Raw genomic sequence first — 278,061 nt, 5'->3', positions numbered from 1 at the left:
TGTAAGGAGGTGTGTGTGGTTATTTAATAGAGGCTGCTGATTGAGACCACCCTAAGCCTCCACTGGAAGCTTTATAGGTGCTGCTTCAATGTACACGACTCATCCACAAAGGAAGGATAATGAGGCCATTGCTTAGGTGAGGAAACTGAGGCCACAGAGAAGTAACCTGCCCAGTCACACTATGCTAGTGGCAGGGTCAGAGCTGAACTCAAGTCACCTGATGCCCTGGCTAGGCGTTTTTAACCAAAAAGTGCCACTCAGAGTGATCACAGGGGAACAGCCAGTGTAGATGCAAGAATATTTAATAATGAAAGACAGAGTAGCCCATTGCTCAGGGATTTCAAATACAAAAGACACACAGGTAACAGAATCCAAAATACTGCAGTAACCTAAGGACTCCAGGCCCTTTCACTACCAAGTCCCTTAGGGCAGAGGCCTCCCCAGTGGAGAGATGCAGCGTCACAGATTCACAGAATCTCACAGGAGACGCTGAGGGCTCAAACAGGGCGTGGGAACGGCATGGACATTGGTTCTGCGCTGCTGGTGCCCAGGGAAGTAGAGCCTTGTCCACGGTGCGTGGTCCGCGCCCCCGTGGACTCAGGACTCCAGTCTCTCCAGTCTCTCCTGCCGCACAGACCCTGGAGGGTCTCAGGGCCAGGCTCTCCGCAGAACCGTTCCTGCTGCCAGGGACGCGCTGTCCTCTCGGGTCCTGTCCCCGCGCTCCAGGGCGCACGCAGCGCGGCCATCCAGGTGCGGCCGGGGCCGCAGAGCCTCTTGAGGCCCCAGGGAGCGCAGCCCGGCCTGAGCGCCGCCAGCAGCCCGCGGTCCCTCCGCAGCCGCGCTCAGAGGCAAGGCCCGGAGCGCCGCCAGCTTCAGGTCCCACGCGAGCAGGCGCAGGAGGTTGAAGATGATGGTGGCTTCATGGCACCAAGGCGAGTCCTGGCACCCGGGAAGGAGACGAAGCGGGGCTGAGGCAGCCATTTCCCCCTCAGGGATCCCGGGTCCCAGCTGCTTCACCGCATTGCACCCCACCGCACCCCACCGACCCCGCCCCGCCCCGCCCCGCCCCGCTCCGCCCACCTCACCCACCACACCGGCCCCGCCCAGCCCCGGGCACTCACCTCTCTCCGCCAGTGCAGACACCTCCTGAGTGCCCGCGGGGCCTTCCTCGAGGAGCCTGGCCGCACCAGCTGGAGCTGCAGGGGGCACAGGAGGTAAACGAAGGAGCCCAGGCACCGTCTCCCACCGGCCCGGCCCACGCGCCCCAGCCCCGCCCTCGGACCCCAGCAGGACGCGGACTGTGCCTGGACGGTGGGCTCCGCGCACAGAGGAGAGCGGCGGCCCGGCTGCGGGCGGGGCGCAGACACGCGGCGGGGACACTCACGCAGGCCTCCACGTCCCTCCGCGCCGACGCCAGCAGCTCCAGGGTGGGGGCGACGCCGGGAAACAGCTCGGGGCTGGGCAGGCTGCTCAGCACGGCCTGGGCGTCCGAGAGGCCCCGGGCCACCAGGCGGAGCCCCGCGCACGACTGCGGGGACCCGGCGAGTTAGAGACGCCGCCACCCGGCCCGGCCCGGCCCGCTCGCCCCCACCGCCCCGCGCCCCGCGGCCTCACCCCGGGCAGCCGGGGGTCCCTCCGCGGGCGGAAGGAGCAGTTCCAAGGCCTCCAGCTCCGCGTCTCTTCCTCCTGGCGGCACAATGAGGGGCTGAGGCTGTGCCCTCGCCTGTGCCTGAGGCGCGGGCAGCTAGGGATCCCTGCCCGGAACCCCCTGCCGGTCCAGGATGGACGCGCGTGCTGTGTGCGGACCCACAGAGCCCGCTGAGGACCAAAGGGGAGTGACGTGCACCCCTGCGGAGCGCGCACCCGGACAGGAGCCGGTCCGCCTGGGGGCGCCCTTAGCGAATGGCAGGAAGGCGCTGTCTGAGCTCAGGTGCCTCTGGTCAGAACTGAGACCCTGAGGTCCAACATGCGCCTGCGTGAAAGCCAGGATGCCAGGGCCCTGGAGATGGGGACCAGGATCCCGACCCCGCAGGACCAGCGTCCCTGGGACTGGGGTGTGGGAGTCACTCACGTAGTGGTCCCTCAGCGCCCTGACCGCCTCCAGCGCCCTGGGGTCCAACCAGCGGTAGTGAGAGAGGGAGCAGCGCCTGGGTTCAGTCACAGCGGGGTCCACCGCCACGTGCACGGTCACCAGGACCCACAGCCCCACGGACACCGCGGCTGCACCACGGGGTCTCATCTCTGCTCCTGCACAAAGCCAGGGGCGTCGGGCAGGCCGAGGGGAAGGCCCGGGCCCAGCCCCTGCTCCTGCTCCACTGGCAGGGGAGGGTGTCAGGGGGCCGGCTAGGAGCACCCGCAGGGGGAGAGAGGCTGAGGGCCCTGAGACCCCTCCTCCCTCAGCCCCTCTCCCCTCACTGCTCACCTGCAATGGGGCCTCCGTGCTGGCGCTGGGCTTGCCTTCCGCTGTCCCCTGCCAGCTGACAGCGTGTTGTCCACCTTGGACAGCGGTGTCTGCACCTCCATGGCCGCTTTTATGAGCCTGGCTGAGGAATGGTGAGCGGCTGGGCTTTCCCGTTCAGGGTGAGTTTCCGAACATCATTGCTGGACGCTGGCCCAGTGGAATGCTGGCTTAGGCCTGAGGACTTGGCCTGCCTGTCCTGGTGTGCCAGCACTGGCTCCGGCCCCATTCTCTGTCACTAGCTCTCCTTTCATCCTCTCTTTTCATCAACTTCCTCGTCCTTTTCTCTATTTAATATAATAATGAGTCCTTATTAGTGCTTAGTGTGTAGTGGGTGCTGTTCTAAGTAATTGATACAGACATCGCATTTAATTATCCAAAGGGACTCTCCCAGTGGTGTCCTAGGATCACTTCTGCTTTATGGAGAAGAGAAAGGAGGCACCTGATGTGAAGGAACTTTTCCCTTTGCAGTGAGTGTCAGAGGGAGCATGTGCACCCACATACTGCCCGGGGTTTAGAGCTTCTTATCTTTGCTGTATTTGCTCCTAAATATCTGACTCAACTTTCCTCTATCTGTGTTTTCATCTCATTCCATCTCTCTGTCTTCCCTCTGTGTGTGCCTTCTGTTTTGTCTTGTCTCTTCTTCCCACTCTGTCTCATCTTTGTCTACTCTATCTCTCTCATTCCTCTTTCAACAGATAAGCAAGCCAGGGTCTCCATGTCTCTTTCTGTTTGTCTGGATCAATCTCCTGTTTTAGTTTAAAAATAAAATCTATTATTTCTTTTTCTGACAAAATTAACAATGCAGGCTTATGACTAAAGCCTGAAAAATACAAAAGTGCATAAAAGAGGGGAGGGGGGAAACACCTATAACTTCACGTAATTCTCTCGCTTCATCTCACATCTGGAATAATTTTTCCAATGTGTAAAAATTTTACATATATTTATTTGTGCCAAAGCAGCTCATTCATTGCAAAGATTCAGTCCATACAAAAAGATCCAACTTGGAGAATGAAAGGAAGTCCTCAATAAACCTTCTTGGGGGTCATTCTTTTTAACAATTAGTAGCTATTACTTTTCCCCCCTTCCCCCCATGAACAATTTCTGCCAAAATGGAACCAGGCTGTCAAGTGTGGTTGCCTGCTTTTTGTGTCTCATTTGCATTTACCAGATCTTTATCAAGCTGTGTCAGTTAGGATCCCCAGCAGAAAACTGATGGCCCAATCCATTTAGGATAATTTGAGGTGAGTTTAATACCAGGAGTATTTACAAAGGGATTGGATAATAAAGGGAAAGGACAGGAGGTAGTGCAAGGCCTTGGGGCCTTCCTGGGAGGGTATCTGTCATCTCTCAGCCTGAAGGCAAGAGAGAGGGGAGGGAGTGGTTACCTGAGCTGAGGAGAGAGTCCTGTGCACAGGTCAAGGAAACAGAGGACTTGTGGTGGCCCTAAAGGGAAGAAGCCAGCCGGACCTCTCAAAGAACAGTCTCCTTCCCCTCTTCCCAGTCCTAGTGCTAGCTCCCAATTGGCTGCACCTGATGAAGGTCAAAGGACAGCCTCCTGGGGCCCAGAGCAGAGTAAAAGAGTGGAAAGATGGGCCTGGGGGGGGCAATTGAAGATGTCCCAATATATACTGCTATGAAGGCCCTCATTCTGCAGGTCATTTAATAACCAATCCCCTTTGGTGAGCATTGATATCACTTTGGGTATTTTGTTAAAGCCATGGTTAACAAGGCCGGAAAGAGGGAGGGAGCAATATTTTTATTCTCTTAACAGTGTCCTTCATAGAACTGAGTATTTACACTTGGATGAATTCATACTCATAAATTTCTCCCTTTCATTGATTATGCTTTCGGTGTATCCAAGCAAGCCCAAGTGGGTGTCCCCATTTTCCCCTCTGTTGTATTCTAGTTTTATAGTTTTGCACTTTACATTTAGGCCCATTGTACATTTTGAGTTAATTTTCATGAAACATGTAAGGTCTGTATCCAGATTCACGTTCTGTGCAGGTGAATGTCCTGTTGTTTCAATACCATTTGCTGAAAAGACTATCCTTTCTCCAGTGAATTGTCTTTGCTTTTTTCCTCAAAGATCAGTCAATTATATTTATGTGGGTCTACTCCTGAACTCTCCATTCTGTTCCATTGATTTATCTTTCTTTTTTTCAGTACCACACTGTCTTGATTATGGTAGCTTTAGAATAAGTTTTGACATAAGGTAATATTAGCCCTCCACCTTTGGTCTTATCCTTTAATGTTGTGTTAGTTATTCTGGGTTATTTGAATTTCTGTGTAAATTTTCAGTTTGCCAGTATCCATAAACTAACTTGCTAGGCTTTTTATTGGATTGTATTGAATATATAGATTAAATTGGAAGAAATGACATTTTGACAATATTGAGTCTTCCTATCCATATGCTTGGGTGGAATAGGTCTATTTTTAGATCTTTGATTACTTTCACAGAGTTTTGTAGTTGTTCTCATCTAGAGTTTGTTCATATTTTGTCAGATTTGTATCTAGGTATTTCACCTCGAGAGAACAAATGTAAATGGTGTTTGTTATTTCAAATTCAAGTTGTTCATTGCTGTTATACAAACAAGCAATGGCCTTTTGTACATTAACACTGCATCCTTCCACTTTGTTATAATCACTTATTGGCTCAGATATGTTCTTAAATGCATAATATTAAATACACAGGACTATGAAAAAGATAATTGCTTAATTAGACCTGCTTTTTGATTTAGCTAAACTTTTTCCAGCCCAGTGAAGCACCCCAACTTCTCTTTCAGGTAATTGTTAGCAACACAGCAATAAATATCAACATGAAGCAGATTATAATTGTAGATCATGCAGGGAGAAGGAAGGTTGAAATATTTAACTGCAGCAATGTTTGACTATATTCTGCATAGTGAGAAAACATGAAGTCATTTCTTCTTTTCAGTCGGGTCAAGTTTCTAAACTTTCTAAATCTCCATTTTTTTCGACTAATGAAAAGAAAATAAGATTCTATCGAGTCTCCCATCTACCTACTCCAGGATTTCTGTGAGGATCAAATGAAATGAGGCATGGGAAAATGCTCATAGACATTTGTTTAAAATGTAAAATGTTTCCACCTGGATATAAAGCAAGTCGTGTTCCTGGGCTGAAGAAACTCCAAGGAGGCTAGTAGCTAGGGAGAGGAAGCCAGGCATTGCTACAGTGATGTCATTACCTGTCATTACCCAGTGCCCACAACCACTGTTTCCAGGCTGGGCTGGGCTATGGGCTGCATTTTGTGCATTGGGGTCTCGGCAGCACTGGCTGTGATTTGGTAGGGTGTCTCTCTGGAGTGGTGATGGGGGCCTGTGTCCCACTTGGGAAAAGCGAAGTGTTGCTTTGTGGGTGCCAGGTTCATGGTGCGGTTTCTCTGTAAATGGCCGGTGTGAGACACAGCAACTCCTGTGTTAAGTGTCTGCCCCCTGGTGATCAGTGTGTGTCAAAGTGACTAGTTAGATTTGGACACTTAGCATTAACATTTTATATATATATATAGATTGTGGTATATTGCTATTATTGTTACATTCATAAAGGAAAGAAAGATGAAGTTTCAGTTAAAGGTTAGTGAAGAAAAGAATCCATTTCCCCATGCGAGTCCACTCTTCCCTGAAATTGCAGAGGTGGTTCATGAACCCCACGTAAAACTAGACCTACAGCAGTTACATAGGATGAAGTAGATCTATAGGAATGGACATAGGAAAAACTTTTTTTTCCAAATATATTTTATTGATTTTTTTTACAGAGAGGAAGGGAGATAGAGAGTTAGAAACATCGATAAGAGAGAAACATTAATCAGCTGCCTTCTGCACACACACACCCCTGGGGATGTGCCTGCAACCAAGGCATATGTCCTTAACCTGAATCGAACCTGTGAATCTTCAGTCTGCAGGCCAACGCTCTATCCACTGAGCCCAACCAGTTTCAGTGGGAAAATCTTTAAGGCATTTTACAAAGTGAAAAAAGTAAGTTACTGAACAATACACTTGGTGTGACATTACATGTGTTTAGAAAGATTCACACATGCAAAAGCAACTCAATGGAGAAGAGTAGCCTTTTCAACAAATGGTGCTGGAGCAGTGAGACAGCCATAATCTAAAAAATGAACCTGGACTCAAAGCCCACACTTAAACTAAAAATGACCTCCAAATGGATTATGGACTTAATGTATAATATAATGCTATAATACTTTTATTAAAATTGTGATAACATTTTTAGAATCTAGGGTTAGGAAAAGGGTTTTCAGACTTGGCGCAAAGGGCTCAATCCATAAACTGAATTTGAACCAAAATTTTGCCTCTGTGAAAGATCATCTTAAGAGGATGGAAAGATGAGCTAAAGACTGTGAGAAAATATTTGCAAACCACCTACTTGACAAAGGACTGGTATCTAGAATAAATTAAAAACTCAGCAGTAAAAATTTAAACAATCCAATTGGAAGATGGACAAAATACATGAAGACACATTTTACCAAAGAAGTTTCACAGATGGAAAATAGCACATGAAAAGGTGCCATTAGAGAAATGCAAATTAAAACCACATGAGGTATCATTACACATCCAGCAACATGGCTAAAATAAAACATAGTGGCATCATCCAATATTGGTGAGAATGCAGAGAAACTGGATCATTCATACGCGATTGAGTGAATATTCCTGGATGTTCATTTAGGTTGTTTTGTATATCAATTGTCCATTCCTGTTTCATGGTATAGAAGCATCAGAGTTTAACCATTCCCTTTCTGAAGGACATTTCTAGATTTGAGACAATTACTAATAACTGCCACTATAAACACGGCATTCAGATTATTAGGTAGTCATAAGGTTTTTTTTTCCTCTGCAATAAATGTGCAGGATTGCAGCTGTTGGGTTGACTAGCAGTTGCCTGTTTAGTTTTATAAGAAACGGCCAAGCTGGTTTTCAGAGTGGCTGTTCCCTTTTCACATTCCTACCGGTCTCAGGAGTGATCCAGTTCCTAGAGCGTGTTTGAGTTGTACTCATAAGAAGAAAGTTATCCAGAGCTTTTGTTGTTGTTAAATTCTTTTTTAAAATCTTTATTGTTGAAAGTATTACATATCCTCCCTTCCCCCAGCTCCTTTGAAACCTTTTAGCCCTCCCCTCCATTGCCCCAAGACTTCACCACCCTAATGTCTGTGTCACGGTTTATCCAAATACACATACAAGTTCTTTGGTTGATCTCTTCCCACCTTTGCCCTCCCATCCCCACCATCCCTCTGAGATTTCATAGTCTGTTGAAGCAGTTTTTGTAATAGAATAGGCATCTCTAACAGCGGGTCACAGGAAATTTTCTATAAGAACAGCATTTGTCTCTTACCAGTTGGGCTGCTATAACAAAACACCACAGGCTGGTGGCTTATTTCTCAGTTCTGGAGGCTGAGAAGTCCAAGATCAGGGTGCCAGCATGATCAGGGGAGGACCTCTTACAGGAAGCCAAGTTCTGCTCACATGGGGGAAGGTGCTTGGGAGCTTTGTGATTTCCCTTTAAAAGATTATTATCATGTCCTAATAATCCCTCCTACCAATACCATCATCTTTGCCTGTGAAGACATCAATATATCAATGGGACAAGCACACCAACCACAGCAGTACAAAAGTCATGAATGACCCAGCTCCTCTTCCAAGGTGCCCTCCTGAATTGCTATGCTGGCAAATGGAAAAGTATCTTTGGAGAATAACAGACCTTTCAAGACTTTGCTTACTATTTGATAGTGCTCCCAGACATCCTCCTTTTATTGGTGATTTCACCCCAATATCAAGTAGTGTTTCTCCCTCCAAATGTCACTCTTTGGTCCAGGCAACAGATCAAGGAATTATAGTAGCTCTTAAGGACCTTTGAGGAAGACACTGATACAACGCCTATGACTGTATCAAGAACTTTGCTTGGACTTGGGGTGATATCACCAAGGATTGTATGACTGGCATCTGGAAGACACCCATGACTTCAAAGGATTTGCTAAGGATGACGAGGTTGCAAAAATCCACAAGACAGCAATTAAGATGGCAAATAACCTTCACCTGGGTTGGGGGAGGTTGACATTGAGAGTGATATTGAGGTGGTTCCTAGGAACTGATTAATGAGGACTTGTTGGAACTGAAACAGGAACTAATGGCTGAAGAAGAGAAAAGGGAACTACAGGAGAAGAAAATGAAGACGAACCCCCAAAATTCACAGTGAAGATTTTAACAAGCTTTTCAGAGCCCAACAAGCCCCTTAGCAGATTTAAAAACATGGACCCGAACTCTGTATTGTTTTCATAGAGAGAAATGTTCATGATGCATTATCTGCTTACAAGCAAATCTATGATTTTAAAAAAAAAGAAGCAAACAAACCAAACAAGGCATCAAGGCATATTTTTGAAATGACTGGCACCTCCTCAAGAAGAGCATCAGACAGGTCCTTCAGGAGGTTATTCCAGAAGAAGTCATTGCTATCAGCCCCATATGTTATTGACCTGAAGACCTTCCAGTGGGATGAGGTGAGGAGGTGGTAGAAAGTGATATTGATAACCCTGACTGTAGACGGGGGGTGGGGAACATCATGCTAAGGGCGGTAGAAGGCCCACGAAATCATTTGGTCTGGCCCTGCCAAGGTATTAGGAGTGAGTTCATTAAATGTTAGACCAAGCCGAAACCGGTTTGGCTCAGTGGATAGAGCGTCAGCCTGCGGACTGAAAGGTCCCAGGTTCGATTCCGGTCAAGGGCATGTACCTTGGTTGTGGGTACATCCCCAGTAGGGGGTGTGCAAGAGGCAGCTGATCGATGATTCTCTCTCATCGATGTTTCTAACTCTATCCCTCTCTCTTCCTCTCTGTAAAAAATAAATAAAATTTTTTTTAAATGTTAGACCAAATACAGCAGGCAATTTTTAAGTTGATAATTGTGTATGGGCCGAGAATGATGTCAAAATATCCAAATGGCTATTGGCAGAAAAAAGGCTCCCCAACCCTAATGTAGACCCAGGGTAATGTGTGTGTTTCTGTCTTAGTCTTTAATAAGAAAAATTAAAAAGCAAAGAAAACAAATAAACAGAAAAAACTTACAGAATAAAGATATAAAAAAAGAATATATTTTTGTATAGCTGTACAATGTGTGTTTTAAGCTAAGTGTTGTTAAAAAGACTAGAAAAGTTAAAGTTCTTTTTAAAAGTTTACAAAGTAAAAGTTACAGTAAACTAACGTTAAATGAGCACTGAGGGAAAATGAATTAGTGTAGTCCGAGTGGGCAGTGTTGTGTATGTACAGTAGCGGGCAGCAGTGTCCCAGGCCTTCACTCCATCAACTCTCACTCACTGACCCCCTTGGGCAACTTCCAGTCCTACAAGTTCCATTCATCGTAAGTCCCCTATGTAGGTGAGCCAATTTTATCTTTTTATACAATATTCTTACTGGACCTTTCCTAGGTTTAGAAAACATAAAAAAACCACCGTGTTATAATTGCTACAATATTCAATACAGAAATACGCTATCCAGGTTTGCAGCCAAGGAGCAATAGGCTACAGGTTTGCAGCCTAGGTGTGTAGTACAGGCGGCATCGTCTCTGTGTGAGGCCCGCACAGGATGGAATCACCTAACAATGTGTCCCTATGGTTAAGAAATTAATTGGTAAAGGAAGAAATACAATTTAATAACAGACTATGGACACCAGAGAGAGTTTGTAAACAACCTAGATGTGAGAACAGAAGGAGAAATAATCACGCTGACAAAGAAAGAAAAGAGAAAAAGCCAGGCAGAAATGTAATGAAAGAGAGAGGCTGGAAACCCCCAGTACCAACTCCAGGCAGATCTTTGTACGGGCACCTATGCCAAGGTACCTTGGAAGATAAGGAAACGTGTATCTTTGGTTCATTCCTAGAGTGCAAAAGAAAAACCAACACAGGCAGAAAAGACAAACAGATGTCCAGAAAAAAAATAAACAAGCAGTTGTGTAAGGCTGGTTAGGGCAGAGCCAGTGCTGGCACCTCGGGACAGGCAGGCCAAGTCCTCAGCCAGCATCCCACTGGGCCAGCGTCCAGCAATGATGTTCGGAAACTCACTCTGAACGGGGAAGCCCAGCCGCTCACCATTCCTCAGCCAGGCTCATAAAAGCGGCCATGGAGGTGCAAACACCGCTGTCCAAGGTGGACAACACGCTGTCAGCTGGCAGGGGACAGCGGAAGGCAAGCCCAGCGCCAGCACGGAGGCCCCATTGCAGGTGAGCAGTGAGGGGAGAGGGGCTGAGGGAGGAGGGGGCTCAGGGCCCTCAGCCTCTCTCCCCCTGCGGGTGCTCCTAGCCGGCCCCCTGACACCCTCCCCTGCCAGTGGAGCAGGAGCAGGGGCTGGGCCCGGGCCTTCCCCTCGGCCTGCCCGACGCCCCTGGCTTTGTGCAGGAGCAGAGATGAGACCCCGTGGTGCAGCCGCGGTGACCGTGGGGCTGTGGGTCCTGGTGACCGTGCACGTGGCGGTGGACCCCGCTGTGACTGAACCCAGGCGCTGCTCCCTCTCTCACTACCGCTGGTTGGACCCCAGGGCGCTGGAGGCGGTCAGGGCGCTGAGGGACCACTACGTGAGTGACTCCCACACCCCAGTCCCAGGGACGCTGGTCCTGCGGGGTCGGGATCCTGGTCCCCATCCCCAGGGGCCTGGCATCTTGGCTTCAAGCAGGCGCATGTTGGACCTCAGGGTCTCAGTTCTGACCAGAGGCACCTGAGCTCAGACAGCGCCTAAAGGCACCCCCAGGCGGACCATTCGCTAAGGGCGCCCCCAGGCGGACCCGCTCCTGTCCGGGTGTGCGCTCCGCAGGGGTGCAAGTCACTCCCCTTTGGTCCTCAGCGGGCTCTGTGGCTCCGCGCACAGCACGCGCGTCCATCCTGGACCGGCAGGGGATTCCGGGCAGGGATCCCTAGCTGCCCGCGCCTCAGGCACAGGCGAGGGCACAGCCTCAGCCCCTCATTGTGCCGCCAGGAGGAAGAGACGCGGAGCTGGAGGCCTTGGAACTGCTCCTTCCGCCCGCGGAGGGACCCCCGGCTGCCCGGGGTGAGGCCGCGGGGCGCGGGGCGGTGGGGGCGGGCGGGCCGGGCCCGGTGGCGGCGTCTCTAACTCGCCGGGTCCCCGCAGTCGTGCGCGGGGCTCCGCCTGGTGGCCCGGGGCCTCTCGGACGCCCAGGCCGTGCTGAGCAGCCTGCCCAGCCCCGAGCTGTTTCCCGGCGTCGCCCCCACCCTGGAGCTGCTGGCGTCGGCGCGGAGGGACGTGGAGGCCTGCGTGAGTGTCCCCGCCGCGTGTCTGCGCCCCGCCCGCAGCCGGGCCGCCGCTCTCCTCTGTGCGCGGAGCCCACCGTCCAGGCACAGTCCGCGTCCCGCTGGGGTCCGAGGGCGGGGCTGGGGCACGTGGGCCGGGCCGGTGGGAGACGGTGCCTGGGCTCCTTCGTTTACCTCCTGTGCCCCCTGCAGCTCCAGCTGGTGCGGCCAGGCTCCTCGAGGAAGGGTCCGCGGGCACCCAGGAGGCGTCCGCACCGACGGAGAGCAGTGAGTGCGCGGGGAGGGGCGGTTTGGGCAGGGCGGGGTGTGGTGGGTGGGGTGCGGTGGGTGGGACTGGGTGGGTGGGGTGCGGTGCCCTGGAGCAGCTGGGACCCCGGAGGGGGAAATGGCTACCTCAGCCCCGCTTCGCCTCCTTCCCGGGTGCCAGGACTCGCCTGGGTGCCATGAAGCCACCATCATCTTCAACCTCCTGCGCCTGCTCGCGTGGGACCTGAAGCTGGCGGCCCGCTCCGGGCCTTGCCTCTGAGCGCGGCTGCGGAGGGACCGCGGGCTGCTGGCGCGCTCAGGCCGGGTTGCGCTCCCTGGGGCCCGGGCAGGGCTGCAGCCAGTGGGCGCGGGCGCTCAGGAGGCTCTGCGGCCTTGGCCGCAACTGGATGGCCGCGCAGCGTGCGCCCTGGAGCGCGGGGACAGGACCCGAGAGGACAGCGCGTCCCTGGCAGCAGGGACGGTTCTGCGGAGAGCCTCGCCCTGAGACCCTCCAGGTTTGTGCGGCAGGAGAGACTGGAGAGACTGGAGTCCTGAGTCCACGGGGGCGCGGACCACGCACCGTGGACAAGGCTCTACTTCCCTGGGCACCAGCAGCTCAGAACCAGTGTCCATGCCGTTCCCACGCCCTGTTTGAGCCCTCAGCGTCTCCTGTGAGATTCTGTGAATCTGTGACGCTGCATCTCTCCACTGGGGAGGCCTCTGCCCTAAGGGACTTGGTAGTGAAAGAGCCTGGAGTCCTTAGGTTACTGCAGTATTTTGAATTCTGTTACCTGTGTGTCTTTTGTATTTGAAATCCCTGAGCAATGGGCTACTCTGTCTTTCATCATTAAATATTCTTGCATCTACACTGGCTGTTCCCCTGTGATCACTCTGAGCGGCACTTTTTGGTTAAAAACGCCTAGCCAGGGCCATCAGGTGACTTGTGTTCAACTCTGACCCTGCCACTAGCAGGGTGTGACTGGGCAAGTTACTTCTCTGTGGCCTCAGTTTCCTCATCTGTACAAAGGCCTCATTATCCTTCCTTTGGGGATTAGTCGTGTACATTGAAGCAGCACCTATAAAGCTTCCAGTGGAGGCTTAGGGTGGTCTCAATCAGCGGCCTCTATTAAATAACCACACACAGCTCCTTACACAGACGAGTGCACTTCTTCATTTGTCCAACCTGTGGGCTAGAGGTCTTTGCTGCCAACTGCAGGGCTCTTTGTCAAGGTCACACAGCTAGTGAGGGCAGAGCCAGGTTTGAATCCCAGACCCTTTAACTCCATGCTGCATGCTCTTTATAAAAAATAAATAATATATATATATATATAATCTTTAGCCTTAGTGGGCTTTGCTCAGTGGATAGATTGTCAGTCTGTGGAATGGGGGGTCCTGGATTGATTTTTGTCAAGGGAATTCTCTCCCTCCCCAGGGGGGACTCAATGCAGGAGGCAGCTAATCAATGATTCTCTCTCAATATTGATGTTTTTATCTCTCTCCCTCTCCCTTCCTCTCTGAAATCAATAAAAATATATTGTAAATTAGACATAATTAAAAAGATTGTTTTTTATTGATTTGAGCAAGAGAGAAAAGTAGAGGGAGGGAGGGAGGGAGGGAGGGAGGGAGAGAGAGAGAGAGAAAGAGAGAGAGAGAGAGAGAGAGGGAGAGAAACATCAATGGTTAGAGAATCATAGACCAGCTGCTTTCTGCATGGCCTCTACTGGAGACCAAGCACACAATCTGGGCATGTGCCTGACCAGGGATCCAACCCTGACCTCCTGTTTCATAGGTTGATGCTCAATTGTTGAGCCACACTGCCAAAGCAGGCTACCCTCCCCCCCCCCCCCACCGACCACACCCACACCCACACCCCACACCCCTCCCTGCTCCCTTGCAGAGACTCCTATGACTGGTGCCTCTGATCTGGACATTTGAGATGTTTGTCAGCTCCCCTCCTCCCCCCCTCTTTCTCGGTACCCGGTGGGGAGGGAGGGAAGAGCTGGTCTCCTCTCTTAACTCTGGGCAGCTTTGTCCTGCTGACTCTCTCCCCCACCACCCCTCCCGCCCGCAGCAGCCTGCTCCCTTCATCTCCCCCCTCCCCTACAGCCTCCTTCTCAGAAGTTCCAGGTTCTTGGTGGCCACAGCCCTGGAGGGCCTCCCCCTCTGCCTGCAGGGGTGTCCTGCGGAGAGGCAGCCCCTCCTGTGGGGCTGAGGCTGCCCTTCTGCTGAGACCCGGTTGGGACCTCACCTCCTGTAGGTGAGCCTGAGTGTGTGTCACTTTCTGTTTCGCTCCAGCTGCTCACCTGGCTCCAGGCCCCGCCCTGCACGGGCTTCCCCAGCCTGGGGCCTCCCCTAGTGGCAGGTGTGTTTTCACTTTTCCTACATCAGCTGGGATTGCCCGCCTGTGCAGCCCAAAAGCCGCACCATGGAGCGCAGGGAGCAATTGCATCAGAGCCGACCTGCGAGTTCAGCGACACACACTGAGCAGCGGCTGGGACCTGGAAGAGGAGACCCAGGCCAAAGACACCAAACAGGGCTGAGTGAGCTCCAGGGACAGCCTGTGAGAGGACACTTGGATCCCCGCCTGGGACAGAGACCAGAGACCAGAGACCAGAGACCAGGATGAAGCTGGGTGAGCCTCCATGTCATTGTCCATGACCCTCACTCCCCACACCCCCCACCCTCAGCCCCTGACTCTCTGTCCCCTCTTCTGCCCATCCTTCCCTAACAGCCCTGGCCGGGTGTTGCCCGCTGGTGCTGATGCTGATGAGCACGGTGCTGACCAGCACAGGAGCAGTTCCCATCCCCACGCCCCTCAGGACCCTCCTGGGTGCAAGGGGCTGCCACGTGGCCCAGTTCAAGTCTCTGTCCCCACAAGAAATGAAGGCCTTCAGGAGGGCCAAGCACGCCTTGGTGAGTCCGTGTCCTCCCCGCCCCCCCAGCCCCAATCTCGGCTCCACCACCCCCCGCTGTGGACGAACCCCCACCCTTCCCTCTGTGGGTCACAGGCCCATTTGGCTCCAGGTGGCCCTGCACCCTTCCTTCCCCGGCTGGCCTCCGCCCTTCGCACAGTGGCCTCCCCTGCTCTGGCTGCTGTGGGCTGACTCTTGTTCTGCACTGGAGATGCCTCTCCCTTCTTTGGGACCTTAGCCCCCTGCTCCTGTTGCTAGCCATCCTCCACCCCCTGCAGGGGTCACCCTCCAGCCCTGCAGCTGTGGCTGACCTCTGCCCTTGCTCTCCAGGAAGAGTCCCTCCTGCTGAGGCACCGGAGCTGCAGCTCCCACCCATTCCCCAGGACCTGGGACCTGAGGCAGCTGCAGGTGAGTTGGGAGACTCAAGCCAGCCCTGCCCTCACCTGGCCCCGCTCCCCTGGCTTCTTAGGTGGCCCTGTCACCTCCTCCTCCTCACTGTTCTCTGTGCAGCAGGCCCCTGACCTCTTCTCCTCACCTGCTCACAGTGACCTTCCCTCTCTACTCTCCTCTCCCCTCCCCCTGGTCCTCCCTCTGCCCTCCTCCCCTGTCCTCTCTCACATGCAGCCCTCAGCTGTCTGTCTCCCCTGCTCAGGTGTGGGAGCGCCCTGTGGCCTTGGAGGCTGAGCTGGCCCTGACACGGAGGGTCCTGGGTGCCGTGGCTAACTCGACCCTGGGGGACGTCCTGGACCAGCCCCTTCTCACGCTGCGCCATATCCACTCCAAGCTTCAGGCCTGTGTGAGTGCCCTGGGCTCCCGGGCCATGTTTGTGGGCTCTGACCACCCCTGTGTGCCCCTGTGTCTGAGACCCTGTTCACTCACCACCCTCCTTTGCCCACAGGTCCCAGCTGAGTCCACAGGCCCCAGGCCCCTGGGCCGCCTCCACCAATGGCTGCACCGCCTCCAGGAGGCTGAGAAGAAGGTGAGCGACTGGGGAGGGACCAGTTTCTGGGGACAACGTGGGGCCCAGATGGTGAACAACCACTGAGCTGTCCTTTCCTCTCCACAGGAATCCCGTGGCTGCCTTGAAGCCTCTGTCACATCCAACCTCTTCCGCCTCCTGGCCCGTGACCTGAAATGTGTGGCTGACGGAGACCTGTGTGTGTGACTCTGAGGCCCACCTGCCCCTGTCCCAGCACCTTGGTTTATTTATGCACCCCCACCTTTCTTAATTTATTGCAACCCCACCACTATTTATGCATTTTTGTGTGTGAATTGTCAAACTCGCACCCGATAAAGTATTTATTTTTCTACTTTTTGTAAGAATTGTTCAAATAAATGATAAGAAAAAGATGTGTCCTGTGCTGTGGGATCACGTGTCTGATTGTGCGGATCAGTTTCCTCTCGCCGCCATAACAACGGATCCCAAGCTTAGCATCTGCCAACCACCAAGTTTAGGATCTCACAGTTCCAGGGAGGAGAGTGCAGGGGGCCCAGCCTCTCTCCACCGGGGGTGGCACAGGGCTGCAGTCCAGTGTGGCTGGTGGGACTCTCCTAGGGAGGCCTTGGCAGGACAGGCCCCCCTCCAAGCTCAGCAGAATTCTCCTCCCTCCTGCAGTGGTGGCACTGAGGTTCCCGTGCCGCTGCAGAGAGCGTCCATCCCCAGCTCCTGCCAGCCTCTCGCAGGCCCTGGCACATGGACCTCCATCTCGGAGCCCACAGCCACGGGTCACATGCTTCTGGCGCCTGGCATCCCTCTGCCTATCCTTCCGCCACGTTTCCCTTCTGCCTGCAGCTGGAGAAAGTGCTCTGCTTTTAAGGACTCGGTGTTTAGACGGGGCTCACAGACAATCCAGGACAACCTCTCTCTTTTAACATCTGTAAAGCTCAGTTTCCTCTGCGAGGTCCTTTCTCCTGTCACATAAGAGACTCACAGTTCTAGGCATTTGGCTGTGAGGTTGGGGCCTCTATTTTCCCACCACAGTCCGTGTGTGATTGCTGCGTGTGTGCTTTCTTTGAGGGTATGTGAGTGGAGATGCATTCTGTTGTATGTAAATCACATGAAAATAAATGTGCCTTAATGACAACATTCATCCTTGCACGTGATGAGAAGTCTAGCCAGCAGGTCCATGCAGAGCTGCGTTGTTTAACGTGCTCCACATGCAACGTGCAGCTCAGCACTGAAATGTAGCTGTGAAGGCTGAGCTGTGCTCTACTATAAAATAGACCCTGCAATTGGAATATATTTTATTTTTAAAAAATGTTTAGATGGTGCCTGCCAAGTCTCTCCACTGTAGATTTACTATTTTTCTCTTTATACTAAATATGTGGAGGGACTTTGGGACTATGCAAATACCTGTTACTTCTCAAACTTCAACCATTCAATTTAGTATTGTGATTCTCTCTAGGAGATTCATAGGAATTATTTAGGTCTGAGGTAGTGTGATGCCTGCAACTTACTTTCAAGTGGGAGAGAGAGATAAAGAGAGGCAAAACGTTAACACTGGTGAATCTAGGTGAAGGGGATATGAGTGCTCACATTAACTTTTCTGCAAGAGTGAAAAATTTTGAAATAAAAAATTGGGAGTAAGTCAATAAGTATTTCTTTTCAAACCTTCTACCATGTTCCAAAAGTTACATTATTTTTTGTTTCTTGGAGTATTATCCAGGAATACATTCAATAATTCATTCAACACTTGTTGAGTGTCTATTGTGAGCTAAGCACTGGGTAAGAAAACAATGGTGAGCAAAACACAAAAAAACCTTGTTCTCAGAGGTTCCAGTCAAGATGGTGGCACAGGTAAGTGAGGGACATGCCATCTCCTACAACCACACTAAAATACGTAACAACAATCATTCAGAGTTATCTGAAATCTAGCTGAATAGAAGTCCTAAAACTAGGAAATTAAAGAAGAAGCACATGGAGACCTTGGGGCAGATATGAGGGGCAGAGACTCAGGGCGGAATGGAGGAACGAAGTGGTCTCACACCCAAATGTGGCCGTTTAAAATAGGGAGGGGTATCATAGCTGTGGAGGCTTCCCTAAGGAGGGAGGGGTCTCAATCCCACATTAGGATTCCAGTACTGAAAAGAGAAATCCCTGCAACTTCTGGCTGTAAAAACCATCAAGGATTGTAGCTGAGAGACACAGAGGATGCTGGAACCCAGGCAGTTCCTCTTAAGGGCTGGGAGTGCACAGATTGATTCGGAGTCACTCCCTCTGATCTCCAGCCCTGGGGAAGCAGCTTGACAGGAGCTTGGACAGGTCTGGAATCAGGGCAAGAGCTGGAGGGCTAGCTTTCTCCCAGAGAGAAGTACTGGCAGAGGCCCTCCCCACCACAGAGCCAGCAGGTGGGCACAATATCTAAATCTCCACCAACCTGGCTCACAGTTTTCACCCCACTCTGATGATTCCCTGAGACCCCACCCCTCCCTACTTGCAGGCTCATCCAAGTCATTCCCAGTGGCTTTTCCATACAATTGGCCTCTCTTGCTTCATGCTTTGGATTTTTCTAAAATATCTCAAACAAGCATCAGTTGGCATCACCATGTCTCATACCTCACAATAAGTGGCCCCAGACCCAGCACTAGCCACAGCCCACCTTGGTTCATAGGTTGGTGTCTTCTGGGCACTTCCAAGCCCAACACAAGTGGTGGCCATGTGCAGATTGCTTTGTAGCTAATGCTGGATGGCCCTGGGCAAGGTATAGGCAGTGGCTGACTTTGCACCTCCCTGGAGGCTCCAGAACCAGTGTTCCCGGTGGTCAGTTTCAACCACACTGGATTACAACCCTACCACCTCCACAATAGACACATTCAAGGGGTGGACTCAGTAAGCACCAAAGCCCCACTGAAGCAAGTCTTGCTCTATAGCACATGTGTCAAACACAAGGCCCGCGGGCCAAATCCGTCCCGCCAGGCCTTGCAATGTGGCCCGCACCACGCTGTCATCACTGCACTCTGCTGCGTTTCCATCACAATGACAGTTTATGACTGTTCAGTAAACCATTCGGCCCGCGATTTAGGCTGGATTTTCGATTTTGGCCCCTTCTCTGATTGAGTTCGACACCCCTACTCTATAGGGTTGGCTTCTGCACAGCATCTCTCACTGTAGTCACAGCTGGTTCTCACAGCTAATTGGCCTGGGTGGGGGTCAATCCCTTCCAGTGATGCCAATAGCAATGAAGGCTCAACTACAACAAGACAGTGCACACAGTCCACAGAAGGGCACCCCTGGAACACCTAGCTCAGGTGCCTGGGGAGGCTGAGCCATTGGGCCTATAGTACACCTACTACACAAGGCCGCTCTATCAAGTGTGGGAGACATAGCAGATCTACCTAATACATAGAACAAGCACAGAGAAACAGCCAAAATACAGAGACAAAGAAGCATGTCACAGCCTAGCGAGCATGGTTCAGTGGTTGAGTGTGGACCTGTGAACCAGAGCTTGTGGTCAGATCCAGATTGTGACTCTGTACCCCAGTGTGGGGCATGCAGGAGGCAGTCAATTGATTCTCTTTCATCACTGATGTTCTTGTCTCTCTCTCCCTCTCCATTCCTCTATGAAATCAGAAAAATAAATAAATAAATAAATAAATAAATAAATAAATAAATAATTTTTAAAAATTAAGAAGCATCTCACAAAGAAAGAACAGGAGGAATCTCCAGAAACTTAACTAAATGAAATGGAAGCAAGCAAATAACAGATACAGAATTCAAAACACTGGTTTTAAGGATGCTCAAGAACTTAGAGAATTTCAAAGAACATAGTAAGAACATCAACAACATAAAAAAGGACCAGTCAGAAATGAAGGATAGACTAACTGAAATAAAGAATAATTTACAGGGAATAAACAATACCCCAATCAGAAGAGCAAAAAGAAAAAAGAATCCAAATATATGGAGCTGGTATAAGGAGCTTCTGGGACAACTTCAAGCATCCCAACATTTGTATCATGGGGGCTCCAGAAAGAGAAGAGGGAGCAAGAAATTAAAAACCTATTTGAAGAAATAATGACAGAAAACTTTCTTTACCGGTGAGAGAAATAGAATTATAAGTCCAGGAAGCACAAAGAGTCCCAAAGAAGATGAACTCAAAGAGGCCTACCGGTACACATCATAATTTAAATGCCAAAGGTTAAAGACAAAGAAAGAATCTTAAAGGCAGTAAGAGAAAAACAGTTAGCTATCTACAAGGGAGCACCCATAGGACTTCAACTCACTTCTCAACAGAAACTTTGCAGACCAAAAGAGAGTTGCAAGGAATATTCAAAGTGATGAAAAGCAAGGACCTATAACAAGATTACTCTACCCAGCAAAGCTCTCATTTAGAATTGAAGATCAGATGAAGAGCTTCCCAGATAAGAAAAAGCTAAAGAGTTCATCACCATCAAACCAAAATTACATAAAATGTTGAAGGGTCTTCTTTAAGAAGAAGAAAAAGGGGGGGAAAATCAAGAATAGGAATAATAAAATGGCAATAAATACATATCTATTAACAATTCAATCTAAAAATCAAAATAAGCACAAAAGCAGAACAGAAACAGACTCAATACAGAGAACATTTTTTTACATTTTTTTAATTAAATTATTATCTGTGTACATATTTTAACATTGCCCCCCCTCCCATAGATACCCTCCCTCCCCAGAGTTTTGTGTCCATTGGTTGTACTTATAGGAATGTATACAAGTCCTTCGGTTGATCTATTATCTCCCCCAGATCTTCCTACCCTACCTGCTGTAATTTGACAGTCAGCTTGTTGCTTTTCTGTCTCTATATCTATCTTTTGGTCCATCAGTTTATAATGTTCTTTATTATCCATAAATGAGTGAGGTCATGTGGTGTTTCTCTTTCATTGACTGGCTTATTTCACTCAGCATGATGTTCTCCAATTCCATCCAGGTTGCTGCAAATGATGAGAATTCCTTCTTTTTGTGGCAGCATAGTATTCCATTGTGTAGATGTACCATAGTTTTTTGATCCAATCATCTGCTGACGGGCACCTAAGCTATTCCCAAATTCTGGCTATTGTAGATTGTGCTGCTATGAACATAGGGGTGCATATATCATTTCTAATTGGTGTTTCTAGTTTCTTGGGATATATTCCTAGGAGTGGGATTACTGGGTCAAATGGGAGTTCCATTTTCAGTTTTTTGAGGAAACTCCACACTGTTCTTCACAGTGGTTACACCAGTCTGCATTCCCACCAGCAGTATATGAGGGTTCCTTTTTCTCCTTAACCTCGCCAACACTTGTCGTTTGTTGACTTGTTGATGTTGGCCATTCTGACAGGTGTGAGATGGTACCACATTGTTGTTTTGATTTGCATCTCTCGGATAACTAGTGACTTTGAGCATGTTTTCATGTGCTTTTTGGCCTTCCTTCTGTCTTCTTTTGAAAATATTCTATTTAGGTCCATTGCCCATTTTTTTAATTGGATCCTTTATTTTCCTTTTATTTAGTTGTATAAGCTGTCTGTAGATGTTGGAGATTAAACCTTTATCAGTGGTAACATTTGCAAATATGTTCTCCCACACAGTGGGCTTCCTTGTTGTTTTGTTGATGGGTTTTTTTAACTGTAAAAAAGCTTTTTTTTTTTTAATATATTTTATTGATTTTTCACAGAGAGGAAGAGAGAGGGATGGAGAGTTAGAAACATTGATGACAGAGAATCATTGATCAGCTGCGTCTTGCACACCCCCCACTGGGGATGTGCCTGCAACCAAGGCACATGCCCCTGACCGGAATCGAACCTGGGACCCTTCAGTCCGCAGGCCAACGCTCTATCTACTGAGCCAAACCGGTTTCGGCTAAAAAAGCTTTTTATTTTGATGTAGTCCCATTTGTTTATTTTCTCTTTAGCTTCCATTGCCCTAGGGGCAATATCAGTGAAGAAGTTCTTTTGACATATGTCTGAGATTTTGCTGCCTGTAGATGCTTCTAGTATTTTTATGGTTTCCCGTCTGATGTTTAAAGTCCTGTATCCATTTTGAGTTTATTTTTGTGTATGGTGTAAGTTGGTGATCTAGTTTCATTCTTTTGCATGTATCTGTCCAATTTTCCCAACACCATTTATTGAAGAGACTGTCTTGACTCCATTGTATATTCGTGCCTTTGTCAAATATTAATTGAGCATAGTGATTTGGGTTGATATCTGGGTTCTCGATTCGATTCCATTGATCTATATGTCTGTTCTTGTGCCAGTACCAGCCTGTTTTGAGAACAGTGGCTTTGTAATTCAGCTTGAAGTCTGGTATTGAGATCCCTCCTACTTTACTCTTCTTTCTCAGGTCAATAAAGAGAATGGGAGGGGTTTTGGAGGATGGGTGGAGGGGGGTTATGAGGGGAGAATAGGGGACATCTATAATATTCTTCTGAGAGAGAAATAAACCTGTTTATAGTAGCTGGTCTCTATTCTAACAGTTAACTATCATTCACAACCGATGGGAGAGCAGTCAGGAACACCAACAAATTAGCCAGAGATGATGGGGGGAAGTGATAATGAGGATCATTGTTTATTGAGTGCTATCTACAAGCCTGGCATTAATTTAATTATTTTTGCATACAATAACTTATCTAATCCTCACAACAACACTATGAAATAGATTAATATCAACCCATTTTATTTTAAAAACATTTTTATTGATTTTTTTTGTGTGTGTGTGAGAGAGAGAGAGAGAGAGAGGAAGGGAAAAGGAGAGATAGAAACATCAATGAGAGAGAACATCCATTTGCTGCTTCCTCACACCCCTCACTGGGGATCAAGCCTGTAACCCAGACATATGTTGGGACTAAGAATCAAACCAGTGATTCTTGGTGCATGACTGATGTTCAATCATTGAGCTATAGAGACTAGGCTCAACCCATTGTACAAGTGAAGACACTGAGATACATAGCAGTTGAGTCATTTTGCCAGTCACACGGCTAACAAATGGTGGAGCCAGACTGGGTCATCTGGCACCTGAGCCCATTCTCATACAGCAAATTGCACTGCCTCAAAAACAAGTGGGGAGGGCCCAGGGCAATATGATGGGCTTACCTGGGTGGCCCTGATGATCTGTTCTTCCAGTAGTCCCAGTGTGTTTTCTTCCTACATTGACTGGTACACTTGGTCATGTGACTGGCTTTGGTCAATGGAGTATTAATGCAGAAACTTGATTAATCCTTGTGCATTAGGGCCTGGGCTCTTGAAAATGCTCTCACCACCATAAAAGGAAGCCTAGCCAAGATTACTGAATGACAAAAGACCATCAGGAAAGACATCCACCTATATAAGCATTCCAGCTTCCCCAAGCACCCAGCCAATCCACCAGCTGACTACAGCTCCTGGGTGAGCTTAAGAGAGACCAGGAGAAGAACCACTCAGTCAACATTCAGAATCTTGAGAAATAATAAACCACCATTGTTTTTTATCAACCAAGTTTTGGGGTCATTTGTCATGAATCAGTAAATAACTGAAATAGGAAGACAGAGATATAGGAAGTGACCTGAGGAAACATAAAGAGAAGAGACAGCCCAGCCAGCATAGCTCAGCAGTTGAGTGTTGACCTATGAACCAGGAGGTCACAATTTGATTCCTGGTCAGGGCATATGCTCGGGTTGCAGGCTCGATCCTCAGTATGGGACATGCAGGGGCAGCAATCAATGATTCTCTCTCATTATTGATGTTTCTTTTTTTCTCACCATCTCCTTTCTTCTCTGAAATCAATTATATATATATATATATATATGTGTGTGTGTGTGTGTGTGTGTGTGTGTGTGTGTGTGTGTGTATGTATATATGTATATATATATTTATGTATGTATATGTATATATATATATATATTTTTTTTTTTTTAAAGAGAAGAGACAGATATCAAGCTATATTATAAAGCCACAGTTCTCAAAACTGCCTGGTACTGGCACAGAAACAGACATGTAGACTAATGGAACAGAACGGAACAGAACAGAAAACCCAGAAATAGAGCCAAGCCATTACGCTCAATTAATATTTGACAAGGAGGCAATAGCATACAATGGAGTCAAGAAAGCTTCTTCAATAAATGGTGCTGAGAAAATTGGTCAGATACATTCCAAAAAATGAAACTAGATCACCAACATAAACCATACACAAAAATAAACTTAAAATGGTTAAAGGACTTAAATGTAAGATGGGAAACCATAAAAATCTTAGAAGAGCCAAGACCGGTTTGGCTCAATGGATAGAGCGTCGGCTTGTGGACTGAGAGGTCCCAGGTTTGATTCCGGTCAAGGGCATGTACCTTGGTTGCGGGCATATCCCCAGTAGGGGGTGTGCAAGAGGCAGCTGATCGATGACTCTCTCTCATCGATGTTTCTAACTCTCTATCTCTCTCCCTACCTCTCTGTACAAAATCAATAAAATATATTTTTAAAAAAATTCTTAGAAGACTTCATAAGCTGCAAAATATCAGACATTTGTCGTAGCAATATCTTTACTGATATAGCTCCTAAAGCAATGGAAACTAAGGAGAAAATAAATAAATGGACTACATCAAAATAAAAGGCACACAAAACAACAAGAAAGCCCACTGCATGGGAGAACATATTTACCAATGCTACCTCAGATAAGGGTTTAATTTCCAAAGTTTACAGGAAATTCATATAACTTAACAAAAGGAAGATAAACAATCCAATCAAAAAAATGAGCCAAGGACCTAAATATACACTTCTCGAAAGAGGACATAAAGAAGTTCAAGAAACATAGGAAAACATGGTCAGAGTCACTAACCATTCAAGAGATGCAAATCAAAACAACAATGAGTACATCTCACACCTGTCAGAATGGCTATCATCAACAAATCAATAAATGACCAGTGCTGGAGAGGATGTGGAGAAAAAGAAACCCTTGTGCACTGCTGGTAGAAATGCAGAAAGGTGCAGCCACTGTAAAAAACAGTATGGAATTTCCTCAAAAAGTTAAAAATGGAACTCCCATTTGACCCAGTAATCCTCTTCTAGGCATATATCCCAAGAAAACAGAAACACCAATCAGAAAGGATATATGCACCCTTATGTTCATAGCAGCACAATTTACAATAGCTAAGATTTGCAAACAGCCCAAGTACCTATCAGCAGATGAGTTGATTAAAAAAAAAAAACAAAACAAAAAAAAAAAAAACCTGTGGTATATCTACATAATGGAATACTATACTGCTATAAAAAAGAAGCAATTCTTACCATTTGCAACAGCATGGATGGAACTAGAGAGCATTATGCTAAGTGAAATAAGCCAGTCAGAGAAAAATATATTCCACACATGATCTCACTCATATGTGGAATATAATGATCAACATAAACTGATGTACAAAAATAGATCCAGAGACAAGGTAACACTGAACAGACCGTACAACTTCAGAGAGAAGGAGGGGGGTTGGGGAGAGGAGGGGTTAGAGATCAAACAAAGAACTTGTATTCATGCATATTAGCATAACCAATGGACACAGCCATTGGGGTGGAGGGGCCTTGTCCTGGGGGCTGGGAGTGATGGGGAGGGGGATCAATCGAGGAGAAAGGAGACATATGTAATACTTTAAACAATTATAAAAAGGTAGAGAGAGAAGAGACAATTAAATTCCTTAACCTTTTATTGAAGCCTCTTGTCCCATAGGTCCCAGGGGAAGCTGGGCAGGGAGAAGAAGGAAATTAGACTACCCAAGGAATCAGACAGTCTCTGTCCTTTAGGAGCTGACATTCTCTGTTCTCAGAAGATTCCTCTACCAATCAGATGCATCCAACCTGTGTCCAAAGTGAGCCACTTTTCCAGTGGTGACCATGACCCCACAAAACATGGTGTTCTCCACCCTTCTCCAGGAAAGAAAACACATGAATAAGTGCAGAGCCCCAGTTCGACTTCATGAATTTGAAATGCCAAGATGCTGTAAAGTCACAACTGTCGTTAGCCAATTTTGTGTATTGGCTGCTCCACTGTGCTGTCACCTACAGAAGGAAAATCCAGGCTGACAGATGAGGAACTTCAGAAGGAAGCAGCATTAAAAGCACCGAATCAAGATGAGTGGGGAAACTATTCCGATAAACACATTTTAGATTTTTTTTAAGTGGGCCACGATACCCAAGAGAAATAAAAACATATACCCACACAAAAACTAGTATACACATGGTCATCCCAGCATTATTCATAACAGCCAATGAATGGAAACAATTTCAAAGTCCACTAACTAATGAATGGACAAACAAAATGTGTTACAGCCATACAATAGAATACTATCAGCCATAAAAGGGAATGAAGTGCTGGCACATGCTACAACATGGATGAAGTTTAAAACATTAAACTAAGTGAAAGAAGCCAGACATAAAAGACCACATACATATAATTTAGTTTGCATGAAACATATAGAAGAGTCAAATCCATGGATAGAAAGTAAAGTAATAGTTGCCTTGGGCTGGGTTCAGGGAAGGGGTGTGGAGAAATGAGGAGTGACTGCTAAAGTATATAGGATTTCTTTTGGGGGTGATGAAAATATTATAAAATTGATTGTGGTGGTGGATTCACAACTCTGTGACTATATTAAAATCCATTGAATTATACATTTTAGATGAGTGAGTTATATGGTATGTGAATTATATCTTGATAAAGCTATTACCAAAAAATATATAATACAATGTCAGGTAGGAATAAGACGTATTAAATACATGAGGCAGACTTGAATATGAGGCGGGCTTTCCCACTTAGAAGCTGTTTGACCTTGAGTAGGTTATTTCACTTAGCTAATCCTCAGCTTTTTCATCTATAAAATTGGGATAAAAATAATACCTACTTCATGGAGTGATTGTGAGAATTAAATGAAGCAAATAATAGTAACTCAGAGATATTAGTGCTCAATAAATGTTGGTTTTTGTTGTTTAAAAAAAAAAGTGAGTCACAAGAGGAAATGGCCACAAAAACGGAGAGCAGTCAGCTGGCTGCCTCTGCAATAGAAGCCTCTGGTTCTTTGCGGGAGATTGTGAAGGAGCTTCCTGGAATCTAGTTCTGACCATCAGAGGTTCTAAGCAGGCAATACAGTCCCCCCACTCCCCAAGAGAGGCCCTTGTGGTATGTTTGGGTATTATTCCAGGTTATTAGCTTTCTAATCTTGCTTTCTATTATAATAATCTATTATTGTAGCTTCCCAATGTCTATAACTGGATGTCTCTACTGCTCAAACTAGTTATTGTGGATTCTGTTCCTAACAATTAAGAGCCTGATGGCAGGAAGGGGTTTGTTCAAGAGACAGCAATGAGGCCATGTGGCAGCAAAGGGAGAATGAAGAGGAAATGAAGTTAGAAGGCCTGGAGGGGCCAGATCTTAAAGGGCTGTGTAAGCCATGGCAGGGAGTTTGAATTTTATTGAGTGAACTGGGAGCTATGAGAGGAATTTAAATAGAGAGGAGACATAATCTTTGACTGTATGTGGAAAACGTGCTAAGCAGAAAGCGACCAGGATGGAGGCTGCTATGATCTATCCATTAGAAGGTAATCATAGACAGGGCCAGGATGGGCGTGTGGAGAGAATGAGAAGTGGGTGAATTTGGAAACACTTTGAAAGATAACCAGCAGGTTTTGCTGATGAATTGTTTGTGTGTGTTGTGGTGTGTGTGTGTGTGTGTGTGTGTGTGTGAGAGAGAGAGAGAGAGAGAGAGAGAGAGAGAGAGAGAGAGAGAGAGAGAGAGAGAGAATGATGTTGGTCAAGGATCATATTTACAATGAAGTCTCAAGTGCATCAACAGGAAAAGGAGAACACTACTAACTGAATGGTGTCATCATAAGGAGCCTATATAATCATGGGTATAAAGCACTTACACATTTACATGCCACTGACATTATTTCTTATAGGATGTTTGAGACAACTCATTCAAACCTATCTTCTTTGTCTGGCACCTCCAAAACCCTACATGTCTCTGTGTCCCCTAAGATTCCTCTACTATGCCCCAATTTCTTTAAAATCACCTGCTCTTTACAAGAAAAACAGAGGTGACTAAGGGGAACTTCCTCCCCTCCTACCACTCTAAGGGTTCTAAGGATTTGCCAGTCCACTGGTCTCTTTCCAGAAATTCAGGCTTCCTCCTCTAGCCTCTTTCTGTTTCTCTTTCAAATTCGCTCTCCCATCTGTCATCTCCTGGCCACCACCCACCTGAATTTCCCCAGTCCTGCCAAAACCTGTGGCAAATTCCAAATTCAGGTGGTGTATTTGCTTTACTTAAATAAACTGAAATTGTCCCTCTGGCCAACTCAGTGGTTCATGGCCTTCTAATCACCAGGGGAACTCTAAAGATAACACAGTCTGGGCTGCTATCCCAGAGATGTGATTGGTCTCATTGCATTCTATCAGTGGTTCTCAAATCTTAAGGTGTATCTGAATCAGCTTGAGATCTTGCTAAAACATAGGTTGCTAGACTCCACATACAGAATTTCTGACTCAGAAAATTTATATTCTAACAAGTTCCCAGGTGAAGCTTATACTGCTGGTCCAGGGCCCACTTTGAGAAATGCTGGAGAGGGTGCAGGCTGGGCTGAGGGACAAGCACACACACACACACACACACACACACACACACACACACACACACAGCCCTGTGCTCAAATTTTGTGCACCAGGCCTGTAGTATTAGAAATAAATTATAATAAAAACAATCAAAAAATTCAAACACTTGGAAGCTGAATAGCATGCTATTAAACAATGATTGAGTTACCAAAGAGATCAAAGAAGAAATTAAATACATCCTGGAAATGAATGACAATGAAAACACAACAATCTGGCCGAGACCGGTTTGGCTCAATGGATAGAGCGTCGGCTTGGGGACTGAAGGGACCCGGGTTCGATTCTGGTCAAGGGCATGTACCTTGGTTGCAGGCATATCCCCAGTAGGGGGTGTGCAAGAGGCAGCTGATCGATGACTCTCTCTCATCGATGTTTCTAGCTTTCTATCGCTCTCCCCTCCTCTCTGTACAAAATCAATAAAATATATTTAAAAAAAAAAAAAGAAAAGAAAACACAACAATCTGAAATCTATGACACAATGAAAGTAGTCCTGAGAGGGAAGTTTATAGCTCTACAGGCTTACCTCAAGAAACAAGAAAAAATTGTAGTAAATCATCTAACTCTACAACTTAAAAAATTAGAAAGAGATCAAAAAGAAAAGCTCAGAATGAGCAAAAGGAAGGAAACAATAAAGATCAGAGCAGAAATAAATGACATAGAGACAAAAAAAAAAAAAATACAAAAGATCAATGAAACCAAGACCCTATGCCACCCAACTTGTGGGCCCAACCCAAACTGATGCTACTAGCTTTTCCATACAGCCTGTCTTGGCTCATCTTTCAGACTTCCTGAAATCTCTCAAACAAATGGGGGAGATAAGAGATCAACCAAAGGACTTGTAGGCATGCATATAAGCATAACCAAAGGACAAAAAACTCTGGGGAGGGAGGGCATGTATGGAAGTGGACTGGGGGGGGGGGGGGGCACGCAATGGTAAGATATGTACACATATAATACCTTAATTTTTAAAAATGGGGAAAAAATCTCTCAAACAAATCATATCTGACCTCAGAATGTCCTATACTTCTCACTAAGTGGTCTCAGGCCCAGCACCAGTGGCATCCAGCTATGGTTCACAGCTTGACCTTTACTGGGCACCCGCAAGTTAGCACAAGTAACAGCCAATATGCAGGTTGCTTTATAGCTCATGCCAAGAGCTCTGGCCCAAACACAGGTAACAGCTGACTTAGGCCTGCACCTCCTAGGAGGCCCCAGAGCCAGTGTACCCGTTAGACATCTTCAGACCTCATAGAAGCATGACCCAACCACCTCCACAAGCAACATACTCAAAGGGAAGACTGAGCAGGCACCAGAGCCCCACTGAAGTAAGTCCAGCTCCGTGGGGTGGACCCTTGATCCTCCACATTGGTCACAGCCAGTCCTTTCTGACAATTGATCTGGGGGTAAATCCCTCACATTGACATGCCAAGAGCACTCAAGGTTCAACTTCATCAGGAGGGTGTATACAGCTCACACAGTGGGGGAGAGAAGGGGCACACCAGTGGAGTGACCAGCTCAGAAGAATGGAGAGGCTGTGCCATTGTACCCTGCAAGGCACTACTACTTTAGGCCACTCTACCAAGCCTGGGAGACATAGCAGATCTACTTTATACAAAGAAACAAAACACAGGGAGGCTGCCAAAATAAGGCAACAAAGGAACATGTTGCAGATAAAAGAATAGAACAAAACCGCAGGGGGAAAATAAAACTAAAAAATATGAAGACAAGCAGTCTACTAGATACAGAGTTCAAAACACTGATTATAAAGATGATCAATGGCCGAAACCAGTTTGGCTCAGTGAGCGTTGGCCTGCAGACTGAAAGGTCCCGGGTTCGATTCTGGTCAAGGGCATGTACCTTGGTTGCAGGCACATCCCCAGTAGGGGGTGTGCAAGAGGCAGCTGATCAGTGTTTCTAACTCTCTATCCCTCTCTTTTCCTCTCTGTAAAAAATCAATTAAAAATATATATTTTTTTAAAAGATGATCAATGAACTTAGGGGAAGAGTAGATGAACTTAGAGTAGATGAACTTCAACAGCATAAAAAAAAAAGGACATGAAAGTCATAAAATAGAACCAATCAGAAATGAAGGATACACTAATTGAATGAAGAATAGTTTACAGGTAATCAACAGTAAAGCAGATGAAGTCAAGAATTAAAACTGGCCCTAGCTGGCTTGGCTCAGTGGATGGAGCTTTGGCCTGCAGACTGAGAGGTCCCAGGTTCAATTCCGGCCAAGGGCACATGCCTGGGTTCCAGGCTTGATCCCCAGGGGGGACATGCAGGAGGCAGCCGATCAATGGTTCTCTCTCATTATTGATATTTCTATCTCTTCTTCTCCCTTCCTCTCTGAAATTAATAAAAAGAAGTATATTTTTTAAAAGAATCAAAACCATGATTTGGACTACAAGAAACAGAAAAAGCACATTAGAACAGTAGAAAGAAAAAAAGAATCCAAGAAAATTAGGATAGGTACAGGAAAGTCTTGGCTTGAACCAAGATGGCAGCATAAGTAAACGCCATTACTTGCCACCTCCCACAACCACATCAAAATTATAACTAAAATACAGAACAACCATCATTCAGGACCACCTGAAAGCTGACTGAACGGGAGTCCTACAACTAGAGAAGTAAAGAATAAAGCACATTGAGACTGGTAAGAGGGAAAGAAGTGTGGAACGGGCTGGCCCAGCACCCTCATGGGCCATTTCTTTTTTTTCTTTTTTTTAATCCAGAGGGAAATCATCCCTGAGAGCAAGGGGTCCCAGGCTCCACACTAGACCTGCACCCAGGGTTCCAGAGCTGCGAAGAGAAGTCTCTGTAACTTCAGGATATAAAAACCAGTGGGGACTGTGGCTGAGTGACACAGGGGCTGCTGAAGATCCAGGTGTTCCTCTTAAAAGGCCAGACATGAACTTAACTTGGACTCACTTACTCTGAGCTCCAGCACCAGGAAGCATTGAGGGATCCAGAAATACATGGGGTGGAACTGGATTTCTGGCATTGGAGCTGGAACTTGGGGGTGGCTTTCTACCAGACAGAAGTGCTCTCAGGGGTCATAGTTCCTATGCTGGGACCTCCCCAGATTCAGGGCTAACTGGCAAACATATCTGAGTCCCCATCAACCTGAAGCATACTGTTTGCTTCACCTTGGTGATTCCTGAGACCTTGACCCCTCCAATTTGCAGCCCCATCCAAGTTGTTTTCAACAGCTTTTCCATATGAATAGCCTCTCCTGGCTCAGGCTTCAGACTTTGCTAAAATCTCTCAAACAAACTGCAGCTGGTGTCAGCATGTCCCAAAGACTGGCACCAGCAACAGCATGCCTTGCTTCACAGCTGGGCCTCACCTGGACACTTCCAAACTTGATACAAAGAGGAGGATGTTGCAGATCTCTTTGTAGCTCCTGCCAGGTGGCCCCAGTCAGTGGATGACTCTGTGGAGACCCAAGAGCCAGTGCACTTGATGTATAGCTTCAGACCATACCAGATTACAACTCTACATATCCACAAGCAACACACTCAAGGGGAAGACGCAGTGAGCAACATAGTCCCACTGAAGAGCTGCTATGTCTCTGTTCCATATGGGTATTTCCTGCACAGCAGCTCTTCCACTATATACCAATAGTGAACTGGGATCAGGCCTAAACAGGCAGTCAGACATTCCTCGAGTGGTCCCAGATTGGAGAGAGTACAGACTGGGTTGAGGGACCTCCCCACCCCCATGCATAAATTTCATGTACCAGGCATCTAGTGAACAATAAAATGGCAACAAATACATAGCTATCAGCTATTGAATCTAAAAAGCAAATTAAATGAACAATCAGAACAGAAACAGGCTCAAAGATACAGAGAACATTTTTTTTAATTTTAAATCAATCTTTATTGTTCATATTATTACAAAGGTTCCTATTTCTTCCCCCCTCCACCAGGTTCCCACCCCACCCTCCACCCCCTCCCCATCCCCCATTGTCCTCATCCATAGGTGCACAGTTTATGTTCAGTCTCTTCCTCCCTCCCTTTCCCCGATAGTAAATCCCTTTTCAGATAGTAAATCAGTTACTTAGCATTTTCTCATTTCAATAATACCTCCACATGCCCAATGATATAGTTCACACAAAAGACATTTCTAAATAGGTCAACCAGCCTCATCCAGGCCCCACCCAAGGCACTCACAGATCAACACCCCAGCCCTATACTAACTCAACACATCCAGGTCTAAGCCTTCATCACTTGATTCAGCAGACCCTCAAGTTCCAGCAAAAGTTTCCAGCCATGTCTGAGAGGCAGCCGTGGGGCAGGGGCAGGCGAGGAGCGAGCTGTTCCGGGCCTGGTTGCTTCGGGCCTGGCCTCTGTTGCTCTGGTTCGTTCCACAACCAGCTGCTCCGATTCTGGTCACTGCCGCTCCCGACCTAGTTGCTCTGGACTTGGCTGCTGCTGCTCCAGGCCTGGCCGCTCCCAGCCTGGCAGCTGCTGCTCCGGGCCTGGCCGCACCAGACCCGGCTGCTCCGGGCCTGGCTGCTCCCAGCCTGGCAGCTGCTGCTCCAGGCCTGGCCGCACCCGACCCGGCTGCTCTGGGCCCAGCTGCTCCGGGCTTGGCTACTGCTGTTCTGGGCCTGGCTGCTCCCAACCCGGCTGCTCTGGGCCCGGCTTCTCCAGGCCCGGCCACTCCGGGTCTGGGTGTTCCTGGACTGGCCACCCTGGGCTTGGCCACCTCCACCTCAGGCCTGGCTGCCACTGCCCCAGGTCTGGCTGCTCCAGTGCTGGCTGTTGATGCTCTGATTCTGGCTGCTGCTGCTCTGGGGCCTGGCCGTTGCTGCTCCGGGCCCGGCTGCCACTGCCTTGTGCCTGGCCACTCTAGGCCTGGCCGCCGCTGTTCCAACATTCTGTCCTTTTTTTAAAAAAAAAAACACACGCATTTATGTTGCAATGTTGGCTGGTGAGTTGAGTTCTGACTTAGTCTTTGATTTTTCAAGATCTTCTTTGTATTCTTTCTTAAGTAATTTTACTATCTTTTGCTCTCACTTGATTTCTTCACATTGAGAACTTCTTTGGTTTCTTCCTCCTTGTCCTGGGAGCTCAGCAGGTTGGCCTATGACACCCCTTTGTTCTCCACGGGCTCCTGCGCTGCTTCAGCCTGTTGCCGGGGTCGGCGCCGCCTAGGAAGCAGCCCCCGGCCTTGGCTCTGTTGCCCGCGTTCACTGGCCGGTGTCCAGCAGGGGCTCCTGCTCCTCGTCGCGTTCCTCCAGTCTGGAGCTTTTTTTCTCCTTCCAGCTAGGGGAGTCTAGGATCAGAGTCAACAGACTGTCCTCTGCGAGCAGTGTGCGTGACTCTGGGGGCTCGGCCTTTTGCCACTCTCCCAGGACTCCACCTCATAGCCCCGTCTCCCTCTGCTTGAGCCTGGGTCCCCAGGGATTGGCCTAGAACTGGGGTTCAGAGCAGTCCGGACTGAGGCTCAGCGCCGCCGGAGGTTTTGTTTCTTCCGGCTAGGGTAATCCAGCATCAGAGTCAACATTCAACATTCCGTCCTCTGCGCACAATGTGCGCGCGACTCCGAGGGCCTTGCTTTTCGCTGTTCCCCTGGGATTCCGCCTCATAGCCCTGTCTCCCCCTGCCGGAGCCTGGGTCCCCAGGGTCTGGCCCATAACTGGGGCTCAGCGCTGCCGGTTCGGGGGGTTCAGCCCAGGCTGGGAGTTTTATTTCCTTCCTGCTAGGGAACGCCAGGCAGCACCCAGCCCTCTCCTCTCTGGCTGCAACCTCTCTGCGCGCGCGTGCGTGCGTGGGAGCGCGCATCATGTCTCCGTACCTTAGGCTTTTTTTCAGCTCCTCTGATTTTCCTTCTGGTTTTCTCTTTCCTTCTTGTTGTAGAATTTTCAGTCAGTCGACTACCTGTAGCTCTGGGCAATGTCCACTCTACATTTTAGTTGTATTCCATTGAAATTGTTGTGTGCTGCTGTGGTTAGATGTCTACCCGAGCAGCCATCTTGGATCCTCCTCCCAGAGAACATTTTGATGGTTGCCAGATGGGAGGGAGATTGGGGAGATAGGTGAAAATGTGAAGGAATTAAGAAGTACAAATTTGGCCTGGACAGTGTGGCTCAATGATTGAGCATCAACCCATGAGCCAAGAGTTCACTGGTTTGATTCCCTGTCAGGGCACATTCCCGGGTTTCAGGCTTAATCCCCAGTGGAAGCCATGCAGGGCAGCCACTCAGTGTTTTTCTCATCAATATTTCTGCCTCTCTCTTCATTCATCTCTCTTTCTAAAATCAATTAATTATGTTTATGTTTATGTTTATGTTTATGTTTATGTTTATATTTATATTTATATAGAAGTGGGCCCAATCCAAACTGATGTTATATAAAGAAGTACAAGTTGCCGAAACAAGTTTGGCTCAGTGGATAGAGCGTTGGCCTGTGAACTGAAAGGTCCCAGATTCAATTCTGGTCAAGGGCATGTACCTTGGTTGCGAGCACATCCCCAATAGGGGATGTGCAAGAGGCAGCTAATAGATGTTTCTCTCTCATCGATGTTTCTGACTCTCTCTCCCTCTCTCTTCCAGTCGTGGGTCTATAAAGTACAACATAGGGAATAGAGTCAATAATCATGTAATAATTATGTATAGTGTCAGATGGAGGTGAGATTTATCAGGATGATCACTTAGTAAGTTATATAACGTCTAATCACTGAGTTGTACACCTTAAACTAATATAATATTGTACATCAACTCTAATTAAAAAATAAATTATTTAAAGAGTAATAAAAAAATTATGCTTTTTGTGACAAGTCTAGTAATTCTGCCTAGCCCTAGGTCATGGAGATTTTCTCCTATGTTCTCTTCTAAAAGTTTACTTTTACATTTTACATGAAGATCTCTGATCTATTTTGATTTAATTTTTGAATAAGGTGTGAGGTTTAAGTCCAGGTTCATTATATTACCTATTGATGTCCAATTGTTCCAGCACCATCTGTTGAAAAGATTATCCTTCCTTTATTGAATTGCTTTTGCATCTTGGTCAGAATTCATTTGGGCATGCTTATGTTAGCTCCATTTCTGGATTCTCTATTCTGTTCCACTGATCTAAGTGTCTGTGCTTCCCCAGTACCACACTGTCTTAGTTACTCTTGCTGTCTAATAAGTCTTGATATCAGGTAATGTGATTCCTCTAACATGCTTCTTTAAAAAAAAAAAAAAAAGATAAATATATATATATATATATATATATATATATATATATATATATATATATATATATATATATATATTGGGGAAAACCAAGATGGCGACGTAGGTGAGCAACTAATCTGCCACCTCGCACAATAATTTCAAAACTACAACTAAAAGACAAAATGTCTATCACCCAAAACCACGAGAAAGCTGGCTGAAAGAGAAAGGAACACAAGCGCTGAGAAGCTGAAAAGCCTAGGTACGAAGGCATGTGAATCGGGCTGGTGGCAGGCAACTGGGCATGCAGCTGTTTTACAAAAGCTCCCAATCACTTTGAAATCCAATTTCTGGGGTCACTCGAGGGACCCAGACCCCTACAGAGAGAAATTGGTCTGTTGGCCATCGGGCCCGAAAGTGAGGGTGACCTTTTTGCAGAGGTGCACACAGCAATCATTGTTTACTGCGCTGGAGTGCGGAGACTTGGGAACACTGAAAGGCAGAGATGGCTGACTACAGCCATCGCTGTTTGCCACGCCCCAGCCTAGTGTTGTCTTAAGACCCTGCCCCGCCCTGAGGCCCTGCCCGCACATTCTACAAACCCGCCCAGGCTCCACACAGCTTCTTTTGCATAAGGAGAGAAAATGCTGAGAAAAGGAAGGAGATCTCAAACAAAAACAAACAAAACAAAACAAAAAACAAAAAAAAGGAGGAGGAGAACAAAGACTGGATATAGAAATCAAAACCACGATTATAAGGTTTTTCAAGAATTTCCTAGAAAAGGCCAAAAAATTTAACAAGACCCTCGAGAATATGAAAAAGAAATTAAACCAACTAGAAAGTAAATATACACTGACTGAAATAAAAAATATTATACAGAGACCCAACAGCAGACTAGAAGAATGCAAGAATCAAGTCAAAGATTTGGAATACGAAGAGCCAAAGGACACTCCTCTGGAGAAACAAGAAAAGAAGAGAATCCAGAAAGTTGAAGACAGTGTAAGAAGCCTCTGGGACAACTTCAAGCGAACCAACATCAAAATTATGGGAGTGCCAGAAGAGAGAGAGAGAGCAATACACTGAAAACCTATTTGAAGAAATAATGACCAAAAACTTCCCCCACCTGGTGAAAGAAATACAAGTCCAGGAAGTGCAGAGAACCCCAAACAAGAGGAATCCAAAAAAGACCACACCAAGACACATCATAATTAAAATGCCAAGAGCAAAAGACAAAGAGAGAATCTTTCAAGCAGCAAGAGAAAAACAGGTAGTTACCTACAAGGGAACACCCATACAATTATCAGCTGATTTCTCAACAGAAACTATAAAGGCCAGTGGGAGTGCCAAGAAATATTCAAAGTGATGAATAGCAAGAACCTACAACCGTTACTATATTCAGCAAAGTTCTCATATAGAATTGAAGGGCAGATAAAAAGCTTCACAGATCAGCCGAAACCGGTTTGGCTCAGTGAATAAAACGTTGGCTTGCGGACTGAAGGGTCCCAGGTTCGATTCCGGTCAAGGGCATGTACCTTGGTTGCGGGCACATCCCCTATAGGAGGTGTGCAAGAGGCAGCTGATCGATGACTCTCTCTCTGATCGATGTTTCTAACTCTCTATCCCTCTCTGTAAAAAAAATCAATAAAATATATATTTTTTAAGTTTTTTTTTTTTAAAAAGCTTCACAGATCAGAAAAAGCTAAAGGAGTACATCACCACCAAACCAATATTATATGAAATGCTAAAAGGTGTTCTTTAAAAAGCGGGAAAAATAGAAACAAGCATAGATAAAAATTATGAACAACATACATGTCTATCAACAAGTGAATCTAAAAGTCAAGTGAATTAAAAATCTGAGGAACAGAATAAACTGGTGAATATAATAGAATCAAGGGCATAGAATGGGAGGGGATTGATAATTCTCAGGGGGAAAGGGGTGTCTGTGTGGGGGGTATGGGAAGAGACTAGACAAAAATCATATACCTATGGATGAGGACAGCGGGTAGGAGGGATGGAGGGAGGGAAGGAGGAAAGGGCAGAGGGTGGAGTGGGGACCAGGTGGAGGGGAGATATAGGGAGGGGGGAGAGAAACAATTGTAATAATCTGAACAATAAATATTTATTTAAAAATAAATAAATAAAAATATTGTTTTAGCTGTTCTAGTTCCTTCTCTTTTAAATAAATTTTAAAATAAGCTTCTGTACTTACAAAAGAATTTGTTGGGATTTTGATAAGAGTTGCCTTGAATTATAGATCAGTTTGATAATTTCAGCATTCCAGTTCATAACTGTCTCTACCTTTATTTATATTGCCTTTGATGTCTTTCGTCAGAATATTGTAGTTCTTATATACAGATCTTACTCATATTTTGTTGCTATATCTAAATTGGGGGGTTTTAGCAATTGAAAATGGTATTGTATTTTTAATTTTAGATTCAATTGTTTATTTTAGTTATTTGTTTGTTTGTTTACTTACTTACTAGGAGCCCAGCACGTGATTCGAAATCACACAGCACTGCCCACCCTCGAGTAGCCAGTCTGAACCTGCCTCCCTCTCCGTCCCTTGAAGCAGCCACAGCCACTGCTGATCAGGTTCCTGCCACCCCGCCCCCAACGCTGCATGCATAACCTCCTCCTGTCGGGTTGACCTGTTAATTAGCATATTTCTCTATTTTTTATATAGATATATAGATACAGACATAGACATAGACATAGACATAGACATAGACATAGACATAGACATAGATCCTTACCTGAGCATCTGCTTAGAGAAAGAAAAGGGGAAAAAAAGAGGAGAGAGAGACAGAGAGAAACATAGATGTGAGAGACAAACACTAATCAGTTGGTTGCCTTCTGTACCTGCTTCAACTGGGACCAAACCCGCAATCCAGGCATGTGCCCTGACCAGGAATCAAACCAGCAACATTTTGATACAAGGACAACACTCAACCAACTGAGCCACTCCAGCTGGGCTCGACAATTTATTTATTTATTTACAGGATTTAAATTAAATGTATTGGGGTAACATTGGTTAATGTGAATATACAGGTTTCAGGTGTGGGTTTCTATGTTACAAAATCTATATATTGTACTGTGTGCACATCACATTGTTTATTGATGGTATAAAGAAATATAATTGATTTTGTGTGTTTAAGTTATATCTTGTGACCCTGTTAAACTCACTTATAAGTTCTAGGAGTCTGTCATTTCCTGGTGACTTTATACATAAACATCCATTCCATCTACAAATAGAAAGCTTTCTTTTTGCCCTTTCAATTTTCATGCCGTTTGTTTATTCTTTTGTACTATCTAGGACATCCAGTACTCTGTAAAGTAAGAGTTATGAGACTTCACAAACACTAGAATGGCTACTATTACACACACACACACACACACACACACACACACACACACAGCCTAAGAGACAGCAAGAATATTAGAGAGCTGAGACCGGTTTGGCTCAATGGATAGAGCATTGGCTTGGGGACTGAAGGGCCCGGGTTCAATTCCGGTCAAGGGCATGTACCTTGGTTGTGGGCATATCCCCAGTAGGGGGTGTGCAAGAGGCAGCTGATCGATGACTCTCTCTCATCGATGTTTCTAACTCTCTATCTCTCTCCCTTCCTCTCTGTACAAAATCAATAAAAAAATATTTTTTAAAAAAAGAATATTAGAGAAATTAGAATCATTGTGCACTGTTAGTGGGGATGTAAAATGGTGCAGTCACTATAGAAAACAGCATAGCAGTTCCTCAAAAACTTAAAAATACTATGTGGGATTTCACTTCTGTGTGTATAACCAAAAGAATTGAAAGCAGGTATTTGTATGCCCATGTTCAGAATAGTATTATTTGCAATAGCCAAAAGATGGAAACAACCCAAGTGTACATTGACTAATCAATGGATAAGTAAAATGTGATATATATATGTGTATATATATATATATATATATATGGTGTCCAAAAAAAATACATGCACACACTTTGAATAATTATAAAGACAGTACTTATTAAAATACATTTCATTTTCAAAATTGAGCTATTAAAGTATGTATATTTTGGGGACACCCTGTACATACAATGGAATATTATTCAGCCTTAGGAAAGAAGGAAATTCTGACACATTCCACAGCATGAATGAAACTTAAGGACATTAGACAAAGTGAAATAAGCAAAATGACAAAATTGTATGATTCCGCTGATATGAGGTACCCAGAGTAGTCAAATTCATAGAGACAAAACAAAGTGGTGGTTTCCAGGGGCTGAGGAAAGGAGGAATAAGAAGTTATTGTTTACTATTGTAAGTACAGAGTTTCAGTTTTGCAAGATGAAAAGAGTTTTGTGGATAATTGGTGGTGATGTTAAATAGATTCACAGTGTTGTGTTGTACACTTAAAAACAGGTAAGATGGTAAGTTTTGTGTTATGTGTGTTTTTCCACAGTAAAAATAACAAGTTTGCCTTGGCTTAGTGGCTCAGTTGGTTAGAGCAGCGCCCCATGCACCAAAAGGTTGTGGGTTCAATTCCCAATCAAAGCACATACCTAGGTTGGGGTTTGATACCCAGTGGGTATCAGTTGCACATACAGAAAGCAACTGATCAATGTTTCTTTCTCACATTGATGTTTCTCTCTATATCTATCTCCTCTTCTCTTCTCTCTAAAAAAAAATCAATAAATATATCATATCCTCAGGTAAGTGTTAAAAAATAATAATAACAAGAATGACGAGAGTGGTCATCCTTGCCTTTTTCCTGATTTTAGGGTGATTTAGTATTTCACCATTATAAGGTTAGCTGAAAATTTTTCATAGATTCTCATTATCAAGTTGAGAAAGTTTCTTCTATTTCTAGTTTGCTTAGAATTTGTAATTAGAAATGGATATGAGATTTCGCCTGGTCAGTGTGGCTAAGTGGTTGAGCCAGGAGGTCATGATCTGATTCCCGATCAGGGTACATGTCCAGGTAGCAGGCTCGATCCCCAATAGGGGAGATGCAGGAGGCAGCCGATCAGTGATTCTTATCATTGATGTTTCTATCACTCGCTCCCTCTCTGAAATCAATAAAAATAAAAATAATTTAAAAAGAAATGGATGTAAGATTTTGCCAAAGGCCTTTTCTGCATTGATCAATGTGATCACATGCTTTTTCTTCTTTAGCCTATTAATAAGGTCGATTCCACTAATGGGTTTTTAAGTATTGAGCCAGCATTCCACTCATCAAGTGTAACTTGGCCATGGATTATGACTTTTTTTAAATATATATAAAATATATTTCTTTGCTTTGGACTACCATACTTTCAGTAAGGTAGTTTTTCCCCTTAATTATGGTAAAATATACATAACATAAAGCTTGCCATTTTAACCATTTTTAAGTGTACAATTCAATGGAACTAAGGGCATTCACAATATTGTACAACCATTACCACTATCTGTTTCCAAAACTTTTCAATATCTCAAATAAAAACTATGTATACATTAAGCAATAACTCTCCCTTCTCTCATCCTCCCTGCTCTGGTAACTGCTATTCTACTTCCTGTCTCTATAAACTTGCCTATCCTATATATTTCTTATAAGTGGAACCATATAATATTTGTCCTTTTGTGCCTGGCTTATTTCATGCAGAATAATGTTTTCAAGGTTCATCCATGTTGTAGAATCTATCAGAATTTCATCCCCTTTCATGGTTAAACTAGTGGCTTGGTGCACGTATTTCTGTGCATTGAAAGGAAATTAATTAGAAGAAATATTTTAATATTGCTATTCACCCTTTCTCTATAATAGAAGTGTCAATCAAATTCATGATCAACAATGACAGATTGAAATACACGCGTGTGATTGGCGCCAGTGAGAGCTTTATATGTATTATGCATGCACAAGTCAACTTAGTTTTTTATATATATACTAGAGGCCCAGCGCACAATTAAATCGTGCACGTGTCCCCTAGGCCATGCCAGCAGGGCCATGCGATGCTCCTCAGATGCTGCCAGAGCCCCACAACACTCCAGAAGTCCTGCCCATCACGGCCGCCACAGGACCCATCAATGCACCTTCTGGTGAATCCAGTAGTCGGTCATGATGTTGTGACAGCGCCATGACCACAAGCCTTTTATGATATAGATAGAATTAGAAGCCCAGTGTATGGATGCATGCACTGGTGGGGTCCCTCAACCTGGCCTGCACCCTCTTGCAATCCAGGACCCCTCCGGGGATGTTGGAGAGCCAGTTTCGACCAGATCCCCACAGGCCAGGCTGAAGGACCCCACCGGTGCACAAATCTGTGCACTAGGCCTCTAGTATGCACATAAGATCTTTGGTTAATCTCTTCCTACCCTCTCCTCTCCCCGCTTCCCTCTGAGATTCATCAGTCTGTTCCATGTTTCCATACCTGTTGTTTCATTCCAGCGTTGAGCGTCTGCCCCCTGGTGGTCAGTGTGTATCATAGCTACCAGCTGGTCACTTAGGCTTTTATATTCTAATATATAAAAAGCCAGGGCTGTAATGACCAAAACGACCAGGCCAACAACCAAACAGCAGGCTAGGGAGCTGAGGGAGTGGGACAAACAGTCATCATGAGGGAACTCCCTCAACTACCTCAATCAGGGGCATGGCCAGCCTTCAAACCGCTGCAGCCCCTAGCTCAGTCTGGCCAGCACCCCAGAGGGGACCCCTGCCACAACTGGAGCATTTCTGGTCTTCAAACCACCAGCAGCCCCCAGCCTGGAGAGGCCTCCTAGCTGAGAACGCCCTAGTCTATTCTGGACCTAGGGCCACGCTCTCCCATGAGCAACTCCAAAGTCACCAGTGACCAACTGCCAGTCTCCAGGTGCTGGGAGTGCTTCCACGGTCCACCAAAAAGTAGGACCATCAAACCGTTCAGTCTCAGTGCAGGCATAGGTCCGTGACTGACGGGGTGAAGGCCAGACCAAAACAAAACAGCAGAAACACCCTGCCCACCTCAGCAGGTGCAGCTGCATTCCTTGCAGGCCTGGGTAGTGCAGAAAGTGCTACCTTCTCCCAGGTCCTTCTCCCACCATCTCGCTCACCCTCTAGCCCCCCACTAAGTCTTTTTTTAAAAATTTTTTTAAAAATATATTTTATTGATTTTTCACAGAGAGGAAGGGAGAGAGATAGAGAGCTAGAAACGTGGATGAGAGAGAAACATCCACCAGCTGCCTCTTGCACACCCCCCACTGGGGATGTGCCCGCAACCCAGGTACATGCCCTTGACCGGAATCGAACCTGGGACCCTTCAGTCCGCAGACCGACGCTCTACCACTGAGCCAAACCGGTTTCAGCCCCCACTGAGTCTTGACAGTGAAGTGTGTAGGGAATCCTGCAGGAGTTGTGCCATTCTGGGTGCTTTTGCCAAAAGATACCCTTTGGGATGAATTCAGAGCCACATCTCACTTCTGATGAGACTGGAAGAACCATTAAAAGGAATTCAACAAAAGCTTTCCACATCACTGTTTATTCTTTTGAATCCATACAACAACCTTAAAAAAAGCATTCGGGCCACAGAAGAGAATATACACTTTCTGGCCAGAGCACGCAGGATTCTTTTGCCCAAGTAGGGGTGTCGAACTCAATCAGAGAAGGGGCCAAAATCTAAAATCCAGCCTAAATCGCGGGCCGAATGGTTTACTGAACAGTCATAAACTGTCATTGTGATGGAAACACAGCGGAGTGCAGTGATGACAGCGCGGTGCGGGCCACATTGCAAGGCCTGGCGGGACGGATTTGGCCCGCGGGCCTTGTGTTTGACACATGTGGATTAAAGGAAGCAGAGAGCTGACACAGTGGAAATGTCCCAATCAGCTGCCTCCCACTGGAGGATTGAGCTCACAACCCAGGCATGTGCCCCTGACCAGAATCAAACCTGGGACCCAACAATCCACAGGCCAATGCTCTCCCCATTAAGCCAAACTAGCCAGGGCCATGTCTTTTCTTTAAGTTATGCATGGTTGTAATGGTCCCCAAATCTATAAAAATATTACTAGCAGCTGAAACCAGTTTGGCTCAGTGGATAGAGCATCGGCCTGCAGATTGAAAGGTCCCAGGTTTGATTCTAGTCAAGGGCATGTACCTTGATTGCAGACACATCCCCAGGAGGGGGTGTGCAAGAGGCAGCTGATCGATGATTCTCTCTCATCGATGTTTCTAACTCTCTATCCCTCTCTCTTGCTCTCTATAAAAAATTCAATAAAATATATATATTTTAAATATTACTAGCATATTACATATTGCTAGCATATTACATAGAGATATGCTAATTAAGATATTAATTAGCATATATTACAATAATTAGCATGTCACTAATAAAATGGTAATATGCTAATTAGAGTGGATGTCTTCCAAATATCCTTCCAGACAAAGCTGCAGCAGCTGTGAGAGCCAAGGCTCAGGCAGCTGTGGGTGGCTGCAAAGGGCTGAGGCTCAGGCCAGCAATGGCAGCAGCAGCAGGGTAATGGAAGCGGTGCCTTCAACTGAATCACCTCCCGAAGAGGGAGGCCAGACTGGGGGACAAGACAGAGACAGCTAGGGGTGATCAGACCAGCAGTGGGGAGCAAGTTAGGGTTGATCAGGCCAGCAGTGGGACAAGGTAGGGGCAATCAGGCTGGCAGGGGTGCAAGGTAGGGGAAATCAGGCCAGCAAACAGAGGGGTTAGGAGCAATCCGGCAGGCAGGCAGAGGGGTTAGGGGCAATCAGGCAGGCAGATAGGCTAGTAGTTAGGAGCCAGTCATCCCGGATTGATAGAGGGATGTCTGACTGCCAGGGATTGGGCCTAAACCATCATGTGGACATCCCCCAAGGGGTCCCAGATTGGAAAGAGTGCAGGCCAGGCTGAGACACTCCCCTCCATGAAAGAATTTCATGCACAGGGCCTCTAGTCCTATATAATAAAAGCCTAACAAGCTAAGTGTCTGGTCACTAGATTGGTCATTCAACCAATTAAAGCATAATATGCTAATGATATGCACTGACCACCATGGGGCAGACGCTCAATTCAGGAGCTGCCGCCTGGTGGTCAGTGAGCTCCCACAGGGGGAACACTGCTCAACCAGAAGCCCTGAGTTGGGCTCTCCACTGCCAAGTGCAGAGGAGGTGGTGGGAGCCTCTCCCACCGCTGGGGCAGCACTAAGGATGTCTGACTGCTGGCTTACATCCACTCACTAAAGGCTCCTGGACAGTGAGAGGGCCCAGGCCAGGCTGAGGGACCACACCCAAGTGTACAAATTTCATGCACTGGGCCTCTACTATATAGATAAACTTGCTTAATTATACCTGGTTTTTTTTATTTAGCTAAACATTTTCCAGCCCAGTGAAGCACCCCAACTTCTCTTTCAGGTAATTGTTAGCAACACAGCAATAAATAACAACATGAAGCAGATTATTATTGTAGATCATGCAGGGAGAACAAAGGGTGAAATATTTAACTATAGCAGTGTTTGACTATTTTCTGCAGTGAGAAAACATGAAGTCATTTTCAAGTTCCACCATTTCTTACTTCTTTTCAGTCGGGTCAAGTTTCTAAACTTTCTAAATCTCCATTTTTTGGCTAATGAAAAGAAAATAGGATTCTATCAAGTCTCCTATCTACCTACTCCAGGACTTCTGTGAGGATCAAATGACAAGAGGCACAGGAAAACACTTCACACGCATTTGGTTAAAGTGTAAAATATTTGCACCTGGCTATAAAGCAAGTCATGTTCCTGGGCCGAAGAAACTCCAAGGAGGCTAGTCACTAGGGAGAGGAAGCCAGGCATTGTTACAGTGATGTCATTACGTGTCATTACCCAGTGCCCACAGCCACCATTTCCAGGCTGGTCTGGGCTGTGGGTCTCATTTTGCACCAGGAGGTGTCAGCAGCATCAACTGCAATTTGGTGGGGTGTTGCTCTGGGGTGGTGGCAGGGCCTGTGTCCTACTTGGAGGAAGCCAAGTGTTGCTTTGTGGGTGCTAGGTCCATGGTGCTGTTTCTCTGTAAATGACCAGTGTGCTCAGGGCAGCTGCTGTGTTGAGTATCTTCCCACTGATAGTCAGTGACACTTAGTTACTGGTCACAGAGACACTTAGCATATTAGCCATATATATATATATATATATATATATATATATATATATATAGAGAGAGAGAGAGAGAGAGAGAGAGAGAGAGAGAGAGAGAGAGAGAGAGAGAGACAGAGAGAGAGAGACAGAGAGAGAGACAGAGAGAGAGACAGAGAGAGAGACTAGAGGCCCAATGCACGAATTCGTGCAAAGGGCTCAGCCCTCTCAGCTACAGCGGTTTGCCTCGTCCCTTCTAGCCATGGCTTCATCTGGAAGGTCATCAGAAAAGATATCTGGATTGGCTGTCTGGTCTAATTTGAATATTATGCTTTTATTATTATAGATAAGGGACACTTTTGGCTATTATGAATTCGTACACTCGGAGCGGGAGAGGGAGGGGGTGTCTCTCAGCCTGGCCTGTGCCCTCTTGCAGGTCGGGAGCCCTCAGGGACTGTCCAACTACTGGCTTAGGCTTAGGCTTAGGCTTAGGCTAAGCCATCAGTCAAACATCCTTAGCATGCTGCAGAGGTGGAGAGGCTACCGCCACCGTGGCTGCACTCACCAGCCGTGAGCCAGGCTTCTTGCTGAGTGGCGCTCCCCCTATGGGAGCGGCTCTGACATTCCTGCATTGAGTGTCTGCCCCCTAGTGGCCATTCACATCATAGCAACCAGTCATTCCACCATTCGGTAGATTTACATATTAGCCTTTTATTATATTAGTATAGGATAGGATGGTCTTTGGTTGATTACCTCCTACCTACCCACAATTGGGGCTAAGGAGGATTGAGGGAGGTTGGCCAATCAGGGAGGGACCACAGGAGAGCTACGGGGCATGTCCAGCCTGTCACTCTGTCCTAATCAGCCAGACCCCAGCAGGAAGCTAATCTACCAGTCAAAGTTTTTGCCCCCTGGTGATCAGTGCATGTCATAGCGAGTGATTGAGTGGCCTTAGCATATCATTAGCATATTACACTTTGATTGGTTGTCTAGACAATCGGACTCTTAGCATATTAGGCTTTTATTAGATAGGATGCTGCTATGAACATAGGCATACAAGCATCTTTTTTGACTCTCTGTTTTCAACTCCTGTGCGTATATACTGACAATTTTATGTATTTGTATTTCTGGACATAATTTGTTAATTTGGGAGGTGGGGTTTTTTCCCTCTATATTTGTAAGGAATATTAATCCACAGTTTCCTTTTTTTTTTCTGTTTTTTATTTTCCTGTCTTTATCTGGTTTTGGAATGAGTGTAAAGTTTGGCTTCATAAAATGAATTAGAAAGTGTTGCCAACTCTTTTATTTTCCAGAAAAGGCTGTGAAGAATTGGTGTTAATTTCTCCCTAAATTAGTGTTTGATAGAAATATTTCTACCAAAGAATGGGGATTTCTTTCTTGAAAGCTTTCTAGTTGCATATTAAATCTCTTTAATAGTTATTAGATTATTTATATTATATACTAGAGGCCCATTGCAGGAAGACTCCTGCAAGAATAGGGCTTTCTTGGACCTATTCCTGCAAGAATAGGGCTTTTCGCAGTCAGAGCAAAGCAGAGAAGGGAGCAAAGCCCACCGAGACAGGCTGCACTCCCATCTCCACTGCCTTGCTTCTTTCTGCAGCACTTGGCTTCTTCTACACTGTCTTCAGTCTTCGCTCTGTGCCTGCGTATGCAAATTAACTGCCATCTTTGTTGGGTTGACTTGCATACTCGCTCCCCATTGGCTGGTGGGTGTAGCAGACGGATGGGCAATTTGCATGTTTCTCTTTTATTAATGTCGATTTCATCTTCAGTGAGCTTTGGTATTTGTGGTTTCTTAAGAATATGGCCATTTTGTCTAAGTTGTAGAATGTATGTACACAGAATTATTTGCAAACAGAAACAAAATAAAAGCCAAAGAAAACTCAGAACATTAGGAATGAAGAAAGGAGTCTCTTATTTCTGTTTTCTCTCTCTTATTTCTGTTTTAATGTTTGTGAGGTCTATAGTGATATCTCCTTTTTCATGATAATGGTCTTCTTCTTTCTTTTTTTATTCTCCTGTCTTGTTAAAGCTTATCAATTTTTGCCTAGCTGGTTTGGTTCAGTGGATAGAGCATTGGTCTGCAGACTGAAGGGTCTCAAGTTCAATTCCAGTCAAGGGCACATTCCCGGGGTTTCAGGCTCAATCCCCAGTGGGGGGCATGCAGGAGGCAACTAATCAATGATTTTTCTCATCTTTGATGTTTCTCTCTCTACCTCTCCCTTCTCTGAAATCAATTATATATATATATATATATATATATATATATATATATATATATATATATATATAATTATTATTATTAACAATAATAAAAATAAAAGCTTATCAATTTTATTGAGATTTTCAAAGAACCAGCTTTTAATTTTAATAATTTTATTTATTAGTTTTCTGGTTATTTAATTAATTTCTGCTCTTTCTTACTTCTTTCTTTCTGTTTGTTTTGGGTTTATTTATGGGGGGGTTTTTGAGGTAGATGCTTAGATTATTTATTTAAGAACTTTTTCTTTCTCAATATAAGCATTCAATGCTATAAATTTCTCTTTAAGAACTGCTTTTAAATTTTTTATATAGTCCGTTTTGTTTTGTTTTTATCCTCATCTGAGGACATTTTCCCATAGATTTTTAGATAGAGTGGAAAAGGGAAGACAGAGAGAAATATCGATGTGTTGATTGGTTGCCTCCTGCATGTGCCCTGACCAGGGCCCAAGAAAGGGAGGAGTCTGGGGAGAGGCCTGCAACTGAAGTATGTGCCCTTGACCAGAATTGATCCCCCGACCCTTCAGTCACCAGCTAGGGCTACATTGTCTATTTTTAAAAAATATATATATTTTATTGATTTTTTACAGAGAGGAAAGGAGAGAGATAGAGAGCTAGAAACGTCGATGAGAGAGAAACATCGACCAGTTGCCTCTTGCACACCTCTTGCATATACGTTGGTTGTGGATGTACCCGCAACCAACGTATATGCCCTTGGCCGGAATCGAACCTGGAACCTTTCAGTCTGCAGACCGATGCTCTACCGCTGAGCTAAACCAGTTTCGGCTACATTGTCTATTTTTTTTTTTTTCCAGTTCAGTGTATTTTTTGTTTGCCTTGAGATTTCTTTTTTGACCATGGACTGTTTAAGAGTGCACTGTTAATTTCTAAGTGTTTAGAGATTTTTCTGTTGTCTCTCTGTATTGGTTCTATAACCCAGGATAATGTGGTCTGTCTTGTTTACTGTTCCATGTGTACTTGAAAAGAATATATATTCTACAGTGGTTGCTGGAATATTCTGCATGTTTGGTTCACACATCAATATTTCTGTCTTCCTCCCTTCCACTCTCTTAAATAAATAAATAAATAAATAAATAAATAAATAAATAAAATTTCACACACACACACACACACACACACACACACACACACTAGGGCCGCAGTGCACAAATTCGTGCACCTTGAAAGAACTGTGGCCGTGAGGCTCTGGTAGGCACAGGTGTAGGTCTCAGCCCAACCTTTATGCCCCCACCCGGTCCCTCCCACCACGGCCCCTGGTCCCCTCTCTGCTGTCAACCTCCCTCCTGCAGCTGCCAAGACCAGCCCCAGCCCCATTTGCACCCGCTGACAGTCCAGAACAATTGGGGCTGGTGCCGGCAGTGGGTATGAGTGGGGCCAGCGCCATCAGCAAGTGCAAGCAGCAGCTGCTGCCCCGATCACCCCTCAGGAGCAGGGGGAGGTGGAGAAGCCCTGAGGGGCAAATGGGGCCACCGTTCGTACCCACTGATGGCACCGAGCAATTGGGGTTGGCACCGGACACCAGCAGTGAGTGCAAGCCGGGCCAGTGCTGACAGCAGGTGCGAGTACCAGACAGGACCACTGCATGCGAGAACAAAGAATTTTCAATAACCACCAGAGGCTCGCTTCAATGACAGAGTCCAGCATTCTGCCTTGGTCTGGCACCCCCACTCACCTGCTCCACCATCCCACCGCAGCCCACACCTGCCATGTTCCGCATGTGCCCCCTGGTGGTCAGCACATGTCATAGCAACCGGTTGTTTGGTTGGTTGGTTGTTCCACCGTTTGGTCTATTTGCATATTTTATAGAGATATTTAAGTTTTTAACTTTATTTTTATTTATTTATCTGGTTAATCCTCACCTGAGGATATTTTCCCCACCAATTTCTTTAGAGAGAGTGGGAGGGAGGGAGAGAGAGAAACATGGATGTAAGAGACTCAATTTGATTGGATGCTTCCCACCTGCACCCTGACTGGGGCTGGAGATGGAACCTGCAACACAGGTACGTGCCCTTGACCAGGAATTGAACCCACATCCCTGCCAAGGCAATACAATTTTTTTTTAACTTGGAAGGAAGATCGTTTATTATATTTACCTACAGATTTATTCATCCCATAAGCCTTTCTTCATTTCTAATGTTCTGTGTTTTCTTTGGCTTTTTTCTTTCTGATTGAAGAACTTGAGCAAGTCATAAAATACAGTTCTGGTATTGTAAGTATTTGCTGGTAACAAATTCCCTTCGTTTTCTTTATTTTTAAATGTATTTTTCTTTCTCTCTTTTTTAAAACATTTTGTTTGATTTCAGAAAGAAGGGAGAGGGAGAAATAAACATCGATGAGAGAGAAACATCCATTGGCTGCCTCCTACACACTTCCTACTGGGAATCGAGCCCACAACCGGGCATACGTCCTTACCTAGAATTGAACAGGTAACCTCCTGGTGCATGGGTCAAAGCTCAACCACTGAGTGACACGGGCCAGGCTAAAATGTCTATTTCACCTTCTTTCCAGAAGAATATTTTCACTGGATAAGGAGGTCTGGGTTGGTCGTTCTTTTCCTTCAGCACTTGAAAAATGTGCCACTTTCTCCTGTCAAATTATTGTCCCCCTATAAAATGTAGTGTCGTTTCTGTCTGGTTTCTTTCAAGATTCTTTCTTTGTCTTTAGTTTTCAGAAGTGTGGATTAAAAAAAAGGGGGGGGCCACATACTACACCAAAGGAGACCAACATGACAGACCTAACAAACTCGGAAACCAAAAGTAACCACTTATGATGGTCTGAATATAAAAACTCCTAACTAAAAGTAGGTCATAGCAGGTAGTCACATCCTAGGCTTGTAGAGTCCTTGACAAAGTTCAATCTTTACCTTAAATGAGCCTGTTTACTGTCTTTTTGCATCTAAGATATCATACCTTTGAAAGGTCTGAGTGATCTCCTTTCCAAAACCCCTCAGGGCACACCACTGCACTCCTCGTTGTTATCTTGTTCCTCAAATACCTTCTTTTCTGTGCTGTAAATGTTGATTTCTTTTTAATCCTCACCCAAGGATATTTTTTCATTGATTTATAGAGAGTGGAAGAGAGAGCGAAAGTCGAAGAGAAATATAACACATTGGACCAGGGTGGAGCCTGCAACCCGAGGAATCAAACCCGGGACCCTTCAGTTCACAGGCCAATGCTCTATCCACTGAGAAAAATTGGCTAGGGCTTTCACAGTTTTTAGAAGCAAAGAAAATCTTCCAGAGAAACTCCCTGTTGGATGCACATGCTTGTCTCATTGGCTAAAATTTAGTCATATGCCCAGGTCTAACCCAATCACTGGCAAGGAAGATATAATTACAAAGATGGTGTTAGACTAATCACAACCCACTTCTGAGGCTAGGAAAAATGTGTCCCAGGGAAAGTGAATACCTACACAAATTTAAGCTCTTCCAGAAGGGAGAAGGTGAGAGACAGAACTAGGGAGCAGCCTACAATGCCACATGGAGGTTCCAAGGTTGTGAATCTCTTGTAGGACTGATATTCAGTGCCTCCCCCTTATAGTGCCCCCCCTCCAGGAATAGGAGCACTGTTTCTGTTGTTAAAATACTGACACTTTCATACCAGTTGGAAAATAGCTATTTTCCCAAGATCCCCCTGAGCAGATCATCTCACCCATGCAATCCCAACCATCCCCCTGGAGCCCCACAATTCAAAAATCAAAAAATTAGTATCTGCCCTAGCCAGTTTGGCTCAGTGGATAGAGCGTCGGCCTGCGAACTGAAAGGTCCCAGGTTCGATTTCAGTTAAGGGCACATGCCTGGGTTGTGGGCTGGATCCCCAGAGGGGTACTTGCAGGAGGCAGCCGATCCATGGTTCTCTCTCATCATTGATGTTTCTATCTCTCTTTACCTCTTTCTTCCTCTCTGAAATCAATAAAGATATATATTTTTTTAATTAGTATCTGATATCAGGGTGGGAGAGGTGTTCTATGATCTGCTCCAATGTGTGGCTAGTGTGCACTCTGATTCTAACAACAATGTAGTTGTTATAATAGCTGGCATCTGCAGTTTGTGCACAATATGTGCTGGAAACCAAATCAGTTTCACTGAAAAAGAGATGTTGACAGGAAGCCAGGAAGGCTGGTCAACAACCTTAATTGTTCTAACCTTTTGTTGAGATATTGTTAGCTGAAGCAGAATCTACCTTGTCCGTGAAAGTTTGTTATTTCCTGCCTAAGGGTTACATGTAAATTTCTGTTTATGTTGCTTAAGATGTTTTCCCCAAAGCCTGAATAAAAGGGGATGGCAGGGCCAGAGCAGTAGTAGTTCTCCCACTAGAGTTGGACTACCGCCTGGCCCCCCAAATCGCCAAATTGAATTTCTTCAAGTCTCTTTTCATTTGTGTGCGGCCCTTCTCCAGAACCCGAACCCTGAATTGGAACTCTTTCTACGCGGGCCGTGAAAGAGAGTCATATATCTGGCGCCTTCAACACGGGACTTCTGGAGGAGAAGGTATTTTTCGCCTAAGAGCGAAGGAGGAAAAATACACCGAGAAAAGGTGTGGAAGATTCACCAGAAAAAAGGTGAGGGAAATTCACCGCACTCAAAGCCCATGGCCAGCTGCAGAGTCGCGAACTGTAAGTAGGGTGGGAACGTCTTTTTTCAGCCAGGCTAATGGGGAAGAATTAGGTTATAAATTTAAAGTAAACTTTATTATAGATTTTTGGTTTGTAAACTTAAAGAATGTGGTTTCTTGTTCAAATTAAAATCTTAGTTTGTATTTGGAATTTAAAATCTGTAATAAGAAATGAGACTCCACTGCTGAAACCGCCTCTGGTGCGGAGAAATTCAAAGATGACAGGAGAGGGCAGAGCCATCTGCTCTCTGAAAATGAGATTACTTAATGCTTTGTTTAAAAGTTATAAAAGAACCTGCAAACTAGGTGTTATCTTGGCCAAATTGGGTGATAGTTATTACTTCAGAAAGCAAAAGAGAAAGAAAAAATTTTTGAGATCTTTCTTTATCTATTAAGCATGAAAAAATGTGTGGCCAGATCTATTGAAACTTCTCCCAAAGTAAGCTTGATGTGGGGGAAGGAAAGAGACACAAGGCAATCCTATAAGGAAGGCCACTCTCTCAGTAAGCTAAGGAATGTGGTAACTTGCATTTGAATGGCTACAAACTTCCTCCAAATTCCTGTGGCAAAATTTTTGTGGAAGTTTGCTTAATTATAAAAATAAAAAAGGAAAGTTTTAATTTGCCTCATAAAAAATCTAGAGGACAGAATTGAAGCTCTTAATTGATTATGTCTTGTATTTTTCTTAGAAATGTAAAGTGTCATTAATCTAGGTCGTGCAATATATATTTGATTTGCCAGCTTTAAAGGTTCAAAGTGCAAATTAAATTGGAAGAAATTATATAGTTGTGGTAATTAAAATACCTAAAGTATAACTTGTTTTTGAGAAAATAAAAAGAAGTGTTTTCTCTAATAATTAGGAATTAAAAATAAGTTGCTTATTATTGGTCTAATTAAAAAAAAGAGGATTAATTCTGTGATCTCAACCAAATATTTTCTATGCAAAAACTAGTCTAAATTTAATTGATATCTTAAGATAATAATAAAAGGTATTATAATATTTAAATCATATATGGATATAGATATTTGTTTGATGGTTTTTTCCATGTTAAAATTTCAAGGCCTTAACAGAGATGATTCTTGGAAAGCTCCAAGGGCCCGGAGAAATACAAGAAATTTATTCTCTTCTTAAATGATTTAAAACAGATTTAATAAACTTGAAATTGCATGGAAAGCCTTATCAAATAAAAATTAATAAATATAAATATTTTAGAAGGTTTATAGGCATGTATTGTTAATGGCAAAGGAAAGCAGTTAACTTTCCTGGGGCATGGTGAAGAAGACGGTACAGACACCTGACACCTGAGAATGTCTTTCTTGCCATGTTAGCAGTAATCATCTGTACGGTAATATTACCTGGGACAAATGTGGAAGTGTTTAGAACTTATGTTCCTGGCCCTTCATGGGTAAAAGTCCTTATGTGGGCTGATCCCTTGCCAATGTAGTCACCAATAATACTTAAGCACCTTGGTCATCCAGGAGGAAAATGGGTGGGGCAAGGAAGTATAATTACACAGGTGTTGCCACCCAGCTTCCCTTTTTGTATGACACAAAATCAAACCAATGCTCCTTTGTGTATAAAATTAAAGAGAGGTTTCTGGCTTCACCAAAGTAGAGGAATATCACTACTTGCTCCTGGGAGAGGTGCAGAGAATGTAACTAAGACCTTGTCTATACAAAAAGAAATTGACGGCCAGTTTGAATTTGAATTGCCATTGGCTTAGAACAAAGAATATCCTTGCATGGTATTATTCTACAATGTCATTTATAATTTTTGATATTTTACAACAGCATATTGTACAATTATTCCAAAAAAAATTAAAAACCTAATTTTTGAATGTTTGCCAGCAATTTAAAAGGACATGAAAAGATTTAATCCCTTCCACTGTGTGGAAAGCCTCACTGGGAAGGCACTTGAGCATTCTATATTGGCCTTTCTTGCCTTATTTGCAAAGAGGGCCTCTCTTGTCACAATTCAATTGCCCACAGCTGTTGCTTGAGTTTTCAGTTCATGCTGAGGTTAAAGCCTCGTGGTGGCTGGTACCATGGATCCGTCTCTCGCACAATGGCGTGAGCTGGGACCTCCCTGGAGAAGAAACCTGGGTTCCCCAAGATATGTGATCAATGCCGGGGCCCCACCAGCAGGCGAGGGGTTCCCCAAGGCAGGTACTGGGCATGGAGGCCATAGGGGCATAGGCTACAAGGAGACAGAACTGAACCTCACATCACCCTGCTTGGCCCCGGAGGATGGCTGGTTAGCCAATGACGGGTAAGATTCCTCACGGGAGGGACAACCTAAGACAGGCACAGCCGCAGAGGGCCATCAGGAGAGGACCTGGGGGCCAACAGAGGTGGGGCACAGATCCTCACCCCCCCAACGCTGCAGAGGCTTGAACACTTGCCCTTTTGAGGGATGTCTCCTGCCCCATGGCTGCTTCACGCTTCCCATACCCAGCTCAGATTGGGACCCAGCTACAAACAGATTTGGTCCAGCTCAGATTGAGACCCAGCTACAAACAAGAGACTTGGCACAGCTCTTATTGAGACCCAAGCAATGGAAAAGTGGCTGATGGCGACTGACCTACATCTAAATCCAGCCTAAATCTACGAGTGCTCAGGGCTTTCTCAAGGATGCATATAATCTTTTCCATTAATATTTACAGAGTAATCACTGAAATTGTTGTTAAAGTATTAAATTTGACAGTAAAATAGTCAAGTTTTCAGATTAATTTAAATTGGCTAAATGAAATGAGTTAATATTCAAGAAAATTTAATTGTACAACAGGCTGTTCCTAAAGTATTAACGAAAATTTCTATTGGTAGTCCATTTCATGGTAAATTTGTTTAACATACAATAAACCCTAAAGCAGTCATAGTTTTAGTACAAAAAATTAAAATTTAAAAGTTATCAAAACTGCATTATAAAAAATTTTTTCAAAAGCCTCCTAATAATTAAATAGAAAAAAGGGGGATAGTGGAAAATACCATGTAAGAAAAAATGTCCTGTAAGTTACATCTAGAAAAATTTTTCTTCTTTTGAAAATCAATTTTCATTTGTAATGATAACAGTAAGACAGCCATGAAAAACACACATAGTATCAAAATAAGTCAAAGAAAAATTGTTTGGGCAAAAAATTAAAAATATCCCAAGTAAAATTTATAGAAAAGATTCCTTTATTAATTTTGGTCGAGATATGTTTGTATATTTTCAGAAAACAACTCCAAGACCATGTGGATTCCTGCAACAAAGAAGAATTGACAGGAATACTCCAGCCATAAAGACAAGAGGAAAAACAGACCAGAGATGGAAGATGCTGACGACGCCTTGCCATACTAGCAGTCAGCAGATGTGCGTCGCTGCAGGTTGTCCAGGACCAAACCAGAGGTTGGACCTGCATTGCCACCATTTTTCCACCATCCGGATACCATTGCTGACATGGACTCAGAACTATTGGACATTAAAATTTGGACTTGAAACTTTTGGAAATTGAAATTTGGACTCAAAAAACTGTTGACACTGAATCTGGGATTCAAAAACTGTTGGCCCACAAAGAAACGTACTGCAGACTGATTTCATTTGACTCTCAGCATTGCTTGTTTCATTTTTTGTTTATTTCTAGTCTACAAATGCAAAAATTTTTAAGGAAAGAAAACGGGGGAGATGCTGGAAACCAAATCAGTTTCACTGAAAAAGAGATGTTGACAGGAAGCCAGGAAGGCTGGTCAACAACCTTAATTGTTCTAACCTTTTGTTGAGATATTGTTAGCTGAAGCAGAATCTACCTTGTCCGTGAAAGTTTGTTATTTCCTGCCTAAGGGTTACATGTAAATTTCTGTTTATGTTGCTTAAGATGTTTTCCCCAAAGCCTGAATAAAAGGGGATGGCAGGGCCAGAGCAGTAGTAGTTCTCCCACTAGAGTTGGACTACCGCCTGGCCCCCCAAATCGCCAAATTGAATTTCTTCAAGTCTCTTTTCATTTGTGTGCGGCCCTTCTCCAGAACCCGAACCCTGAATTGGAACTCTTTCTACGCGGGCCGTGAAAGAGAGTCCTATAATATGTGCTGTGGTTTTTGAAAAGTGGCCACCAATTCTTTGACATTTCTCCCTTTGAGAGGTAGAGTCAATGTGTTCCTCTCATTGAACCTGTATTTGTGACTTCTTCATCCAACAGATGAAGTCACATGCCTTGACTTCCAACATCTGTCCCACCTACCTCTCTCGGACACACATCTCAAACTGTCCCTCTTGGAACCCAACTGCCCAGCTGCAAGAAACCCAACCACATGGAGAGGCCACATGAACATCCTCTGGGTAACAATCCAGCTGAACTCAGCTTTGCAGTCATCCCTGCTCAGTAACCAGACACGTGAGTGAAGAAGTGTTCCAATGTTTCCGGCTCCCAACTGGGCAAAGACAAGCCATTCCTACTCTGCTGTGATCAAGTTCCTGACCACAGAATCTTGGAGCATAATAAAATAATTTTTGTATTATGCCACTAGGTTTTGGTGTGTGTGTGTGTGTGTGTGTGTGTGTGTGTGTGTGTGTGTGTGTTTAATGAGGCAGTACACCACAATCCCTTATGTTACAAGAAATGTGTTACCAAGAGTAACCCACTGAAGTGTCTGAATGGTTGAGTTTTGGTCACATGACAGGAGTTTCAGAATCATCCTCATAATTCTATAACTCTCACACCTTTGCATTCTCATGTTTTCTCAGTTAGGCGATACAGACAGGAGGACAGCCATGCACTAGAAACTACATACAATCCCACAGCCACTCCACTGCATTCTATGGTTTGTAAGTGGCAGAACCCCAGTTTGGACAGGGGCAACAAGGTGCCCTCCCAGGGCATGAATTTCTCTCCCCTTCCTCAACACCTGCTTCCCCAGATGCCCTTGCAGTTTGAAATGGTCATAGGACTAAAGGGCTTCTTCGTGTGTGTTTTTTAATCCTCACCTGAGGTTATTTTTTCCATTGATTTTTTTTTTTAAGAGAGAGAGAGTGGAAGAGAGGAAGAAAGGGGAGAGAAAGAGAGAGAGAGGTAGAAGCATTGACATGAAAGAAACGCAATGTTTGGTTGCCTCCTCCAAATGCCCTGACCAGAGAATCAAACCTGCAATCCAGGTGGAATCAAACTTGTGACCCTCTGGTCCGTGGGCCAATGCTCTGACCACTGCCCAGCCATGGCAAGGACTTCTTAAATGAGTTACTTTATATAATGAATTTAAAACAATGAATTTTGATACATATGTTTATTGCTGTTACTCTTATTTTAGAATTTTTTCTTGCTTGACACACAGAAAACTTCCATTTGTTCCCTTCCTTCCTACTTCGTTCACCGGTATGAGGATGTGAGACCTGGATCTCTGATGGCCATTTTGTGACCATGAGACAACAAGCCAGGAATATGAATCTATCCTTCCCAGGAAGGTGAAACAGGATAGGAAATGGGTCCTTGTTGATATCAATAAGCCACTGCACCAAACCTCCAAACCTTCTAACTCCAGAATTCTTCTTCAGTAAGATAACTAAATGTCTTCAGTCGTTTACTTGGGTTTTCTGTTTGCAGCCTAGTGAATCCTCACAAACCCATCTCTGCATGCCCAGCACAGAACCCAGAGAAGTGGCCAATTAACATTTGATAATAAAAATTTGAATCCTGTAGGCCATGTCTGAGTTCAGGCATAGGGCCCTCTTCAATCTGAATGCTGTAATAGAAATAAGGTTACAAATCCACTTGGAGAAGCACAGGTCTACAAAGAAATTCTGAACTGGATATATTGTATTTAGGTTTTACCTGCTCAGCATCCATTTCTCCTGCTAACGCTCACTTTCCACCCCTTCATTCAGGTTTGCTCAGTCAGATTACCCCATCTACCGATCACAGTGATGCACCTGCTCTGGCCTTCCCTAATGACAGCCTTTGTAGAAGCTGTTTCCTCTCCTTGAAATATGCCCTACTATTCTCCCGCCAACACCATATCTTTACATGGCTAATTTCCACTCATCCCTATGTCTGCTAATAGCACCTCTTCTTCCAAATACACTCCGGAATGGTCCACTGGGATTTATATTACTTTTATAGGCCCAAAAGCTTTCCCATCTGATAAGAATTTGGGGTCAACCATACGAGATTGCCAATATTCTACCGTTTCTGACCTATAAAACTGGCAATTTCGTCTGATTCAACCTGAAAAACAATTTCTTTAGCTACTCTCCTCTCCCAGGCTGCCCAACCTGGACACCTTAATACTGAGGGCTAAACTAACCCCTACCTGGCCAATCGAAGTGTTCCTTTCCCTTGGAAGCCACAACCAGTGCAAGGGTGGCATGTGACCCCAATCAGTCCAATCGGAGCCCTTCCCTGGGATGTTGTTGTTTCAGTTAAGCTGGAGAGTTTGCCACCTTCCCCCGGGCTATGGCACTGGAAGGGTTGGGTTTGTGTCTGCAGATAAATGGCCATTTTCCCAGCACATGGAGTTGAGGAGAATGACTGTGAGCTGAGACAAACAGAGAAATGCATAGGAGAGTGTCTTGATGGAGTTGAGTTTGGGGTCTAGTCTCCTTGTGGGTCTACCCTACATTGTTTCCTTCCCAGGTATATAAGCCAATAAATCCCCGCTTTTTATGTCTATTCTGTTGAGCTATGTTCCTGTGACCTGCTACCAAATGACTTTGATTCAAATATGTTCCTGAGCTGAAAGCGGTTTGGCTCAGTGGATAGAGCGTCAGTCTGCGGACTGAGGGCTCCCAGGTTCAATTCCGGTCAAGGGCATGTACATTGGTTGTGGGCACATCCCCGGGGGGGGGGGGCGTGCAGGAGGTGGCTGGTCGATGTTTCTCTCTCATTGATGTTTCTGGCTCTCTATCCCTCTCCCTTCCTCTCTGTAAAAAAATCAATATATATATATATATATATATATATATATATATATATATATATATATATATATATATATATCCCTGAGCCTGCAGGTGGGGTAAGGCTCCCACAGTGTCCTCCTCTTCTCCTATCACAGCCCTGTGGTCATCTGTCTGTCCAGGAGGGCAGGGATTATATCTATCTTGGTCACTGCTGGGTCTACAGTGCCCAGCACAGGGCCAGGCCCAGAGCAGATGTTCATACACTCCCCTTGGAAAATCCAATGCCCTCTCATTGCTGTACCTGTTCCTCAGTTTTAAAGCTCTCCGTTTTGAAGAATATATCATTGGCATTGATTTGCTATTAAACAAAGGACTTAGGGTTACAGGAGAAAGAAGGTGGTGGATGTCCTCCAAGGGGCTACACCATGTGGGCCCCAGGTATGTTGATGGATGGATGCCATGTTCTGAGGTGACAGTTCCCCATTTTGGTTTTTTGTGTTGTTTTTGTTGTTGTTTTAATACATTTTATTGATTTTTCACAGAGAGGAAGAGAAAGGAATAGAGAGTTGGAAATATCCATCAGCAGCCTCTTGCACACCCCTACTGGGTATGTGCCCACAAGCAAGTTACATGCCCTTGATCGAACCTGGGACCCTTCAGTCTGCAGGCCGACACTCTATCCACTGAGCCAAACCGGTTTCGGCTAGTTCCCCACTTTGTTTTGAAGGCGGCACGCCCCACAGCTGGGGTCTCCACTGAAATCAGACCATACGCCACCCCTGCTCACAACCTTCCTTTGGCCTCCCACAGCTCTGAGAATAAAATCTTGACTCTTGACCACAAACTAGTCTGCAGAATCTGCTCCCTGCTTGCCTCTCCCACCTGCTGTCCTCCCACTCCAGTCCAGACACAATGCCTCCAACACACCACGCACAATCCTTTCTCAGGCCTTTACACATGCTATTTCCATTGCCAGGAATGTTCTTCCCACAATGGATCTCTTCAGAATGGATTTCCTCAGCTCCGATATCACCTTTCTTGATACTCTTCCCCCCTTTGAGCCCCCGCATCTAAAGTACACCTGCCAGTTATTCTCTGACCCAACACCCTGTTTTCATCATTTCATTACATTTATTTACCACCACTCATTACATATTTACCTGATGTTTACTGCCTCCCCCCAAGGCACAAGGGTTTCTTTATTTTATATATAACGTTTTTATTTATTTCAGGGAGAGGGATAGAACATTAATGAAAGAGAATCCCTGCATGCTCCCTACTGGGGATCAAACTCACAACCTGGGCATGTGCCCTGACCAGGAAATGTGCCCTCCTGGTTCATGGATCAACACTCAACCACTGAGCCACACTGACCAGGCCACAGGGGTTTCTTATTTGTCTGTTTTGTTCACCGCTGTATCTCCTGCACAGGACCACATATGTAGTGCATGCTCAATAAAGTTTTTTCGAGTGACTCAGACAATACAGTCAGATGATTAGGTGTGCAGGATTTGGAGGCAATAAACTTTCTAATCACAACTCTGCTGTTTACTGGCTGTATGATCTTGGGAAAGCTCATTAACCTCAACTATTTCTTCGTCTAGAAACATAGATGCACACACTACATGTCAGCTGCAGAGTACAAATGTGATCATGCTTACTATGAAAGTAACTTCATTTTGTGAGTGTTTGTACCTGGTGCTGGGTTGAGAGCATTACAGCTGTCCCTTCCCCTCCCCCTGGCCCATTCACCAGGGAGGGTTTGTGAGCAGTGCCCAGCACGAAGGAAGCCCTCAGTACCCAGGAGTCATGATGACCGATAGGTAAGTGTAGCTGGGTCACTGGGTGAGGGAGCCTCCTGGTGCCTTTGTCCTTGACGCCTCCCACCCTGTCTGCCCAGATCTCCCCCTCCCTCCTGCTGTTTCTATTTCTGTCTTCCTCTCCTCCTCCCCAGGCCTCAGGGGGGCCCTGGCTAGCATGAAGTCTCTTCCTTCTCCAGGATCAGAAAGTTTTCACTGCAGCACCCCCAAGGATTAGGGTAGCCCCCAACCAACTTTCCTTCCCCAGCCACAACCCTCAGCCTTAACCGAAACTCCCCTCCCCAAACCATCATCTGTGCCCCTAAGCAGACCCCTTCTCCACTTCCAATTCCTCCTATTCCAGACAGTAACCAATGAGCTCTTTCCCGCCTTCCTTCCTCACCAGGCTGGCTTGGGATACTTGTGCTCAGCTGTCATTGGGGTCATTCCCCAGCTTCCAGATGCAACAGCGTAGTGGTAAGGAACAGGTCAGACCCTGGATCAAACTGCCAGTCCCACTGTTTTCTCACTGGGCTCTTTGGGCAAGTGACTTCAGTTCTCCCTGGTCCAGATTCCTGTCTGTAAAATGGAACCAAGACACCTACCTTGGACAGCTGCCCAACCTCAGAAAGAGGAGCTGTGCTTAGCGCAATGCTTCTATGAGGAAGGAGCATTCACTAACTGCTCAGCAGAATTCTGTGGTGAAGAGGACAGATTCAGAAGTCAGGCTGCCTGCCTTTTCAAACCCCACTTTTGCCACCTTCTGGTTATGTGATCTTGAGACGTTTCTGGGCATCAATTTTCTCATCTGCAAAATGGGATAACTGTAATATGCTCTAGGGTTGCTGTGAGGATTACATTACTTAAGTGCTTGGCACACAGTAAGCACTCACTAAATGTTAGCTATTATCGTTTTATTATTATTTCCCACCTTTAAATCGCTCAGAGGATAGGAAATTGTCTGCAAGTCTCCCTAGTCCCAGTTAGCCATCCTTCCCTCAATCTCACTTAACCCTTATGCTGTAATCTAGGGGACACACACACACACACACACACACACGACACAGGGGTACACACAGAGGTCAGTAGAGCGCCCTCAGACACAGAAAAAAATTTAATTCTGCTGCGGCGGGGGTCCTGGCTCCGTAGGGAGGACTTTGTTTTGGATTTTATTCATGTGGGGATTTATTTGAGGAAAAAGGAAGGAATTGGGAGAGTCTGGTCCTTCCAGTGGGACCTGCCCGGGAGAATGTGTAGTGGGGGAGGTAATCCCGGAGAGACAGAGACTGGACAAAATATGGGAGGGCAGGAGAAGAGACGATAGGACAGAGAAAAAAGAGACAAGTAGAGAAGAGCAGAGACATAACGACAGAGAAGACAGAGAGCAGGATAGACACAAAAAGAGGGGAACAGAGAAAAGGGGACCCCAAGCCAGACCCTACGGGATCAAAGAGGTGAATGGGCTGGGGGTGGGGCTTTGGAGGCCGCCGCGGGACAGAATAGGATCTAGTCCAGCCAGATACAAGAAATGGGCCCCTCATCCCTGCCCCTGGTCCCGGGCAGGGGGAGGAGGCTCGTGTCTCAGTGCTGCAGTGTGGGGGGGCCCTGCCCCTCCCCGCGCTTCGCTGTGTAAGGCACCAGCTCCGGCGAGGTCCGCGAGCGCGCTGGGGGAGGGACAGGAGGGGACGAGGAGTTCTCAGGGAGGAGAGCCCGCGGCCGCTCCTCACTCCCCGGGACGCGGTGCATTGCCTGGAGCCGCAGCGGAGGCCGCAGCGCCCCCTCGGGAGAAGGGCCTCCCTCCCTCCAGGCAGAGGTCTTGGCGCTGTGCTTTTCCCTCCAGTCCTGCCCCAGGGTCCGGGCAGCTCAGCGTCTGTCCTGTCCGGGTCCCGGCGCCGCCCCGGCCGCTCACACGGTGCTCTCCAGCATCCACTCGGTGCTGGTGAAGGCCAGGCGCGCGCGGACGGAGCCCAGCCCCAGCTCTCCGTCCTCCCCGGCCGCGCCCCCGCCCGCCACGTCCAGGTGCGGCGTGGAGCGGTGGCGCTTTGTCCGCCGGGCGCGGCGCGGGTAGCTGTGGCTCTGGAAGAGCACCCCGTAGTCCCCGTCGAACGAATACCGCTGCTGTGGCCGCGGCCGTGCGGGCGCCGCCCCCGGAACCAAAGCCAGCGCGGAGGGCGCCGTGGCTGGCGGCTTCAAGGCCCCCGAGCGGCTCCTCCGAGGACCCACGGCGGCCCGAGACTCCTCCCCAGAGGTCTCCTCCGATGGCAGGAGACACAGCGAGGTGGCCGAGCTGCCCAGGGGGCGCCCGAAGACCGCCTCCGGGTCTGCGGGCACTGCCGTCTCTGCCCCCGCGGCCTTGGCTTCCACCTCCACGGCCGCGGCCGCCTCCTCGCGCAGCGCCACGCGGCACTCGGGCGCCGGCGGAGGGGCCGCGCCTGCACCATTGGTTTGCGAGCACACGTGGCTGACCCGCGGGGGTGACCTCGGGGAGCCCTTGACCCGGCGGCCATCTCCGTCGCCATAGACCTTGTAGCGGATCATGAGCAGAACGATGAAGACGAGGACCGAGGCGACGATGACGCCCCCGATGACAATGATCATGGTGCCGCCCAGGAAGTGGGCCCGCAGCGGGCGGCAGGGCGCTGGGTCGCCGGCCGTGGTAAACTGCACGCAGCCCACCACGCGCGTGGCTGGCAGCGCCGTGGCACCATCATCGTAGACCGCCAGCACGCACAAATCGTAGGCGCGGCCTGCCGCCAGATCATTCACCAGGAAGGTCTGGCTGGTGGAGGGGATCATCCTGTGGGAAGGGGCAGGATCAGCATGGGGTTAGCTCTACTCTGAACCAAGCCATTTCACTTTATGTCCCACCTATGGTGACCAGTGGGAACCAAACCATGCGTTCCTATCAGTATCTCACCCTTTACCAGGAGAGCAGCCATGCAAGCAACAAATTTCTAACTTCTCAGGACCACTGCTACAGGCCAAGCCTTTGATCTGCATGCCCTGCCCTCAGACCAACCCCGTCTGTCTTATTGCCTAGTTAGAACACCATCTGTCGATCATATTCCCTCATCTACATATCCTACTTCGTGAATGAGAGGAGTGCTATAGTTTTATGCCCTACCCTACAGGGAAACACCCTCTAGCAGTGTCTCACCATATTAGGGTAGCAACAACTGCCATTCAAGGTCTCTTATGTACATATTATATTTTCATCCTTTAAGGGGCCCCATTACTACAAGCCCCACCCCCTACCACATGCCCCAGCCTCACAAGTGGTCAACTCACACCCCCTGTCGTTATGACTTTAGAGAGAAAGGAAGGGAGAGAAGAGGGAGAGATGGAAGAGCGGGAGAGAGAGAAAAGCAGTGCTATTTCACTTATTTCTGAATTCCTTGCTTATTGTTTGTGCCCTGACTGGGGATTGAACCTGCAACCTTCACTATCCAACCAACTGAGCCTCTAGTTCCTCTTTTTAAAAAGAAAAAATATATATCTACACTAATAAAAGAGCAACATGCTAATTGACTGTACCTTCGCAACACCCACCAGCCAATCAGGTGAGTATGCAAATTAGCCCAACAAATATGTTGTGTCAATTTGCATATGCAGGCCCCAAGCAGCTGGGGGCGGGGTGGGGCAGAAAGCAGCGTTTCTGGGCCTCTGGGCAGCATGGGGAGGAAGAAAGGCGGCTCAGGAATGGAGCAGAAAGGTGGCTCAGGCCAGAGCTAAGGCAGTGCCAGCAGACAGGAAAAGGAAGGCCATTTCTTGCATGAGTCTTTGTGCATTGGGCCTCTAGTGTGTGTGTGTGTGTGTGTGTGTGTGTATAATTATTGATATCAGAGAGGAAAGAAGAGGGAGAGAGAGATAGAAACATCAATGCTGAGAATCATTGATTGGCTACCTCCTGCACACCTGCTACTAGGGATCAAGCCTGCAACCTGGGCATGTGCCCTTGACTAGAATAGAACCTGGGACCTTTCAGTCCAAAGGCTGACACTATCCACTGAACCAAACCAGCAAGGGCCCTCTAGTGCTTCTTATTATATATTCCTGCCCTTTCAGGGAAACCATGTGTGTACAGGCCACCCCCTTTATCTGCATGTTCCATCTTTGGGTAAATTCATCTCCTAGCTGCATATATCTTCTGAGCCAATTTCCAAGCCTCTCAACTACATATTCCTGCACTACACCCCATAACAGCCCACTGGGGATGATACCTAACTGTGCCTAAGGCCGTGTCCACTCTTTGCATGTCCTGAACCTCTCTGTGTGTGCCCTACCCTATACTGCCACACATCACCAACTCACACCCCCAGGTAAGTCTCATCTATAACTATTGGGTCAAATGTAGGCCATTGCCCTCAAATGAGGGGCAGTGCAGAGAAGTGGTTAAACTGACAATTCTGGGAGCCAGACTGCTTGGGTTTGAGTCTCTCTTCTGCCACTTGCTAGCTGTGACCTTATACAAGTTTCTTCCTTTCTTTCTTTTTCTAAATCCCCACCAGAGGACATTTTTTCCATTGACTTTTAGAGAGTTCGAAGAGAGGGGAAGACAGAGAGAAACATCAATGTGAAAAAAACAGATAGACTGGTTGTCTACTGCACGCGCCCTGACCAGGGCTGGGGCCTGAGCGGAGCCTGCAACTGAGGTACGTGCCCTTGACCAGAACTGAATCCAGGACCCTTCGGTCCACAGGCTGATGTCCTATCCACTGAGCTAAACCAGCTAGGGCCTTACAAATGTTTCTTTCTTTTTTTATTTCGGAGAGGAAGGGAGAGGGAGAGATAGAAACATCAACAATGAGAGAGAACCATTGGTTGACTGCCTCCTGCATGCCCCTTACTGGGGATTGAGTCTGTAACCCAGGCAGGTGCCCTTGACTAGAATTGAACTCAGACCTTTCAATCGGCAGGCCAATGCTCTATCCACTGAGTCAAACTAGCTAGGACTTTACACAAGTTTCTTAACCACTCTGAGCCTCAATTCTCCCAAATGGGGATATTAAGAATTAGTACATCATAGAGATGATGTAAGTATGAATTAGTTAACATACCCAAAGCCTGGCACTTAAAAATTTCATCATTGCCGAAACCAGTTTGGCTCAGTGGATAGAGCATCAGCCTGCGGACTGAAAGGTCCCAGGTTCAATTCCGGTCAAGGGCATGTACCTTGGTTGTGGGTACATCCCCAGTAGGGGGTGTGCAAGAGGCAGCTGATTGATGATTCTCTCTCATTGATGTTTCTAACTCTCTATCCCTCTCTTCCTCTCTGTAAAAAATCAATAAAATATATATATTTTTAATTTCATTATTATTATAATAGCTTCCATCCCACTCTATGTTGGCCAGTACCCTTGCTGTGGCTCACACTCTGCTGCCAGTTGCACCCTCCCTCATCTATGAGACCATTTCCACTAGGCCTTGCTTCTTCTGTTGAGCACATCCTTTCCACATTTTCGGCCAAGTCCAGCTTCGGCTAACCTGGGACTGCCACATGCCCATCACTCAACCTCACAAGCTCTCCTCTCCTACAAAGGTCTTAGTGGGTCACCAGAGACAAAGACCACATCTTCTTCTGCATGGGACCATGAAAAAGGAGCTCCACTTCTCAGAGGTCAATGTCCCCACTTACCTTTCGATGCTTCACCTTCCCTCCAGCCAGGCCACCTTCTGGTCCTGAAGCTTACAGCAGTTGTCTGACTTCCTGAAGGTTCCCCACCATCAAAAGCCACCCTCCAACCAAAAGGCTTCCAGGGAGGGCCCTATCCCCTCTACAACACCCATCCGCTTCTCCAACTCTCCCCTTGCCTGCAATTTTACAGACCACTCCTCCTCATACCTCCCAACCCTGAGCCCCAGGCTGCAAGTCTTTCTTTTCTTTCCCTCTCCCCTCTCAGAGAGACTAGGATTCCTCTTGCTCTTTTCCCTAAAAAAAAAAACAAAAACAGTTGCTAGGGGCTCCCCCCTTTCAAGGACAGAGGCTAGCTCCTTAAGAAAGCTTGAGCCCACATGTCTCTAATTGGCTGAAAGACCCAAGCAAGCAGCAAAGCAGGCTTCTGATTGGATGTCACCTCCACCCATGGCAGAAGTGAGGAAATTAACCCCTACCGCACCATAGTGCAGGCCTCTGCAGTGGGAGATGGTGGACTGGAACTGTGGCCCTGAGGGGAAGGGAAGAGCCCCCAGATCTGTTGCCTAGCTAGGGACAGAAGGGAATCAACAACTAAATACATGTTGGGTCTGGATCCTGAAAACCTCCCTGCACCACACTAAGTAGTGGCCACAGGTCAGAGAGAAAAGGAAAGAAAGAGAGAAGTGGAGAGTCACAAACCAAGAGTTATTTACAGAAATGTATTATCCAGCTCCACTAATCCCTGCTTGGCAAACAGTGGGAACACAATAAATGTGTATTCAAACAAAAAAAAGGGCAGGACTAGGAGTTAGAAGGGTAAGAACTGGAATCCTGGTTCTGCCACTTTCTGTGTAACCTTGAACAAGTGACTTTCCTCCATGGCCCTTAGTTTCCCTATCTATAAAATGGGAAGGGGATCATCACTGCTTCACATCAGAGTTGGAAAGATCAAATGAAATAGCATCCTTGGTAGTACCTTATAAAGGTTTTTGTTTTGTTCATTTGTTTGCCCTCAAGTTTGGAAAACTGGGCCAGTGTCTGATCTCTCTCGGTGGCCCCAGGGCCCAGCATGGAATCTGACATTCAGTGTTTGATAACCAGATTCTAAAAGAAAATGAGGATGACAGAGACAAAGTTTTCAAAGGCGTTTACTCATTCCGCCAACAATGGGAAAGCACCTACTGTGTACCAAGACTGTGGCCCAGAGAACCCTGGGAGGTGACCCTGGAGGCCAAGAGGCAGGCTTTTTGGGGGCAGATCTGAGCACACCAAAAAATGGGGCTCCCAAAAAGGGCTTTACAACCTCTGGCATTACCAAGTGAAGTCAAACACAGGATTAAGCACACAGCAGGTGCTCTACAGCATACATGAAGGAGACAGAGCCAGGAAGAAGGAGAGCCATTCACAAAGCCCACAACCACTTATCAAGTGCCCACTGTGTGCCAGGTCTATGGCTATGAGTCATACTTAAAAGCTACCAAGATGAAGGACACTGCAAGGCCAAGGCAATACTTCAGCGAATACTAGCTGCCTCCTTCCTCTGGACCATAAGGTCCCTGAGGGTGGGGACTGGTCTTTTGTTCTCCCAGTGTCCCCAGCACCCTCAGAGCCTAGCACAGAGCAGGGCCTCAGTGCCTAACAAGGGCAGGAGGGAGAGAAGGGACAGATAGAGGCAGATGTGAAATTAAGAAAATGGATGATGGGTCGAAACCGGTTTGGCTCAATGGATAGAGCGTCGGCTTGGGGACTGAAGGGTCCCGGGTTCGATTCCGGTCAAGGGCATGTACCTTGGTTGTGGGCATATCCCCAGTAGGGGGTGTGCAAGAGGCAGCTGATCGATGACTCTCTCCCGTTGATGTTTCTAACTCTCTATCTCTCTCCCTTCCTCTCTGTACAAAAATCAATAAAATATATATATTTAAAAAAAAAAAAAGAAAATGGATGATGGGAGAAAGTAACTCTTTAATGTCTGTCCATACCAAGGCAAAGGCTTCTAACCCAGTGAATAATGAAAATAACTTATATTTATATATTTTGGTTTTCTGTTCTATAATGTTCCCAATGTGTTGATACAGAAGCACTGGCATATAACTTATAAATATAAATGTAACTGTTAGATGTGTGTGTAATGTATGTGTGTGTGTTTCATGCTCCAAAACGTTTAACTGACCAGGTACACAATCAACACCTTTGTTGAGCAGGACTATGGACCACAAGCTCCATGGGAGTGGGTATGGGCGGGCATTCCCTGTTATAACTCCAGCACCCAACCCGACTCACGTGGGTGCTCAACAAAGATTTGCAAAATGCACGAAAAACAGAGACAGCGAGACAGAAAGTGAGACAGAAGGAGACAGAGCAACTTGGTATGGCCATCTAGAACCCCAGCTGAGCAAGAAGGCCAAGGAAGTGGGCAGAGGGAGGGGTACCCTTGAAGTGGGAGGAGGCTCTGGGCCCGAAGCACCCACCTGTAGACGAGGGAGTCGTCAGCGGAGCTGTTGTACTGGACTTGGTACATGCGGATGCCGGGCACAGGCCGCTGCGCCGGCCAGCGGATAAGCACGGAGCTGGAGGTGAGCTCCGCCGCCACCAGCCGGCGCTCAGCGGCGGATTCATTGGCACCAGGTCGGCTGGGCGTGGCGATGTCCGAGGAGCCAGGCTCAGTGAGAGGCGGCGGGGCAGCCGGCGGGGGCGCCATCAGAGGCAGGGGCACCACGCACACCTCCACGGGCGCCGTGGCTTCTCCGGCGGCATTGGAGGCGATGCAGGTGAAGGTACCGCTGTCCCGCAAGGTGGTGATAGTTACATCCAGCGTCCCATCCCCCCGGACGCGGGTCCGGCTGGAGTTCCCCAGCAACCGCCCGTCAGGTGCCACCCAGTGCACCACGGGCTCGGGGTCGCCCACGGCGCGGCACCGCAGGCTGACTGCCTGGCCCTCCACCACGAGGGCCCGGCCCCCCGCCTGCCGTGTGATCAGCGGGGGCTCGCACAGGAACTCCTCCTCCGGGATGGACCAGAAGTAACGGTCAGTGAGGTGCTCGGGGGTGGCACACGTTTCCAAGTCATCCTCCCTGGTCAGCCGCCGCAGCCAGAGCAGCTCGCAGTTGCAGTGCAGGGGGTTGCCGCCAAAGCTCACGGTGAGCGGCGTGGGCGGCTTGGGCCCGGGGCCCTGGGACCTCAGGAAGAGCCCGTCAGGGGGCAGTTTGTGGAGGCGGTTGGAGGTCATGTCCAGGCGAACCAGTTTGTGAAGTTGCACGAAGGTACCTTCGGCGATGTGGTCGATGAGATTGTGGTCCAGCGTGAGGGTGTTCAGGTTCACCATCTGGCCCACGGCCTCCCAGGGCAGGGCCTCGAGGTTGTTGTAGGACAGATCCAGGTCCTCCACGGTGGACAAGAAGGCATCGAAGGCTGCCGACTCCACCCGGCGGATCTGGTTGTTTCCGAGAATCAGATGGCGGAGGTTGCCCAAGCCGCGGAGCTGGTCGCCACGCACCTCGGCCAGGCGGTTGCTGTCAAGGTGCAGAGCCCGGAGGGCACGGAGGTCAGCAAAGGCGCCGGCCGCCACCTGGCCGATGGTATTGCGGGAGAGGGTGAGGTGCACCAGGCTGGTCATGTTGGCGAAGTCTCGGCGGCGGACGGCCGCAATGAAGTTGTCTGTGAGCCTCAGCTCCACCACACGCCGGTCAATGGCTGGCGGCACAAAGAGCAAGCCGGTCTTGGCGCACAGCATGGTCAGCGTGGGCGCCACGTTCTGGCAGATGCAGCGGCCAGGACAGGGCTGGGCGCGAGATGCCCCTGCCCAGAGCAGCAGCAGAAAGGACAGGGCTGCAGGTGGTGGCAAGAGCAGCGCAGAGGAGAAAGGGCCGGGAGCCATGGTGCAGTGGGGAGGTGGGAGGAATGGACAGTAAGACCTGAAGGAGGAGGAGAACGTTACCCAGGCACAGAGCTTGCTCGCCAGCCTGACTGTCCTGGGATGTTCTGCTCAGAGTCTAACCCAGATCCTCCCCTTCCTGATAACCAGTTCTGTAGGACAGTGACAGCACTGATCCTCAGTCGGCATGCATTTGTTAGTAGATAATATATTAACGCTGGTTGATAAATTACCACTGTCCCCACCTCTACCCCTCCCCTAGGGGTTCCCAGACCTCTCATAATCTCCTAACCAGAGGGGTCACACCTGGCCCTGACTGGGCCTTCTAGTACCCACTGAACATTTTGAAAAATCACTGCTCACTGAAACCGATTTGGCTCAGTGGATAGAGCATCAGCCTGCGGACTGACAGGTCCTAGGTACAATTCCAGGCATATACCTTGGTTACAGGCACATCCCCAGTAAGGGATGTGCAAGAGGCAGCTGATCGATGATTCTCTCTCATCGATGTTTCTAACTCTCTATCCCTCTCTCTTCCTCTCTGTAAAAAATCAATAAAATATATATATTTTTTTAAAAAAGAAAAAAAGAAAAGAAAAATCACTGCTAGCTAGGGTTTAAGTTCATGGATTTCAAAGCCAAATTCCCTGGGTTCAAATTCCAGCTCTGACACTTACTAGCTGTATGACCTCGGGCAAGTGTCTGAACCTCTCTGAATTTCGGTTTCTTCATCTGTAAAAAGGAGATAAAAAAAGAAAAGAAAGAAACAGGCCTTACCTCTGTGAGGGTTAAATGGATTATTGAGAATGGTGTACTACTTATGAACAATGCCTGGCACATAAAATGTATTCAATACATGTTAAGTATTATCATCATCGAGTGCCCATTATGTGCCAGGTATAGAAGTATGCACTATTATTAAAGGAAAGTGCTTTGGCCCTAGCTGGTTTGGCTCAGTGGATAGAGCGCTAGCCCGCAGACTGAAGGGTTCCAGGTTCAATTCCAGTTAAGGGCACAGGCCAGGTCAAAGGCTCCATCCCCAGTAGGCAGTGTGCAGGAGGTAGTGATCAATAATTCTCTCTCACCATTGATGTTTCTATCTTTCTCTCCTTTTTTTCTGAAATCAATAGCGATATGTTTTACATATATGAAAGTGCTTTGAAATCAGACAGATTCAGGTTCAAGTCTTGGTTCTACCCACTTGCTGGCTCTGTGACCCCAAACCAATGATTTTCGCTAACTAGGCCATACTCGCCTGTTTTGTAAAATGGGATGATAATTGTACCATCTTCAATGGGTTGTTGCAAGGATTCAGTAAACTCATTCATGGGGGTCTCTGAGCACGGGCCTGGCACTCAGTAAGTATTCATGTTATGGGCAATACCCCCCACCCTCTATCAGAGGTAAAGAGAGTCTGAAGGTGGAAGAGGCTGAGAAAACCACACCAGTCTCCCTGCTCAGCCTCAGGAAGTCCTTCTCGGACCTTGGTTCATCCTAGGCTCTTCTGAGCTCCCAAGCAGGGGGTAGACTTCTGTGCTCACATCTGTGGACACATAAAGACCCCACACATGCCTACACAGACACACAGACACTCACACACGCATGCCATTCCTCTGCTCCAGGCAAAACCTTCCAGCAGGGATTCCCCTGTGGCAGCTGCAGCCCACGACATGTCAGCTCCCATCACAACATGGGGTTGGTGGAGGGTGAGGAGGAAAGGATGCAAAGGGGGCATCCCTGAAACTGTTTTCACCCCATCCTGCACCCCAGTCCCTGCTGGCCCGCCTCCCAGGAATCTGCAGTCTGGGGCTGTGACCTAAGGTGGCCTGGTCCTTCATCCCTGTGGGGAGAGGGAAGATAGATGTGGAGAGGAGGAACCAAGAGACTAAGAGAGAGAGAGTGAGGAGACTAGCGAGAGACAAGGGGAGGTAGAGATAGGCGGGCAGAGACAAAGACAGAGAGAGAGAGAGGAAAATCTGAAAGAAAGGTGAAGAGACAAGGATTGAGAGACAGAAAAACTTAGTAGAGAAGACAAAAAATAGAGACTGAGATCTAAAGGAGAGAGGAAGTGAGAGAAGGAGAGAAAGGAAGGGAGAATCAGATTGTATAGAGACAAAGAGTGAGACAGAAACTGAAGGAGACAGTCCCTGGGCTGATGAGAGAAAAAGAGGCCAAGTCAGGGGGCCCTACCATTTCCAAGGCCTCCGACTACTCGTCTTGCCCTCCCTCTGGGACCCTGTACTGGACAGGAAACCCTGGCCTGGAAGGCGGAACTCCTGAGGTAGGAGGCCCCGTCCACACCCGTCTGGCTGTGGGTCTCTAGGGCTCAGAAACACATCTATGACAGTGACAGCACTGAGTACAGCGCTTCACCTCCCACCGCTGGGGTGAGACTCAGTTGAAGGAACTACAATAGCAATGAAAATAGCTAACATTTACTGAGAGGCAGTGCAACATTGCTGGACAGAAACCAATCCCGACTGTCCAGGTTCACACCCCAATTCCCGCTGTGTGACTCTGCTCAAGTGACTTACCTTCTCTGTGCCTTAGCATGCTCCTCTGTAAAATGGGGCTATAAGAATACTTACCGCATCAGGTCATTGTAGGGATTATGTGAGATAATGCAGTGTAACGTGATTAGAACAGCTCCTGGCAAAGTCAACACTACATAAACATCTATGCTATTGCTGTTGCTATTTCCCTCTGGCTCTCTCAGCCACCAGCAGGCTGGAGTCCCAGGAGATCTTCCCCCACACACACAAATGGTAGACACATTCATGTCACTCTCCAAACGCGGGGGTCAGTTCATGCCATGAACTCTCTGATACCCTTTACTGCCATCATGAGGAAACCCCTGTTCTTAACTACCTTACCCATCCAGAGAGGGGATTCTTAAGCCTGAGACCCCCATCTGCTACCCGTGCCCTGGTTCTATGAGCCCTTACCCATGATGCTCCTGACCTTGTCATCACCCCTTCCCTAGCCTGGCCCCTCAGGACACTGCCATACCCTTCACTGGAATCCTTAGGCAGGGCTCCAGGCCTCCAGAGGGGCTCGGAACAAGACCAACCACTCCACATCTCCCCAGCAGGAGGGACCCCACTCACCTCTCTTCAGGGAGTCAGGGCCTGGGCCAGTACCTACAAAGAAACAAAATGACCCTGTTAGCATCCTTCTGGTTCCTCACTGGAGATCTGCCTCAGAGACCATCTCAGCCAAGGAAGTCCCTGGTATGATCACACTCTCAGTCCTCTTGCTGCAGGTGCTGCATAATTGCAGATGGACCCAGAAAGTAATCTCTAGAAATCAAGGAGTCTTGGTCCCCAAAATTCAAGAGTCCAGGACATTAACCTTTGTCCTCTGGGGTCTCAAGATTCCAGTGACACCAGCTCCCTTCTCCCTAGATCCTAGAATCTGGAACAACCCTTTTCCTCCCTCAGACTCAAGAGCCCAGATCTCAGTCCCTTCCATTCTCAGGACCCAAGAATTGAGCCCATCCTTCTTCTCCTTCAGCCTCCTCCTTCCAGAGTTCACCTCCCAATCCCCCAACTTCAAAGACTTAAGTGGTACCAGGAGCTGGGGAGGGATCAGAGGTCCCCATGTCACCATCAAATCATTGTCACACCAACATGTGGTAGACATCTCAAAACTCACATGGGCCCACAACTCAAGTCTCTACACTTGTATTTCCATAGATACACCAGCATGATCCCTGTGCCCCCGCCCTCCACTGGCTCTTGGCCTGAGATGTGGACACACTTGTGTCCATGAGCCCCAGGCTGGACCCCAGCATACCACAGATCACACCACATGAACCCCAATCTCACTGGCTCCAGAAGCAGGGTCAGCCTTGTGCCAGGGGCACAGGCATGTGTGTGCATACAATCCTGCACATATATTTTTGAACACACACAAACTCTCTTGAGAGACCAACACTGATGCATAAATGAACTCACAACAGAGACAGACACATAACCTCAAGGTTGACACACCCACATACAACCACACATGTACAACATTGACTCTTTCTTGCACATTCACATACACAAATGCACGAACACACAAATGTGTGCGCTCACATGCGCGCCCCCACACACACACACACAAATGTGTATGCTCACATGCACATACACACACATACAAACATGAACCTATCCTTGCAGACAACCAGATATATGCACTTATAACAGATATACCCTTGCACACTCACCAACACACGGGCACACACATATAACAGATACTAAGTTGCACAAAGATACCCAGGTAAACACTCTTAAATGCCCAAACATGCTCAGACAACTTCACATATCTCCATGATGTACAGTCACAAAGCTGATATGTTCCTACACCAACAGATGCAAAAATGCACACACTAGCTGATAGACTTCTCACACACATACACAGAACCGCAAGTATACATGGACACAAGGCTGATACACACTCAAACAAGCACAAGGTACAAAAAGATCTACCTTTTGCACAGACACTCTGAGACGTTACTCATAAAGAAATGCTCACACCCAGCCCTGTAAGGGATTTACACACCTACAAATGCACACAAAATATTGAACCACAGTGACATAGTCAACAGATAGGCACACACAACAGATTCACACACACATACATGGACACACATCTCTCCCAGTCCTGAGGCATTCTTGCCCACTTACTTTGCAGGCCAAAGAAATCCTAACATCTCTCCTTCCCACCATACGTGCCCCCACCACCACAGCAAAAGCCAGGGCCAGAGGTCAGAGTTCAGCAGGTCAAATCTCAGAGGGTTGGGGAGCTGAGTCCTACAGCACTAGTCCAAGGCGATCCTCCCACCAGCAGCCCAAAGGTCTCCAGCCTGGCCATCTGGATGCAGGCAACTCTGGCCCCCTCTGCGGAGATCTGTCGGGTGTGGGAACTGGGGTGGGGTGGGTGGGGAGGGGCCAGGTCTGCGTGCCTCCCCTAGGACCCATCTGTCCACCCCTCGGCCTCTCATCCCTCCATCTGTCCACCTACCGACCGCCCATCCCCCCACCCACCCAGCCGCCGGGAAGGGGAAGAGATGGCCGTCTCCCCCAAGGACCGCTTGAGGACCCCCTCCCCACGCCCCACACCAGTTGACCTGGACCCAGGGAGCGGCAAACTCCCCTCCCCCAAACCACACAGAGGCCTGGCCCCACCAGGCGCCGAGTCCCAGCCCCGGCCCGGAACCTGACGTGGGCGCACAGATACACACCCTCGGAGACATGCACCCCGCAGACCACACACACACACACACACACACGCACAATATGAACACCCGCGCGGCACACCCGCCTCGGATGGCATCCAACCCGGACACAAGCACCCAGGCTGCCGGCGGAGCGCACACCCGGCCGCAGGCTCCCACCTGGACACGCAGCCCACGCGCACCTGCACGAGCCCCTCCGGTGGGCGCGCGGCAGCCCCGGGGACGGCGGAGGGGCGGCCCCAGACACACGCACGGCCGGTCGCGGCCCCGGCTCGGCGCCCGCACACGCCCGGCGGCCCCGCGAGCAGCCGCGCACCCGGCGCCGGGCGCACACAGGCCGGGCGCACGCCGCCGCCGCAGCGCGGACACACGCGCACCCGCTCGCACCCGCTCGCACCCGCTCACACCCGCTCACACCCGCTCACACCGCTCACACCGCGCCCTGCCCGCCGCCTCCCGGCCGCGGCTGCGCTCACCCGGCCCGGGGGGGCGGAGGGGGGGCCGGGCCCAGCCCCGCCGCCGCCGCCTCGCTCCGCGCCATGGTGGGGGGAGGGCCGGGGGAGGGGGCGCGGTGCCGCGGGGCCGCCTCCCGCCCGCCTCCCGCCTCCCGCCCGCCTCCCGCCTCCCGCCTCCCTCCCTGGACGCCGGCGCGCTCCGCCCTCCGCGCCGCCCGCCACCGGCCCCGCCGCCACCAGCGCCGCAAAGGGGGAGGGGGCGCCGGCCGGAGGGCACCCGGACCCCCGCCCAGCCGGGCCGCCGCACAGCCCGCTCCACCGCAGCGCCACGGCCCGCCCCCGCCTCTGCCAGCTCCACCCCGGCCCCGCCGCCTTCCCCGGAGACCCCAGACCACGCCCCGGCTGGCCTGGGAGCCGGATTTCTAAAGGAGACCTCGGAGCAGGTCCCACTCGGACCATGCCTTACCTCCTCCGAGGCCCCAGAACGTGTTCCACAGCCACCCGGAACCACGAACCACGACCTACTCTCCCTGGTGACCTCAGACTCTCCTCACCCCATCAAAGACCCCAGCCTGTCTGTTCCAGAATCCCAGGCATCCAAACCACCCCCATTAAGGACTTCAGATCATGGCTCCACACCCTACCCCTCAGAGGCCCCAGGCCATAGGTCAAAATCCAGGGAAACCCCAGATCCTGCCTTGCTCTCTTTGGGGACCCAGCCCATGTTCTACAGCCACCCACGACCACAAACCATATCCCAGTCCTTGGGGACCCCCAGCCATGTCCTCCACTCTCTAGACCTCAAACCATCTCCTAACCTCCAATAGGGATTCCCAACTAAGTCTAAGTTCTAGAGGGCTCAAATATGTCCCCATGGGAGACCCTAAGCTTTCCCCATTACCCCCATTAGACCCAGACCATCCTCCCCCCAATACGCTCCTTGGTTTCCAGAACCCCTGATTTGCCCTGATTCTTTCCCATCCTCCCCACCAGTCCTAGCCTCCTGAGCACCCTGCCCCTCCCTGCTCCTATTCTCTCTTGGCCCCAGCAGAGCCTTCCCCTTCTCTGTTAGTCCAGGATTTCCTGCTCCTTCCCTGTTCAGACCCCTTTATCCCACCCTACCCAATGGCCATCGGCCCCTCCCCCAACCCCTCTGAGTATCTCAGGCCACTCTTCACCTCTTTCTGAGGTATTCACTGTAGATATTCCCTGAGGCCTCACCTCAAAGTCTGTTTATTGCCTCGCCCCCCTCCCCACCAGATCACCGAAGGCCCAAGCACTTCTTTTTGGATCCCACTCTATCAAGGCCCTGCCCCAAACCCCCTTCCCTAAATTCTTCCTTTCCAGGTCACACAGGAAGCCTGCCCTGCTCCTCAGACCAAGGCGCCTCGGCAGAGCCTGTCTCTGGTGGACCCTGAGCCACTCACAGCCAATCCCCGCACACACCAAGCCCCAGATTCCACCTCCACCCTGGTTGCTGTGCTACCTGCTGGCCTGGGAAAGCAGACGCGGGAGCATTACCACAGCAGCAGAAGTGGACACGTCCAGTACTACTCACGCCAGGAATGGTCCTAAGGCTCCAGTCACTCTCAAGCAGCCAGATGGAGGCTTCCTCACTGCCTCCTTCTCACAGAAGAGGAAAGTGGAGCCTGAGGGAGGTCTGCCTGAGTTCTCACATGCACAGCGAATAGCAGGACAGGGTGGAGGTGAAGGGAAAGAGGGTGAGGGCAGACCTGGGATGGAAAGGGGCGGGTGAGAAGGAAGACTCTAAGGGAGACAGATGCAGAGAGAGGAGAAACTAAGGCAGCCTCACTCACAAAGCACATCTGGCCCTGTGAGCGCTTATCCGCACATCCGACCATGCTTGTGTTCGGCCTCAGGGATGGCTTTTCGGTCTTTGGGTCCATGGCTGATTCTTTGTTTTCACACAAGTCTTAACTCAAATGTAATCTCTTCGATTACAGGCTCTTCTTCCCCACCTCCACCCTCACCAATGGTCCTGATATCTGAAGATTACTTTGAAATATACATAAATGCGTTGGTGGATGGATAGATGAATGGATACAAAGTAAGTGCAGTGAGATTTAATGGTGGAATCCAGGTGGAGGGTATATGGGTATTCACTGTGAAATTATTTTTACTTTGCTGCGCGTTTGAAATGTTTCAAAATAATGTTAGGACGGGGACAAGAGCAGGAGGACTCTTTTAGAGACTGAAGAGGCAACAAAGAGCAGCCCCATTCTATCACTTCTATCACATCACCTCATTAGGTTTTCCCCAGAGCATTATTACTCTTGGTAATGATCTTGTTTGCTTGTGAGTTTACCTATTTCCTGTTTACTTATTTGTTTGTTGCTTACTGCCTGGTCACTGAAATGTAAGACTTCTGCGGGAAGTGGCATGGGCACCAATGTTTTCCAGTGTTTAAACGACCACGGGTCCCAGTGGTGCTCAGTAAACAGGTGTTCTGGAATGTCTCTTGGGAGAGGATCTGGGAACTCACCGTAGAGATCTCTCAGGAATAAGCATGTTCTCCGAGCCTGCGGTCACTGGAAGGGGAGGGGTGTAAGCCAGTGGTTAGGGTGTGCCCCTTAAGGTCAGGGGTGTGAGTTGGCCTGAAAAAGAGGGCAACAGGTAGAAGTAGATAGTGTGACTATTTCCCTGGGCCCTAATTCCTGTGCTAGACTAACCTAATTCTTCCACAATTTATCACCCCTCTCCCCATGTACCCCCACTCCTCATAGAGTCTCTAAGGCTCCACTCCAAAGCAAAATCCGCAGCCTTATCTAAGGAAAGCACCTCAATTCTAGGTCCCACACCCGAAGTCTAAGCCTCACACCTTAGACACCACCCTAAAGTATATAAGTATGTATTGAGACTTCTTTAAAAAAAAAAATTATTGATTTCAGAGAGAGGAAGGGAGAGGAAGAGAAACATCAAGGATGAAAATCATTGATCAGCTGTCTCCTGCACAATGCCTACTGGGGATGGAGTCCACAATCAGGGCATGTGCCCTGACTGGGAATGGAACCCTGACCTCCTGGTACTAGGGGGGTCAGGCTTCTTTAGCTGTGTCCCTGCAACAAGTCTAAGCCCCACCCCACAGCCAAAGCCCCACTTCTCCATCTTAGGCTCCACCCCATAAGCAGCTAGTTGTTAGCCTGGACACTAGTCCTCAGACACCTAGTCTGGGTCCTCCATTCTCAGCTCTACCTAAAATCCAGTCTCCAGCCGGAACCGGTTTGGCTCAATGGATAGAGCGTCAGCCTGCGGACTGAAAGGTCCCAGGTCCGATTCCGGTCAAGGGCATGTACCTTGGTTGCGGGCACATCCCTGGTAGGGGGTGTGCAAGAGCCAGCTGATCGATGATTCTGTCTCATTGATGTTTCTAACTCTCTATCCCTCTCTTTTTCTCTCTGTAAAAAATCATTAAATATATTAAATAAATAAATAAATAAATAAATAAATAAAATCCAGTCTCCACCTCTCCAGCCTAAGCCCTGTTTATATTCTACGTTAACTAGAAGTGCCTAGCAAAAACTAGGGAGCCTGCCTGGCCAGTGTAGCTCAGGTTGAGCATCGACCCATGAACCAGGAGGTCACAGTTGGATTCCCAGTCAGGGCACATGCCTAGGTTTCAGGCTGGATCCCCAGTACAGGGGTGGGGAGGGGTGCAGAAGGCAGCCAATCGATGGTTCTCATCGTTGATGTTCCTTTCTCTCTTTCTCTTCCTGAAAACCAATAAAAACATTTTTTAATTGAAGAAAAGGGATATGCTTTCTCAGAGAGGGGTGGGGGGGGGAGAGAGAGAGAGACTAGGGAGCCTGGAGGGGAGGTTAGTGGAAAGAGGGCAATCCCCGATTTGTACAGCTTGGAAGGAGGGGCTCCAAACCCAAAGCACCCCCTCTATGCTGACCATTAGATAGTGTTTGCTCTTCTGGCTTCTCTGATTGGTCCTTCCATAATCCTTCCGGCCAAACCTACTCTGCATTGGACTGCTCCTCACAATCACTCTCTGATTGGTGCCTGGTTTCCTAACTCCCTGCTTCTGATTGGGTAATTCCTGTACATGCCTTTCTGACTAGATTGTTTGCAATCATGAGCTTGGTTGGACACAGACGTAAGTTTAACTCTTGGGGAGGAGGGAGAGTGGGAAGGAAGGGAGGAGGAGAAAGAGGGGGAGATGGCCCACCTAAGAAAGGGAGTGGCCAGTTGGCCACAGAATAGCCTTGGGTTAAAGTTCTTACTACAGAATCCTAGCTGTGGAACTTCAGGCAACCATTTTTAGTTTCTGTGCCTGTTTCTTCATCTGTAAATTGGGGATAATGTACCTTCTTCATGGGACAATGTAAGAATTAAATGTTAATAATACCTATAAAGTGCTTATAGAAGTACCTAGCACACAGGAAGCCCTCAGACAGAGGGTAAGCTATTATTATTAATTTGATCATGTAAGTGCACAACCTGAAACTACTCCTTTTGTCTCTCTGACCTCTGCAGGCCCAGGAATTGCTTGACCTCTTAATTGAATGACTTCTCCTAACCCCAGCCCTCCTCCTCTTCCATCTCTAGCCATCAGGGACTCAGGCTGTGATCAGAGGGCGGGGTTGAGACGTGCCTGGCAGGGAGATGACAAGTGTCAGAGGAAAGGACAAGTGTCAGAGGAAAGGAGCTCATCACACTCTAACCTTCCTCTCACCACCTGCCCCCGCAGAAAATTGAGGGCAGGGGATTTCTTATGTAGAGTGGTTCTATCCTGAACCCCTCGAGGAAGGCCGCGTCCTGCTTGGGAATAAGGGGGCAAGGGATGGGCAAAGTGAGGTGGTGAGGGGATGGTGTATTCTGGCTGGGAAGAATGGGGAAGGGTTGGAGCTGGGAAGGGGCAGCCCAGGCCCTAGGTCACAATGCCATTGTTACCATGGCAACAGCTACCTCTATAGGGAACCTGGAAAGGAGCGGAGGAGGGAGCCAGGTCCCTGAATCTGGGGACATAGAGGACTGAGACGTTACGGAGAAGCAATGAGACAGAAAGAGTGATGTATAACTGTGAAGATCTGCCCGTCTTGGAATTTTGAGAGCCTAGTACACTGCTGGTTCTCAATAATGTCCCTCAGAGACAGAAACCAAATGCCCAGGGGTGTCAGAAGAAAGCAGCATCTCCAGACAGGGCGAACCGAATGTCCCTTTCCTACCCCCCCCCCCCCCCACCCCCCGCACATCCTACCAGTCAGTGGTCCCCTGAGGGTCCTGGGTCTTCTTTGCCTTTCCCAGCACTGGAACCTACCCAACCACACAACAACCCACCTCAACAACTCCCAAGCCCCTGAACAATTAGGTTTGATCTTTCCACAACTTTCTGCATTTAAATTCCTCGGGCCTGATGTCTCACTGGGAAAAGTAGCATTCAGTGTAAGCTAACCCCTAGAGCTGAGAAGGGAAGGGAGGAGGGGAAATGGACACTCTCCTTTACTCTCAGGGACCCAGGTATCCTTAATCCCCTCCAGAGTGGCTCCTTCATGGATTTGAATATTCCCCGGTTCCTGCAGGAGACCGGGCCTCCCCCATACTTCCTAGGAAACCCCACAGGCTTCTTTCAAAAAAGCAGGTTATCCTCCTTTCTTCCCGGAATTCAGCGGACATCCTCTTGGTCCGCCTGCCCTCTGCTGGCCAGAGGCTGGTACTGCAGGGACTCAGCTGGAGCCCACAACAAGAAACAGAAACTGAGCCAGAACGGAGGATCTCTGAGTTTTTGCATTTTAATTTCTTCGGGATCTGGGATGTTCAGGTCCTAGGGGTCTGAGTCCCCAGTTCCTTTGGGGACTCAGACATCAGGAATTCAGATCCCCAACCCAGAGGTCAACGAAAGAAAGACAACTTCTCTTGGAGCCAGGCTTCAGTGAGGTCATCAGTGGTGCGGATTTCAAACACCTGGGCAGGGAGAGTTCTCAATTTTATGATCCATTCAGGAACTGAGAGGGGGAGGACTCCAGCCCCTTCCTCCCTCAGACCCAGGAGACCAGACTCCCTGACCCTCCTCCCTAACACTCTGGGAGCCTCGGCCCCAGGCCCAGACCTTTGTGAGCTCTGCAGTCTGCACCAATCTGTTTTTACTCCCTGCATACATCATCTGTTGTTCGGGCTTGCAGCCTGCATGGAAAAGGGGAGAAGAAAACATAACCGGGGGATCCTAGAGCATTTTCTAAGGGGCCAGTAATGTCCTGCAGGCCCTGGAGGTTTCTAAGGGGTCCTTGGAGCTCTTCTAAGGAGTCCCAGTTTTCAGTTTTGTCTAGGGGTTTGAAGTTATTCTGAGGGTCGTTGGAGGTGGGACCCTCAGAATAACTCCCAGACAGGAATTTCTAGGTTAAAAAAAAAAAAAAAAGTAGGATTACTTAACATCTCGGGACTGAGGAGGATGGGTTGGGCTCCTGAGAATCTAAGCCCCCAACTTCCATGCATTGCCCTCCCAGTACTTACCAAGTCTCTCTCTCTCTCTCTCTCTCTCTCTCTCTCTCTCTCTCTCTCTCTCTCTCTCTTTCTCTCTCTCTCTCTCTCTCTCTCTCTCTCTCTCTCTCACACACACACACACACACACACACACACCCCTACACCTGTACTCTCAAACACTACCTTACACACCCCACACAGAATCCCAGACCCTAGTCTCAGGATGGGTAGAGCTGAGTCTCACCCACAGGGCTGGAGAAGATGAAACACAGCGGGTAGGACACTCGGCCATCTTCATGCACATACTTGTAGCTGTAAACCACGAACCTACACCAGTGAAAAGGAAGCCAAATTCAGGACTTCAGCCTGAAACCCAGAACCAATGCCGATTACCTACGTCTTCAACCTTGAAATCTTGCATGAGTCTGAGAACCTAGGGTTAATAACTGAGACTGAAGATAGTGGCCTCAAATACAATAAATGATTAAAAATAACAATAATAGTAAATACTAAATAGAAGTACCATATGATCCACTTCTGAGTAATTATGCAAAGAAAATGAAACACAAATTCAAAAAGATATATGCACTGTATGTCCATCACAGCATTATTAACAATAGCCAAAATATGGAAACAAACTCAATGTCCATTGATGAATGAGTGGATAAAGGAGATGTGGTTTATACCATTCAGCCATTAAGAAGAAAGGAAACCCTGCCATTTGTGACAACATGGATGAAACATTGAGACAGTATGCTAATAATGTCTGAACACCTAAAACAGTAATGACATAAATATATATGTCAGACAAAGAAAGACAAAATACTGTTCTGATCTCACATTTAGAATTTAATAAAATAAAAATAAAGAAACACAGAAAATCAAGTTCATAGATAAAAAGAACAGATTGGTGGTTGCCAGAGAGAGGGGGTTGGTGGCAAAATGGGTGAGGGGGTCAGAAGTTAAAAACGTCCAGTTATAAAATAAGTCTTGGGGATTTAATTTACAACATGATGACTGTCTATATATATACTAATAAAAGGCTAATATGCAAAGTGTGCCCTAGGTCAGTGGTCGGCAAGCTCATTAGTCAACAGAGCCAAATATCAACAGTATAACGATTGAAATTTCTTTTGAGAACTGAAAACCGACTTTTGCACATGGGCCACAAAGTTTCAGTCACACTGTATGCAGTTTGTGTACCACTGCCCTAGGCAGTTTGATGGCTTGCTATGACTGTGCTGACCGCCAGAGGGCGGCACAGAACAAAAAAAGGCCCAGGTTGGCAGCCAGCAGCCAGCAGCCAGCAGGTGGAAAAGGGAGGCCCTGGCCAGCGGCTGGAAGGCCCGGATGGGCCTTAATCACCAGCCAGGCCTAGGGACCCTACCCGTGCACAGTTTCATGCACCAGGCCTCTAGTAGCTAAAAATACTGAATTGCATATTTGAAAGTTGCTAAGAGAATAAATCTTAAAAGTCCTCATCACAAGAAAAAAAATGTTTTTGTAACTATCGAGTCTAGTAATAATTAATGTCGTTTTTTATCATTCGTTTAAAATCTTGCTTGGCGTTTACTTGTATTGACATAACCTTCAAACACGTGGTATCTACAGAATGTGTGAAGTACAATTAACAAGTTTTGCTTGAAAAAGTTTGTGTTTGGTTTGGTTTTTGTTGCAAAACTAGGGCTAAGAAGATGGCGGATGAAGAGCATATTCGGCACTGCATGCTTTACGAGTTCCAATTAGGAAGAAAAGCAAGTGAGGCTGCAAAAAACATCTGTAGTGCTCTTGGTCAAGATGCAGTTAGCGCCAGAAAATGCCAGCGTTGGTTTGAGAAATTTCGCGAGGGAAATTTTTCGTTAGATGACAAGAGTGGTCGAGGCCGTGTGTCCAATTTTGATCAAGAAGCTCTTCAAGCTCTTTTGGTGCAAAATCCTCAAATTACCCAACAAGAGCTTGCGACAACTTTAAATTGTTCACAAAAAACAATTTCCAATCAATTGCGTGCACTTGGCAAAGTCCAAAAGTTTGGAAAATGGGTTCCTCATGAGTTGACCGACAACAACCGTAATCAGAGAGTCACAATTTGCAGTTCGCTCCTCTCTCGTCAAAACCGTTTGCCATTTTTAGAGCAAATTGTTACTGGAGATGAAGAACGGGTGCTGTATGTTAATTTGAAAAGGCGGCCTCAATGGTTGGACAAAAATGAGGCTCCGCAGCCCACGCCAAAACCTGACTTGCATGCGAAAAAAGTGATGTTGTGTGTTTGGTGGAATTTTAAAGGAATTCTTCATTATGAACTTTTACCATCTAACCAAACCATTACAAGTGCAGTGTATAGTGCCCAATTGGAAAGGTTAGCCCAAGCTTTAAGAGAAAAAGAACCCGCGCTGATTAATCGGAAGGGCGTAATTCTTCACCATGATAACGCACGACCGCATACTGCAAGAATCACTGCTGAAAAACTGCGCCAGTTGGAATGGGAAGTTCTCCCTCAACCTGCATATTCTCCTGATATTGCCCCTTCCGATTACCATTTGTTTCGTTCTTTGCAAAACTTTCTTCTTGGAAAAAAATTTAATAATGAAGAATGCCTCAAAAATGCATTTTTTGCATCAAAATCACAAGAATTTTACAACAGAGGGATTAAAATGCTTCCTGAGCGTTGGGCACAAGTAGTAGAAAACAACGGCAACTATATTGTTGATTAAATTTTGTTGTATTGTTTAAATAAATTCGATTTAAAAAAGGTATTAGAAAACAACGTTAATTATTACTAGACCTAATATGTGTGGTGACAGATGTTAAATAGATTTATTGTGCTGATCATTTCACTATATATACAAATATCAAATCACACTGTACACCTAAAACAGTAATGACATATACAGCAATGACATATATCAATAGACCTCAATAAAAACATGTTAAAAAGAAAAATGTGCCCTAACCAGTTAGGCTCAGCAGATAAAGCCTACGGACTGAAGGGTCCCAGGTTCAATTACAGTCAGGGGCATGTACCTTGGTTGAGGGTACATCCCCAGTGGAGGGTGTGCAGGAGGCAGCTGATCGATGATTCTCTCTCATCCATGTTTCTAACTCTCTATGCCTCTCCCTTCCTCTCTGTAAAAAATCAATAAAATATGTTTAAAAAAAAGAAAAAGAAAAAAAAAGAAAAACGTAATGGCTTAAAAAAAATAGTCAGTGCTGCCCTGCCAGTGTTGCTAAGTAGTTAGACCACTGGCCCCCACACCAAAGGTTCATGAGTTCAATTCCTGGTCAGGGGCACATAACTGGGTTTCAGGTTCGACGTTGGCCCGTTCAGGCACTTGCAGAAGGCACCTAAATCAATGTGTCTCTCTCACTGTGATGTTTCTCACTCTCAGTCTCTCTCTCTCTCACCTTCCTCCCTCCCTTTCACTCTCTCTAAGACAATGGAAAAATATCCTTAGGGAGAATAAACAAAACAAAAAAGTGCTTATTTAACTCAACAACCTTATGATGAAGGTGCTATTTTATCCCCATACTACAGATTGGATAATTGAGGCCCAGAGAGGTGGAGTCACTTGCCCAAAGTTCTTTTGGTACATTTGAACCAAGACTGTGAGTGCTCAACTACTGTGTGATACTGTCCAGCTGGGGCTGAGACCAGGCCTGCCTACACAATTTGCCAAGCTTGATGCTAATTGAAAATTTGGGGTCCCTTGTTCAAAAGATAGAAGAAAAACTTCTTCCTTTCTTCCATAAGCTTTGCTGTCTTGGACATGGGAACACTAAAAGGGGAGTTGCAGATGCTTACAGGCACACTCTGAAACTTTGTCTTTATATATATATATATATATATATATATATATATATATATATATATATATATTTTTTTTTTTTTTTTTTTTTTTTTTTTTTTTTACAGAGAGGAAGGGAGAGGGGTAGAGACTTAGAAACATTGATCAGCTGCCTCCTGCACATACTGGGGATGTGCCCACAACCAAGGTACATGCCCTTGACTGGAATCAAACCTGAGACCCTTCAGTTCGTAGGCTGACGCTCTCTCCACTGAGCCAAACCGGTTAGGGCTCGAACTTTCATTCAGGAGCAGGAGGAGTCCGACCTTGACTCTCCTGCAATCTGCACTCAGGCTCCCTGCCAGGGCCTCACTGGGTGGTGCAGGTTGTGGAGAAAACCGTCCAGGGCTGGAGGTGGCACTGCCCCAAGCCCTAGCACAGCTCTGTTTCTCAGGAGACTTCACAAAAAACACAGATTCAAAGATAAAACTATAAAGAATTTCTAGACAGCAGGCAGCCTGAGCACTACCTCCCACATTCGAGGCTGCCTTCCAGACAGGGGCCCTGTGGGACTGCACTTGTCAGACACCCAGGGGCTGGTTCTGGCTAGGATGGAGGCTCAAAATCCTCAGGCACCCAAAACTCACCTCGGGGGAGATGGAAAGTCTGCACAGACCAGTTACCATAGAAGTGTCAAAGTGTTCCTCCAAACACAAAAAGCACCAAACGTATATGGCTTCACACAAGATTTTCCCCAATTGTTAAATGTCAAATAATTTATTTGTTACCAGAAATATTCTGTAGCATTAAAAAAAAAAAGAGGGAAATTTTCTTTCTTTTTATTTACTGAGGCAAGAACAATGTTAAGGCTGAAACCTGACGAAGTTTCTATTTTTAAAAAAGCAAGCTCTAATTTCACATTGATTATCAGTGTAAAATTCTGCAACAAAATATTAGTATACTGTACACAAAGTCCTAGGATAAGAACTCTTGGCCTCAAACACAGAGATCCCAAGCTAGTTAATAGGACTGGAATCAAGCAGTCCCCTCAGTCTCCACCCCCATCAACACCCTTCTCCCCATGGCCTGACCCTCCTGTTCCTTCCCCCAATATATACCTTGGCTGTCTTTCTGGCAACTCCATTTTTAGTTCATCTGGAGAAATGTCCTGGGGGAAGAGGGGAAAAAACAGGAGAGAAGAAATTTAAACAAGCATTTAATGTGCCAAGATACTGGTCTAAGTAACACACATGGACTAATTCATTGAGCTCTTCCATAACTCTGTGGGGTAGGACCTATTATTATCCCTACTTGACAGGTGAGCAAGCTGAGGCCCAGAGGTGTTAAGACACTTGTCCTAGATTGCACAGCAACTCAGAGCAGAGGAGTTCAAATATGCATCTGGGTTTAAATCATAACCACTTTACTACACCTCCTTTTAGAAGACCAGAGGGAGCCCAACTCCTAGCCAATCCCCCTCCCCTGTCAAACAGCCCAGCCTCAGTCTCCACAGCCACCCCCTAAATCCTTACCACAATACTATAAAGTAAGCCTTATTATCATTCCCACATTATAGAAAAAGACAGTGAGGCCAAGAGAGGGCAAGGTATCCTAAACGATAAAAGGCTATTATGCAAATCAACTGAACAGCATGCTATGACATGCACTGACCACCAGAGGTCACTCAACACAGGAGCTGCCCCCTGGTGGTCAGTGCACAGTGCACTCCCACAGGGGGAGCACCGCTCAGCCAGAAGCCATCAGTCTGACATCCCCCAAGGGCTCCCAGACTGCGAGAGGGTGCAGGCCTGGCTGAGCACCCACCCCCACCCCCACCCCCACCCCGTGCACGAATTTTGTGCACTGGGCCTCTAGTATATTATAAAGGATTCCTACTAGCTTTTTATTAATTTATCTGAAAATTCTTTAAGTGCCAATAAAGTATTATCATTTTATTGAGCATATACTAAGTGCCAGGCCTTTAAACCCATTACAAAGATTAAATCATTGAATCCACAAACAACCTTATGAGGACGGTACTGATATCTCCATTTCATAGATGAGGAAGCAGAACCCCATACATCTCTTGCTTAAGATCACATCTGAGCTCCAGCTCTTTCTAGCCCGCACTGCCAGACCCTTGGGTCTCCCAGCCCCGCCCTGCCCATCCACCCAGCCCCTCACCTGAAATTCTTCCTCCAGCACCACCATCTGCCGGTCTTTGTCCACCTTCACTAGGGAGGGATGGCACAAAGGGGTTAGTTAGGACACCCCTTCTAACTCAGTGACTCTGGCCTAGCCCTCCTCATACGTCCCCACCGCCCTCCCATCCTTCCAGAGAGAATGGCACTCACTTATTATGGCTGCATTATCTGTCTCTTTTCGAAAGCGGAATTTCCTCAGCTTTTCCTTTAGCTCTGGGTCCACCTCGCACACCACCAGGGAGTCCGACTGCAGCAGAGCCCAGAAAGAGGTGAGCAGGCCTTGCCTCGGTCCCCGGCCCTGCCCCTGCCCAAGCCGAAGTGTCTCTAACAGGGACAGGAATGCTCCCAGGCGGTGCAGCCCCTCACAGGCACATGCTTGGATCGCAGAGCGGAGGCCAAATTCCAGCCCTCCAGCAGGTATCCTTGGGCAACACTCAAGGAGACCCCGAGATCTGTTTACCTGGTGCTAAACCACCATTTCTCTTCCCCCAGCCTGGTCCTTTCCCCCAGCCTGTCCCCTTCCCAGCCCCTTTTCTCCAACACACAGCCTGACCTTCACCCAGGCATCCTCCCGGACCCAGGCCCACCCGTACCCCCCAGGCCCCCTGACCATGATTTTTCTGTCCACGGGCCTCTCCTTTTCTCAGTTCCGCTGTCTTCTAGGGGTGGGGCGAGGGCTGTGGGATAGGGGAAAGGTTTCATGCACCACATCCTGTTTATGCCCATTCTAAGACAACTGCTGCAGAGGGCTCCGCCCCCTCCTTCCTTCCCTCATCTGCCAGGACCTGCGAGCCTTTGAAATCACCTAGACTGGGGTTCAAATGTGACCATCACTAAGTAACTTCACTCTCTGACTCAGGGTTATTGTGAGGATAAAATAGCTTCACATGTCTCCTGGCATGGTGGACATGCTCCACACACAAAAGATAATAAGGAGCTCTTTACCTCCTCTCCTCCAGGAAGCCTTCCTGGATTCCCTCCCCCCTCCCCCCCTTAGAGTATTTTAACTCCAGAACTGAAAAGGGGAGCTGCTGGTCAAACTTTCACCTACTATGTTGATGGAGAAATGGAAAGAAAGCAGGAGACACCACAGCAGCAGAGTAATGGTGAATTTCTTCCTGAAGTTAGCCTCACGGGCTTTATAATGGGCTCTACAACAATGGTGTTCAATCTTGTCAGACTATCACCCCCTTTCTAATTAAGTGTTTTGTATTGCTTCCTGTCTCATCCTGAAATGAAATTCCTACATAATGTACCCTACTTATACACGTTTTTTTAAATCAATATAATGATCTGTCATATAAAGGAGAAATGAAAAAGTAATTTATAGGGAAACCCTACGTATTTCAGTAAACACGAGAGAATTTTTGCAGATCCCAGCCCCATAATGGCTGCTTCCCTCCATAGCAGTGGACAAGCCTTTCTATTCCCACTACTTCACGCTGGACCCCACCCTTCAACGGCTCAGGGGCATCACTTCAGCTATCCCCCGTCTCCCTGCATCACCCATAGCCCATCTCCGTTGGGTCTTTTCCTCACACAGGCAGTGTTACTTCTCCCATCTTAAAAACTGAAAACCCTATCTCCCGCCCAGCCACTGCCCATTCATTTCCTTCCCCTTTTAGCAAGACTTCTTGAACACATTGCTTACACTTGCTATTTGCAATTTTTCCTCCCAATTTTTCCTTCCCAGCCCCTTTTCTCCAGACAGAATGAGAGTCTCTCCCAGCAGACTCTCATTCTGTCCTTCTCCACCAACAGGGCCACCGATGACCTGTATGGTGCTAGACCTCGTGGTCAATTCTCATTCTCCATCTGACACCATCCATCACTCCCTGCACTCAGCTTTTTCCACTTGGCTTTCTGGACACCACCCTCACCAGGTTTTCCTCCCACTCCCCTCTCTGCTCCTCCTCCTGACAGTAGAGTTCCCTTCTACCTCTCCCGTCTACCTCCTCTCTTCCTGTTCTCATCCATCTCTTGCCTTTCAAAGAGCTTACTTTAATTTCTCCAGCGGGGCATCCCCCTAACCTCTAGATTCTTCATCCAGTGGCCAACCTGACACCTCCACCTGGATATCTTGGAGACATCCTTGACCCTCTCTTTCCTTTGACAATGTTAGAACTTGTCAGCTTAGACCTTCCAAATGTAACCAGAACCTGCCCACTTCCCCCTGCACAACCCATATCCTGTCCTGCCACCCTCATCTCCAGCCTGAACAATTAGAGAGAAACCCCCCTTCTCTTCTCTGCACTGTTTCCCTGCTCCCCTTTCCCCACACTCTATTCTTCATAGGATTACCAGAAGGATCCAAATAAAACCCAAGTCAATGAGATACTGCCTCTCTTAAAACCCTCCCATGGCTCTCATAGTATTGGGGTAAAAGCAAAAGCCCTTACAGTAAGCAGCCTTTATAACTAAGTTAGCTACCATAACCCCTCCTCCATTACCTCTTGGGCCCTGTCTTCCACTACTCTCCTCTGTGCTCACTGCAGCTGCGCTAGCCTTTGTGATTCAGTGAATAATCCTGCCCTGGGCCTTTGCCCTTGCCATTAACCCTTTCGGGAGACGTCTTTCCCTTGTGGTTCAGCCTTTTAATTTCCTCCAGATTTCTATTCAAATCCCATCTGATAAGAGGTCTTTCCTCATCTAAAATAGTACTGACCCCATTTCTCCATCCTGTCAGCTTGCTTTATTTTTCTCCATACCACTTATCACCAAGTTACACAGTGTTTATGTATTGTTTGTGCTCCACCTCCCAATCAGAATGTAGGCTTCCTGAAGATATGTTTGTCTGCCTTGTTCGTTGTTGAAATTCCAGCACCTTAAACAATGCATGACATATATTAGGTACAGAAGAAAGATTATTGAATGAATAAATAAAGCAGCATATATTGTGCACAATCACTCTGTCTGGTGTGAAAACTCTTGCTTCGATGAAGGGGTAGTGGACAGGGTTTGTGCCACCCACCACCCTGGCTTGAAATGCCACATCTGGTTTTCCTCCTCTCTGCTGCTCCTTCTCAATCTTGATTTCTTTGCTCAAACTCTCCATGTTCCATTTTTCTCGGAGTTCTGATGGGTTCTTGTTTCCATTCATACTTCGTACCCTCCCCAGGCTAGGTCACTAATTCCCACAGCTTCAGTTACTCTTTGATGATCCTCAAATCTTGGTTTCCGGCTCCAATTTCTCTTGTAAGCTTCAGACACAGGAGTTGTGCAGTCTCCCGGGCCCTGCTGCCGGCGGCCCACACTGGGCTCCGAATCTTCAGAGCCTGCATCTTTTCTGATCTCTTTTTCAGGAGCCCCCCAACCTCCAGCCAGAGGGCTTTATCTTAGATTCCTGTCCCCATCGCCTGCTGCAGCCACCAGTCCCCGGCCAGCCCGTTCACGCAGCGTCCTTCCGCGGACTCCGCCCCTTCCCAGTCCCACCCTCGTGCAAACGCCCCTCTCCCGTCCCTGCTGCTTCCCTGTACTCGGTCCCCTCCAATAAGAGAGCCAGAGACATCTTTCCAAACCCCCAGCTCACCATGACTCTTCCCAGCTCCAAGCCTTTCTATGGCTCCGGCGTGCCCACAGGACAAGTCCAAGTCCGCTCAAGTGGCCAAACGTCCCACCGCTCCCTGGCTGGACCCTATACTCCACCCGACTGCATTCCGAGTCCCTCCAACAGCCACGTCTCAGTCACCTGAGAGCTCCTGTGTGGTTCGCCCCGAGCCAGGGAATTTGTAGAATGAACGAACAGATACAACAGCCGGAGCAACGTCTCCCATTTATTGATGGCCTCCTTTGTGCCCAGCGCTCCGCATGCATCGCCTCTCCGTTCTATTCTGCTCAAGAGGCCGCGCAGCTCAGAGCGGGGCGCGCTGGGAAGCGGGGCTCCGGAAGCCCAGCGCCAGCCGGACGCTCGGGCACCGCAGGGCCAGGCCGCCCGGCGGGGCGCGGGGCGCGGGGCGCGGCGGGAGCCGCTCCAACGCCAGAATCGGGAATTGTGACAGGGCGAGGCCGCGGAGGCGGAGGCGCAGGACTGCCCCCTGCGGGCCGGGAGGCCCAGCGCCGCGCTCAGCCAGGCCCGTCGCTTGTGGCAACGCCGCGCGCGCCCCGCCCCTTCCCCTCCCGCCGGCCGCCTGACCGTCAGCCCCCCGCCGACCGACCAATCCCGCCGAGCAAGAGGCGGGCCCCTGGGCCTCGTCCGGCTCCGCAGCTCCCCTCGCCGCCAGGGCCCGGCCTTCCTCCGCGCTCGCCGCCCGTTGGCGGGTGCGCGGCTCGTCACCGCGGCCTCTGCTAATGCCGGCGCGCGGCGGCTCCGCCGGGGCGGGACCAGGGGCGGTGACGCACGGCGCGGTGACGCAGCGCGACGGCGGCGGCGGCGGCGGCGGCGGCGGCGGTGGTCGGTGCGGGAGGAGGGAGGGGAGCTCGCGGGCTGGAGAGCGGACGGCGGCGGCGGTGGCCTGAGGAGGCCCGAGCGGCGGCGGCGGCGGCGGCCGAGGCGGTGAGTCGCGGGCGGGCGGGCGGCCCGGGGCCGCGGCGGGTCGGGGCGCGCGGGTCTCCCCTCAGGGCGCCCCAGGCCGCGCGGGCGGCCCCGCCCCCTCAGGGACCCCGAGCCGCGGGCAGCGGCGGGCGCGGAGCGCGGGCCTGAGGGTCCCGGCCCCTGCGCGGGGCCCCCACCCCGGCCCCCAAGGGGCCCCCACAGGCCGTTCGGAGCTTCCCTCCCGGACCCCCTCACATCCTCGGAATCGACCCCCACGGCCACCTCAGGCGCCTCCTCGAAGGGCGGCCCCCGGCGACCTCCGAGACCCTGACACTCCCCTCGCGCCCCCTCCGACGCCCCAGGTTTCCCCGGATCGCACCCCTGCCATGCCCGCAGGCTTCCCCGGACCCTGTCCCGGGTCTTGGAAATCGGCTGCGAGAACCCCGCTCTGGCCCCGAATCCCCATCCTCCCCCCAGAAACGTTCCCGCGGCCGCCGGACACCCAGCAGTGCGGATCAGATGTCTCTTCCCCGCGAGACCCCAAAATCGCCTTTCAGAACCCCCCCCCAACCTCTCCAGACCCGGACATTCCTGAAATCTCCCCCAAAGGCCGCTTTCCCACCGCCTCCCGGACTCCCCTCCCCCCTACCCCGACCAAAAGTCACCTGCGAGATGCTTCACTCAGAACCCCCAGGCTCAGGACTCCTGCCCCCAAATCCCTCAGGATGCCCCAGACGTGCCCCGAAAACCTTCCTCAGAGGCTCAGATCTGTGGAGAGCTTTCCTTCCAGTTCCACAAACCTCTTCCCAAACCCCATTTGTGTATCCCAAACCTTTCCCAGTAACCCACACCAAATGTTCCAGAAATTGCTTCTGAATGCAAAAATTTACTTTATAAGCTTCCCCCCCCCCCCCACAACACACAGTTTTAGGTGAACTTTTTAACATCCTCACAAGCACTGTAAGTCCTCAGGCTCCTCGTGCCCCCTCTGAGGTTTTCAACATCTCAGTCTCCTCAGAGACCCCGCCACCTCCTGAGCCCTCCCGGGGAGAACCTGCCTCACTGCCGCTTCCGAGGCTGCCCGAGCGCCAAGCCTCTCGCACCCCTGCTAACCCTGCCTCCAGAATTCTTCCCCAAGAGCCCTCCACCTGACATCCACTTTCCCTCAGTAGGCTCTCCCCCCACGCACCCTTTTGCGGCCTTAGCGAGGTTCTGAAAGGACACATCTGCCATCTCAGTCCACTGCTCCCGGCCCCTCCAAGAATGCTCCCAGCCCCAGCCTCTGGCCAGACTTCTCAGAATCTCCCTGGGGTCTCCGCCCACGGCCCCCAAAACCTTGTTCAAACCCTCCTGGGCTCCCTTCCCTTTAGAACCCTCTCATCTCCTCCATTCTCTTTCCCCTGAAATCACCTAGAGGTCCTGTGCAGATCTGAGTCTCCTTACCCATAGTCCCTTCCCAGGCCCCACATCCTCCAGACAACCCTCCCAAGAGGGTCCAGATCCCCTTTCAATAAGAGGTTTGTCCAGAGGCATTCTCCACCCTTTGAAATCCCAGTCCTTAAGACCTTTCTCTCCGACCATTTTTTCTAGGTTCCATCCTCAGAGAGCCCCTCCTCCCTTCAGAGATGAAGGGACCCTTAACACCCTCCTTAGAGACCGCTTGAGGGCTGCCCGTTTTCTTTCCAGAAGCTCCCACCGTCCTTTTCCCCTTTGAGGCCTCCTCACTAAAGAATCTCTTCCCTATAGTAATGGGCTTCAAAGTGTGGTCCCTTGACCAGCAGCATCTGCATCACCTGGGAATTATTAGAAATGCATATTCTTAAGCCTTACTCCAGTCCTACCGAATCAGAAAACCTGGAGTCAGGCCCTGCAGCCTGATTTTAGGAGCCCTCCTGGTGATTCTGATAAAAGTGGTTTGAGAACCACTGCCTCTAGGAGAATTTCCCTCTCCCCACAGAAAGCCCCCAAAAGATGTCCACTATGCCCTACTGCCCACCCCATTTTCCTGGGAGTACCCTTTGTGAAGTGCCCACCCTCCAGAAAGACCCCTTCAAACCACTTCTAGCTTCTCCACAAAGTTGCCCCACCTTCTGAGCAGCAGTTACTTCAGAGTCTACTTTTAAATGGTTTCCTTTCAGATCTTCTAGGACTTTCTTCTGGCTTCCCTCCACACCAGTCTTTGGTGCTTCTGCTTCAGATTGCTATCTCCTCCAAAATCTCTTATCTACTCATCTGTCCTTCACATAGGCACCCTCCCCTTAAAACACCTGCAAATCTTCATTCTCTGTGTCTTACTGCCTAGAGCCCTTTATTATACTGCCTAGAGCACCACTCATCTTCCTTATAGTTTTGACCCACCCTCACTGGACATGGAGTTTGGGAGATACTGGGGATGTGTCTTGTTAGTCTCAGAATCCCACAAGGTGAGATCTGCCCTCTGTAAGTTATTGGGAATCATCAGAGCATAGGCAGCTCTTGTGTTTGGCTAGAAATCTCTAAATTTCTCAGATCTCACACCTCATTCAGATTCAGGCCACCTTCCTGCACCTTCTTCCTCTTCCCCTTCCTATCTTCTCTCTACCTAGCCCAAGGAGAGGCTATCTGCCCCAACTGCTCTGAACTGCCTCACCCCATCCTACTTGGCTTCTCAGCCCTCCATAGGGCCTCAACTTCCTCTAAGGGATTCTGTTTCTCTCTAGGTCGAAAAGGGGTAACAGAGCCGAAACCAGTTTGGCTCAATGGATAGAGCATCGGCTTGGGGACTGAAAGGTCCCGGGTTCGATTCCGGTCAAGGGCATGTACCTTGGTTGCGGGCATATCCCCAGTAGGGGGTGTGCAAGAGGTAGCTGATCGATGACTCTCTCTCATCGATGTTTCTATCTCTCTCCCTTCCTCTCTGTACAAAATCAATAAAATATTTTTAAAAAAGAAAAGAAAGGGGGTAACAGATCACAGGGTAAACACTGGGGCCTGCCTTTGGGGAGCTCTCAATACAGTGGAGAGGTTGGGCAGGTACACAGGGCAGAACATGAGGTACAAATTATTGTATATGTAGAAATTCAGCAGTGAGAGATTGCTTTTCAGCCATTTGGCTAAGATTAGGTGAAATTCAGCACTTTATCTGGAAATACTTCATAGAAAAGGTGGTATTTGGGCTGGGTGACATCCCATAGGAATTGGGACAATGACAACTAGCCTTCCAGAAGAAGGAAACAGCTTATGCAATGGGTCGAAGATAAGAAAGTGTCCTCATCTCTCATTCATGGCATCTCTTCCCTTCCCCTAAAGGACAGAGATGAAAGAGATTTCTCCCATCTGCATTGTATTTGCCAGCTGTACTTTAGTGACCCATTAGTAATAATACAAATGACTACTGTTCATTGAGTTGTTATTATCTACCAGTCACTGTTTAAGTGTTTTACATGTATTGTCTCACAGGACCTATGAGGTAGGTAAACTACAATTATCCTCATTTTATAAAGGATGGAGTTGAGTGCAAGTGGAACAAATAGAAGCTCTCTGGCCCCTGTCTGTCCCAAGATGATAGTGTCTGGAGTCAGGGAGTTGAATTTTATGTTCTGATAGGGTTGGGAGCAATAGGGCATTGTAGTGTAGTGGTCAAGTATGCAGACTTTGGAGCAGAAAAAGATTTGTATCCCATATTATCACTTACCAGTTTTGTGACATAGGACAAGTTACTTAACTTTTCTGGTCTTCAGTTTTAAGTTAAAAAATGAAGGTAATAATGATATCTACTTCATAGAATTATTATAAGGATTAAGTAAGTTAATATTTACATATAAAGTACTTAGAACAATGCCCTGCACATAAGTTCTCATTGTGAAGAAAGAGCTGCTGCAAGGTGGAGAAATTTCCCCCAATTTTCATAGGACTTGGTGATGGCATTAGAAAAAGAAGAATCCAGCACGATGATCACAACTCATGAGAGTATTTATGCCTGACAACTCTAAGAGAATAGCTACTATTATGAGAAATCAAGTATAGCAAGATGAATTCATTTACCCAAATTAAGGAAGGCAGTAAATAGTAGGGTTATATTTCCAACCCATACCTTCTGGTCCCAGAGCCAAAAAAGGCAGGAGGGCATGTTTAACTGACATTAAAAAAAAAGAATTATCGCCCTGTCCAGGTAGCTCAGTTGATAAAGTTTTGTCCCAATATGCCAAGGTTGTGGGTTCAATCCCCAGTCAGGGTACATCCAGGACACAACCAGTAAGTGTGTAATAACTGGGAGAACAGATTAATGTTTCTCTCTTTAAAATAAAGTGTCTCTGTAAAAAAAAGGAGAAAAAAAAAGTTATCAAGACTCAATGACTAGATACAGGAGGCTATGCCTGGCCTCTCACCTCTCCTCCCCTTCCCCAGGACCATTCATGCAAAAGCCTCATTCTTGGCTGAGGCAATAGTGTACATATTTTGTACAAATTATTGTATATGTAGAAATTCAGAGCATTCTTGGAGGGGCCGGGAGCAGTGGACTGAGATGGCAGATGCGTCCTTTCAGAACCTCGCTAAGGCCGCAAAAGGGTGCGTGGGGGGGGGGGGGATCCTACTGAGGGAAAGTGGATGTCAGGTGGAGGGCTCAGGATTTGGGGGCAGGAGTCCTGAGCCTGAGGGTTCTGAGTGAAGCATCTCGCAGGTGACTTTTGATCGGGGTATGGGGGAGGGAAGTCCGGGAGGCGATGGGAAAGCGGCCTTTGGGGGAGATTTTTAAGAGTTTCTGAAAATACTGATTGGTGGTGGTGGTGGTGTTAATCCACACCTGAGGATTCTTTCCCATTGCTTTTCAGAGAGAGAGAAACATTAATGTGAGGGAGACATATTTATTGTTACCTCCTACATGCTCCCCAGTTGGAGGCAGGGAGCAAACCCCCAGCCCAGATACATGCCCTTGACCAGGAATCAAACTCAAGACCCTTCTGTGTGCAGTCTGATGCTCTAACCAATGAGCATACCCTCCAGGGCTGGTTGGTTTTTATAAGAGAGACACTGGGCCCCCTTGGCTTCTAGCATTCTTTCTCAGGTCAGGATAGTGAATTAACCTTGGGTAACTAGCGTATTACCTTATCGTGAGATGTGAGTTACTCAAAGGCCGAGATAGGTGCTGTAGAAGGGCTAGGAATGTGTAGGGAGGCTAATGGGAGCCTCTTATTTATCCAGAGATATTGACATTAAATGGTGTACCCTTCAGCCCAACTTTCTAGGCATTGGAAGAGAAATTACAGGAGACTAGCATTGTCAGGAACAGCCAAGAGTTACAAGGCCAAACTGCCTGGCCTTGAAAATCTCAACTTAGTTGTGTGCAGTCCTGGATAAGTGACTTAACCTAAGGGTTTGTTTTTCCACCTGTAAGATGTGGATATTATATACATATATAAGACAGATGTAGAATATATATAGTTTTAGATCAAATGAGCTCTTCCATGGAAAGCTGTTATCACAAGGTCTGGGACCTGACACTTAATATATGAAGATACACTAAGCATCGTGAAGATACACTAAGCATCGTGCTAGGTATTTTTATATACATTGTTTCATTCTCACCACAAGCTTTACTGAGGAGGAAAAGATTACACAGCAAGTATGTATCAGCATGAGAGCCCAGATTTCAGCACTCCAGTGTTTCTCTGAATGTGGAGAGTTGACTTTGAGAGTTGCCTGTCTGTGGGCTGCTTCTCACTCTTTGGGGCCAAAGAAGGAGCTTAGAGGGTACTTTTTCCTGGAACCTTTAGCCAATTTTTGGCTCCATTTCCTACCCTTCAAGGTTGGTAAATGCTTCCCAAGAAGGTTACTTGGTCCCATGGAAACCAAATATGGCAGCAATATTTTTGGGCTTTTTGAGAGACTGCTATAGACATTCCACTCTCATGTCTTTCCTCAACGGCGAGGAGTCATTTTTGGTAACGTGAAGACAAAAGAGACCAGAGCAGTAATGAATGGTTCTGTATGGGAGCATCAAGGCTTTTTCAACTTAAAGTGTTAGAAACCCAATTCAAGCTGGCCTCAGTGAAAAATTTTTTGGTCCATGTAATTAAAAAAAGTATGGGGTTGGGGGGCTTTAGACTTGCTATGTGCAGGTATTCAAATGTGAACAGGTCTCCCTAATTTCTTGACTCGGCCTTCATCTTTGTTGGCTTCATTCTATGGCAGGCTCTCACTGTGAAGTAGCAGAAGTGGCAACCAGTAGCATCAGGAGAAGTGTAATCTGGACAACCCTACCAGAGAACTTGTTTTCCCCAGTAGCTCCAACGAAAGTTCAAGGGAAACTTTTGTTTGTCCAAGCTTTACTCCATGTCTACTCCTGGATCCAAGAAATTCTCCAACGGGCTCTTATGGGGCTGGTACTAGAAGATGGGAATGCTTGGCAGGCAGATCCTCCAAAATCCATTACAATAAGATTCCTTGGAATAGTCAATGCTGATGGCTCTCGCCTGGCCAATCTCACCAAGCCGGGTCTTCCTTTCTCACTGCTGCCAGGCCCTTTGATAGAAGAAGGCCATTCAGTCTTTATCAGTCATCATCCAGAACAAACATTTTTCTGTCCAGAACATAGGAATCCCTCCTTTAAGGCTGATTTTTTTTTTAACAGTATATATATTTTTTAAATATATTTCATTGATTTTTCACAGAGAGGAAGGGAGAGACATAGCTAGAAACGTCGTCGATGAGAAACATCGACCAGCTGCCTCTTGCACACCCCCTACCGGGGACGTGCCCACAACCAAGGTACCTGCCCTTGACCGGAATCGAACCAGGGATCTTTCAGTCTGCAGACCGACGCTCTACCACTGAGCCAAACTGGTTTCGGCAATAAAATATATTTTTTAAATAAAATAAATAAAAACTGACTGTTAGCCTAAAGCCCCAGGGTTTATTGAGAACTGTCCAACCCATCCTTGGATATTAGATCCTCTACATCAGTCCTATCTCCTGAGCAGTGGGGTGGCTTAAAAATGTGAATCACAGAGGCCTGAGGGAGGGATAGTTATCAGACTTCTGGTCTTCTTTCTGTATGTGTCCATCTAGTCAAAGGACCATAAGCCACAGGCTTTGTTCTATATAGTTGCTATATTAATGTGAATTAATTTCCAACATTTAAAAATGGAATTTTATTTAAAATTCCAGATTTCTGGTTTCTCTCTCTCTCTTTTTTAATATATTTTATTGATTTTTTACAGAGAGGAAGGGAGAAGGATAGAGAGCCAGAAACATCGATGAGAGAGAATCATCGATCAACTGCCTCTTTGCACTCCCCCCACCGGGGATGTGTCACAACCAAGGTTCATGCCCTTGACCGGAATCGAACCTGGGACCCTTGAGTTCGCAGGCCAAAGCTCTATCCACTGAGCCAGACCGGTTTCAGCTATTTCTGGTTTCTCTTTAAAAAAAAAAAAAAATGTTAAGACCTAACGGTACTAGACCCACATTCCCCCCTGGCATCAGTTAATTACAGCTGAACTGTGACTTCCCCCTTTAGACGGGGTATGTGCTTTCCAGCTCACCATAGTCTTCACCAGCCTGCTGTTTAAAACCTGGCTGTGTAAAGCATCGTATTTGAGACCCCCACTCTGTTCCAAGGCTTTGCTTCTAGTATTTGACTTGGGGAAAGAAACTGGATTGAAGTGCAGTTAACAGTTTATTTGGGACACACAGTGCTGTTGCTTAGGAAAAGTAACAACTCAATAAAAGAGTTTATGGAAAAGAATGTGCACAACTTTGGTCTGTTTGTGGGTTTGGTCATCTTTTGCAGTAAATGCTGTTGGCATATCAAACCTCCCATCACAAATGTTCCTTCTGAAATAGTAACATGTCTTCTATCTTACAAGTTGCCGTCCAGTGAAGGAATCCCTCCCACTCCCGAGGGATGTTCATTCAGCCTCCGCTTGACCACTTCCAGCAACCAGAGAGCTTATTACCTCCTCACGTGGCAGCCACTTCCATTCTTGGACAGATAACATTATTTTAAAGTTTTTCCTTATGTTAAGGCTGTCTCCAGGCACGTGAGCTACCACTCATCCATCCTGCATCCAGGGCAAACATTGGTAAACAATAATACTCTTTCTCACTGAGCCAGAAAGTAACATGTAGCCTTAAAACTTTAAAAATTAAATTCCTTTAAAATTTACATAAGTAGCCGAAACCTGTTTGGCTCAGCGGTAGAGCATCGATCTGTGGACTGAAAGGTCCCAGGTTCGATTCCGGTCAAGGGCGTGTACATTGGTTGCGGGCACATCCCCCGTAGGGGGTGTGCAAGAGGCAGCTGGTTGATGTTTCTCTCTCATAGACAATGTTTCTAGCTCTTTATCTCTCTCCCTTCCTCTCTGTAAAAAATCAATAAAATATATTTTTTAAAAATTTACAGAAGTAACATTTTACTTGTAACTAGTGAAATACTAAAAAGTATGTTGTGAGTGTTAATAATGCCTCCTCTTTTCCAAGGTAATCAGTGTGAACAGCCTTAGGGTCTATCCCTGTATACACTTCTCTATATACATATGTACATATGTGTATATACAGATATCATATATAATGGTTTGTGTATTTGGCTTTTTTTTTCTTCTTTTTATAAAAAAATGACATCACATTGTACATATTACTATGCAGCTTATGGATCACTCTAGATCAGTAAAGATCAAATATTGTATCAAATTTTTTTTTGTATTCTATCACAGTCAAGCTTTTTTTTAAATATATATATTTTTATTGATTTCAGAAAGGAAGGGAGAGGGGAAAGAGAGAGAGAAACATCCCCAACTGGGGATTGAGCCCACAACCCAGGCATGTGCCCTGTTTGGTAATTGAACCGTGACCGCCTGGTTCATAGGAAAATACTCAACCACTAAGCCACCATGCAGGGCAAGCCTTTTTTTTCTTTCGGGCAAGCATATTTTTAATAGCTATATAATATCCCATTCCTTGAGGTGTACCCAAATTATTAATCATTCTTCCATTGCTTCATTGCTTCAGGATCCTTCTCACCACAGTGCTCCAGGCAGCTACTACCAGTCAATTTGAGTTAGCCTGAGAAATAAAACCCATTTTGTCATGTGTGATCCAATCTAGCTTATGCATTCTAGAGAATCAAAGCAGACAAGCTCAAAGATCCAAGTGAATCTGTTCTGGGGCAAGACTAGAGCTTAATTTTCTTGACTTTCAATATTCCCCATATCCTGTAATGTCTCTCACTTAGAAATGTCTTCCCAGGCCCTAACCGGTTTGGCTCAGTGTATAGAGCGTCGGCCTATGGACTCAAGGGTCCCAGGTTCGATTCTGGTCAAGGGCATGTACCTTGGTTGCAGGCACATCTGCAATAGGATTTGTGCAGGAGGCAGCTGATCAATGTTTCTCTCTCATTGATGTTTCTAACTCTCTATCCCTCTCCCTTTCTCTCTGTAAAAAATCAATAAAATATAACTTCCTATTCCCTGAATGGATGTTGCCTTGGTCTCTGTCCAGATGAAGATTTCTCTGGTGTTAGGAGGGCTGCACCTCTTTTTTTTTTCTCTCTGATTTGGACATCCTCTGGAGAACAGTGTATGTCTGGTGCAGCCCCTTCACTTCCTGGCCAGAGTCAAGCCAACTGCATTTGGTGATAATCTACATGTGACCAGTCAAGAAATGTTCCTAGGACATCATTGTCCTGTAATTACGGTATATCAAGGATTTTATGAGTTTCTATACCATCCCAGTGATTGTAACAATCAGCCTGAGGTCCTCCCATGAAATTATCTCCGTTTTACATCTGAAATTACCTTTAGGTCATTGTTCTACCCTCTTGAAGCTTCAAGACCTGTGTTCTGTATAGTGCACTGCAATCCAATTCTTGTAAGAATAAGCCCAGGAAATGAAGCAAATAGACGAGATGGCCCCCAACAAAGATCAGGAACAGCAATTTTATGCACTGGAGAAACAACTAGAAACTTAAGAGCAATGGTCAATTTTTCTACCTTAAAAAATCACATGGTTCATCTAGCTCCACCTGAGAATTCAGAAGCTGATATAATCTCTAAAGTTGTGATTGTAGAAGGATTGCATGCTAGAAGCCAGAATGCTGTTTGAGGATCCTCTTTGTCATCTTAAAATGTTTAATGTTTTTATGATTTTATTTTTAATGGAATAGACTTGTTGATTTACAATCTTTTACTTAGAAGGATCTGCCTCTCTTTTTAACTTTATAAGGAATTATAATAAAATTCTAGTGGCCTGTTGAAAAATAAAATAAAATAAAAAATCAATAAAATATATATATTTTTTTTTTAAATGTCTACCCAAGTTCTCCTCTGGAATAAGTAAATAAATCTAATTCCTTTTCTGTGTGCTACCCCTTTAGATATTTGAAGTCAATTATGAAGTTGCTCCTGAGTCTTCTCTTCACCAAGAGAAATTTCCTCGATGCCTTCAAATTTTTCTCTCATGATTTTCAAATCCCTTTACCATCCTTTAGGCCACTGTTTCCCAAACTTTTGACATATGTGTACCCCTTCTATAATTTTCGTAATGCTGAGTACCCATGAGAACGTAGAATTAGGAGCAGCTAAGCACGGTGCAGTGCATATCCTCACCAAACTCTTTCCGTATCCCTGGAGGTATGGGCACCACACTTTGGGAAATATTGTAGTGTAGGCCATTCTTTCTGTCTTCTCCCCCAGGGCTGTAGAAACCCCAAATGTGACCTTCCGTGCGCACCTTTAAAAAAAAAAAAAAATATATATATATATATATATATATATATATATATATGTATATATATATTAAAAAAATAAATATATATATATAAAAAGTCAATTTTGACTTTTTACAGAGAGGGGGGGAGCGGGATAGAGAGCTAGAAACATTGATGAGTGAGAAACATCAATCAGCTGCCTCCTGCACAGCCCCCACGGGGTTTGTGCCCACAACCAAGGTACATGCCCTTGACTGGAATGGAACCCAGGACCTTCTGGTCCACAGGCCAATGCTCTGTCCACTGAGCCAAACCGGTTACGGCATGCGCACCTTTTTTATTCATTCATTTGTGAACACCTTTTATGTGTCAGTCATTGTTCTGAGCTCTGAGTGATGACAGTATAACTTGTATTTTGGTGGGAAGAAAAAAATAAATATAAATAAGATGATATTTGAGGGTGCTGAATTATATAGAAATGAAATACTTTTAACATAATAGAGTGACTGAGATTGGTCAGGGAAGATCTAAGGAAGTGACATCGAGCTGAGACCTAAGTGACAAGTAGGAGCCAGCTATAGACAGGTCTGGGGGAAGAGGATTCCAATAAACAAGAAACAACTTGATACAAGATGAAGTTGGAGGAATCTTTCAGGGTCCTGTAGGATAAGATAAGAAGTTCAGTTTTAATATAAGTTTAAGTGCAATGGGAAGTCATTGAGGATTTTAAGCCAGGAGGCAACATTTGACTTAGCTTTTAAAAAGATTTTTGGAGGTTCCATTTTCTTCCACATTTGCTTCTTATATCCAAAGATTGATAACCAGGCCATTTTGCTCTGTTCAGTTGTCCCACAGAGGATTGGTGAGGTTAGTCAGCCATTGTCAGGTGTACCTCGCAGCCTTCCTCAGCAGGAGCATGGAAGTTCAAGGAGATGGCAGTAGCTCCCTAAGACCTGAGCACAGCAGCTTCAATAGATCTTTGTACGGAGTTCTCAGTCCTCTTGGCAGCGAGAGGGGGATGAAGCCGAATGTGGTTTGAGGGTAGAGCCAAGGGCACTGGTTGCAAGAAAGATGGGAAATGTGAGTAGGGACCTGGAGCTGGAGACAGTTAGAAAAAGGTTTCAGAGTAGTGTCCACAAACCAGTCAACTGAAGAATAGGCCTGTTGTCTGTCCAGTTGACAGCTTCTTTGTAGTTCCCCGCCTAAGAGGAATTTGGACACTTTCTTAACTTGGGAGTTTTTGACTTTTTTTTTTTTTTAATCTTTATTGTTCAGATTATTACAAATGTGATCCTCTTCCCCCCCTCAATTGCTCCACTTCACCAGGTTTCCACCCCACCCTCTGTCCTTTCCCCATTCCCCATTGTCCTCATCCATAGGTGCACAGTTTTTGTTCAGTCTCTTCCTACACCCCCACTCCCCTTTTCCCTGAGAATCGTCAGTCCACTCCCCTTCCATACCTCTGATTCTATTATATTCACCAGTTAATATTGTTCATCAGATTTTTAAATTCCCTTGGTTTTTAGATTCACTTGTTGATAGCTACGTATTTGTTGATCATAATTTTTATCTTTATCTTCTTCCTCTTCCTAAATAACCTCCTTCAGCAATTCATATAATTCTGGTTTGGTGTTGATGAACTCTTTTAGCTTTTTTTTATTTGTGAAGCTCTTTATCTGTCCTTTGATTCTGAGTGATAGCTTTGCTGGGTAGATTATTTTTGGCTGTAGGTTCTTGTTATTCATCACCTTGAATATTTCTTGCCATTCCCGTCTGGCCTGCATGGTTTCTGTTGAGAAATCAGCCGACAATCTTATGGGTGCTCCTTTATAGGTCACTACCTGCTTTTCTCTTGCTGCTTTTAATATTCTCTCTTTGTCTTTTGCTCTTGGAATTTTAATTATGATATGTCTTGGTGTGGTCCTCCTTGGATTCCTTTTGTTTGGGGTTCTGCGGGCTTCCTGGACTTGTAAGTCTATTTCTTTCCCCAGGTGGGGGAAGTTTTCTGTCACTATTTCTTCTAGTACTCTTTCGGTATCTTGCTCTCTCTCTTCTGGAATCCCCATAATTCTGATGTTGGTTCGCTTGAAATTGTCCCAGAGGTTTCTTACACTATCTTCAACTTTCTGGATTCTCTTATCTTCTCCCTTCTGCAGAGGAGTGTCCTCTGGCTCTTTGTGTTCTAAATCTTTGTCTTGATTCTTGCGATCTTCCAGTCTGTTTTTAGGACTTTGTATAATATTTTTTATTTCAGACAATGTTTTCTTCATTTCTTGTTGATCCCTTATTATTTCTAGTTGCTCCCTTTTCATATCCTCATAGGTCTCATTTATTTTATCGGCCTTTTTTAGGATATTGTTGAATAACCTTATAACTGTAGTTTTGAACTCAATGTCCAATCTTTTCTTTTCCTCCATCTCCTTCCTTTGTGTCCTTCTTCTTGTCTGCATTTTAGTTGTTTCCCTGATTTGATGGAATAGCTTTGTGTGCTATGTGTTCTGGTAGAGCCCAGTAGCACAGCCTTCCCAGTTACCTGCAGTGGACAGTCTTGGTGTAGCCCTTTGTGGGCTGTGTGTGCAGTCTTGTTGTTAAGCCTTGCTTATTGTTGGTATCACTGGGAAGCGTTGATCTCCAAGCCAATTGGCTGTGAGGATCAGCAGTGTCTCAGCTAGGAGGGTTTCCGTACTCTGCTTGAATAGGGTGGGGTCTCGGGGTGGCGCAGACAATCTTTGGTTCCCTGTCAGTCTCGCCTTAGAAAAGTCCTGTTCCTGGAGAGTTTTGGAAGATTGGTTGCAGGCGCACGCGCGCACCTCTTTGGTAAAGGCGCAGACAAGCTTTGGATTCCTGCAAGTCCCTCCTTAGAGAAAGCCAGCCTCTGGGAGAGCTTCTGTGCTCAGCCACAGATAGGGCGGAGTCTCGGGTTGGTGCAGACAAACTTTGTTTTCCCTTCGGCTCCTCCCCAAGTCCCGCAGTAATGGCCTCTGGCTTCACACACCTCCAAGAGATCTCTGCCCACTGCCTGACAGTCTGGCCTCTCCCTGTCTGGGGCCGTTTATCAGAGCAATAGGGTGATTCTGTTTTCCTCTCGGACAAGAAAGCCAGCCGCGTTCTCCGCGCCAGGAGTAAGCCAGTAGCAAACTCAGCCCGGCCCGCCCTCTCTGTGTGCAGGGAGTAAGCCAGCAGCAATCCCGGTCCGGCCCTTCCTCTCCGCACCGAGATTAAGCCAGCGCCTTTTCGCACACACAGTTCTCCGTACCTTCACAGTTCCTGAGGTTCAGCGTGCCTTCTCTCTCCTTCCCAGATGGCAGAGCCTCCTCTCAGCCAGCCGTCTGGCGCTTCAGGGCAATGCCTCCCCTGTTTTTCAGTTCTAAATTCAAATTTGTTGTGGTAGGCTGCATTCGGGTGTCTACCCTATGCCGCCATCTTGGTTTCTCCGGGAGTTTTTGACTTTTGAAGTGTCCCCCTTGTCCTCAGATTGACATCCCCTTGGCTTGTAGGTGACCTCCTCAGATCTCTGGAAGCCAAAGGGACTTCCCCACCCAGAGGACTTTGGTCAGGGTTAGTCTTCAGGAAAATGGAGAAGGGGGCTGGAAGAGATTCACTTCAGAGTAGATATAGATGGGATCTTAAACATCAGAGTTGCAACTTTTCTAGAATAAGAGCTAGAGTGCTGAAGGTGATATCCCCCTAGCCCATTTGAGATCTCTGAAAAGGCCTCTCTACCCCTTACCCTAAGGTACTCAGACAATTACTAATCAGGATTCACATATCTGAGATCTCCACTGGGGTCACCACCTCACCACCCACACATATCCTAACTTTGTAAGTCTTAGCTTGAAATAATAATAAATAGTTCATAGGGTCCTTTCAGCAGGTGAATAGCCACTTTGTCCAGATTTGGAAGGAGGGGGCCAGAGACAAACAAGGTGAGGGCATGTGCTTGGGGTCATATGCCTGCATAGTCAAGTGATCTGGGGTCAGGTCTCCATTAATTCAGATTTTTTTCTCTATAATGTGCATCTTCTATTTCCCATTTACCCTCTGCTTTAAATTCATATCCTTTGGCCCTAGCCAGTTTGGCTCAATAGATAGAACATCAGCCTGCAGACTGAAGGGTCCCAGGTTTGATTCTGGTCAAGGGCACGTGCCTGGGTTGCAGGCTTGATGTCCAATAGGGAGCTTGCAGGAGATAGCCGATCAGTGATTCTCTCTCATCATTAATGTTTCTATCTCTCTCTCTCCCCCTCTCTCTCCCTCTCTGAAATCAATAAAAATAAATAAGTAAATAAAGATAAATTCACATCTTTTTGCCCTATGACAGCCAGGCCTGAGGGGCAGCATTTTTTCCTTAGTCTAGGGTAGGTCTCGAGTCCTGATCAAGCCTTTTCTCTGGATCTGAAGATTAGAGGGAGAGTTGGTTTAGGATCTGCTATTGGCTTTACCTTTCTTCCAGGAGCTCCGCAGAGTGGATAGCCTGAAAGAGGAAGGCATGAAGACGCCTAACCCCCTCAGCACTACGTCATTTCTAGTCCCTTCATTCTGTCTGACCCCTTGCTTCCTTTTCCAGGAGCCTGGAGAGGTGTGGCTGGACCAAGACCTCCCCCGATGTGAGCAGGTTTCCTCCCCCCACCACCTATTGCCACCACGCCAGGGAACGTCCTCAAGCCCTGGCCTTCAGGGAAGAGGTAACAGGAGCCCAGAGCCGAGACCATGTGACGGCGCTGGCCCTGGCCACCGCCGTACCCCCCACCCTGGCCCCAGGCCCGGCACCATGATGTTCCGAGACCAGGTGGGCATTCTCGCTGGCTGGTTCAAGGGCTGGAATGAGTGTGAGCAGACAGTGGCCCTGCTGTCACTTCTGAAGCGGGTCACTCGCACCCAAGCTCGTTTCCTGCAGCTCTGTCTGGAACATTCTTTGGCGGACTGCAATGACATCCACCTGCTGGAGTCAGAGGCCAACAGTGCTGGTAAGTCTCCAGTCCCGGAGATGGGAGTAGTGGGGAGACCTAGAACAGGAATAGATGTTAGATGGTTGAGGAGGCCTACCCAACAGTGGTGCTAAGAAATGTGTGTTCTAGATTTGGTGGGTGAGGAGTCTCTGATCTCCCAAATTAGGATCATGGCTTTCCTGGGGCTTGGTTGCTAAGTATCCTCAGGCATGGAATGGGGGACTTCTGAGGGTGGACAGTGCAAACTGGAAACTACCCACAGCAAAGGAAGAATCATGTAGGGTGGCTTGTCTGTGAACTGAAAAAGACAGACTAAAATCATTACCTATGAAAGGGGAATTGAAGGTGAGCATCAGTTCATTTTTCAAGTTCCAGGACATCAGAGCTAGGATTTATAAGTTTTCCTATACTATCCTTAACCCCTGAAAGGTAAGTTGTACTTAAAGCTTCAAGAGAATATTGAATTTAGATGTAGTCCATATCAGTTTCCTTACCACTCTTTAGAGCAGTAGTTGCCAACCTTTTGGACCTCACAGACCACCAGTGGTCCAAGAATCACTTGTTGGCAACTCCTGCAATAGAGAGTGTTCTGTGTCCCATGAGGTTGGCACTGGTATGAGTAAGCCAGATTTCTCTAGAACCACTCCCAAGGGCTCTTGGCATAAACAGGAGTCAGGCCAGAGAACCATCTCAAGAGACTGTTAAAGCCATATTGGCCTTATGGATCCCCACAGGCTTGATGGAGACCTGTTGTCCTTGGTAACAGGTGAGAGAGATGGAGACCAGAGAAAAGGTCGAGTCATGCACATCTGAAAGCTAGCTGGAGAGAGGGACCCCATGTAAAGTGTGTCTAGACCCTTCCCACCTTCTTCCCCATAATAATAGTTCACACTGAGCCCTTACAGCAAGCCAAGTACTGGCTTTACTTTTTATTTATTTATTTATTTGTTTGTTTATTTATTTCAGAGAGGAAGGAGAGGAAAAGAGAGATAGAAACATCAATAATGAGAGAATCATTGATTGGCTGCCTCCTGCACACCCCTTACTGGGGATTGAGCCCACAACTGTGACCTCCTGGTTCATAGGTCGACACTCAACCACCAACCCATACCGGCCAGGCGTGGCTTTACTTTTATAGTAACTTCAAAAGCAGTGTTCTCTGGTGTCTCTAGAGTCAAATGTCTCAGTTCTGTTACTTGCCATATTTAACCTTTCTGAGCCTTGGTTTCCTTGTCTTAAAACTCAAGTTGATATGTCTTTACTTTCTAAGATGGTTGAGAACTCTGAGACTAGTGCCTGTCATGTAGTAAACACTCAATAAATGTAAATTGTTGTGTTTATTGTCAACTCATGTAGTTTTCCCAATAAACCCAGGAGATAGATACAGTCATTATTCCCATTGTATAAGTGAAGAAGTCAGCATGGGCTGCTAGGATTGGGGTTTGGGGAACCACAGCTGCCGTGCTTCCCTCATCTCCCCAGGACCACCTGCCTTAGAAACAGTCACTTGTTTTTTACCCAGTTTTTAGGTACAAATCACAGAAGCACCATGGTTGTAGGAGAAGATGGTTCCTCAGACCAGGAGTCATACCAGTTTAAGTCCCAGTCTGGGGACAGTGAGCAGCAGTAACCCAGCTTAGCTGCAACAGGTCCAGAGCTTCGCCATTTGATATCCTTCTCACTCTCTGCCCTAGCACCATGGGCAGGAGTTTTGTGGTTGTAACATGGCTCTGCCCCCAGAATGGGGGTTGCTTTGGGGTGGGCCAGATAGCTTTGTCACATATCCTCACAATCCCATCTTGTGCAGGCAGTTGGATGAGCACTGAGTGCCAGTGTTGACTACATATCAGATTCACCATTGTGCTTATTGCTGTTTATTTATTAGAGCATTTTTTGTTCTTTAGTTGTTTTCAAAACTTGTGATAAAATCAAACCATTTGAAAGGCGAAAAGTGAAGTCTCCCAGACTTCCATGTTCCTAATTTGTGTGTATTTTGTGAGATATTCTGTGCATGTATGAACATAGTCATATTTTTCCTCCAGCTTTCTCATTGTTTTGATTGCTTTATCACATAGAACACTGTGCATATTAACCAGTTATGTGTGTGTTTTTTTTCACTTGAACAATAATAACTTGAAGATCATTACATATTCAGCACATACATGTATACCTCATTTTTATTAATGGTGGCTTAGTAGTAAGAATAGGTAACATTTATAGAACCCTACCTGAGTATCAAGCAGTGCAACTACCTTTATTACTCATTTAACCCTCCCAAAAACTCTAGTAGGTCTCACATTTCCTTTATTTTACAGATGAGGAAACGGGGGTCTGGGAAGGTTTAGTGACTTGCCCAGAGTCATCTAGTCAGAAGTAGAGCGAGACTTGGACTTTATAGAATTCTTGCTGTTGACCAGTAGACTCTACCACACAGCTTTACTTTTATAAACAGTTCTGTAATGAGTAACCTTTAATCATCTGTAGGATAAATTTCTAGAATTCTGTGGGATTGCTAAGTTTGAAGTTATGTACATTTCAGTATTTATTATTACTACATTGCTCTTGAAGAAACCTCTACTAGTATACAAGGAACCTGAGGCTCATTCAAGATGGTTTGCATTGGTATATTGGAGGTAATGCCTAACTAGTGTTGAGAATTGCTGTGGAATGAATTGACTAATAAATGAATATATGAATCAAGGTTTTTATCCTGAATCCCATGTCAGAGAATACAACAAGCTAATACTTAAATGAATAGAGAAGTAGGGGAAATTTAGAATGAGAAAAGAGGGAGAGCCATGGTATCTTCCATAATCAGCAGGAAGCCTGCCAGGATTAGAGCAAAGCACCACAAGAGAGAGAAATTTGCCAAAACCGGTTTGGCACAATGGATAGAGCGTCGACTTGGGGACTGAAGGGTCCCGGGTTCGATTCCGGTCAAGGGCATATACTTTGGTTGCAGGCATATCCTCAGTAGGGGGTGTGCAAGAGGCAGCTGATGGATGACTCTCTCTCATTGATGTTTCTAACTCTCTATCTCTCTCCCTTCCTCTCTGTAAAAAATCAATAAAATATATTTTTAAGAGAGAGAGAGAGAGAGAGAGAGAGAGAGAGAGAGAAATTTGATAGGATCTTGGATGCGTCTTTCCTAAGAAGTAAATTTTGTTGGGCCTTTAATGCCTCTTTCCTAAGAGACACAGGGTTCCAAGACTAAGAAGGTCTGTGTCTTCTGATTTGCTCCCCCACTCAAGTACAACAGCCACCTTTGTGAAGGAAGGAGCTCCTTCCTGGGCTTGAGTGCCTGCCTCGTGAAAGGAGCTGTATGCATCCTCTGTTATTCTTCCTCTGTTTATATGGCCTTCCCATTCCCTGGTGTTTCCCAAACTTATATCATTGGCATAATCACCTAGTGGGAGAGGAGGTGACTGTTAAAATTCAGATTCCCAAACCCACTAACTTAGAATCCTGAGGGGATGAGCTGAAACCAGTTTGGCTCAGTGGATAGAGCGTTGGCCTGTGGACTGAAAGGTCCCAGGTTCAATTCCGGTCGAGGGCATGTATCTTGGTTACTGGCGCATCCCCAGTGGGAAGTGTGCAAGAGGCAGCTGATCAATGATTCTCTCTCATCGATGTTTCTCTCTATCCCTCTTTCTTTCTCACTGTAAAAAAAAAAAAAAAAAATTAAAAAAAAAATATATATATATATATATATATATTTTTTTTTTTTTTTTTTTTTTTTTTTTTTTTTTAAAGAATCCTGAGGGGATGGGTTTGGGAACAAGTACCCAGGTTCTTTTGCTGAGCCAGCAGTTTGAACAATGAAGCCCTGCTGGATGATTCATTTGTCATAGGACAAATGGGACTAGGAATCAGGACACCCAGGAGTTCCACATCCAGCTCTGCCACTAACACCTCTTGAGACCTGGAACAGCCCTACCCATCTTGGACCTGAGGATCCATATCTGGAGAGTGAAGATGTTGTTATAAATACTCTCCCAGTACCTTTTGGGTTTTGAAAGAATGCGCCAGCCCTACCCGGTGTGGCTCAGTGGATAGAGCATTGGCCTGCAGACTTAAGGGTCCCAGGTTTGATTCCGGTCAAGGGCATGTACCTTGGTTGCAGGCACATCCCCATTGGGGGTGTGCAGGAGGCAGCTGATCAATGTTTCTCTCTCATCAATGTTTCTAACTCTCTATCCCTCTCCCTTCCTCTCTGTAAAGAATCAATAAAAAAGAAAAAGAAAGAATGCGCCAAAGAAGGCAGACTTATGGCCATGCATATTACTTTGTTTGTATTCTTCTAAAACAATAGTTCATAATATTTTATGGGATGGATCCATCAGTGAATCTGTCCCTCATCCCCACCAAGATGCATAAACCAAATCCTGAGTTCATTTCATCCACCAATTCCCTTCTATTACAGGGTCTAAAGTTCTTCAACTTTTCAGATCCCTTCGGGCCAAGAGGGCTAAAATAGTGAGGCCGGTCCTCTGCCATTTTCTGAGTTTGTACTCCATATCTCACCCACCCAACCCTGCTACTTCCTCCAGTTCTCCCAGGGAGACTCTGGGTTTGGATCAGAGCTGCCCACCTATCCATCTCCTCAGAAAGGATGGGAATGCAGAGGTCTTGAATTAGGAAAGTGGGTCCTAACTCTGGCTTCATGTCAGAGTAATTCAGGCTCTTTATTAAATAAACCTGAGGCCTTTTCTAGAGATTCTGATGTTTTTTAAGCTCCCTAGGTGACTCATGAGTGCATCCAGTGGAGAACCATTTGTCTTGGTGCTGACACTGATTCAGGGTGGGCCCAAAAAGGTGTTTAGGGTACTGTTGTGTGACATGTTGAGAGTGGGGGCTGTGAAAGAGGGCTCTCATCTGAGCTGTCTTCCTCTCAAGCAACTGGGCAGTGCCCCAACCTAGGCAGCAAGCAGTGGTTTCATGGAAGCAGAATCTGAAGTCAAGGAGAGGCCCCAGGTTTCCTTTTTGTCATCCCTGTTCCTTTTCCCAGTGCTGTCTTCCCTGCCCATTTGGAGTTATAACAGTAATTTTGTCTCTCTTTCCCCTGATGCTGACTTGGACCAGAAGGTTGGAGCCAGAGAGGCTGAAATCCCCTTCCCTTCCTGGTCCTATATCTTCCTGAGTCACATTTCCTGCATTTCTTTCCTCCTCTTGTCCTCTGAGTCAGAGTCCCAATATCCAGCAGGTTTAAGCCCCTCCCTCTCTGGCTCACTGAAACTGGGTGGGGAAACTGAGGTCAGGAGGGTGCCATGGCTAAGTGAGTCACTAGAACTCAACTCTGATGCCTACACCCTCCCCTTTCAAACTCTACTGACATAGTTCATCAAAGAAAAATGTGAACCCCCAGACTCCCCCATGTTTGTGTGAGCTGAAGTGAGGCAGAGAAGGGCATGTTTGGAGCCAAACCCCAGCCTCTCTAACTAGTGCATGAGGCTGCCACAATTGTTGCAACAGCCAGCACATAAAATGGGTTTGCTCTTATGGCAGTCTCCAAGATATATTTGGCTCCTGTGATTTGCCAGGACCCAGGTTCATGACCTACTTAGCTCTGATCACCTGGCCCAGAAAGGCAGTCTTATGCAGACTATCTCATCTTCTCTATGGCTGTGGACTCCAACTTGGCAGCTTGTTGAGATGCAGTAGTTAGTATCATGGCATTCCTTAACCCCATCCCCATTCACCCACCTCCAGAATTTCATCATTGCTTATTGCTAGGTCAAAAGAGAAGATAACCTGAGGCCATGGGGATTCTTAAAGAACCCATTATACACACATAGACACCACTATCTTCAAGGGGATCATCTGGGTTCAATTGTGCAGGTATTCATTGGGTCCCTGCTATGCCTCAACTCTGAGCCAGACTTTTTTTATCTGGGCAGGAAACTAGAAGTTCCATCCCCACACCTCATCTGCAGCCCCAGCTGGGCTCACCCCAAGGGGCCTGAGGCTACACAAATTCCTTGGACCAGTGCCACTGCTTACTGATGCTTCCCAGTCATGGGAGGCCCACCCTCCCCAACACACCACCGCACAGGCACATACACACATATTTCCCTAGGGCCCACAGTAGAACAAGGTCCTTCATTGAGCCTAATCCTTGGGGCTGTTCTGTCACATCCCATGGCAGTACCAGAGGAGAATCTGTGTTCCTTAGCCTTGGGGTCCCACAGTATCCTGGGGTGGGGAAGGGACTAGACAAGGCCTCTCTCTGTCCCAGATGCTTCTGGCTACCCTGAAGGCCTAAACAGCAGTGATTGAGAACATCAGGATAGGGCTGAAAGGGCAGGCTGACTGCTGGAGAAGGGAGAAAAACACTGATCTTTGAGTCACATACTGAGTGCTTACTATGGGCACTGTCGGGTGCTTTCCATTCATTGTTTCCTTAAATCTTCTTGGCAGCCCTATAATCCCTCTTTTACAGAGGAAGCATATTACCCATGCAACTAGGTGACACAGTTGGGATACAAGTCCTTGACTTTGTCCCTAATTTTAATTAATCTATGTTTTCTTCCTCCCATCAAGAACTAAAAATCCAGGGACTGAGTCAGGGAAATAGGGTATCAGGGAGTTCTTTTCCATGTGATCCAGTGCCACATGGAGCTGGGAGGACTAGAAAGGGGAAGGCTCCCTGAAGTCAGGAAGGCCTGTCTAACTCTGGCAAGAGCCTTAGATCTGGAGATGACCCAAGAAACAGCTTTGTGGTCATGGGAACTAGTTCAAGAAAAGAGACAGATTGCCTGGCCAGTGTGGCTCAGTGGTCGAACTTCCACCCATGAACCAGGAGGTCATGGTTCAATTCTCAGTCAGGACACATGCCCAGGTCTCAGGCTCCATCCCCCGTAGGGGTCGTGCAGGAGGCAGGCAATCAATGTTTGTCTCTCATCAATGTTACTATCTATCTCTTTCCCTTCCGCTCTCTCTAAAATCAATAAAAACATTAAAAAAGAAAGTTTACCCAAAACCGGTTTGGCTCAGTGGATAGAACGTAGGCCTGCAGACTGAAAGGTCCTAGGTTCGATTCCGGTCAAGGGCATGTACCTTGGTTGTGGGCACATCCCCAGTAGGGGGTGTGCAAGAGGCAGCTGGTTGATGATTCTCTCTCATTGATGTTTCTAACTCTCTATCCCCTCTCCCTTCCTCTCTGTAAAAAAATCAATAAAATATATTTTTTTAAAGGAAGTTTATTTTTGTTTATTTTTTTTAAGAGAGAAGAGGATGAGATATCCTACTGTTGAGTAGCATATCTAAAGGGAATCTGAAAAGCCAAGGACAGGAAAACTTGGCATTGGAGAGGCATTGGAGAGAGTAGAGGGTTATGGGTGAAGTTCCTCCCAATTCTGGAGGCAGACAGCCCTGGATTTGGATCTTGGCTCTTCCCTTTGGGGAAGTGACTTCACCTTTTTAAATCCATTTCCTCATCTTCAAGATAGAGATGCTAAAACAGGGTTGGTTTGAGAATGAAAAACAAGTATGTTTTGGGTTTTTTTTTCTTTTTTTAAAAAATATATATATATATATTTTTTTTTTTTACAGAGAGGAAGGTAAAGGGATAGAGAGTTAGAAACATCGATCAGCTGCCCCCTGCACACCCCCCACTGAGGACGTGCCTTCAACCGAGGTACTTGCCCCTGACCAGAATCGAACCCCAGACCTTTCAGTCTGCAGGCCGACGCTCTATCCACTGAGCCAAACCGGTCTTGGCAACAAGTATGTTCTTAGCATAAAGTCTGGCTCATAGTAAATGCTCAGTTATTACTATTACTAGAGGCCAGGTGCATGAAATTCATACACGGGGTAGCGGGGAGAGGGGTTCCTCAGCCCGGCCTGTGTCTATGCCCTCCCACAATCTGGAACCCCTTGGATAGGGTCCCTAGGCCTGCCTCGTGATCAGGGCCTTTCGGGGCTTTCCTTCCCGCCCACCCCCCTTGGCAGCACCTGGCCCCGCTCCCACTGCTGCCACTGCTTACCATCTGTGCCGCACTGCCCCCACCACCAGTCACCCCCCTCTGCAGGCAACAGGTGTGGGATGCAGTAGCTGGCTGGCCCTGCACACCCACCACATCACTGGCAGGTGGCCTGTGCCTCCCTCTGCAGGGCGATTGTGGGGCGATTGCAGGGTGTGTCTTTCCTGCCCATCCCCCTCCCCCAACTACACATCAGCCTTGGCTGGCCTGGTGCCGGTGCGTGTCATAGTATGATCATCCAGATGGTCGTTCTGCTGTTCAGTTGTTCAGCATATTCTTTTACTAGAGGCCCGGTGCACGAAATTCGTGCACAGGGGCAGGTGGGTGTCCCTAGCTTGCACCCTCTCCAATCTGGTATTCCTTTCACAATCCAGGACTGCTGGCTCCCAGCTGCTTGCCTGCCTGCCTGCCTTCCTGATTTCCCCTAACCACTTCTGCCTGATCACCCTAACTACTCCCATGTCAGCCTGATTAATGTCTAACTTCTCCCCTGCCAGCCTGTTTGCCCCCAACTTCCCTCCTCTGTCAGCCTAGTCACCCCTAACTGCCCTCCCTTGCAGGCCTGGTCCTTCCCAACTGCCTCCCCCTGCTGGCCATCTTGTGGTGGCCATCTTGTGTCCACATGGGGGCAGGATCTTTGACCACATAGGGGTAGCTATCTTGATCTTGTGTGTTGGAGTGATGGTCAATCTGCATATTACTCTTCTATTAGATAGAATAGAGGCCTGGTGCATGGGTGGGGACCAGCTGGTTTGCCCTGAAGGGTGTCCCAGATCAGGATGGGGTTTCCTTGGGGTGTGGGGCCACCTGAGCAAGGGGTCTGTGGTGGTTTGCAGGCCAGCCACACACCCTGGTGACCCAAGCAGAGGCCCTGGTATCTGGATTTTAAAAAAAATATGTTTTATTGATTTTTCACAGAGAGGAAGGGAGAGGGATAAAGAGCTAGAAACATCAATGAGAGAGAAACATCGACCAGCTGCTTCCTGCACACCCCCTACCGGGGATGTGCCCGCAACCAATGTACATGCCCTTGACCAGAATTGAACCTGGGACCTTCCAGTCTGCAGACCAACGCTCTATCCACTGAGCCAAACCAGTTTCAGCTGGTATCTGGAATTTATTTACCTTATATAATTGAAACTTTGTAGCCTGGAGCAGAGCCAAGCTTCCTGCTCCATCATGGCTGCTGCCATTTCTGTTTGGATTTGTTTACCTCCTATAATTGAAACTTTGTATCCTTGAGTGGAGGAAGTGTTTGGTCGTTATTTCTTCAAGTAGGTTTTCAGTGTCTTGCTCTCTCTCTTCTTCTGGCACTCCAATAATTCTGATGTTGGGACACTTGAAGTTGTCCCAGAGGCTTCTTACACTATCTTCAACTTTCTGGATTCTCTTCTCTTCTTGCTTCTCCAGAAGTGTCCTTTTCCTCTTTGTATTCCAAATCTTTGACTTGATTCTTGCATTCTTCTAGTCTGCTGTTGGGTCTCTGTATGATATTTATTATTTCAGTCAGTGTATGTTTAATTTCTAGTTGGTTTAATTTCTTTTTCATATTCTCGACGGTCTTATTAAATTTATCGGCCTTTTCTAGGAAATTCTTGAAAAACCTTATAACCGTGGTTTTGAACTTTGTATCCATTTGTTCTCCTCCATTTCTTTTGTTTGAGATCTTCCTTTTCTCAGCATATTCGCTGCTTATGTAAAAGCAGCTGTGTGGAGCCTGGGCGAGTTTGTAGAATGTGTGGGGTAGGGCCTCAAGGCAGGGCGGGGTCTCAGGATATCACTAGGCTGGGGCGTGGTAAACAGCGATGGCTGCTGTCAGCCATCTCTGCCTTTCAGTGTTTCCAAGTCCCCGAGCTCCAGCGCAGTAAACAATGATTGCTACGTGCACCTCTGCAAAAAAGTCACCCTCACTTTCAGACCTGATGGCCGACAGACCAGCTACTCTCAGTAGGCATCTGGGTCCCCCGCGTGACCCCAGAAACTGGATTTCAAAGGGTTTGGGAGCTTGTTTCCCTTCTGGTTGAAAAAAAGCCGCGTGCCCAGTCGCCCACCACCAGCCCGATTCGCGTGCCCCCGTACCTAGGCTTTTCAGCACTTGTGTTCCTTTCTCTTTCAGCCAGCTTTCCCGTGGTTTGGGTGATAGATGTTTTGTGTTTTAGTTGTAGTTTTGAAATTGTTGTGCGAGACGGCAGATTAGTTGCTCACCTACGCTGCCATCTTGGTTTTCTCCCCAATTCATAAGTTTTAAATTGTGTACCATTCTCACTATCATGAAGAAATCTCACACCGTCCCACTCCATCCCACCTGGAATATGAATCATCTCTTTGTCCAGTGTATCATGTTGTATACACTATCTCATTCATCACTTAGTAGCCATCTTGATTATCAGATATTTTGGGAGAGAGAGACCACATTCACGTAACATTTATTGCAGTATACTGTTATAATTCTTCTGTTCTTATTTGTTGTTACTAACCTTTTACCATGTCTGATTTATAAATTAAACTTTATCATAGATATGTGTGTATGGGGGAAAATAGTCTATATAGGTTCCATACTATCTGTGATTTCAGGCATCAACTGAGGGTATTGGAAACTCCATGGACAAGGTGGGGAATTACTGTATTAATATTCTATTTTGGTCAGTAATACGGGCTTAGCATGAATTGATAATTGAATCAATGGATGAATCCACAGGCACTTCAACAGGGGTTCTCTAGGAAGCTTAGGGCAAGAAAATGTGCACTTATATATGGCCAGGAGTTGGGAGTTGTGTGTGTGTTATTTTCGCAGAGCTACAGATTTAGGCAGAATGAGAAGTTTGTGTGAATTCCTAAGACATAGATTTCCAAGCAGGTCATTACAAGAAAGAGAGGTGCAAAGGGTTTTTTATACAAAGTTCCCAATAGCCAGATGTAGGAGACTCGAGGTCCTTGGAACCTTAAGCCCTAAGGAAGTTGTGTTGAGACACTGTCAGATGCAGGGCTCACTTGAAATCCAGATGCCTAGAATTCTGGGGCTCTCCTTCTATACATGCTTATTCCCAGCCTCTCTGTTTCCTGTACTGGGAGTTGGCTGTGCCCACTGGATATTTGAAGGGAAGGAACCATGATAAGATATAATAACTGATCCTATTATAGAAGTAGCAGCTAATGTTTATTGAGGACTCACTGTATTCTCTGGTCTCACTTAATCTATAGCAGCCATGCCATATAGGAATGATTCTGAGCCCCTCTTTACAGATAAAGTAGAGCTCAGTGAAGTGATTACATTTGCCCAGAATCCCATGGTCATTAAGTGGGAGAGAAAGGGCCTAAGCTATGCCTCTGCCTTTTCTTTTTTTATCTTCACCCAAGGATATTTTTTCCATTGATTTATTTTTAAAGAGGGAGTGGAGGAGAGGGAGGGAGGAAAGAGAAAGAGAAATATTGATGTGAGAGAGACACATTGATTGGCTGATTTCTGTTTGCAGCACAATTGGGGCCAGGGATCGAGCCTGCAACTGAGGTACGGGCACTTGACCGGGAATTAAACCTCTGACCTTTTGATCCGCAGGCAACACTCTAACCACTGAGACAAACCAGCAAGGGCTGCCTTTTCTTTTTCATGACCCACCCAACTAGAGTGCTAGCTCTGTTGGTTAGAGCCCACTTTTCGCCCCTTTCCAGGACCTTACCGGTAGCCCAATAGCTCATCTCAGAACAGCCTTGTTAGATATTTGCAAATTGTTGCCTTGGCTACAGGTATTAGCTCAATTGCTCAAGAATGAGGGCAGAGTTGGCCTCAGTCCTTGATTATTATCGCTTCTTCTCAGGTATTGGTATTCTTGGTGTGTGTGTGTGTGTGTGTGTGTGTGTGTGTCCTTTTTTTCTCTGTCAGCATTACACTCCATCCTCTATTCTTTTGAGCTAGTCATGGAAAGGGTAACAGAGTTTTGTTCTTTTTTTTTTCTTTTCTTTTTTTAATATATATTTTATGGATTTTTTTTTTTTTTTTTACAGAGAGGAAGGGAGAGAGCTAGAGAGCTAGAAACGTTGATGAGAGAGAAACATTGACCAGCTGCCTCTTGCACACCCCCCACCGGGAATGTGCCCACAACCAATGTACGTGCCCTTGACCGGAATCGAACCTGGGACCTTTCAGTCTGCAGACCGACGCTCTACCGCTGAGCCAAGCCGGTTTCGGTCTTTTTTTCCCTTTAATTTTATTTTTTCAGAGAGGAAGGGAGAGGGAGAGAGAGATAGAAACATCAATGATGAGAGAACCATTGATGGGGCTGCCTCTTGCACGCCTCCCACTGGAGACCAAACCTGCAACCTGGGCATGTGACTGACCAGGAATTGAACTGAGACCTCCTGGTTCATATCAATGCTCAACCATTAAGCTACACTTGCTGGACAAGGATGATAGTCAGACCTGTAACAGTTCCTCCCAAAGCTGCTTTTTATAGCCAGGCTGGGGCCTTATCCTTAGGGAGCACTCTTCTGGGTCAAGAGGGGAAACCTGGCTCATCTCCACAGGACACACTCAGCCTTCAGACTGTGGGTTTGGGAGGAAACATCACCAGATCACTATGGCATGGAGTAGCCAGGAGAGACTTTTCAGAGGAAGGTAGGTTTTGGAAGTTATAAAAGACATAGAATTTGAATAGGAGGAAAGAGACTGTTATAGAGTAAATCCTTGAATCTTAGCTTGACTGGAAGCTTAGATGATGTGACCTGGAGAAAGGCCCATCAAAGATGGGGATATCCTGATTAAGTCTTTATCTTGAGTGATAAGAGGTAAAGAGTGTCCTGGAAATGATGATGATGATGGGGTAGAAGTTCTTGAACTTTAGTATATTGGTGCTGGTTACCATTGTAACCTCCTGGTCAGGATCATGATATCTGGTATGCTTTAAATTCATCTGAGTTTATGGGACAGGTTGGAGGGGGGAAATGTAGAGGCCGGACTAGTTAAACAACAGTGAGCATTTATTAAATACTAGAGGCCTGGTGCATGGATTCATGTATCAGTGGGGTCCCTCAGCCTGGCCTGCAGGGATTGGGCCAAAACCAGCTCTCCAATATCCCCCAAGGGGTCCCAGATTGCGAGAGGGTGCAGGCCAGGCCGAGGGACCCCACCAGTACACAAAGCCACACATTAGGCATATAAGATCTTTGGTTAATCTCTTCCCACCCTCTCCCTTCCTCCCTTCCCTTTGAGATTCATCAGTTGTTCCATGTTTCCTTGCCTGTGGTTTCCACTCCTGCATTAAGCATCTGTCCCCTGGCAGTCAGTGCACGTCATAGCTGCCGGTCATACAGTCACTTAGGCTTTTATATATATAGATGTTCTGTATCCCAGACCACTTTCCATTCTTTATTAATTCATTGAGTCTCAAAACAACACTGTGAATTGGGTACTGTAATTGTCTCCAAAATCAGTGTTAGTGAGGTTTAAGGTGACATTCCCAAGGTCTAGCGAGTAAGTTGGGGGGTTTATACTATATGATTCTAGACTCCATGCTTTTAATCACTGTCCTCTCTTTTTTTTAATATTTTTTTATTGACTATAGAGAGAGAAATAGAGAGGGATAGAGCGATAGAAACATCAGTGATGAAAGAGAATTATCGATCGGCTGCCTCCTCTATGCTGCCCACTGGATATAAAGCCTGCAACCCAGGCATGTGCCCTGACCAGGAATCATGACTTCCTGCTTCATGGGTCAAAGCTCAACCACTGAGCCACATTGGCCAGGCAATCACTGTCCTGCTAATTAGGAAAAAGACTGTTTTGATAGGGAAAGTGGGTGGGAGCCCTGAAGATAAAGAGTAAGAAGAGTAGCCCTAGTCATTTTAGCTCAGTAGATAGAGCATCCACCCATAGACTGAAGGGTCCTGGATTCCATTCTGGTCAAGGGCACATACATGGATTTTAGGTTCAATCTCCAACCCCAGTTAGGACACATATGGAAGGCAACCAATTGATGTGTTCCTCTCACATTGATGTTTCTCTCTTTGTGTCTCTCCCCTCTTCCTTTTTCTCTCTAAAAGCAATAGAAAAATATCCTCAGGTGAGGATTAACAACAACAAAAAAGAGGAGGCCTTGGAGATAGGAAATTCAGATCAAATTCTAGAGTAGCGAATTTGATTGGGAACTACAGCAGGTTTTTTTTAGAGTAGGAGTGATGGAACCAGGAAAAATTACTCTGGAAGCAGGGTGCATGTGTTTGATCTCGCTTATATTAAGATCAGGGTTGGGGTCATGAAAGAAGGGATTAGAGATTGGAGCTGAAGGAGCAGGCTATAGGTCCCTCTCCTGGGTTTATAGGAGTTTGCTCCCCTAAAATTCTCTCATCTCCTTTGCAGCCATCGTCAGCCAATGGCAGCAGGAGTCCAAAGAGAAGGTAGTGTCTCTCCTGCTGTCCCATCTGCCCCTGCTTCAGCCACGCAACACGGAGGCCAAGTCGGAGTACATGAGGCTGCTGCAGAAAGTGCTGGCCTACTCGATCGAGAGCAATGCCTTCATCGAGGAGAGCCGCCAGCTGCTCTCTTATGCCCTCATCCACCCGGCCACCACACTGGAGGACCGCAACTCACTGGCCCTCTGGCTGAGCCACCTGGAAGAGCGGCTGTCTAGTGGCTTCCGCACCCGGCCCGAGCCCACTTACCACTCTCGCCAGAGCTCAGATGAGTGGGGGGGGCCTGCAGAGCTGAGCCCCAGGGAGGCAGGGTCAAGCTGGCAGGACAAGCCACCCCGGGAAAATGGACACGTTCCCTTCCACTCACCCAGCTCTGTGCCGCCAGTCATCAACAGTATTGGGAGCAACGCAAATGCAGGTGATGGGGTAGTGAGTCCCAGGAGGTCATGCCTACTTGAAAAGGGACAGACTGGGCTATCTCTTTACTTGCTCTGTGGCCCTGGGAAAGTCACATAACCTCTCTGGGCCTCACCTTATGAGGGAATGCAGAGGTGGTGAACTGACATTCCCAGAGCCATATCTCACCTACAGATATGTTTCGTTCGTTGAGCCCAGACTCAATACAACTTTGGTTTTATTTGTTGTGTTTTTAAGTAAATTTGGTAATAATATAAGAAGTCAGGAATTTTTCCCTAAAAATTTAGCTTCTCTTGAAAAAAGTCAAAAGATCTGGCAGCTCAAGGTCTATATTTCTGGTGGCAACAGTAAGATGGAATTTAACATTGGTCATCCCTTTTACACCCTACACATGTGCCCCAGTCAGCCTCTGCCTCCTCCACTATCCCTCTTTGGTAATATCTTACACCTGTCTGACCTCTGAAGGCATTAAATTAATGACATAATCTGAGGTCCCTTCTATTATAGTTCACACATCTGGATTTTTGTATCAGGGCTCAGATTTATATGTTGTGTCTAAGAAATCTGTTTCCATGCCTGTTCATTTAAGCTGTAACTCATGCTGCTGTGCATTAGTAATAGTAAGTAAAATTGTTGAGCATTGCCTATACTTGATATTTTCACACATGAACTCCTTTCATCCTTATTACAACCATATTATTATCACCATTCTACAGATGAGGACACAGACTCAGGAGGTAAAATCATGTTTTCAAGTTCACACATAGGACAAGTGGTGGAACTGGCCAAAGTTCAGACCCAGGCATTCTGCCATCAGAGCCTGCCTCTGATCATTGCACTGGCCTCCAACTAAGTGGTTTTGAAAGGGCTCTTTTATTAAGCACCCTGAAGACGTGTGAGCAGAAGGAGCAGGTGTTCCAATGAGTTTTTCAAATGAACAGAATACGAGAGTCATATTTTTAAGGATTGGTAAAGTAACATGATCTGACTCAAAGCAAGAGGTTTCTAAGCTCCTCATTGTGGTGAGCACTGGTTAAAGCGGGCCAGGAAAGAGTGGCAGTGACATGTCATTTATGCCAGTAGATGGGGTGAATCCTGTGTCTCTGGTGTCCACCTGTATGGCACCTACCACACAACAGTTACCCCCAGAGCCTCTTTCTTCTCCTCTTAAATATGCATGTCCTGGTAGTCTCCCTCCCTCCCAGATGCTAGTGAGAATCATGGAAGATAGAGGGGAGGGATAGGGCCATTTCTAGGAAATATAACAAACCAAGGTATTTTCCAATCTCAGAGTATGACAATTTCTGGTTCTAGATTGGGAGGATATATTAATAATGATAATTCTAGTTAAAATATATTAACTGTGTAGTCTTTGCCAAGAGCTGTTCTGAGAACTTTATACCTATACATTCATTGGTTGTCACAGGAAAGTCATTTGTCCAAGGTTGTATAGCCAGAATTTATTATTATTTTGGTGGTGGTGGTGGTGTTGTTAATCCTTACCTGAGGATATTCTCCATTGATTTTCAGAGAGTGGAAAGGAGAGGGAGAGACAGAGAGAGAGAAACACCCATGTGAGAGAGACACATCAATTGGTCCCCTCTGCTCAAATGGATCCTGCAACTAAGATACATACCCTTGATCAGAATCTAACCTGGGATCCTTCAGTCCACCCAAACCAGCCATGGTGTAGCCAGAATTTAAGTCTAAACAGATTGGCTCCATAGCTCATACTTTTTTTATTTATTTTTTTTAATATATATTTTTATTGATTTTGTACAGAGAGGAAGGGAGAGAGATAGAGAGCTAGAAACATCGATGAGAGAGAGTCATTGATCAGCTGCCTCTTGCACACCCCCTACCGGGGATATGCCCGCAACCAAGGTACATGCCCTTGACCGGAATCGAACCCGGGACCTCTCAGTCCCCAAGCCGACGCTCTATCCATTGAGCCAAACCGGTTTCGGCTCAGACTTTTTTAAAAAAAAATACATATATTTGTATTGATTTCAGAGAGGGAGGGAGAGAGAGAGAAAAACAACAGTGATGAGGAAGTATCATTATTGGCTGCACATTTCCCACTGGGGATTGAACCTGGGACCCTTCAATCCACAGGCCAATGCTATATCCACTAAGCCAAACCAGCTAGGGCCATAGCTCATGCTCTTTTTTTTTTTTTCTTCTTTTTTTTTTTAAATATGTTTTACTGATTTTTTACGGAGAGGGATGGAGAGTCAGAAACATTGATGAGAGAGAAACATCTGTCAGCTGCCTCCTGCACACCCCCTACTGGGGATGTTCCCACAACCAACGTACTTGCCCTTGACCAGAATCGAACCTGGAACCCTTTTGGTCTCAGGCCGATGTTCTATCCACTGAGCCAAACCGGTTAGGGCCATAGTTCATACTCTTTTTTTTTTTTTTTTTTTTTTTTAATATATTTTATTGATTTTTTACAAGGGAGAGAGAGAGAGTTAGAAACATCAGTGAGAGAGAAACATCGATCAGCTGCCTCTTGCACACCCCCTACTGGGAATGTGCCCGCAAACAAGGTACATGTCTTGATGGGAATCGAACCTGGGATCTATCAGTCTGCAGGCCGACACTCTGTCCACTGAGCCAAACCAGTTTTGGCAATAGTTCATACTCTTAACTACTGTGCTATAATGTCTTCACCTAAAAGTGATTTCCTGAAGATCCTCAGACTTCATCAAGAGAGGGTGCCCATACATTTCTTCCTCCCATGATGGGGACCGCAGCTACTGCAGAACCAAGCTGAAACAATATTGGATGGGGTTTGAGCCAGAAAAGAGAAAGGAATTTGGCATTCCAAATTAAGAGTACAGCATGATTTGAAGGCATGGGGGTGGCAAGTTGGAGAAGACAGTATGAAGACAGGTCTGGCAGGGCTTGAGAGGTGCAAGGATTTAAATGAGTAATGGCAACAAACATTCATGTTTACCATGTACATGCCAAGGGCTTCATACAGAAATGGAGGTGGAGGGCAAATGAAGTGACTTGCCTGGGATCATGCAGTTAATAGGTGGCCAAGCCAGGATTAAACTCAGATCTGTCTTGACTCCCAAATCTCAGCATGTTAAGGCCACATTGGGGGACAGGAGAGCCTTGAAGGATAGGATGAAACTTCAAGCAGTTGCAGGAAACCATTTTAATATTTTTGAGTGGGGAGCAAGGATTGGCCTATACAGGCAGGCACAGTAGGTTTGGGGTGCTGCCAAGGACAGACCAGGGTTTCTTGGAGAGAGTGAGGCCCTGGAACTCTGGTCAGCATTCCTGTTTTTATAGTTTTCATGCTGTGGTCAGCCTCCACCCTATTGTAGGGCCAAGCAGGGCTCCTCAGAAACTGCACAGTCATTCTTCTGCCCTCTCAGTCTTCCCTGCCTCCTTTTTGGCTAAGAAGGGAGGAAGGAAGAGGCCAAAGGGATCAAAACAGGTGTAAAATAGCCTATATTGAGGGTTCCCAGTCCCTTAATATATGTATGCCGTTTTCTTCTGGGAGTTCAGAGACTTGGCAGGAGCCCTGAGCAGAGGACCTTAGAGGTTATAGGCAGGCGGAGAGCTGGCTTAGGGAATGGGTCAGTACACTGCCCTCTGCCTCAGGTGACTTCCTGGCTAGGAGCATAGGTACTGTTACAGAAGGGGGAAGGTGTTTTGGGGCTTGTACCAGGCTGATCTCCTTTCTGGGCTGGTGTCAGTGGAGTGCTGGTAGGAATCCCAGCCTTTCCATCTTATGCCTTTGCCGCCCAGCTTTGGAAACTGAAGCAAAGGGCTTCCGTTCCCTGGGCTTTAATATTCTCACCTACCTAGGGTGAGACATTTGGCTTTGTTTCCTTTCCTTTTAATTGTATTTAGGATACTCCAGATTGCCTGTGTTGAGCTCAGAGGCCATGTTACCACCCTTAGGATCATGGGTGCCCTCCTTTTGGCCTTCAGGAAACTTTGAAGGCTCTGTATATTGTGCCCTTGCTCCTGATCCTGGGGTTGCATAAATGATTGGACAGGGTTGCCATCCCATACAAGCCCAGAGTCCAGTGCTAGAGAGGCAGGCTAGTGAAGTGGGCATAAGTGCAGGGCTTGAGGCAGGAGCAGTTCAGGGTTCCAAAGAATACAGAAGGCCTCAACCTATGAACCAGGAGGTCATGGTTTGATTCCCAATCAGTGCACATGCCCAGATTATGGGCTTGATCCCTAGTGGGTAGCGAGCAGGAGGCAGCCAGTCAATGATTCTCATTGATGTTTCTATCTCTTTCTCTTCCTCTCCGAAATAAAAAAAAAATATATATATATATATATATATACACACATACATACACACATTGGGGGGAAGAGGGGAATACTGAGGAAGGACTCCCAGAAAAAGGAATTCAGAGGAAGGAGTGAAGGTTGAAGTGGCTGGCAAATAAGGGTGGAAAAGTGGTGAGCTAGACAAAGGGGATAGCATGTGTAACCGTCTGGAAGCTGTGGGAATCTACCCTATCTTGAAAATGGTAAAAAGTTGTTGGATTCCTTTTCCCACCTCAAAAATGGAATGGATGGATGGAGGGTTTGCAACATCATTGTAAGAGGGCCTGGATTCACTGTGGTTTGGGCGTAGTCCAAGAAAAATCTGTGGGAGCTAGGGAAGCCCAAGGATAGGGCTGTTGAGCATGTAGTTTATATACTTCATTCATTTAATTTACTTTACAAGTACTTCTGAAGAAACTCCTCTGCTCTAGGCCCCACTGTAATTACTAAGTATGCAATGCTATCTAGGACAGGATAGATCCCTGCTATCACAGGTTATTGCATCAGGGGCATATAGTTAATAAGCAAATGAACAAATAACTAGATAAGATCATTTCAGGTTGTGATAGGTAATGTAAGAAAGATAAGACAGTAATATGATAGAGTAACCAGAATTGGTGGGGACAACTACTTCATATTGGGGGTTCAGAGAAGGCTTTAGAAGAGATGATACTGCCAAGATGAGACCTGAGGGAAGATAAGAAGAAAGAGCAAATGTAAAAGTATTGAGGCTGGAACAAGTTTGAATGTTTTAGGAACAAATGGGGTGAGGGGCAAAGGCTAGAAATATTTGATCCAAAGGGTGAGTAGGAGATAAGAGATCAGAGATGGGAAGGCCTTGTAGTGGAGTGTGTGGAAGAGTTTAAATTTTATTTTCAACATGAAGGGAAGCCATTGGGATTTTAATTAGGGACTGACTTGGTCAGATTTGTATTTTTGAAGGACCATTGTTCTGCTGTGAGATGAATAGGAGGCAAGAAACCAGTCAGGATGCCCTAGCCTGTTTGCTCAGTGGTTAGAGCATTGGCCTGCAGACTGAAGGGTCCTGGCCAAAGGCACATGCCTGGGTTGCAGGCTTAATCCTCAATAGGGGTCGTGCAGGAGGCATCCCATCAATGATTCTCTCTCATCATTGATGTTTCTTTTCTCTTTTTTATTGATTTCAGAGAGGAAGGGAGAGGGAGAGAATTGAGAGAGAACCATTAATCAGCTGCCGCCTGCATGTCCCCCACTGGAGATTGAGCCCAAAACCCGGGCATGTGCCCTTGACTGGAATTGAACCTGGGACCCTTCAGTCTGCAGGCTGATGCTCTAGCTACTGAGCAAAACCAGCTAGGGCTCATCATTAATGTTTCTCTCTCTCTCCCATCCTCTCTGAAATCAATCAAGTAATATATATATAATTTTTTTTTTTTTTACAGAGAGGAAGGGAGAGTTAGAATCATCGATGGGAGAGAAACGTCGACCAACTGCCTCCTGCACACCCCCCACTGGGAATGTGCCCACAACCAATGCACAAGCCCTTGACCGGAATCGAACCCGGGACCCCTCAGTCTGCAGACCGACGCTCTACCACTGAGCCAAACCGGTTTCAGCAAGAAATATATATATTTTTTTTAAAGGGAAAGAAACCAGGAGACTCTGGCAGTAATTCTAGTTAGGGATGTCATTGACTGAGACCAGGGTGCTAACAGAGGAAGTGAAGTTCAAAGAAGTAGCTCATAGCTTGCTGATGGGTTAGTTATGAAGGGTGAGGGGATGAGCAGTATCTGATAGGCAGTTCCCTGCAGATGCCAGGGCCCCTTCTCCTTATTGGAGTCTGGGGCTAAGTCGCCATCCATGGCACTGACCGGGGTGGCATGGTCTACTATGGTCAGATCCCCAAGCCTGACCTTTTCCCTCCCTTTCTGGCCAGGTCTCCCCTGCCAAATCCACCCCAGCCCTCTGAAGCGCTCCATGTCACTCATTCCCACGAGCCCCCAGGCCCCTGGTGAGTGGCCGAGTCCAGAGGAGCTCGGGGCTCGGGCTGCTTTCACCACGCCCGACCACGCACCCCTCTCGCCCCAGAGCAGCGTGGCCTCCTCTGGCAGTGAGCAGACGGAGGAGCAGGGCTCCAGCCGGAACACTTTCCAGGAGGATGGCAGTGGCATGAAAGGTATGACAGGGGAGGGCAGTGCTAGGACCCTCCAAAGGCTTCTGCAGAGCTTAATGGACAGAAAGGAGCTTGTAGCTGCCACCCTGCCTATCCTGTTCCCCCAGCCTTCAACTTCCCCTTCCTTCCAGAGAAGGGAAAAGTCCAAGGGGAGTAGAAGTCCCTGCCCTTCGGGTTCAGACTGATCTGAGAGAACCCCACAAACCCTGGTCTGATGGGGGAGAAGCCCCTTCCCTCAGACACCCCAATCTGATAAGAAAGCCAGGACACAAAGGTAACTGATGAAACAGACTCCTGACCTTATGCCCCTCCCTCCTTTTCCAACAGATGTGCCCTCATGGCTCAAGAGCCTCCGCTTGCACAAGTACGCAGCCCTTTTCTCACAGATGAGCTACGAGGAGATGATGACACTGACTGAACAGCATCTGGAGTCTCAGGTAAAGCTCGGGGGACCATCAGGGTAGAGTTGGGGTACTATTTTGCCACTACCCTTGTGACCTGAGCCTCCTCTAGCTCTTTGAGCTTTGTTGGAGCACCCTAAGTAGATTGACCTCCCGTTTCCAGCTTCCTGTCCCCTTCTGCCCTACCACAGAATGTCACCAAAGGTGCCCGCCACAAGATAGCCCTGAGCATCCAGAAGCTGCGTGAGCGGCAGAGCGTCCTCAAGTCCCTGGAGAAGGTGAGGACTGGTATTCCCCATCTCCAAGGTTAGCCTGCTGCCCAGGGGTACCAGTAGGCAGAAGGCCCTGGGCATCCTTGCTACCCATGTGGCCTCTCCTCAGGATCTCTCTAGCCCTCGGGTCTGATCTGCAGTGGTCTCAGCCTTAGAGAGTTGGACTTTGGGGACCAAGTAGAAGTTGGATGACAGGGCTCACTTGCCTGTGGCTAAGAGGCTCCTCTCCCTGTGTGTCCTGGTGTGTGTCCCCAGATTACCCATTAACAACCTCTGCTCTCCTTTCACTCCCATTTCTGACTGGTCTTTCTGGTAGAGCAGAGCGTCTCCCTGGGTGCATGATCTCTCCATTTGGTTTGTTTCTCATCTCCTCACTGCTTCCATATCTGCCTCAATTGCATTTCTTTTATCCTTTCCTTGCCACTTGCCTCCTGGTTTTACCCCCTCAGTTCACAGTCCCGATTTCTACATCCGAATCTGGTTCCACCTTTGCTGGGACCCAGTGGCCCCAGGATTAGACCACCTTCTCCTGAGCTCCCTGGGACTCCACCTTGAAGGGGGAAGAGGGAATGTGTGGTACAAATGTGTACATATGTATGTGGGCTTGTGGTACTCTTACTTTCCTTCTCTATGTGCTGGAACCCAGGGTCCTGTTATGCACTCTCTAAGCCCTGTCTAACCGCAATTGTGTAGTCTCTCTACATAGATGTGGGGTTGGCGTGTGACCCCAGCCATGCCCTCCCATGCAGGACGTGCTGGAAGGAGGAAACCTGCGAAACGCTCTGCAGGAGCTGCAGCAGGTTATCGTCACCCCGATCAAGGCCTACAGTGTTCTCCAGGCCACTGTGGCCCCCACCTCCACCACCTCCACCTCCACTGCCAGGGATGCAGGCCAGGGGGAGCCACTGCTGCCAGGTGCTGAGACTCCCCTGGCTCATCCCAGCACAGACAAGGGCACTGAGGCCAAGGATCCTCCAGCTGCAGAGAGCTACCCCCCTCCACCAGCTCCAGTTCCCACTGATGGCAGCGAGCCAGCCCCGGCTCCCGTTGCTGACGGAGACATTCCCAGCCAGTTTACACGGGTGATGGGCAAAGGTGAGACCATCCAGGGCCCAGCAGGAAGTTCTGAGGCAGAGAGCCAAGTGAACCTAGGCATTAGGGATCAAATTCAAGTTAAATAGTGGAAGCAGAACTTTTTTAAGAACCCTGGGAACTAAACACCATAGTGACTTGAGACCGAGGTGGCAACGCCCCTGCCCTCAGGTGTGTCCTGGCTGGTGGTAGGAGACAATGCTCACACTCAGAGCATCTCTAGCCTGAGAAGGAGAGGACAGTATGTCAGTGGAAACTACATACAGTACAAAGTGAACAAATGAGAATTGGTTAGTTCTCTCAGAGGTGACTGAAATCCACAAATGAGTATGATAGAGCTCTCAGAGGGAAGCATGTCCTAGCAGACTCTACACTTGGTCTAGATTCCTTTATCTGTGTGACCTGGGGCACACTCAACCTTTCTGAGCCTCAAGGTTCCTCATGCTAAAAATGTCAATTGATGAGATTCTTGTAAGAGGTAAAAGGTATCATTGACCTCATATCTGCCTTATGCCAGGCACTATGCTGGGTGCTTTATGTATCTTCATAAGCCAGGAATCATAGTACTCACCCAGCCTGTTCCCTGTCCCTCTCTCTGTGGCAGAAGGCATGCTGGGGTCTAACCTCCTACCCTTTCCCATGTCCCCAGTGTGCACCCAGCTGCTGGTGTCGCGGCCGGATGAGGAGAACATCACCGGTTACCTCCAGCTCATCGAGAAGTGCCTGACTCACGAGGTGAGACCTGCCCTACAACCCCATCACTCAGAGCCAACATTCCTTCTATGGCCAACTGGCACTACCTGCCTGGCTCCTGCCAACCTCGCCAGCCCTCATCTCACCACCTACTGCCCCCTCAGTTCCCAATTCAAACATCTGTACCTCAGGGACACCTTCACTGGCCTTCACTCATGCTAGATCAAGTTTCTTGTGCCTTCTGTGTTTCTCCCTCACAGTACTCATCACTCATCTCCCCAACTACACAGTAAGCTTCATGTGCACGGGTAACCTCTGCGTCCCAGTGTTGCCTGGCACAGAGCAGGCAGTAGATAAATATTTGAGCAAATGAACAGAAGGCAGATCTGAAAGAAACACCCCCTCCCTTCTTAACTTCCCTAATTGTATGTAGGCTTTCACGGAGACACAGAAGAAACGGCTGCTGTCCTGGAAACAGCAAGTGCTAAAGCTCCTCCGAACCTTCCCGCGCAAAGCCGCACTAGAGATGCAGAACTACCGGCAGCAGAAAGGGTAGGCAGGCAGCCGGGCATGCATGTTCCCTGGGCCCTTGCTGGTGGACAGCTAGTGCTCAGAGGGTGATTGCATTCTGGGCTGGGAATCCAATGCACTGGGTGACTTGTACACATCACCCAGTGTAGACTTTTCCTGAAGAAAATTAGGATGTCCTTATTGCTAAATAGGGTGCTAAGCTGCAAAACCAGATCCTGTCCTGATAGCAGACCCCTCCCTGGCCTGTCCCTGTTCTCTTCATCTTGTGTGCAGAGGGTTCTGAAGTCCCTTCTCACTCCCAAACAAATAACAGGAATATCACACATGCGTATTAACGCTAGGAGAACTGCTTTGTTTGGAGATGAGAAACATTTCCTGTCTCTATCCTGGGGAAACCCCTTGGTCAGGAGGAGACAGAATGTGTGGTGCAGGAACTTGGACAGGGACTCTTTGCTCAGAACAGGTCTGTGCTGTGTCCTACCCATTGGGATTGTATGGGGACGTGAGGAGGGGTGGAGAGATGGGCCCCATCCACCTAAACTGACACCCTGCCTTCTGCTCTCTCACAGCTGGGCGTTTGGCTCCAACTCACTCCCCATAGCTGGCTCTGTGGGGATGGGGGTGGCCCGACGGACCCAGCGGCAGTTCCCAATGCCTCCCCGGGCCCTTCCACCCGGCAGAATGGGCCTTCTAAGCCCCTCGGGCATTGGGGGCATTTCCCCCAGACATGCCCTCACCAGCCCCAACCTTGGGGGCCAGGGCCGACAGGTGAGCGGCTAGATACAGAGGGCCTGGTGCTTCTGGGGTTGAGGTGGGTGGTGGTGTCTGGGATGTGTGTGTCTGTATCTTTGATCTGGGCCTGGATTAGAGGGGAGGGGTTCCTTTGCCAGTTCCACTACTCCTGGGCCTGGTCTCCACCACTCACCCACTTTACCTTTTCCCATGCCCTTTGCAGAACTTATGGTTTGCCAACCCTGGAGGCAGCAACAGCATGCCCAGCCAGAGCCGTAGCTCTGTGCAGCGCACACATTCGCTCCCAGTCCACTCCTCACCGCAGGCCATTCTCATGTTCCCTCCAGGTAAAGTGCCCTAGCCCTTGGGATTCTGCCTCCACAACACCCTTAGCTGGCCTTTATCTTCTCTCCTATTTCTTTTACACTGAGTACCTCTCCCGATCCTTCCAACCTCTCGTGGATTTTCTTGTACTCTTCCCTGCCCCCATTTCAATTTTCTCTCTCAGATCTTTTCTTCCTTTCTCTCTTGGTTTTAAATATGCATTTCATCCTTGTGCAGGAGTCATACTAATCTTCTCTGTATCATTCCAATTTTATTACATGTGCTACCATGTAATAAATGTGCTACATGTGCTACCATGTGCTACCAAAGCCAGAATTGCCTTCCTTTCTCTTTCTTCTCTCACCCCTTACTTCCACTCCCCCATGTCCACATCTCTCCCTCCCTATGTCATAATTTTGGTATTCATGTCAGTCTCTGTCACCATCTTTTTTTTTCTCTCTTTTTTTTAAAATATATTTTATTGATTTTTTTACAGAGAGGAAGAGAGAGGGATAGAGTGAGAAACATCGATGAAAGAGAAACATCGACCAGCTGCCTCCTGCACATCCCCTACCAGGGATGTGCCCGCAACCAAGGTACATGCGCCTGACCAGAATCAAACCTGGGACCCTTCAGTCTGCAGGCCTACGCTCTATCCACTGAGCCAAACCGGTTTCAGCTGTCATCATCTTTTTAGAGGATCATTAAGTACTCAGTTTGGAAGGGGTTGAGGGGATGAGAGTCAAAGCAATGAGGTTTCTTTGGAAGTGTCTATTAACCCATTGGCATTTTTTCAGAAGCCAGATGACCAGGCCAGAACCATTTAGCTCTTGGATCAGATTTTTCTTGGATAAATGGAGGGACTGTTTTTCCTGTGCTCAGAGACCAGCCCAGAGATAGGAGATCAGAATGAGGGTGAAGAGGACAGAAGAGTAGAGGATTGTTAGCCCAACCTTGCTCAACGAGTGAGGATGACTCCTGTGTCAAGCCCGTTGCTGGGCACCGAGGCTGCCGAGGCAGATAAGGCTACTCTGGAATGGCTACTGGAGAGACCTTAGATATGCAGGTGACTCTAAACTCTTCCTGTCATAAACTGCTAAATCAGTAGGGATTCTTAATTTATAAGATAATGTGGACTGCCATCTGTTGAAGGCAAGAGACCCTGTCAGTTGTGTTCATCCTAGCACAGGGCCTACCACCTGTAAATGATGTTATAAGACTGGATGAACTGCAGGGACAACAGCAACAAAAAAGAACAATTCTTTTTACTGGTATGCTATATGCTGGGCTTTTGTCAGACAGTTTTATTGCACTGTTTAACCAAACCCTCCCACCTGCAAGTGAGGGACTGATTTCACTCCTAACTGATCAGTCACAAATCTGAGACACAAAGAGACAACTTGCCCAAGGGAAGAGATAACTCCAAAGGGAAGACAATTAGGTGGTCTGACATGGCCTGAGCTCAGGGTTCAGAGGGGACATGATGAAAGGTGAAGCTGGAGGTGGGAGCAGGGACTTTTAAACCCCGGTAAAAAGCTCAGATGTAAGGAGCCAGGAAGGGTTTTAAGTAGTGTGGGGTGGATCTTAGTTATCCCAGGGAGGGGCTGTCTCCCAGACTCCAAAGAGGAAGCCCTTTTGAGAGGTGGTTTGAGGATAAGCCACGTGGCTGCTGCCCTGGTTTGCCCCATTTGTGTGGCTTGCCCAGATCAAATCCATCCCAGAGGAGAAGGTCCAAGAAAGGATGGGAGAAGTTCTAATTAAGCTTCTGAATGAAGTATAGAGCAGGTCATCAGCCAGGGAACACGGGCTGCCCAGCACCCACAGCAGGTACCCAGACTGTGCCCAAGAAGACAACGTATAGTGTGTGTCCAAAATAGTCCAGCCTTGTGGCCTCCAGGAAGCTCCACATTCCTCTGTCTGCAGTCAGGCTTTCTGTTTGTTGGCCAAGCCTCTGCCCTTGCCACCGCTACCTGCTTCGTGATACACCCAGGCCTATCTCTGTCCTTCATCTCTGCCTAGTTACATCTTCCATCCTAGTGTGTGCCTGTCTCTTGTGCTCTCTCTTCCCCCTCCCTCCTTTCCCCCTTGTCTCTCCCAGCCTCTCCCCAATGCCAGCCTATCCTGTCCTTTGTCTTCCAGCTTTACTCTCCACCTAAGCCAGTCCTTACCACCTCCACTCTCCTCTGTCCCATACAGACTGTCCGGTCCCTGGGCCTGACCTGGAGATCAACCCCACTCTGGAGTCTCTGTGTCTGAGCATGACGGAACACGCCTTGGGTGGTGAGCATTTCCTCTTTCCCTGACCCAGCTTCCACCTACCCAGCAGCGTCTCCACCTCTGAACCGAGCAACTGATAGTCATCCTTGAGGGGGCCCTAGGGGAGGCTGTACTTCAGGGCGGACCTGACTGGGATGGCAGGCTACCTGAACATCTTTTCTCAAGCTTCCCACCAGCTCCTGATCTTCCTCCCTTCCTCCCTTTCTTACCACAGATGGGACAGACAAAACCTCCACCATCTGACGGGACCCACAGCCCAGCGCACCCATAGGCTCCCTGGGCGGCGGGAGGGAGCCAACCCCAACAGGCTTCTCTGCGACAGCGAGAGGGTGGGCTGGCTCAGCTATACATTCTAATATTTTTCTACTCTGTCATCCTTTTAACTTTTGTTTAACATTGGCACATGCCTTGCTCACTCTTGGGCCCATTGAGGGATCTCTGCTGAGGCCCGGGGATGTAGGGGGTAGCCAGAATAAAGGGTGCAGGAACTTGCCTGCCCCCTTTCCTTCCTTATATCCATCTGGCCCCATCCCACCCCTGTTTCCTCCAGAATGTTCACCTCCTGCCCCTCCTGAGGGAGCAGCCCCCTTCTCCCCCAAGACTCACTGACCCGCTGTCTTATGGGGCCTGCTCAGAACCATCAGACATTTGGGGAGACAAGCAGGGTAGATAACCTGCTCTCCTGAATATTATTTTGAGGCGCTAAGGAGAAGGCAGGTGAGGAGAGGAACCTCTTCTCGCCACCTTCTTCTCCTTCCCAATTCCATCATTCCCCGAGGACAGGAGCCATCCTCTTCTCACCTCCTTTTGCCCTGTTTATCAAAGGTTCTCTACAATTAATTTCTTAGGCCTATTTAAGATACATATTTATATAGTTCTTAACGGTTTTTCTCTGATCATTCCCTCATTTTTAGAATCCCCAGGCCTCTCTCTGAGCCAAGAAAGTGGCAGGGGGAACCTGAATTTTATGAGGGGAGAGGGGCAGAGCCCCTTTCTCCAGACCCCCTAGCCCTCCCCACTTCCCCCAGCCTTGGCTCCCCAGATGCAGAAGTTGAAGGTGGGGAGCCAGGACCGCCAATGAGGTCAGGAAGTCTGTTGCCTTAACATCCCCTTCCCCCATCAAAATACTCTTCACTCCCAGGTCTGGTTGCTGAAAGACTTGGGGGTAAGGAATAAGGGAAAGGGGATTGTTTGGTTTTGGTTTCTTTCCCCACCCCCTTTTCTCTCATCCTTCCCCCACTCCCCATTATGTCATGACCTCATTAAGTGGAACACTATATCATAACCCAGAAATATCCAGCCCTGGAGTCATACAGAGCCTCTGGTCCCTGGGTTGTGCTGGGGCCCAGGTGGAGGGAGGGGATTTGAGGGTTCAGGTTGTGGGGAAGCCAGGGTCCCCTATTCCAGCCCCCTCTCCCCTCAACCCTCCCACGCACACTGGGACATTCTCAAGCTTTTCACACCGAAAGGGAAAAAAAAAATGTTATTTTTAGATACATTTTATGAATAACTTTTGTTATGAATATGGCTGGTAACCATTGTGTATGTTATTAAAGATGTTGGGGAAAAAAAAAAAACCAAAAAAATTTTAAAACCACCGCCCTCCCAGCACTCTCACCCCATTCCCCTATTTTTGCCCCTGCCCTCCAGGTCTGGACCTCCCTCAACTCTGAGCCCAGGGAGGGAGAAAGCCTGGGGGAGAGGGGGTGTAGCCCTGGGGACCTGCTCCAGGTTCCTACCTCCTCTCCCAGTGCCGGGCTGGGTGGGGTGTCAGGTTTATTTATGTACCTCTTGCACACTCATCAACCTATGCAAGTCCCCCACCCCGGCCCCTCCATGTTTCTGTGCCTTTGCTCATTCCCCTCAAACTCCCAGGGCTTCCCTAATTCCCCTCCCACTAGCCCAGGGAAGTGGGATGGACAGGGGCCACCTCGTTTGGAATCTGCAGGGTGTCCCTCTTACAGGACCCTCGCCTCCTTCCAGCCAGTCCCATCTTGTTCACTATTCATCAGGGTGAGCTGGCTCTGCCTGGCACTGGGAGGTGGTGAGGGACACCCCTCTTCTCCCCCCCCCCCCCCCCCCCCCCCGTTCCCCGGTCAACACCGCCCCCAACCTGACCAGAGTGTGCAGGACGCTGGCGGCCTCACTCTGATGGGCAGGACCCTGACCCTCTCCAGCTCCAGCCCCCAGTCTCCCTCCCCACCCCACCCACCCTCACCATAACTTCACCCTTTTATCCCCAGCCCCACGGGCAGAATCAGCTTTGAGTAACTGTACAGTTTTTCTCGCTGTTGGAGATTTATTTGTTGGAATTTCACTTGTTTAATGGTCTGGGCTTATTTTGGAAAGAAAAAAAAAAAAACATAACAAAAAAAGGCTTCTTTGTTATGCTACATTTCATTGAAAACCTGTCACCTTTGCTTCTGTGCCATTAAGCTGAGGCCACTGAGTACCTGGGGTAGGGATGGAGAGGGTGACGGAGTGGGAGGGGGAGATGTAGGCAGAAGGAGACCATAAGGACTGGGAAGGGGAGAAACTGGTTTTATTAACAGCAAAGGTTTGGAGGAGGGAAGGGAAACATTGAAAGGCTCACAAATACACCACAGAAAAGTGCCTTCCTGTGCATAATAATGTCTGTGCCAGCCCTGAAAGGATTCAGTCACTGTCACTGTCGGCTTCGCTGGAATCAGAAGCTGGGGCTTCACTGCCATCCTCCTGGGCTGAGTGCTCGCTGCCACTGGGGAAGGGACTGGCGCTGCCGCTGGGGCTGCGGCTGCGGCTGGGGCTGGGGCTCCGCTGGTCACCTCCATCGCTGCCACTCTCTGAATCATTGTCGCTGCCACGGGCCCGTCCTCCGTCGTCATCAGAGTCTGCGTCCTCTGAATCCGCATCACTGCCGAAGATCTCCTCCTGGTCCCGGGCCGCTCGGGCCTCATCCTCACTGCTCTCCTCGCCGCTACCACTCTTGTCACTTGCTTCATCCCTGTCACCCTCTTCCCGCTCACTCTCACTGCCTGAGCGTTCATCCTCACTGCCTTCTTTCTCACTGCTGCTGTCCTTCTCTTGCTCCTCATCTGTGAGAGAACAGAAAGAAGTGAGACCCAGTTTCCCACCCTCCCAGAGTTCCCAGGGATTAGCCCATGCAGCTTTACCTGAGCCCCCAGCTTCTTTCTCTTCTGTCTCCATTTCCTCTTCCTCCTCTTCCTCAGGTTCATGGTTCTCCAGCTGGGCCTTCCGTGCCTCCTGGGAAGCAGCAGGGGGGAAGGGAAAGTATTCTATCAGGTTTCTGTGTCCCTTTTACCCACCACCCCTTGGGTGCCCTGAGCCAGTGGTAATTGTTACCTGGGCTTCTAATTCCTTCTCATTCATGTCCCGGTGTTTGACCACAAGCAGGGCATTGGTACCCGACTGAACCCCAGCCTTGGCCCTGCGCTTACTTAGGCGGACCCTGCAGTGGGCAAGTTGGGGAGGGGTGTGGAAGATTCAGTTAAAAACCCCCAGTGAGAACTCCAGCGTGGTTCTTCAATTCCTCACCAATGCATAGCCCAGAACAGATGAGAATAAATACAGATTTAATAAGGGAGATTAAACTCTATTTTGGGGCAGGTGAGGGGCAGTTTGGTTGCTCTGCACTTCATAAAGTGTGTGTATAAATTTTAATGTGAATTAGTTACCAATGCTTAAAAACATAGACCCTAAATGTCTGGTTTAGGGAAAAATATGAATCTATGGCCCCACCAGGTCTTTTTGCTTCCTACAACTTATCAGCAATGGGTTGGAATCTTTTGTTGAGCTGGGTTGTGGTGCCCCTTGGAGAATGCCAACAGTTCTAGGTCACCCAGATCCCACCAGCCCATTGTGCCTTCTTTCAAATTTCCTGCTTGGCTTACAGGATCAGAATTTGTAATCTCTACTTAAAATTCAAGGTCACACTTTTTTCCAACCCTTACACCAAAGGCCTTAGCCAAAAATAAACTTTTAGCCATCGGAGAAGAGTTTTTGGGGTCACATTTTTTAACTTGGGTATCTAGGATCTCATTTTAAATATGCTAATTTTATGTATAATCCAATACTTTAGCTATGTTTTCTTTCACATGAAATCTCTTAATATCGGGAAATTTGGCTGTCTACCCTACACAAAAGGTCTAAAGAGCTTCAGTGTTTATGTAACACTTTCTCTGTGGGTTACTGTGTTAGAAACAGAGCTAGCCCACATGCATGAACAGGCTTCTGTGACAAATCTTTAGGTACAAATGTCCTCCAGGGTGGTATATCCTAGGATCTTGACCCTGAAGCACAGGCCCATGCTAATCTGAGGTAGAAATATGTGCCAAGTACCTGGTCTCCAACTCATTGTAGTACACTCCATCACCCTCTCGGAAGATGAAGAAGTAGTTTTCCTCATAACCCTTGCTAGCTTTGTTCTTCACATTCCAGTTATATTCCCGAGCAATCTTGTAGTCATATCTGAGGATGAGGGGGACAGGGTTAGCCCCATTTGTTCCCTATGAGGGAGAAAGGGATACACACTTCTCGGTCCACAACCCACGCACACATCATCCGGTGCATAATCCATCTCCTCCTCCTGGTCCCGCTTTCGTTTCTTCAACGTCTCTTCCACAGGCAGGAAGTAGGCCACAAACTGGTTCCCTTCCTCATCCATCATGCCCCTGATTGGGGAAGAGGAAAAGCAGTGATAAATGAGGACAAAGGGCAATGAGAAATAGGCCAAGGTTGGCAGCAGTGCCACTTACCTGATCATGGCTTGAGACATCATCTCCAATGCAGCTGCACCACTCGTGTCCTTGGGGGCTGGGTCAGAGTCAAAGATTACCTGAGCGCATGGATTAATCCACATCTGTGGACAGAGGACACTGGAGTTAGAAGTGAGACATGCAAAGATAACACAACTCTGCCTCCTGTGTACCAAATCTGACCTTAAAGTCTGGGAAGACGGGCATGACCTCCACCGGTGTCACTCGGGGCTTGCTGTAATGCTGGGAGATCTGGTAGGGACACAAACAGGGTGAGGAGGAGGAGGATGAAGAGTTTTGAAGCCACCTCTTTTTCTGCCTCCCCATCTTAGTCCTTCAGTTACCGACTTCTGGGCATCCTCAAAAGTCTTCTCAATGGCTGTTATCTGGCTATCCCTATCTTTGTAAATTTCTTCCTCAGTGAACTGCTGTTTTACAGAAACCCCAATCCTAGGGGTGAAGAGAAAGAAAGGCTTTTAGGGACCACTGCTGGACACACCTGAAACTTCCACGTTTCCTCCCTACCTACCACAACTTACTTGACCTCAGGCTTCTCATTGGAGACGCCATAACGGTTGAACTCGGTGGAGATATACTCTGTCTTCCGCATCCATGGCACCACCTTTGCATGCTGCTGAGACCTAAAGTGGAGGATCAGGCACTTCAGGACCTCACCACCCTCCTTCCATTGGAGCCAGTGCCCAGTCCCCACTCAGCATCCTATCCCCTTACCTCTTGGAGCTAGTGGGGGCCTGAATCTCCTCTTCCAGAAGCTTCTCATCAGCTGGATCTAAGAGTACTAGAGGAGAGTAAGGGAGTAAGAAACGATGATAGAGGTCCAGGCCTGGCCTTTGCTAGCCTAAAGGACGCCCTCCCTGCCTCCCTACATACCATTGGGGTCAATGCGGTAGGTGTCAGGGTTGATGAGATCGATGGTGACCCCCAGGTCTGGCTCAGTCAGGAGGTCATGTTTGTGCTGTTTTTCCAAGGAAGTTGCTTTGTACTGAACGAACCTAGGTAGGGAAACATGCCCATTATGGTTTCCTGACTCAGCTTTACCCCTCAAATCCCTGCTTCACAGAGGCTAAATTTCTACAGGGAGGAACTCAGAGGAATGTTCCCCCATGTTCAAGTCCAAATACTGGTTCTCCAGTGGGAAGAAACTTGGACACTGCTTGCTCATTAACAAATATTTACCAGGCCGAGACCGGTTTGGCTCAATGGATAGAGCGTCGGCTTGGGGACTGAAGGGTCCTGGATTCGATTCCGGTCAAGGGCATGTACCTTGGTTGCGGGCATATCCCCAGTAGGGGGTGTGCAAGAGGCAGCTGATTGATGACTCTCTCTCATCGATGTTTCTAACTCTCTATCTCTCCCCCTCTCTGTACAAAAACAATAAAATATATTTAAAAAAATATATATATATATATATTTACCAGGCACCTACTACTATAGTATGTGCAAGGTACTATTCTAGGCCCAGAGGAGAGAACAGTCAACGAGAAGCAGTCTTTGCCTGCAAGGAGCTCATACTATTGAGTTATTTCCCATTCCCAATCTTAAATCTCACCTGTTCTGGTCGAAAGGGTAGGTAATGAACTTGGGGTCAAAGGGGATGTCGGGGAGGCTATTGCAGTACTTGACTCGGCAGACCACTCCAGATCTAGGAACAGAATGGCTCTTTTAAAAAGCTACTCTGAAGGCCAAAGGAAAAAGCATCAAAGGCAACTCAAACTACAGTAGAGAGTAGACAACACAAAAAAGACCTAAAACAACATTAAATAATATAAAATGTGGTATAAAAATGTAATCCTTATAGAATATATTTGAGCCAGGACCGGTTTGGCTCAATGGATAGAGCGTCGGCTTGGGGACTGAAGGGCCCCGGGTTCGATTCCGGTCAAGGGCACGTACTTTGGTTGCGGGCACATCCCCAGTAGGGGGCGTGCAAGAGGCAGCTGATCGATGACTCTCATCGATGTTTCTAACTCTCTATCTCTCTCCCTTCCTCTCTGTATAAAAATCAATAAAATATATATTTAAAAAAAAAAAAGAATATATTTGAATTTAAATGCCTATAAGCTTTAACTGCTAGTGATTGACATATACCTCAAAAAGTACAAAAAAGAGAAAGAACCCAAACAAAATATTAGAGAAAGCCAGCAAACCACAAGAAAGGAACAAAGGAGAGCTATTAAAAAGACCAAAAAACAATGAACAAAATGCAATTAGTGCATACTTATCAATAATTTAAATGTAAATGGATTAAGTACTCCAACAGATATTATGGCTGAATAGATTAAAAAACATGACCCTAATTTGATGAACAAGAATAGATCCAGAGATAAATGGCAGGGGAGGGGGAGTTAGCAACCAAAGGACTTGTATGTATGCATATTAGTGGACACAGACACTGGGGCAGTGGGGGTTGCCCAGGGGGGGAATGGCTCAGGGAGGGGAGTGTCAATGGTTCAATTCCAGTCAGGGCACATGCCTGGGTTGCAGACCAGATCCCCAGTAGGGGGCATGCAGGAGGCAGGCAATCAGTGTTCTCTCTCATTGATGTTTCTCTCTCCCTCCCTAAAATCAATTAAAAAAATATTTTTTTAAAAAAAACCATACACTGTCCTAGCTGACATGGCTCAGTGGCTGAATGTCCACCTATGAATCTGGAGGTCATGGTTAGATTCCCAGTTGGGGCACATGCCCGTGTTGCAGGCTCGATCCCCAGTAGATCAATGATTCTCTCTCATCACTGATGTTTTACCTCTCTCTCTCCCTTCCTCTCTGAAATAAAAAATATATCTATAAAAAAATAAAAAAGACATACCGGTTGAAAGTGAAAGGATGGAAAAAAGATATCCCATATAAATAGAAACAAAAGGAAAGCTGGAGCCCTGGCCAAGTAGTTCAATTGGTTAGAGCAGTAGTCAGCAAACCACGGCTTGCAAGTCACATGTGACTCTTTGGCCCCTTGAGTGTTCTAACGCTACTTCAATTAGATTCACCCAGACTGAAAACCAACTTCTGCGCATGGGCTACGAAGTTTGTACCCTGTTTCCCCGAAAATAAGACTGTGTTATATTAATTTTTGCTCCCAAAGATGCGCTAGGTCTTATTTTCAGGGGATGTCTTATTTTTCCATGAAGAAGAATATGGTACACATTTATTGTTAAATGAAAATAAAGTTCATTACCTGTATACGGTACGGTAGTACAGTAGTTGTCAACACAAACCAGACAAACTGTGAATCCTACAGTATCAAGAATTTACTCAAGCCGAGACTGGTTTGGCTCAGTGGATAGAGCGTCGGCCTGCGGACTGAAAGGTCCCAGGTTCAATTCTGGTCAAGGGCATGTACCTTAGTTGTGGGCACATCCCCAGTAGGGTGTGTGCAAGAGGCAGCTGATCGATGATTCTCTCTCATCGATGTTTCTGACTCTCTATCCCTCTCTCTTCCTCTCTGTGAAAAATCAATAAAATATATATTTTTTTTAAAGAATTTACTCATTTATTCAATGACAATCATGTCATCTTCTGGAACATCATCGTAACAATCCAATTCCTGAATTTCCTGGTGAATTTCTTGTGACTCCATTTTAGAATCAGTGGACCAAATCTCTCATGTTTAGCCTAGGGGGGCCTTATTTTTGGGGGATGCCTTATATTTCACTCAGAAGGAAACCTGTAAGTAGGTCTTATTTTCGGGGAAACACAGTATGTGTGCGCCCGCACGTGATGTTTTGTGGAAGAGCCACACTCAAAGGGCCAAAAAGCTGCATGTGGCTTGAAAGCTGCAGTTTGCCGACCACTGGGTTAGAGCATTGTTCTGATATGCCAAAGTTGCAGATTCAATCCCCAGTCAGGGCACATCAACCAATGAATGCATAAATAAGTGGAACAACAAATGTTTCTCTCTAAAAATCAGTAAATATGTTTTTTGTTTTTTTTAATGTTTTTATTTATTTGTAGATAGAGTGGAAGAGAGAGAAACATCTATGAGAGCGAACATTTATCAGTTGGCCTCGTGCACATTCCCTACTGAGGATCAGGCCTGCAACCTAGTCATGTGCCCTGAACTGGGAATCAAACCTGGGACCTCTAGGTCTATGGGTCAATGCTTAATCCACTGAGCCACATCAGACAGGCTATAATTTTCAATAAAAATTAAATAAACTGTAGCCGTGGCAGCAGCTGAGATTGGTGGGCCAGGTACTGCAGCCATGGACCGAAGAGAAACTACCTTCAGCCTGGGCTGCCAAGTGCCACAACTGTAGGGTCGGAAGCTATGGACAAGGACATCCTGGGTGAAGCAGAGCTACACTTTGATGAACTGAACAAGCTGCAGATGTTGGGCCCAGAGGTTACCCAGACCATAGAGCTCAAGGAAGAGTATAAGGGCTTTATGGACAAAATTGGCCATTTCAGAAAATAGTTGGTTTATTTGTTGACCAACTTACAAAAGAAGCAGAAAATGAGAAGATGAAGGCTTTTGGTGCTCAGAATTTGCTCAAATCTATAGCAAAGCAGAGAGAAGCCCAATAGCAATAACTCCAAGCACTAATAACAGAAAAGAATGCAGCCTGAAAGGTATCGGATTGAATATGAAGCTTTGTGTAAAGTAGAAGCAGAACAAAATGAATTTATTGGCCAATTTATTTTTCAGAAATGAACTGAAAATTTCATATAGCAAAAAACAAACCTCTGTACCATTCCATTGACTTTGACTAAGGACCCACATGTAGCATGTGAGATGGTGTGAGTGATGCATCATCTCTGAAGGCAATAAAATAAATCTAGGGAGGCCTTGTTTCTAATGCCAGTGCATATCTGGTACACACCCATGACCCAGGTTTTCACCTCTTGCATTCTTAGTCTGAAATAAGCAGTCTGTAAACTTTGATTTTTTGTTTGTGTAAATTCACAAAGCTTTGGAGGAAAAAGCAATAAATTATTGTTTTCAAATGGCAAGAAAATAGACTTTAAAACAAAAAATGTAAAGACAAGGACATTACATAATTATAGAGGGTAAATCCAAGAAGAGAATAAAGCAATTATAAATATCTACCTACCCAACATAGATGCACCTAAATATATAAAGCAAATATTAATGGACATAAAGGGAGAAATCCACGGTAATAAAATATAGTTGGTAACTTTAATACTCCATTCACATCAATGGGTGAGTTCATCAAGACACAAAATTAATAGGGAAATAATGGCCTTAAATGTCACATTAGACAGATGGACTTGATGGACATTTATAGAATGTTTCATCCCAAAAGCTGCAGAAGGCACATTTTCAAAATGCACAAGGCAGCTAAAACCAGTTTGGCGTAGGGGATAGAGCCTAGGTCTGCGGACTGAAGGGTCCGGGTTTGATTCCGGTCAAGGGCATGTGCCTTGGTTGCAGGCATATCCCCAGTATGGGGTGTGCAAGAGGCAGCTAATTGATGTTTCTCTCTCATTGATGTTTCTAACTCTCTATCCCTCTCTCTACCTCTCTGTAAAAACTCAATAAAATATATATTTAAAATAAAATGCACATGGCACACCCTCCAGACTAAGACCACAAAACAAGCCTTAAATTCAAAAAGATTGAAATCATTATCAAGCATCTTTTTTAACCTCAATATCATCAAATTATTGGGTCGGCAGCTAAGTAATTGCGGGTTTCACACATATGGCTTCAGTTGAATTTTTAGGTTTGCAGACGTAGTACAAATGTAAAACACATTTTGTTATTTGGTAGTTGGCTATTCAGCTGTTAATCAGTAAAAAAAAGTTTTTTGATCTGTTTTGTAGTTTTCGTTTGGCGTTCGTTGAAAAATGGAAAATCAAAAGGCACATTTTCGTCATATTTTGCTTTTTTATTTCCACAAGGGAAAAACGCATTGCAAGCTCATAAAAAGTTATGTGCTGTTTATGGTGACGAAGCCTTAAAAGAACGGCAGTGTCAAAATTGGTTTGCCAAATTTCGTTCTGGTGATTTTTCACTCAAAGATGAAAAACGCTCTGGTCGTCCAGTTGAAGTTGATGACGCCCTAATCAAAGCAATAATCAATTCGGACTGTCACAGTACAACACGTGAGATTGCAGAGAAGCTTCATGTATCACATACATGCATTGAAAATCACTTAAAACAACTTGGCTATGTTCAAAAACTCGATACATGGGTTCCTCACGAACTGAAAGAATCACAGTTAACGCAACGCATTAGCAGCTGCGATTTGCTAAAGAAACATAATGAAAATGATCCATTTTTAAAACGACTGATAACTGGCAATGAAAAATGGGTTGTTTACAACAATATCAAGCGGAAAAGATCGTGGAGCAGGCCAGGTGAACCAACTCAAACAACATCAAAAGCTGATATTCATCAAAAGAAGGTTTTGTTATCAGTTTGGTGGGATTACAAAGGAATTGTCTACTTTGAACTCTTACCACCCAACCGAACGATCAATTCTGATGTCTACATTGAACAACTAACAAAATTAAACAATGCAGTTGAAGAAAAGCGGCCCGAATTGACAAATCGAAAAGGTGTTGTATTCCATCATGACAATGCAAGGCCACACACATCTTTGGTCACTCGGCAAAAATTAATGGAGCTTGGTTGGGATGTTTTGCCACATCCACCATATAGTCCTGACCTTGCACCATCTGATTACTTTTTATTTCGATCTTTACAAAACTCCTTGAATGGTAAAAATTTCAATAATGATGATGATGTCAAATCGTACCTGATTCAGTTTTTTGCTAATAAAAACCAGAAGTTTTTTGAACGTGGGATTATGATGCTGCCTGAAAGATGGCAAAAGGTCATTGATCAAAATGGGCAATACATTACAGAATAAAGTTATTTAGTTCCATGAAAAAATTGTCTTTGATTTTCTTTTTAAAATCCGCAAGTACTTAGCTGCCGACCCAATAGTAATCAACTACAGGAAGAGAACTGGAAAAACAAATACATGGAGACTAAACAGCATGCTATTAAATGAATGAATAAAAAAGGAAACCAAGAACTATCTTGAAAGAAAACAACTTTTCAAGATTTACTGAATGCAGTAAAAGCAGTTCTAAGAAGAAAGTTCATAGTTATACAGGCCTACCTCAAAAAAATGAGAAAAATCCCAAAAGCCCTGACCAGTATGGCTCACTTGGTTAGATGTCATCCTGGGCAACAAAGGGTTGCTGGTTCAATTCCCAGTCAGGGCACATGTCCTGGCAGCAGGCATACAGAAAGCAGCCAATTGATGTTTTGCTCTCACATTTATGTTTCTCTAAAAATAATTTTTTTTCATTCCTCCAGTTTAGTCCCAACTTCTTTCAAAACACAATACAACAGTAAAACCTAGCCCTTCTTAAAAGGTTGAGATCAAACTTATTTGACAGAGTTACATTGCCTATGCTCAGACTTGAAACTTTTCACTGAATAAAATTTTGAAATATTTATAAGGTTACAACTATCTTTGAAATTAATCAGTGAACAAAGCAACAGTATTTTTTCCATTCACATTCACACTAATTACTATTCTAAATAAGATATTCATAATTTCTTCAGTTTCAATTTAAACATTAAATTTGTAGAACAGGATGTGGGTTCTGGTACAATTTCCTAATTCACTGTATGGCCCTAGACAAGTGATCTTGGATCTCTGCCTTCACCTGCATCTCACAGGGACAGTGCCTTTTTAAACCTCCTTTATAGGCAACTAGGCATAGAATTCATATGAAAATATTTTGCTAAAGTTGCTAAATATATTTGATAAAATACCATGTTTTCTAATATTTGATTTGCTTTTTATAATGTAAACAAAATAAAGATTGCATACTTTCAGACTACAAAATTCAGTCGTTATACAAGGTGAATTAAAGTAGTAGAGCAGGTCATAATAGTAAACCCATTCATCCACGCTCTCATTTAATTAAGAAATAATAATTATAAAAATGGGTAAAATTTTGTGAAAATATTCCCATTTATTCTATCTTAGGAGGTCTTGCCCATATCAATGGATTGTCTGGCATCAGACATGGCATCTGGTAGTTGCACAGTCATTTTGTCCACAGACTTTGGCAGCCCAACCGGGATCTATCTGTTAGCCCGTACACCAGATCAAGCAAGTCATTCTCCTCATCAGTGATTGCTTCTAATTTCTCGTATATGTGCTTTCCAAAGATGAGGTGGCAGGTGGAGAAAGCCAAGGTTCCCTCACATGCACCAAAACCATCAATATCTAGATTATTTTCAATCACAACATCTAGCAGAGAGTCACCGATTTTTCCTTTGGTTGTTAAATATTTCATCGTCACGGTTTAAAAGGTGGACTGTTATTTTATCTTCTGAGCTGCAACGCGCCGGGGCCAACAGGCTCAGTGGCCGCCTCACAGCGCTGCCGCTCGCCCAGCTCCCAGGGAGGCGGCTGGCGACCAGCAGCCACTGCCGGGCCGCCCCGCCCACGGCCGGCTGTGGAGAAGGCGCGCAGAAGCCAGGCACCACCACCACCATTCCACCCCCACCCCCGCGGCGGCCATAGCGCAAGAGGCTCCCGAGTGTGGGCTTCACGCAGGGGCCGCGGGGCCGTGCGGGCTGGGGCTGGAGAGGCAGCGCGGACTCTAAAAATAAATCCTGTTCTAGCCAGTTTGGCTCAGTATACAGAGAGCATTAGCCTGCAGACTGAAGGGACCAGGGTTCTATTCTGGTCAAGGGCACATACCCGGGGCAGACTGGATCCCTAGTAGGGGGTGTGTGCAGAAGGCAGCCAATTAATGATTCTCATCACGCATGTTTCTATCTCTCCCTCCCTCTCCTTTGCTCTCTGAAATCAATAAAAATATTTTTTAAGCCAATTCTTAAAAATCTTTTAAAAAGGAAAATCCAAATGAACAATCTAACTCTATACCTAAAGGAAGTATAATAGAAAAGAACAAAAAACAAACAAAACAAAACAAAACAAAACAAAACCCAAAATAATCAGAAGGAAGGACATAGGTCAGAATGGAAAGAGAAATTTTAAAAACAATAAAAAAGATCAATTAGACTAAAAGCTGATTCCTTGAAAAGATAAACAAAATTAACAAACCTTTGGTAAAGAAGGCCCAATAAAATCATAAATGAAAGAGAAGGTACATCCAACACCAGCGATAAACAGACTCACTCAAAAAATACAATTATATGCCAACAAATTTGACAATCTAGAAGAAATGGATAAATTTCTAGAAATGACATAACCTCCTTAGACTGAACCAGACTGAAATAGAAAATCTAAAAAGACCAATTACTGGCAATAAAATTGAAGTAGTAATAAAAAAATAAACTCTCAACAAATAAAGTCCAGAACCAAATGGCTTCATAGGTGAATTCTACCAAACATTCAGAGTTAACATCAATCCTTAACCTATCGCCAAAAATTGAAGAAGAAGGAACACTTACAAATTCATTCTTCAGAGACAGTATTACCTTAATACTGAAACCAAACACATTACAAAAAAAGGGAGCATTTGAGGTCTTGCTTTCTTACATGTTAGCTTGGCTCAAATAAACTCTTATAAAAAGTCAAAAAAAGAAAAGAACCAAGATTGCAGCGTAAGTAAACATCTAAACTGCTGCCGTGCACAATTTCAAAACTACAACTAAAAGACAAAACGTCTATCACCCAGAACCATGGGAAAGCTGGCTGAGTGGAACCTCTACAACTAGACTGAAGCATTCAGGGCACAAGCGCTGAAAAACTGAGGTACAGGGGCACTCGAGCCATACGGGCTGGTGGCGGATCCTGGCTGGCGGCAGGTGTTGCTTTCTTCAACCCGAAGAGAGACAAGCTTTCAATCTCTCTGAAATCCAGTTTCTGGGTAGAAGCTGGACTGTGTCATTGGGTCAGAAAGTGAGGGTAGCTTGCTTGCAGAGCTGCGCGCAAGAATAATTATAATTGTTTGCTGTTCTGGGGCGCGAGACCCAGGGACGCTGTCAGAAAGACTGGCAGCCATCGCTGTTTGCCACGCCCTAGCCTAGGGACACTCTGAGATACCACCCTACACAATCTACAAACATACCCAAGCTCCAAGCAGTGGCTTTTGCATATGAATGGCCTTCTCTACTGCAGTTTAACCTAGCAAACTTGCAAACCTGGTACAGACAGCTCCAAAGCCTCCAAGCTCCAAGCAGTGAGGAGAGGGCATGGTTCTCCCTGTAGCTCCTGCAGGGTGGCCTCAGAGAGTAGCTGAACTGCACCCCCATTGGAGATCCAGAAGCCAGTGTACCTAGTGGTAAGTGTGAGACACCAGATTTTAACTCCTCTCGTAAGTGACACATTCGGGAGAGACTCGTGAGCACCAAAGCCCCACAGAAACAAGGCCTGCACCATAAGCCTGTCTCCAGCACAGCAGTTCTTCCATTATAGACACAGCAGGTCCCCACAGCCAATTGACCTGGAGGTCAATTCCTCCCAGTGCATCAACAGCAATTAAGGCTTAACTACACCAAGACTTTTCACTCAGCCCACAAAGGGGTGGACCAAGAACTACTACCTCGGGTGATTGAGGAAGCTGAGCTACTAGCCCCTATAGGTCACCTACCACACAAAGCCACTCCATAAACACAGGGAGGCAGCCAAAATGCGGAGACAAAGAAGCATGTCACGAATGGGAGAGATGGAGGAAAGTAAACTACTGGACAACACAGTTCAGAACCACATTTATAAGGTTACTCAAGAATCTTCTAAAAAACCGCTGAGAAACTTGAAGAGACCTTCAAGGACCTTAATGAGAATGCCAAAAATAAAAAATAAAAAAATGGAAAAGGACAGTCAGAAATAAAGCATACACTGTCTGAAATAAAGAATATATAGAAACTCAACTGTAGAAGAACATACCCCAAGAGTCAAACCAAAGATCTGGAATATGAGGAAACAAAAAGAACATACCCCAAGAGTCAAACCAAAGATCTGGAATATGAGGTCAGTTCCTCCCAGTGATACCAACATCAATTAAGTCTTAACTACAATAAGGCTGTACACACAGTCCACAAAGGGGTCCACCAAGAGTGTCCACCTCAGGTAACTGGGAGGCTGACCCACTGAACCATATAGGACACCTTAACACACAAAGCCACCCTACCAACTCAGGGAAGCAGCGAAAATGCCGAGACAAGGAAACAGATCACAAACGAAAGAAATGGAGGACAACAAGCGACTGGATATACTGTCTTCAACTTTCTGGATTCCGAACCAGAGAGGCAGAAAGAAAGAAGAATCCAAAAGTGTGAGGATAGTGTAAGGAGCCTCTGGGATGGCTTTAAGCGTACCAACATCTGGATTTTTGGGATGCCAGAAGAGGAGAGAGAGCAGGATACTGAAGGCCTACTGAAAGAAATAATGACAGAAAACTTTCCCTAGCTGGAGAAAGAAATAGACTTACAAGTCCAGGAAGTACACAGAACCCCAAACAAGAGGAATCCAAAGAGAACCACACCAAGACACATCATAATTAAAATGCCAAGAGCAAAAGACAAAGAGAGAATCTTTTTTTTTTTTTTAAATACATTTTATTGATTTTTTGCAGAGAGGAAGAGAGAGGGATAGAGAGTTAGAAACATTGATGAGAGAGAATCATCGATCAGCTGCCTCTTGCACACCTCCCACTGGGGATGTGCACACAGCCAAGGTACATGCCCTCTACCGGAATTGAACCCGGGACCTTTCAGTTCGCAGGCTGACGCTCTATCCACTGAGCCAAACCGGTCTCAGCCAAAGAGAGAATCTTAAAAGCAGCAAGGGGAAAACAGTTAGGAGAGAAACCAGGAAGGCGGCATAGGTGAACGCCTAACTGCAGCCTCACACAACAATTTCAAAAAAATACAACTAAAATACAAAATGGACATTATCCAGAACTACAGAAAAGTTGACTGACAGAAAATTCTACACCTAGAAGGAAAGAGAAAACCAGAAGGAAAATCAGAGGAGCTGTAAAAGCCTAAGGTACGGAGACACGGTGCGCGCATGGGGAGAGGAGGGAGCCAGAGAAGGGGGGCAGCTGAGTGCTGGCTGGCATTCCTTAGCAGGAAGGAGATAAAAGCTCCGGACTGTGCTGAACCCCAGTTCCTACTGCACTGAACCCCAGTTCTGGGCGAGACCCTAGGGCCCAGGCTCATACAGAGGGATTCTAGGCTGTACGGCGGAAACTCAGGGAGCAGCGAAAGACAGAGCCCCGGGAGTCGCGCACATTGCGTGCAGAGGACGGACTGTTGGCTCTGCTGCTAGATTGCCCTAGCGGGAAGGAGACAAAAGCTCCGAAATGTGCTGAGCCCCAGTTCCAACTGCTCTGAACCCCAGTTGCACACAGAGGATGAACTGTTGACTGTGCCGCTGGATTGTCCTGGCGGGAAGGAGACAAAAGCTCTGGACTGCACTGACCCCCACTTCCAACCCCACTCCCAAGTGCACTGAACCCCAGTTCCGGACTCATTGGGGGAGAGTCTAGACCACATGTGTCAAACACAAGGCCCGCGGGCCAAATCCGTCCCGCCAGGCCTTGCAATGTGGCCCGTACCGCGCTGTCATCACTGCACTCCGCTGCGTTTCCATCACAATGACAGTTTATGACTGTTCAGTAAACCATTCGGCCCGCGATTTAGGCTGGATTTTAGATTTTGGCCCCTTCTCTGATTGAGTTTGACACCTCTAGTCTAGACTGTCTGGTAGCAGGTAAAACTCAAGGGCACCTTTCTCTCAGAGGTGCTTGCAGCGAGTACCAAAGCAGGGAGTACCAAAGGATACTGAGGAACACTGAAACTCAGGAACCTCGTAGGGCAGGGCTGACAGGAAGCCAACGCTGTAGGCTCCACCATGAAACTCTGCCCCATCCAAGCTGAACACTTGAGACTTTTGCAATTTTCCAAGTCTAGTCAAATAAGGCTGTCTCCCGGCATAGACACAGTTGATCCTCACAACCAATTGGCCTGGAGGTCAGTTCCTCCCAGTGATACCAACATCAATTAAGTCTTAACTACAATAAGGCTGTACACACAGTCCACAAAGGGGTCCACCAAGAGTGTCCACCTCAGGTAACTGGGAGGCTGACCCACTGAACCATATAGGACACCTTAACACACAAAGCCACCCTACCAACTCAGGGAAGCAGCGAAAATGCCGAGACAAGGAAACAGATCACAAACGAAAGAAATGGAGGACAACAAGCGACTGGATATAGAATTCAAAACCACGGTTATAAGGTTTTACAAGAATTTCCTAGAAAAGGCCAATAAAATAAACGAGACCTATGAGGATATGAAAAGGGAAAGGGATCAACTAGAAATAAAAAGGGATCAGCTAGAAATAATACATTGTCTGAAATAAAAAATATTATACAGAGTCCTAAAAACAGAATGGAAGGTCACAAGAATCAAGTCAAAGATTTGGAACATAGCCAAAACTGGTTTGGCCCAGTGGATAGAGCATCAGTCTGTGGACTGAAAGGTCCCAGGTTTGATTCCGGTCAAGGGCATGTACATTGGTTGTGGGCACATCCCCGGTAGGGGGTGTACAGGAGGCAGCTGGTCGATGTTTCTCTCTCATCGACGTTTCTAACTCTCTATCCCTCTCTTTTCCTCTCTGTGGAAAATCAATAAAATATATTTTTTTAAAAAAGATTTGGAACATAAAGAGCTAGCAGACACTCCTCTGCAAAAGCAAAAAGACAAGAGAATCCAGAAAGTTGAAGACAGTATAAGAAACCTCTGGGACAACTTCAAGCGAACCAACATCAGAATTATGGGGGTCCCAGAAGATGAGAGAGAGCAAGATACTGAAAACCTACTGGAAGAAATAGTGACAGAAAACTTCCCCCACCTGGTAAAAAAATTAGACTTACAAGTCCAGGAAGCGCACAGAACCCCAAACAAAAGGAATCCAAAGAGGACCACACCAAGACACATCATAATTAAAATTCGAAGAGCAAAAGACAAAGAGAGAATATTAAAAGCAGCAAGAAAAAAGAAGGCAGTTACCTATAAAGGAGCAACCATATAACTGTCAGCTGATTTCTCAACAGAAACCATGAAGGCCAGAAGGAAATGGCAAGAAATATTCAAGGTGATGAATAGCAAGAACCTACAGCCAAAAATACTTTACCCAGCAAAGCTATCACTCAGAATCAAAGGCCAGATAAAGAGCGTCACAAATAAAAAAAAGCTAAAGGAGTTCATCACCGCCAAACCAGAATTATATGAATTGCTGAAGGGGGTTCTTTAGGAAGAGGAAGAAAATAAAGATAAAAACTATGAACAACAAATACGTGACTATCAAGTGAATCTAAAAACCAAGGGAATTAAAAAATCTGATGAACAATATGAATATAATAGAATCAGAGGGATGGAAGGGGAGTAAACTGACAATTCTCAGGGAAAAGGGGAGTGGGGGGTGCGGGAAGAGACTGAACATAAACTGTGCACCTATGGATAAAGACAATGAGGGGTGGGGGAAAGGCAGAGGGTGAGGTGGGAACCTGGTGGAGGGGAGCAATGGAAGGAAAAAAAAGTGAGGAACATTTGTAATAATATGAACAATAAAGATTTAAAATTAAAAAAAACACACACAAAACTGTTAGTTACCTACAAGGGAGTACCCATACGACTGTCAGCTGATTTCTCAACAGAAACTATAAGGCCATAAAGGAGTGGCAAGAAATATTCAAAGTGATGAACAGCAAGAACCTACAACTAAGATTACTCTACCCAGCCAAGATCGGTTTGGCTCAATGGATAGAGCGTCGGCTTGGGGACTGAAGGGTCCCGGGTTCGATTCCCGTCAAGGGCATGTGCCTTGGTTGCGGGCATATCCCCGGTGGGGGGTGTGCAGGAGGCGGCTGATCAATGACTCTCTCTCATCGATGTTTCTAGCTCTCTATCTCTCTCCCTTCCTCTCTGTACAAAAATCAATAAAATGTATTAAAAAAAAAAAAAAAAAGATTACTCTACCCAGCAAAGCTATCATTCAGAATTGAAGGTCAGATAAAGAGTTTCACAGATAAGAAAAAGTTAAAGGAGTTCATCACCACCAAACCAGGATTACATGAAATGCTGAAGGGTATTCTTTAAGAAGAGGAAGAAGAAAAAGGCAAAGGTAAAAATTATGAACAACAAAAAGGCATTAAATACATACCTACCAACAAGTGAATCTAAAAATCAAGTGAATAAAAAATCTGAAGAACAGAATGGACTGGTGAATATAATAGAATCAGGGACATAGAAAGGGAGTGGACTGACAATTTTCAGTGGGAAAGGGTCTGAGGGGTGCAGGAAGAGATTGGACAAAAATCTTACACCTATTGATGAAGACAGTGGCGGGGGGTAAGGGCATGGGGTGGGGTGGGGAATCAGATGGAGGGGAGCTATGAGGGATGTTTACCTGTAATAATCTGAACAATAAATATTATATTTAAAAAAATTAAAAAATTTAAATTTAAATTTTTTTTAAAAAGAGCCCTACCCAGGTTGGTTCAGTGGAGAGAGCACTGGCTGGGGACCAAAGAGGCCTGGGTTCAATTCCAGTCAAAGGAACACATGGTTGCAGGCTCCTCCTCAGCCCTAGCCCTGGTCAGGGTACGTGCAGGAGACAATAGATGTGTTTCTCTCACATCTATGTTTCTCTCTCTCTTTCCCTCTCTCTTCTACTTTCCCTAAAAATCAATGGATGGAAAAACTATCCTCAGGTGAGGATTAACAACAAAAGTTAAAAAAAGAAAAAGAGCCAAAGCTGGTTTGGCTCAGTGGATGGAGCGTCGGCCTGCGGACTGAAAGGTCCTGGGTTCAATTCGTCAGGGGCATGTACCTTGGTTGCGGGCACATCCCTGGAAGGAGGTGTGCAAGAAGCAGCTGGTCGATGTTTTTCTCTCATTGACGTTTTTTAGCTATCTCTCTCCCTTCCTCTCTGTAAAAAAATCAATAAAATATATTTTTAAAAATCTAATAAAATAATATAAAAAAATAAAATAAATTTAAAAAGAATAAAAACCATAGGTCATCTCAATAGATTCAGAGAAAACGTTTGATAAAAGCAAGCATCATTTTGGTGGATCAGTGGTCAAACATCGAACCAACAATCAAAAGGTCACCAGTTCAATTCCCAGTGAAGGCCAGGTTGTGGTCTAATCTACACTAAAGAAGACAAAGCTATGTAATAAATCCTAGCCACAGCAATCAGATAGGGGTGTGCAGGAGGCAGCCAATAAATATTTCTCTCTCATTAATGTTTCCTTCCTCTCTCTCTAAAAATCAATAAACACATAATTTTTAAAAAGCATCATTTTATAAAAACTCTCAACAAAGTGCATATGGAAGGAACATAACATAATAAAGGCTTATATATGCCAAACCCACCTAATATACTCAGTGGTTAAAAGTTGAAAGCTTTTTCTCTAAGATCAGAAATAAGACAAGGATACTCATTGCCACCACTTCTATTCAACGTATTGGAAATCCTAGCCACAGCAATCAGACAAGAAAAAAAGAAAGAAAAAGGCATCCAAATTAGAAAGGAAGAAGTAATACTATTATTTGCAGAAAACTTACAATATGTAAAAAAAAAACCCTAAATAATCTCGGCAAAAAGAAATTAGAATGAATTCAGTAAAGTTGCAGGATACAGAATCAATATACAGAAATCTGTTGCATTTCTACATACTAACAACAAATGATAAGGAGAAATGAAGAAAATCCCATTTATAATTGCATCAAAAAGCATAAAACACCTAGGAATAAATTTAACCAAAGGCGTAAAAGACCTGTACTCAGAAAACTGTAAGACATTGAAGAAATAAATTGAAAATGTGAATAAATGGAAGACATACCTTGCTCATCAATTGGAAGGATTAATATTATTAAAATGTCCTTACTACCTAAAGCAAATTTCAGAGTCCATGTTATCCTTATTAAAACACTAATGGCAGCCAAAACCGGTTTGGCTCAGTGGATAAAGTGTTGGCCTGCAGACTGGAGGGTCCCAGGTTCAATTTCAGTCAAGGGCACGTACATTGGTTGCAGGCACATCCCCAGTGGGGGGTGGGGGGGGGTGTGCAGGAGGCAGCTGATTGATGTTTCTCTCTCATCGATGTTTCTAACTCTCTCTCCCTCTCCTTTCCTCTCTGTAAAAACTCAATAAAATATATTTTTTTAAAAACAAAAACAAAAAACACACACACCAATGGCATTCCTCTCAGAACTACAATTAATCCTAAAATTTCTATGGAACCACAAAAAAATCCAAAGAGCAAAAGAAATTTTGAGAAAGAACAAGGTGGAAGGATGTTCCATATTCCCTGATAAGCTATGATAGAAAGCTACAATAATCAGAACAGTATGGTACTAGCATAAAAACATATATAGATCCCCCAGGCAGTGTTGCTCAGTGGTTGGGTGTCAACCTATGAACCAGAAGGTGGAGGTTCTATTCCCCATCAGGGCACATGCCTGAGTTATGGGAGGCATGCAGGGATCTGCTGAACAATGATCATCATCACTGATGGCATTCTCTCTCTCTCTCTCTCTCTCTCTCTCTCTCTCTCTCTCTCTCTCTCTCTTCTCTCTCCACCCCCTCTCCCTTCCTTTCTGAAATCAATAAAAATATATTTTAAAAAGCCAAAACATAGCTCTAGTCTAGGGGTGTCGAACTCAGAGAAGGGGCCAAAATCTAAAATCCAGCCTAAATCGCGGGCCGAATGGTTTACTGAACAGTCATAAACTGTCATTGTGATGGAAACGCAGCGGAGTGGTGATGACAGCGCGGTGCGGGCCACATTGCAAGGCCTGGCGGGACGGATTTGGCCCGCGGGCCTTGTGTTTGACACGTGCTCTAGTCGGTTTGGCTCAGTGGATAAAGCATCAGCCTTCGCACTGAAGAATTCCAGGTTCAATTCTGATCAAGGGCAAATGCCCAGGTTGCAGGCTCCATCCCCAGTAGGAAGTGTACCAATGATTCCCTCTCATTGATGTTTCTATCTCTCTCCCCCTCTCCCTTCCTTTCTGAAATCAATAAAATATATTGAGAGATAATAATAAATTTTAAAAACAAATTAAAATAAACAAATGGGACTATATCAAACTAAAAAGATTTTGTACAACAAAAGAAACCATCTACAAAATGAAAATGCAACCTACTGAGATAAGATATTCACAAATGACATATCCAATAATGGGTTAATATCCAAAATATATCAGGAACTCATACAACTTAACATCAAACACACACACACACACACACACACACAATCCATTTATAGATAGGGAGAGGACCTGAATAGACATTTTTCAAAGAGGACAAATGGCCAACAGACATATGAAAAGATGCTCAATATCATCAGGGAAATGCAAATTAAAACCACTATGATTGTCACCACCTGTCAGAATGAACAAGTAAGTGCTGGTGAGGATATAGAGAAAAGGGGACTCTCGTACACTGTTGGTGGGATTGTAAATTAGTGAGGCCACTATGGAAAACAATACAAAGATTCCTCAAAAAATTAAACCCTATGTTCACTGCAGCATTATTAGTAATAGCCAAGATACAGAAGCAACCTAGATGTCCATCAATAACTGAGTGGATAAAGAACTCTCTCTCTCTCTCTCTCTCTCTCTCTCTCTATATATATATATATATGTGTGTGTGTGTGTGTGTGTGTGTGTGTGTGTGTATATATATATATATTATATTGTTATTCAGCAATAAGACAATAAAAAATTGCCATTTGCGACAACAGGAGTGTACCCAGACGGTGTTTAGCTAAATGAAATAGAGAAACAAATACCACATGATTCCGCTAAAAAAACAACCCACACAAAACAAATGAATAAACGAAACAAAATACAAACAGACCCACGGATAGAACAAGCTAATAGTTGCCAAAGAGGAGGAGGATGGAGGATAAAGAAATAAAAACCGCTGATACGCTGGGTGTGGAAACTGGCCCCACCTGTGTTTCCCACCCCCGGCCCACACTCTTAGGAAAACAGAAAGGGACTCACCTCTCAGGCAGAGTCCGGTGGGAATTGGGCCTGGTGGGCAAGAGAGAGACATTGGTAGAAAGGTGAAGACGAGATTGACAGCAGCGTGAAGGGGGCACCTCCAAGATTTTAAAAGAGGATTGCCCTTCTGAATAAAATCTCCCAAGATTAATTCTCCAACCCATTAATTCTCCAACTCCACGGGGGGAAGGGATAACACCCCAAACCTAAAGAAACCCCGCTCTACTGAGTGCTCCGTGACGTCACGGACCTGAGGGGCTGGCGACGTTACACGGAGACCCTGAGCCCGACCCCCCGCCCCGCCGAGACATGGACAGACGATAAAGCTGCAAGGTGAGGCGTGTACCTGTGGCCATCTTCCCGCTGTGCCTGGGTCTGGATGGTGGGAGCCATGGCGACGAGGCGGCAGCCGTCCGGACCTCGCCGAGCCGCGGGGAGACAAGGTGGGGCGTGCCGCCTTCGACGGACACCTGATCCGAGGCGGCGCTCGGGTAGGCGCCCCGGGCCCGGAGGGGAGCGTCGGGAGGACGGAGGCTAAGGAGAGCTCCAGCCGGGGCTCCGGAAACGCGCAGCCGCCGACCATCAGCTGCGGATCCACCAACTGCCGCCAGGCGAAGCGCCCCGACGAATCGCCTCAGGCCGCGAAGGCTTCTGGGAAACAGAGTCCGGGTTGACCCCACGCCCGGATTGGCCAGCAGCTGGGGAGGGGGCGGAGCGAGAGAAGAGGCTTTTGTGGTTGGTGAGTGGGTATCTAGTCTGGGACGAAGGATTTGAGAACCAGGTGTTGGAGGCGCCTTCTCCCCTCCCATTGGCTGGATGGTTAGAGTGGCGCTAACTAGCGGGCCGGGCGGCGCTAACTAGCGGGCCGGGCCTGGAGCGGAAGACGCTAAACAGAGCTGAACACGCACTTCCGGCGCGCTAAGTGAGAAAGATGGCTGCGTCTCAGCCGCAGGGTCCAGCGGCTTCTGCCTCCGGTGTGTCGGGTCCAGGTTCGGCTGGTGGCCTGGGTACCCAGCAGCAACCGCAACCACCTTCCCAGCTGGTGGGGTCTGCCCAGGGCGGGCTCTTGCAGCAACAGCAGCAAGACTTCGATCCTGTGCAGCGGTATAAGATGCTCATCCCACAGCTGAAGGAGAGTCTGCAGGTGATCGGCCGAGAGAGCTGGACTCTAGCGGGGTCTGGTTCTCTGGCAGAGGGGCAGACGGCAGTGCTGCTGAGGCAGGCAGCGAGCAGAAGGAGAGCTGGGCAAGGGAAAAGGAGTGAGACTTGGTCTTCGTGGGAGCAATGCGAGTGTTGAGTCTGGGACTGGCCAGAACTCGAGTGGGAGGGAGTATAAAGGAGAAGCTGGGCTCTGGCCGTTAAGGCCTGGGGAAATGACAGCTTGTACAGAGAGATTCTGATTGTGATTGGTGGGTAGAGGGAGGACCCTAAAGTAAGTCGGGAGGCCACTGACGAGAACCCCAGATGAGAGCAGGCCGCTGGGGAAATATAGGTGTTTATTTCTATTGAACTGGAAACAGGAGTTACTCTGGAATTACAGGAGGAGAAGTGGCAAGTGGAGGGGAGGCCTGAGATGGATCTGAGAAAGTGTCCCCTTCTGTTTCTCCACCTCCCGCATCTTTTTTTTTTTTTTTAACTAGACTTTGATGAAAGTTGCAGCCCAGAACTTGATTCAGAACACTAACATAGACAATGGACAGTAAGTGTATTCCCGTTTCCCAGGATCAACACCTATGTCCACCCCATTCTTAGAAACTCATTCCCCAGGCCCCGCCCACTCTCCCTTCTTTCCTCCTATTTTCAAGCCCAGTTCCCTAGCTCTTTCTCCCTCTGCTACTACCGCCAATCCCTTAGTGCCTGCCTCCGGGAACCTTGCCTTTGCCTGACTTCCTGACGGATATTTGCGTAGACACTGATGTCCCAGAGACTGAAAATCATTCCTCCTTCTCCTCCTTTCCCGGCTATAGAAAAAGCAGTGACGGACCCATCCAGCGCTTTGACAAGTGTCTGGAGGAGTTCTACGCCCTCTGTGACCAGCTGGAGCTCTGCCTGGTAAGGGGCTTCCTAGACGGGGTGACCACAACCCTAACTCAATCCCTGGGTCTTCAGGAATTCTGTCAGCACAGCACACAGGGAGCACCTCCTTTGTGCCAAACCTGTGCTTCAGTTGATGTTAGGCGCCGGTGTTGCTCTGATCTTAGCCCCCACAGAACTTCCAGTTCAGTGAGGTGACACACGTCCCCAAATAAGGAGGGCTCAGAGTAGTAAGAGCTGTGATGGGAGAAGCCTAGGTTTCCGAGTTCAGGGCTTAGATGTGGGTGGGGACATGGAGGTCAGAATTAAAATCAGGGGAGCTCAGAGAAGGCATGTAACCCTGCGTGGGGTGGTTCCAGGAGGGAGTGGCTCAGGGAAGGCTGTTGGGAGAGAGCACATCAGAGGTGAGGCTGTAACAAAAATTGAAGAGGGGCAGGAATTGAGAAGAGGTCAAGTAGCAAAGAGCACAGCATCTGAAATCAGAGGACCTCCAAGCTCTACTCCTGAGCCATGGTTCCTCCCTAGGAAAATGGGTTTTCAGGAGAAACTCAGCAAGCTCATGCATATACTAGGCACATGGCAAGTGTTTCCTGTAGTATTGTATTGTCATCTTTGTTTTTGTAGTAGCATCGTAATCATTATTTTGAATTAGGTTTTAAAGTCAGTTTGAGAAGACTGATAGTGGTAGAAAGGTATTCCAGCCAGAAGGAACAGTTTCTGCTTTAGGAATGTCATGAAATACAGTCTGACTGAGGTGTGTTTAGCATTGGGGTTTGAATTTTTTAAGTGCTAGTGGCAAGATTAATTTGAGTGAAAACAAAGGAAGGGCTTAGGATAAAAGAGGCAAGATCATAGCAATGGGAGTAAACCTAGACTGGGATGCCTGGACTCAGAAAGGAAAGTTAAGAGGCAAGAGGTGACTCTTTAAAGCCCACTGCACCCCTAGTGGCAAGGCTCATGGGGACCCTTAGAGTTTAAGAGAAAAGAAAGCAAAATATGGCCCCAGCGGGGGCAGTCAGGGACGGTAGGAAGAGGTTAAGGGGGGAAAAGGAGGACCTATGCAATATTTAAATGTGTGTGTGTGTGTGTGTATATATATATATATATATATACATATATATATATATATATATATATATACACATACATATATATATATATATATATATATATATATATATACACACACATTTAAATATTGCATAGGTCCTTTCCTCAGGCTATATGGAAAGGAAGGGAGGTTGGTGAATTTTGAAAAACAGCTCTAAAGGTGCTGGGAAGCTATCCAGGGTTTCAAGCATGGAAGAGCATGGACCCATTGCTTTTTGTTGTTTTTTTAATCCTCATCCAAGGATTTTTTTTTTTTTCATTGATTTTGAGAGAGAGTACATGGGAGGGGGAGAGAGAGAGAAATTGATGTGAGAGGTGAGAGAGACACATCGATTGTTTGCCTCCCGCACACACCCGACCAGGGGTTGAGCCTGCAGCGGAGGCACTTGCCCTTGACCGGGAATCGAACTCGGGCATTCTATCCACTGAGCCAAACTGGCTAGGGCATTTTATTTTTGTTTTTATTTCTCTTTAGAGGAGGAGGAAGGGAGAGAGAGAGAAAAACACTGATCAGCTGCCTTCTGCATGCACCTTCCTGGGGATCGAGCCCACAACCTGGGCATGTGCCCCGACTGGGAATCAAATCGCAGCCTCTTAGAACATGACCCATTGCTTTTTAAAGAATATTCCTCTGGCTTCCAAATGAGGGATGGATTAAAGAGGCAAAGGGTGGAGGCTGGGGTTTCAGGGAGACAGCCATGTCGGGATTTAATGGAAAAGGCTCTGGCAAAGGGCAAGTGAGAGACTCAGTTTTGTGTACAGCCATGGAACTGAAGGGTGTGAGAGAGGAGCCTCCAGGATGCAGCCCAGGGCTCTGGTTGGAGTGGTTGGGACATTTTTAGACAGGCACCCAGAAGAGGAGCAGTTTGGGGTTGAGGAGAGAGCGTCAGAGCTCTGGAGGCTGGGACATACATGTACATCATCAGTGCAGAGGTAGGCACTGAGCAATGTGGGGATGAAAGAGCCCCAGGAGGCATAAGAATGAGAGGAGGAGACAGGCCATGCAAAGTGCTGCATTTAAGGCTTGGGTAGAGCAAGTACATAGGAGTTGAGAAGCCTGCATGCTCCCAGGCTGGTTCTTGGGCAGGGTTGGGAGGACCCAGAATGAGGCTGATGCTGCACCTTACCTGCCCGTCCACAGCGCTTGGCACATGAGTGCCTGTCACAGAGTTGCGACAGTGCCAAGCACTCTCCCACGCTGGTGCCCACAGCAACCAAGCCAGATGCAGTACAGCCTGACAGCCTACCCTATCCTCAGTACCTGGCAGTGATCAAAGCCCAGATTGCCTGTGCCAAGGACATTCACACCGCTCTGCTGGACTGTGCCAACAAGGTTACTGGGAAGACTTCTGCACCACCTACTGGCTCTGGGAGTGCCTTGTGAGCTGGCAGGGCTGGAAGTGGGCAAGTTGTGGGGGAGAGGGACAGGGAGGGAATGAAGAGTGGCCTCAAAGCAGCTTTGTCTCTGACTTTTCTTCCCGCCTGAGCTCTTGGGTGGCAGCCAGCAGGGGGCAGCAGAGGCCAGCAGGCAGTGCACGAGGAAGAGGGGGTGGGGAGCCACTCTGTGGGTGGCCTGCTCTCCCAAGGGAGTGTGGACTTTGGACTGTGCCTGTGGAAAACCCCTTCCTGGGATGCTTCCACTATCTGCCCTGTTTGTGAAATCCTAACTGGGCCCCTGTCCCTCTGTCCTTACTTGATTCCGTCCCAGTATGGGTGTGGTCTCCGTGCTCCTTTTTCTAGCTGTTCCCTTATATGTCTCTGCTGCATGTATCTACTGTCTCTCTCCTTCAACCTCTTTGTCCATGTGTCTGTCTCTCTGCCTCTGTGGTTCTGTGTCTTCCCATCTCTAACCATCTCTCTCTTCGTCCCCCTTTGCTGGCCTCTGCCCCCAACTCCTCACTGGAACTCTGAGTCTATGAAGGAGACCAGATTCGGGGAGCCAGAACCGCTGGGATACCAAAGGGGAGGAGCTTCCTTTCCAGGAGCTAAGAGCTAGGCCCAGGGATCCCCGGCACCTCCCATGTCAGCCCAACCCCCAGGATCCTTGGCCCAGGAAAGGGGAAGTAATGGGGTCCAAGCCCTGACCTCAGCATGCCTGGTTGGGGAGCAACTCAGGCCTCCACCCGTACCCGGGGCCTGCGTCAGCATCATTTAAACCGGGGTCGTTGTGCAATCTGTGGCGAAGCCCTGGCCCAGCTGGATGCCTGGGTCACCATATTTTTAGGCCCAAAGGAGAAGTGAAAAGGCCTCAGAAGGGGTGAATCATCTGTCCTGGGGAAGAACCCAGGTGCCTTGCCCCAGCCCCAGGTCTGGGAAGCAGGCCTTGGGGAGGGGGCTTCAAGGAGGAAGTGCCCTACCAGGCTCCTCACTTCTCTGAGAGCAAGATTTGGAGAGCTCAGCCGTGGCCTTCAGGCCTGGGCAAGTGCAGGGTGGAGCTGCCAGCCCAGGCCTCCTTGGAGGGTGTGAAAGGCTCCAGTGACTCAGCCTGGTTGGAGAACTGCCCCGCCCAACACCTCTGTGCCCTGATTCCCATGTTACTGCCCAGAGGCCTCTTGTTCGGGACCCCGCACCTGCAAGGAAAGCCCGGGAGCATGGAGACCCATGCTTTACCCGTGTGGGTGTCGGCAGGTGGGACAGGCCCTCGGAAAGGGCAGCAGATCCCTGGGTCACGAGCTGAAGCTGCTGTCCACAGGCCGAACTTCTTCCACAGGGAACCACATTTCTGCCCATTTATTTGACTGAATCAACTCCCCACATTTGACTCCCCAGATCACCTAGTTTCCTTAAAGTGAACTGATTATAAGCTTTAATCACATGTACAAAATTCACAGCATCATCCAGATTAGTGTTTGAAAAACGGAGCTGTAGCCTAGCCAAATTGACAAGTAAAACTGACCATCATAATCTAGTCTTTGTCAATTTGGCACCCATACACACCTAATTAACCATAGTCAATCTCTAATTAGACACCAGAACAAAGTCATCTTCCCACCTAACACAATGCAATTATCTGAGTACAACCAGAAATGCATTTTTTACCACAAAGAGCCCCTTGGCTCCCAGCCTGGGGTACATGATGTATATTAGTGGGAGATGGAGGTCACAGCACACACGTTCAGGAGACCTGTACAACTGTCCTGTGAGGTGGACTCAGCGCAAGAAACTAAGGAAATCACAAGGAATGAAAAATACAGTATTTATTGGGGGGGGGGGGGGAATCCATATGTAAGTGGACCTGCCCAATTCATGGGTCAGCAGTATATCAAATAGAAGTCCCAAGAAGAAAAATAAAGCAGAAAACGGGGGTCGAAGGTGGAGAGAGAATTTTGATGGGAGGGGGGTAGGAATAAATCTAACAAATGCAAGATTTGCATGTGAATTGCTACTTTATTGAGAAAGTTTGAGAGCTTAAGTTGGGTAGTGGTTGATAGGTATTCATTATCATGATCTGTAAATCGATGTTCCATGCATTTAAGTACCGTATTTTTCGGACCATAAGACGCTCCGGACCATAAGACGCAACAGTTTTTAGAGAAGGGAAATGAAGAGAAAAAGATTCTGAAACAAATAGTGTCCTAAAATATTTTATGTGCATTAAAACCCAACAGCAGAGTCATAAACACATGTAATCAACCCTGTAAAGTAAACAGCGGCATTTAGAACCATTTTAGAGCCGGGCAAGTAAAAAAACTTTTTTTTTTTAAAGTATATGTGTAGGCTATATTTGGACCATAAGACGCAGGGACTTTTTCCCCCCACTTCTGGGGGGGGGGAAAGTGCGTCTTATGGTCCGAAAAAATACGGTAGATAGCAAGATTTTTTATCTTTGACAGGATATGAAGGAGAGAGAATAAGTTATGAAAATCAGGGCATTGAGGGAAGCAGCATTCCAGGAAGAGGGAATGGAATGGCTAGGGCAAAAACCCTGAGGCAGGAATGTAGTAAGTGTGTTTATGGAATAATGAGGAGGCCTTGGCCGCAGTGAAGGAGCTGGAATAGAAGCCAAGACAGGTTATGGAGGACCTTGGTTTAGATCTTGATGATTATTCAACCCAGAAGGAGATCGTACAGCCTAGTACACAGCCACACACTTCAGGGAAGTAGGTGAATTGCACAGCCACAGCAAAACATCAGGGGACATAGGGGCTTTACTCACTCCAGCCAGTAACAATCATGGTGTACTCATGGTCTTAGCACAAGCCCACAAACAGACTAAAGGAACAATTCAACCATGAAAGTATATAAACAACCCTCTAACCACCACTTTATCTGCTATCTCTCACCCCATCACAGACTTTGCCCATGACAGGCTGACTCAGCCCTGCCCTCAGTCAACATTATCAAAAGCAGCCTTGGCTGGGGGGGAGGGCGGGGAGAGTTTCCCAGGTGGCAGTGTGTGCCTGTGTGCCTGGTTGGTTCGCAGAGGCCACCAGAATCAGCAAAATGGAGTGGGTGTGTGCTAGCTCCCTCCCCATCATCATGTTCGTTGTAGACGTCATGAACCAAAGTTCACCAGTTTCACTGCCTTGTGACTGGCCACAGAGGAACCAGATCCAGACAGTGGCCTCACATGTCCTCAGCAACATCCCCCAAATAAGGACACAGACACATAACATTCACTACACACAGAGCTGCAGGAGCCTTCACACAGCTACAACTGCCTATACACTCACAGATACTTGAAAATAAACATGTTAATCTCACAGGTACTTACACACTTGAAGTGTGTGCACGGATCTTCATTATACAAGAGGGCAGTCACACCCTCACTGGGCTCCCTCAAGGAGTTACACTTAGTCACTCCAGACCCCACAGTGGTTCAGAGCTAAACATAGGTGTGCAGAGGGTAAGTGTCACATTGTCATGAATGCCACCTCAAAGGCAGTGAGGGAGTTAGGGTTGAGTACATACTCAAGATGGTTAAAGTAACATGGTGGAGTCAATCACAGGTCCAGGCGGTTTCACACATTTACTCACAGGCATGTCAAATGGGATGGGAAGACACGGGCCTCACACCGTAAAGTGACCGCAGGCAGCCCAGGTCTCACAAACCCAGTCAAGCCAGGGTGCACACCTTCACAGCTGCAGCGCCCACGCTTCACACAGCGACACATACACACACACACACACACACACACACACACACACACACACACACACCGGTGGCCCCACGCATCTGCACAGCCCACCAGGCAGGCCGGGCGCACACCAGCCCCACACTCACGTGCCGAGTGCAGGGCCGCCCGCCCGCGCACTCCCCGCGGCTCTCACACCCCCGCGTTTCCCGTCCCCGCTTGTTTTTCTGGAAACTGCTCTCCACTCCCCTCCCCCAGGCCGGAAGTGCTCGCTGTATTTTTAGCCTCCCTGGTTTCCGCCCCTTTCCCCTCCGCCGCCTGCCTGAGACCTGCCCCCCGGTGCTCGCGGGGTACCCCGGCCATCCCCTTCCCCACCTCATTCCAGAGGGGATTCCCGGCCCCGGGCTGCGGGCTTTCCCGCTGGCTACGGGAGTGGGGCGGAGTCCGCCTGAACTTCCTCCTCGGCCTGGCCGAGCGGAGGGGGTGGGAGCCGAACTGCCAAGTCCGAGGAAAGGGGCTGGGGGCTCGGGCTCGGGCTCGCGGCTGACGCGGGACTGGCCCAGGGGCCGGCTTTCCTGGATCTGAGAATGGAGGTGCTGGGAGACCTGGCCCCCTAGGTCTGGGCCAGGAGGGGCGCGGCCTGGGCTTCGGCGTTTCGGGAGGAGGCCCGTCCCCGCCGGTGCAAAGCCCCGCTCGGCCGCAGCCCCTGGAGAGCCCCCTGTCCCTGGGGTCCGGCTGGCCGTTGACTCAGCACACGGAAGAGGGGAGGGGGCCTGACTCAGGGCTGGGAAGCGCTCCCAGTCTCCAGGGAATCGAAACTGGAATCCCGCCCCAGAACCGCCCCGGGAGCCACGCGGGCCCTGAGGACCCCAGGATGCCCCCCCTCCTGCTTCCCCGTCCCACTAGCCGCGGAGGGACTGGGGGCCTCGCCCGGAGGCGGGGGCCAGACACCTCCCCTTCCAGCCTTTTCCCGTTGTCCTCGAGCCTCTGTTTACAGGCGACAGAAGCCCTGGTTACAGAGAGGAACCGGCGTCACGGCTTCCAGGAAGCCCCCTTCCCCCGCCCCTTGCGAGTGAGTCACGGGAGGCTGAACCGTGCGGAGCCGCCCGCAGCGGCCCGACTCACGGGACCGGCCGGAAGGCCTGTCCGCCGCCCCAGCAGGCGCCGCACCAGGGATTCCCCTGGACTCTGTCCGCCAGGCCGGCCTGCGTGCCGGACCGGCCTCCCGCCTCACAGCCCGCAGCCACAGCCGGCAGCAGCGAACTTTGCACCATTGTACCTGCGCTCCGTGGCAATGATTTCCGCCCGTTTCCACTCAGGGCAGCCAGCTCACCAGACTGCCTAAGAAACGAGCTTTCTTCCCAGGTCATACAGCTCTCACTCAGGGCAACCCTTTGACAATAAAGGTTCCTGGCAAGTTTAGAATTCCCTCAGGGCACACCTCTCTCTAAGACCCATGAGACCGTCAGTTGGGGATGACCCATTGCCTCCATCTCAAAACAGCTTTTAATCAAGGTAAACCTCCACCATAATAAACGATCTTACCCTTTCCAATCGAGTTTTCCCAGAGAGCAAACTCTTAACATGATTTAATGCATGGTATTTGGCTGGTGCCATTCACTAAATAGAAGGAGAGTAACTTGACCTCTCTCTATTCCTGGGTTTCCTCGTGTGTAAATGAACACGATAACCCCCTCCTTGAGTTAACGAACTTAAAGCACTTTCACAGGACGGCACCTCGCCCAGAGAAAGCCATCCAGTCACAGCGCTCTGGGTTTGGGAAAGGAGACCCTTTCCGATCTTGCCAGAAACCAGACCCCCACCGGGCGCGAGTGAGGGTGGAAGGGCCAGGGTCGGGGATCTGGGCTGTTTGAGGGTGAAAACAAGGCAGGCGGGTGGGTCTCACAAGAGAATTCTCTGCCAGGCCTGGTCTCTTCTCTGTTTTGCTCCTGCAGATTTTTGTCTGTGGGTTGTTTCTCCCTTTTATTTCCTCCCTCTTATTTGACTTCCCTTCTAGCTTTTCGCTCTGACTGTCCCCGGACTGTCTCTTCGTGCCTTTTCTGCCTGTCTCCCCACCTCTCCTTTCCCTGTTTTTCCCCTCTCTTGGTATACCTCCCTGAGTGTGTGTGTGTTCCTCCCCCCTCTCGCCTCCCCCCCCCCCCCCTTGTGTCTTCTGTTTCTCCATTTCTTGGTCTCTGGCCCTCCGCGCCTCTCCCCTCCGGCGTCAGTCTCTCCCACGCGCCCGCCCACTGCCCCGGCCTCGCCCCTTGTCAATTTCCCCGAGATCCCGGCCCCCACGTCCGTCCCAGTTCCCTTCCCGGACCCTCAGTCTCCAATCTTGAGAACTGGCAACACCCCCATCCCACGCACTGCCCCCCGGGTCCCGGCCGCTGTTGGGCCCGGCTCCCGGGTCGGCTCCCGGGTCCCGGCCGGGGGCGGGGCGGAAGAGGACCGGCCGGCCGGCCGGGCGGCGCTGGGGGTGCGCGTCCGGGAAGCGCCCTCCTGGCCCCGCCCCGCCCGCCCCGCCCCGCTGTCTATAAAACCGCGCTCCGCCGCCCCGCCGCAGCTCGGCTCCAGCGCTCCCACTTCCCCCGGGTTCCCCGCAGACCTGCCTCCTGCGACGCCATGGATCTCAGCGCCCTCTACGAGGTGAGTCCCCGCCGACCGGCACCTCGGGGCCCCGTGCCCAGCTGACTCCCGTCTCAAACGAGGGCGCTCTGGCATCGCAAACCCTGGCCTGGGACCCCTGGCTCTGCTCAAACTGGACTCCTTAGCGCCGCCGGAGTCCCGCCTCCCCTCTCGGTGTGAGTCCCTGGAGGTGAAAAATGGAGCCTGCGACTTTCGGTCTCGTCCCAAACATGGGTAGGGTGTCCCTTGGAGATGGAAAGCTGGAGGAGTTTTCTCGAGCGACGAGTGTCTAGAGGCGGAAATGGCCCCACACCTGGCTTCCTAAGTAGTTTCTTAGGGTGCGGTTTTACGCAGAGCCGTTTTTGGGGGCTGGTATCTTGGGGTGAAAAAGACTGATGAGCTAGAGGACTCGGGGATTCCAAAACCGAAGAGAACAGACTCCTGGGTTACCTTTGCCGGCCCTGCCAGTTGTGAAACGAGGACACGAAGTGCAGAGACCCAGGGGCTCAAAATTGGTGACCAGTGGTGAGCCCCGAGCGAGGGAGCCGGATTCCCGGGTCCCTCGAGAGAGGCTTCTGTCCGAAAAAACTCAGAACTTCTAATTTGGGATCCCAAACCCCTGGGTTTCTGCGGGCGGGTGCGGCTCGGGCCAGCAACCCACAAACTGGCCTGGCAGGCTCCGAGGTGCCCGGCAGCTGGGGAGGGGCACCACTTGCGTTTTCAGTGTTATAACCGATCCTTGTTCCCACAGAGCCTCCTGTCGCTCAGCTCTGGCCCGCCATCCATCCAAGGAGATACTGAGTCCAGCCCGGGCTGGGCCTCTGGACTCTGGAGCCTCAGCTCATCAGACTCCAGTCCCGCCGGGATCGCTGCCCGCCCGCCGGGCCGTTCCACCAGCCTGGTAGAGGGTCGAAGCAGTGGGTGGGTGCCCCCACCCCCAGGCTTCGCACCCCTGGCTCCCCGCCCAGGCACTGAGCTGTCTCCCTCACCTGCTTCCAACCGATACAAGACTGAGCTGTGTCGAACCTTCTCGGAGAGTGGGCGCTGCCGCTACGGAGCTAAGTGCCAGTTTGCCCACGGCCTGGGCGAGTTGCGCCAAGCCAGTCGTCACCCCAAGTACAAGACAGAACTCTGCCACAAGTTCTACCTCCAGGGCCGCTGCCCCTACGGCTCACGCTGCCACTTCATCCACAGCGAAGACCTGGACTCCCCCGGCCACCCTCCTGTGCTGCGACAGAGCATCAGCTTCTCGGGCCTGCCCTCCGGCCGGAGATCCTCCCCACCACCAGCTGGCCTGGCAGGCCCTTCCCTGTCCTGCTCCTTCTCGCCCTCCAGCTCCCCGCCTCCACCCCCGGGCGACCTTCCCCTTTCCCCCTCTGCCTTCTCTGCTGCCCCCGGGACTCCTGTGGCCCTAAGGGATCCCACCCCAACCTGTTGTCCCTCCTGCCGAAGGGCCACCCCTAGCAGCCTTTGGGGACCTGTGGGTGGCCTGGTGCGGAGCCCTTCCGCACATTCTCTGGGATCTGATCCTGAGGATTATGCCAGCAGCGGCAGCAGCCTGGGAGGGTCTGACTCCCCTGTCTTCGAGGCTGGGGTTTTTGGGCCACCCCAACCGATAGCCCCTCGGAGACTCCCCATCTTCAATCGAATCTCAGTGTCCGAGTGACAAGGGCCTGCCCAGTACAGATCAGCTGGATCTCAAGAGGGGCCATTTCTCTGCTGTGGGCTCCACAGAAGCCCTGGGGCTGTGGGGAACTGGGGAACTCAATCAAGTAGCCTCACTGCCTTCCAAGTGCATTAACCTACTCCCCTGACCCTGTTCTGGGGCAGGTACCCAGTGGGCAAGCTCATGTTCCTGGTGTTGGAGGGAGTGTATTCTGGAGTCCTTTATTTTTTTTAAGATGTAGCAAATTTGAGGGTAGCAGTGAGCTCTCTCGTCCCCACCTCCCCTTCCCAATGCTGTGAATAATGGGCCCCTACTGCCCCCTCCCCATTTTTCCTAGACCTCTGAGGTTCTGGTGTGACTGGTGGTGATTGGAGCCTTCCCCTTGAGGGTCAATCCTGGTGCTCAAATGTCCCTCCAAAAGCAAGTAGCCAAAGTCATTGCCAACCCCCTCTCCCCAGCCATTGGGCTCTTTATTTATGACGACTTTATTTATTCTAATAGATTTTATAGTATTTATATATATTGGGTCGTCTGCTTCCCTTATATTTTTCTTCCTCTTTTTTTGTAATAGAAACAATGGAATAATTATTATAAGTATGCTATAATATATTAAGTAATATATATTGTTAAAGTTTATTTTTGTGTCTTTTGGAATTTTTAAATAAAAATCATCTGTGTGTGAAATCCAGTCCTGGCTCTTCTGCGGTCTAGAGGTGGTGAGGAATGGGGAGGATGGTGTGGCCCCGTTTCGAATGGGGAGAGTCCTCCCTAGTTCCTCCGCACCTTTGCTGAGCAGAACGCCCTCCGCTCTTACCTGGCAGGAAGTGATGTCACCGGGGCCAGCCGTCCACCTGAGAGGGCGGGGCCAGGTGAGGTCACCGACTGGAACCGGGAGAGCCAGTTCCCGGGGCGTGGAGGACGCGGCGCTGCCGTCGGCCCGGCTCTTTGACCGGCTCCCCGCAGGGCGGGCGGAGGGCCGCTTCCGTCCAGGCTGGCGGCCCAGGCTGGCGGGCCGAGGGTGGGGCCGCGCTGGGGAACGGAATGTGCCGGGGCGGGCGGGACGGGCGCGGGGGGGCTCTGACGTCTGGGGGTCCACCACCAAGCTTGCTGGGGACTCGGACTCTGGCGCCGTGTGGGAGGCAGCATTAACCTCAGGCCTCCAGAATCCCCTGTGGATGAAAAGGGGCCACATCTGAATCTGACAGCTCAGGGGAGGCCTGCAGGCAAACCTTACTAACTCAGACCTAAAGAAACTGCATGGGATGGTCCGAAATTAGGATAGGCCTACGCTCCCTCCACCGAGCCAAACTGGCTCGGGCCTCCTCTTTTTTTTTTTTTTTTTTTGAGATCTTTATTGTTTAAAGTATTATATATGTTTCCTTTTCCCACCTTTGACCTCTCCCGGCCGCTCCCACCTTCCTCCCCGCCTCTGATTTAATGTATAAGATGCAAACCTGCCGTTCTCCGGAGCGTTTTCTCAGTCGGTTGAGATTTTCCTTCCCAGCAGTTGTCTGTTTGGTTCAAATAAAGAATTCTTACAGGTTCAGTGAAATAAGCCAAACTGAGAGAGACAAATATCACATGACCTCACTTGTTTGTGGACTCCGAAGAACAAAGTGAAATGACCAACAAAATGAGACCCGGAGCAAGGAGGCAGGACCAGCCTGACACCTCCACTTGGGGTTGGGGGGAAAGATAAACAGAAGGATTTATATGCTCCTGTGTACAGCCCACGGGCGGCCACAGGGCGGGGAGGGCCTGGGGTGATACCTGTAAATACTATCAGTAACAAAAATACTTTTTAAAAACTCTTACAGGTTGGACGTTTCTTTTTTTTTCTTTTTTTTTAAATATACTTTATTGATTTTTTACAGAGAGGAAGGGAGAGAGATAGTCAGAAACGTCAATGAGAGAGAAACATCGACCAGGCGCCTGCTGTACATACTGGGGATGTGCCCGCAGCCAATATGCCCTTGACCGGAATCGAACCCGGGACCCTTCAGTCCGCAGACCGACGCTCTACTGCTGAGCCAAACCGGTATCGGCATGGACGTTTCTTATGTGGACACACTGAGGAGTTTCACAGGCAGTCTCCGGCCTCAGAACTCGGCGCCCGGACAGACGGCGGCCCGGCCTCTGGCTCTAGGGACCCAGAGCCTCGGGGCTCCGCGCCTCGCCCGGGGGCGGAGGAGGTGGGGCTCCGGCGGGAAGCGCCAGGCGGGTGCGGGGTGCAGGGTCACGTGCGCGGCCGGCACCTCGGGCCACGCCGGCCCATACAAGGCGAGAGGCGGCGGCACCCACCCGCGGCGGGGCGCCCGGAAGACGCTCCGCGTCAGCGCCCCGCCCCCCCTTCCGCCACGGCCGCCCTCCCGACCCCCCTCCGCGGCCTCCCCACCCCCTCCACTTCCCTTTCTCTCCCTCCCCACCCGCTCCCCTTCCTCCCCTCTCAGTCCCTCCTCTCCTTACCGACCAGTCCGCTTCCCCTCCTAGAGCCTCGAGTCTTCCCTCACCCTCTCAACTCTCCTCTCCCTGACTTTCTCCTTTAATCTACCCTTTCCTTCCAGCTCCAAGCTCTTCTCCCTTACCCCCCTTTTTTTCCCTCAAGTTCCTCTCCTCTCCTTTCCCCCTACCCTCTCCACTCTCCCCCCTCCCTGCTCTCCTCAGCTCCACTGCCCCTCTCTCCCCCCAACACACACACCCCAAAGTAGGGTATTCTTCCTCTCCTCCTCCCCTCCTCTCCTCCAACTCCTCCCCTCCCCTCCCCTCTCCATGCTGCCTGGCCCTCCCACCCCTCCCCTCCTTGGCCTCTTCCCTTCCCCAAATACAGGCTCTGACCTTTGATCTTCTCTTCCTGGACACTGTTATGGGAAAGGGCTCTGGCCCCCATACATTAAAAAAGCATTCTCCCTCTCCTTCTCCCTCTCCTCCCTTCCTCTTTGAAATTAATTTAAAAAAAAATTTTTTTAAATATATTTTGATTTTTCACAGAGAGGGAGAGAGTCAGAAACATCGATGAGAGAGAATCATCAATCAGCTGCCTCCTGCACACCCCCCAGTGGAGAGGTGCCCGCAACCAAGGTACATGCCCTTGCCCGGAATCGAACCCGAGACCTTTCAGTCCGCAGGCCGACGCTCTATCCACTGAGCCAAACCGGTCCCGGCAATTTAAAAAAAAAATAAATGTTTTTAAGTGTTGCTTGAGCATCCTCATCCTCCTGTTAACGAAAACAAACAAAACAAAACAAAACAAAAAAACATTGAAACCTGTAAAGAATTTTTGTGAGTTTATTTGAGCCAAACTTTCGACATATGCTGGGAAGCAGAACCTCAACGGATTGAGATAATGCTCTGAAGAATGGCGGGTTACATTTCTCTATTTATACACTGAAATCAAAGGAGGGACATAGGTGGGTTACATGAAATTCATTGGTGATGGAGTAAGGAGGCGGGAGAAAGCAAAGCGGTGGGAAACTCCTGGGATTGGATAAAAAGTAAAATGATGGACGTGTACTCAGGTAAGTGCAGGAACAATTAACATGATAACAAAGAAATATGAGGCATCTGTCCTGGCGCCCACCACATTTGGTTGTGCCCCAGGGGCTCCAGAAAAAGGAAAGTTACAAGTTATGGAGACATCTCAGATATGTTATCTTTAGAGGGGAAAAAGGTGGCAAATAGGCTCAGTAAAGAAGATCTAAGTTGATCTTTGGGAAAATATCGGCCTAGAACATGACTACCCACTATAACCTGTGTGTGGTTAGATATTTAATTTTCAAACCATCTTTTGTGGTTATTTTAGGTCTCTGAGTTTGCAAGACTGCCACGCAGGCCTCCCCTGAGCTTGTCAGGTTAGCATGTGGCTCTTTCACACTCCCTATGCACGGAAAGATCCCTGGTCCCATGCCCTGTCAGGTTACATACCCAAGCTGCAGGTTAAATACCCAGTCGGGTTATACAGAGGAGGCGACTGATGGATGTTTCTCTCACATATATATTTTTCTCTCTCTCCTCTCGCAAAAAAATAAATAAATAAATAAATAAATAAATAAATAAATAAAGGGTGGTTGGGAAAGATAGAAAGCCAGAAACCTAGACATAGGGGAGGCAGAGAGGAAGAGCAAGGTTTGCAAAGACATTTACAGACACTGAAAGACTAAGAAACATATCTGCTCAGTTCTGTCCCTTCTCAAAAAAGAAATCATTTAAGAAAATGGCACCTATCCCTGGCTGGTATGTTCAGTGGTTAGGGTGTTGGCCTGCACACTGGATGATCCAGGGTAGGTTCAGTCAAGGGCAAGTACCTGGGTTGCAGGTCCAATCCCAGTCCCCGTTGGGGGTGCATGTGGGAAGTGGCCAATTGGTGTTTCTCTCCTCTCCCCCACCCCCCACTTGCTCTAAAAATATCCTCACTACTCAGGCACCAACTACCAGTACCAAACACCTCGGCATCCCCTTGACCCCTCTCTCGAACCCACGTCCCAGTCCAACAGCAGTCCTCTTTAATTCACCTAAACCTACAATCCATCCTCCTGGCTCTTCTTCTGTTCTCATCCTGGTTCTATCCAGCACCATCTCCCACCTGAACTGTCCCTGCAGCCCCTCCCCAGTCCCTGCCTCAGACCTCTGCCCTCAGTCTCTCTCTACTGCCCCTACCAGGGAACCTGTCATGACACCTGAGTCAGATCACATAAAAACCAAAGTCCTAAGTTCTTAACCTGTTTCCATGGGCTGATTCTATCTTTGGTCAGTCTTGCAACAGCCACATGGCTTCTTTTATATATATATATATATATTTTTTTTTATTGATTTTTCTTTTCTTTTTTTACAAAGAGGAAGAGAGGAATAGAGAGTTAGAAACATTGATGAGAGAAAATCATCAATCAGCCGCCTCTTGCACACCCCCCACTGGGGATGCGCCCGCAACCAGGTACCTGCCCTTGACCGGAATCAAACCTGGGACCTTTCAGTCTGCGGGCCAACACTCTATCCACTGAGCCAAAACAGTTTCGGTACCACATGACTTCTTAACTGCTCCACCAAAAAGTAGTATATTTGACATGCTTCAGCCACAGGGCCTTTGTGCTGTCTGTACCCTCCGCCTGGAATACTCCTCTGGGTATTCATATGCTCAATCCCAACTTTCAGGTCTCTCTTCAAATGTCTCCTCAGTGAGAGGTCCCTGACTACTCTTACTGTAACCCACACCCACCTCCCATTCCACCATTCTCCCCATCTGCTTAACTTTTCCATGACATTTATCACCACCTAATCTAAGAAATGTATTTAGCCGAGACTGGTTTGGCTCGGTGGATAGAACATCTGCCTGTGGACTGGAAGGGTCCCAGGTTCAATTCTGGTCAAGGGCATGTACCTTCTTGCCAGCCCATCCCCAGTGGGGAGTGTGTGGGAGGCAGCTGATTGATGTTTCTCTCTCTTCGGGTGTTTCTGATTCTCAAAAGAAATCAATAAAGTATATTTTTTAAAAATGTGTTTAGTTCCTATGTTTATAGGAATCTGCCTTCCCCGCTAGAATGTCAAGTCCTCAGGGACAGGGACTTTGCCTTGTTCACTGCAGTATCACTCATGTCTAAACCCTAAATAGGAGTTAGCCACATAGTGGATGTTTGGTATTTCTTGAGAAAAAAAAGCAAATCGATTCAGAAATGGAGAGGGGGGGGGAAGAGTTAAAACTTCAAGACACACAAGGGAAAAAATGATGTTAACTAAAGTTATCATGATAATCATTTCACATTTTATACATACTGACCTTTGGCTAATACAGTACAATGTTACATGGTAATTGTATCTAAGTAAAACTGGAAAAAATCCAAGTCAGAGAAAGTAGGAAAGAGGCAGTGCCATATAGATACATAGTGTGCGGGAGGACCCACCGCCTGATACACAGGTCTTAACGCAGATCTGCAGATCCTAGGAAATGTGCAGGCATCTAAACGGCGACACCACCCTCTAGTGGCCCATAAAAACGGCACTCCCCATGCTGCAGAACACTCCTTAACCCATGATCACCAGAATCCCTGGAATTTTTCCAGCCCGAAAATCGAGATGTTCATTCCTCTAAGTGATACAGATTTATAAAATGTTTAAGGCTTACAAAAAAAGCTGAGGAGGGGAAACCGAAAGTGCTCCAGGTGAGGATCGAACTCACAACCTCGGCATCGCTCGCCCCGCACTGTCTTATAAGTACCGCGCGCTAACCGATTGCGCCACTGGAGCCCCGGCCGCACCCTTTCGCCGTGGGGTCCTTCAGTTATTCTCGGCCCTATGACCTCCCTGGACAGCTATGTTTTGTATTATATATGCAAACGTAAATTTTTTTGGTTGGTCAATAGGAGAAAGCTCCTGATTCTCACGCCTGGAAGGTCCTTGCAGAAAAAAAGGAAAAGTCCGAGAGGCGTCTGGAATGCGGGAGAGAATGCGGCCTGCCTGGGACTCGCCCCCTCTCCTGAATATTCAGAACCTAAAGGGAAGGTGTTTTAACCCTTGGCCGACCGGAAGCCGCCGGCCCCTCGGCGTCTCCCCCCCCATCCCTCACCCGCCCCCCCCCTCGCCGGCGGGAACAGGATGTGAGCCCAGGCGGCTGGGGGAGGGGAAGCCCAAGGCGACCGTCCCGGCCCCACCGCTGGGACCAGAGTCTCCCTCTGTGCAAGCCCCGTGAAACCCATTCCGGACCCCGTAGGCTCCAGAGGCGCCAGCTCAGCGCCCTGGTCCCTGCCCCGGGTCTAGAAGCTCCGGAGCACAGGCTTCCACGTGCAGGTCAGAGGGCTCCGGGTCTCCAGGTGCCCGGCGCCTCCTCCCTGGAGGGCGAGCTCCTTGCATCCCAGTTTGAATTTAGGATCCCTGATCGGAGATTCCGCCCGGGAGTCCCCAGAACTGAGCCCAGTACTCCCGAGGGAGGGAGAACTTGGGTTATGGACTGCTGGCGCCCCGACCTGTTTGTTTTGGGCGCTAATCCAAGGGCACCCAGGAGTTTGGGACTCGCCTGCACTCCAGCCTGGAGGTGGTTTGACTCCTGCTTCTGGAGTTAGGGGAACTCCGGAATCCGTGCGGTCCACCGCCCTCTAGAAGTCTCAGGAGTTTGGGTCCCTAGCAGCGTCCCCATATGAGACTCAAGATTCAGGCTCCCAGCATCCTCCATGCAGAGGACCAAGACATTCGGACCTCGGCGCCCCACTTTCCAAGAGACCTCGGGTTCTGGTTCCCGGCCTGAGAGCCCAAAGTTTACACCCCTGACTTGCAGAGAGACCCAGGGGCCCCGGAGTCGGCTCTGCGCCTCCCCGAGGACCGGGGGCCGATAGGAGCTGGGCCGCCTCGGTTCGGCCGGAGACTCCGGGGAGGTGAGGGGGAAGGCGAGAGGCCCCGGAGGGCTGGGGAGGGGGCGGCGCCTCCGCAGCTAAACAATGAGGGGGCGTGCCGGCGGGCGCGGAGGCGCCGGCGGGAGCGGGGGGCTTGCGGGGTGTGGGGAGGCGTGGGGCTCCAGAGCCGATCGCCCAGGGACTGGCCGGAGGGCGGGGGTGGGGGAGCCCAGGCCTCGGGGCCCGCGCCCCGGCTCGCCGCTCTCGGTGGGGGAGGGGGCCGTCGGCTGGACCCTGGCATCCGGTCCCTCGGCCTTCGCCGCCTCCCCCGGGATCCCGGGCCTCCCGCCCACGGCTTTTCCCAGCCCTGCCCCTCGCCCTCGGCTGCAGCCGGAGCCCAGCGGTTCCCAGGATCCCTGCGCCTCCGGCCCCGGGCGGACCAGACTCCGAGCTTCAGCCACTCTTTGGCTCTCTTCTCTCTTCTTTGTCTCGGCCTTTCCATCTTTTCCTCTATGTTCTCTCTCCTCGTCCCCCTCCTTCTATCATTTTGCCTCTGTCTGCCCCATGAGTTTCTACTCCCAGGGGCACCTCCCTGGATTTAGACCACACTCCTAATTCTCGGCCCCCAAACTAAGGGTGGGCCATTGGAGGCCTATGACGTCTTGATATCAAAGAAGGGGTCTTTCTGCAGAAGCCGCTGAGCCACGCAGCCATGCCAGAGGGAGCCCGTGGACTGAGCCTGTCCAAGCCCAGCCCTCGCCTCAGCCCCCACCACAGAGGTGAGGTGTGTGACTGTGCAACTGTGTGTGTGAGACTCAGACAGATGAGCATGCCAGGGAGGGGCAGAGCCCGCTGGGCATTCATTCCTTTATTCCAGGCGCCGCCCTCTGGCTGGCCCCAGTGTTGGGCAATGCTGGCCACACAGGGTGGCCAGAATAGCCCAGTCCTGCCCGCACAGGGCTCCAAGTCTGGTGGGGAAGATGGACCGTCCCTAGTAGTGACAATCCATACTGGGTCTCTCAGGACAGAGTGATCGCAGCCAGCATCCGGGGCCCACAGGGCTGTGGGAACCTAGCCTGGGAAGTCGGAGGAGGCTTCTGGGGGAGGGAACATCTAAACTGAGAATAGAAAGATTAGGAGGACCTATCAGGAAAGGCCAGGAAGAGTATTCCATGCAGAGGGAGCCGTGTGGTGAGGCCAGAGGTAAGAGGAGGCTGCTTGTTTAAGAAATTGAAAGAAGCTGTGTGACTGGGATCTGGAGTGAGAAGTGGCCTGGCTGTGGCAAGAGAGCAGCCTGGAGTGGTCTCTGGTGGCCACCCTGCCGAGGCCTTTGGGCCAGAGGAGTTCCAGCTTGTCCTGAGGGCACGAAGGGGCTGTGCTCATGGCAGGGCCTGGGTCAGACAGCACATTGACAGAGACATCCAGGCTGATACACGGAGTGGATTAGAGAAGTGGAGGCCAGAAGAGGACCCTGACGGGAGACAGGAATGGATGAAGGCAGCACAGTAGGGAGAGAAGAGAGCCGTGGGAAAGACGTCGACTAAATGTGTGGGAGCATGAGGGCGAGAGCACTGGCTCAGTTGGGGAGACACCCTAACCTCCTGCTCCACACCCCCAGCAGCCTCCGCAGCCCCTGCCATGGCCTCCCTTCGCCACTCTGGGAGCTCCACATCCTTGAGCACAGTGTGCTCTGAGGGGGACCTGGCCCCAGGGCCCACCCCTGCCTGCTTAGCCTCCAGACCAGAGCCCCTTCCAGGACCCCCCATCCGCCTGCATCTGTCGCCAGTGGGGACCCCTGGTTTGGCGAAACCCTCAACGCTGGAGCGTGTGGCCCGTGAGATCGTGGAGACAGAGCGGGCCTATGTCCGGGACCTCCGCAGCATTGTGGAGGTGAGCAGGAGGGCCCCTGAGGTCAGTGGGGACCCAGCCCAGCCCTTTGCCCTAGTAACCCCGGTCATCCCCACAGGACTACCTGGGCCCCCTGCTGGATGGCGGGGTTCTGGGGCTGAGCACGGAGCAGGTGGGCACGCTGTTTGCAAACATCGAGGACATCTACGAGTTCAGCAGGTCAGGGGCTGGTGAGCCAGGAGAGGGGGGCTAGGTGTGGAGACATTGGGCAGGGATCTTGATGGGGAGGGAGCCTGAGCATCCAGATGAGGTCCCCTCCAAAAAAGGGGCCGGGCCCAGGCATCTGGATGGACCTTAACGATGTGACAGACTTGGGAGAACGCTACCTAAGGCCCAGGTGGAGCCTAGAAATCATGACCTGTGTGTCCTGGGACCCTCCTAGTCCCAGACAAACCAGATGGTTGGTTCCCAGTGAGGAGGGACGCTAGATTTCAAGAATCAGATCATGCAGTTATTACTTTAAAAACATTTTTTAAAAATATATTTTATTGATTTCTTACAGAGAGGAAGAGAGAGGGATAGAGAATTAGAAACATCGATGAGAGAATCATCGATCAGCCGCCTCCTGCACACTCCCTACTGGGGATGTGCCCACAACCAAGGTACATGCCCTTGACCAGAATCGAACCCGAGACCTTTAAGTCTGCAGGCCGATGCTCTATCCACTGAGCCACACTGGTTCCGGCTACTTTATAAATTGAGAGAGAGAGAGAGAGAGAGAGAGAGAGAGAGAGAGAGAGAAACGCCTATTTGTTGTTCCATTTATTTATGCATTCATTGGTTGCTGCTTGTATGTGCCCCAACTGGGGATCAAACTGGATGCTCTAATCAACTGCAATATTCGGCCAGGGCTGAGAGCGTAACATTGTTGCAGGAGGTCTGAGAGTCAGGACAAGCTCTCAGGATCGCAATGGAATCTTAGATTATCACAGCTCTGAATGTTATGACACTGTTCCCCCTGGGTCATGACATGAGACACCCAGGCTCCAGCCAGCTGTGACACGATTTCAGGCTGAGGAATGTGGTTCAGTCCAAGGAAGTCTGAGCAGGTTGTGACGTTCCATGTAGGGATCAGAGGGCTCTTCCTCTGGACATGACATCCCCTGGGGCGATCCTGGCCGCACCAAGCCCCCAGCAGGCCTCTTGTCCTCCCTTGGAGGGCCGGGGCAGGGCGGCCTCTCACCTTCCCTCTCCCCACAGCCAGCTCCTGGAGGACCTGGAGGGCAGCAGCAGTGCAGTGGGCATCGCAGAGTGCTTCGTGCAGCGGGTGAGTCGGGTGCCAGGGCTCAGTCTGGACTGGTGCCGGTGAGGAGCAAGCCTGTGCTAGGGGCTCATGGGGAGTCTGAGGTGCTAACTCCCTGTCACCCGCAGAGTGAAGATTTTGACATCTACACGTTGTACTGCATGAACTACCCAAGGTGAGGGGTCCCAGGTTGTGCCAGGAGCTGTTGTGCCAACCAACCTCCCTCCACTCAACCCATCTAACTCCTACACCTGCCAGGCCATGACAGTCACTGAACTCTCCCTAACCTGCCCTTGACCCCTTCCTGCCCCCACCCCTCTCACCTCTGCCCCCAGAGAGGCCCTCCCTGGACCTGTTCTGTGCCCTCAGCTCCCTAGCCCTGCTCCGGGAGCTGTCGCTGTCTGCACCAGCAGCCCTGTGGCTGCAGGAGCGCCAGGCCCAGCTCCACCACTCGCTGCCCCTGCAGAGCTTCCTGCTGAAACCCGTTCAGCGCATCCTCAAGTACCATCTGTTGCTTCAGGTTCGCTGTGGCCCTTGAGGGTCTGCTTGGGGGGGCCAGGTCCTGCCCATGGACCACTGGGTGCATCTAGAGGGACAAACTGGGCAAGGCCTGGGGAGGCATTTGATCCCTACAAACTGTGCCAGCACTTGAGGTAGGGTTTTGTTGGCAAAAGGGACTGGCATCAGCTTATTCCACTTTCTGTCTCTTTCTGTTTGTCTCTCTTCACCTCTGGCTCTCCATCTATGCCCCTGCCTTTATATATCTCTCTGTCTCTATTATTACATTCTTCTTCTTTCTCTGGGTGCCCGGTGTCTGCCTGGCAGGAGCTGGGCAAGCACTGGGTTGAGGGTCCGGGCACCGGTGGCCGCGAGATGGTGGAGGAGGCTATCGTGTCCATGACGGCAGTTGCCTGGTACATTAACGACATGAAGCGCAAGCAGGAGCACGCTGCGCGCCTCCAGGTGACCCAGGGTGGGCTGGGCGGGAGGAGTGGCAGGAGGGCCTTCGTGGGGATGGTCATTGCTTCGCAAGTGGCCCCAGGAGGTTGTGTCGTCCCCCTGTGCCGGCATGTGTGTGCCTCCCTGATGTGTTTCTGTGTCCCGTGTACCTGGTGGGGTCCTGGCAGGAAGTGCAGCGGCATCTGGGTGGCTGGACGGGCCCGGAGCTCAGTGCTTTCGGGGAGCTGGTGCTGGAAGGTTCATTCCGAGGTGGCGGAGGGGGCGGCCCCCGACTACGAGGGGGTGAGCGGCTGCTCTTTCTGTTCTCACGGATGCTGCTTGTGGCCAAACGCCGGGGGCCAGAATACACCTACAAGGGTCACATCTTTGTGAGTTACCTGCAAACTATATTCTATGTACCGATACCTGTATCCCTAAAGGGGTGACCGGGCAGGGTCTGTAAGGAGGGACAACCAGGGCCACGTTTTCCTGAGTCTGAGGGTGGGGACAGGTGTAATAAGGATGGGTGAGGCCCGCAGAATGCAGAGGGTGAGGGCCTGGATTTGCATCGGTCAAGTGTCTTCACGGGGGAAGCACATCTTGATCCAAACGAGGGTAGGGAGGGCTGGTGAGGGAGAGCAGAGCCCAGCCTGGAGGAGAGGATCAGCAGGGGAAGGGGGACCCCCATACAGCCATGCAGGGCACCTATTTCTAGGGGGTAGGAACCCAAATGCAAGGGCCACATTGCTGAGTGCAAGGGCTCTGAGCCTGCCACCCTCTCTGCTCCCCTATTCAGTGCTGCAACCTGAGTGTGAGCGAGAGTCCTCGTGACCCTCTAGGGTTCAAGGTGGCCGATTTGACCATTCCCAAGCACAGGCACCTGCTCCAGGTGAGGAGAATGGGCTGGGTGGGCAGGGTTCCCTCTAGCTCCTGGACCTCGCACCTAACTTCCCATCCACCCCCACCTGCCGCCAGGCCAAGAACCAAGAAGAGAAGAGACTGTGGATTCACTGTCTCCAGCGTCTCTTCTTTGAGAACCACCCTGCCTCTATCCCAGCCAAGGTACCGCTCCTGCCACAGCTGGGGGCTGTCAGAGTGCTGAGACTTGGCCCCCTGTGGTTCTGGGAGACACCGAGAGCAGGCGACTCTCTTAAAACGTGATGGTTAAGTGGCGGGCAGGCTGCCCGGGTTTGAATTTCAGCTCCACCTTGTCCCAGCTTTGTGACTTGTGTCCCACCTCTCTGACCTCCGCTTCCTTACCAGGAGGAATAGCACCAACCTCCTAGGGCTGTGGTGAGGAGCGATTGTCAGCAGCCATGTAATGTGCCTGGCACGTGGCAGTACTCACCAGAGGGACTGCGACTCGGGTGCTCGAGAGACCGGCTCCTCAACCCTCATCCTTGTGTCTTTCAGGCAAAACAAGTTCTTCTTGAAGACAGCCTGCGCTGTGAGCGGGCCCTGGGTTGGTAGGTGTGGAGCGGAGGGATCACTTCCAAGAAACGGCAGGTTCTTAGGTCCAGATCTCTCCCCACAGGCGCTCCTAAAAGCAAGCCTATCTCAGAGCCTGCAGCTCCCCTACTTGGGTCTCCCCAACCTCGAGATGCCAGAAGTTTCACCCCTGGAAGAAGGAATACAGGTAAAGAAGAGTCCACCCGCTTCTCCCTCGGGACTCAGGAATGTACCCCCAGCCCTCTCTCTCCTAGAAGCCTGGGTTTGGGCTCGTAGCGAGTCTCTGGTCTGCCTCTCCCACAGCTCGGTCTCCAGGCCCCTCCACTGCCCGCCGTGGCCGGAGACAGTCTGGTGAGTTGATTCCACTGAAAGGTTAACAAGGGGTCGGGGTGGGAGTTAGGCCCCTGACATCAGTGTGTCCTCTCCCCAGAGCCAGTGAAGGACCCTTATGTCATGTTTCCACAGAGTGGTAAGTGACTGCCCAGCCCAGCCAGGTCCAGCCCTATCTGTCTGTCTGTCTGTCTCTTCCCATGGGATGGCCAGTGTGTACGGGGGAGGGGTGACTGGGGCAGCTCATCAATTATAAGGAATAAACTTATTCCTACATCTCACTTTTTTCCTTTTTCTCCTCTCCCAGCTAAGCCTAGACTCAAGGTAAGAAAGCTCTTGGGTTGGAGTCTGGGGACCCAGAATCAAGAATCTGTTGGAGGAGGGAGCTTGAGTTATCAACTGGGTCTGAAGAAGAAGGGGACTGGGAAGAAGGGGCGCTGCGGGCACTGGGTGCTTGCCCTGCATTCTTTCCTTCCTCATAGCATGCTGGCAGTGAGGGGGGGCTCTACCCCCCTTTGGAGCCTCAGCCATCGGGTCCAGCTCCTGGGCCTCCTGAGGACTTGGAATACACTGGACCCCCCACGCTGGACCCCCCTGGGACCTCAATCACTGAAGAAATCCTGGAACTGCTGAACCAAAGAGGCCTCCGGGATGCAGGGGTGAGCTGGGCATCCATCAGAGTGTCCGTGGGGCTCTCTCTCCGCTTGGGCAGGCCCAGGCCGGGCACCGGGGCAGCCCACACACCTCCATACCGTTGGTCTCTTCCCCAGTGCCCACTGCAGCCGCCTCCCCACGACGGTCCCGAGTTCCCTGGAGACTCCCAAGTGCCCCGTGGTGGTGAAAGTCTCACACCCCCAGCCCTGGCCAGCCGGGACTCTTCCGAAGAGGACGAAGAGCTGGAGATGGACGAACGGGGCCCCTCCCCACTCCACGTCTTAGAGGGACTCGAAAGTTCCGGTGCCTCTGAAGTTCCTGACATTCCTGGCCTCACCAAAAACCCTGCCGTGCCCGCCCTCCCTGAAATGTCCAGCCTTTCTGAAATCCCTCCCCTGCCCTGCCTTCCCGGTCTCTCTGACATTTCCAGTGTGTTTGAAATGCCCTGCCTTCCAGTCATACCCAGTGTTCCCGACGCTCCTGGTCTTTCCAGCCCTCCCACCCTTCCCTGTGACTCTTGGCTGCCCGGCCCTCTGCAGGAGCCAGATGAGGCTGTAGCCACCAGGGGAGAACTGTTCTCTGGGAAACGGGGAGAACCCTCCCCAGACGGCAGGGCAGGGCAGGGGCAGGCAGGGGAGGAGGACGATGGAGAATCATTTCCAGATTTCCAGCCCCAGGATGGCACCCACGATCACGGGTTCCGGGATGAGCTGGGATTCCGCTCTTGCTCAGAAATCCGGAGCGCCTGGCAGGCTCTGGAGCAGGGGCAGTTGGCCCGGCCAGGGTTCCCAGAACCGCTCCTGATTCTGGAAGATTCAGATCTGCATAGAGGGAGTGGGAGTGGAAAGCCTGGAGCCCCCAGCACAGAGCGGGCCGCATCCCGAGTGCGAGAGTTGGCCCGGCTTTACAGTGAGCGGATCCAGCAGATGCAGCGGGCTGAGACCCGGGCGTCGGCCAGTGCTCCCCGCCGCAGGCCATGGGCTCTAGCCAAACCCCAGCCGTCCCACTGCCTTCCCCAGGAGCAGGCCGAGCCAGGTGAGGCCCAGGTATGTGCGTGCAGAGGTAGCCCGTGCTGGAATGCAGTACCTGACTCGGTCCTCCTTTGTTCTGATGCAGGGCCCCTGCCCGCGTTTGGACACGTGCTGGTATGTGAACTGGCCTTCCCGCTGACTTTGGCCCAGGAGTCTGTCCCTCTGGGCCCTGCTGCCCAGGTTCAAGCGGCTGCACCCCTGTCTAAGCAGGGAGGCCGCCTGGGCGGCCAGGGTCTAGATGTTTCCAGTTTGCCGGAGCAAGACCATCAGGGCATCCAGATTCCAGGTGCTACCACTTTGCCTGAGCAAGACCTCTGGAACCTCCAGATTCCAGCCACCACACCTTTTCCCAAGCAGGAAGGCCCAGGTGTCCAGGTGCCAGCTGGTACAACTCTACCTGGTCAAGAAGGCCAGCTGGAAATGCTAGTGTCAGTGACCACTCCTCCACCTGCGCAGAGAGGCCACGGGAACATACAGCTTCCGGCTACCACCTTTCTCCCTCAGCAGGAATGTCAGCCGGACATCCAAGTTCCAACCACCCCAGCTTTGCTGAAGCAGGGAAGTTGTTCTCGTGCCACAGGTTTAGCCATTTCTCCTATGCCCAAGCAAGAAGACGACCGAGACTGCCAAAGTCCAGCCAACATGCCATTAACTAAGCAGGGAGGTGTCAGGGATGTTCGGTCCCCAGCCACTGTCTGCAGCCAAGCCGCTGACCCTTTGCTTCTGCATGGAAGCAGCCTGGACCATCAGATCCCAGCCAACGCCCCTCTGCCCTTGGAACCCAACCTCCCAGACCTTCAGGTTCTGGATTCCTCACCTTTACCCATCTATGGAAGCCACCTAGACCACCAAATCCCAGCCGATGCTCCATCATCTTTGCCCCAGGATCTCCCAGACATTCCGGCTCCAGCTGCCATAACCATGCCCCAGCCACAAGGCCTCATGGGCACACGGGTCCAAGCACTCCCTCCTTTGCCCAAGCAGGGAGGCCTGCCAGACACCCAAGGTGCCACTGCTGTTCCTTTGCTCCAGGAGCAAAGCTTCACAGACCTACAGGTCCCAAAACCTACACCTTTGTTGGAGCAAAAGAGCCTCACAGACATCCATTTCACAGCTACCGCTCCTCTGCCTGAGCAAGGAGGCCCATGGGACATTCAGGGCGTGTCACCCACCCCAGTTCAGACCACTGTGGCCTTGTCAAAACTAGAAGGCCACCCTGTCTCTCCTGTTGCCAGGTCAGAGTCTTCAAACTTGACTCCACCCCACAGTCCCTCACCCCCAACCCGTCAGCTCCTGGGTCCCAACGCAGCTGCTCTCTCAAGATACCTGGCAGCCTCATACATCAGCCAGAGCCTAGCTCGGAGGCAGGGGCCTGGGGGAGAGGCCCCCCAACCTTTCCGGGGTTCCTGGTCCTCTTCTGCCCCCACATCACGGGCACCTTCACCGCCGCCCCAGCCTCAACCCCCACCACCCCCAGCCAGGAGGCTCAGCTACGCCACCACAGTCAACATCCATGTCGGGGGTGGTGGGCGGCTACGGCCAGCCAAGGCCCAGGTCAGGTTGAATCACCCTGCTCTCTTAGCTTCCACCCAGGACTCTGCGGGCTTTCCCAGAGCCCAGGGGGCTCCTGATGCCCCTTTCCATATGTGAGCCAGAACATCGGGCTTCTTAAAAAGCAAGGACTTCAACCGAATGCCACAGACTCTCAGAACTTCACCTAGAAGACCAGACACTGAAGACAAGTCTAAAATTGCTGCGGCTTTCCAACTTCTGGGTCTGCTTTGGCAAGTGGTCCTTATTACTTATCTTGATTAACTCAGCAGGGATGGGGGTAGGGATTTGATTAATATTCTGTCAATTAATGTTATGAAATGATGCCTCTTTTCCCATTCTGGAGATAGTGGGGGATAACAAGACGATGATGAGTGGGAAGGTCTGTCACAGCACAACTCAGTGGTTCTGGAAATTTGGGGAATCTCAAACTCCTTCAAGAATTACTGGAACCTGGACTCATTACCATTTGGTGTGTGATTTCACAGGGTTTATGAATTACTTTATGGCCATCCAGAAAAGCAAAGAAGCTTTGTTCCAAGTACAAATTCATTCCCCTAGCAGTTTATCCATTCCATGTGTGCCATCATCACCCGCTTACCTCATCTGCTCGGCCACCTTTACATCTATCCATGCAGCTATCTTTCCACTTATTTCACCCATCTCTCAACCCATCATCTCACCCATATGCCTTGATTTATTCAACCATCTCTATTCATCCATCATCCTACCCACCCATCTAGCATTCATTCTTCCATTAATCCATTGATCCGTCTGTCATCCCATTTGTTTTCCACCCAACCTTCTCCATATTTTCATCTCTATCTGTTCAACCATACATCTTGTTCACATAACCATCTCCGAACCCATCAACCATCTCAACCACTATCCATCCTTCATTGGATTATGCTGGGTCATGGGTACTACAGAACTTCAAAGACAGTTCCATGCTAACACCAAATTGGATCAAACTTCTGAGAAGTTTTCCCCCCATATGTCCGATTTCTCCTGGCAAACACTCCCACCTTCATGAATATTCTAGTTCTTATACTCACCCACACATAATCAGACTCCCTTTCCCCCTTCTCTAGTTTGAGACCTCTACAAGTGCCTTATTGTGCCCCCTCACCCCCAAAAAATTCAGGTTATAGAGACAAAGTCTTTTTCCCAAAAAATATTTTATTGATTGATTGATTTTAAGAGGAAGGGGAAGAGAGAGTGAAACATCAATTTGTTTTTCCATTTATTTATGCATTAATTGTTTTTTGTATGTGCCCTGACTGGGGATCGAACCTGCAACCTTGGCATATGGAGACAACATTCTAACCAACTCAGATACCTGTCCAGGGCCGCAGGGCCGTTATGCCCTCCCAGCTGCAGCATGCCCTGTGAGAAGCATAACCTAATCAGTCTTTGGTAACATTAGCTTTTTTAATTGAACATTTTACCCTCTTGTGCTTTTGCATATCTTATTTAACCTTTCTTGTAATTTTCTGAGGCACCAGTGTCAATGTAATCTCTCTCTGAGCCTGAGTTTTCTCATGTATAATGAGGACAATAGTATCCTGTCGGGTACGGATCTTGTAGGGTGATTGTAAAGATTCAGTGATTGAGCCCTGGCCAGTGGGATGCACTGGCAGTGTTTCCCGAAGTGTACGCGTACCCCCAGGGGTACGGGAAGAGTTTGGTGGGGATTGCACTGCACTGTGCTTAGCTTCGCCTAATTCTACGTTCTCATGAGTATGAGGGGTACTCAGCGTTAGGGAAATTATAGAAGGGGTACACATAGGTCAGAAGTTTGGGAAGCACTGGGTTAGAGCATCAGCCTGCCCACCGGAAGGTCACAGGTTTGATTCCTGGTCAAGGACACATACCTGGATTGCAGGTTCAATCCCCCGATCCCTGGCCCCAGTTGGGGGTGCATGAGGGAGACAACCAATTAATTGATGTTTCTCTCCTCCCCTCCTCCTTTCCCTCCCTTCCACTCTTTCTAAAAATGGAAAAATTACCTGAGGTGAGGATTAAGAACAAAAAGATTCCGAGAAGGAATCTTCAATTACCAAGTGTGTTTGAGCCTCTGACTCGTGGGCACATTATTAAAGTCACTGATGTCCCAGGACCTAGTCCCAGCCTATAGAATCAGAACCTCCAGGAATCTGAAGTTTCAGCAAATAACAGCAAAAAAGGCTGAGATATATTGAATCCTAATGGCATACCATGGGCATTAGTCACTTCATGTGAACTCATTCACTGTGAGTCCTCACAACAGCCCTAAAAGGCAAGTGAGGATTTAATCCCCACCTTAGAGATGAGGCTAAAGAGGCAGATTGAATAAGGAACTTGTCCAGTCACACAGGCAAGGGGCAGAGCTGGGACTCTGTTTCCTGCAGTCCATTCTCCTGAGTACCTATCCTGGGCCAGACACGGTTTTTGCCACCGGGGACACAATAAGGAACACTTCCCCCACACACACCTCCAACTTGAGGCACAGCCTGGTACTCCAAGGGTCCTAGATGTTAAGGTGGCCAAGACAAGGCCTGGCTTAATAAACGTTAGCTGCTGGCTTCTATTCAGTTGAGCCATTACCATGCCTTCCACCAGGGCCTGGGCCTGCTCTGCTGCAGCCTCCCCAAGGTCAGAACAGAGGCTGGCCTTCCTCTCGGCCCCAGCTGCGCATTCCCAGCCACCCCCAGCTGCACATTCCCAGCTGAAGGAAAGTTCACGGCCTGACTTGGCTCCCAGCAGTGCCGGAATTCCCGGTATTTGAGGAGGCGTCAGGGAGGGAGAAGAGGCTGTCTACTCTAAGGCCTGGCGCAGGGAAAGAGGCAAGTGCCTTCAGCTCCAGATGCATCCCAGCTGTGCCTCTGGGAGGCAGCCAGGAGCCTCAGTGAGGTGGAGTGAAGGGGGGGAGTAATCTCTGGATCCTGTGGGAAAACCACCAGCACCAGGCTTGCCTTAGTCCCTCCTGGTCCCTCGCCTAAATTCCATTCCTCCTGCCTGCCCAATTACATTTGTTTCACAGCCCAGCTCTGCAGCCTTAGGAAAATAGTTTGCCTGTTGTAAACTGATTTTAGAGCTTCTGCAAAATCAGGCTCAAAAAGGGAAGGGCAAGGGTTTGGCTGAGTGGTTGAGCGTCAATCTATGAATCAGGAGGTCACGGTTCAATTCTCAGTCCGGGCACCTGTCTGTGATGCAGCTCGATCCCCAGTGTGGGGTGTATAGGAGGCAGCTTATGAATGATTCTCTCATCATTGATGTTTTTATTTCTCCCTCTCTGAAATCAATACAAATATATTCTTTTAAAAAATATTTTTATTATTTTACAGAGAGGTAGAGGGATAGAAAGTTAGAAACATTGATGAGAAAGATCGATCAGCTGCCTCCTGCACACCTCCCACTGGGGATGTGCCCACAACCAAGGTACATGCCCTTGACCGGAATAGAAACCGGGACTCTTGAGTCCGCAGGCTGATACTCTATCCACTGAGCCAAACCGGTGTCGGCACAAATATACTTTTTAAAAAAGGGAAAGATGGGGGCTAATCAGTTTGGCTCAGTGGATAGAGCAGATAGAACTGAAGGGTCCTGTGTTTGATTATGGTCAAGGCACGTATCTCGGTTATAGGCTCGATTCCTGAAGCACCAGGAAGCATGCGAGGGGCAACCCCCTCCCCTCCCACTCTCTAAAAATCAGTGGAAAAATATCCTCTGGTGAGGATTAACAGGAAACAAAGGAGTGGGGTTTGGCTGCTGCTTTCCTCGGGATATTGCCGTCTTCCTTGGGAGAGTTAGGTTAATGCCAGTCAACTAAATTAACCCAAGTGAACTCCAGCTGCCATGCAAAAGGCTTGCTGAGCTGCGTTTTGCCACTGCGCTCATTTTCTCACGTGTGACAGTGCAATGCATTCCTTAGATACCACTGTTAAGAGTTGCCTGCAGTCTTCAGTACAGAAACGTGCTGTATAGGTTTGCAGCCTAGGAGCTGTAGGGAACAGGAATCGCCACCTCACAATATGCCTATTTGGCATGAGGATTATTTTAGGCTGGTTAATTCTAAGAAAAGGCAGATGTAGGAGCTCTGAAAATCAAGTAGAGGTTACCCTTTGTAGGACATTTACTTTTGTAAATGGGAAATCTGCATTGGTGACAGGTCTCCCTCACTGTACCAAGAGGGTGATGACCTCACCTAGAAACTCAAGATAGGACTTAACACCCTTACCCTTGTTCACTGTGCTTTTCCCTGATCTAGAACTGATCTCTCCCCACCCCAACCGGTGTCTTCAATCTTCACCTGAAGGTATCTAAGGTTGGCTTCAACTATATTACAAGGACTACCTCATAACAACAGAATTTTATAGGACCACCAACTTAGGGGGTTGATTGAGCACCAATTAGGTGCCAGGATTAACATCTTCACAACCATTTTGATGAATTTTTGTTTTCCTGGGCCTCTTCCTTATATACAGGAGAAATACATTTTTCCTCCTGTTACAGTGATGTGTCAGCCAAGAACCCACAGGGTAGGGGAAACATTATTTTTCCTTCCCCACAGAACAGGCTGTGTAGTGGGCTGTACCACCTAGGTTTGTGTCTAGTACAGTTTGCACAACAAAAACACCAATTCATTTATCAGAGCCTATCCCCATTGTTAAGCAGTGCATGACTGTGTTCATTCCGTCAGCTGTACATATACATGCACCAGTGGAAATGTTCTATCACGTTGTAGCCCAATGGTAAGAAGTTACTACTGAGAGTAACTGGGACTGACTTCCCCAGGAGACAGTATTGACATCGTGGTTGAAGCCAGATGACGCCCCTGTGGGTTAAGGATCCTTGCCCCCAGATCACTATTACCTATGCTACAGATAATAAAACCCCTGCCCTATCTGATTTGGTTGTGGATAGAGCTTTGGCCTGCCAACTGAACAGTTCAGGTCAAGGGCACATGCCCAGGTTGTGGGCTTGAACCCATAGGGGGCATGTAGGAGGCAGCTCATATTCCCACTTCCTAAAAATATATTAAAATTCCTTTCCCAGTCCAGCTATGCCCTTAAGTTGCTGACTACAGGCTCCACCCAGGATATCTTTGTATTCAAGTATACTAGAAGCCTGGTGCACAAAATTTGTGCATGGGGGTGGTGGTTGTGTCCCTCAACCCAGCCTGCACCCTCTCCTCTATCTGGGACCCTTGAGAGATGTACAACTGCTGGTTTAGGCCCTACCCCTAGGACTGGGCCTAAATCAGCAGCCCGACACCCCTCTCACAATCTAGAACCACTGGCTCCCAACTGCTCCCCTGCCTGCCAGCCTGGGTCACCCCCAACTGTCCTCCCCTGCCTGCCATCTTGTATCCAGCCATCTTATGTTGGAGTTGTCAATTTACATATTTCTTTTATTAGATAAGTCTGGCCGAAGCCAGTTTGGCTCAGTGGTAGAGCGTCGGTCTGGGGACTGAAAGGTCCCGGGTTCGATTCCGGTCAAGGGCATGTACCATGGTTGCGGGTACATCCCCAGTAGGGGGTGTGCAAGAGGCAGCTGATCGATGATTCTCTCTCATCGATAGTTTGTAGCTCTCTGTTGCTCTCTCTTAAAAATCAATAAAATATATTTTAAAAAAAAGAAAAAAGACTGAAGTCTGGTGCACTGGGGCTCCTGGGCTGCAGCCATCTTGGTTGGGCTAATTTACACTCACTCAATTGACTGATGGGCATAGATGTATGGTCAATTTGCACATTACTTTTATTAGATAGGATATTTCCCATGCTCTTTCCTAAGGTGCTAACCAGCAGCAAAAGAAATGAAATAAAGACAAACACATGCCGAAACCAGTTTGGCTCAATGGATAGAGCGTTGGTCTGCGGACTGGAGGGTCCCAGGTTTGATTCTGGTTAAGGGCACATCCCCGGTGGGGGTGTGCAGGAGGTGGCTGGTTGATGTTTCTCTCACATCGACGTTTCTAGCTCTCTATCCCTCTCTCCTCTCTGTAAAAAATCATTAAAAAAAAACAAAAAAAAAAACAAAACACCCTACACCAGCGTTTTTCAACCGCTGTTCCGCGGCACACTGTTGCCTGGTGTGCCGTAGGTGCAGACAAGACAAGAATTTTATGATTTTTCACTATTTTGTTTACTTAATATTTCATAATAAAGTAATTATAAAATACTTTCTTTGTGTTTGATTCCTATTCAAGAGAATTACTTTATATATAGTCAATATAGGCACAGAATTAAATTTTTAAACATTTTCTAATGGTGGTGTGCCTCGTGATTTTTTTCATGAAACAAGTGTGCCTTTGCCCAAAAAAGGTTGAAAAACACTGCCCTACACAACCCATGGCCCCAAACCCTCCCATCTCAGCTGTCAGCACACTCTACTAGACTGGGGTGCAGGGAAAGCCAGGTCTGCTCCCAATCTACCTTCCCACTATTCACACCAGAGTGGTAGCTTATGGAAGGGCTTAAAATCCAGACTGGCAGTGGGATGGGTGTTTCCTGTATTTTTTTTTAAGCTAAAGAATACCACAAAAGATAGCACAATCCTTAAATCCCACGACCACTGTTTATTATAAAGGTGAACCCAGATGAGCTCATCGGTAAGATTTCTGGTAGCGAGCACGGGCACCAGGACCACCAAACTTTTTGGATTCACAGCGACGAGGATCAGCTACCAGCAGGGTCCGGTCATACTGGATAAGGATGTCTTTGATTTCCTTCTTGGAAGCTTCATCCACATCTGGAGATAAGAAATGGGATAAAGATTTAGATGACCACAGAAGCATACGCCTACTCTCTAGAGCTAAATGCCAGAGCTAGTACTTGACTTGAAGGCTGATGGGAAGGACCCACTCACTCACATTTCTGGTAGTAGGCCACCAGGGCTTTGGAAATGGACTGACGGATTGCTGTGAGAAAAACACACAAAATAAGGCACACTAGTTTTAGAAGACCCAGGAGTAGGACCTCGCTCTCGAGCCACCTCCCACTCAGGCTGCCCAGGTCCTGGGATTTACCATAAATCTGGGCCACATGACCACCACCCTTCACACGGACTCGGATGTCCACGCCCGCAAATCGCTCCTTCCCAAGAAGCAGAACAGGTTCCAGCAGCTGGAGGAACAGGGGGGAATGATAGTATTTTAGACCACAATCTGGGCAACTGAGCACCTCATTGAGCATCCTTCTCTCTCTTCATGTAGCTTCTACCACCACTGGCCTGAGTACTAGTGGGAGAGGGAGGGTTGAGCTACCACCACAGCCAGGAGCAGGGAGGAATGGAAGACCAATGAGATTGTTCAAAGCAACCTAAGCAGGCAACCTCCCTGCATCTCAGATGCCCCACCTCAGACTTCTCTGGCTTTTAGTTCAATAAGGAAACCTTTACAGCTACCAAAGCTGCCTCAAACAGCAAAAGGCACTCTTGGGCTTTTTCTGGGTTCCCCACCTGAGTTTTCCATCCTCTCAGAGAAATTACCACTATAACCTGTGCCACACACTCATTTTGCCAGGTATAAGTCTCTTGCATGTGCTTGGACACATTTATTTTACCTGCTTTAGGTATCAGATCCCAGGTCTCCCTTCAAACCACCCCCCAATCCTGCCCTGATCCACTCAGATGCCAGAATCCTTGCCTGGGTTCCCCCATCCCAGCTTCAAATACTCTGGGAGTAGTGTCAGGTATTAGATCCATTCTATTCCCCCAGTAGACTGGCAGCTCTTTGAGGGCAGAGCCTGGAGCCTTCTGGGTCACTGTTATCTCCAGCACTCACAGGCTGTGAATAAAAGCCTTCAAATAAACTGACAGTCAAAAAGAGTAAACCACAATATGTAATGTCTGCTATACCAAGGATCTTAGACTCTACCTATGAATTCTAACTAACCCCAAAACATGGATGTTATTCTTTACATTTAAAATAGCCTTAACTGTTTGACTCGGTGGATAGAGTATCAGCCTGCAGACTGAAAGGTCCCAGGTTTGATTTCGGTCAAGGGCATGTACCTTGGTTGCAGGTACATCCCCAGTAGGGAGTGTGCAAGAGGCAGCTGATCGATGTTTCTCTCTCATCGATGTTTCTAACTCTCTATCCCTCTCCCTTCTTCTCTGTAAAAATATCAATAAAACATATTTTTTTAAAAATCTAAGTAATAGACTTAATGGGAGATATTCTAATTCCGTGGTTGGCAAACTGCAGCTTTCAAGCTACATGAGGCTCTTTGGCCTTTTTAGTGTGGCTCTTCCACAAAACACCACAGCCTGGGCAAGTCAATTTTGAAAAATCTGGCGCTCAAAAGAAATTTCAATCGTTGCACTGTCGATATTTGGCTCACTTGACTAATGAGTTTGCTGACCACTGTTCTAACTTATCCTCACAACAGCCCTTGAAGGTAGAAATTATCTCCCATTTTGCAGATGATGAATTCAGCCAAGGAAGAGAAGTTATTTGCCTCAACATAGGCTGAGACAGAAATCACACGCCAATTTCAAAGAAACCGGGCCCCAAACAAAGTGAAGCCCCTTCTCAGCCAAGCAAAATAACCCCAAATTCCATTCCTGTTCTTTTAAATCTTACTGAGTTTCTACAAAGTCCTGAGTGGAGACTATTATCCCTCATTACTAATTGCAAGAAATCAGGTCGAAAAAACCTTGTGTCTCGTCATCTGGTCTCCAATTGAGTGGGCTTCCAAATATCCGTTTTCAAAACATCTTCTCAATCTTCAACATTCACGTTTTTATTGAATTTATTGGGGCAATATCAGTTAATAAAATTGTTTCAGGTGGCCGAAACCGGTTTGGCTCAGTGGATAGAGCGTCAGCCTGCAGACTGAAAGGTCCCAGGTTTGATTCCAGTCAAGGGCATGTACCTTCGTTGCAGGTACATCCCCAGTAGGGGGTGTGCAGGAGGCAGTTGATCGATGTTTCTCTCTCATCGATGTTTCTATCCCTCTCTCTTCCTCTGAAAAAAAAAATCAATAAAATATATTTTAAAAAAATTGTTTCAGGTGTACAATTCCATAATGTGCCATCTCTACATTATAATGTGTGTTCACCACCCCACATCAGGTCTCCTTCTATCACTATTTATCCTCCCATTACCCTCTTCTATCTACCCCCATCATTTCCCTCTAAACATTCGTTTTCACTCACTGTAAGCTTTTATCACATCTTCCGTACCGCCAAAACCCACCACCCTCGCCAAAAACCCATTTTTCTGACCTCAATTCAACTTCTAAACATCCCTGTTGATACCAGATTCCTCAGCTTCCAAGATCATTGAACTCCAGGAAACTGTTTATTTCAAAATCTTTCCCAGGCCTCCCTTCAACCCAAACGCCCGCCCTCAGCGCCAGCACCTTGTATTGAAGCGTGCGCGGCTCGATCATCTCCAGGGGCCGTCCGTTCACCTTTATGAGGCCGTTGCCCCGTTTGCAGTGCGCCACGGCTGTGGCGGTCTTCTGCAGAAAGCGAGGGGAGAGACGAGGGCCACGTGAGATCAGGATTCCGGCTCCCATGTAGGCCCCAGAAACCTGCCCATCGACCTCTTCCAGACCCCGGGTTTCCCGGCCCCTCTCAACCGGCGCCCGGCTCACCTTGCGTCCGAAGACCTGCACAGACTGCAGAGGCCCCTTGGATGGCATGACTGCGGGAGTACACCAGAGATGCTCACCGCGCGGCGCCGACACCGGAAAAGGGAAACGCAAGGCCACACGGGTGGCTTTACAGGATGTGCGCAGGCGCTTTGAGCACAGCGTCGCGACGAAAAGAAGCTTTACGGCTGCTGAGGTAGCCAGAGGGCGGGACTTCCGCTTGGCGGCCGGAAGACACATCTCAAGACCGGTAGGCGGGACCCGGGAGTGGAAGGGGCGGGGCCTGAAGGTTGTCGTGTGGCCTAAGGGTGAGGAGCACACGCGGTTCTCGACATCTTCAGCCCTCATTGGTCACAGCGGTTCTCATTTGCATCCGGTCTTTACTAACCTCCTTCCTACCCCAGCTAACTCCGATCCTAAGCCCCCAACGAAAAGGCCTCTCTTAACCCTCCTCACTCGCAGACTTCCTCCCAAAGCCTCCTCCGCCAGAATCTTCCCTCCGGAACCGACAAGTCAGGCTGGATTCCCAGATGCAGGATTCAGAGTTCTCCTACGCCCTGGAGCCCACCTTTCACCTGGGTCTTCTCTTTCCCGAGTCCTCTCAGAAGTCCACTTCTGTATCTGCTACTTGGAGTCCCTCACTCTGGATTCCTTTCCCTTAATTTCCCTCCACTCAATGGCTTTCTCCCCAATCGTTCCCCCCACAATCTTTCCAGAACCAACTACCCCTAGTATCCCCTCCTCCGGAATCTCCCTTTCCCCCTAATACATCTTTTCTAGAACCACCCCCCTAGAATCTCCTTTCACAAAATCTTCCTTTCTTTCGGAGCCCTCTCCCTCAAAATCGACCATCCTTAAGAATTTATTTTCCTTCAGAGCCTCCTTTCCCCAGCAACTGTCATCCTTGGAATTCCTCTCCCAGAGTCCTCCATTCCTTAGAGACCTGCCTCCAGAATCTCCCTCTCAGGCTCCTTACCTGGAGTCCCTACTATCCCCTCCATCACCTCCACATTCTCTGTCCCCGGGCCCCTCTCCGCAGAATGCCTCCCTGCCCTCACCCCATCCCATCCGAGCTACCTCAGGAGTGCCTTGTTCCCCCACTCAGGATGCTCCCTTCCCAGCCAGGAGGCTCCTCTTTAGGCTGTAGGGAGGGAGCCCACTGTTGCCTCAGTTTCTCTGGCAGCTCTGGGTCTGGGGTCCAAGGTTCAAAGGGGTGTGGTAATTCTTCACCTTTTGCCTGGAGGCCTGAGATAAGGAGGAGGTTGGTGGGCTTAGAGTCCAGCTCCAAAAAGGTGAGAGAGCCAGAGGGAAAGGGCAGGGAGGAAGGGAGTGCCCACAGGGAGTGCCCTGGAGGGACACACAGACATAACAGCCCAAGAGAGAGATGGGGACACTTGGAACAAAAACACAAAGAGGCCAAGGGAGAAGAGGAGGAGAAAGGAGACACCGGTCAGTCAGAAAATACAAACGATGGAGAATCAGAGTCAGAGGCCAAACTGCAGAGAAAGAGACAGACAGGGACAGGCAGGCACAGAGATTCAAGATATGTGGGACAAGTAGAAGTAGAAAGGATAGGAAAGACCCCTGCTATGTACCTTCAGACATTGATAAGGCCTAGCACAGTGTCGCCCAGTGAGAAGACGGCCAAAGGCTGCACCCACACACACCACGTGCTACTATCTTATGGGCCCGTTTGGGAGAGGAGGAGGCTTCCAAACTCTCCAGCTGATCCTCATGTACTAATCAAGCCTCTTATCTGTCTGGGTGTGTGTGTGAGTGTGTGTGGCAGTAAGCCCCCTGACTCAGACCTTCTCTGGAGTCACAATCTTCCCTGCCTCTTGGAGAGCATTCCCTGAGTATCTGTGGATTGAGTGGAGCTGGACAGGGAGGGAATGGGGCCATTCCCTTCACCCCCTCCAGTCTTCCAACTTGCTCCCTCACTCTGTACCTCTTGCTTCCAGGACCCTGAGCCACTGGGCCACGGGACCAGAGAAAGCCTGGGGGTAGGCAGGGTGCCCATGTGGCCTCTCCTCCTGATAAGGCCTTCAGGGGGCTCAGGACCACCCTCTGTCCTTGGGAGCCTTTCTTCTTCCTGGTTCTCATCATGAAGCTGCTGGTGAGGAGCAGGAGGGGAGAGTCAGCAGACGGGCAGGGAGGGGAAGCAGGGGCATGTTTGAGGAAGGTCAAGCTCTCCCCCTCCAAGATCTGATTCTCCTTCCTACCTCAAAATTGTAGGGAAACAAAAATGATGGCAGGCTCTACACCCCAGATGATCTCTTGGTGAGTATTTCATTAGCTTCTTAGTGAAGTTGGAAGTTTAGGAAGAATCCACTAGGCTTGGAAGACATGACTGTTAGCGGCAGAGGCACTGGGTGTCAGTCCATGACCCAGCCCCAGTCTTGACAAATATATTTTGTTCACTGCTGTCTCTGAAGTCTAGGAGGATGATGGCACATAACAACAACAAATGAAGATGATGGTTATAGCTACACGTAAATAGTGTTTACCCTGGGCCAGATACTAAATGCTTTAAGTATATTAGCTTATTTACTAATTACACTGAACCTCTGAGGTGGACAGGCGATTGTGTGTGTGTGTGTGTGTGTGTGTGTGTGTGTGTGTGTATGTGAAGGTTGTACACTGCACAAGGATCCCATATACTCAAGGACAGTATTCACATCCTGGACATAATAGCCAATTTTCAGCAGATATTTCGGCAGTAAATATCTTTTAAAATATATATATATTTTATTTATTTTTTTACAGAGAGGAAGAGAGAGGGATAGATAGAGAGTTAGAAACATCAATGAGAGAGAATAATCGATCAGCTACCTCATGCACATCCTCCACTAGGGATGTGCCCATAACCAAGGTACATGCCTTTGCCCAGAATCAAACCTGGGACCTTTCAGTCTGCAGGCCGACGCTCAATCCACTGAGCCAAACCGGTTTTGGCTATTTTATTATTTTAAAAAATATATTTCTTTTGATTTCAGAGAGGAAAGAAGAGGTAGAGAGAGATAGAAACATCAATGATGAGAGAGGATCATTGATTGGCTGCCTCCTGCATGCCCCCTACTGGGGATCAAGCTTGCAACCCTTGGCCAGAATTGAATCTGGGATCCTTCAGTCTGCAGCCCATGACATTCTATCCACTGAGCCAAACTGGCTAGAGCAATCTTTATTTTTTTATTATTATTTTTAAGTATAGTGTTTTTTAATTTTAATATTAACCCTTACCCAAAGATATTTTTCCATTTATTTTTTTAGAGAGAGTGGAAGGGAGCGGGAGAGACAGAGAGAGAAACATCGATGTGAGAGAGACACATTGACTGGTTGAATCAAACCTACAACTGAGGTTCCTTTGACTGGGAATTGCACCCCTGATGTGACCCTTCAGTCCATAGGCCAACACTCTAATCACTGAGCAAAACCAGCCAGGGCTCTATCTGCTGAGCCAAACCAGTTAGGGCAAGTTCTGACAAACTTTTACAACAGGCAGCCACATTTCCATCACCCCAAAGCATCCCTCACGTTCCTTTGAAGTCAGTCTCCACCTCCAGTCCTAGGCACTAAGGTGCTTTCTGTCTGAATTTTGTTTCCTCTAGAATTTCATATGAATAGGATCATATCTACATATTCTAGTGCTGCTTCTTTTACTCAGCATAGTGCTTCTGAAATGTATTCAAATGTGTATCAGTAGCTTGTTACTATTGCACTGTATTGATGTGCAGCAACTATTTATCCATTCTCCTAACAATGGATATTGGTTGTTTCCAGTTTGAGGCTATCATGCATCTCTCTCTCTCTCTTCTCTCTCTCTCTCTCTCTCTCTCTCTCTCTCTCTCTCTCTCTCTCTCTCTATTTGTAGGTATTCTGATATGCTGCTAGGGTTGAGAGTTGAGAACCACAGATACACCAGGGAAGAATTCTCCACAGGGAGAAAATGAAGGTTCCTTCTCTTTCTTGAAGTAAATGTCTTTCTGCAAAAGTGCCAAAAGGCATTTTATACATGAAATCTTATTTTTTTTTATTTTTTAAAAATATGCTTTTGTTGATTTCAGAGAGGAAGGGAGAGGGAGAGATAGAAAGGAACATCAGTGATGTGAAAGCATCATGGAGCAGCTGTCTCCTGCACACCTCATACTGGTGATTGAGCCCACAACCCAGGCATGTGCCCTGACCGGGAATCAAGCCCAGGACCCTTCAGTCCGCAGGCTGACACTCTATGCTAGGGGTATCGAACTTAATCAGAGAAGGGGCCAAAATCTAAAATCCAGCCTAAATCGTGGGCCGAATGGTTTACTGAACAGTCATAAACTGTCATTGTGATGGAAACGCAGCGGAGTGCAGTGATGACAGCGCGGTGCAGGCCACATTGCAAGGCCTGGCGGGACGGATTTGGCCCGCGGGCCTTGTGTTTGACACACGTGCTCTATGCATTGAGTCAAACCAGCCAGGGCGTGAAATCTTACTTTAATCCTTACCCAAGGATATGTTTTTATTGATTTTTTTAGAGAGAGAAGAAGGGGGAGGAGTGAGAGAGGGAGAGAGAGAGGAAAAGAGAAAGAAAAAATGGAAGCATGAAATATCATTTTAAAGAGTTGCTGTGTAAAGAAAGCAAGCTTACAGAAAGGGCATCATTTCTTTAGGGTGCCGAGACCATTCCCAATCTGTCTTGGGTTCAGTTTGGGGGATTGTTGGATTGGGGAGTTTGTACTTATGCAGAGATACACCCAGGTATTTTGACTCTGGTAATTGCCTTGTGTGCCTGCTGCCAGCCCAACAGCACTCCATTCCCCTGTAACTAACAAGATGTACAGTAAATTTCTGTAAATTGAATCCTTGCTTATCAATTAGCAATGTGTTCTGAAAGCTTCAAACGTTTTTTTGCCATCAGGTTAATTTTTCATATCTCTCCCTCATGCCTGGTTCTCTTTGACACCTCTCTGATGAATAATTATTGGACTAATACATAAATTCACATTTAATCAACTTAGGGACACTGCAAACAAAATCACGGGCGTTGAAGTCACCCAAGCATGGTGGGTCTGCAACTTTCCTGTTAATTTTTCTTATTTCAGTTTTCTCGTCTTGCAAAATGGGGCTGCCTACCTCCTAGGAATGTTTAGTAGGGGTGTCGAACTCAATCAGAGAAGGGGCCAAAATCTAAAATCCAGCCTAAATCGAGGGCCGAATGGTTTACTGAACAGTCATAAACTGTCATTGTGATGGAAACGCAGCGGAGTGCAGTGATGACAGCGCGGTGCGGGCCACTTTGCAAGGCCTGGCGGGACGGATTTGGTCCGCGGGCCTTGTGTTTGACACATGTGGTTTAGAGGGTCCATGAGATAACGTATACTTTATTTGATAATTTGTTATTATTTTTTGCTAATTCCCGCCTTCTTACGCATGGCACGCCGCGTTGGAGGTCTGGACGACATTCTGGGCTGGAAAAGTCCGGGTCCCAGAAGGAAGAATTGACCTCCTATTTGACTCTCCCAAGATGTCGGCTCCAGCTGCCACGTTCGGATAGCTGTGCCACTCTCAAGATGGCTCACCGGACGTGCGTCATTAGGCATCAGCCCCAGAAATTTCGCGTTAGGCGAAGCCAACGAGCAGATTCTCGCGAGAGGTTACGTCAGTCCCATCCAGGCGTCGTGTGAACTGCAGCTGGTGCCGAAGGCGGAGGTGGGACCGGAGGGGTGTGGGGTAGGTTGGTTGGCGACCCAGCTGGCCCGGGGGTCGCCGGGGTTAGGGAGATATAGAGCCCACACTTAGGGACTCTGGAGGTGTAGCAGGGGGCGTAAGGAAGTTCCCTTTCGGGTTCACGGTTGCCAGAATGAGGCTGCCGGAAGTGCGCTAAGAGGCTTTTTTTTCCCTCTTCGGGAAACAGGCTCAAGGTGGGGTTCTGGATTGGGGGGTACGCTGAGCCCGCCGTCTTTTCCCTGCAAGAACAGAATATGTCGGACAGCGAGGACAGCAATTTCTCTGAAGAGGAGGACAGCGAGCGCAGCAGTGACGGCGAGGAGGCTGAGGTCTGTGGCTGGGACGCTGGGGGAGGCATTGAGGCGGGGACAGGATCTGGGCAGAAAGGCTTCTGTGCGAGATCAGCGGGGATCAACATGAGCTCTGGTTTACGGGAGCTTTCAGGTTGTCGGGAGAGAGAGAAGTTGGCAAGCCCAAGTCAAGCAGAGCATCCCAAGGCCAGGGATGCCACAGGTACGGTGGGATAACAAAATCTGGCATAAAGTAAGCACTCATTATTAGTTTTTATTTTTAGGCTTGCCCAGTCATTCCAGAAAAACATTTTTATTAAAATATATTTTATTGATTTTTTTACAGAGAGGAAGAGAGAGGGATAGAGAGTTAGAAACATCCATGAGAGAGAAACATCCATCAGCTGCCTCCTGCACACCCCCCACTGGGGACGTGCCCGCAACCAAGGCACATGCCCTTGACCGGAATCGAACCCGGGACCCTTCAGTCCGCAGGCCGACGCTCTATCCACTGAGCCAAACCGGTTTCAGCCAGAAAAACATTTTTAATGTCTAGTATGTGTAAAGCACAATTCTTTGCCCTGGGACTACACTAGTAAACAAAACAGATTTAAAAAATCTTTATTCTTGTGAAAAAAACAACTTTGGCTTTGTGAATGTAAATAAATAGAATTGATGGGTAAATCATTTAGTAAGCTAGAAGGTATTCTAGAGTAGAGAGAAGGGGAATAGGAATCCTGGTTGCATTTTGAAGAGGGATTGTCAGGGTGAGTATGAGTGGGTGACTTTTGACAAAAGTCTTGTTGGAGTGACGTAGTAAGTCATGCCATACGGAAAAGTGTTCCAGTAAGGAGAAACAGCAAGTGCAAAGTTGGGGGCGCATCTGTGGTGTTCAAGAAGTAACAAGAAGGCCAGTGGGCAGAATCAGAGTGAGTTCAACAATAAGAGAAATAAGAATCAGATGGTGTAGGGCAGTGGTCAGCAAACTCATTAGTTAACAGAGCCAAATATCAACAGTACCATTGAAATTTCTCTTGAGAGCCAAATTTTTAAAACTTCTTCTAATGCCACTTCTTCAAAATGGACTTACGCAGGCCGTGGTATTTTGTGGAAGAGCCGCACCTAAGGGGCCAAAGAGCCGCATGTGGCTTGCGAGCCACCTTGGGTATAGGATCTTGAAGGCTGTGGTGTGGAACTTGGCCTTAACTGAGTGAGACAGAGCCATGAGGGTTTTGAGCAAAGAAGGAATGTGATCTAATGTTTTGAAAGGATCAATCTGTTTTGGGGTCTGTTGACTGTCCCATTTCAGGAACTGTTAAACATTTCCTGGGACATAACTGAGTTCAGATAATCCGCTTATTCACAGTTATTCTCTTTTATTTCGTTTATTTCTGATTTACTCATTTATTGAACAAATAAATGTTTGAGTATTTACACTGTTCCAGATACATCCTAGGTTTTGGAGAGAGAGTGGAACAAGGCAAATCTTTGCTTTCATTGAGTTTAGTAGGCAACAATTTACAAACTAATAAAGAAGATGACATGCTGATTATAGAGATCTCATTTGATCTACAGAAATGTAAATTTATTTTGTAAGTTGGTTGCTAACACTTGAGCAATTTCAGTAAAAATCAAGATTTCCTGCTTTCTAGGAAAATGGGAGGAGCCAGCAGCCTGAGACTCAGGACTGTTCTGCACACTAGCTCTTTGCTTAAGAAGTGGCAGCCCTCTTTAGAGCAGGGAATTTTCTCTAGTTCCCAGGATGTATCAGTTGCCATTTATCCTCTTGCCTGTCTTGTGGCAGATTTAAAGAAAAGGAAAGATTTCTTATACTTGTTGGCGGAGAGTGCCATGGTTTTCCCTTGAGCTGTCCCACTTATTTATATTGTCTGTTTGTCCTCTGTAGACATTTGACTGATTGTCAATCCCTGTGTCCTTTGGAAAGTCCTCAGCTCCCACTGAAGGGTTGGAGGAATTGGGATATCGTGGTGGGGGCGGGGCCTTTGCTTCAGGTTGTAGTTCTGGGTCATGGCTTCAGGATACTTTGCTTGTGGTTAAAGCCTGATGGTAATGAGACCAGGATCCTCCGTTCCTTTCCTAGCTGGGGTAGTCTGGTTTGTACTGTGCAGGTCTCACTTCCCTAACGCCACAGTAGGCTGGCTCGTCTGCTGTCACCAGGTGAGGCGGAAAGGTAGTGTCTTACTGCCAGAGATAGGACTGGATTGGCTTTTCTGACAGCCAAATGTTGGCATGGGTCCTGGGGATAGACGTGCAGGGATGGTAAATAATGGACCACTTATTGGAGAGATCAGTTGGTTCACTATGCTCATTCAACAAGTGTTCCTTGAGTTTCTGTCATATTCGGATCACAGCCTTCCTCATGGAGCCCTCTGTTTTGGGGTAGAGAGTTTCATAAACGGGGATGGTTGCTTGAGGGGGATGGTTAGAACAGATGGTATAAGAGCATGCTCAAGTCCTGAGGTAACACAAACATAGTAAGTAGTGAGGGCTCTCTCTTGAGGAAAGAAGGCTTTGCTGGGACTGTGCCAAGGGAATGATGACAAGGTTTCTAGAAATTATGCAGTGATTCTAGTAATTTGAGTTGTTAAAATGCGGGGCTTTGCCCTAGCCGGTGTGGCTCGGTTGGAGCATTGTCCCATACAATAGAAGATGGGAGGATCCATTCCAGTAAGGGCACATACTCGGGTTGTGGGTTCAGTCCCCATCTGGGCTATGCTGGAGGCAACCGATCAATGTTTCTCTCCTCCATCCTTTCTTTCTCAAAAAAAGTGGGCTTTAAGGGCTGGTTAGGATTATGTGTTAAGAATTTTTTGTTTTTTCTGGGTGGAGGCTGATTGAATTCAACAAATATTTATTGAGTACCCATTATGCGCTAGATATTGTTCTAGATACTTGGGGCACAGCAGAGAACAAAACAAAGGTCCCTGCCCTCATGGAATTTACAGTCTAGACTTTCTGACCACTTTGCCTGCACGCTGTCTATGACCCTGGGCAAATCTCTTCTTAGCTATCCAGTGTGGGAAGAAGCAGGCCTAGACCAGACATGGGTAAGGTATCTGGTGCACTGTAGGTGCCAAACAGATACCACCTCCAATCCACTACCAAAAAATAGGTCAGGCTGGAACATGACTTTTAACAATAAAATATAAGGCAGAAGGGCAGTGGGAGGGCAGCCGGGTGGTCTGGTGTGCTGCTGCGCAGGGTCTGGGCTGTCTACACAAACTGCTGCTGCTGCTTGGTGGCTGCCTTACTGTCAAGGTCCTTGGCCTGCTCTGTAGCTGCCAGTGTTGTCTCCTTTGCCTTCTCCTTGCCTGTCTCAGCAAAGGTTTTGGAAGGGGCCTCACCTTGCGGTTTGGCCAAGATGTATTCAAAACCCTTCATCATCATGGTCACATTGCTTTTGAATGGGTCGAGACCATAATTCTGGAGATGCCAAATAAGCTAGAGGAGACCCAAGCTTCCTAATGGATTTCGTTCCAGCGGCTGTTATCAAGAGTTCACACTGTAAACAAATTGTTCCTCCACAACCATCAGCCAGGCATGGTTGATGTTCAAGATCAGTGTTTCCCAAACTTTTGACCTATGTGTACCCCTTCTATAATTCCCGTAACGCTGAGTATCCCTCGTATTCATGAGAACGTAGAATTAGGCGCGGCTAAGTACGGTGCAGTGCATATCCCCACCAAACTCTTCCCGTACCCCTGGGGGTACGCGTATTACACTTTGGGAAACACTGTTCTAAATGAAGGTGGTCGTGGTCTGGTTCTGTGGTCCACATTAGAATCTTCCAGGTTGTACACTGAGTGAGCAACATTGGCAGGAAATATTCATGTGGCCCAGTGGGGCATCCTGTTGGTCTTGGTCCGGAATCTCTGGGACAGGAGCTTCTGGTTAGGGGTCACCTCCCGGTGCACTGTGTCTTCAGGCAGCACATGTTTGCTATAGGGGTTTGGGCACTGCTGCCAGAAGGCAGCGAACACTTGGTCCCAGGAACTCCAGAGCATGCTCCGGCTCAGGAAATACTTCATCATTGTCCCCATGGGGCAGGATCAGCCAGCACCTGAGCACCATCAGGGTTGCCAAGCCCAGGGGACACACAGTGTCCAAGCCAGGGCTTGGGGCCTGTCTTCCAGGCACTAGCTCAGTCATCACCCCACTGCGCCCCACTAGCTGCCACTGCCATGAGTTGTTAGGCGCAAACATTTCTAAAGTTGTTTTCTGCCCCAGGCCTGGGCCAAGTGATATGGGGACTCGGTGGTGTCTGAGACAGCCTGGGCCCTGCTCTCAGTAGTTAGGGCCTTGATGGAGAAAGCCTAGAGGGTGTGCCTAGCTTTACTTAGGGTGTAATGGGGAGAGGGCAGACATGACTTCCTGGAAGGTGGTGGGTATTATTGTTTTTATTTTATTATTTTTTATTTTTTAAAAATATATTTTATTGATTTTGTACAGAGAGGAAGGGAGAGAGATAGAGAGCTAGAAACATCGATGAGAGAGAGTGTCATCGACCAGCTGCCTCTTGCACACCCCCTACTGGGGATATGCCCGCAACCAAGGTACATGCCCTTGACTGGAATCGAACCCGGGACCTTTCAGTCCCCAAGCCGACGCTCTATCCATTAAACCAAACCGGTCTCGGCATGTTTTTATTTTATTTTATTTTATTTATTTATTTTTTTAAATATATTTTATTGATTTTGTACAGAGAGGAAGGGAGAGAGATAGAGAGCTAGAAACATCGATGAGAGAGAGTGTCATCGACCAGCTGCCTCTTGCACACCCCCTACTGGGGATATGCCCGCAACCAAGGTACATGCCCTTGACTGGAATCGAACCCGGGACCTTTCAGTCCCCAAGCCGACGCTCTATCCATTAAACCAAACCGGTCTCGGCATGTTTTTATTTTATTTTATTTTATTTATTTATTTTTTTAAATATATTTTATTGATTTTGTACAGAGAGGAAGGGAGAGAGATAGAGAGTTAGAAACATCGATGAGAGAGAGTCATCAATCAGCTGCCTCCTGCACACCCCCCACCGGGGATATGCCCGCAACCAAGGTACATGCCCTTGACCGGAATCGAACCCGGGACCCTTCAGTCCCCAAGCCAACGCTCTATCCATTGAGCCAAACCGGTCCCGGCTCGGCATGTTTTTAAATATATTTTTATTGATTTCAGAGAGGAAGGAAGAGAGAGAAACATCAGTGATGAGAGAGAATCATTGATTGGCTGCCTTCTTCATGCCCTCCACTGGAGATCGAGCCTGCAACCCTGATATGTGCCCTTGACTGGAATCGAACCTGGGACTCTTCAGTCTGCAGGCCTGCCACTGACGTTCAATCCACTGAGCCAAACCAGTTAGAACTGTGGTGGGTATTTTGATTGAAGTAAAAATGAGAGGCAGAGGAGAGTAGTGGTGTTTTTTAAAAAAATACATTTTTTGCCCTGTGTGGTTTGGCTCAGTGGATTGAACGTCGGCCTGTGGACTCAAGGGTCTCAGGTTTGATTCCTGTCAAGGGCATGAACCTTAGTTGCAGCTCATCCCCTGTGGGGCGTGTGCAGGAGGCAGCTGACCGATGTTTCTCTTTCATCGATATTTCTAACTCTCTATCCCTCTCCCTTCCTCTCAGTAAAATATCAATAAAATAGGTTTTAAAAAATATTTATTTTTTATTGATTTCAGAGAAGGGAGAGGGAGAGAAATATAAATGTCAATGATGAGAGAGAATCATTGATCGGCTGCCTCCTGCATGCCCCCTACTGGGGATTGAGCCCACAACCCTGGCCTGTGCCCTGACCAGAATAGAACCGTGATCTGATCCATAGGTCAACGCTCAACAACTGAACTATACCAGTAGGCCAAAATTATTATTTTCACCAAGGATATGTTTTCTTTTTTTTTTTTTTTAATATATTTTATTGATTTTTTACAGAGAGGAAGGGAGAAGGTTAGAGAGTCAGAAACATTGATGAGAGAGAAGCATTGACTAGCTGCCTCCTGCACACCCCCTAACTGGGGATGTGCCCGCAACCAACGTACATGCCCTTAACCGGAATCGAACCTAGGACCCTTGACTCTGCAGGCCGACTCTCTATAAGGATATGTTTTCATTGATTTTAGAGAGAGAAGCATCAGTATGAGAGAGAAACATCAATTGGTTGCCTCTTGTATGCGCCTGGACCGGAGATCAAACCTGCAACCTTTTTGGTGTATGGGATGATGCTGCAACCAACTGAACTATCTGGCCAGGGCAGGGGGCTTATTCTTTACCTGAGGTTTGAGGGGAGCTATGGCCGTGTTATAAGCCTGGGACCTAATGATCAAATTCATGTTTTAGATCATAGTTTCTCAAGACTATAGATGCATTCCAGGTTGGGGATGGTGGTGAAGAAGAAATGCTATAGGTGGAATAAGGACAAGACGTTCAGCCACATGCGCCCCACTGCTACCACTGCCATGAGTTGTCGGGCGCAAACATTTAGTGAAAAAGTTCTTGTTGTTGATCTGTGTGTTTTTCAATTTAGTTTATACCCTGTCTTTTGATTGGGTCACGGAAGTTGGACATAGAAAAAGTTTCACTTTGGTGCTACTGTGCCTCTGGCAACCTCTCTGAAATTTCTTAGTCTCTGTTTATCAGGGAGAACAGGCCTTTGGCTTAGAGTCTACAACAGGCAAAGTATCCTGCTGAGACTTAACATTGTATTGCTCATATCTTTATGGTTACTTTCTATTTATGACAAGATAACCTTCAAAAAATTTTTGTTACTTATGAACTATTTTAAAACATAGGAACATTTCTCTTGTAAAGTAAGTAAAAATGAGTGAATTTAAAGAAAATATCAGACAAATGGGTTGTATTGATGTGAGCATGGCAGGAAGTTAAAACATTAATGAAGAAAATATTACAGTTGGGAAACACTGTTTTGTAGGGATCACTGCCTTCTGTGACTGGTAAGGGGAGAGGGATTATAGGTCAAGAGACCAGAAAGAGGGCTGGGCAGGGATCCAAGTTTCAGAGGGCAATGTTTTGGACTAGATGTTCTGTGGGATGAGGAAGAAGGGATGCACTGGGAAGATGAGGCTCAAAAAGCAGAAAGGTCATCAGTTTGATGCCTAATGGGGAAGACATGGAGGTCAGTTTGTGATTTAATGTGAAGGACTCAGAGGACATCCTGGGGAGGCATCCAGGAAGCTGCTGGCATATGGTGGTTTTTAGTTCTGGAAAAAAGGGGGACTGGAGACAGATGGGGTGTCATTTGCAGAGAGAGGAACTGAAGTTGGGGAAGGTAAAATGGCCAGGGAGGGAGTGTATAGTGTGAGAAACAAAGTGGGCCCTTGAGGGGTGAACACAGTAACAGGACCTGCAGAGGGGTAGTCAGAGAGTTTGGGGAACAGCCAGGGGAGCATAGTGTGACAGATGCCAAGGGAAGAGCATATTGTTAGGGAGGCGGTGGTGTGAGATGTCTTGTAAGTAAGGACCAACTAAAAAGATTTAGCAGCAAGAGGTGGCTAATTTGAGCACTGTGGCCTGGAACACAGAGAGATGGGAGTTCTTGGCACAGAGATGTGTTTCACAGCCAAGAGAATGGGTGAGATGGCACAGGGAGTCGTACAGAAAGCCAAGAACCAAGCCTCATGGAGCTAACAAATGGAAAGGCCTGGTGGGGGCTAGCAAGGAGGTCTAGTGGAGGGAGGAGTCCAGGTCAGCTCCCAGATATTGGTCAGGTAGATGGTGATGCTGTCACTGAGAGAATGGCTACCAGAGAGACCTGGCCAGAGTGGAAGGGTGTGCACACAGCAGAGTGCGCTGAAGTCATGTTTGGGGGTAGCGAGATTGGTGTCTGGATTTTGGGTTAAAGATCTCTGGTGCCCCATCTCTTCTGACTCTGCAGGTAGAGGAGGAGAGGCGGAGCGCAGCAGGCAGTGAGAAGGAGGAAGAGCCCGAGGAAGAAGAGGAGGAAGAGGAGGAAGAATATGATGAGGAAGAAGAGGAAGAAGATGATGACCGACCTCCCAAGAAACCGCGCCATGGTGGCTTCATTCTGGATGAGGCTGGTATGTCCCAGGGCTGGCGAATGCTGAGCAGAGGCTGGATTTCCTTCAGCCTCTTCAGTTCTATTTCTTGAATGTACTTAAACAACATTTGGTAAATGTCAAACATAGTAGTAGGATGGTATGTGGAGCCCCCATGTCCCATCATCTTGTGTCAACAATTAACAACTTAGCCCAGCCAGTGTAGCTCAGTGGTTGAGGGCCGACCTATGAACCAGGAGGTTATGGTTCGACTCCAGGTTGGGGCACATGCCTGGGTTGCAGGCTCAATCCTGGTCTGGGGTGTGCAGGAGCAGCCGATTGATGATTCTCTTGCATCATTGACGTTTCTATCTCTCTCCTTCCTTCCTCTCTGAAATTGATAAATAAGTATTTTTATTTATTTGTTTTTAAAATATATTTTATTGATTTTTTACAGAGAGGAAAGGAGAGGGATAGAGAGTTAGAAAAATCAATGAGAGAGAAACATTGTTCAGCTGCCTTCTGTACACCTCCTCCTAGGGATGTGCCCGCAACCAAGGTACATGCCCTTGACCGGAGTCAAACTTGGGACCTTTTGGTCTGCAGGCCGACGCTCTATCCACTGTGCCAAACTGGTTAGGGCAATAAATAAGTATTTTTTAAAAAACAAATATGCCCTGGCCTGTTTGGTATAGTGGACAGAGCATCAGCCCAAGATAGGGTCCTGGGTTTGATTCTGGTCAAGGTCATGTACCTTGGTTGCAGGCTCAATCCCCAGCCCTGGTCGGGTAGCCATGCAGAAGGCAGCCAATTGATGTGTGTGTCTCTCTCTCTTTCCCCCTTTCTTCCACTCACTCTAAAAATCAATGGAAAAATATCCTCAGGTGAGGATTAACAACAATAAAACAAACAAAAAATCAGGTAGCAGATGAGTACCAGATTGTTCTACTTATTCTTCCTCCACTTACTGCTGGATAATGTTAAAGCAAATCTCAAATACACAATTTTACCCCCAAATATTTCTGTATATATATTCCTAAAAGATAGGTCCTTTTATTGTATTAAAATTTAGTTTTAAAAAAGTTTTTATTGATTTTAGAGAGAGAAACATCAACATCTGTCTGTCTCCAGTACCCCCCTATTCCCCATGGGGATTGAGCCCACAACCTGGGCATGTGTCTTAACTGGGAATCAAACTGGGGACCTCTTGGTGCCTGGGTCGATGCTCAACCAGTGACCTACATCAGCCAGGCTTAATTTCTTTTTAAAATGAATTGATTTAAAATATTTTTAAAAATGTTTTTAGAGAGAGAGAGACAACTGATTTGTTGTTCATTTATTTATGCATTCATTAATTGTTTTTTGTACCATATGTGTCCTGACTGGGGATTGAACCCGCAATCTTGGCATATGATTAGAACACTGTAGCCAATTGAGCTACTTAGCCAGGCCAAGATAGGTCCTTTTAAAACACATAATCACAATGCCATTTAAAAAACTGACAATGCTCTGTGCTTGTCCTGGAAAGCTCAGATGATCTAGAGATAAATAACAGCACAGGGTAGTAGAGGCCAACAGATCTTTTTTTTTTTTTTTTTTAAATATATTTTATTGATTTTTTACAGAGAGGAAGGGAGAGAGATAGAGAGCTAGAAACGTCGATGAGAGAGAAACATCGACCAGCTGCCTCTCGCACACCCCCCACCGGGATGTGCCCGCAACCAAGGTACATGCCCTTGACCGGAATCGAACCCAGGACCCTTCAGTCCGCAGACCGACGCTCTACCACTGAGCCAAACCGGTTTCGGCGAGATCTTTTTTTTTTTTTTTTTTTAAATATATTTTATTGATTTTTTATAGAGAGGAAGGGAGAGAGATAGAGAGCTAGAAACGTGGATGAGAGAGAAACATCGACCAGCTAGGGGATGTGCCCGCAACCAACGTACATGCCCTTGACCGGAATCGAACCTGGGACCTTTCAGTCCGCAGACCGACGCTCTACCGCTGAGCCAAACCGGTTTCGGCAAGGTCAACAGATCTTGGTCCCTCCTGGCCTGGCTTTGCTTTTTTCTCCATGTGAATTTGGGCAAGTTGCTATATGTCTCTCTGAGCCTCTTGTCCCCTCTGTACAAAGGGAACAAACAGTTCCCTGCTTCAGCAGGGATAATTTGAGGATTTGGGAGACCATGCATATAAAGCACTTAAGGCTGATGGCAACCCAGAGTGCAATGCCCAGCCTAGAGTGGGCCCTTAGCAACAGGTGGCTTTTTATTTGTGATCATTTAGGCTCACATTATATATGCTGTTCTATAAACTGCTTTTCTCACTCAATGCTTGTGCCGGTGGATATAACCTAAATAATTTAGGTTAGAAAGTTAATTTGTGTTAAAGTTTTCTGAACAACCTGTGGCACCCAAGTGCTCAATATACATTAGCTACTATCATTATCACTGAAATAGCTATTTTTTCCGCTGGCTGCATAGTGTTCCATAATGTGTTTTATTTATTAAACAGGTTCTTGTTAGACATTGAAGTTTATATTTGTCAGTATTTTAAGTAGCACTGCTGTGAGTATCTTCACGTATTTTGACACACATATGCAAGTTATTATCTAGATCAGGATTCTTATTTGTTTTTTTTGGGGGGGGCCTCTTTTGCAGTCTAATAAAGTCTATAGATCTGTTCTTAGAATTATGTTTTGAAATGTGTAAAACAAAATACATAGGTTTCCAAAGAGAAAACACAGTGTCAAACTGTTAAAATACATACGTTTCCAAAGAGAAAACAGAGTGTCAAACTTAAAGGAACATCATTAACACATTTATTTATTTATTTATTTATTTAATTTTTTTAAAAAAATCAATCTTTATTGTTCATATTATTACAAAGGTTCCTCATTTCTTCCCCCCTCCACCAGGTTCCCCCCCCCTCCGCCCCCTCCCCTCCCCCACTCCCCCCCCGTTGTCCTCATTTATAGGTGTAGTTTATGTTCAGTCTCTTCCTCCCTCCCTTTCCCCGATAGTAAATCCCTTTTCAGATAGTAAATCAGTTACTTAGCATTTTCTCATATCAATAATACCTCCACATGCCCAATGATACATTTCACACAAAAGACATTTCCAAATAGGTCACATGTGTCAAACACAAGGCCTGCGGGCCAAATCCGTCCCGCCAGGCCTTGCAATGTGGCCCGCACCGCGCTGTCATCACTGCACTCCGCTGCGTTTCCATCACAATGACAGTTTATGACTGTTCAGTAAACCATTCGGCCCGCGATTTAGGCTGGATTTTAGATTTTGGCCCCTTCTCTGATTGAGTTCGACACCCCTAAAATAGGTCAACCAGCCTCATCCAGGCCCCACCCAAGGCACTCACAGATCAACACCCCAGCCCTATACTAACTCAACACATCCAGATCTAAGCCTTCATCACTTGATTCAGCAGACCCTCAAGTTCCCACAAAAGTTTCCAGCCATGTCTGAGAGGCAGCCGTGGGGCAGGGGCAGGCGAGAAGCGAGCTGTTCCGGGCCTGGCTGCTTCGGGCCTGGCCTCTGTTGCTCTGGTTCGTTCCACAACCAGCTGCTCCGGGTCTAGTCACCGCCGCTCCCGACCTAGTTGCTCTGGACCTGGCTGCTGCTGCTCTGGGCCTGGCTGCACCCGACCCGGCTGCTTTGGGCCCGGCTGCTTCGGGCCTGACTGCTCCCAGAAGAGGCATATGTTTTTAAAGCTTTTTATATCTGTGGCCAAATATCAGCCCCCACCAGCCATACATGAGAATACTTCATTTCCCCACACCCATGTAAAGGGAGTGCCTTGGAACACCACCCTCCATTTTCTGGGGACACTCTTACCCCAGGGAAAACAGCAGAGGGGCAGAAGATGCTCTGGGTATTCCTGTTGGAGAGATTCGGTCCTTTCTCAAAAGCAGAGGGGCAGGGAGTCCTAGCTTAGAGAAAAGGTCTAAGACAGCAGATGGGTGCAAATCAAAAGAAAAGAATGGCTGGGACGGTTTGGCTCAGTGGATAGAGCGTCGGCCTGCGGACTGGGGGGTCCTGGGTTCGATTCCGGTCAAGGGCATGTATCTTGGTTGCGGGCACATCCCCGGTGGGGGGTGTGCAGGAGGCAGCTGGTTGATGTTTCTCTCTCATCGACGTTTCTAGCTCTCTGTTCCTCTCAATTCTTCTCTGTGTAAAATCAATAAAATATATTTTAAAAAAAGAAAAGAAAAGAATGGATAACATGTCATGTGACCAAGATGTGGGCCACTAGGGATACTTATGTGTTGGTGATGGGAGTGCTTGGGTTACTGTCCTTTCAAAAACAAACAAACAAAAAAAAACACTATATACATACATATATATATATATATACACATATATATATATATATATGTATATATCTCGATTTCAGAGAGGGAGGGAGAGGGAGAGAAAGATTGAAACATCAATGGTGACAGAATCGTTGATCGGCTGCCTCCTGAACATCCCCTACTGAGGATTAAGCCTGCAACCCGGAATTGTACCTGGGACACTTCAATTCCCAATCTGATGCTCTATCTACTGAATCAAACTGGCTAAGGTGGTCACTGCCTATTAAAAGGTTACATATGTGGCTCTACCCATTAATGCTTTGATCCAGCAATTCCTTTTTAGGAATTCACTCCACAGTTAAACTCACAGAGGTACATAAAGACATGAAGACAAAGACACTTGCTGCAGTCCTCTTTGCAATTGCAAATGTTTGGTGACCTAAATGTTCATTGATGATAAGGGCCTGGAAAAACTAATTATTGAGCAGAAATCAGACAGCATATGCATATGAGGCATGTCTGCTATGCAAGAGCTCCAAGCTAGTGTTACTGCTCAGAGCAGTGTTTAAAAAAATTGTGTGTGTGTGTGTGTGTTTGAGAGAGGGGGGGGGGAGAAGGAGAGGGAGAGAGGGAGAGAATAGTGATGGGGGTTTCTTATATATGCACAAATTATCTCTGGACAAGAAATGCTACAGAGTTACCTCTGAAAAAGAAGACTGAGATGGTGGGGGTTAGAAGTGGGAGGGAGACTTGCTGTACACTTAATGTCATCTATACAGTTTGGGGTTTTTTCATCATGTGCTACTATCACTATTGTTTAAGTTTTCAGTGTACTATTTGATGCATACAGAAGAGTATTTGTAAAGTATTGAAGTGCCTGACCCTGAAGCTAGGCTGCCTCTCAGGTACCAGTTGAGTCTTTGGGCAAGTTAGATAACCTCTCTGGGTCTCAGAGCCCGGATAAAATTGGAACAATGATGATAACTCTTAGGGTTTCCAGGAAGATTCAGTGAGGAATCTAGCAAGTATGCAGAACAGGGCAGGGCACATAGTATAATCTCAATAAGAGGTAGCCATTATAAATGTAAGAGCATGATAATAAAGCCAATCAACCATGAATTCTGTCTTTAAAAAACAACAACGATATACCTGTCTTCCCTTATAGTTGAGAGGGAACTTTTCTGCTTGCCTACTTAGATTTTTCTTTTAAGGTGGATCTCTGGGAAGGATTGAGGGGAGGGATGGTTTAGAGCCAGGTGGATTTACATAGGAGACCTGACCCTGCTGCTTGGAGCAGCCCTGTGGCTTCAGGTGAGTACCTCACCTGCTTCAGCCTCAGTGTCCTGACCTGGAAGACGGGGGTTAGTTGTGCCCACCTCCCAAAGGAGTTTTCCTGGAAGCTGTTGTCCCTGACCACTTGGCCTTGTTTCAGATGTGGACGATGAGTATGAGGATGAGGACCAATGGGAAGATGGAGCAGAGGACATCCTAGAGAAAGGTGTGTGTGTGGGCCCACCACTAGGGGATGTGACCCAGAGGGTCCTGAGACCCCATCCTGCACCCCCATGCCCTGCACCATCCCAAACCCCACCGTCCTCACCTCGCTTCTTTCTGTCCTTGCCGGAGAGATCAGCTAGCTCCTACCCTTTTCCTTTGAGGCCCATGAGTTGGGGGGCGGGGGCTGTAGAGTGGTAGGTATTGTGGGGAGAGGACTCTGGGATCCCAGGACCCCAGTAAATCCTTTCTGGGGGTTATAGGGTGGGTGGGCCCTGTCCCAAGATACCCCCCACTTCCTGGGCCAGTGCCCCCCTTCCCTGTTATTTTCCGTTTTGTGCGCCTCATACATTTCGGCTTCTCCCCCAATCACCTGGTGCCTGGCCTTTACTTTTGATTTTCAACCTTCTGTGCCTCTCCCTTTCCCTTCCCCCAACCCATTGGTTGATTTTGCTGCTATAATTTGGCTCATACTTTGTCTGCCCTCGCCCACCACCACCACCACCACCACTACCACCACCACCTCTTCTTCCTCCAAGTAGAAGAGATTGAAGGTAAGAACCTGAAAAGCGTGATTCCTCAACCCTCCTCCCGTATCCTGACATCTCCTCTTTCCTGCCCTCGGCACCCTCCCTCATCCCTGATCCCTGTTCGTCCCTGGGGTCTTTCACCATGTTAGGGTTCAGAGTAAGGGGGTTCTGGGTCCAGCCTCTAGCTGTGATTGGCCTGAGGGTGTATATTAGTGTATGAGTATTGTCGGAGGTGTGGATGCAGGGATGGGTGGTGTGGGGTGGAATTCAGGGTGTGTTTAGTCAGTGGCTGTGAGATGGGGAACAGCTGGACAGTCTCTTCATGAGAAGCAGAAACCTGAGCAGGATTTGGGGGGTGAGAGTTGGGGGTTTCCTCAGTGAAGTGTGTTCTCCCCAAGGCCCACCTCTGGCCCTCTTAGCCCCACTGCTTTCTCCAGGCCCCTGCTCTTCACCTTCTCTTACCTCATCTGCCCATTCTTCTGCAGCCTCCAATATTGACAATGTTGTCCTGGACGAAGACCGTTCTGGGGCTCGCCGCCTACAGAACCTCTGGAGGTAAGCAGGGAGGGGGAAAGGGGTGAAATTGGCTCCCACGGGGGGTTTTGGGGGGTTTCTCCTCAACCTCCCATTCTTGTTTATCCTTCCCCCTCTCCTTCCAAGGGACCAGCGAGAAGAAGAATTAGGCGAGTATTACATGAAGAAATATGCCAAGACATCTGGGGGAGAGACGTAAGAACATTGGATGGGGGGATGGGGACCAGGAGAGGTGGTCGCCTTGTGGGAAGGGTCGGGGTCTGACAGAGCTTCACCTCTTCTTCCCAACTGCCCTTTTCTCTCCAGGGTGTATGGAGGGTCTGACGAACTCTCTGATGACATCACTCAGCAGCAGCTGCTCCCAGGAGTCAAGTAAGGGGGTGGGATAGGAGGGCTGAGGTGGAACTCTTGTACTGTACTTGGATGATGTGCCCATACAAGTCATTCCTAAAATCAATCAGGACACGGTCACACAGGCAGTGGTGGGTGAGAGGAGGGAGGGAGGGGTGAGAAGGCACCTTTCTCTCTCCGTATGTATGGAAGAATGGGGAAAGGAGATGCAAGAGGAAGGATGGGTGTGATTTTTTGTATGTTTCATGATGAGACAATTTTACTAAAGGGTTTTCTTTCCCTCTCCTGTCTAGGGATCCAAATCTGTGGACTGTCAAGTGTAAGGTGTGTGCTCTAGCGTCATGGCTTAGGGGAGACAGGGAAATGAGGGAGGTGGCTTTGTCTGGGAGAAGTGTCCATGTGTCTTTTCTGAATTTCCTTGGCCTGATTGCCTTTCCACTCTTCTCTCTCCCCTCCACCTCACTGTCTCCCACCTTTTCTTTCATGCTGTTCATCACTCGCGCTCTGTATTTCTCCTCTCATGTTCCTCTCTCTCCTACTTTTTCTTGCCTGATGACTCTTACTGTTATCTCTTGTCCTCTTTCCCATGTCTTGCCCTCCAACTCATCTTGTCTCATCTTGTCTGCCTCTCTTCCAGATTGGGGAGGAACGGGCCACAGCCATTTCCTTGATGCGCAAGTTCATTGCTTACCAGTTCACAGACACGGTACGTGTCAGCAGATGGCTTTGGGGGTGGGGGGCCAAAGCCCAGAGGGAGGGAGAGTGTAGATTCAAGGGTACCACTGCCTGTCAAATGAGCTGCTTCAGCTAAGAAAAAGCTACTCCCTGAATTGAAGTGTTCTGTGTGCCCTGTCTTCTCTCTTTCTGCATTTCTGGCTGGGTTCCCAAGCTCCTGTAGCCCTCTGGAAGTCAGCCATTTAGCTTCCTGAGCTTTTTCTACCTGAGAGTGAGTTTTGCCTATTCACCAACCCTGTTGGGTAGCTGTCATCCTTTAGTGTTTGAGAGTCCTACTGTGGGACAGTTTGACTAAGGGGGTCAGGGAACAGGTCTGTCTTGAGGAGAATTCCTTCTTTTCACACAGTCATCAAACATTTGCTGAACTTTTCCTCTGGGCTGGTTCTTGTACTGGGAGATGCTGAGGATACAGTGTTGACCATGCCAGAGCTGGGCCCTGCCCTTTCAGGGCTCACTCAGCACACAAAACATGAGGTAATGCCATCTACATGCAAGGCAGCAAATGCATTAAGGGCACAGATCTTTCTTCAGACTGCCAGGGTTTGAATCCGGTCCCTGCCACTAACTATCTTTGTGACCTCGATCGAACCACTTCCTCTCTGGGTCCTGCTAGGGCCTCAGCATCATTAGGATTAAATAGCTGGGGACATGTCCAGCAGCTTGTGTTCAATAAATGTAGTTGTTGTTAGAGATATACTTCTCAGTTTTGGAACCAGGAAAAACCTTAGAAAGGGTGTCCTCAAAATTTGTGAAACATGGGGTCACTGGTGTAGTAACTTTCTTACTTAATGTGCTTTGTTTTGGCTGAGTGTATTGCTTTTACCTGCCGAAGCAGTGGTGTACATTAGTGGGGCCAAGTAGACAGTTGCAGGATCTGCAAATTATGATTTTAAATGTACACAAACCTCAATATTGTGCCCTGGGCAAAATTCTAGTAGCCCAGTTTGAGTTATGACTCTGATTATTGTTTTTGTTTTTATTTTTTATTGATTTCAGAGAGAGGAAGGGAGAAGAAGAGAGATAGAAACATCAGTGAGGAGAGAGAATGATTGATTGGCTGCCTCCTTCATGCCCCCTGGGGATTGAGCCTGCAACCCAGGCATGTGCCCTTTAGTGGAATTAAACCCAGGACCCCTCAGCCCGCAGGTTGACACTCTTATCTACTGAGTCAAACCAGCTAGGACTGTTTTTGTTTTTAATGAGCAAAATAGTACACATATTAAAGCTCAGATCTCCATATCTGAGTCCCATTTTTTACAAGTAATTACTGTTGGTTTGTATGTCTTTCCAGATCATTTTCTCTGCATGTTGAAAATTATATCTTGCTTTTTTAATAAAACACAAAGTGCTGTCTTATTGTACACACAATTCTGCAGCAAGCCTTTTGTCAATGCCATAGTCATCTTTCCATGCCCAGTAAATATGAGTGGTTCCCATTTTTTACTGTCACAACCGATGCTGAAATAAATTAATTGTATGTTTTTTGTTGTTATGAATCCTCACCTGAGGGTATTTTTTTTTTAATTCAATCTTTATTGTTCATATTATTACAAAGGTTCCTCATTTCTTCCACCCTCCACCAGGTTCCCACCCCACCCTCTGCACCCTCCCCACCCCATTGTCCTCATTCATAGGTGCACAGTTTATGTTCAGTCTCTTCCTGCATCCACCACTCCCCCTTACCTGAGGATATTCTTTCCACTGATTTCTAGAGTAAATGGAAAGGAGAGAGGGAGGGAGAGAGAGAAAGAAAGATCCCTGTGAGAGAGACATAATGATTGGTTGCCTCCCGCATGCACCCTAGCCAGGGCTGGGGATCGAACCTGCAACTCAGTCAGGCATATGCCCTTGACAGTTATTGAACCTGTGACCCCTTGATTTTTGGTCTGACACTCTAACCACTGACCCAAAATGGCCAGGGCTAATTATGTGTTTTTTTAAAAATTGAGATGTAGTCTAGCCGGTGTGCTCAGTTGTTGAGCACTGACCCATGAGCGAAGAGTCACCAGTTTAATTCCCTATCAAGTTGTGGGCTCTATCCCCAGTAGGGGGCATGCAGGAGGCAGCTGCTGGATGTTTCTCATTGATGTTTCTATCCCTCTCCTTCCTCTCTCTCTAAAATAAATAAAAACACATTTTTTAAAAATTGAGATATAATTTACATTCCATAAAAGTTATGGTCTGGTGCATGATTCTTTTTTTTAAAATATATATTTTTTATTGTTTTTTTTACAGAGAGGAAGGGAGAGAGATAGAGAGCTAGAACGGTTTCGGCGATGATCCTTTTTATTTATTGCTGGATTTGGTGTTTTATTTATTTTTTAAAATATATTTTATTGATTTTTCACACAGAGAAAGAGAGGGATAGAGACTTAGAAACATCGATGAGAGAGAATCATTGATCAGCTGCCAAGGTACATGTCCTTGCCCGGAATCGAACCCGGGACCTTTCAGTCCGCAGGCCAACGCTCTATTCATTGAGCCAAACCGGTCCTGGCTGGTGTTTTATTTTATTAAAGATGTTTGCATTTGCCGAAACAGGTTTGGCTCAGCGGTAGAGCGTCCGTCTGCGGACTGAATGGTCCCAGGTTCGATTCCGGTCAAGGGCATGTACCTTGGTTGCGGGCACATCCCCAGTAGGGGGTGTGCAAGAGGCAGCTGGTCGATGTTTCTCTCTCATCAATGTTCCTAACTCTCTATCTCTCTCCCTTCCTCTCTGTAAAAAATCAATAAAATATATTTTTTAAAAAAATGTTTGCATTTATGTTCATAAGGGATATTGGGATATTGTTTTTTATGATGATCTCAGGGTAGTACTGAATCATAGGGTGAATTGAGAAATGCTTCCTTCTCTTCTCAAAAGAGTTTCCTGAAGGATTGATGTTAATTATTTAAATGTTTAATAGAATTACCAGCGAAGCCATCTAGTTCTGGGCTTTCTGTGTTTATGTAAAAGGTTTTTTTGTTTGTTTTGTTTTGTTTTAATTAATTCAATGCCTTTGCTTCTTGCAGGCCTATTCAGATTTCCTATTTATTTTTGTGTTAGTTTTGGTAGTTTGTCTTTCTATGGAAAACGTTCATTTCATTTAGGTTATCTAATTTGTTGGCAGGCATTTGTCCATGGTATTGCCTTGTTTCTTTCATTTCTGAATTTTGTCACTTGAGCCTTCGCTGTCTTTTTAAAAAAATATTTTATTGATTTTTACAGAGAGAGGAAGGGAGAGGGATAGACAGTTAGAAACATCAATGAGAGAGAAACATCTATCAGCTGCCTCCTGCACACTCCCTACTGGGGATGTGCCTGCAGACAAGGTACATGCCCTTGACTGGAATCGAACCTGGGACCCTTCAGTCCACAGGTTGACGCTCTATCCACTGAGCCAAACTGGTTAGGACCTCTTTTTTTAAATTTTTTTTTATCCGTGTTAAAGGTTTGTCAAAGCTTTTGATCTTTTCAAAGAAGCAACATTTGCTTGTAGGGGCTTTGCTGTTGTTTTTCTTAAAATTTTTAAAAATTTATTTGAGAGACGGAGAGAGAGAGAAACATTAACTTGTTGTCCCACTTATTTACGCATTCATTGGCTGATTCTTATATCTAGGCTGACCGGGGATTGAACCCACTACCTAGGCATATTGGGATGAAACTAACCAACTGAACTCCCTGACCAGGGCACTATTGTTTTTTAAAAATATATATTTTATTGATTTTTTATAGAAAGGAAGAGAGAGGGATAGAGAGTTAGAAACATCGATGAGAATCATCGATCAGTTGCCTTTTGCACACCCTCCACCAGGGATATGCCCGCAACCAAGGTACATGCCCTTGACCGGAATCGAACCTGGGATCTTTCAGTCCACAGACCGATGCTCTACCACTGAGCCAAACCGGTTTCGGCTATTGGGTTTTTTCTTTTTCTTTTTTTTTCTTTTTTTTTTAATTCTCTATTTCATTTGTTCCCATTCTAATCTTTTTTTTTCTCCCCATTCTTTTTTTTTTTTTAATAGGTTTTGTTTGTATTACACTTATTTATTTTTATATTTTTATTGATTTCAGAGAGGAAGGGAGAGGGGGAGAGAGAGAGAGAGAAACATCAACAATGAGAGAGAACTACTGATTGGCTGCCTCCTTCATGCTCCCTACTAGGGACTGAGTCTGCAACCCAGCATGTGCCTTGACTGAAATTGAACCTGGGACCTTTTAGTTCACAGGCTAATGCTCTATCCACCTAATGCTCTATCCACCTAGCCAAACCAGCCAGGGCTATTTTTTTTTAAGTTGGCATTTACAGCTGTGTACTTCTGAGCATGGTTGTCTTCACATTCTAAGTTTTTAGTATATATGTTTTGTTTCCAGTCTTGTTTGTTTGTATACAACTGCAGCGAACATCTTTGTATCCATGTCATTGGGCCAACATGTTTCTGTGGGATGAATTCCCGGGAGAGTGACTGCTCAGGTGACAGTTGTCAGCAGTTGTGTCTCACTGTCTTCTCCCATGGCTCCTTGGCCTTGCAGCCCCTGCAGATTAAGTCGGTGGTGGCACCGGAGCACGTGAAGGGCTACATCTACGTGGAGGCCTACAAGCAGACCCACGTGAAGCAGGCCATCGAGGGCGTGGGCAACCTGCGGCTTGGCTACTGGAACCAGCAGATGGTGCCCATCAAGGAAATGACAGATGTGCTCAAAGTGGTGAAGGAGGTGGCCAACCTGAAACCAAAATCCTGGGTTCGCCTCAAGCGAGGCATCTATAAGGATGACATCGCACAGGTGCTTCTGCCTGGGGATGGGTGGCCATGGGAGTCAGGACTCATGTTCACACTTCTGCTCCTTTGTTCTCACCTCCTCCTTCCCAGCCCCTTTCCTAGTGCAGAGAGCAGCACCCCACTCAGATTAGGTGAAGCAGAGCCTAGGTTTTGTCATGAGCACACAGGAAATGGATGACCATTCTGTGCATGATGAAAGCATGTTGAGTAAAGATCTGAAAGAGGTGAGGGAATGAGGCACGTGGAGTTATTGGGGAAATGTATTGGGACGTAAGATAGGACCATCTCTTACTGAAGCAGTGTGGCAGGTCGTGAGCTCAGGGAGGCCCATCATTGGGCTCTGGCTTTTGCTGGAGTAAGATGGGAGGGCTCTAAGGGATACAGTGTGACTTTGTTTTTAATAGAATTACTCAGGTGACTGGTTCTCAAACTGCGGGGATGTTGCCCCCAGGCTATATTTTAGCAATGTATGGAGACATTTGTGGTTATTTCAACTGCAGAGTTGATTCTGGCATCTAGTGGATAGATGCCAGGAATTCTGCTAACATTTTACTATGCATGGAACAGCCCCCCACAATAATTACCTTTCAATAAATTAAAAATTTTTTTACCTGGCTGAGAAACAATTGAATAGACTACATGGAACTACAGGAGCAGGGAGACTAGTGATTCCATGGTGAAGGTGGCAGTGATGGTGGTTCAGGTCTAGGCTGGAGTAGTAGAGGATGGGAAAGAGGTCAGAGTTTTTGAAGGCAGAGCTGACAGGACTTGTGACAGATTGGATGTGGAGAAAGAAAGGAGTTAAAATTACTCCCAGGTGTGCCTGAGCAGAAGGAAGGGTGGAATGGGAGGAGAGTGGGAGAGAAGCAGATTTGGGAAACAGGAGGTCAGTTTTCATTGTGCTACGTTTGAGGGACCTTTCAGCCATCTAAGTGGAGGTGTCAAATCAATTTCAGAGTTGAGGGGAGACAGGCTGGAGAGAGAATTTGGGAGTTGCCAGGAATCTGGTTTCCCATCACTCTCTATCCCTATCCCTCCTGTATCTCTTTTTTTCCTGTGTCTAGGGTCAGGTAGGCTGGGCCCTTCCTGATCACTCACTTGTCCTCAGGTGGATTATGTGGAGCCCAGCCAAAACACCATCTCTCTGAAGATGATCCCACGCATCGACTATGACCGCATCAAGGCCCGCATGAGTTTGGTACCCTGGGGATGTGACACCTCTGGGGGAGAGGGAATGCTTTACCCCAGTGGTGGCCAAGCCCTACCTCACCTTCCCACCCGTGCCCCTTTTCTTCCACAGAAAGATTGGATTGCTAAAAGGAAGAAGTTTAAACGGCCTCCACAGAGACTGTTTGACGCTGAGAAGATTAGGTGAGTGTCCTTGGGGACTGTCTGGGTTGGGTCCCCAGAGCTGTGGTGCAGAATGTGCCTTTGCAGTTTGCCTCACAGGGATGGGCCCCTGACAGGTTTAGTTTGGGAGTGGTTAGCTGCGAGGATAGCCTGAGCAAGTCACTTAACATCCTCATGCCTCAGTTTTCTCTGCTTACAAACAATAGTAACAACCTGCTTCCTTGGATTGTAGGGAGAATTGAATGAATGAATATGCATGTGTGCCCAGAGTATCACTTTGCATGTAGTAAGCATGATTAATAGTATCATATATTGAAATGGGATTTATCGACACGCCAGGTTTTACAAAGTCTCTCCCCCTGATATCTTGATGCCCAGGCAAATAAGATGAGGGTATAGAGCCCCTACCCTCAGGTGTCTCCCTCCCCTCCCCCTCCCCAGTTAGATGGAACTCAGAGCAGCGCAGGGATTCCAGCATTACAGATCTAGCAGGATTTCCAACAGGAAGGTAGGAGAGAAGGATATAGAGAAACAAGAGCTGCCAGTGACTCTTGCCCTCTGATCTTGTTCTGGAATCCGTTGTGAGTCAGGCAGACAGTTTTTCATCATCACCATTTTAGAATGTGCCTTTTGATCTGGATTCATAGACCTGGCTCATACCTCCCATGACTGAATTTGACCCATTTACACCACTGGTTCCACCCGACTGAACCTTCCTTTACTTTGTAGTAGAGAGCAAACCAGAGTGACCCCTCCCTGCCCCCCAGCGAGCTGAGGCAACAGTGCCCTGACATAGCCAGCAGAGCATGCGTGTCCCTCTCCCAAATGCACCCTGTGAATGAACAGATGTTTGAGTGAATGGCAGGTGGAGCTCAGCCTGCTCTTCCATACATCTCCCATTTGGGGAATGGGAGAGGCTTTCCACTCCACAGAACAGGAACTAAATGTCTCCCACCCCACATGCAGGGCCAGTAGAATTAAGGAACAGGCTTCGCGGTCCCTCCCCCTCCATTTGAATCCTGACTCAGGCTTACAGCTGGGCCATGTGGTAGGCCTTTCCGAGCCTCATTTCCCTGGAAAATGAAGAGTGTATTACTGATGTCACAGGTTTTGGGGAGGAGTCAGTGAGGTAGTGTGTGTTCAGGCCAGGCACGGGCTGAGTGCTCCATGAATGTTAACTCTGAAATTTTGTCCAACTGGTATTTACTGTGTGTCTGTGATGTGTAGACACTTGGAGGGGAAAAAGAGGAGTCCCTGCCCCTCTGGAGCTGCCGTTCTGGTTAGGAAGGTGAATCACACAGTAGTTAATTAGTGCATGATGCGCTGTGGTGACAGACAAAGCAGGGAAGGGGCAGTGGGGTGCAGGAAGGTGGGGGCTGCGTGGCTGCTCCTCTCTGTGTTGGATGGCATGGGATGGTCATCCTGAAGTCTTCCCTTGCCAGTGGAGGAGACGGGTACAGCAGATTCTCTTTTTCTTAAAGTATTACATATGTCCCCTTTAGCAGATTCTCTTCTTAACCTTCCCTTCCAATCTTCTCTCTCTCACAAAATCCCAGGTCCCTGGGGGGCGATGTTGCCTCTGATGGTGACTTCCTCATCTTCGAGGGGAACCGTTACAGCCGGAAGGGCTTTCTGTTTAAGAGCTTCGCCATGTCTGCTGTGGTGAGGGTCCCAAAGGGTCGTGCTAATGGCAGTGGGGAGGGGGGAGGCCAAGCTTTCCCTCCTGCAGCCCAGGCCCTGGAGCAGTGGGTTATCTAGGTCTTTCCAGGTAACCCTCAAGTCAGGAGTGTCTCTAGGGAATAATTCTCACTGACACTGGCTTACATCCTCTTCCCTTTGTCTCTTGGGGATCAGATCACAGAGGGTGTGAAGCCCACACTCTCGGAGCTGGAGAAGTTTGAGGACCAGCCGGAGGGTATTGACCTGGAGGTGGTGACTGAGAGCACAGGTATTTGCTTTTGTCTGTAATTTAGGCCAAGGAGGAACAGGTGGCTCATGGCAGGCAGCCCCCATGTCAGCCCCATGTCTGCCCCTGCAGGGAAGGAAAGGGAGCACAACTTCCAACCTGGGGACAATGTGGAGGTATGTGAGGGTGAGCTCATCAACCTGCAGGGCAAGATTCTCAGTGTGGACGGCAACAAGATCACCATCATGCCCAAGCATGAGGACCTCAAGGTAGGTACCCTACTGTCCACATGTATATACTGGGATGAGGGCATGACATTGTAGCATGAGTAATATGAGGTGGGTGCTGGGTTTAGTCTGCATAGGAGTGTGTATGTGTGTGTGTGTGTCTGTGAGTCCGAGGGCTTGTCTAGGCTAGCATGGTGGGCCTAGGGTGGGGCTGTCTCCAGGTGATCTGAGAGAGTGTTGAGTCTGGTGTCATGTCTGGGGACAGGTTGGCTCCATGGGATAAAGGGTTGTCTAGGCTGATCTCTTGTCTGAGTTCAGCTGTCTCTGGGGAGGTCTGAGGGTTATCCCGATGGATGACCTAAAGTAGTCTGGTGTGAGCCTGGAGTAATCTTGGCTAGGGTCTTTTCGAGAACTTGAATGGATACTGAGGATGGGTGGGGCAGGTGATTTGTGGTTGCTTTACCTGCTCATTCTCCCCACACCCAATCCCCAGGACATGCTAGAGTTCCCGGCCCAGGAACTTAGGAAATACTTCAAGATGGGGGATCATGTGAAGGTGATTGCTGGCCGATTCGAGGGTGACACAGGCCTCATTGTGCGAGTGGAGGAGAACTTTGTCATCCTCTTCTCTGACCTCACGATGCATGAGGTAGGTCAGAGGGTGGGAGCTGGCTGGATGTGCTTCGAGGAGAAGACCCAAGCAAGGCAGGCCAGCCATTTGGGCCCTGCTTCACTCCTCTCCCTCTCTTGGCAGCTGAAAGTGCTCCCCCGGGACCTGCAGCTCTGCTCAGAGACGGCATCAGGTGTGGATGTGGGGGGCCAGCACGAATGGGGAGAGCTGGTGCAGCTGGACCCTCAAACCGTGGGTGTCATTGTGCGACTAGAGCGGGAGACCTTCCAGGTGTGTGTGCTGCACTCGTTGGGGGCTTCCTCTCTCTTCCTCTTTTCATCCTGGGAGGTGGCAGAGTATGGCAGGGAAGAGCCCAGGCTGCTGTGTGTTGCAGACCTGCCTCTGTCGCCCATAGCTGGCTGTGTGAGATTAGGCGGGTGGCGAGTCAGTTACCCTTTCTGTGTTTCCGCTTCCCACCTATAAAATGGAGATAGTGGCAGCATCTACCTAATTAGTTGTGAATGAATTTCTGAGGTTAAATATGCACCCTGGTATTCGGTGCTTGTTAAAGTAAGGGGTGTTGCCAGTACCCTCCTTCACCCAATCTCATGAATGTGGGAGCCACACAGCATAGTGCTTTGAACCCTGCATTCTGGATTCACATCTGTGTTACTTTGGTACTGTGTTACCCTGGGCTGCTGTCTTGCCCTCTCTTGGCCTGAGATACCACATGTGTAAGATGAGAATCATGACAGCATCCATCTCAGAGGGAAGTTTTAAAGCTTCAGTAAAATCTTATCTGAAAGATTTAGCATGGGGCCTGCCTGGTACAGAGTGACAGGTAAACATTAGCTATTATGTTAATATCTACTCCTCTGCCCATCTCTCCAGTTCCTGGTGTTCAGTCAAGGGGGTGGAGTCTGATTTGGAACATTTTCGATTGACCCAGTGCCCAGGGGCTGGCGCTCTGACGTTTTGGTTGACCCAGAGCCAGGGAGCCTAGATGTCCTGCAGTCTCCCACAAGGAATGATCTTTCCATTTAAGGGAAGCCTTACTCTAGGTCACTATTTTCACTTTCACCCCTCAATATCTCCCCTCTCCCTTCAAAGGTGCTTAATATGTATGGGAAGGTGGTTACTGTCAGGCACCAGGCTGTGACTCGGAAGAAGGACAACCGATTTGCTGTGGCCCTGGACTCGGAACAAAACAACATCCATGTAAAAGACATCGTCAAGGTCATTGATGGCCCCCACTCAGTAAGTATGAGCTGCTGCCCATCAGCTGCATCTGAAAGAGTAGGGGTGGCACAGCCATGAGTGACCGTTCTTTTTCCTCCAGGGCCGGGAGGGTGAGATTCGCCATCTCTTCCGCAGCTTTGCCTTCTTGCATTGCAAAAAACTGGTGGAGAACGGGGGCATGTTTGTCTGTAAGACACGTCACCTGGTGCTGGCTGGGGGCTCAAAGGTAAGGTGGGCATGGTGGCACCTTGTGTAATGGGTGCCTGGCTTGGCTCTGCAGCCTTCCCTGACCCCAGGAGAGACAAAGAATGGGCTTGTAGAGAATTAGAGGGGCAGATGTCAGTGTTGGGTCCTCAGCAAAGTGTGAAGAAAAAGGTTTATTGGGTTTCTGAGCTGTTTACTAAATCATTCATGCATTTGGTTTTATTGAGCACCTATTAAGTGCCAGACATGAGAAAAGTAGTGGATAAGAGGCAAACCTGTCCTCTTAGAGCTGTTACTTTGGATAAGTACATACATGGCCCAACATGTAATGTGGGGTGAGATGACAAGCACTAGAAGAAAAATAAAACAGGAAAAGGATACAGAGAATGATGGGGAGGGTGGTGCTGCTTTATTTTTATTTTATTTTTAACTTTATCTTTATTCTTAAGTTTTAGAGTTATACCTTTAAACATTTTTTTTGAGGTTGTTCCATTTATTTATGCATTCATTAATATGTGTCCTGATCGAACCCACAACCATGATGTATTGAGATGAAGCTCTAACCAACTGAGCTATCCCACCAAAGCTCAAGATACACCTCACTTAAAAAAAAAAAGAAAAAAAAGGAAAAAAAAATTTATATATATATATATATATATATATATATATATATATGTATGTTATTGATTTTTTACAGAGAGGAAGAGAGAGGGATAGAGAGCTAGAAACATCGATGAGAGAGAATCATTGATCAGCTGCCCCTTGCACACCCCCCACTGGGGATGTGCCTGCAACCAAGGTACATGCCCTCAACCGGAATCGAACCTGGGACCTTTCAGTCCACAGGCCATCGCTCTATCCACTGAGCCATACCCGTTAGGGCTTTTTTTCCAATTTTAGTCTATGTTTATTGGTGCCAACAGTGACTCTTTTTTTAAAAAATTTAATAAGTCTTTATTGTTTAGATTACAATTTTTTCCTTTTCCTCCCTTAGCTCCTTTCCACATGGTTCCCACCCCACCCTCTTCCCTTACCTCTATTGATTTTTTACAGAGAGGAAGGGAGATAGAGAGCTAGAAACATCAATGAGAGAGAAACATCGACCAGCTGCCTCTTGTACACCCCCTACCGGGGATGTGCCCGCAACCAAAGTCCATTTCCCTGACTGAATCGAACCTGGGACCTTTCAGTCCGCAGACCGATGCTCCACCACTGAGCCAAACCGGTTTCGGCTCTGCTTTTGTTTCTTGGCCAGGAAACTCTTGATCCTGAAAGTCTTGTGGGAAGACATGGTGAGGGAGAGGCGAGCGCACGCACCTCGATGGCGGAGAAAGAGCTAAATACCTCTTGTTTTAAGATGATCAGACATAGACATATTCAAATATAAGTATTTGATTTTACTCCACAGTCTATCTAGTTGCTATTTGTGACTGCTATGGAACATTCCTCTTACTACAATAGTCTTTACTCTGGGTGTGTGGCTGAGGTTACAGTGTGGGTTTTGATGGTGCTATTGATAATGCCTGCTTCATTTCCTTTCATTCCATTACTCTAATTTGCTTTCTTTAAGTGAATTTTATCCTGGGTCAATATAATAATATACGTTTAGAATACTATTTTGTTTACGAATGTTGAAAAGTGATCCAAAATAGTTTTGGGGCAACATAATGCCTATTTTAAATTTCAGAAAATCTGTCTGCCAAAACTAGTAGTTACCTAAAAGTAGTTCATCTTTGCCCTGTTGGCATGACTCAGTGGTTGAGCATCATGGTTTAGATTCCCAGTCAGGGCATATGTCTGGGTTATGGTAGTAGGCTTGATCACCAATAAGGGTCTGTGTAGGAGGCAGCCAATCAATGATGTGTGTGTGTGTGTGTGTGTATGTGTGTGTGTGTGCACGCGCACCCATATATCTTTCCCTCCCTCTCTCTCTCCCTGTTCCTTTCTCTCTGAAATAAAATAAATAAAATTAAAAACAAACAAAAAACCTTAAGAAAAAAAAAATTAAAAAAAAAAAAAAAAGTAGTTCAACTTTGTTGTAGTTGTCAATGGAACAGAACATCCTTCCTTAGCAGAGAGTTATCCTATGTGCTGTTTAGGTTACCTTGCATATTTTCTGCTAGAGCTGTGTATATGCTGCCCTGTGGGAGGCAGGAAGGAAGGGAAGGTGGACTATAAAGGAGAGCACTCTCTCTACCAGAGGTGTGGTTATTATTTATTTTTTAAAAATATATTTTTGTTGATTTCAGAGAGGGGGAGAGAGGGATAGAGAGAGAGAAACATCAACGATGATAGAGAATCATTGATTGTCTCTCTCCTGCATGCGCCCCACTAGGGATTGAGCACGCAACCTAGGCAGGCACCCTTGACCAGAATAGAACTTGGGACCTTTCAGTCCATATGCCGATGCTCTAGCCACTGAGCCAAACTGGCTAGGGTGAGGTGTGTTTATTTTAAAAGTAATACAGAATTGCATGATCGACTTTGTTAAGTTTAAATTTATTCTGCTGCTCTAATCCACTAACAAATGAAAAATGGTTCTGATTTTTTAAAAACCCGTACGTTTTAAAGGCTAAATATTACTGATAATATGTACATACATTAATAACATTTTTAACATGATATATTTCATTTTCATCTTACTTTCTTTGTGTTTGTGAGAAACCCAAAGGAAGTTTATTGGCATTAAAGAGAAAAATGTCTAATAGATATTTATAATGAAAGTTTTCCTAGCTTTTTCCTTATTTATTTTTTTTAACTACTATGGTCTATAACGGATAAGGATAGGAGGTAGAGAATGATGGGGGGTGCTGCTTTAGATAGCGGAGGTTAAGGAAAGGCCTTAGGTGAGCAGAACCTGAGTATATTTGTGGAGAGCCACATGAATATCTCAGGGACACAGCAAGTGCAAAGGCCCTGACGGGTATTTGCAGGAAGGTTCTATAGAACCAGGTGTCAGAAAGAAAATCAGGCCTGGGATCTGGGTAGCTAGGACTAGGAGGTGGTTTCCTTAAGGCCCTGCAAATGGGATGATGAAGTCTGTGGCATGCAGTTTTTGTGTCACTGGGGATTTAAATTCCTGACTACCACATTTCAGTTCCACGCCTCGACTAGGGCCTCTTGATTAACAGGCCCACGAAGGCATAGGAGTGGTGGCAGTTTCCACAAAGGGAAATTGAGGTATTGTCACCAGAAGGAGGTGGGGATGGTGGCCAGAAGGTTCAAGTAGGAACTGTTCTCAAATGCAGGCAAGCAGTTTGGCAAGGGGGCTGGGAGTCAGTCACCCAGACCCTGCCTGTCAGTTCACTTCTTGTTCCTCCTTTAGCCACGAGATGTGACCAACTTCACCTTGGGTGGCTTTGCCCCAATGAGTCCCCGGATCAGCAGCCCCATGCACCCCAGTGCTGGAGGTGAGGGGGAGTCAGGATGGGGCCTTGTCTGGGGATTGGGGAGGGAGGTTCAGCCCACAGTCACTGAGTGCCTACTCTGGGCTGGCTCAGTCAGATGGGGCTCACAGCCTAGTGGAGACCAGGCCCTGCCCCATAGTGACAGCCCAGGGTGGTCAGGGCTGTGATCGGAACCCCAGAGAAGGCTTCTAACCCAACAGGGGAGGAGAGGCAAACTGGTGAAGAGAGGGTTTGTGAGTACTCTAGCTGGGCACAGAATGTGAGGGGAGGGCATGGCCCTGGGACTGGTGGTGTTCTTTTCCCCCCTCAGGTCAGCGTGGTGGCTTTGGTAGCCCAGGTGGCAGCAGTGGCGGCATGAGCAGGGGTCGGGGGCGAAGAGACAATGAGCTCATCGGCCAGACTGTGCGCATCTCCCAGGGGCCCTATAAAGGTGATCTGTGGAGGCCATGTGGAGGCCCGGGGAGGGGGCATGGTGAAGGAGAGCCCCACCCAGTCTGACCTCCTACTCTCCACCAGGCTACATTGGTGTGGTGAAGGATGCCACGGAGTCTACGGCCCGAGTGGAACTGCATTCCACCTGCCAGACCATCTCTGTAGACCGTCAGCGGCTCACCACAGTGTACGGGCTGGGCCAGGGCAGGCTGGGAGTGGGTTGTCAGGTGGTGAGAAGGCCTACTCACCCCGCTAGTTGTCTCTGTCCACAGGGGCTCACGGCGCCCGGGTGGCATGAACTCAACCTATGGGCGGACACCCATGTATGGCTCCCAGACACCCATGTATGGTTCTGGCTCCCGCACACCCATGTATGGCTCTCAGACACCTCTTCAGGATGGTGAGTGCTCCCCAGGGGACAGGGAGGAGGCGTTATGTGGGGGGGACTGGAGAACTGGAGATAGAACAGTGCTGAAGGACACTCTCTCCTGTCACAGGCAGCCGCACCCCGCATTACGGCTCGCAGACACCCCTGCATGATGGCAGCCGTACTCCTGCCCAGAGTGGGGCCTGGGATCCCAACAACCCTAACACGCCATCACGGTGAGGACCAGTTGCTGAGGGCACAAGGTTTTCTAAGCTACTGTGAGTGTGTGCCATGTGTGAGTTATGCTGGGTGTCTGGGGAGTAGAGGCTCACCCTGAATTCTCTGCTTCCAGCCCTGGCTGGTCTGTGAAGGAGTAGGCATGGCTGGGACAAAATAATCTTTCCGATTCAATAGCACACTGGTTAAAATCTGGGTTTGGAGATTGTGTGACTTTGGTCATATGACAGGTTGTGTGACTGTGAGCAGCCTAATCTCTGACTCTAGACTCCTCGGTTGTGAAATGGAGGCTTCCAGATGAGGCTGTTGTAAGGTCTGGTTACAGTGCTGTTCTGGAAGCATTTGCTACATTGTTACGATCACCATTTTAAACAGACTTCTTTCTCCAACAGGGCTGAGGAAGAATATGAGTACGCCTTCGACGACGAGCCCACTCCATCCCCACAGGCCTACGGGGGCACCCCCAACCCCCAAACACCTGGCTACCCAGACCCCTCATCTCCACAGGTTAACCCGCAGTACAACCCACAGACACCGGGGACGCCAGCCATGTGAGTCCACTAGGGTAGCCCTCATTAACTCCTGCCCAAACTCTCCCCAATGCCACCACTTCCTCTTCCTTGTCCCCAACAAATGGCCTCTTCACTCCTTGTCTCTGCAGGTACAACACAGACCAGTTTTCCCCCTATGCTGCCCCCTCTCCACAAGGCTCCTACCAGCCCAGCCCTAGTCCCCAGAGCTACCACCAGGTGGCACCAAGCCCAGCTGGCTACCAGAACACCCACTCTCCGGCCAGCTACCATCCCACACCCTCGCCCATGGCCTATCAGGTGCTGGTTAGCTGGCATGTACCTTGAGGGTGGTGGCCTAGGGTGGGTCTCAGGCCTTTAAGGACAAGCAGCTCAGATGACCTATTCCCAACAGTACTGCCCCTCTCTCTCCTACAGGCCAGCCCCAGTCCAAGCCCTGTTGGCTACAGTCCGATGACACCTGGAGCGCCCTCCCCTGGTGGCTACAACCCACATACACCAGGCTCAGGCATTGAGCAGAACTCTAGTGATTGGGTAACCACTGACATCCAGGTGAAAGTGCGGGACACCTATCTGGATACGCAAGTGGTGGGGCAGACGGGGGTCATCCGCAGTGTCATGGTAAGTGGGGCTCAGGCTGGTGGGTAGGCAGGCATTCTCTCCTTTGGGTGTTCCATAAAGTCTGTTACGTTCATGACTGGGGTTCCCGCTGCCTGGAATAATGATTGCCACCCATGAGCATGGCTACTTTGTGATATTCTCTTATGAGATCAGTTCCGTAACATGGACTGAATGCTCTGTTGTGCCAGGCTTCACCCACAGCGCGAGGCACCCACAGCCCCTGGGCTCTCCCTGCTCCAGGACTACTGGCCTCTCCGTTTTTTAGTCACCGAGTTCCCTCTAGCCTCAGGACCTTTGCTCATAACTTTCTTCTGTCTAGAATTCTCTTCCTTTCATTCTTTGTCTAGTTAACTTCTCTATCTTCAGGAAAGCACCCAGGCTATTTCAGGTCTATATCTTATAGGTCCAAATAATTCTTTCTCATGGACCTCTGCCTAAAAGCTTTAAGTTTGCCCTGGTGACTCTTTGATTACTAATCCTGTCTTTATTCCTAAATAGTCCCAGTTCTTAGTTGAAGAACTGGCACCTTGTTTGGCTCACCAGTAAATAGTGAATTAAACATCAGAGACCAAGCAAGACAGCTCCAGGCTCTGCCCTCCCAGATTTCATATTCTAGTGGGACTTGTTACCAGACATGCCCCGACAGCCCAAGTGGCCAGAGCTGGACTATGGGAAGCCCAGAGGGCAAACTCAGAGAAGGCACCTTACCGACTTTGGAGGGGTCAGGGAGGGCTTCCTACAGGAGACATTGCACTGAGACCTGAAGAATGAATCGGAGTAAGTGGTTGGAGAAGGGGTTAAGTATGTTCCAGACAGAGAGGACACTCAAAGGCCTAGAGGTGAGGGAGTTGAAGTATGTTCATCATGTCTGGATGCCAACCTGGGGAATGTGGACTGTGTCCTGAGGACACAGAGATCATGGAAGAATCTAAGCAGGGATCAGATATGTTTTTTGGAATTAATTCACTATGTTGCCCTATCAAGGTGATGGGTGGTGAGCCTGGGGACTAGAAGCTGGGGGAAGGTCAGGCTGCACTACAGGGCCTGCGGAAGAGGGGGGTAGGAGAGAGGAGGGAAACACCCTCAGGAGGCTGAATGGACAGGCCTCAGAGCTGGAGGTTGTCAGTGAAGGAGCCAAGACAAGGTTCAGAGTCTGGCTGGGGACTGAGGGATTGTAGGGCCATCCCTGGCCCAGGAGGAGCAGATGTGTGGAAAAATCTGAAGCCATTTTAGGATGAAGAGTTAAGTGTCTGAAAAGCAGTGTCCCTTTTGGCCTAAGGTGGCTTCATTCTGATGCTTCTCTTGCTGATCTGGTCACCCTACCCTACATACGACTCCAGACCTTGGAACCTGGCCCAGCCTTGGCCTTTCCTGCTGTGTCACCTTGGAGAAGTGACTTCTTAGAATGAGCACTGAGCCCAAGTCCCCTGCGTGTGAGCATCAGCCCTAAGTTGGGAGCAGGTCAGGTAACCAGGTTGTCCCCACCCTCAGGGAGGCATGTGTTCCGTGTACCTGAAGGACAGTGAGAAGGTTGTCAGCATCTCCAGTGAGCACCTGGAGCCCATCACCCCCACCAAGAACAACAAGGTAAGGAGGGACATGGCTGTGAGCACGGGCTGCGGGCACTGGGCTGCGGGCATGCACATGACGCCATGCCCACTCTCCAGGTGAAGGTCATCCTGGGCGAGGATCGGGAAGCCACAGGAGTGCTGCTGAGCATCGATGGTGAGGATGGCATCGTCCACATGGACCTCGATGAACAGTTCAAGATCCTCAACCTCCGCTTCCTGGGGAAGCTCCAGGAGGCTTGAGGCAGGCCGGGCTGGTGAACTTTGGCAGACATCTGGCAAATAGAGGGTGTCCCTTTTTCCTTTCCTAGTCCTTGGTTCTGACATAGGATTCAAGTGTGGAGCAGACCCTAGCTTGGTTGTTCAGTATTTCCTTTGTTTCCCTTTCAGGATTCCTATCTTTCTCCTTGATGTTTATGGGAATCACAGTAGAGTCTGGGGGAGGGTCCTCATCTTCCTTTATCCCCCCTTCCTCAGCTTGCTTTTATGTTAGGGTCTTACAATAAAAAGCTGTCAAAAGTCCTGTGTGTGTATGTGTGCGCTAATATGAAAACATTCAAACTTGTAATGAATTTTTGTGAGTTTATTTGAGCCAAACTGTCAACAATTGCTAGGAAGCAGCCGAAACCGGTTTGGCTCAGTGGATAGAGCGTCGGCTTGTGGACTGAAAGGTCCCGGGTTCGATTCCGGTCAAGGGCATGTATCGGGTCTAGTAATAATTAATGTCGTTTTTAAACATTCGTTTAAAATCTTGCTTGGTGTTGACTTGTATTGACATAACCTTCAAACACGTGGTATCTACAGAACGTGTGAAGTGCAATTAACAAGTTTTGCTTGAAAAAGTTTGTGTTTGGTTTTTGTTAAAAAACTAGGGCTAAGAAGATGGCGGATGAAGAGCATATTCGGCACTGCATGCTTTACGAGTTCCAATTAGGAAGAAAAGCAAGTGAGGCTGCAAAAAACATCTGTAGTGCTCTTGGTCAAGATGCAGTTAGCGCCAGAAAATGCCAGCGTTGGTTTGAGAAATTTCGCGAGGGAAATTTTTCGTTAGATGACAAGAGTGGTCGAGGCCGTGTGTCCAATTTTGATCAAGAAGCTCTTCAAGCTCTTTTGGTGCAAAATCCTCAAATTACCCAACAAGAGCTTGCGACAACTTTAAATTGTTCACAAAAAACAATTTCCAATCAATTGCGTGCACTTGGCAAAGTCCAAAAGTTTGGAAAATGGGTTCCTCATGAGTTGACCGACAACAACCGTAATCAAAGAGTCACAATTTGCAGTTCGCTCCTCTCTCGTCAAAACCGTTTGCCGTTTTTAGAGCAAATTGTTACCGGAGATGAACAATGGGTGCTGTATGTTAATTTGAAAAGGCGGCCTCAATGGTTGGACAAAAATGAGGCTCCGCAGCCCACGCCAAAACCTGACTTGCATGCGAAAAAAGTGATGTTGTGTGTTTGGTGGAATTTTAAAGGAATTCTTCATTATGAACTTTTACCATCTAACCAAACCATTACAAGTGCAGTGTATAGTGCCCAATTGGAAAGGTTAGCCCAAGCTTTAAGAGAAAAAGAACCTGCGCTGATTAATCGGAAGGGCGTAATTCTTCACCACGATAACGCACGACCGCATACTGCAAGAATCACTGCTGAAAAACTGCGCCAGTTGGAATGGGAAGTTCTCCCTCAACCTGCATATTCTCCTGATATTGCCCCTTCCGATTACCATTTGTTTCGTTCTTTGCAAAACTTTCTTCTTGGAAAAAAATTTAATAATGAAGAATGCCTCAAAAATGCATTGACCGAATTTTTTGCATCAAAATCACAAGAATTTTACAACAGAGGGATTAAAATGCTTCCTGAGCGTTGGGCACAAGTAGTAGAAAACAACGGCAACTATACTGTTGATTAAATTTTGTTGTATTGTTTAAATAAATTCGATTTAAAAAATATTAGAAAACGACATTAATTATTACTAGACCTAATACCTTGGTTGCAGGCACATCCCCGGTGAAAAATCAATTAAAAAAAAAAATACATATATATATATATATATATATATATATATATATATATATATATATACACACACACACACACACATGACCTCCTGGTTCATGCGTTGACTCTCAACCAGTGAGCCACACTGGCCAGGCCCAACTTTAAAAAACAAACAAACAGCCGGGACCAGTTTGGCTCAATGGATAGAGCGTCGGCTTGAGGACTGAAGGGTCCCGGGTTCAATTCCAGTCAAGAGCATGTACCTTGGTTGCGGGCATATCCCCGGTGGGGGGTGTGCAAGCGGCAGCTGGTCAATGACTCTCATCGATGGGTCTGACTCTTTATCTCTCTCCCTTCCTCTCTGTATAAAGTCAATAAAATATATTAAAAAAAAAAAACAACACCAAAAAAAACAACACCAAAAAAACAATTGCTAGGAAGCAGAATCTCAATGGATTTGGACAATTCTCTGGAGAATAGCAGTTCTTCACCTTGTTTTATACATTGTAATCAAAGGAGATGTGAGTGGGTTACATGAAATCCATTGGTGATAGATTCTTTTTTTTTTTAATTTTTAACATTTATTTAAAAATATATTTTATTGAATTTTTACAGAGAAGAAGGGAGAGGGATAGAAAGTTAGAAACATCGATGAGAGAGAAACATCGATCAGCTGCCTCCTGCACCCCTCCCCCCCACTGGGGATGTGCCCGCAACCAAGGTACATGCCCTTGACCGGAATCGAACCCGGGACCCTTCAGTCCACAGGCTGATGCTCTATCCACTGAGCCAAATTGGTTTTGGCTGGTGAGAGATTTGAGAGATTGGAGAAAGCAAAGTGGGGTGGGGAGAACCTCTGGAGATTGGATAAAAAGTAAAATTATTTTTAAAAAAATGATAGATGCATACTTCTTTTACTTAGGTGGGTGCAGGATAGTTAACAGTTAATAATCCTATCTAATAAAAGAGTAATATGCAAATTGACCATCACTCCAACACACAAGATGGCTGCCCCCATGTGGACACAAGATGGCAGTTGGGAGGGACCACATCTGCAAGGGAGGGCAGTTGTGGGCGATCAGGTCAACAGGGGAGGACAGTTAGAAGGGACCAGGCTTGCAAGGGAGGGCAGTTAGGGGTGACCAGGCCAGCAGAGGAGGGAAGATGGGGTGACCGGGCCAGCAGAGGAAGGGCAGTTGGGGGATCCAGGCCTGTAGGGGAGAGTAGTTGGGGGGGACCAGGCCTGCATGGGAGGGCAATTAGGGGTGACCAGGCCTTCAGGGGAGGGCAGTTAGGGGCAATCAGGCTGTTAGGGGAGCAGTTAAGCATCAATCAGGCTGTCGGGAGAGATTAGGGGGTGATCAGGCTGCCTGGCAGGAAGAAGTGGTTAGGGGCAATTAGGAAGGCAAGCAGGAAAGCAGTTGTGAGCCAGCAGTCCTGGATTGTGGGTCCTGGATTGGGTCTAAAAGGGCAGTCTGACATCCCTTGTGGGGTCCCAAATTGGAGGGTGCAGGTTGTGCTGAGGGGCACCCCCCCTCTGCACAAATTTTGTGCAACGTGCCTCTAGTTCACACATGTCAAACACAAGGCCCGCGGGCCAAATCCGGCCCGCCAGGCCTTGCAATGTGGCCCGCACCACGCTGTCATCACTGCACTCCGCTGCTTTCCATCACAATGACGCGCGGTGACATAGGAGGCTTGTGATCTCGCCGGCTTGCCGTACTTGCTATCTATTACGTATGCGCATAGATAACAAGTCACACGAGATTCAGGAGGCGTGACCTATAGTCCGGCATCCGATGTGGTTGTGCGGGTGGCAGAGCAGAGGAGAGAGTGAGTGTGCGGGCATAAAAAATACACAGCAGAAGCTGCCAGTTCCTGGCATAAAGTGCAGGCATAAAAATCGCAACAGAATCTGCTATCTGTACCCAGCCAGGCATTTATTGACTGACTTTTTTTTTCTCCACTCCATCTGCCAAATCAAGCTATCCCTGTGCAGTTTTCAACTTTTTCCTTCTAACACAGATTTCCAATAAACTACATCTTTTATTGCCAATATTGATCCCAAAATGTTCAGGAAAAGAAAAGTTGACGGTGAAGGCAGACAATTTAATGACAAATGGGAAAATGAATACATGTTTGTGCTTAGAGAGGGCAAACCAGTGTGTATATTGTGTTATGAGACAGTGTCGGTGATGAAAGAGTACAATATATGTCGTCATTTTGACACCAAACATAATGTTAAGTATGGCAAATATACTTTGGAAGAAAAGCATAAAATTGTTAAAGAACTAAAAGGCAAACTACAATCACAGCAGCAAATGTTTACAAAGGCTACAGCGAAAAATGATGCTGTAGTGAAAGCAAGCTTTATAGTGGCTGAAGAAATTGCCCGTACTTCAAGGTGTTTTTCAGAGGGTGCCTTTTTGAAGCAATGCATGCTAAAAGTGTGTGAGCAAGTATGCCCAGACCAGATACAGAGTTTTCAAAATGTCAGTTTGTCAAGAAACACCATTGCAGATAGAGTTCAAGAACTCTCAGGAAATCTATCATCACAGCTGGCCGAACAGGCATGCAGTTATCTCGCTTTTTCACTTGCTATCGATGAAAGCACAGACAACACTGATACAGCGCAGCTGTCCATCTTTATACGTGCTACGAAGACTGACCTCTGTCACTGAGGAACTTTTGGATGTAGCTGCCATGCATGGGACGACGACTGGTAGAGATATATTTGAGGCTGTGGAGAAATCTATAAATAATTTTAAATTACCCTGGGAAAAGTTGGTGGGGCTAACTACCGATGGCGCACCTTCAATGTGCGGAGAAAAGAAAGGCTTGGTTGGAAAGAATGCAAAAAAGTCACTGCCACACACCCTTGATTACTTATCATTGCATTATCCACCAAGAGGCTATGTGTGGAAAAGTTCTGGACATGAATGACATAATGACCACAGTCATTAAAACTATTAACTTTATACGGGCACATGGCCTGAATCATCGCCAGTTCCAGCAGTTTTTACAGGAGGTGGGTGCAGAGCATGGAGACGTGCCATACCACACAGAAGTAAGATGGCTGAGCAAGAGCGCAGTCCTCAAAAGATTTTTTGAGCTCAGAGAACAAATTGCTCTTTTCATGGAAAGTAAAGGAAAGCCCTTGCCTGAACTGTCAGATCCCGCCTGGCTATGTGATTTTGCTATGATGTGTGACATATGCGAGCATCTCGCCCAACTGAATCTGAAGCTGCAGGGACGCAAACAAGTCATCACGAAGATGTCTGACATGATCACAGCATTCCAGCGTAAACTTCAACTATGGAAGTCCCAACTGGAACAGGACAATCTTGCCCACTTTCCCGTTTGTTTGAGTATCTCAACCACTATTTCTGGTACTTTTCCTTGCAGTCGGCTGGCTACCAAAGTTAGCCGTTTACTAAGTGAATTTGAGCGGCGCTTCTCTGACTTTAGAACACAGCACTCAGGCTTTGACATCTTTGCCAATCCTTTTACAGTTGATGTCAACAATGTGCCCCATCACCTTCAGATGGAGATAATCGAGCTTCAGTCTGACAGTGGCCTGAAATCAAGGTTTCAGGATGTTGAAATTGAGGACTTCTACCCTCTACTGCCCCCTGACTCAATGCCAGAGCTCCGACTTCATGCTGCCCGTATTCTACCCATGTTCGGGAGCACCTATCTTTGTGAACAGATGTTTTCAATAATGAATCTGAACAAAAACAAGCACAGATCACGCATTACCGATGACAACCTCCATGCTGTTTTGCGGGTTGCTACAGCCCAAGAAATAAAACCGAACATTGACTCATTGATCTGGGGAAAACGGTGTCAGACATCTAGCCAGAAAACAAAACAATGAGCATTTTAGGTACATTCCAATATTACTGTTTTGCTTGATACCAATATTACTGTTTTGCTTGATAGCATGTGAGTTGGTTAACAGCACTGTTAAGGAAAAGATTGTTCCACTCATTTTAAATTCACATTTCTGGTTAACACTGTCAGTTTATGACTGTTCAGTAAACCATTCGGCCCGCGATTTAGGCTGGATTTTAGATTTTGGCCCCTTCTCTGATTGAGTTCAACACCCCTACTCTAGTTAATAAGTGAAGGAATTTATGGTTTCAGTCCTGACACCAAAGTGCATTTGGTTGTGCCCTAAGGGGTCCTGAAAAAGGGAAGGTACAAGTAACCTTGACATTGCTAAGATAAGTTATCAAAGATGCAAAAAGACAATAGGCTCAGTTAAGGTAAAGAGGAACTTTGTCAGAGAAGACACTGACTATCCACCCTAAGTGTTTTTAGTTAAAAGTTATAATTTCAGACCATCCTTAGTGGTTACTTTATTTCTCTGAGTTTGCAAAACTGTCATGCAGGCCTTCCCTGAGCTTGTCAGGTTAGCATGTAGCTTTTGAAAAAAAAATTTTTTTTAATCCATATGTGGTTATAACTGGGGTAATTTTTAGACCCACTTGCTTCCATGGTGTGTGGTCTTGGGCAAACAACTGGGTCCTACCTAAGCTTCAGTTTCCCCATGTAGAAGATGATACTTCCTACTCCGGGGGGCACTTGAGAGGAATGTCTGAGAAAACATGGTAAAGAAGTTAGAACAAAACCTGCCATGCGACTGATGAAGTTACGTCTTACTCATGTTTGAGTTGTGTGGAAATCAGTCAATATCCAGACTCAGGAAACCTAAGTTCCTCCTGTTGTGCTGTCCTTTCTCTTGAGCCTACATTGTGGTGGCCTAAGAATTGCTGTAGCTTGTCTGATGGCATGGAGGTATAGACAATGGAGCTTAGTACTATGACCTTCCTTCACCTTCCTCATTGATACTAATATCCTTTTACAAATGTAACAATCCTATATAATAAAGAGGTGATATGCAAATTGACCATCACTCCAACACAAGATGGCTATCTCCATGTGGACACAAGATGGCCAGCAGGGCCGAAACCGGTTTGGCTCAGTGGATAGAGTGTTAGTCTGCGGACTGAAAGGTCCCAGGTTCAATTCCCGTCAAGGGCATGTACCTTGGTTGCGGGCACATCCCCGGTAGGGGGTGTGCAAGAGGCAGCTGGTCGATGTTTCTCGTTGACGTTTCTAGCTCTCTAGCTCTCTCCCTTACTCTCTGTAAAAAATCAATAAAATATATTTTTTTAAAAATCAATAAAATATATTTTTTTAAAAAGAAAGAAAGGATGGCCAGCAGGGGAGGGCAGAGACCTGCAGGGAGGACAGTTGGGGATGACCCAGGTTGGCAGGGGAGGGCAGTTGGGGGCAACCAGGCCTGCAGGGGAAGGCAGTGTGTGTGTATAGGGCACATGTGTCAAACACAAGGCCCGCGGGCCAAATCCGTCCCGCCAGGCCTTGCAATGTGGCCCGCACCGCGCTGTCATCACTGCACTCGGCTGCGTTTCCATCACAATGACAGTTTATGACTGTTCAGTAAACCATTCGGCCCGCGATTTAGGCTGGATTTTAGATTTTGGCCCCTTCTCTGATTGAGTTCGACACCCCTAGTATAGGGGGAGGGGTGTGTGTGGGGGGGCCAGGCCAGCAGGGGAGGGCAGTTGTGGGAGGACCAGGCCTGCAGGTGAGGGCAGTTGGGGGCGACCAGACCTGCAGGGGAGAACAGTTGGGGAGGACCAGACCTGCAGGGGAAGGCAGTTAGGGGTGACTAGGCTGGCAAGGGAGGGAAGTTAGGGGTGAAAGGGCCAGCAGGGGAGGGCAGTTGGGGGTGACCAGGCCTGCAGGGGAGGGCAGTTAAGTGTGACAAGGCTGGCAGGGGAGGGCAGTTAAGTGACAAGGCTGGCAGGGGAAGGTTGTTAGGGGTGACCAGGCCAGCAAGGGAGGGCAGTTAGGGGCAATCGGGCGGCAAGGGGGCATTTAGGTGTTGATCAGACTAGTTGGGGGAGTCATTAGGGGGTGATCGGGCTGGCAGGGAGAAGCGGTTAGGGGCAATCAAGAATGCAGGCAGGGGAGCGGTTGGGAGCCAGCAGTCTTGGATTGAAGAGGGATGTCCCAAATTGGTGAGGGTGCAGGCTGGGCTGAGGAACAGCCCCTCCCCCCATCCCCCGCATGAATTTAATGCACAGGGCTTCTAGTGTATTATAAAATATTTCAAAAAGATATACCAGGAACACCTGTGTTCCCACCACCCAGTTTAGGAAACAATATGTACCAAATAGCACCCTAGCACCCACTTTAACAGCACCCGCAGTCCATCCCCCCATAGGTATCCACAACCCTTAATTGCATTTGTCTTTTGTTTTGTTAATCCTCACCTGAGAATATTTTTCCATTGCTTTTCAGTGTGTGTGTGTGGTGGGGGGGGGGGGGGGGCAGAAGGAGAAACATGATTGTGAAAGACATGGATTGGTTGCCTCCATCAGGCTCCAGGCCCTGTGGGGTGGACAAGGAGCCAGCCCAGGTACCTGGGCTTGTGCGCTTTACCAGGAATGGAACCCGCCACCCTTCTGTGTGCAGTCTGATGCTCTAACCATTGCACCACATCGGCCAGGGCCCATTTGTCTTTTGACTTGGTACTTTTACCACCATAGTACTTTCCCCTAAATGTTATATGGTTATAAGTGGGGTAATTTTTAGACCCACTTGCTGTTTAAAAACATGCTTTACATGTTTTTAAAGTTCACATAAATACTATCAGACTTTCCCCTCTCAAACTAATTTGAAGGAGATCTATTGTGGCTACCTATGACCGCTAATTGATTTCCCACACTCCCGACACCTCCCGTCGCGGCCGCTGTTCCTTTAGCTGCAGGCTCCCATGAAATGGTTGGCTTGCCCACCTGGGAGGAAGGGCAGCAAGGGGTCTGAGAACAGGAGCGCAGACAGATGGCCTCCGTGTGAGGCAGCGAGCTTGTGAGGGCTGGCAGCCTGAGGGTTTCAGTGTGGGCTCAGCTTTACCTCTGGGCAGGTACTGTAGCGGGGGCGCTGGAGTAGGCGGGCTCCCAATCCTGTTAGGCGCGCGGGGGCAGGCGGAAGGGCCGCTTCAGGTGTGCAGGGCCGCAGCTGGACGCCCGAAGCCCTTTGTCTCTCTCGGGCTGCCGTCCACGCGGCCCGCCCCTGCGTCCCCATTGGCCAGAGCCCCGCCCGGGACAGGAGGGAAGAGGGGCGAGTGGGCGGGGCCCATGTGACGTCAGCGCAAGATGGCGGCCTCGGCGGCGCGGGCCCTGCGCTGGCGGAGCGGGCTCTCGCTCGGCGCGCGGGGCTTGTGCGCGAGGCTGGTGACGCTGCCCCCGCGGGCCTCGGGCCAGGTGAGCGGGACGGTGGTGGGCTCCGGCTGCAAAGGCCCCTTCCTGGATTTCCAGGCGGGTCGCCGCTCCAGGGTTCTGGGACGCAGCACCTCAGGGTGCTGAATGGAACGCCGCCCGCGTTTCGACTTGTCCCAGCCTCCCGGGGTGACCGACACTTGCTCCCCAGCGGTGGGGTGGGTGCTAGGGGCTCCAGGACATTCTTTGGACTCCACTTTCTTTGGACACCACGTGGGTGCCGGGGGAGGAGGGTCACCTGTTCCTCAACTCGATGGCCGCTCAGGGAACAACTTGAGGGGAAGGGACTCGGGACGCTGGAATCGCTGCCTGACCCTGGGGGTGTTTTCCCCGCGGTAGTGAAGGTGGTGAAGTAGATGTTGTTAGGGCTTTTGATTCGACCTGCCTCCATGTTGACTGAGAACCAGCCTTTCTGACCTTCAGCTCCATCACTTCCGTGCCCTATTCCCCAATCCCTAGAAGAGCGATAGCAGCCCCACACCCCAGCTCCCCGTCCCGGCTCGCAGTCTCTTCCGCTCTATAACCTGGGCTCCGGACATCAGGATGCCTTAACTCCCTGTTCTGTCCTCTGTGCGCCCTCCATTGCTCTGCTCCTCCGTTCCAATGTTCAGCCAGGCTCCTGATCTCATTTCCCCGCCCTGCTTTTCTGGGCTCCAGGTTCTCCAGTCCTTTGCCTGCAGTATTCTGGGTTCCAGGCCTATCAACTCTTGAATGTCTCAGACAGTATTTCTTTCTTTTCTTTTCTTTTCTTTTTTTTTTTTTTTTTAATATATTTTATTGATTTTTCACAGAGAGGAAGACGGAGGGATAGAGATTTAGGAAACATCGATGAGAGAATCATAGATCAGCTGCCTCTTGCACACCCCCTACTGGGGATGTGCCCACAACGAAGGTACATGCCCTTGCCCGGAATCGAACCCAGGACCTTTCAGTCCGCAGGCCGACGCTTTGTCCACTGAGCCAAACCGGTCCCGGCCTCAGACAGTATTTCTTGACCCCTCTGAGACACCCAGTCAAACTGCTGGCTGCCCCTCCAGGGACATAATCCCAGGGGCTATGTGGGTGTCTGCTTCCTGGCTCCGGACCTTGATTCTTTTTTTTTTTTTTTTTTTTTAAATATATTTTATTGATTTTTCACAGAGAGGAAGAGAGAGGAATAGAGAGTCAGAAACATCGATGAGAGAGAATCATCGATCAGCTGCCTCTTGCACACCCCCTACTGGGGATGTGTCTGCAACCAAGGTACATGCCCTAGACCGGAATCGAACCTGGGACCCTTCAGTCCGCAGGCTGACGCTCTATCCACTGAGCCAAACCGGTCCTGGCCGGACCTTGATTCTTATTGGACCAGGGTGTTGGAACCATCCTGACCATCTCTCTTCTCATTTGGCTAACCAACGCTTTCTCAATTGTAGGCCAAGGAGATCGGGAGCCGCCCAAGCACTAAGGCCCAGGCCCAGGCACAGGGGTCACAGCAGCAGCAGCAGCAGCAGGGCACAGAGGGTCCCAGCTATGCCAAAAAAGTCGCACTCTGGCTTGCTGGGCTGCTTGGGGCTGGTGGAACCGTGAGTGTCGTCTATATCTTCGGTGAGGGACATATTCCTGTCCTGTAGTTTTGTTCTGTTGGCTCTTTATCCTCCTGCAGATGCTTCCCCTCTTTATCCATCATCATTCCATGGCTCCTCCTACAATAAGACAGTCAACTAGAACAACAGTTGCCAACCGGTGGTCCGAGGACCACTGGTGGTCCGTGAGGTCCGAAACGTTGGCCAGCGCTGAACTAGAACATCTACCTTGGAAAGTGGGAAATCTCCTTTCTTCTCTCATCTATTCCCTGTGCTCAAGGTTCCACTGTATCTAGTTGGTTTTGTATTAGTCTACAGGGAATAAGTTGGAAGAGGAGAAAATGGGGAAGGATAGGCCTGGATCAGCCTCCTAAATTGCCTTTTTCCTCTGTACCCAAAACTCCACCCCTCACTAGTCCCTTTATCACTCAGAGACCCAGGAGATCTGGCCCCATTCCCTCGTTCCTTAGAGACCCGGGCTTCCTGACTATAAGCCCCCTCCACTCAGTTTTAGGAGACCATGTTTCAAGCCTTCTTCCCTTACACCCAAGAATCCAGGGCCTCTACTTTTTTTCTCCCTCATGGCCCAAGAGATGGGGTCCCAGTTCCTCTGGTTCATCTCTGTCTTCCTTGCAGGAAACAACTCTGTGGATGAAACTGGTGCCAAGGTAAGGGGGAAAGACACCCAAAGGCCTTGCTAGGGGTCTCATCCTGTGGATGCCACACACACCCTTCCCCTCCTTTGGTTAATTCAGGCTCATTTCTGGTCTGGAGTGAGTCTCTCCCTCCCTGGCACCTTTGCCTACTTCCAGGGCCCTGGAGATGATTCCTTTTCTGGGTGTGATGGGGTTTTGCCTCTGCTATCTCAAACCCTCTGTTTTTCTCTCTTCCGCATAGATTCCCGATGAATTCGACAATGGTGAGTAAACAAGCATAAAATCTGGTCCCCTGACCCTCCCTACTCTGCCATTTGTAGGGATGTTGCTCTGCCCATATGGTGCCCCTCCTCCTCCTCCTGGAGATAAGGCAGTCAGTAGCTAGATGACTTTTGGGGGAAGGGCATTACAAAGCCCCAGTCCCTTTCTCTGGCCCCTCAGCCCTGGAGCAGATGGTCAGGGACAGATGGGGGGAGGGGAGTCTGGGGTGGGAGTGCATTGGGAGAAGGTGCTGTCTATTGCCAGACAAACATGGCTTCCTGTGCCTTAGATCTGAGCATATGCAGCCCCTAAGTTCCTCCCCTTTTAACAGCCTCTTCTCCCCACCCCAAGCCTCTGCCCCATCAAGCTCCTCATTTCCAAAACTGCCTCCTTCCTCCCTCCCCCTTTTAGTTAGCTTTTGGAGGGGAGTTTCTGACAGATTGGACAGTAGAAAATAGTTGTCAGGTTTGTTTGTTTTTAAAAGAATATATAATTTTCATGGTTTATTTTTTGTTTTCCTGTTTCTTTTCTATATATATATATATATATATATATATAATTTATTTTTCAATTTATTTCAGAGAGGAAGGGAGAGGGAGAGATAGAAGCATCATGGGGCATATGCCTGGGTTATAGGCTTGATCCCAGTGTAGAGCATGCAGGAGGCAGCCAATCGACGATTCTCTCTCATCGTTGGTGTTTCCTGGTTTAAGTGAATTTACTGAATCAAATTAAAAGTACAAACTTACATAACTGCCTACTTCAACACAGTATGTTGAATGTGAGAAATGATGTGGGAGAATGATGGATTGGCTGCCTCCTGCACGCCCCCTACTGGGGATCTAGCCCACAACCTAGACATGTGCCCTGACCAGGAATCAAATCTGGGTGGTATAGTCCACAGGCGGATGCTGTATCCACTGAGCCATACTGGCTAGGGCAGTTGTCAGTTTTGTCACACCTGGCCCTTCCTAGGAGAAAAATAAAGTTGGTAGGTGCAGAAAGCTACTGTTAGTGTTTAGAAGTTTGCACAATGGGATGTTGATACATTGTTTATTTTAAACTGAGCAGGTGGGTAAATATGATGTCTTAACTGGGTAGAAACAGAATCATACTGGTTTAAACAAGTCAGTATACTGATTTTTACTGGTTAGGTAAACAAGCAGATTTAAAATATGTGGTTCCCCCTGGTCAGTGTTGCTCAGTGGTTGAGTGTCAGCCTATGACAAGGCTCAATTCCTAGTTAGGGCACGTGCCCGGGTTGCGGGCTCTACCCCCAGAGTGGGCCATGCAGGAGGAAGCCGCTCAGTGATTCTCTCTGTTTATCTCTCTCCCTCTCCCTCCCCCCCTTCTTCTTTCCCTCCCTCTTTCTCTCCCTCCCTCCCTCTCTGAAGTCAATAATAATATATTTTAAAAAGTAAAATTGGGCCGAAACTGGTTTGGCTCAGTGGATAGAGCGTCAGCCTGCGGACTGAAGGGTCCCGGGTTCAGTTCCAGTCAAAGGGCACGTACCTCGGTTGAGGGCACATCCCCAGTGGAGGGTGTGCAGGAGGCAGCTGATTGATGTTTCTCTCTCATTGATGTTTCTAACTATCCCTCTCCCTTCCTCTCTGTAAAAAATCAATAAAATATATTTAAAAATAAATAAAATAAAATTGGTATATACTAACTTAATTGGTTCCAATGTTTTGGTTTTTAAAACAAAAAATACTATGTTGAAGTAGGCAGTTATGTAGTTTATATTTTTAATTTGATTCAGTAAATTCACTTAAACCAGGAAACACCAAAGATGAGAGAGAATCATCGATTGGCTGCCTCCTGCATGCCCTACGTTGGGGATTAAGTCTGCAACCCGTGTGCATGTGCCCCAACTGGGAATCGAACTGTGACCTCCTGTCATGGGTCAGTGCTCAACCACTGGGCCTCACCGGCCGCACTATCCATCATTTTTTAACTGGACTCATCATAATGGCTTAAAGTAGGCAGATCTGGAAACCTAGTGTTTCCAAATGAACTAAATATAGTGGCATCATGTCAGCAGAGTTATAGGTGGGCTTCAAGTGGGCAGATATATAAACATTCTATTTTATACCTGGAGTGGTGTGTGGATGAAGTATTTTGAGTTAAAATTGGACAGGTGAATAAATATATTTCTTCCTGTCTGGTTGTTATGTCATTGCCTTCTACCTTTAGACTTAGAAATGAGCTGGTTCAAAACCATTTTACTTATCTGGTACATAAGTAAAGCCATGGTTTATCCAGAGGTTGAACAGTGGCTTATCATGGAATCCCTTTGTGCCCTGGTGTTCTAGATCCAATTCTGGTACAGCAGTTACGCCGGACATACAAATATTTCAAAGATTATAGACAGGTGAGAAGAGCCCTGGGCTCAGTCCCTATCCCTGCATTCCCCAGCCCCCTGCTCCTTGTCTGAATGTCTCCATTCTGTCCCTGTCCCACAGATGATCATTGAGCCCACTAGCCCCTGCCTTCTCCCAGACCCTCTGCGAGAGCCGTACTATCAGCCGCCCTACACGCTGGTCTTGGAGCTCACTGGCGTCCTCTTGCACCCTGAGTGGTCGGTGTGTCCTGGGGAAGGCAGCGAGTTGGGGACACTGGGTAGACCTGGGTGGCAGATCATGATGATGTGGTTAGGAGCGTAGCCTGGAGCCAGTCTGGGATTTAGCCCAGGCTCCACTGTGATCTTGGGGAGGAGGTGGCACTCTCATTGCCTCTTTCCATGGTGTGATGCTTCCCACCATGAACCCCTCAAGCGCCCCAAAGACGGGAAGAGCAGGCTGGTTCTGGGAATCCCTCAGGCTGGGTCTTGGTTTTTGGGGGACTCTGGGACCTCTGGGTCTCAGTGCTTTACTCTTCTCACTCTCCCCAGCTGGCCACTGGCTGGAGGTTTAAGAAGCGTCCAGGCATAGAGACCTTATTCCAGCAGCTTGCCCCTTTGTATGAAATCGTCATCTTCACATCAGAGACTGGCATGGTGAGGCCCTGGAGAAGGGAGGGCGGATCTACGTGGGGGAGGTAGAGAGCTGCAGGGCCAGCTGACTTTGTTCTTCCTCCATTGTACTCCAGACTGCATTTCCACTCATCGACAGTGTGGACCCCCACGGCTTCATCTCCTACCGCCTCTTCCGGGATGCTACACGATACATGGACGGGCACCATGTTAAGGTGCCATGTTGGGGCCATGGATGGATCTCTGAGATTGGGGGTTGAGGGTTGGCACTTCATGAGGGAAAGAGGACCCATCTCTGACCCTAGTGTCAATCCTGCTTCTGGGTCTGCCCCAGGTCTGATCCTGTCCCCAGTCTGGACTGGGCCCGTGGGCCCTTTTCCCGCAGAATCTGGCAATGAAAGTGGGGGGAAATGGGGTCTTTCTAAAGAGGGGCAAGGGGTAGGGAAAAGGAGGCTATTTTTATTTCTGTGTCTGGAACTGAGTGTCTCTGGGACTGTAATTTATGGTATCTTATCTGAGACCCTGCTGGGGTTTGTTTGACCTGAGGTCTGTTGCTATCACCAGCAACGTACCCATGGAAACAGGAGTTCATTGGTCTGTGAATGGGTCTCTGTGAGTCTAGACTAAGGTGACCAGATGTCCCGCTCTTGGCGGGACAGTCCGATTTTCAACAATTTGTCCTGCGTCCCAAGGCGTTTCAAAAAAGTCCCAATTTTTGGAAAGACTCAAATTGTTGAAAATCAGGGTGTCTGGTCACCTTAGTCTAGGTCCAAGTTCCCATATGTTTAGGGGTCTGTTGGCTTTCTCACTGTATGTTGGTGCATCTACGTAGTTCTTCAAGGTTCAAAAGGATATGAACTGTGATTGAGGGTTTGAAGGGTCTGTGTCTGTACCTGTCTTTGAGTGAGTCCCAGTGTGGCTATAGATCTGTCTGTGTTTCTTTTTTGTTGTTGTTGTTAATCCTCACCTAATTGATTTTTAGAGAGTGGGAGGAATGGGGAGAGACACAGAGAAACATTGATGGGAGAGAGACACATTGATGGGATGGAGCATGCCCTTGACCAGAATTAAACCGGGACTCTTCAGTCCTCAGGCTTATGCTCTATCCACTGAGCCAAACCGGCTAGGGCAGTCTGCACTTTTTTGTCTGGGTGAGAGGTTCACAAACTTTCAACTTGTCCCAGTCACTTGGGGCAGTGGTTGAACACACAAATGCTTGGCCTCCTCCTCAGGGAACCTTCAAGTCAACCTGTGTACCAGGCCCTGGGTCCAGGAATCTGTGTGACTAGCTCCCTGGGGAATTTGATGCCATCATCCCAGCTTGGTCTTTGGGAGGCACCTGGTGTGCAATGGTGTGTGTGTGTCTGTCTCTCCCTTTGAGAGTTCTTTGTGGGAAGGGAAAGAGCATAGGCTTTAACCTAACTTATTCCCGACTTCTAGGACATTTCCTGCCTGAATCGGGACCCAGCCCGTGTAGTGGTTGTGGACTGCAAAAAGGAAGCCTTCCGCCTACAGCCCTACAATGGTGTCGCACTGCGGCCCTGGGATGGCAACTCTGATGACCGGGTCTTGTTGGACCTGTCTGTCTTCCTGAAGAGTGAGACTGACCCCTGACCTGACTTCTGACCCTAGAGCCTTTGACCTTTAAGAGGAATTTCAGTCACTTGATTTTGGCTTGTTTTTCATGTAAACTGGGTTCTTGAGATGTGGAAGGTCCACAAACATCTTGCAATCTTTAGAAGCTTAGCATGTTTGGGGTGTTCCTCGGGAATGTTTAGAGGAGCCCTTTTAAATTGTTGAAAAGTGTTCCAGGTAGCACTGATCCCCTAGTATTTGACCTTTATTCTTGTGGGCCTGCCTGCCTCTGGCCTTCAACCTGGCTGACTCCTGCCTGCTGTGTCCCCAGCTATTGCATTGAATGGTGTGGAGGATGTCCGGACTGTGCTGGAGCACTATGCCTTGGAGGATGACCCGCTGGAGGCTTTCAAACAGCGCCAAAGCCGGCTGGAGCAGGTGGGTGCTCTGATCCCAGCCCAGGTGAAGGACATCGCAGCAGTTCTCCAGGGTCCTGACCGTGGAGTCCTGGAGCAGCCTGGCTCTGCTCTGGGCTTTGTGACCTTGAGCAGATAGATACCTTCTCGTCCACACCACCTGTCCTGTAGGGCTCTTGTAATGACGGGAAAATTGATTCTGCACGTGCTCTGAGAAAAGGGGGCAGAAAACACCACGCATTTGAGATAGATCTGGAGAGGAGTTGTCCTTGGTGGCCTTGAGCTGGTCTGGGGGCCCCAGTGTTTTGTGGACCATGGGTTGGATCAGGTCTGGAAAGAGGGATCCATGAACATTTGCCCCAAGGTCTAAGGAGTGAGTTCTGGTGGTCTACCATGATCTTGGTGACTTGAAAGTAGGACTAAGAATGGATTGTCCTAGCCAGTCTCGTTCAGAGGATATGTCGACCTGTAGACTGAAGGGTCCCAAGTTCAATCCCTGTCTAAGGCATGTGAACGGGTTGCAGGCTCGATCCCCAATAAGGGCTGTACAAGAGGCAGCCGACGATCAATGATTTTCTCTCATCACTGATGCTATCTCCTCCCTTCCTCTCTGAAATCAAAAGTATGTATTTTAAAAAAGTATAGATTGAGTCTGGGAAAGAGATTCCCTGGAATCTTGACTGAGGTTGATTAGATTCTGTGTTGGGTCCTTGGAGTAGGGCCAGAATTCCTGGGAGATTTGAGCCTGGGATCCCCCACCATCCACACAGAAGTCCTGGGGCTCCAGGCTGGGCAATGGGAGACCAGGGAACGGAACAGTGCAGTCTGGTAAAGGGTTTTGAGTCTCGCCAGCATCCATGCAGGGGTAAATAGGTTCCGGGTTCAGGAGAGGGGCCCCCAGGGAGCTGGGGAAGGTGATCATGAGGGTACTGGGATTTGAATCTGGGCTTCTATAACTCAACAGCTGGCTCATGCCAGGGTCTGGTCTCAGTTTCTGGGGTCTGGGCTGTTTTGGGGGTTTGGGGGAAGGGGTCTGGGCTGGGAAGAGGTTTAAGAAAGGTAGCTATGGGCTGAGACTGGGGATCTGGGATTCTAGGAGGAGGCTCTACTCACCCTGCTGACCTTCTCCCTCCTCTTTGCCTTCCCCAGGAAGAGCAGCAGCGCCTGGCCGAGCTCTCCAGATCCAACAAGCAGACACTCTTCTTCAGCTCTCTTACCAGCCGCCTGTGGCCTCGCTCCAAACAGCCCTGACCCGGGCCTCCTCAAACGTAGTGCCTCGGTCCTGGACCCCAGGCCGCAGTGCTCCCAGACCACGGCTTGGGCAGCCACATGTCCAATAAAGTCCATCCGAGACGCCATACTCCTGTGTCCAGAGAGTCTCCAGATTTGGGCATTGGGGTGAGGTCTGAGTGACTGATTAGCTGCTGAGCACAGAGTGGGTGCTTTGGTGGATCAGGGCTGGTTTTTAACCCAGGCCTGGTGATCTGAAAACCTGGGTCCCTACTCTGGTTGAGTCTTCTGTGTCCTGTGTAATCTGCAAAAAGTGCAGCTCCTTTTTGGCTGCAGATTCCCCATCTGGAAAAGAGAGAGAGGACTTCCCTCGGGGAGTACACAGGGAGCTGCTTAGGCTGCTGTGTAATACGTGAAGCGTGAGCTCAGTGGACTCTGGTGGACATCGCCCGATCCCAAGAGGGCAGCTGCTGCTCAGCTCTGCCAGCTATGGCCCCCTGGAAAGGTGGGGATAGAGTTGCGTGATCTGATTTATTAAAAATATATTTTTATTGATTTTAGAGAAGAAGAAAGAGGGAGAGAGAAAGATAGAAACATCAATGATGAGAGAATCATTGATCAGCTGCCTCCTACACACCCCACACTATGGATTAAGCCTGCAACCCGGGCATGTGCCCTGACTGGGAATTGAATCATGATCTCCTGGTTCATAGATCAACACCCAACCACTGAGCCAGGCTGTTCAGGCTGATCTTCTGATTGTTAATGGAAGCCAGAAATTGGGATTTTTATATTAATAATAAATCTATTTAAATGTTGGCTTCTAACTAAAGCAGGCAGACTGTCTATCAGCACTCTCAGCGGAACTTTCTACAATGTTTATACTGTTCTGTATCTGCACTGCCCAGTGGCCATGGGCTATTGAGTACTTGCAATGTGACTAGGGTAACAGGAATGGAATTTCTAATTTTGTATTACTTTAAATTGAAATATCGATAGCTTCATGTGCCTCCTGGGCCCTGAATCAGACAGCATTTATTATTTAAGAATATAAATAATATTTATATTCTGACTGTTCAAATCCCAGCTCTACCACTTCCTGTGTGATGTTGAGCAAGTTATTTCACTCTCAGTGCCTCAGTTTCCACATTTATAAAATAATAATGGTACTCCACAGTAGGTTTGAGGGCTAAATTAGATACTCTATGTAAGCTCTCAAGTAGCAGCTGTGAATTTTGAGCAAGGTACCTTTCTGCCTCTGTTTCCTCATCTGGGAAGTGGAGGTGATGATAGTACCTATCTTACTAAAGTGGTTATGTGAGCTAAATGGTACAATTCCTATTCAAACTGAACTCACATGGGGCTTGTCACCAGGCCATACTGGATACTCACAGATTGAAATAACCTGTAGTGTCAAAACCGGTTTGGCTCAGTGGATAGAGCATCTGCCTGATGTCTGAAAGGTCCAGGTTCAATTCTAGTCAAGGGCATGTACCTTGTTTGGGGTCACATCCCCAGTAGAGGGTGTGCATGAGGCAGCTAATGGGTGATTCTCATTGATGTTTCTCTCTATTCCTCTCTCCCTCTGTAAAAAATCAATAAAATATATTTTTTTAAAAAAGAAAAAAATAGCCAAAACCGGTTTGGCTCAATGGATAGAGCGTCGTCTTGGGGACTGAGAGATCCCGGGTTCGATTCCAGTCAAGGGCATGTACCTTGGTTGCGGGCATATCCCCGGTAGGGGGTGTGCAAGAGGCAACTGATCGATGACTCTCTCTCATCCATGTTTCCAGCTATCTCTCTCCCTTCCTGTCTGTACAAAATCAATAAAAATATATTAAAAAAGAAAAAGAAAAAAATAACCTGTAGGAGTTTGGCAGCCTCTCCAGCTGGCATTTAATGCTAGTACCACTTAAATATTTTAAAAGACCTCTGGTGGTGTTAATAGTAATTGAAATGTATTTGAAACTGTGTGGGCCAGGTTGAACTTCCAAACTCAAGATTTTTAAAGAAGTACACAGATGTCTACAGAGAATTAAGATACGCATCTCCCAGCCCTACGTCACTGTCTATAATGGTAGGGAATGGTTTCTTGATATCCCTAGAACTCCCTAGGATCTCAGCAGGATTGTTTGGGGTTTTTTTGCACATATTGAGAATTGGAGACTGTCTTAACCAAAAGCAAAGGTGGAGACAGGTTTATGTGTTCAGGCAATGTGATCTGGAGAGTGAGTGGAGGATGGAGGAAGAGCCACTTCAAGTGTGCTCGCCCACCACATGGGTGACGCGGTCCCACAGAACCTGAGGAGCCTTTTGAAATGTGAGTTCTGTCTGCCCACATGGCAGGAAAGAAGGAAGTGTGTTTGCCAGTTGGCCCCTATCCCCTAGTGGTCCGGTAGCCCTGGGGATTAGGCTCTGGCACTGGCTGGCGCATGCTTCAGGTGGTGTTTTGTGGAAGAACCACACTCAAGGGACCAAAGAGCTGCATGTGGCTCGAGAGCCTCGGTTTGCCAACCACTGGCCTAGGATGTTTTCCCTAAGTGCTCTAGGGCTGTATCATGGCATCACCTGAAGGGCAGGATTGGACAGTGTTAAGGCATAACCCCAACACGGTCTGAATTCCCATGTCATACCATCCGCAAGCCTATGGTCTTGGACAAGGTCTCAGGCTTTTCACTTTCCTCATAAGAGGTTAATAATGCCTCCGTCATTCATTTAATGTTTCCTAAGCACCAACTGCCAGCGTTAGGGTTCCAGGAGCTAGAGTGCATCAGTGAACAAATTTTAAAAATTCTGACTTGGTGGGACTAATAATCTCATGGAGAAGACAGACAATGGTTAGATGTTTCTTGGAGTAATAAATGGATTAAGAAAAACAGCCCTGGCTGGTGTGGCTCAGTTGGTTGGGTGTCATCTCATACACCGAAGGGTTGCCGGTTCAATTCCCCGTCAGAGCACATACCTGGGTTGCAGGCTCAGTCTCTGATAGGGGGCATGTAGGAGGCAGCCAATCAATGTTCCTCCCTCTCCATCTCTAAAAATTAAATGACTCTTAAAAAAAATATGGTGAGAAGGAATGTTTTGGGGTTTTGGGGTCTTGGGGTGCTTTTGTACATGGGATAGAACAGTTAGGGAAGGACTTGGGATGGTGTATTTGAGCTGAGGCCAAAATGAGGAAAGCCGTGGAGATATCTTGAGTGTGTCAGGCATGGCCACCTCAGGTCTTTGCACTTGCTAGTCTCTTTGCCATGAATACCCCCCCCCCCCAATCCATATGGCTTACTCCCCTCCTTTAGATCTCCGCTCACATGTCACCTCAGCATGACATTCTGTGGGCACGTAAGGAAAGTCCTGAATAGCCAAAAAGATGCTTAGAAATCCCTTTACTTCACACACAGATGTGGGAGGATTCACATCCAACACTTATGCCTGGCACAGACCTCAGTAAAGGCTGGCTATTTTTACAATCTAAAAATTTGGAGAAATCAGATTGGAATCTGTTACCCTCCCAAATTATATCCAGGGCAGGTATTTGCCTTCACTGCTGGTTCTAACGGTTGTCCAAATTCCATTTGAATGTCTCATGATGGGAAGCTCCCTCCACCTCCCCGGTACAGGGCCCAGTTTGCTTCCCAGTAAATGGTCCATGAGGCCTGGCACTACACTTTGGGGCCACAACCTGTTTGAGTAGAGGGGATGTGGAAAGGAGGGCCTCAGATGTCAATCTTGAAGTATTTTAAAGGCACTGGGGAACCATGGGAGAATCTATGCAGGAGAGTGACAGGGTGTGTGCTAAGAAGACCCCAGAGGCCAGGATTGGGATAGAGTAGGGGGTGTCGAACTCAATCAGAGAAGGGGCCAAAATCTAAAATCCAGCCTAAATCGCGGGCCGAATGGTTTACTGAACAGTCATAAACTGTCATTGTGATGGAAACGCAGTGGAGTGCAGTGATGACAGCGCGGTGTGGGCCACATTGCAAGGCCTGGTGGGACGGATTTGGCCCGCGGGCCTTGTGTTTGACACATGTGGAGAGGAATTACAGGAAGCTGGGAACTCAGAGGAGGTGCCTGACCTTGGAATGTAGGGAAGGCCTCCCACAGGAACTAGTTTGTTGACTCTAACAAAGGGGAGGAAAACCTGTGCAGAGGAACCTAGGATGTTCTGTACAATTTGACTATAGCTGTCGACTCAAAACTGAAGTCCTCAGGATTAAAAAACCTCTTTGGGTTGAATTGTTTCATTCATTAAAAAATTATTAAGAACTTATTGTCTGCCTGACTCTGTTGGGCTATGCTTTACATATTAGAAGAAAAAAAAAAAAACACCTGTATTTTCTACTATAATTATTAGCCTCTAAGTATTAACATTTTTATTCTGCAGTGCTGGGGGGAAAAGTTTACTCCACCTAAGGGCTTTGCTCAGCACCTGGCACAGAGTGAGTGGGCTGGAACACCTGCTCCTAACTTTCCTTTCTGGAGGGCCCTGGGGTTCGCAGACCCCCCCCCCCCCCAATTCATCCTGGAGTGAGGGATAGGCCTTTGATGTGAAGATGGAATTTCCTGCCCATTTGCTCCTCACACCTTCCGGAGGCCAAACGGGCAACCCAGCTGTAGCAAAGGGGGAGGGGCGCGGGGCCGGCAGATGGTGGCATTTACATACAGCTGGTAGTCCCCTCAGACCAGGGCTCCTGGCCCTGGCGTCTGCTGCATCCATGATGTGGGTTTGGGAGGACGGCTTTGTCTTGGGGAGGGGAGAACACAGCCACAAAGAACTCCGGAGCTTCATCCTGTCCACATGAGGCTATACCCACGGACCTCCCACACTCCAGTCTCCCACCCCCTCACACGGCCGCCTAGAGGCACCTGCACAGACCACAGGCTCATATCGACTACACCCAGTGGTCCAGGATCTCATGAATGCTCTTACACGTGCAGAGAGCAGCCACTCATTCTCAGTCACACAATCATGGGGTCACATACACCTCCATTCTCTTCTTAGGTAGATGCTGGCGCGAGTGCCTGTGCACACACACGCTGAATCTTAGAAATATTTACAGCCTCACAAACAGGCTTAACATACAATTGGAGACACACGTAGAGCCACATAACCTCACCTAGACACACTATCACAAAGTCGTGTATAAAACCCCCTAAACCTACCCATCCTTAGCCACACACACACACCCTCACTACATTGCCCGTATCCTCCAGACAGACTTACGGTTGTTCCAGCAGGCTCCCCTTCCCCTCGACCTCCTCCCCCAGGGCCCCCTCGAGCCCCGGAGCACTTGAAGGGGCGGAGCCGTCTCCTCAGATATAAGGCTCCGGAGCCCGCAGCTGCGGCTCCTCAGACCTCCAAAAGGCCATGGTCTGCCCGTGGATGCCTCAACTCCTGTCCTGGGCAGCGATCCTGGCGCTGTTTTTCCTTCCCCAGGTCAGAGCGGAGTGGAAAGGGGTGGATGGGACGGGGCGAGAACAGGAGGTCTTGGGGAAGGGGTGCAGGGCGAACAGGACACCCGGGTACCCGCGGTCCCCTCACCCTATGCCCCTTAACGCTCCAGGCACGGCCGGCAGGCGTTTTCGAGCTTCAGATCCACTCTTTCCGGCCCGGATCAGGCCCAGGGGCCCCCAGGTCTCCCTGCAGTGCCGGGGGCCCCTGCCGCCTCTTCTTCAGAGTCTGCCTGAAGCCCGGGACCCCAGAGGAGGCCGCGGAGCCTCCGTGCGCGGTGGGCGCGGCGCTGAGCGCGCGCGGACCCGCCTACACCAAGCAGTCCTGGCCTCCAGCTCCTGACCTGCCGCTGCCCGACGGCCTGATGCGCCTGCCCTTTCGCAACGCCTGGCCGGTGAGACCCGGCCCCGGGGGCACCCTCGTGCTGGAGTCCCTACCCAAACCTCCACCCTTTTCTGTCCTCCAACTTCCAAGGCCCCACTCGCCCCCTCGTTCCAAATTCCCGACCAGTAAGTCTACCTACCACCGGGAAACCTTTCTCAGACTCATAAACCCTACTTACTAATGACCCCACCTTTTCTGACTCCAATTTGCGCTCTAGGTTATGATCCCAGCCCTGCATGCTTGAAACCCCAAATTCCCTTCCCTCTCCTCCCTCTTCCCCCAACTCAACCTCTGGAAAGAATACATTCACAGAAGTCTGCCTCTGTTCCCTGGAGATCTCTAAATACTGGGATTCTTATCTTTATTTCCAAGTTTCCTTGCACTTAGGGACCCTCTCACACCCTGCTTTGGGGACCCCCCCCTCCCCAATCTCCTCTCACTTTATCCTTTCTCAGATCTTCCGGTTGGGGCCTGTATTTATGGCTCTTTCACCCCAAAACCCTTTCTCCCATCCCACAACCCCAAAAACACAGAGCTGAACAAACCTGTATTTGAAGTCTAAGAGCCTTGTTCTTTTGGGCAAATTACTTTCCTTTTCTAGCCTCAGTTTCCTCATCTGTGAAATGGGGACATCACGGTATTGCACAAGGGTCCCTGTTGAGGGATTCCACTAGGTTATCTTGAATATAGTCCTTACCACTTACTAAATGCTCAATAAAGGAAGCCCAAACTGCCATTCCTCCCCTGACCCAGCCCCTCTGGAAGCTGTGCCTTGCCTGCCTGGTGCCAGGAATGGTCCTTACCCCTAAACCCTGGCCTTCGTCAAGTACTCGCCCTGGCCACTGTTTTTCATCCTTTCCTCTCACCCTTCCAGGGGACCTTCTCTCTCATCATTGAAACCTGGAGAGAAGAGTTAGGAGAGCAGGTTGGAGGTGAGTGAGTGTCTCCAGTCTTGGGACTACTGTTAGAACGTGGGAGTTGGGGCCCAACGTGAGTGACACGGGCTGTCGGCAGAGGGTTTTCACAGGATTGCTGGACCCCTGACGTCATCATAGCTCCTGAGGGTGGTGCTGGGTGTTGACAGCTCCAGGGCTCTTGCCTTGTCCGTACCGAAGTGTCCTGGTACTGGACGTAGGAGTCTGTGGTCCCAACAGTGATAGATAGAAACACTTACTATCTTGGAATTAAAGCCACCAGAGCAGGATTCAGCAGCTCAGTGACAGTAATGCTCGGCCACCATCTGATTTTGAGACTCAAGGGTACAATACTTTTGGTTCTTGTACACAAAGCTCTGTCACTGTGTCCACATAGAGGCCTCAGGGAGCATGGCTGCTGCGGTTTTATCAGGGAAAATATTGAGCAAAGGTTTCAGGGAGGGATATGAGGTGATCTTATCCTTAATTCGGGGAATTTGATGTCATGTAAAGCCCACGTGGGTCATCATTTAAAAACATATATGTTTTTATTGATTTCAGAGGGGAAGGGAGAGGGAGAGAGAGATAGAAACAACAGTGATGATGAGAGAGAATCATTGATCAGCTGCCTCCTGCATGTCCTCTACTGGGGATCAAGCCCACAACCCAGGCATGTGCCCTGACCAGAATGGAACCCAGGATCCTTCATTCTGCAGGCCGATGTTCTATCCACTGAACCAAACCGGCAAGGGTAGAGTTGTCATCATTTTGTTATAGAAAGCTGTGGCACAATATTGGTGTGTGAAACTTTGATGAGGTGAAACTGCTCCTCTCCCAGTATTTCCAAGTCCTCAAGCAATAGGGTAACTTATGTTTTAGTAATTGGGGTCTCTGTCACCATTTTCATAAAGGAAGATCCCAAGGCACATTTTGGGAATATTATGACCTCACTTCAAAAGACCCGTTATTTTCCCTTGGCCATATAGAGACAGCAAGTGTCACAGGGTGTTAGATGTCTCATCACTAAAATACAAAGATTGTGGTGCAACCCTAGCCACAGCTTGGGCTCAGTGGACAGAGCGTTGACTTGCACACCAAAGGGTCCTGGGTTCCATTCTGGTCAAGGGCACATGCCCGGGTTGCAGGCTCCTCCTCAGCCAGGGTCCTGGTCAGGGTGCATGCAGGAGGCTACCAATCGATGTGTTTTTCTCACATCAATGTTCCCTCTCTCTTCCACTCTTTCTAAAAACAACAACAAACCCAATGGGAAGAAAAATACGTGAGGATTAACCACAAACAAACAACACACACACACACACACACAGATTGTGGTGCAAAACATTGGGGTATTTTGGCTTCTATGGAAGAGCTGTGATCATAGTGATTGTCACTGGATACTAGATGGGATTGTGACATCAAAGGTCTCAGGGCGCAGTAGGGGGGTTCACTGCGCTGCTAAGGGGGTAACTACCATTCCAGGGCTGAAAGGGGTGCTTGGGCCTTGCTAAGAGAGGCCAGGAAGAGTACGAGCAGGCGCGCTACGGCTCTATGGCTAGACTGAGTGCGCGGCCATCTGGCCGGGCATTCAGCATCGCTCCCCTCCGCAGGGCCCGCTTGGAGTCTGCTGGCGCGCGTGGCCGGCCGGCGCCGCCTGGCGGCCGGGGGCCCGTGGGCGCGGGACGTGCAGCGCGCCGGTGCCTGGGAGCTGCACTTCTCCTACCGAGCGCGCTGCGAGCCCCCAGCCACCGGGGCCGCGTGTGCGAGCCTCTGCCGCTCGCGCAGCGCCTCCTCGCGGTGCAGTCCGGGACTGCGCCCCTGCGCGCCGGTGGAGGACGAGTGCAAGGCACAGCGTGAGTCCTGAGTTCTGCCCCAACTCCTTTTAGCCCTTCTTTAGCTCCACTCACCGCCCCTGGGCCCCTTTTGCAGCATTCTTCAGGGAACGAAGGACTGGATAACCCTCACCAGATACCCCAGAACCCCACTCCAGGAAACTGGGGAATGCCACTGACTGCTGCCCATGTACCCCAGGCCCCACTCTGGTTTCACTCATGGACCTTACTCCCTTCCCTGATCAAGCTTATCCGCTTCCGAAAAACTGAGGACCTTAGACTACTCTCCAGCCCTGCCTTGGCACTCCAGCCCCCTTTCCTCTTCCTAGCATTCTTTTGCCCCAAACAGAAATCCCATACCCATTTCCATGCTGGTACTCCCCTTCCTCCCCTAATCCACACCCACTTCCAGAAGTGAGGACCAACAGAGCTGTCCTAATTCTGGGGCCCTCCCTACCCCCACCCAGAAGCTTTGCCCCCTAAAGGATCCTTCACCCTCCCTCCCTGCAAATGCAGGCCAGACCCCTTTGCCTTCTAAAGCTTGGGATCCCCGACCTCCATCCTGGGAATCCCCAGACAGCTCCCCAAATGTCTTGAGCCCCACCAAAGCTCCCAGGACTCCTAGGCTAATCCAGATCTTCCCAGACCTGCCCTAATCCAAGACCTTCCCATCTCCCATAAAAAGCCAGGTGCCCTTCCCTCATTCTCCCCTTTCCAGGCTCAGACCTTGGATGAGCTCCACATTCTTCATCCATCAGCACCGCCTCTGGAGCCCAGTGGCCTGGGTTCTACTCCTCACTCCTTTACTTTCCAGCTGGGCGAGTCGTTCCACCTCTCTAGGCCTCAGTTTCCCTGTTAACTGGGGGATACAATGGCATCTAGCCCAGAGGGTTGTCTGTCAAAAGGATGAAACAAGATGGTGCACAGAAAGCACTTAGAAACAACTCTGCCGTCATCAGTATTCCTTTTCCCTCTGCCTCTCTGTCCCCCGTAGCGGCATGCCGGGCCGGCTGCAGCCCAGAGCACGGTTTCTGTGAGCAGCCTGATGAATGTCAATGCCTGGAGGGCTGGACGGGGCCCCTCTGCACAGTCCCTGCCTCCACCAGCACCTGTCTCAGCTCCAGGGGCCCGTTCTCTGCTGTCGCTGGATGCCTCGTGCCTGGTCCTGGCCCTTGTGATGGCAATCCATGTGCCAACGGGGGCAGCTGCAGTGTTAGTATCACCCCTCCTGCTTCTTCCTGATAAGCAGTATTTTTCCCTGGGAGTTCCCACCACCCCCTGACGGGGGCTCCATGAGACAACAGCCTGGGGAAGGCCAGGGTAGCTGTTGGGGAGGGCTTCCTAGAGCTGTCCAGTCTGCATCTAGGATGGGATGCTGGGAATGGGATTGGGGATAGTGGACCCAATAGGTGGCACCTAAGGGTGGAGTGTGGGAATGTGAGTCCCGAGGGGCCACAAACTGTCCTTCCTGTGGGGGTTTGGGGTGGGGGGCGTATCAGAGAGGACTTCCTGGAGATGGGCCTAGGGCTAGGGCTTCTGAAATCCAATTTGGCTGAGGGGAGGTGACTGCAGAGGGTAGACCAGGTAAGTGGCCTGGGGTAAGCAAAGGTTGGCTGTGGGAGTGAGCCTGGTGTGACTGGGATAATGTGGACCCCCCTGGACATGCCAGCATGGAACAGGGAGACATACTCAGGGTTCACATTAGGGGAAGGGCCTTCGAAGGAGAGATCTAAGGAGGATCCATGGAAGAGGGTGGCTCAGGGCTAGGAGCTCAGGATTGGCTCTGCAGACAGAGTTGGGGAGGGCGGACGAGGCAGGCAGCAGTTGGCAGGCTAAGGAGTCGAGGTGGGAATGGGCTCTCTCAGGGCCTTCAGTGCCTCTTCCCTGTGGGTGGACGGGCAGACCAGAAACATATTATAGATAGAGGGAAGGGCGGTCTTGGGAGGGCTTTCTAGGCGAGGCCCCTGCATGCTGGGAGGCAAGTCCTGACAAGGAGCAGCCCCCAGGGTCAAGACTAAGGAAGGGGATGGGATTTTGCTCCAAGGAGACCCAATCTAACCTCCTTTTGCCCCTGCCCAGGAGACGCCCGGATCCTTCGAATGTGCCTGTCCCCGTGGGTTTTATGGGTTGCAGTGTGAGGTGAGTGGGGTGACATGTGCGGACGGACCTTGTTTCAATGGTGGCTTGTGTGTGGGAGGCACAGACCCGGATTCTGCCTACGTCTGCCACTGCCCACCTGGTTTCCAAGGCTCCAACTGTGAGAAGAGGGTTGACCGGTGCAGCCTGCAGCCATGCCAAAACGGTGAGGTGGGGAGACCAGAACATTAGGGATGAGGGTGAAGGTCACTGCAGGTCAGTGTGCAAGAGCGGGGCCTGGTTCAGACACTCCCGGTGACAGCCCTGCCTTTGCCTCCTTTAGCCCCAGGGCCTGGAGAAGCGCCCCTTTTCCCAGCCTCAGTTTGTTCTTTTACCAAGTGGGCGAGGTAATCGTCCTCCCGTAAATATTTACTGAGCACAGACAATGTGCTAGGCTTTGTTCTAGGCACTGGGAATGAAACCAAAGCCACTGCCCTCATAGAGCTGATGGGGCAGACAAACAAACAAGATAAATAAGTAAATGTGTGGGAGGTTAGATGGTGATAAAATAAGAAAAAATAAAGCCGGAAAGGGGATAGGGAGGATATATGGGCTGGAGGCAGGTTGACATTTTAGCTTGAAGTCAGTGAGGGAGGGAGCAGTGTGGGATCTGGGGGAAGATTATGTTCCAGGCAGAGGGAACAGCAAGTTGTAAAGGCCCTGAGTTAGGAACGTGCCCCGTGTGTTGAGGATCTCAGGGAAGCCAGTGTGGTTGACGCAGAGAGAGATAAGGTCAGGAGGTGACCAGGACAGATCCTATGGAACTTCATGGGCCCTGGGGGAGGATTCTGTTTTTATCCAGAAAAAGATGGATAGACCTGATTTGAACTAGGTGTTCTAAACGTTTTAATATTAATGTAAAGAGCTTGGTGCATTTTTATTATAACCAATTCTCACCAAAACACAGAGTATTCATTCTGGGCTGTCTGATACTAGGGACACAGCAGTGACCAGGACAGCTCTGGGTCCTGCCTTCATGGGGGTATCAGCCCAAAGGGGAAGACAGAGAAGGGTCATCCTCAGCTACAGCCCAGAGTAGTGATGGGGAGTGCAGGAATGGGATGGAGGGAGATTGCTAGAGGGCTTCCTGGAGGAGGGGACATCTGAGCAGACCTGAAGGTAGAGCTCTGGAGGAGAAACCCGAAAAGAATGGAGAAAAGAAGGAAGGGAAAAGGGAGAAGGCCTGGGCGAAGGCCAGGTGGTTCAGACCCGTCGTTCAGGCGGATAGAAAAAGAGACACAGGCAGCGGACCCGTGAGGCCGAGTTACGCTAATCCCAGATTTCACCCGAGGGCAAGAAGCTCCAAGCACACTCCCAGCGGCTGGTCCTGGAGTTAGGTGGAGATACAGCGGGAAACCCGGGAAGCGGTGCGGGCCGGGCGGACCCAGCTGAGAAACCCCCGGGGCGGGCGGGGGAGACCCTCCCCGGGACTGGCCCCTGACGCGCCTCCTCCACAGGCGGGCTCTGCCTGGACCTGGGCCACGCCCTGCGCTGCCGCTGCCGCGCCGGCTTCGCGGGCCCGCGCTGCGAGCGCGACCTGGACGACTGCGCGGGCCGCGCCTGCGCCAACGGCGGCACGTGCGTGGAGGGCGGCGGCGCGCGGCGCTGCTCCTGCGCGCTCGGCTTCGGCGGCCGCGACTGCCGCGAGCGCGCCGACCCCTGCGCCGCGCGGCCCTGCGCCCACGGCGGCCGCTGCTACGCCCACTTCTCCGGCCTGGTCTGCGCCTGCGCGCCCGGCTACATGGGCGCGCGCTGCGAGTTTCCGGTTCGCTCCGACGGCGACGGCGCGGACGACGACGACGACGACGACCGCGGGGGCGCCTTGCCCGCGGCCCCTCCGAGCCTGCCGCAGGGCGGCCCGCAGCGCCTCCTCCTGCCGCCGGCCTTGGGGCTGCTGGTGGCCGCAGGTTTGGCCGGCGCTGCGCTCTTGCTGGTCCAGGTGCGACGCCGTGGCCTTGGCCGAGGTCCGGGGCCTCGCTTGCTGCCGGGCACCCCGGATCCATCGGTCTTGGCGCTTCCTGATGCGCTCAACAACCTGAGAACGCAGGAGAGAACCGGGGAGGACCCGAGGTGAGGGGCTTCGCCACCAAGGGCTGCTTGCGTCCATCTCCATTGTGCAGTTGGTTTGATTCCTTGATGGGCCTTCCCGACTCCATTTAAAATATATATATATATATATATATATATATATATATATATATATATATATATATATATATATATATATATATATATATATATATATAATGATTTTTTACAGAGAGGAAAGGAGAGAGATAGAGAGTTAGAAACATCCTTGAGAGAGAAACATCAATCAGCTGCCTCCTGCACGCCCCCAACCTGTGCCCTTGACCCGAATCGAACCTGGGCAGTCTGCAGGCCAAGACTCTATCCACTGAGCCAAACCAGTTAGGGCTATTCCAGCCCTTTTCATCTCACAGTTCCTCTAGTTGGCTTTGGGTTCCCCTCCATGGTGGGTAAGGAAAAGATCTGAGAATTTAAAGAGCATGAGTCTTTTTTTTCTTCTTTTATTTCTGGCAGCCCGTCAGTAGATTGGAATTGCCCTGAAGATGGAGACTCCAGTGAGATTTACGTCATATCTGCTCCTTCGGTCTATGCTCGGGAGGTAGCTACCCCCCTCTGCTCCCTTTGCAAACATCGCACATGCTGGGTAGAGGCAGCCACACTTTGCCTGCAGCTCTCCTTTCCATATCTATAAAATACAGGGAGAGTCCTTGGAAGATCCACAACTCGCTTTTCCGTTCTGACTCAGTTTAGTTCTTGTTGCCCTTTTGAGCTGCTTGCTACCTTCCTTCTCTCTGGCAGACCTGTGGGCCTGATGAGGTCACAGTGGGGAGCCTCAGGCAGACTTCTCCACTGATTTCCCCTCACTGGGGAGAGGGGGAGGTGTAGGACAGCCCTTTCTAGTGCCTCATACTCATTTTGTTTCTAGGCCTGACCTGCTCCTTCTCCATCAGCGCCTGGAGACAGAGCTTGGATATTTTTCTGTTTACCTGATGATGCCCAACCAATCTCTGCCTGACACTTTGGAGTTCAACCTGGAAGGGGTGGCTGGTAGAATTTTACAGTTGGAAGTACATAATGGTTATTTATATCATTGAATTTTTTTCTTTCCACTTCTCCAGAGACTTCTATACTGACTCTTATTTTGATCAGCTTTGATTCATCAGGCTTTGTATCTGGTGTTGCGGCTGTTCCACTTTGTTCTCACTCTGGGGCGGAGGCAGCCTCTATCCGACACATTTCTGGGCACTATGGAGAAGGGAACAGTGCTCAGGCTCTTAACACTTCTGCTCACGTTTTATTGAGTGAAGTAGGTCACATGGTTAAGCGTGGTATCTATGGGCTGTTCGTAAATCCTCTTGTGAGGGAGCGAAGTGAGGAGTTTGAATGGAATAGAGTCTGCCGCAGATATATACCCAGGAGAGACAATGCCTGGCTAAAGGGCACAGCTACCAATCTCACCAGGTATTGACAGATTGCTTCCTCAGTCCACACTCCCACCATGAGGTACAAGAATTCCTGGGGAGACTGCCTTTTCTCTGTGTATACCTTTGCTCTATTCTATTTAAAAAGTTTTCCATGTATACATGTTATTGTTTTGGAAAACCTCAGAAAGGATCCCCTGTGACATCACCAGTTAACATTTTCGTTCTTACTGATATCAGATAGAATAGCAGACTCATTCCTTTTGTTGTCCTAAGGGAGGTGTGCTAAGATTTGCTCGAATTAAAAATTTTGGCCGAAACCGGTTTGGCTCAATGGATAGAGCGTCGGCTTGGGGACTGAAGGGTCCTGGGTTCGATTCCGGTCAAGGGCATGTACCTTGGTTGCGGGCATATCCCCAGTAGGGAGTGTGCAAGAGGCAGCTGATCGATGACTCTCTCTCATCGATGTTTCTAACTCTCTCTCTCCCTTTCTCTCTGCACAAAATCAATAAAATATATTTAAAAAAAAATTTGGATATTGGCAATTTGATACCATTCAACTGAATACTAATTAACAGGAAATTCAAGGGATACAGGAAGTCATATGATACAATGGGGATGAGTAACATACAGACTGGGGATTCTATGGGATACATGGTTGGCTTCTTCAAGAAATAATTAGCATTTCACTTCCTATTCATTAGAATGACTGTAATCACAATGACAGACAAAAACAAGTGTTGGCAAGGATTTGGAAAAATGGAGACTGTCAGACTCTGCTGGTGGAATGTAAAATGGTGAAGCCCTTTGGAAAACAGTTTGGCAGTTAAAAAAAAAAAATTTAAACATAGCCCTAGCTGGTTTGGGTCCGTGGATAGAGCCTCAGACCGAAGGGGTTTGATTCTGGTTAACGGCACATACCTCAGTTGCAGGCTCTTCCCCAGCCCCGGCCTTGGTCAGGGCACATGCAGGAGTTAACCAATCAATGTGTTTCTTTCACATTGATATCTCTCTCTGTTTCCCACTCTCTTCCACTCTCTCTAAAAATCAGTGGAAAGCCGAAACCGGTTTGGCTCAGTGGTAGAGTGTCGGTCTGCGGACTGAAAGGTCCCGGGTTCGATTCCGGTCAAGGGCATGTACCTTGGTTGCAGGCACATCCCCAGTAGGGGGTGTGCAAGAGGCAGCTGGTCGATGTTTCTCTCTCATCAATGTTTCTAGCTATCTCCCTGCCTCTCTGAAAAAAAATCAATAAAATATATTAAAATTTAAAAATCAGTGGAAAAATATCCTTGGGTGAGGATTGAAGAAAAAAAAAAATTAAGCATAGAATTACCTTATTACCCAGCACCTCTATTTCTAGGTATCTACCCAAGAGAAAAAAAAAATATCCATATAAAAACTTGGATGAACATGTTCACAGCAGCATTATTCAGAATTGCCAAAATGTGGAAACCACCCAAATAGCTATCAACTGGTGAGCGGATAAACAGAATACCGTATATCTCTACAGTGGAATATTCAGCCATAAAAAAGGAGCGAAGTACCATACATGCACACTAAACGAAAGGTGCTGGTCACATGATTCCATTTACTTTTAAAAAAATATATATAATTTTATTGATTTCAGAGAGGAAGGGAGAAGGACAGAGAGCTAGAAATATCAATGATGAGAGAGAATCATTGATTGGCTGCTTCCTGCATGGCCCCTACTGGAGATCGAGCTTGCAACCTGGGCATGTGTCTGAAAGATGAAACAGAAGGTGGAGAACCAGGATGCCAGGACTCAGGCTTTATTGGTGGAGAAGACCATTGCCAGGATGCCTTCCAGAGGGAAAGAAAGAGCACACGTGCCAGGGTGAGCATGCTTTTTGAGGGGAGGAAAAGGAAGGGACAGGCTCCCGGTACTCAGCACACGCTGATTGGTGGTTTCAGATAAGGCACATGGTTAGGGACTTAGGAATCAGGGGGCTTAGGGTATTTGGCAGGTGCTGATTGGTGGTTCAATGTACAGTCCATATAAGGTGCCTAATTAGGTGCTCAGGAATGTCCAGGCTGCAGGTGGAGTTTACGTCATTCTCTGTCCATCAGTTGGGGGAAGGGAGGATCTATCACTGTCCTTGACCAGAATCGAACCTGGGATCCTTCAGTTCACAGGCCGATGTTCTATCTACTGAGCAAAATTGGCTAGGGCACATGATTTCGTTTATAGGAAATGTGCAGAAAAGGCAAATCTATAGGGACAGAAAGTAGATTAGTGGTTGGGAGAGGGACTGGGGATTAAATAGGAAGGAGGGATCTTACTGGGGTGATAGAAATATTACAAAAAACTATTGTGGTGGTGGTACACAATTTGGTCAATTTACTTAAAATCACTTAAAACAGGTTAATTTTAAGAACTGTATAAATAGCCGAGACCGGTTTGGCTCAATGGATAGAGCGTCAGCTTGGGGACTGAAGGGTCCCGGGTTCGATTCTGGTCAAGGGCATGTACCTTGGTTGCGGGCATATCCCCAGTAGGGGGTATGCAAGAGGCAACTGATCGATGACTCTCTCTCATCGATGTTTCTAACTCTGTCTCTCTCCCTTCATCTCTGTACAAAATCAATAAAATATATTAAAAAAAAAGAACTGTATAAACAGGTTAATTTTATATCTCAATAAAGTTGTGTGTGTGTGTGTGTATATATATATATAGCAGCCCAGCTGGTGTGGCTTAGTGGTTGAGCGTTGATCTATGAACCAGGAGGTCACGGTTTGATTCCTAGTCAGGGCACATGCCTGGTTTGCGGGCTCGATCCCCAGTGTAGGATGTGCAGGAAACAGCCGATCAATGATTCTCATCATTGGTGTTTCTTTCTCCTCCTGTCCCTTTCTCTCTGAAATCAATAAAATTATATTAAAAAGCAAATAATTGCATGGGCCAGTGTGGCTCAATTGATTGGAGCATTATTCCATGCACAGAAGGGTCTTGGGATCAATTCCTGGTTGGGACCATGGGGGAGGCAACCAATCAATGTTTTTCACATTGATGTTTCTCTCAAACAAAATGAATAATTAAAAAAAAATTAATTATCAAGGGAGGAAAAGGAATGAAGAGTAAATCTATAAATTAAAAGAGATAAAAGATAAATAGGAAAAGCCCTGGCTGGCGTGACTCAGTGGTTAGAGTGTTGGCCTGCATACCAAAGGGTTGTGGGTTTGATTTCTAGTCAAGGGAACATATCTGGGTTGTGGGTTTGCTTCCCAATCCCGATTTGCCTGCTGGAGGCAACCAGTTGATGTGTCTTACATTGATATTTCTTTCTCTCCTTCCTTCCCTTCCAGTCTCTGAAAATGGAAAAAATATCATCAGGTGAGGATAAAAAAAAAAAAAAAAAAAGAAAGAAAAAAAGAAAAATAGAAAAACTATACCCTGGCCCATGTGGCTCTCAGGTGGTTGAGGGTTAGTCCACATGCCAAGAGGTTACTGGCACATGCCTGGGTTGCAGGCCTGATACCCAGTAGGGGACATGCATGGGACAGCTGATTGATGTTTCTTTCTATCCCCCCTTTCCGCTCTAAAATCAGTAAAAACATTTAGGAAAAAAAGAAGTAATGATGTGATTACCATAAAAGTCAGCATAAAAATATGATCAACAAATATGTAACTATCAACAAGTGAATCTAAAAACCAAGGGAATTAAAAAATCTGATGAACAATATTAACTGGTGAATATAATAGAATCAGAGGTATGGAAGGGGAGTGAACTGATGATTCTAAGGGAAAAGGGGAGTGGGGTGTGTGGGAAGAGACTGAACATAAACTGTGCACCTATGGATGAAGACAATGGGGGGTGGGGAAAGGGCAGAGGGTAAGGTAGGAACCTTGTGGAGGAGAGCAATAGAGGGAAAAAAATGAGGACCATTTGCAATAATATGAACAATAAAGATTTATTAAAAAAAAAAAAAAGCCCTCCAAAAATTTTTTTAAAAAAATGACCAGTGCTCTAGCTGGTTTGGCTCAGTGGATAAAGCGATGGCCAGTGGACTGAAGGGTCCCAGGTTCCATTCTGGTCAAGAGCGCATGCCTGGGTTGCAGGCTCGATCTCCAGTATGCGGCGTACAGGAGGCAGCCAGTCAATGATTCTTTCTCATCATTGATGTTTCTATATCTCTCTCTCTCTCTCTCTTCCTCTCTGAAATCAATAAAAATATATTAAAAAATATGGTCAATTGAACCAGTTAATTGTTGCCCTGGTAATGCTGCATAAGCTCAGTGGCATAAAACACTAAACATTTGTTTTTGGGGCCCCGTTTACAGGCTGGCTGGGGTTCTGTTGCTTTGTGCTGTGTTGTACAGTGCTGATCTGAGAGAGGCTCACGAATGTGGTGTAGTAAGCTCAGGGGTGGGCTGGGGGATGGCTGTGCTGCTTGCTCTGCTCCACCTGGCTTTTCATCCTCCAGAAGGCTGGCTCTGGTTTATTCTCATGACTGAGGTAGGGTCCTAAAGAGAGTGGATGGCATTGAATATGTCACTTCCCCTTCATCCTATTGGCCTAAAGCAAGTCTCACAAGGCCCAGCCAGGTTCTGGGAGTGGGGAAATGACTCCATCTCTTTTTTTCTTTTAATATATTTTTATTGATTTTAGAGAGAGGAAGGGGCAGGGAGAGAGGAAAAGAGGAAGAGAGGGGAGAGAGAGGGGGGGGAGGGAGGGAGGGAGGGAGATTATAACGAGAAACATCTATGAGAATTTCAGAAACAATGACTGGTTGCCTCCCATATGCACCCCCACCCGAGAATGAACCCAAAACCCTGACCAGGAATGGAATCGGTGACCTTTTTGTTCATAGTAGGATGCTCAACCAACTGAGTCACTCCACCTCTTGGTGGGGGAAGGAATATAGTCACATTCAAGGACAGGGGTGGGGGAATGTTTGGGAATTTTGCAATCAGTCTCCAACACTGAAGAGCCTTCTTCCTTGGGAAGGTAAACTATCCAGGCTATTGGATACAGACACACCCTTCTCTTGATGTCAAATTACTGAAAAAACAACAAACAAACAAACACCCCAAATAGGATGGGTCATGGGTGTCATTCAGATGAAGAATCCATACCTTGAAAATGGTAGGAAGCAGGACTGGCAGTGATTGCATGTTGATGGTGCTATTTTGGATGTGGAATAAATGGGACACACAGTGCTTTGACTTGTCTCTGCCTTTCTAGGTCTTCAAATCTCCTTTCATATGTGATGGAACAAGGCTAAGTAAGATCCAACAGGGGAGGGGGGAATTTTCCTTAATTTTGGGAATATCCTAAGACAGTTATACATTTCTACTACTACTACTACAACTACACTGAGAAATAACAAGCCTACATCCGCCAATTTCTGCCAATCCTCCTTCCTCATATTATCTAGCAGGTAGTAGGCATGGACTTTTGGAAATAAGCAAAATTATAGGAACTGAAGAAGTAAGAACAGAGGAAAATAACAAGTGGAATACACCATCAAATGAAGGAGTCATTTTATTAGATCATCAGCCAAGAGATCTGCTTATTCCTCTAATTCATCAACAGATACCATAGATTGAATAAATACCTATAAATTCAAGTTTCACTATATTGAATTTGTGTCATAAGGAATAACTATCATTAAAGAACTAATGGACATTAAAACAAAATCCTATTATAAAATACTATTTAAATTGAGATTAAAATAGACATCATCACCAGCCCTTGATTCCTTCTAAGATCACTCTCGAAGTTCAGAGGCAGAGAGTCCTTGCTGCCATGAACAGCTGCTGAGAGCAGAACTCAGTTTAAAAGCAAAGCTGGGAAGATGTACTTTCCCGCATTCAATGTGAAGAACTCATTTTCTTTTAAAATCAGTGACTGCATACAAACCGACGGCAGGCAGCTGAGTCCCATGGATTCCCCCTTTGATATACTTCCTGGTCTAAGGATGCCTCACCCATGGCAGAGTCTTGGCACTGTCACCATACAAATCCATTGGTCATCACAGGAGCAGAGCTGGCTGGATTATCGAGTAGGGATGACCAAGGTTCCCCAATTTGCCACCATAAGGGAAGAGTTCCTGCCCAAGTCAGCAGGCTCTGCTCTATGGCTTTATCTGGCAGGCTCCTAAGAAGCAGCTTTCGGAACAGGGAGACCATTAGGTTATTAGAGCACACAGGGAAGGAAAAGTTATTCTGGTCTAAATCCCTCACTTCACAGTTAAAGGAAGCAGAGCCCCAAAGGACTAAGGTAGAAGGCATTCCACACCAACGGCCAACTTCCAATTTTTTCTTTTTTAGCCAAGCTTTAAGGCCAAAACTTACTGCATTTAGCACAATGCAGAGGCAATAGTACATAAAGTAACCCGAATGATTACTCAAAAAGAAAAAAAAAAGTAAAATTAAAAGCCTACAAATGCACAGGAGTCAGACGGCCTGGGTTCAGATTTTGGTTATACCACTTATTCAAGCAAGTCGTTTCACCTCTCTGCGCTTCAGTATCCTTACTGGTAAAATGAGATTGATAACAGAATCTGCTACAGAAAGTTGTGAGTATTTAATAATAAACACAAAGCATTTATAACAAATAGACAAGTAATAGGTACTCAGAAAATGTTAGTTTTCAATATTACCTAGAAGGAAGTCCATTTCACAGAGCGTTAAACTGAAGTCCAGAGATGGGTAGAGACTTGCTTAGCATCACAGAAAATTGGGCTTGTCTTCCTTGGACACAGAGGGCTCCGGGATTGGTGACACGGTGGGCCAGGACTCCTGTTGGAAGCCCTGCTGTGAATCTGAATAAAGTCTGTTCCTGACCTCATAATATGGGGCCAATGTCAACATCCTGGTTTTACATCCTGCAGTCACATAAGATGCTATTATGTATATGTGAAAGTTTCACAGGAAGCCTCTCTGCTATTTTTTCCACATCGTGCGTTAAGTTAAACTAATTTAAACTAAAAGGACAAACATTTATTGGGCACCTACTGTGGCAGGCTTTGTTCTCGGAGTGAGGACTCTGCAGAGAACAAGACAAAATCCCACCCCGGAGGAGCTGTGATCAGATTCTTCCTCTTCACTTGGGCTCGGGAGTCCATAGCTGCCCGCTGAATCCTGGCTCTGTCACTTACTAGCTGTGGGCACGTGTGTAGCACTTAGCACCACAGAATTGTAAAATCTGTTACTGTTATTTTCTTTCTCTGATGGCCCCGGACTAGTCCTAGCAACTCTCCTGGCATCCTACAGGTCCCAGTGCTCCCCTCCCCACATCTCTGAGCCTCTGCTCAGGCCCGACCACACCGGATGTCAAAATTCAGTGATGGGCATGTCTCCTCTCCTGGACTGGGAGCCTGGTGACGGCCAGGCTTCCTCCTTGGGGCTCTGGCCCCAGAATCCGCCAGCATACGAGGCACTCGATACACAGGCTGAACCCGTGAATGTTAACGATGGGGGAAACCGGAGCGGGGGTGGTGGCTGGGGCATCAAGGGATGGGAGTGATCATGCGAAATTGCAGGTGCAGGTCCGCCTTCGCCGGAGCGATGGAACCTGCGTGTGGAACCCGGTGTAACAGTGCCCCCTGTGGTCGCGCGTGGAACCCGGTGCTTCGGCCGGAGGAGGCGGCGGGATCCCACCGCTGCGCGGCCTCCCCGCCGCCGCGGGGCCCAT

General features: G+C 48.0%; 14 protein-coding genes, 1 long non-coding RNA gene, 1 other non-coding gene and 3 pseudogenes across 58 annotated transcripts in view; 12 read left to right on the top strand and 7 right to left on the bottom strand.

Annotated features, from left to right (window-relative positions):
• The first annotated feature begins 10,881 nt into the window (after window positions 1-10,881).
• Window positions 10,882-12,306, top strand: LOC118702430 (interferon lambda-4). The gene is made up of 5 exons (XM_036408332.2): window positions 10,882-11,049; window positions 11,448-11,519; window positions 11,601-11,744; window positions 11,933-12,007; window positions 12,168-12,306. Exons 1-5 carry the CDS (start codon window positions 10,882-10,884, stop codon window positions 12,264-12,266), a joined length of 558 nt encoding a protein of 185 aa, XP_036264225.1. The 3' UTR covers window positions 12,267-12,306.
• A 1,822-nt stretch (window positions 12,307-14,128) lies between these two features.
• Window positions 14,129-16,245, top strand: LOC118702431 (interferon lambda-3-like). Its single transcript, XM_036408333.1, has 6 exons — window positions 14,129-14,618; window positions 14,718-14,899; window positions 15,229-15,306; window positions 15,551-15,694; window positions 15,797-15,877; window positions 15,965-16,245. The coding sequence occupies exons 1-6, from the start codon at window positions 14,609-14,611 to the stop codon at window positions 16,061-16,063; spliced, it is 594 nt and encodes a 197-aa protein (XP_036264226.1). The 5' UTR covers window positions 14,129-14,608; the 3' UTR covers window positions 16,064-16,245.
• A 46,090-nt stretch (window positions 16,246-62,335) lies between these two features.
• Window positions 62,336-78,940, bottom strand: LRFN1 (leucine rich repeat and fibronectin type III domain containing 1). 13 transcript variants are annotated; one of them, XM_045570894.1, is made up of 8 exons: window positions 76,440-76,481; window positions 73,850-73,882; window positions 72,226-72,285; window positions 71,998-72,090; window positions 71,420-71,474; window positions 69,340-70,782; window positions 67,079-67,165; window positions 62,336-64,033 (listed from the first exon to the last, which is right to left on the bottom strand). In XM_045570894.1, exons 6-8 carry the CDS (start codon window positions 70,743-70,745, stop codon window positions 63,142-63,144), a joined length of 2,385 nt encoding a protein of 794 aa, XP_045426850.1. In that variant the 5' UTR covers window positions 70,746-70,782; window positions 71,420-71,474; window positions 71,998-72,090; window positions 72,226-72,285; window positions 73,850-73,882; window positions 76,440-76,481; the 3' UTR covers window positions 62,336-63,141. The 13 variants fall into 13 exon arrangements, with proteins under 13 accessions (XP_045426850.1, XP_036264237.1, XP_045426852.1 ...); XM_036408344.2 differs by lacking the exon at window positions 71,998-72,090 and having other exon boundaries at window positions 76,440-76,493; XM_045570896.1 differs by lacking the exons at window positions 71,998-72,090; window positions 76,440-76,481 and adding an exon at window positions 76,146-76,320.
• Window positions 78,941-82,158: 3,218 nt separating this feature from the next.
• GMFG (glia maturation factor gamma) lies at window positions 82,159-92,829 on the bottom strand. Of its 7 annotated transcripts, none has more exons than XM_036408354.2 (8): window positions 92,537-92,668; window positions 89,459-89,525; window positions 88,999-89,095; window positions 88,829-88,878; window positions 87,763-87,812; window positions 83,107-83,189; window positions 82,492-82,565; window positions 82,159-82,346 (listed from the first exon to the last, which is right to left on the bottom strand). In XM_036408354.2, the coding sequence occupies exons 2-8, from the start codon at window positions 89,459-89,461 to the stop codon at window positions 82,275-82,277; spliced, it is 429 nt and encodes a 142-aa protein (XP_036264247.1). In that variant the 5' UTR covers window positions 89,462-89,525; window positions 92,537-92,668; the 3' UTR covers window positions 82,159-82,274. The 7 variants fall into 7 exon arrangements, with proteins under 7 accessions (XP_036264247.1, XP_045426845.1, XP_045426844.1 ...); XM_045570889.1 differs by lacking the exon at window positions 92,537-92,668 and adding an exon at window positions 92,378-92,521; XM_045570888.1 differs by lacking the exon at window positions 89,459-89,525 and having other exon boundaries at window positions 92,537-92,829.
• A 455-nt stretch (window positions 92,830-93,284) lies between these two features.
• SAMD4B (sterile alpha motif domain containing 4B) lies at window positions 93,285-138,883 on the top strand. Of its 3 annotated transcripts, XM_036408346.2 has the most exons (13): window positions 93,285-93,340; window positions 108,571-108,970; window positions 123,287-123,757; window positions 129,977-130,216; window positions 130,541-130,650; window positions 130,806-130,892; window positions 131,636-131,981; window positions 132,628-132,713; window positions 133,105-133,223; window positions 133,772-133,970; window positions 134,158-134,281; window positions 136,455-136,538; window positions 136,750-138,883. In XM_036408346.2, exons 2-13 carry the CDS (start codon window positions 108,775-108,777, stop codon window positions 136,776-136,778), a joined length of 2,091 nt encoding a protein of 696 aa, XP_036264239.1. In that variant the 5' UTR covers window positions 93,285-93,340; window positions 108,571-108,774; the 3' UTR covers window positions 136,779-138,883. The 3 variants fall into 3 exon arrangements, with proteins under 3 accessions (XP_036264239.1, XP_036264241.1, XP_036264240.1); XM_036408348.2 differs by lacking the exons at window positions 93,285-93,340; window positions 123,287-123,757 and having other exon boundaries at window positions 108,632-108,970; XM_036408347.2 differs by lacking the exons at window positions 93,285-93,340; window positions 133,772-133,970 and having other exon boundaries at window positions 108,632-108,970.
• LOC118702456 lies at window positions 134,467-134,555 on the bottom strand (annotated as a pseudogene).
• PAF1 (PAF1 homolog, Paf1/RNA polymerase II complex component) lies at window positions 138,838-160,916 on the bottom strand. 6 transcript variants are annotated; one of them, XM_045570887.1, is made up of 15 exons: window positions 160,648-160,911; window positions 160,302-160,331; window positions 146,362-146,376; window positions 142,860-142,952; window positions 142,181-142,302; window positions 142,022-142,088; window positions 141,829-141,930; window positions 141,634-141,739; window positions 141,473-141,541; window positions 141,290-141,393; window positions 141,089-141,205; window positions 140,874-141,002; window positions 139,878-139,983; window positions 139,688-139,778; window positions 139,061-139,609 (listed from the first exon to the last, which is right to left on the bottom strand). In XM_045570887.1, exons 1-15 carry the CDS (start codon window positions 160,692-160,694, stop codon window positions 139,191-139,193), a joined length of 1,617 nt encoding a protein of 538 aa, XP_045426843.1. In that variant the 5' UTR covers window positions 160,695-160,911; the 3' UTR covers window positions 139,061-139,190. The 6 variants fall into 6 exon arrangements, with proteins under 6 accessions (XP_045426842.1, XP_036264242.1, XP_036264243.1 ...); XM_045570886.1 differs by lacking the exon at window positions 139,878-139,983 and having other exon boundaries at window positions 138,838-139,609; window positions 160,648-160,916; XM_036408351.2 differs by lacking the exon at window positions 146,362-146,376 and having other exon boundaries at window positions 160,648-160,910.
• Window positions 145,280-146,254, top strand: LOC118702438 (annotated as a pseudogene).
• A 281-nt stretch (window positions 160,917-161,197) lies between the features above and the next one.
• MED29 (mediator complex subunit 29) lies at window positions 161,198-164,901 on the top strand. The gene is made up of 4 exons (XM_036408227.1): window positions 161,198-161,445; window positions 161,942-162,000; window positions 162,269-162,353; window positions 164,587-164,901. The coding sequence occupies exons 1-4, from the start codon at window positions 161,233-161,235 to the stop codon at window positions 164,827-164,829; spliced, it is 600 nt and encodes a 199-aa protein (XP_036264120.1). The 5' UTR covers window positions 161,198-161,232; the 3' UTR covers window positions 164,830-164,901.
• A 6,114-nt stretch (window positions 164,902-171,015) lies between these two features.
• ZFP36 (ZFP36 ring finger protein) lies at window positions 171,016-173,494 on the top strand. The gene is made up of 2 exons (XM_036408225.2): window positions 171,016-171,169; window positions 171,900-173,494. Exons 1-2 carry the CDS (start codon window positions 171,146-171,148, stop codon window positions 172,812-172,814), a joined length of 939 nt encoding a protein of 312 aa, XP_036264118.1. The 5' UTR covers window positions 171,016-171,145; the 3' UTR covers window positions 172,815-173,494.
• A 5,461-nt stretch (window positions 173,495-178,955) lies between these two features.
• On the bottom strand, window positions 178,956-179,048 carry TRNAI-UAU. Its single transcript is given in 2 exon segments — window positions 178,956-178,991; window positions 179,011-179,048. It is a non-coding gene; the product is annotated as a tRNA-Ile (tRNA).
• A 417-nt stretch (window positions 179,049-179,465) lies between these two features.
• PLEKHG2 (pleckstrin homology and RhoGEF domain containing G2) lies at window positions 179,466-189,653 on the top strand. Of its 9 annotated transcripts, none has more exons than XM_045570880.1 (19): window positions 179,466-180,169; window positions 180,819-180,906; window positions 181,746-182,017; window positions 182,094-182,194; window positions 183,236-183,302; window positions 183,407-183,453; window positions 183,648-183,798; window positions 184,104-184,241; window positions 184,406-184,606; window positions 185,014-185,106; window positions 185,193-185,279; window positions 185,631-185,664; window positions 185,752-185,853; window positions 185,970-186,017; window positions 186,097-186,135; window positions 186,304-186,320; window positions 186,479-186,655; window positions 186,767-187,685; window positions 187,767-189,653. In XM_045570880.1, the coding sequence occupies exons 2-19, from the start codon at window positions 180,840-180,842 to the stop codon at window positions 189,329-189,331; spliced, it is 4,125 nt and encodes a 1,374-aa protein (XP_045426836.1). In that variant the 5' UTR covers window positions 179,466-180,169; window positions 180,819-180,839; the 3' UTR covers window positions 189,332-189,653. The 9 variants fall into 9 exon arrangements, with proteins under 9 accessions (XP_045426836.1, XP_045426838.1, XP_036263844.1 ...); XM_045570882.1 differs by having other exon boundaries at window positions 179,467-180,169; window positions 181,749-182,017; XM_036407951.2 differs by having other exon boundaries at window positions 179,468-180,169; window positions 180,819-180,950.
• Window positions 189,654-195,771: 6,118 nt separating this feature from the next.
• On the bottom strand, window positions 195,772-198,978 carry RPS16 (ribosomal protein S16). 2 transcript variants are annotated; one of them, XM_036407980.2, is made up of 5 exons: window positions 198,817-198,978; window positions 198,580-198,681; window positions 196,242-196,338; window positions 196,086-196,133; window positions 195,772-195,964 (listed from the first exon to the last, which is right to left on the bottom strand). In XM_036407980.2, the coding sequence occupies exons 1-5, from the start codon at window positions 198,862-198,864 to the stop codon at window positions 195,819-195,821; spliced, it is 441 nt and encodes a 146-aa protein (XP_036263873.1). In that variant the 5' UTR covers window positions 198,865-198,978; the 3' UTR covers window positions 195,772-195,818. The 2 variants fall into 2 exon arrangements, with proteins under 2 accessions (XP_036263873.1, XP_036263874.1); XM_036407981.2 differs by having other exon boundaries at window positions 195,896-195,964; window positions 196,086-196,162; window positions 196,194-196,338.
• On the top strand, window positions 197,589-198,916 carry LOC123651119. Its single transcript, XR_006739607.1, has 2 exons — window positions 197,589-198,003; window positions 198,229-198,916. It is a non-coding gene; the product is annotated as an uncharacterized LOC123651119 (long non-coding RNA).
• Window positions 198,979-204,400: 5,422 nt separating the features above from the next.
• Window positions 204,401-238,780, top strand: SUPT5H (SPT5 homolog, DSIF elongation factor subunit). Of its 8 annotated transcripts, none has more exons than XM_036407955.2 (30): window positions 204,401-204,504; window positions 204,774-204,851; window positions 212,726-212,888; window positions 218,588-218,653; window positions 219,192-219,203; window positions 219,665-219,734; window positions 219,840-219,908; window positions 220,020-220,085; window positions 220,358-220,388; window positions 220,702-220,770; window positions 225,313-225,564; window positions 226,669-226,758; window positions 226,861-226,931; window positions 228,467-228,572; window positions 228,765-228,858; window positions 228,949-229,085; window positions 229,537-229,692; window positions 229,798-229,944; window positions 230,764-230,910; window positions 230,993-231,118; window positions 234,422-234,506; window positions 234,814-234,933; window positions 235,020-235,122; window positions 235,208-235,335; window positions 235,433-235,538; window positions 235,932-236,090; window positions 236,201-236,369; window positions 236,487-236,690; window positions 238,182-238,277; window positions 238,358-238,780. In XM_036407955.2, exons 2-30 carry the CDS (start codon window positions 204,777-204,779, stop codon window positions 238,499-238,501), a joined length of 3,261 nt encoding a protein of 1,086 aa, XP_036263848.1. In that variant the 5' UTR covers window positions 204,401-204,504; window positions 204,774-204,776; the 3' UTR covers window positions 238,502-238,780. The 8 variants fall into 8 exon arrangements, with proteins under 8 accessions (XP_036263848.1, XP_045426835.1, XP_036263847.1 ...); XM_036407954.2 differs by having other exon boundaries at window positions 204,427-204,525; XM_045570876.1 differs by having other exon boundaries at window positions 204,440-204,504; window positions 204,710-204,851.
• Window positions 208,047-208,864, bottom strand: LOC118702229 (annotated as a pseudogene).
• An 8,617-nt stretch (window positions 238,781-247,397) lies between the features above and the next one.
• On the top strand, window positions 247,398-256,372 carry TIMM50 (translocase of inner mitochondrial membrane 50). Of its 2 annotated transcripts, none has more exons than XM_036407976.2 (11): window positions 247,398-247,553; window positions 248,984-249,133; window positions 249,642-249,801; window positions 250,031-250,052; window positions 252,363-252,421; window positions 252,513-252,632; window positions 252,941-253,045; window positions 253,138-253,236; window positions 254,462-254,618; window positions 254,928-255,034; window positions 256,162-256,372. In XM_036407976.2, the coding sequence occupies exons 2-11, from the start codon at window positions 249,081-249,083 to the stop codon at window positions 256,261-256,263; spliced, it is 984 nt and encodes a 327-aa protein (XP_036263869.1). In that variant the 5' UTR covers window positions 247,398-247,553; window positions 248,984-249,080; the 3' UTR covers window positions 256,264-256,372. The 2 variants fall into 2 exon arrangements, with proteins under 2 accessions (XP_036263869.1, XP_036263868.1); XM_036407975.2 differs by having other exon boundaries at window positions 248,984-249,155; window positions 249,770-249,801.
• A 4,705-nt stretch (window positions 256,373-261,077) lies between these two features.
• DLL3 (delta like canonical Notch ligand 3) lies at window positions 261,078-270,131 on the top strand. The gene is made up of 9 exons (XM_036407973.2): window positions 261,078-261,676; window positions 261,804-262,085; window positions 262,950-263,007; window positions 264,597-264,839; window positions 265,813-266,030; window positions 266,898-267,120; window positions 268,412-269,024; window positions 269,496-269,580; window positions 269,908-270,131. The coding sequence occupies exons 1-9, from the start codon at window positions 261,608-261,610 to the stop codon at window positions 269,911-269,913; spliced, it is 1,797 nt and encodes a 598-aa protein (XP_036263866.1). The 5' UTR covers window positions 261,078-261,607; the 3' UTR covers window positions 269,914-270,131.
• A 7,254-nt stretch (window positions 270,132-277,385) lies between these two features.
• Window positions 277,386-278,061, top strand: part of SELENOV (selenoprotein V) — a 9,841-nt gene continuing 9,165 nt past the window's right edge. The window contains exon 1 of the mRNA XM_045570837.1: window positions 277,386-278,061. This exon is cut by the window's right edge and continues 1,470 nt beyond it. Within this exon, the coding sequence (XP_045426793.1) occupies window positions 278,060-278,061 (2 nt within the window). The 5' untranslated portion in view covers window positions 277,386-278,059.

The sequence above is a fragment of the Pipistrellus kuhlii genome, unplaced genomic scaffold (assembly GCF_014108245.1).
Source record: "Pipistrellus kuhlii isolate mPipKuh1 unplaced genomic scaffold, mPipKuh1.p scaffold_m20_p_38, whole genome shotgun sequence".
Taxonomy (NCBI): domain Eukaryota; kingdom Metazoa; phylum Chordata; class Mammalia; order Chiroptera; family Vespertilionidae; genus Pipistrellus; species Pipistrellus kuhlii.
The sequence above is the reverse complement of the archived record's forward strand: the minus strand, read 5'-3'. Positions and strand labels throughout refer to the sequence as shown.

What these genes read in the sequence shown, in the direction of transcription:
- LOC118702430 (XM_036408332.2), top strand. Translation starts at nt 10,882, where the DNA reads ATGAGACCCCGTGGTGCAGCCGCGGTGACCGTGGGGCTGTGGGTCCTG. An exon ending in GGGCGCTGAGGGACCACTAC is followed by an intron (nt 11,050 to 11,447) that starts GTGAGTGACTCC and finishes TTGTGCCGCCAG; the next exon opens with GAGGAAGAGACGCGGAGCTG. An exon ending in GGGACCCCCGGCTGCCCGGG is followed by an intron (nt 11,520 to 11,600) that starts GTGAGGCCGCGG and finishes GGGTCCCCGCAG; the next exon opens with TCGTGCGCGGGGCTCCGCCT.
- LOC118702431 (XM_036408333.1), top strand. An exon ending in GGGACCTGAGGCAGCTGCAG is followed by an intron (nt 15,307 to 15,550) that starts GTGAGTTGGGAG and finishes TCCCCTGCTCAG; the next exon opens with GTGTGGGAGCGCCCTGTGGC. An exon ending in TCCAGGAGGCTGAGAAGAAG is followed by an intron (nt 15,878 to 15,964) that starts GTGAGCGACTGG and finishes TCCTCTCCACAG; the next exon opens with GAATCCCGTGGCTGCCTTGA.
- LRFN1 (XM_045570892.1), bottom strand. Translation starts at nt 70,745, where the DNA reads ATGGCTCCCGGCCCTTTCTCCTCTGCGCTGCTCTTGCCACCACCTGCA. An exon ending in GACGACTCCCTCGTCTACAG is followed by an intron (nt 67,166 to 69,339) that starts GTGGGTGCTTCG and finishes TTTTTTTTTTAG; the next exon opens with GGAAAAGAGCAAGAGGAATC. An exon ending in CTGGGGCTCAGGGTTGGGAG is followed by an intron (nt 64,034 to 67,078) that starts GTATGAGGAGGA and finishes CCCTTCCCACAG; the next exon opens with GATGATCCCCTCCACCAGCC.
- GMFG (XM_036408354.2), bottom strand. An exon ending in AGATAATGCAGCCATAATAA is followed by an intron (nt 88,879 to 88,998) that starts GTGAGTGCCATT and finishes ATCCCTCCCTAG; the next exon opens with TGAAGGTGGACAAAGACCGG. An exon ending in TGCTGGAGGAAGAATTTCAG is followed by an intron (nt 87,813 to 88,828) that starts GTGAGGGGCTGG and finishes CTCTTCCCCCAG; the next exon opens with GACATTTCTCCAGATGAACT.
- SAMD4B (XM_036408346.2), top strand. Translation starts at nt 108,775, where the DNA reads ATGATGTTCCGAGACCAGGTGGGCATTCTCGCTGGCTGGTTCAAGGGC. An exon ending in GTCAGAGGCCAACAGTGCTG is followed by an intron (nt 108,971 to 123,286) that starts GTAAGTCTCCAG and finishes TCTCCTTTGCAG; the next exon opens with CCATCGTCAGCCAATGGCAG. An exon ending in TGGGAGCAACGCAAATGCAG is followed by an intron (nt 123,758 to 129,976) that starts GTGATGGGGTAG and finishes CTTTCTGGCCAG; the next exon opens with GTCTCCCCTGCCAAATCCAC.
- PAF1 (XM_045570886.1), bottom strand. Translation starts at nt 160,694, where the DNA reads ATGGCTCCCACCATCCAGACCCAGGCACAGCGGGAAGATGGCCACAG. An exon ending in CAGCGGGAAGATGGCCACAG is followed by an intron (nt 160,332 to 160,647) that starts GTACACGCCTCA and finishes CTTGCCCACCAG; the next exon opens with GCCCAATTCCCACCGGACTC. An exon ending in GCCCCCACTAGCTCCAAGAG is followed by an intron (nt 141,931 to 142,021) that starts GTAAGGGGATAG and finishes CCTCCACTTTAG; the next exon opens with GTCTCAGCAGCATGCAAAGG.
- MED29 (XM_036408227.1), top strand. Translation starts at nt 161,233, where the DNA reads ATGGCTGCGTCTCAGCCGCAGGGTCCAGCGGCTTCTGCCTCCGGTGTG. An exon ending in AGCTGAAGGAGAGTCTGCAG is followed by an intron (nt 161,446 to 161,941) that starts GTGATCGGCCGA and finishes TTTTTTAACTAG; the next exon opens with ACTTTGATGAAAGTTGCAGC. An exon ending in ACCAGCTGGAGCTCTGCCTG is followed by an intron (nt 162,354 to 164,586) that starts GTAAGGGGCTTC and finishes GCCCGTCCACAG; the next exon opens with CGCTTGGCACATGAGTGCCT.
- ZFP36 (XM_036408225.2), top strand. Translation starts at nt 171,146, where the DNA reads ATGGATCTCAGCGCCCTCTACGAG. An exon ending in ATCTCAGCGCCCTCTACGAG is followed by an intron (nt 171,170 to 171,899) that starts GTGAGTCCCCGC and finishes TTGTTCCCACAG; the next exon opens with AGCCTCCTGTCGCTCAGCTC.
- PLEKHG2 (XM_036407953.2), top strand. Translation starts at nt 180,840, where the DNA reads ATGCCAGAGGGAGCCCGTGGACTGAGCCTGTCCAAGCCCAGCCCTCGC. An exon ending in ACCTCCGCAGCATTGTGGAG is followed by an intron (nt 182,018 to 182,093) that starts GTGAGCAGGAGG and finishes TCATCCCCACAG; the next exon opens with GACTACCTGGGCCCCCTGCT. An exon ending in CCCTGGAAGAAGGAATACAG is followed by an intron (nt 185,854 to 185,969) that starts GTAAAGAAGAGT and finishes CCTCTCCCACAG; the next exon opens with CTCGGTCTCCAGGCCCCTCC.
- RPS16 (XM_036407980.2), bottom strand. Translation starts at nt 198,864, where the DNA reads ATGCCATCCAAGGGGCCTCTGCAGTCTGTGCAGGTCTTCGGACGCAAG. An exon ending in TGCAGGTCTTCGGACGCAAG is followed by an intron (nt 198,682 to 198,816) that starts GTGAGCCGGGCG and finishes CGCTTTCTGCAG; the next exon opens with AAGACCGCCACAGCCGTGGC. An exon ending in CGCGCACGCTTCAATACAAG is followed by an intron (nt 196,339 to 198,579) that starts GTGCTGGCGCTG and finishes CTGTTCCTCCAG; the next exon opens with CTGCTGGAACCTGTTCTGCT.
- SUPT5H (XM_036407955.2), top strand. Translation starts at nt 204,777, where the DNA reads ATGTCGGACAGCGAGGACAGCAATTTCTCTGAAGAGGAGGACAGCGAG. An exon ending in CGCCTACAGAACCTCTGGAG is followed by an intron (nt 219,735 to 219,839) that starts GTAAGCAGGGAG and finishes TCTCCTTCCAAG; the next exon opens with GGACCAGCGAGAAGAAGAAT. An exon ending in CGTCAGCGGCTCACCACAGT is followed by an intron (nt 235,123 to 235,207) that starts GTACGGGCTGGG and finishes CTCTGTCCACAG; the next exon opens with GGGCTCACGGCGCCCGGGTG.
- TIMM50 (XM_036407975.2), top strand. Translation starts at nt 247,446, where the DNA reads ATGGCGGCCTCGGCGGCGCGGGCCCTGCGCTGGCGGAGCGGGCTCTCG. An exon ending in CCCCGCGGGCCTCGGGCCAG is followed by an intron (nt 247,554 to 248,983) that starts GTGAGCGGGACG and finishes TCTCAATTGTAG; the next exon opens with GCCAAGGAGATCGGGAGCCG. An exon ending in GAGTGTCGTCTATATCTTCG is followed by an intron (nt 249,156 to 249,769) that starts GTGAGGGACATA and finishes TCTTCCTTGCAG; the next exon opens with GAAACAACTCTGTGGATGAA.
- DLL3 (XM_036407973.2), top strand. Translation starts at nt 261,608, where the DNA reads ATGGTCTGCCCGTGGATGCCTCAACTCCTGTCCTGGGCAGCGATCCTG. An exon ending in CGCTGTTTTTCCTTCCCCAG is followed by an intron (nt 261,677 to 261,803) that starts GTCAGAGCGGAG and finishes TTAACGCTCCAG; the next exon opens with GCACGGCCGGCAGGCGTTTT. An exon ending in GTTAGGAGAGCAGGTTGGAG is followed by an intron (nt 263,008 to 264,596) that starts GTGAGTGAGTGT and finishes TCCCCTCCGCAG; the next exon opens with GGCCCGCTTGGAGTCTGCTG.